General features: G+C 35.4%; 12 protein-coding genes and 3 long non-coding RNA genes across 21 annotated transcripts; 6 read left to right on the top strand and 9 right to left on the bottom strand.

The window, feature by feature from the left end:
• Positions 1–15864: 15864 nt before the first annotated feature.
• LOC133867981 (probable LRR receptor-like serine/threonine-protein kinase RFK1) lies at positions 15865–35544 on the top strand. Of its 3 annotated transcripts, none has more exons than XM_062304766.1 (25): positions 15872–16004; positions 16128–16168; positions 16939–17104; positions 17470–17541; positions 17682–17750; positions 17829–17900; positions 18174–18245; positions 18350–18421; positions 18525–18596; positions 18765–18836; positions 18944–19015; positions 19096–19167; positions 20873–20941; positions 21254–21319; positions 22083–22145; positions 22240–22287; positions 22436–22479; positions 30419–30807; positions 30884–31082; positions 32266–32412; positions 33160–33278; positions 33365–33575; positions 34260–34497; positions 34625–34775; positions 34905–35544. In XM_062304766.1, the coding sequence occupies exons 3-25, from the start codon at positions 16968–16970 to the stop codon at positions 35283–35285; spliced, it is 2907 nt and encodes a 968-aa protein (XP_062160750.1). In that variant the 5' UTR covers positions 15872–16004; positions 16128–16168; positions 16939–16967; the 3' UTR covers positions 35286–35544. The 3 variants fall into 3 exon arrangements, with proteins under 3 accessions (XP_062160749.1, XP_062160750.1, XP_062160751.1); XM_062304767.1 differs by having other exon boundaries at positions 16128–16196; XM_062304765.1 differs by having other exon boundaries at positions 15865–16168.
• Positions 35545–71977: 36433 nt separating this feature from the next.
• LOC133868784 (probable LRR receptor-like serine/threonine-protein kinase RFK1) lies at positions 71978–90282 on the top strand. Of its 5 annotated transcripts, none has more exons than XM_062305796.1 (25): positions 71997–72100; positions 72224–72264; positions 73020–73185; positions 73560–73631; positions 73772–73840; positions 73919–73990; positions 74300–74371; positions 74476–74547; positions 74651–74722; positions 74855–74926; positions 75034–75105; positions 75187–75258; positions 77072–77140; positions 77435–77500; positions 78318–78380; positions 78475–78522; positions 78671–78714; positions 85478–85866; positions 85943–86141; positions 87290–87436; positions 88368–88486; positions 88575–88785; positions 89029–89266; positions 89393–89543; positions 89673–90282. In XM_062305796.1, exons 3-25 carry the CDS (start codon positions 73049–73051, stop codon positions 90054–90056), a joined length of 2910 nt encoding a protein of 969 aa, XP_062161780.1. In that variant the 5' UTR covers positions 71997–72100; positions 72224–72264; positions 73020–73048; the 3' UTR covers positions 90057–90282. The 5 variants fall into 5 exon arrangements, with proteins under 5 accessions (XP_062161776.1, XP_062161777.1, XP_062161778.1 ...); XM_062305795.1 differs by having other exon boundaries at positions 72020–72100; positions 72224–72292; XM_062305792.1 differs by having other exon boundaries at positions 71978–72264.
• An 8549-nt stretch (positions 90283–98831) lies between these two features.
• LOC133869458 (putative F-box/FBD/LRR-repeat protein At5g62970) lies at positions 98832–101318 on the top strand. Its single transcript, XM_062306463.1, has 4 exons — positions 98832–99016; positions 99211–100422; positions 100529–100729; positions 100865–101318. The coding sequence occupies exons 2-4, from the start codon at positions 99247–99249 to the stop codon at positions 101075–101077; spliced, it is 1590 nt and encodes a 529-aa protein (XP_062162447.1). The 5' UTR covers positions 98832–99016; positions 99211–99246; the 3' UTR covers positions 101078–101318.
• An 11205-nt stretch (positions 101319–112523) lies between these two features.
• On the top strand, positions 112524–115509 carry LOC133868025 (F-box/kelch-repeat protein At3g06240-like). Its single transcript, XM_062304817.1, has 3 exons — positions 112524–113764; positions 113906–113943; positions 115333–115509. The coding sequence occupies exon 1, from the start codon at positions 112540–112542 to the stop codon at positions 113620–113622; it is 1083 nt and encodes a 360-aa protein (XP_062160801.1). The 5' UTR covers positions 112524–112539; the 3' UTR covers positions 113623–113764; positions 113906–113943; positions 115333–115509.
• A 1782-nt stretch (positions 115510–117291) lies between these two features.
• On the top strand, positions 117292–118461 carry LOC133868026 (uncharacterized). Its single transcript, XR_009900274.1, has 4 exons — positions 117292–117549; positions 117922–117997; positions 118138–118206; positions 118285–118461. It is a non-coding gene; the product is annotated as an uncharacterized LOC133868026 (long non-coding RNA).
• A 505-nt stretch (positions 118462–118966) lies between these two features.
• Positions 118967–126010, bottom strand: LOC133868024 (probable LRR receptor-like serine/threonine-protein kinase At3g47570). Its single transcript, XM_062304816.1, has 4 exons — positions 125188–126010; positions 124510–124581; positions 119923–121929; positions 118967–119763 (listed from the first exon to the last, which is right to left on the bottom strand). Exons 1-4 carry the CDS (start codon positions 125963–125965, stop codon positions 119408–119410), a joined length of 3213 nt encoding a protein of 1070 aa, XP_062160800.1. The 5' UTR covers positions 125966–126010; the 3' UTR covers positions 118967–119407.
• A 5763-nt stretch (positions 126011–131773) lies between these two features.
• Positions 131774–137459, bottom strand: LOC133869246 (receptor kinase-like protein Xa21). The gene is made up of 5 exons (XM_062306202.1): positions 137169–137459; positions 136748–136847; positions 133721–135727; positions 133190–133562; positions 131774–132163 (listed from the first exon to the last, which is right to left on the bottom strand). The coding sequence occupies exons 1-4, from the start codon at positions 137457–137459 to the stop codon at positions 133207–133209; spliced, it is 2754 nt and encodes a 917-aa protein (XP_062162186.1). The 3' UTR covers positions 131774–132163; positions 133190–133206.
• A 17876-nt stretch (positions 137460–155335) lies between these two features.
• LOC133869245 (putative receptor-like protein kinase At3g47110) lies at positions 155336–156492 on the bottom strand. Its single transcript, XM_062306201.1, has 2 exons — positions 155622–156492; positions 155336–155544 (listed from the first exon to the last, which is right to left on the bottom strand). The coding sequence occupies exons 1-2, from the start codon at positions 156490–156492 to the stop codon at positions 155336–155338; spliced, it is 1080 nt and encodes a 359-aa protein (XP_062162185.1).
• Positions 156493–170331: 13839 nt separating this feature from the next.
• LOC133869244 (receptor kinase-like protein Xa21) lies at positions 170332–177656 on the bottom strand. The gene is made up of 8 exons (XM_062306200.1): positions 177628–177656; positions 176704–176783; positions 174864–175007; positions 173656–173799; positions 173432–173575; positions 173206–173349; positions 171058–173061; positions 170332–170684 (listed from the first exon to the last, which is right to left on the bottom strand). The coding sequence occupies exons 1-8, from the start codon at positions 177654–177656 to the stop codon at positions 170332–170334; spliced, it is 3042 nt and encodes a 1013-aa protein (XP_062162184.1).
• Positions 177657–182377: 4721 nt separating this feature from the next.
• Positions 182378–184765, bottom strand: LOC133869243 (putative receptor-like protein kinase At3g47110). Its single transcript, XM_062306199.1, has 2 exons — positions 183904–184765; positions 182378–182454 (listed from the first exon to the last, which is right to left on the bottom strand). The coding sequence occupies exons 1-2, from the start codon at positions 184763–184765 to the stop codon at positions 182378–182380; spliced, it is 939 nt and encodes a 312-aa protein (XP_062162183.1).
• An 18601-nt stretch (positions 184766–203366) lies between these two features.
• LOC133869242 (receptor kinase-like protein Xa21) lies at positions 203367–205842 on the bottom strand. Its single transcript, XM_062306198.1, has 2 exons — positions 203904–205842; positions 203367–203745 (listed from the first exon to the last, which is right to left on the bottom strand). Exons 1-2 carry the CDS (start codon positions 205840–205842, stop codon positions 203393–203395), a joined length of 2292 nt encoding a protein of 763 aa, XP_062162182.1. The 3' UTR covers positions 203367–203392.
• A 3-nt stretch (positions 205843–205845) lies between these two features.
• LOC133868381 (uncharacterized) lies at positions 205846–231258 on the bottom strand. Its single transcript, XR_009900327.1, has 3 exons — positions 231114–231258; positions 219478–219549; positions 205846–205892 (listed from the first exon to the last, which is right to left on the bottom strand). It is a non-coding gene; the product is annotated as an uncharacterized LOC133868381 (long non-coding RNA).
• On the top strand, positions 226002–229629 carry LOC133869549 (uncharacterized). Its single transcript, XR_009900471.1, has 3 exons — positions 226002–226351; positions 227955–228052; positions 229350–229629. It is a non-coding gene; the product is annotated as an uncharacterized LOC133869549 (long non-coding RNA).
• Positions 231259–235700: 4442 nt separating the features above from the next.
• Positions 235701–236624, bottom strand: LOC133869241 (receptor kinase-like protein Xa21). The gene has a single exon (XM_062306196.1). It carries the CDS (start codon positions 236622–236624, stop codon positions 235701–235703), a length of 924 nt encoding a protein of 307 aa, XP_062162180.1.
• A 15309-nt stretch (positions 236625–251933) lies between these two features.
• Positions 251934–269411, bottom strand: LOC133869240 (probable LRR receptor-like serine/threonine-protein kinase At3g47570). Its single transcript, XM_062306195.1, has 6 exons — positions 269357–269411; positions 269200–269271; positions 267860–267931; positions 261553–261624; positions 252692–254695; positions 251934–252486 (listed from the first exon to the last, which is right to left on the bottom strand). Exons 1-6 carry the CDS (start codon positions 269409–269411, stop codon positions 252137–252139), a joined length of 2625 nt encoding a protein of 874 aa, XP_062162179.1. The 3' UTR covers positions 251934–252136.
• Positions 269412–285647: the final 16236 nt, after the last annotated feature.

The raw sequence follows: 285647 nt of genomic DNA, 5'->3' as shown, positions 1-285647 counted from the left end.
TTGCGCCTGAGCGTAACCAAGCGATTGTAGCTGAGGTGTGTAAATTGCTCGAAGCCGGTTTCATTCGAGAAGTCGATTATCCGGAATGGTTGGCCAACGTGGTTCTGGTGAAAAAAGCAAATGGAAAGTGGAGGATGTGTGTAGACTTTACGGACCTCAATAAGGCTTTGTCCTAAAGATTGCTTTCCCCTTCCCCGGATTGATCAGCTAGTAGACTCAACGGCAGGACATGAAGTGTTGAGCTTTATGGATGCTTTCTCTGGTTACAATCAGATACGGATGGCCGAATCTGACCAAGAAAAAACCTCTTTCACTACAGACCCTCCCCTGGCTTTCGAACAGGGGGGTGGAGAGGAACCCGCCCTTAATAGGGGACAAAAACGGGAGGATGTCCGATTTCGGACCAGGCCCTCCCTTGGCTTTCGAACAGGGGGGTGGAGAGGAACCCGCCCTTAATAGGGGAAAAAACGGGAGGATGTCCGATCTCGGACCAGGCCCTCCCCTGGCTTTCGAACAGGGGGGTGGAGAGGAACCCACCTTTAATAGGGGAAAAAACGGGAGGATGTCCGATCTCGGACCAGGCCCTCCCCTGGCTTTCGGACAGGGGAGTGGAGAGGAACCCACCCTTAACTTGTCCCCCCCTGAACACCGACAGGGGGGAGGAGAGGGTACTCGATCTTACACTAAACCCCCTCTCTGAGTTTCGGACAGTAAGATTGGACTTGGCTTAAACTCCTATTTTCCACGCTGTACGCTCACCTCTCCGTAATACAAAATCCCTCCCTTCCCTTTCACCGGGAACGCAGGGATTTGGGGGGAGCAGGGAGAGGGAGAGTTAGGGGTTGAGCTACGTAACCCCGCAAGCACTACACTTTCGTTTGGTTACAGCAATTAAAGGTAAAAGTAAGTGCTCGAGAATAACAGAAGAATAACCTTGAAAGGGAATATTTTGAGACAGAAAAAGAACATGTTTATTGATAAAATACACAGTTACATGTGAGACTGGCATACATGAGGGTGAATCAGGTACCAACAGGTCTCCGACCTCTTCCGCTTCCTCCCCATGAAGGTGTTGTTAGGAGGCGACGCCCCTAGCAGACGAGAACCCAGCGGTTCAAAGGCGCAGGCGGCCGATGCATAGTTGGAGAATGGTGGGAAGTCGGACGATGGGGTCCACTGAGCGCCGAAGTGGACCCTGATGCCTGGCCAATGCAGATTTGGAGAGAGGCGGGAAATGGACCCGAGCGCCGGAGTGGACCCTGATGCCGGCGGGGTCCACTGAACGGCGACTCCAAACTGGGCATGGCAGGCAATGGGGTATCTCTGGCGTAAAGCCGGAGATCGCGCCTCCCTTGCTAGATAAAGCCGAAGATCACGCATCCAAGTGGGTCTAAGTGTTGGAATTGGGACACTCCTGACTCCATGCCTAAGTGCTGGAACTGCAACGCAACCCCAAATAAGAAAAAGCAAGTGCAAGAGCTTGAGATGAAGGTATGATGGACGGGAGGTCCAGGGGTGCATACATATATAGGTGCAAAGTTGCTTAAATGCATTCACTATTCCCTTAATGGCAAGTATACCTAACGCTGAGAAGTTAGATTGAAAATTAATTTAGGCCGGTAGCCATTAATGGAGTAAGACCAGACGAGAAGTTCATTAATGGCAGTCATAAATGAAGCATACAAATCTCTTTTTCATTGAAATAATAAAGTAAAGTGATACATCGGTATTTTCAAAAAGGAGAAAGGAGTCATCAGGGGTGGCCGGGAGCGCGACTGGTGGAAGGAGCCCCTTGTCCAGATCAAGAGGAAGTGGACCCCGACTCTGAGTTTCTGGCCGGAGAGGGTTTTGAGGTCTTCGGGCTCCAATCGGTTACATGAGGGAACTGATCGACCCCAAGCTTGGCCATAGTCTCCAAGGCCTCGTCCGGGATTTGGATGGTGCTGATGTCGAGATCCTTGAAGGACTCGTCACCGGGAGGGGCACTTCTGGCAACGCCCCTTAAGTGTTCGAAGCCCCAGTTGAAGCCTACGGCCCAAGATGTATCTCGGAGCTCCGGGACCTGGGAAAGTTCCCTGGTAAGCTCAATCACTTGAAGGTGGAGCTCCTCCATCCTTTCCACTGCTTCTCTCCTTTCTTGGTACGCACTGGTCTGTTCGTCGAGAGCTTGCTTCTTGTCAGCGATGGCTTGTTCGAGCACCGACGTAACCCTGTCCCTAGCAGTGAGTGCTATCCCCTTCTCGGATAATGCTTGGTCTCTTTCATCGGCAAGCTTTTCATTGTCGGTCAAAGCTCGGTCTCTCGCCGCTTGAGTGGATTGCAGCTCGGACTTCAACTCCGAATTTTTGGCTTGTAGGGATCGGACAGTTGCCTGCAAGGAGCTCGAAGACTGAAGCTCTATCCCCAATGTGGCTTCGAGCTTGGCCTTCTCGGAGAGAGCGTCTTTCAGCTGAGCTTGGGCTGCGGACAAGTTGTTCTCTAGAGCCCCCATTTCGCTGACCATCCTCTCGCAGCTGTCCAAGGTGGTCTGTAGAGTGCTTCCTCGGAGCTCGGATAGCTTCTGGAATCTCAGCCGATGCTTTTCGGACTCGGCCAAAGCCCTCTTTTGCCCCTTGGATTCGTCTTCCAGCTCCTTCACGCGAGCCTCCAGTGATCGGATGGATTCCCGTCGGTCTTGCTCAGGATCGCGAATGCTCCTCCAGGAGGTTGCAACGTCCACGGCGAACTGAACAGAAATAAAATGTCAGTAAGAGAGTGAAAATGGCGGACAATTTTAACCCAAATGAATATTGTCGGGATCACATACCTGAAGGATCTTTCCGGTAATTTGTTCGGCGTAGCTTTCCACTGGGAGCTGTCCGAATAAGGGACTGTAGTCCGGAGAGACCAGGGAGCTCAGAGCTTCCAGGGGACATCCTGCCAGCTCCTCGGTTCGGAAGTCCTGCCGTCGCCCGGCAGCCGCGTAGATGTCCGGGAGCGCGGAGGTTGAGGCTTGGGGGACCGTGCGGTCCGGAATCGGGACCGGAGACTCAGGCCTGGAGGGCGAAGTAAACATGGTCGAACCCTGTTCGAGCGCCTCCCTTTCGGAGGCCACTTCTTCTTGTAATTTATCGAACTCCTGGGAAAAAGTGTCTGGCTCTTCCCTCAATGATGAATGGATTGGTGACCCCCCGGGCAGAACTTCTCCCTCGACAACGACCTCAACTCCGGAGGTCGGTTCGGGCTCCGGACAGGCAACGGGATTGGTTGGAGGGGTTTCCGGCGAGGCAGGTTCAGGAAGGGATACAGCAATCGGAGGGTTCTGGCTGCTCGGAGGAGCGTAAATCTTGGCCATAGCTAGAATCCGGCCAACCATGAACCCACTGTCTCGCTGGGCTCGAGATTTTTTGAGCTCGGGGCCCTCATCGGCCTCCGTAGCAACCCTTTTCCCTTTCTGCTGAATTGAAGTCACCTCATCTGGTGCGACCGGACTCACTGCAAGCCGTGAAGGAAGTTCTGAGTCGGTCGGAGAAACGGTAGGTTGCTCAGCCGCCTCAATGGGAACAGTCGCTGTGATCACTTCTTCGACGGTATCATCAAAAGAAATGGGGGGCGAGCATGGGGAAGAGAGTCCGGTCCGGGGGTCTGGGGGAAGGAACCTTACGGCTGGGGAAGAGTTCCCCTCCTCTTCCTCGGACGCGGCGTCGGCCACTTCGTCAATATCCCTCATAATGGAGTCATCGGAGCCGATTGATGAGTCAGAAGATGACCTGTCTGGAAGGACCTCAGGTCCCCGGGAAATCGGAGCCTGGGTTTGTTGAGCCTTTGAGGCGCGTGTTCTCCGGGGAGACCTAACGGCCGGCCGCCCAGATGTACTCCCTTTGGGGGCTACCTTCCTCGGAACCTTACCAGGAATGGGCCTACTAGTTGTTACGGACCATCCGGTGATCGGGGTCCCCCGCTTGTCCAAGATCACTTTTTGCTCCGGGATTGAGTACCCGAAGCACTCGTTCAGGCTTTGAACTGAAACGAGATTCTCGTAGCTGATCGACGACTGGCCCGCCCTAGTCGAAAAGGTGAGCATAGTGTTGACCTCGTTAATCTTGGCTATGCTCAGACGGGGTGGAATCCGTAGGTCGTCGACCAGCGGCCTCCATTCTCTGGGCACTCGTTCGGAGTCCGAAATAACTGACTGGGAAGGGCATTCCCATTCCCCGGAGACTCGGAAAAACTGCTCTCTCCAGCCTTTATTATTTCCGTACTTGCGTTTCCAGGTGAATGAAGATCGGATCCTGGCGCACCCGCAGTTCGACGGCCCCGTCCTTAGTAGACGGACGGTATATGCTGAAGAACTGAGCGGCATCCATTTCAGTTCCGAGGACCAGCCGCCACAGTATAGACGACGCCACTACGTATCTCCAGCCGTTCGGCGCTATCTGACCGGGGGCCACCCCAAGGAACGCACACACTTCGCGAACGATCTTCGGAAACGGAAGTCGTACGCCAGCCATGAACATGCGCTCTGTCAGGGTGACCTCGCCACCGGCTATACCCAGCGATCCGGGCTCTTGGAAGAAAATGTTGACGGATGGGCCGATGTCGTAGGCCCTCCGGAGGACCGATTCATGATTCGCCAGCCAAGTTGACTCCAGCCGGTCTTCCGGCGGCACCAAACGAACGGCTCCGGGTCTTGTAACCGGAGGCAGCACAATGGCCAAAGGAACCGGTTCGCCGGAAGTAGCCGCGTGGCCCCTAACCGTTGAATCTCCTCTGCGACTAATAGTCATTTGATGATCGAGAGAGCTAGTGGAACTGAGGAAGAAGAAGACGAAAACGGAAAGGATGGTCGGAGTCGATGTCAACAGGAGATATTTATAATAAGGCTGACAGCCCCTGGAAGGTGAGAGGACGCGACTGTCTGACTGATGGCGGTGAGCGTTCATACTGTCAGCACGGTAACCGAAAAGGTGTGCTTCAGTCATTTGAATAGTTACTTATTTTAGGAACCCCGCACTTAAAGGCTGGGCGCCATTAACCAGCACGAAAACATCCCAACGGCCGTCCGTTTAGGACGATTGAAATTCACCCATAGTAGACGGGTCGCAGATATCAGCTTTAGAGCAGGGTCGTGAATAGACACTTTGCTCCCCATACCAAGGGTGAGTAAAGATAACGCCACGAGTAATTGGGATGTCCGGTACCCACTGTTTGAAATCGCGACGCCGGGATCCTCACTCTCAAAACCCAAGCGTCAAAGACTGACCAATGTAGGGTCCGACCTCTCAGCATTTTTACGGGCATCGCCGGAATTCTCGTCTCCTTATGGAAAAGGAGAGAGAATTCGGGGGGTAATTGTTAGGGAAATTTACATGAATTAAAAAGAGATTTTTAATAACCCTGGACAAGGGCAGAGTCCGGCGACAATGACGTGGAGAGTCCGGAGAAGGAAGGCGAAACAGTGAAATATTAAATGAGGGCATTAATGGGAGAAGTCACTTCACAGGAAAGTAGTGGTCCATCGGGTCAAAGACGCCCGCCGCCATACAGGAAAGCCTGAAATGCGGCATGAGGTGACTACTTGGAACGGCTGAAAGGCATTAATGAGGAATTGATAAGCATCTCAGAGTAATTAATGGTCGTACGGATTAAGGGAAAAAGAGGATAATAAAGAACAAATGAGGATAAAAACAACAACATGATTTTTCAGGTGAGAGGACCAAAAGAAGTTTTTCCATCCTTCACAAAAACTCCTACTAACTTGATCGTCGGAGGGGATTTGGCCGGAAACCCCGCCGGTCCTTTTGTTTTGCAGGACTTGGAGAAAGTTGCCCTCTAGCTTCCAGTTTAATCGTTCGAGGTCCGAAAGCACCAGGAGTGGACACGTGTTATATTCGAAATTTGACATCAACATTCCTCATTGCCAAACTAACTCCTGATTAGCATATATTCACTTGCATGGTTATTTTTGGCAGCTCATTCAGAAGGGGGAAAGGCACTAGTTATAGTCGGAGTTGTATGTTTCTGCATCATACTCTTGGAATTGGGTATCATTTGGTGGAGGCACTATTTCAAAGCAAAGGCTTGGAAAGTAAAAGGTTTGGGCGTTTTTAGTTGCACAAATCATTGCTTCAAATAAAATCAGAAAGAACAAAAAAATTACTTTTGTGCTCTTTTGGATCACTTGAAACCATTATTTTGTGTATAATGCTCCGTTCGAAAACCGTTTGTTTTATAGTTGAAGATCTTTCTTAGTGAGCCTTTTTCGCTCATTCCGTTTTATGTTTTATTTTCAGGTTATGTATGGAAACACTAGAAGGCCAGAATGGAGATAAAAATAATTATTGAGTATACCAGCATAATTTAAATTTTTAAATAAGTGTAGTAGCACAAGACTTAAATTATTATGAATTATTTCTCTTTGAAGTTATTCAAGATTACGTTCCCGCATTTAATAATTTTTTTTAATTTGGAACTGCTTTCTTAGCATGCATTTAAGTCTGCATCTTACTAATTGCTCTGATAACCTTATGATACTTTGCGCCTTTGAGTGGATAAGTCAACGAACCTAGCCCTAACGAGTCGGAGGCGTTACAATCTCTCTCTCTCTCTCCATACAATTTCATGTTGATTTTAAGAATTTCTGTAATGCCCTCAAATGATTTGATTAAGAACAATCAAGAGAGTTACCTCTAACATCCTTTTTATCTGATGAATCAAAGCAGAAAGTAAACCTAGGTTACAGTATCTCTACACCTCTTTTTTTACAAGAATATTACAATTTCACATCCAGAGCGTTAAGCACCTTTAATATACAACATTTGCAAGATAAAAATAAATCTTCGAACGACAACTAGATCCACCACTAAACCTGCAGTACCATCTGTCCTATCCACAATGTCAGCTACTTTGTAAAACAACAAGAATTTTTATAAGTAAAAAAAGTAACACGTAAGTCGATGATTTAGTATATAGAATCACCAACAATATTAGACAACATCTGCAATGAGTCCATTTTAATGACAATTATGGAAAACTGCATGTTTATAAATATACATATTTGCATTTAGGTTTATAAGCTGTGACAAGAATAAGCTTACATACAGTATTAAGCAATACAATATTTAAGGGACATTTGTACTTAGAAAATCATACTTCATTTGAAAGGCAAAAAATCATGTTGATGTGTTATGGATAAACAAGCAATAGATATATCTGTGGGACTACCCGTGTACTTAAACCCTTCATGATCGGGTTTGCACATCTCATGAGACTTTTGGTACAACCCCACGCTCAACGGGCGAAGCACATAGCAAGTCATCCTCTAATTGATCGACTGGGTCCGACCCAAGTGCCACTCAATTAGTGATGCGAGCAGGAATGACCCCACCCATTCGTGTAGAACTCACACGCATTACTTAGCCATTAGGTCGAGTTCATATAGTGTAGTAAATATGCCTATTGCCACAGTCTCTTGATAATTGTTTTTATAATATAAAATGGTGGCCGGTCATGTCATACCATCATAATAACGTTTCTTTGTATCATTAATATAACCATTTTACTAAGATAAATCATAAAATGGATCGTGTAGTTTGGCAAATATTGTTATGATAAAATTTTATGGCTCACAACATGCAAATCAAGAGTTTCACGCTTGCTTGGCATGCACAGTTATAAGCATAATATTTTCATGCTTGAAAAGTTTAGCATTTAAGCACCCTTGTAGGCGATCAATTACCTTGAGCTCTAAGTTTCCAAACACAAGCTCCTCGCGAAGATTCAAACTCCTTACTCTGCATTGTACTCTAATATTAACCAGAGTTCTAAGCTATAAACCATGATCTACACTTAAAAACCCTAATTAACACATTACTCAAAACCGTTCGGACCACCTGAAAACCATTAGGTCGGTTTTACTGTAGGGACAATTTTGACAACATTCGGATGGTTTGTCCCATAACATATTTTTTGAGTAACCAACTCATATGTTTCCATTTTTACTCGGCCCTTAAGTGGTCTAAAGCCCCAAAGGTGTCTCCTTAACACAATCTAACATTATGAGAGAACAAAAGGTTACAAACCCTAATTAACACATTACTCAAAACCGTTCGGACCACCTGAAAACCGTTAGGACGGTTTTACTGTAGGGACAATTTTGACAACATTTGGATGGTTTGTCCCATAACACATTTTTTGAGTAACCAACTCATATGTTTCCATTTTTACTCGGCCCTTAAGTGGTCTAAAGCCCCAAAGGTGTCTCCTTAACACAATCTAACATTATGAGAGAACAAAAGGTTACAACTTTAATATAAGGTCTAAAAAATTCCGACTTTCTTCCGTCTCTCACACTTTCCTCTTATTAAAGAACCTAGGGTGTTCTATTTTGACAAGTGTTGAAGGCTTATGCGCCGAACTAGGGCCAAAACAAAGGCTAGTCTCTAAAGTTTCAAGCTTTTATGCGAAGTTAGGATTTCTATCAAAATGACTTAGCTTTCTATCGTTTTCATGAGATTCTGAGCCAACACTTAAACTAATACGAAATAAAGCTCTAGCATAAATTAAATCATGAAATGAAAGACCAAGTTTAGCTCTTCTTACCTCAAAGATAGAAACTTTAGTCCCTTAACCTCCAAAACCAAGCAAAACTCCTTCTATTTCTCTCTCTCTCTCTAGGGTGGATGGGTGGTGAGCTGGGGGGATCTGCTAGGGTTCCCCAATCCTTAAATAAGGTATTTCCTTGCATTTCTAAGCTTTTAAACGTATTATTCTCGCATGCAATATAGTGGTCGCTCGGACACACGGTTATTCCAAACCATTCGGACAACGTTACTAAAATTCCATTACCTCTTTCATTTTATCATTTGAATGTTCTCTAGTGATTGGCGTGGCATCGTCGGGACGGTATGTCGACCCTTCGGCTGTTTTTGCTGATTTTTATAAATTTCAAGTGTTTTAGAAGCCTAATTAAAATCTTATATGTCCTAATTTGAGTGTTCTTGTACATATTATTAAAACTATTTTGGGTAACTAGCGACCAACAATACATACCACTCCAGGATTACAATTTAACATTATTTTGTTAAAGATTTCCACCGTTCGATCATCCGTGAGAGAAAAAAAAAAAAAAATTTGAAATTCTCTTATTTTCAAATGTTTGTTTTGTGATGGGTTATGGAGAAATAAGTATAGACTGTGAACAAAATGTTTCAAAAAAGTTCTCCTAGATCTATCATTTTCTTTCCCTTCAAAATAGGTGAGATTTGGAGAGGAAAGAATAAAAAATATTCTATAATAGATATTCGTTATATATCTTTATTTGACCGACACCTAAATTCTTCCAATATATTTTTTTTTTTTTTTTAAAAAAATGATGGGTATTTTGAAAAATTTAACGGAGGGTTGAAATTGAAAGATGGATACCCTAAATTAATGGTTTTTAAAATTTGAGTACTTAATTGCAAAAGTGATGAAAACTCAAGGGTTATAATTGAAGTTTTCCCTAAAAGAAAATGTGTATAGTTATCAATTTAAAATTGATCCAATATTATCCCATTGGTTGGTCATCGTACAAGCCATGCATCCATATCAAGTGAAGATTGTCTTACGAATGAGTTTGTAAGATAGTCATTTCGATCCCCAATACTTTCCTGCGCGCATAATAATAGTGACATTTATGATCGTTGCTCATACTTCTTTTGGAACACCAATGTCATGGGTGAGATCAACTTCAACTGTAATACCCCAAGGTGATCAATCGATCCGGCCACCATAGCTTTGTAAATTGCAGCTTAATTCACCAATTAACATTTGTCACAGTCCTCCGAAATGTTTGAACAAATTAAATGATGTTTTATGATCACTATAGAAGGAGAGAAATGATGGGTAGTACTTAAAATCAAGAGATGGGTTTGAGCAATTTCGCTTAGTAATTAATGATGAAGACTTGCTCCTTACTGAACTTCAAACACAATAAATGAATAAATTCAGCAAATATAATAGGTATATTTTCTGAAATATAATAGGTATAACACTAACAATATCATATATTCCTACTTGTTTTCTATTTTAACATGTTTTAATTTATATGGATTAAACTAAAATTAAGGGTCTTATGTTTTAATTCACTTCAATGTTTTACGGATTTTTGTTTGTTAATTTGTGGGATTACTTGGATATTTAGGCTTTTTTTTTGGAAGTGTTTTTCTGATTTTTAAAGCTAGAGAAGACAAAAATTTATTTGATTATTATGCAGAAAATGAATAAAAACGTACACTTACAAAACACCTGATGTGAGTTAATTAAGCATTGAACCTGATGTGAGATTTATTTGATTGCATTAAATTTTGACTAAAATATTTTGTTTTTATTTTGTATTCATAAAACCATTGTATTTTTTTTTTTTGAATGTTCATAATTATAAGTTTTATTTATATTGAAATATAGGTATCACGTTTACAATATAAAAGCTTTCTACTATTTTTTTATTAATACTTTGATAATCATTTCGTTCTTTATATATTTATGCAATGTTATATATATATATATATATGTCATCACATTAAATCCTTGGAAACAAAAAGAAGAAGAAGAAGAAAACTTTATAAGTTTTCCGTACAGTTCACAACCTAGACGCTTTTAAATTGTTACACGGTGAAAAGATATATGATTTTTGAAAACTTTATAAATTATGAACATATCTCATCTCTCAAAGTATTTTTTGAGAGTGAATAAGATCTATTAACTTTTATATGGTATCGAAGCTACAAATTTCTTGCGATGATAGGTCTTCTCTCCCGTTGTTGACATGAGATGGCGTGTTAAAGTGTCTTACACCGCTAAGATTTCCTTCACCTGGTGTCTCTTCTCTCAAAATGTCTTTTGAGAATTAGTAAGACTCATAAACTTTTACATGGTATCAAAACGGATTTCTTGGACGATGATGTGCCTTTCCCTCCCGACGATGAACACGTGTTTGACCAAAGTTGCCACAGATGAGGGGTGTGTTAAAGTGTCCCGCATCGCCAAGATATATATGACCTAGAAACTTTATAAGCATAGACACCCCCTCATCTCTCAAAGCGTCTTTTCAAAGTAAGTATGGTCTATAAACTTTTACAAGATATCAGAGCTGATTCATTTGACATAAGTCATGGTGTCATTTCCTCTCTTAAAACGTCTTTTAAGAGTGAATAAGACTAATAAACTTTTACACAACTATCATAATATCATAAATTAAAATGGCATTTTAATTAAATTCAACCTTTATATCGGCAAGAAATTGTAAAAAAATAATAAATAGTTAATTTTTACTATCATATTTAAAAAAAAAAAAAAAAGGTGCATATATAGCAGACAGCAGGGTAAACTTTGGCTGGCCATGAGCAAATGGTTTGGTCAATATATGGTCATGCTCATGCATGGGTGCAATTTGATAAACCTCCTTTTAAGCCCCGCTAGCGATGGCTTTAGGCGAAAGTTCCCGTTCTACTTTTTAGCATTTCATATCATGACTCAAGTTCTCGAATAGAGATGGGCGACACATGGGCTCCATCCATGCAAATCTTAAGGACACATGTCAAGAATTAAGTTGTACTTAAATAGCGTGTAACACTATAATACCTTCTATAGTCAATGTCCAACACAGCTAATTTTATTGATATTTTTCCTGACAGTAGCATTTTTTCTTTTTTGGCGGTTTCATTTATATATTATTATTTAATAATTTAACACTACGTTTATATATAATACCGTTATATTTTAATTTAGCCTTTGAGACTTATCTACAAAGCTGCAACCAATTTACCTTACACTCAACAAATGCGACGACAGTTTTGATATAAATTGATACAAATTTTTAGTATAACTCATATTTAAAAATTAATTTATAAATTAATATAAGGTAAAATTGTACCCACATTCACGTATGACGTAACCAGGCCTCGATCTCTTGTACGTAAGTAGTTATGTCGCAATCAATACGACAGCTCCAAGGTCTCTTTCCCCTTATTTTGTTTTTTTCCTATAATTTCCCAAAGAATCTCAGTACTATTTGCGTCATAGAGCTTTTTTGACCAATCTGCATCGGCATGGGAGAATTGAAGACTGAAAGAACGTTGATAAAGACAGGCAATCTAACTTAATTTCAAGCGTTAAAAAATTTAAAACAAAAAATAAAAAACAAAGAAAAAAAAAAGAAGAAGCTAAATGATGCGATTATAACGCATCACTTATAAAATTTACTGATCAAATAAAAATTAAATTATCTAATTACTTATTCATTTAGATGGACTCTATATATATAAATGATATCTAATAATCATCGATCGGTCCAAATTTATAATTGCAGACACGAAAAAAAAAGCTTGTTACGTGTGGTGGTGAACTTATACAAATTAAAAGTACTGCTTTATATTCCTGATCAGCTGCCACTTAATTAAGGGGTTAAATATTCAATGCATGTGTTTCATTCAATGAAGAAATCTAGCACGTGAAGGTTGCGAGAGAAGGCGTAAAACTAAAAGCATTCAAAAGCATGCTTTTCAGCATAAAAGTCTCATTCCTCGATCTCCCTAATTATTCAATTCAAAAGAAGATACATGCTAGCTGATCGCGAGGAATGTGAACAGTGATCAGGTTTGAAAAATCCCTAATTACAGCTGTTAGAGTATATCATTGGCTAATGCGTCTCGTCTCATCTCATCGATCGATCTTTTTTTTTTTTTTTTTTTTTTTTATTTATATCGATATTTAAAGTACGTAAATATATATTTATTATAAAGTATTAACTAAATAATTATATAAAGTATTAACTAAATAATTAATTTTTGACCATAACTAGATTACATTTTGAAATTAATTTGAATTCCAAAATCTAAAACCCTAATTATCATTTAATGATTAATAAAATATTTTAAGGAATAAAAAGAAGACAAAAGTCATACTTCTAATTATATTAATTACTCTTTCCAAATCACTTTGTATTTATAACAAAACAATAATGTTGAATACAATAATGTTGAATACAGTTAGGTTTGAAAAAATGCCTATTACCTAAAAAAGAAAAAAGAAATTGCCTAATCATCTCGCTTTTTAGTACAAGTATTATTGACTAATGAGCCTTTCGAGATGCTTATCTTTTCGAATGTCTCATCGATCCATTTTCTTTTTCTTTTCTTTTTTCTTTTTAAATTTTTTTTTTTATTATTCAAATATTTTAAAGAAAATTAAATTACCCTTTTAAAAATTCTTCGTTCTGTTCTTAAAATATCTGCTCCATTAGACTAACCGTTAAAATTTGACAAAATGGCTACATATAATGCACCTCAAGATGGTGACATATATATATATATATATATATATATATATATATATATATATATATATATATATATATATATATATATATTTCAACAAAAGATGTATCAAAACAAAAAACAAAAAAGGTTAAATACAAGTTTGATCCCTATAGTTTATAACTTTATCAAATTTGGTCCACGTTTCACTTTTATGAATCCCTATAGTTTATAACTCTATCAAATTTGCGCGGGTCCATGTTTCACTTTTGTGAAAATTTTCGTTCTTTCTATTTGCCATCAAACAAATTAATAGAATTTTTTGTCATGCGTACAAAAAGCTAGGTAAGACCTATAAAAATATTGTCATGTGTACATTGTTCTCATATTAGCATATCCCTTAAAAAAAGGTAATATATATATAGAGAAAAAAAAAAAAACAAAAAAAGGAAGAGGGTGGCTCCAGGGAGGAGGAATAGAAATCTCCTCCACAAGTGGTGATAAGATTCTTTGGTGATCCACTCTTACCCTTAGGGATGTGCCTCGCGGAAGACCCTGCTGCCGCAGGGGGGAATTCCCACAATTCATCCTCTCCCGTGCAGAGGTGGGTGATCCCATGTGACCTCCCCCATGAAGTTGGGATGGTCCCCTCGATCATGATCCTCTCGTGGATGGGGAACCTTGTTACTCAACCTCTCCCATGTTGGAGTGGGTCACCACACTACATCCATGATGGTTGCGAGAGTAGGAGCGTCTTTCGCGACTCACCCCATGCCAGAATGACAGTTGATGAGTTTGTAGGAACTTTGCCACTCCCATAGCCACATATGTGGATTAAGGGTCCCCAACATAACTCCCTCCATGAAGGTGGAGGAGAGCCACCGGAGAACCCCCACCACCACTTGCTGAAGGGATTTTCTCTTATTGCCACTCCATTTATTTTAATAGATATGTTGATACAATAAGAAAGTACACTTGACAATATTTTATAGGTCTTATATGGTTTTTTGTACATATGGCAAGACGATTGATGGACAGAAGGCTAATTTTGATGAAGGTAAAAAGTGAAAACCATATAGATCAAATTTATCACATTGGAAAACCAAGAAACTATTTTTTTTTTGGTAAAATGTTAAACTACAAGGATCAAGTTTGTATTTAACTAAAAATAAAAACAAAAAAAGAATAAAAGAAAAAAAAATAAAAAGAAAAAAGAAAAAAAAATTGCGAAAATAATCTTTGTGGCTTGATCATATAACAAATCAATTCTCGTGGTTTAAAAATAAATTTTATAAATGCAAGTGGTGTGCCTCTATAACAAAATGATGGCTTCGTACAAATTTTGGCCACATTTCCAATAGTCTCCAATGAAATTGCAAATTTCTCCTCCTTAGGCTTTTGGAGTGGTTGATCAAACTGTTTAGAATGAAATGGGGTGGTTAATCACCTTTTAAGAGCTTTTTGCGGTGGTTTAGACATCTCAAGACTAGTTTTAGAGTGGCTAAACCACACCTAGCTATTGGGAGTGGTTTAGACACTCCCAAAAGATGATTATATGGTGGTGAATTACCGTCAGAACTATGAGGTGATTCAATCACCCCTAAAACCAATCGATGAGGATTGTCAAACCACCCTAAGCTTTGCACTGCTTATGAGAGTAGTTGGCCAATTCTCATTGTTATAGAGGTAATTTGGTCACACCCTAGAATTGGCGGGAAGGGATTACTAAACCACACCCAATAGCTTTTTGAGTGGTTTGACAATCTCTAAAATCGATCTTTAAGAGTGGTCGAACTACCCCCAAAGGTCTTTGAGGGAAGTTTGGCCTCCCTTAAAACCGGCCAAAGGAGGTGGCCGGTTATCCCCAAACCCCCTTTTTTTTTTTTTTTTTTTTTTTTTTTTTTAATTTTTTAATAATTTTCTTTTATTTAAAGTTAAGTTTGTAATTTCATAAGATTCTGTCAATTTTTTTTTTTTTGGGATACTTCCCCAAAAAACCAAGGTTGTGTCGGGAATTTTGTTATAGAGACACATAACACGAGTTGTTTATTTTGAAAATAAAAATCAAAACTACAAGGACCAATTTAACAAAATTTTCATTAAAAAAAAAAAAAAAACAGAATTTTATGACGAGGAAAAATAGTAAAGGTACGTGTTGTAGGAGCGCGTGGCATCCGTGTTTTTTTCTTTTTCCTTCTAGGCCATAAGGGAAAGGAAAAGGGGCGGGGCAGCCGTGCTTACCCTGTTTAAAAACAATATTATCCTGTTTCAACAATCTTGTCCTGTTTTGTGACACAAAAGCGTCTTCTCGTGGAATATATTATATAATAACCCAAATTAAATTTTCACATGGCCACTAGATTTCATTGTTTAAGATTAATTTGGACTCAAAAGTCAAAAACCCTTTTACTAATACATACTGTTTTTTTTTTTTAAAAAAAAATCACTTCATAGCTGTAACAAGTACGTTGAATACACCCTTATTAGATGTATATTCTCTGTGTCAAATGTCAATGGCAACATAATTTAATAATAATCCAATAATATCAATTTATAAATATTGACTGTGGACAGCCGCCATCTCATTCAATTATAGAGAAGGACAGAGGAAAGTTCAAACCCAGAGCATTCCAAAGTCCAAAGAATCCACAACATTAGATACATCCATTTTCACATCTGGGTGGTGGGATTAGAGTGTCAAATGTCAACTACACACACTGGTTGATTCTCGTAAGTACAGCTTTTGCAAAACCAAGATAGTTTGAGCCAACTTTGTAGTAGTTTTGTCAAATTCTTGACCATGCTGGCAAAGAATCGCTTCGTGTTCATGGTTTTTGCATTGAGTTACTTCAGGTTGCTGAGATTCGCAAAGGCAGTGGTACCCCAAGAAGAAGGTACGAGCTTGCTCTTCCGTTGTAGTTGGTAAGGATCGGGAAAAGCAATGAAAAGTTTGAATCTTGGGAAGTTAGTCAAACTGGGTGTCACCCATTAAACTGTTTGGACTAGTTGGGCTTAGCTTATCATTTTTCATAGTAAGATATGAAAGTACTATGCATTGATCTTTTTCTTTTTTTTTTTCATTGAATTATTTGGTGACCAAACAGAAAATTGTGGCTTTCCCCATTGAAATTTATGATTATGGTGCTTCACTAAGTGCATGATTCTCTGCTCCTCTCTTATTAGATGGGCAAAGTTCTAATTAGTGTGATTCTCACATGCTTATTTATTGGTCTAAATTCACATAATTCTAGCAAAACTGATTGTTTTCTTGTTTCCTTTTTTTTTTTTAATGCATTAATCGAATTGTCGAATGTCATATTAAGTTGTTAATTTTCATATTTTCCTTCACAAATATGGAAGTAAATTGGATAATTAAACCGATTTCTTCATTTATACTCTTTTTGCTTCAAGCTTCAAGGTCATGTGATTGAGAATGACAAACATGTTCAAAAATTTCTTGGGTATTTAAATCTGAATTTAGGCAAGAAAAATGATATTGTTCAAGCGCAGATAACTGTTTTCCTTGGTTCTTTGTAATATAAATTTGTGACTTAACGTAGCCAAAACTAGTTGCAATGAAGTTGGATTACCATTTCTTTTTCATAAGCACAGTTGTACAACGCTGATTTGAAATGTGATGTTTATTGACTGGGATGTTGTGTAGTTGATGCACTCCAACAAATAGCTATTACCATGGGCTCAACATATTGGAAATTTGATGGGAATTCTTGCCAACTTGAAATGGTTGGGATGACTCCAGAGCCACCAAAAAATTCTGAGAGCAGCATTGGTTGTGATTGCAACAACACCGTCTGTCATGTCGTAAAGATGTACAGTTCCCTCATCTTGTTACTAATTATTTTTATGTCAAATCTTCCATCTTATGCATGATTTTACATCTTCGTATGATTGTCAAAAAATATAATTATTTTATTAATTAATTTAAGTCAACTCATCTAAGCCTTCATCTACGAATCTATATATGTTTAGTCTTATTTTGTTTGTCAGGTTAGTGAAAAAATTTTGTTGACTATACATTGTAATGAAGGCCACCAGACATTATTTTCAAAAGCTGCCTTTTTAACATCCATGACATATGTAATATACTGTAAAATGCTAACAGCACATCATGATTGATCTACTTCTCATGATAGTCGTTACCTATACTCACTATCTAATAACTCATTTATTATAGAGAGATCAAGTTCTATAGTCTTCCTGGCATGCTTCCGCCTCAACTGGTGAAGCTTCCTTACCTTCGAGAAATGTAAGATCTTTTTGAAATGCTTCAATTTCATGTTTGATGGTAATATTTTACAGCACTAATGTCTAACACAATTCACTAGAATTTAATAAATACTATTTTTTCAGCATTTTCAATTTACACCGGTTGTCCTCTCATTGTAGTGATTTTGCTTACAACTATCTCAATGGGACAATACCACTGGAATGGGCTTCAATGCGATTAACTTCTATGTGAGCTCTTCTATTTTATATTGATTAAGTTTTGATTTAGCTGCTTTTCTCTTAAATTAACCAGCAAGTAATGTGCAGCTCTGTTCTTGGGAATCGTTTATCAGGGGAGATTCCAAAGGAATTGGGAAATATTACCAGTCTGACATACCTGTACGTTTTGAACTTTGGTTTGAAGTCTTCATGAGTTGGCTTGAGTTGTAAAATAAAAATAAAGTAGAAAGACTCTGGTTTTCTTGTTAAGTGTACTGCTATGACCTCAAACCTCTGAAACTTTTCCTTGTTTTTTAATTGTTATATGGTTGTTTTGATACCCCTGCACTCCATAGTGATTTCTTGGATTGGTTTAATCATGAGTTTCTATTATTCTCTTTTAGTAATCTCAATATTCCTTTTCTGTAATTTTTTTTTTTTTTTTCCAAACAGAAGCCTTGAAGCAAACCAATTCTTTGGCATTGTTCCTCCTGAGCTTGGCAATTTGACCAATTTACAGACTTTGTAAGACATCTCATCTCTTCATTTTGGTAGGTTATAAATCTTTTTATTGCTAAAACGTTTTTTAAGGATTTTGTTGGTTCATTGCTGCAATATTGTTATTGCAGGATGCTATCCTCCAATAATTTGACAGGAAACTTGCCGATGACTTTTGCCATGCTGGGAAGTCTAACAGATTTGTGAGAATTTATTATATATGCTTCTGTTGACATAATTCACCCCTCCTTTAAAGCATAAATATAAACATTTTGCTGATGAACATCAATTTATTGCACAATGCAGTAGGATAAATGATAACAACTTCAGAGGAACAATACCTGATTTCATACAGAATTGGAAGCAACTGACAAGATTGTAAGATCCTTGTTTTTTTTTTTTTTCAAGAGATCTCAAGTGTTTTTTTGAGCCTACATAGCAGACAAGCCTTTACTTTTTTTTCTTTTTTTTTTTTTTTTTTTTTTTTTTTTTTTTTTTATGTATATTTTCTAATAGTTATTCTCATTCAAATTTGAATTCTTGAAGAGAAATGCATGCAAGTGGACTGGAGGGACCCATCTCACCAAATATATCTCTTTTGAGTAATTTACAAGAGTTGTGAGTAAAAAACCTTCTTACATTCATCCAGTTGCTTGATAGGATGCAACTTTATTTTTTGGTATATTCAATCAACAGTTTTGGCTCATGTGGCATCTTTGAAACAGGAGGATTAGTGATATAGATGGGCCAAATCAGGATTTTCCTATGTTGATAAACATGTCTGGCCTAGTAAGATTGTATGTTTAGTGCTTACATTGTCAACTATATATTCGATTTGATGATGCTTTATGTGATACAATTCAGTTATGTATTTTAGGGTTTTGAGAAACTGTAAGATTTTTGGGGAGATCCCTTCATACATCTGGACAATGAAGAATCTGCAAATGCTGTAAGTAGAGCATGTGACATATTGGAGTATGCTGTTTACTAGCTTGAATTAGGTAATCATATATTTATATAGATGTGTGTGTGTGTGTGTGTGTGTATCGACATTTGCCTTCAGAATGCCTTTGATTTGGATGGTATTGTTTTCAAAGAACAAAAGAAAGCTGACAACAAGATGTTTTCAACGGTGTTATTTTTCCTAAACTGAAAATAGAAAACAGTTTCAAGAAACTTTTTTGATGCTTTCTGAAAATAGGCTGTTTTCAAGAATAATGTTCTGAAAACAGTTTTTCAATTCAAAACATGTTTTGTAGTGCGTTTTGCACTGTTTTCTGTTTTGTGAGCTTTAAAAAAGGAACCAAACAGGTCTAAAATGTTTATAAATGCTTATGGATTCTAACAATTGGCATTGCTTCAAGCTTGTAATGATTTCATCACCTAAACAATTAGACTGGCAAAAAACATTGTAAAAGTTCATACAAGGAAGAAAAGCAATATATCAACATTAAAATTAGTGTGAAAGACCTCAAATAAAAGTAGAGGTGTAGAAAATTGTTTGAATGATGATGTAGAAAAAAGTTCTAAATCTATTACAAATATCGATATAATAAGAAACAATCTGGCTATACAAACTATGAATATTGCTTTCTGAAAATAGGCTGTTTTCAAGAATAATTTTCTGAAAACAGTTTTTCAATTCAAAACATGTTTTGTAGTGCGTTTTGCACTGTTTTCTGTTTTGTGAGCTTTAAAAAAGGAACCAAACAGGTCCAAAATGTTTATAAACGCTTATGGATTCTAACAATTGGCATTGCTTCAAGCTTGTAATGATTTCATCACCTAAACAACTAGACTGGCAAAAAACATTGTAAAAGTCCTTGCAAGGAAGAAAAGCAATATATCAACATTAAAATTAGTGTGAAAGACCTCAAATAAAAGTAAAGGTGCAGAAAATTGTTTGAATGATGATGTAGAAAAAAGTTCTAAATCTATTACAAAGATCGATATAATAAGAAACAATTTGGCTTCACAAACTATGAATATTGCACTCTCCTTAAGAAATCAAATTATAGAAACTGAAGACATCATTGATAACAAATTAAATTTGTAGACACACTTACGCACATACATATTATGATTTCACAACATATGGATGTGCACTTGTGTGCACACCTGTAAGTTTTTGGTACACAAAATTGGCCAACCAAAAAGATTGAAACAACAGAGAACTATAAGATGCAGGAAGTTGTGACATGTCAATTTACTAGTTAGCATAATTTTTTATTTTTATTTTACTTTTATAAGTAATTAGCCTCAAGGGGAGGCAAAAATGAGAGATTCGAACTAGTAACCTCCACTTCATAAGGCGTGGTCCCTAGCCGATTGAGTTATACCTTGGGACTAGTTGGCATAGATATGTTGCCCAAATTCCTTGCTGCTATCATTTTTCTATTCTTTTCTTATAATTGTTGTCTGCTTTGCTCCTATCTGGATGGTAACAGATTACTAGAAAACATAGCATATTGATAGAAGCAATGTTTGCTTTCATGAGCGAAATAGCTTCTAGTAATGCTAAGTTAATAATGCCTTATTAACTAAGGTTATCTATTCAAACTATAAAATTTTGAGTGCCCTTTCTTCAACATACCAGGTTCTAAATTGTTCCAAGGTTGGATATTGATTATCTTGTCTCTTTGTGATTGTTGTAGTGATGTCAGTTTCAACAATTTGGTTGGGGAGATTCCCACCAATATCAAGGTAGAGCGCCTGAAGTTCCTGTAAGTATATCGAAATAGAGGCTGTAATTGTTTGTATATTTTGACTTTCATTAGTAACATACTTTAATATCATTTCCAAGTCTGGACAACTTGATTTATATAGACACAAACACCTGAACGCACAACTGCACACATGCACCCCATTTTTTTATTTTATTTTTTATTTTTTATGATCAAACTTGCTATCTGGTGCAGAACCATGTCATGTATCTCTTACCAAATGCAACTATAGATTTCTGACAGGATTTGTGCAACTGCTTTTGCATATAGTATTTTTAATGCATACTAAACATTTGATGTTGCTTCTATTAGCTTTTTAACTGGCAACTTGCTAAGCGGAAATGTACCGGATTCAATCTTGATGGAAGGAAGTAATATGTATGTTTCTTATCTGGGATGCTTTTTCTGTTTAGTTTCATCTTTTTGATATATTTGCAATCCACCTTTTCCTTTGTGCCCATATGATGTATCCAAAATTGTTCTCCATCTTAAACATTAACTATGAAATACAGGGAGATAACAATTTGAGGGCCATTGGCACTAACCATATATAAGGGTGGAGTTTGCTATTCTCCTTTTGAATTAATGAAATATGCATATTTTGCTTATCTTATTAAGCTCATAAATGCACTATTTCTATTTGGTAGTACTCCTTTCTAATGTATGTTTTTGAATTAAAGATAGAATTTTCCAATTTTTTTTTTAATATTTAATATAATTTGATTGTTTTTCCTGTTGAATTGAGAGCCACTACATGCACTAGACTACTATTTCCATAATACTTTCAGAAGCAAGAAACAAATTTAATATCCAGTTCAGCTGTCCCGTTATTGCCTATTTGCAGGACTGAACAACTTCCGTATCAAACCTCACAGCTAATAGTGTCAGGGCTTTTGAGCATATACTTGAATTTCCTAAGTTGCTTCTATTTTCTGGATATTAACAGATTACTGTATTAGTGATATATTTTAGTCGTTTTCAAGAAAATGACATGCAATGATAAAACATGCTTTTCAGGTTCAAATGTTTTTGAAATACTAAATGCTGTTACTTTTAAATTCATATGAGCCTTTTTTTCTTTTTTTTTTTCATTTTCTAATTAAAGAAAATTGACATTTTTTTTCCCAATGCATGGATGCAGTGATCTTTCGTACAATAACTTTACATGGCAAGGTCCTGAGCAACCGGCTTGTCGAGAAAACCTGTTAGTCTACTTGTATACTAATTGTTTATGTATGTTTTCCAGTTTGATGTGCCTTTAAAATTTATGTTTCTTGCACCTTCTATTGTTCATTTAGGAATTTAAACTTCAACTTGTTTCGAAGCTCTTTAAACGAGGATAACTTGTAAGACACCCTTTCTTTTCATTCATTTTTTAGCTGGCTTCTTTAGTCCTGTTATTAGTTTTCAAGCTACTACAAAATGAGAACAAAGTTTAATATGAATGGTGTGCATTTTTTACTAACATATTCTTTTGTTACTCATTCTCTGCAGAAGGCAACGTCCTCATTGCTTGAAGAATTTCAATTGTCCACGATGTAAGGATACATTTCTAGAGTTTCAACATTATTGACTGCTATGAAATTATTCTGGAGCTTCACCAAATTTATTTTGGAAATTTTTTCTTACCTCTCATGTGAAAATATGAGAATTTGCCTTCATTTATGGATATATACACATGAAAATTTTTAGTTAGTTATATTAAATTACTTAAGGAAGTCTCGGCTGACCCTGGTAAAGAAAGTTATGATAGCAAAGCGAAAGAGTTTTCCACATACAATAAGGCCTTCAATAAAAGAGAAAGAAAAAGAGGAGTGATGATTGAGTTTAAACTTTTGCTTCTTCAGTTCAGAATGCCAAAAAGAGCATATTATGAGCTTTGAAAGCCTTCATTACCTCAAACTCCACAAGATCTGCTAGAGTGGTAGATTTCCTAATTGGAGGGTTGGGTAATGTTTGCATAAGTTTGTGGTGGAAAAAGTTAGCATATGGAGGAGGCTGGTGAGTTCTGAAATGGGGGGAGGTTGGACCACTCTTACTTTCTGGAGCTCACATTTTGGTGGTTGTGGAAATACAATAGGAATGGATAGGATGTTTTTGCATGGCATATTTGTGTTAAATTGAAAAATGAAAAGATCTTACAGGATGGTTTTGTTAAGAAACCCAATTTTCCTATTTATTCCATGATTACACATTTATGCCTTCATTTCATTTCTGTTATGGTCATTATTTGCTTGATTTCCTTATGTTGTCAAATCTGCATATATTTTTATTTTCAAAATAAGTGTAACTCTTCGCTATTTAAGATTGTTGATGCCGTATGGTCAATTCATAGAAACAAAATTTAACTTTGCCTAAGGCGTTTGGAGATTGATCCCCTCAAAGTGATCATTTGGAGGCTCGATCCCCTCAAAATGGTCGATTTGTCCATTTTATTTTCTGATTTTCAATGACATAAACCCACTGGTTCCTATCATTTGTTATTAGAGATGCTCGATTTTTGTTCTTTCTTTTATTTTTTGTTACCCATAAAGAAAAACCTCTATAGCCAAAACTCAACAGAGGCTGTGTCCGTGAGTGGGCTAGCTGTTGCTCCGCCGTCTTTGAACCGTGTTTGGGGGTCATCAAAGTGCTGTAGGAGTATTGCCGGTGGTAGCTTGGGTTGCCGTCGGAGCTACTGTGGGTGGTGATTGTCGGGTGTTTTGTGATCTAAACCATGCAATAGGTCTATCGGTGAGTGCCGATAGTGGTGCTTTGTCACGAGTAGTCCAGCACCAGCTCATGCAGCGATGACGTGAAGGGAATGGGGTGTAAATAGTATTCTGTTAGTTGATTTTGGCTTCCAAATTCTGTTAGGATGCGAGGCTATTGTGGGAGGGACGGTATTGAGAGAATCTTGTATAAATGGGGAGAAGGGTGAGAGAGAGGGCATTCATCTTGTAATTCAGTCTTAGACTGTAAGGAGGAAGAAAACCTCGAATGTTCATGGAGGCCAGGCGCCTTGAATGCATATTTTCTATGTTTTGTTACTTTTCCTGTAAAGCTTTCCTTATTCAATTCCATTTTCTCCTTCTCCCTTAATCCAAATTTAGTAACAAGGAACTCACCTGTTACATGCTTTGTGACCTGTTTGTGCGGGGTGGCAGTGCAAAGTGGTGCAGGTGGAGCATGTACTGTGCTTAGTGATGTGTGGTGGGTTGTAAATGGTGTTTGTGCAAAGTGTTGGCCTTGTGAGGTAGAAGCGGTGTGTGGTGCAAAAGGTGATTAGGGAAGCACTCGTTGTGCTAAGGTGACCGTGCTCGGTGGAGTTGTGCGAGGCAGAGGTGACTGTGCGTGGTGGCTAGCCATGTAAAGAGGTGGTGTTGCGGGGCAATGGCCGTGCATGGGAGTGCAAAGCGGTGGCCTGTGCGTGAGGTGTAGGAGGAGGAAGAAGGGTGTTTGGCTACAGGTGAACCTTTGTTCTTATTTTGGTTTAGGAAAGGTTCTATTTGGATGCACGTATTGGGGTGTCCTATTGTGATAATAGGATATCCTAATTCCAGTTTCAGAACAGTATAGCTTGATTGAATTTCTATTCTGGTAGTTTGCGTATGATAACAAATCAGTCCCTAACTCAAAACTACAGCAATCCAAGGTTGGGCTCAACCCTTTAAAGAGCAAAAAAAAAAAAAAAAAAAAAAAGAAGAAGAAGAAGAAGAAGAAGGTTTTATGCCTAAGTAGCAATTCAAACTTAAGAGGAATACACCATGGCTTCTACTAGCAATTCTCACCAGCAAGAGGAGGTCCCACTCGAGTTGAGGTTTGATTCAAAAATCTTCGAGTAGCTAAAGGAGTTCATTAGTGACTACATCAATCAAGCTCTCAGCAGACAGAACGAAGAACAAAAATTATGGATCAATTACATGTTGGATTCCACTAGGAGAACGTCTTCTTAACGATCATGATCAAGGATTTTTGCATATAGAGATGGAAGTTCCTTGATTTGGTTCTTATAAGTTTGAAAACATTGATGTTGAGTTGGCAAAATTCGGCAAACATCAATAATTGAGGAATACGAAAATCATTTTGAGAAGTTATCTAATCTTGCTCATAACTGGACAGAAAGGCAGTTGATAGAGACATTTATTGAGGGTCTTCGCTCGTACATTCAACGTGAATTTAAGACCTACAGATCCCGATCCATGACAGCTGTCATTTCATTTGCAAGGAGAAAGGAGGAGAGACTTGGGGAGGGAAACCGCCAAATAATTAAAGTGACAGATAAACCAACGGCTGGCAAAGGTAGCTCATTTTCTAGTCTGGCTTGTAAACCTCCTATCACGAACGAGTCTTTTGTGAGAAAGGTAAATGTTTTGTGGTTGGAATTCATTTCATCCAAATTTTCAGTTCTATCAAATATTGATAATTGTTCGAATACTTAAGAGATCATGAATCCCATGATGGACAAGGATGATTAATTGTTATCCTTGATGAGTGCGAGGTACACAATAGATAAAGAACTAGTTGATGTCAATTGGATTGAATGCCTCTCTTTGTGAGGGTTCTCATCTTATATAGAAAATAAAACGGGAATTACAATGCTGAATATCAGCAATTACATGAATCTAGGAAACCAAATAAGGCAAGTATAATAAGCCCTATAATTACAGAATATCTATGGCTATAATTAAGGCTAAATATGTGCTGAATCAAATCAAATATATGCTAGCTAACATCCCCCTTCAAATTGATGATGGTCGATCAAAAAGCATCAATTTGCCCACAAGAAACTGATGGCGCTGTCGTGTCATGGCCTTTGTGAAGACGTCAGTGATCTGGAGATTAGTAGAAACATGAGAAAGAGATATAACACGAGTGTCCACGACTTCTCGAATAGAATGACAATCTACTTCAATATGCTTGGTACGCTCATGGTAAACAAGATTAGCAGCAATTTGAATGGCACTAGTATTATCAGCATGAAGAGGAGTAGAATTAGATTGAGGAAAACCAAGCTCAGCTAGAAGCTCACAAAGCCAAACGATCTCAGAACAAGCAGTAGACATTGCCCGGTATTTGGATTCAGTAGAGGATTTAGAAACGCGAGCTTGTTTCTTACTCTTCCTAGAGATCAAAGAATCACCAAGAAACATGCACCAACATGTGACGGACTGCCTAGTATTAGGACAGCCAGCCCAATGAGCATCACTATGAGCGACAAGACGAAGCGGAGAGTCAGTAGGAAAGAACAACCCACGACCAAGTGACCCCCGAAGATATCGGATAATATGGCGAACAACAGCTAAATGAAGATGGTGTGGAGTTTGCATAAACTGGCTAACCTGTTGAACAGCGAAGGAAATATCAGGCCGAGTAATATTCAAATAGTTCAAGCTTCCTACCAACTGTCAGAACATAGTGGGATCAGCAAGAAGATCACCCTCCTCACTTCGATATTTCACATTGACCTCACGAATCCTGAAGACCCGCTAGCCCAATCAAATCCTGGGTATATTTGTGCTGATTCAAGAATATACTTGAAGAATCCGTTGTACTTCCAAACCCAAAAAATACTTAAGAGGACCAAGATCTTTCATATGAAAAGAAGCCTGAAGATTCTGCTTGAGGTGGCCAATTAAGGTGGAGTCAGTGCCAATAATGACAAGATCATCCACATATACAAGTAAGAGAACGAAACCAGTCGGAGTCTTGCACAGAAACAAAGAGGAGTCATATTGGCTTTTGAACAAAGGAGAAGCGAAGCAAAGTAGACCTGAATTTTTCAAACGATGCCCGGGGAGCCTGTTTTAAGCCATAGAGAGACCGCTTTAACTTACATATAGCGGAAGATGGAGAAGAAAATAAACCCGGAGGAGGACTCATGTAAATATCCTCTTTGAGATCACCATGAAGAAAATCATTTTTGACGTCCATCTAGTGAAGTGGCCAGCCTTAAGAGGCAGCAATAGAAAGAATCGTACGCACTGTAGTCATCTTTGCCACCGGATCAAATGTCTCCTCATAGTCCACCCCATATTCTTGCATGTTCCCAAGTGCAACTAAGCGTGCCTTATACCTGTCCAGAGTCCCATCAGAGCGAAGCTTAACTGAGAAAACCCATTTACAACTAATGACTTTAACAGTAGAGGGGCAAGGAACCACATCCCATGTATGATTGTCCTGGAGAGTCTGGAGTTTCTCATCCATCGCATTTCGCTAACACTCATGTTTAACAGCCTCTAAAAAGCATGTGGGAATGGAAATAGATGACAAAGTAGTACTAAAAGAAGTGTCGTAATCACCATACCGCTCAGGAGGACATACTATCCGGGTAGATCTTCGAGGACCAGGTATGTGCCTAAGGCATTTGGAGGTTGATCTCCTCGAAGTGATCATTTGGAGGCTTGATCCCTTCGAAGTGATCGATTTATCCCTTTTATTTTCTGATTTTCAATGAAAGAAATCCTCGGGTTCCTGTCAGGTTTGTGTGGGAATTCCTTCAAGTTTTCCTGCTCCCTGATTTATTTCCATTGTTCACAAGAAGAGTGCTACAATGACTAAGTATCTGGGCTAGATGGAAGATTTTGCATTGGAATCTGAGTTGTCCATTCTTGCTAAGATCAGAATCAGAATCAGTTGAGGGTCCAGTTCATATGTTCCACAATGTTTGACTACAGTTTTGGTGAAGATGTTCTGTTGGAAGCTGAGGGTCATCAGTCTAAGGTTATATCTGACTTTAAGGTATTATTTGTTTCAGGAATGCAATTCGTATTCACATTGGTATGGTGGAGAATTTGGTTAAAAGAGGAGACTGTTTAATATACTATTCTTATGTGGAAAGAGATGGGCAACAGCAAATCAATTGCTTTTGCATTGTCTGGTAGCCATGTACTTTTGGTCCATGGTCTTTTATGAGTTTACTGGGTAATGCCTGCATTAGTGATAAAGATATTGGCAGCTTATAGATGAGAATTTAAAAGTGTGATGACTCTAATGGCATGGTGAGCAGTTCCTCTTTGTTTGATATGGTGAATTTGGAATGAGGAGCAATAGGATGTTCAAGACAGTGGACTCTCAATCTATCTTGCTTCGCTGATTATGGCTCTTTTCTTGGATCTCTTTGAAAGATTGCAATGTCGTTTAATTTTTGTAAATTCATCCTTTTCACTCTTTTCTTTTCTGGTGCTTCTATTGTATAGCTCCCTTGCTCTAGGGTTGCACCCTTATAGCCTGCATTTCTCTTAATCAGTTTTGTATGATCTTGCAAAATTTAAATTTGTAAAGGTCGACAATGTCACCAGGATATTGTGGTTTACTTTCTAAAGGGTTAATGTTGGAGAGAGGAGAGAAAACCTTTAAATTAATGTGGATGATAGTTGTTATGGTAGCTTGCATTAAAGAAGTTTCCAATTGCTATGATCACTTAAGAATATAACAGAAGACAATGATTGAGAACAAATATATGTTGATATCTGCTTCTCTTGTATACCTCTCGGCTCTAGGGCTGCACCATTTCTAGCTTGCATTTCTCCTAATCAGATTTGTGTTTACCTAAGAATATTGTGATTTATTTTCGAAAAGTTTGCTCTTGGGAAGGAGAGAAAAGAGAATTAAAAGTGAATGATAGTTGTTATGCTAGCTTGCTTTAATGTAGTTATGAAAAGAGTTTAACATAAGGCTGTAAATGATGTAATCTTTTCTTGGGAGTTAAGTTAGAGACTAATAAGGAGTAAATCTCCATTTGTTTTGTAGTCTAGTCTAATAAGGAATAGATATTCCAAATAAGGTTATAGGCGATTCGTGAGTATTCTTTCTCATTAGGATCTAAGTCAATGACGGCTAAACCTAGCCTTGTAACATGTAACTATTATTCCTCTAGGGTTCCTGCATGATGTAAATGACGGCTAGACCTAATGGTTATGTCTTATGTCTTATGACCTAGCCGTCTCCTATTTAAGCATAATCCTAATGAATAAAATATCATGCTTGAGTATTATCAAAACCTATCACATCTTTTGGTGTCTTGGAGGTCACGGCTCTCTCGAAGTAGCCCAAATTCTTTTTCCTTTGTTCTTGTGTTGTTTTTTTCATATCAAGTGGTATCAGAGCTAGGGTTCCTCTTGTTAACAAGCAATTGTTAATCATAGAGGCCCGGTTGATTGTTTTCTACAGCAATCACTAATCCACACCATCACCATGTCTTTCCAAATCTTTTTGGGTGCAGAGCAACAAGCAAGGCTAGAATGATGCGATTAGATTTTCTTAGTGTGGAAAGATAAATCTAGCAAACAGATGGAGGAGCACATGAGAAGAATTAAAAGTTTTTCTCCACTACGCACCTCTCCAGCAAGCAAATCCCCGCCTATAACACCTGCCCCACCAGCACCACCCTCAGTCGTAGATCTATGCCGTTCAGTCCACCAACAGCCACTGTCATCCCAGATGCACCGGCCACCACATATCCGCCGTTCGTTTCACAGACTCGCCGTAAAACACCGCATCAAGCAGCCGCTATGGTCCCCGAGTAGCCCGCCCCAGCCGCACATCCAGAAATCACCAAACTCGGGCTTCTAGATGCGCCGTTAACCACCACGTCGTTGAAAGCTTCTCACTGTCAAGTCTTTCGCCGTTGCTGGCCACCCCACACGCAATAGTTACTGCATCACAGCCCAGCCATCACACTTTCAGAAATAAAAGAAAGAAGAGACGTGTTCTTTCTTGGTTCAGGAAAAAAAAAAAAAAGAAGTTGGTCAAAGACTTAAAAGAGAAATTGCATACCATGCTGTTGATTGAAGCCAACAAAGCCTTGGTTTAGTTTTTAATATTTGTTATTTTCATAATTGTTAAGTGATAATTTTAGAAGGGTTTTAAGGGATTTCAAGAGTAGTTTTTAGAACTTTTCCTTGGGGACAAGGAAATTGTTTGGGGAAGGGAATGATGTAATCTTTTCTTTGGAGTTAAGTTAGAGACTAATAAGGAGTAAATCTCCATTTATTTTGTAGTCTAGTCTAATAAGGAATAGATACTCCAAATAAGGTTATAAGCTATTCGTGAGTATTCTTTCTCATTAGGGTCTAAGTCAATGACGGCTAAACCTAGCCTTGTAACATGTAGCTATTATTCCTCTAGGGTTCCTGTATGATGTAAATGACGGCTAGACTTAATGGTTATGTGTTATAACCTAACCGTCTCCTATTTAAGCATAATCCTAATGAATAAAATAACATGCTTGAGTATTATCAAAACCTATAACATCTTTTGGTGTCTTGGAGGTCACAACTCTCTCTAAGTAGCCCAAATCATTTTTCCTTTGTTCTTGTGCTGTTTGGTTCACATCAGTAAATGTGTATAGGTATATATTGATATCTCATTACACCAAATTTAAAAATAAAAAAAATAAAAATTGAGCTGTATAAATGATGAGCTCTGTAAGTTGCTTTGTGGTTACCATATATCTTGCTCTCACATAGATTCTCTTTCTGTATTGTTTCCTGGCAGATTCAAATTGTTTCCATGTTAATTCTGGTGGAAATGATGTAGCATTCAAGGAAGATAAAGCAACTGTGATATATGAAGGAGATGCAGAAGCTGTAGGTGGCACTGCAAAATTCTTTATCCGTGACAATAGTTACTGGGGATTTAGCAGCACTGGAGACTTCATGGATGATAACGATTACCAAAATACACGTTACACTGTATCTCTCTCATCATCAAATGTCACTGAATTGTATGGGACGGCACGAGTATCTCCTATTTCGCTTACTTATTTCCATTATTGCTTGGAGAATGGAAACTACACTGTAAATCTCCACTTTGCAGAGATACAGTTTACAAATGACGAAACATATAGCAGTCTTGGGAAGCGTGTATTTGATATCTATGTTCAGGTAATGAGCCACAGTGATGGTAAATATGTATCTTTGAAGTTGCAGATTAAAGTTTAATAAAACCTCTTTGCCACAGGAAAGACTAGTGTGGAAGGATTTCAATATTGAAGATTACACCGGTATTACTCAAAAGCCAGTAGTTAAGGGTGTATCCAATGTCAATGTGTCAAAAAATGTCTTAGAGATCCGATTCTATTGGGCTGGTAAAGGGACAACGAGAATCCCTCGTAGTGGAGTTTATGGTCCCCTTATATCAGCTGTTTCTGTGGTTTCTGGTGAGCTATGTGTGAATATTTTCTTTGTCATATTACTATCCCTTGAGATACTATATGTTCTTGCACATGCTAATTTACAAGTAATAGGGACATATACCCTCTTTATGGGTTTCCTTCTTAGGCCACCACTACTTGATTAGTGTTCAAATCAAGACATGATTTTCAGCAAGAGAATAATTATTGGAATCCTTTTGTGGAAAGACTCTTTGTGACGACCCAAAGATGTGATAGTCACATTTGCATAATACCATAAGGACTAGTCACTTTAAGGTCTCTTATATCATCATTTTTATAGTTGAGTTCTTCTCAGTACATACTCAATGTGAAATTTAGCACCGAGTACAACACCTCTACAGTCCATATAATCCAGCGTATCAGTGTTTTAAAATCCTTGAATGTCCTCTGTTGCATTATAGATGCTGTTGGCTCCACATGGAATCATTAGGTTTGCCCTTTGTGGAGTAAAGAAATTATTCTATTTGTATCATTGGACAAGGAAAATGTCATAGAGATTGAGTTGCATGATATGAAATTCCTTCCAGTTTTCCTTTGGCTTATAAATGCACAATCCAGAACAATATAGAAAAGCATAAATACAAATTTCAACTGCTTTTTTGAAGTCGAATCGTATGAATTCAATTCTATAATCTTTATTGTTTTTTAAATCATACATAAATCTTATAAGAAATGCACTGTCTTGATTTAGTTTTAATCTGTCACATTATCCTTGCTATAAAATTATTTCGGATCGTCAAAAAATTTTAAATAGTTGATACTTTTGGAACTGAATATTTTGGCTTCCTTATTGCTCACAAACGATTGGATTCATTGTCAAAGGATAAAATTAAATTGGAATTTAGTAATTGTTGTGATCAGGACAGTGCAGCATTCTGATCCCTTTTTTCTTTTGCTTTTTTCTTCTTCTAATAATTCATGTAAAGTCCTAGATTTCAATTGTGGAAATTATCTCCCCCCCCCCCCCCCCCCCCCCCCCCCCCCCCCAACTCCATCCCTCTCCCTTTGCGCCTAATTATATTTTCTGAGTAATTAACAGGTAATATTCGTTGTTACATTCCATGTTTATGTCTACTTTATTCAGCCAATATATATCTTGCCAAGCTTTCTTGTCTTGTTCACTATAAGTCCTTGGAAAACATAATTGATTTATTTTGTTTTTGGGCAGATTTTAAGCTTTGTCCAAATGGTGGAACCAAGCAAACCGTTCATATCATTGTTGGAGTTGCAATTGGAGCAGTATGCTTAGTACTCTTTTTAGTGGGAATCCTTTGGTGGAAAGGCTGTTTGCGGAGGAAAAGAGGGAGAAAAACAGGTACAGGCTCTATCAATTGCTTGATTCTCAAATTACTTATTTAAAAAAAAAAAAAAAATTAGCTGATTCTGAAATTGATTTAATTGCCTCTACGTAGTCAATTTTAATGAGTAAATGATGCACAAAGAGTAGGTTTTCTTGACTTTTGAACTTCTTTAATTGTGGTTCACTGATCTTCAGTTGCTAGAGAAATGTATGCAGGTGTGCATAATTAAATTCAGATACCTAATATATTGTCAGGTGTAGGCTTATTAGCAATATCTAGGCTTTAATTAATTTCCTTGTAGACGTGTTTTGATATGTCATGGGATATTTGTTGCAATAATATATGTTAAGTATGGTTTTCAAATATTAATTATGCAGTGTTAGTTTACTCTAATGGGAGGGCATATGAGTTAAGTAGAACTATTTATTTTCCTGAAGGAGATTTTGTTGAGCTAAATCGTGAGGGCATATTTCTCTTTTACTTCTTAAGCATCGCAATCTTATGTTATGAGAAGCGGTTGAATTGTTGCTTCTTAACGATGAGCTTTGGTGTACGAAGATGTACAATTTTAGTATGTGATAGAAATTAATTATGATAATGATATTTAGAAGAATAAGAAAGTTGGTACTCATACTCACTGCGTTCATTGCACATTAAATTTTCATATGAGCACATCATCTTTCTTTAGTGTATATCAAGCTAGTACTTACAAGAAAACTAAATTCCTTGGCTTACTGGTTCGCATGTGCCTCCTTGGACAGATGTTCAAGGGCTAGAGTTGCAGACAGGTAGTTTTACCTTAAAACAAATAAAAGCTGCTACTAATGACTTTGATTCTGCCAACAAGGTTGGAGAAGGTGGGTTTGGTCCTGTGTTCAAGGTAATGCGACAAACTCGACTTGACTTATCCCATTTGAGTATGGATTTTTGTTCAGATCTGAATAAATGTTGGGTGCAACTGTGCAGGGTCAATTACTTGATGGTACTGTCATAGCAGTTAAGCAGCTCTCATCTAAATCGAAACAAGGAAATCGTGAATTTTTAAATGAGATAGGCATGATTTCTTGTTTGCAACACCCAAATCTTGTGAAGCTTCATGGATGTTGTATTGAAGGGGATCAATTATTATTGGTGTATGAGTATATGGAAAATAATAGCCTTGCTCGTGCTCTATTTGGTGAGTATTATGCCATTTTGTTTAGCTGTGGATACTACTAAAAATAATAAGATATGTACTATTCTTTTCTTGATTTTCTGGTTCGGTAGTTCTATGGAGTTTTGTTTTAGTTTTTTAGTTTCTCCTTGTATGTTTCCTGTGTTCTTGTGTTACGTTCTTAGAAGTTGGGTTGTTTAGAGTTGCAATGCAGTAGTAGTTCTTCTAGTTTATCCTTATCTGTTATTTGTGTGGGGTGTTAGTAGTTCAATTCTATTTGGCTTGTTCTTAATAGGTTATCAGGTTATCTCTAGCTTGTTAAAAGTTATCTCTATCTCTTTGTTAGTCTCTTTGTTAGTATTTATCTCAATGTAAGTCACTGGTAGAGTCTTAGTGTCTTGTTCTAAGTAGAACTTTATTGTATGTCTTTAAGTAAGCTGCATTGTTATGGAGTAAAGAAATCAAAAAAGAAATTAAATTTAAACTTTATGTTTGTGAGTTCCGAGCACCCCTAATTGCTCAACCAAAGAGGTCTAGGATTACTCGAAAATCCTACCATATCTTTCATTCTTGTTGAGTTCTCATCCTACGTTACGTAAGCACGTAACATCTTGGGTTATGTCCCATGTTTTGTGCCCTAATAAAAAAAAGAAAAAGAAAAAGAAAGTAAAGATTTGAGTTGGTAACAATGTTTTCTTGTTTCTGTAGGTCCAGAAAACAGTCAGCTTAAATTGGATTGGCCTACAAGGCTTAAGATCTGTATTGGGATAGCAAGAGGTCTAGCTTTTCTCCATGAAGAATCAAAACTCAAGATTGTTCATAGAGACATTAAAGCAACTAATGTGTTGTTGGATGGAGACATGAACCCTAAAATATCCGACTTTGGATTGGCTAAGCTTGATGAAGAGGAGAAAACTCACATTAGTACCCGAGTCGCTGGAACAATGTTTGTTTACTTATATAAAACTCAATAGTTATTTATTTTATAGTTGTCATAGTTACATACATGATATTTGCAAAAAAATTTATACTTTTGGTGTTGAATTACTAGACGTTTAGATTTTGGTTTGCAGAGGATATATGGCACCGGAATATGCATTATGGGGTTATCTGACCTACAAAGCAGATGTTTACAGTTTTGGAGTTGTGGCCTTAGAAATTCTGAGTGGAAAGAACAATAATAACTATATGCCAAGTGACAATTGTGTTTGTCTTTTGGATCGGGTACTTTATAACTCCACTTCCGGTTTGATCCGTTACACATCCGTTGTTAATGCTTATACTTACTTGTTACTTTGATCATAAGCTAAGAGGAACATTTGCATGATAGTAATTAAAGAGTTTTTGTCTCAGGCTTGTCATTTGCAACAAACTGGAAACTTTATGAAGCTGATTGATGAGAGGTTGGGGTCTGAGGTCAACCAAAAGGAAGCAGAAATTATGGTTAAAGTAGCTCTGTTGTGCACAAATGCGTCCTCATCACTTAGGCCTACCATGTCCGAGGTTGTAGGCATGCTCGAAGGGCGAATGACCGTTCCAGAAGTGATCCCAGAACCAAGCACCTACAGTGAAGATTTGAGGTTTAAGGCCATGAGAGACCTCCATCAACAAAGGCAAGAGCACAGTTCGAGTGGAAGTCAGATCCAAAACTCAACTACAGTCCATTCATTTTACTCTTCCTCTACATCTGGACACGACTTTGGTGAAATCAAACCAGAATCAAGATCTTGTTGAGTGGGGGTGAGCATTCCTCTCGGTAGGTATTCTTTTAAGTGATAGATTCTTATCTCCATCAAGGAGACGAAACTGAAGTTTCAATTGTTTATGTGAATATTATTAGCTTGGGTGTCCCAAGCAAGTAGAGATTTTACCAGGGATGCCTTGATATGATGTCAATATTTTTGTAAAAAACATTTCTATAGTTAGAGCAGGAATATATGGAGTACAGAAAGGTGAGAATATGATTGAATTGGATTGCCTGAATTTTCATTCATTGATGGTTTCAATTTATACAAGTATTTGACATATTACAAAAGGGAAGAAAATACATAGAAATACAGAATTGAGTTGTGTCTTGTATAGAATGTTGCTTGTAGAGTTGTGTCTCCGTAGATGGTTCATTACGCCCCCGCAAGCGAGACATAGGGGACACGACGTTGAGCTTGGTGCGCATGAGGGAAAAGTATGGTGTTACGGGCCTATGTAACAAAGGATGAAAAATAAACAAAAACGATAAATTTTGGTAGGATAATTCGAAGAATCCTAGGCCTCCTAATTTTAGGGTAATTCGAGGAATCTTAAACATTCTAAAACAACAGTTAGAACTGAATATTAAACTTCTCATATTTTTATTGATCAATACTCACGTTTAAATAGAAGATTACATAGTAAAACGAAAATAACGTAAATAATAAATATAATTCTTAAGGGAGACAAATTCTTTATTTTCCTATTGGAGATATTGTTTTATGAGCAAGTCTCCTTTATTTGGATAATAAATCCATTATCCTCCTAAAGAGACAAAACGACTCGTACCTTATTATAAATCTATTATTTTCTTAAAGAGACAATACGACTCTTACCTTATCTAACAAGAGACCTAGTTCTAATTGGCTATTCTTTCTCCGGGTGTAGACACGTAACATATGGTGAGGCAATGGGTTTGGTAAAAATGTCGGCCAGGTTATCTTTGTTGGAGATGAATCGGACAATCAAGGTTTTGGAGGCGACTTTGTCACGAACGAAGTGAAAATCAATTTCGATATGTTTGGTACGAGCATGGAAGGCGGGATTGGCGAAGAAGTAGGTTGCCTTAATGTTGTCACACTATAGGGTGGGTGGGGAGGGGAGGTAAAAGCCAAGGTCGCGCAACATAGATTGGAGCCAAATGAGTTCAGCGGTATTCGAATTAAGTGTTGGAGCGGGCGACTGTCCGTTGTTTGTAGGAGGACCAAGAAATGAGATTTGAGCCCAGAAGCACAAAAACCACCAGTAGATTTTGGGGCAGCTTGCTTAGTCAGCGTCAGAGTAGGCTTGGAGGGTGTGGGATGAAGATAGGCGAAGGAGTAGGCCATAAGAGATAGTGGATTTGAGGTACCTTAGGATACGTTTGACTGCTTGCAGGTTTAGGGAAGTGGGTCAATGCATGAATTGAGAGACTTTGTTGACAGCGAAGGAGATATCTGGGCGGGTGAGTGACAAATATTGCAAGGCGCCACAAGGCTGTGGTAGGGGGAGGGATCTATGAGAGGGTCATCGGAGAGTAGTGAGAAAGCATGTGCTGTGGACATAGGAGTCTTGACTGGTTTGGCTTTGGACATGTTGCTCTTTTGAAGAAGATAAAGGATGTAGCGTTGTTGTGATAAAATAAGTCCATCTGGAGTGGTGGTGGGCTTCCATACCAAGGAAGTAGTGAAGGGGGCCTAAGTCCTTGATGTAGCAGAGTGGCAGTGCCTTGAGGAAGAGAAGTTGTGATAAGGATGTCATCAACATAGAAGAGGACAAAAGTAGTCTCTTAAGGTGTGTGACGAATAAACAATGAGGGGTAAGATCAAGAGCTGATGATCCAAGTTCTAGGAGGTGATCACTAAGACGAGAGAACCAGGCACGAGGGGCTTGTTTTAAGCCATAGAGCGCTTTGTGGATCTTGCAGATATGATTAGGAAACTGGGGATGAATGAAGTCGAGGGGCTAAATCATGTGCACATCTTTGGAGAGTCATCCATGTAAGAAGGCATTATGGACATCAATCTAGCGGATGGGCTAGCCGGCGGAGATGGCAAGTGAGAGAACCAGCAAATGGTAGTAGGCTTGACAACTGGGCTGAAGGTTTCATCAAAGTCAACACCTAGTTATTGGTGGAAACCTTTGGCGACAAGACGGGCTTTGTGACGATCAATGAAGCCATCAGCTTTGCGTTTGAGACAGAATACCCATTTGCAACCAACAATGTTCATGTCAGAGGTGGGAGGAACAAGAGTCCAAATACCGTTGCAGAGAAGGGCATCAAATTCAAGATTCATGGCATTACGTCATGTCGGGTGCTTGGAAGTTGTAGAGTAGGAGGTCGGTTCGACGTCTGCTGAGCTAGTGGTGGTAGTGAGTGCTTTAGGAAAAGGATAGCGGATGAGACTAGTGGGAAGGGACTTGGGCTTGAAGATGTTGTTCTTGGAGTGAGTCTGCATGGCATGCTGTGGAGGTGGCATCACAAGTTTGGTGTCGGGGTCTGTGGAAGTTACCTGCATACAAGTAGGAGATGAAACAATGTTAATAGGGGAAGGTGGCGATGAAGTGCGAGGAAGAGACGATTCCTAAGATTCGAATTCGGGAGGCCCGAGAGAGGGGGATGTTTGGGTTGGGGTTGGAGCACCGGGTAGGCAAGGGGGAGTGTTAAGATTCTCTAATCAGGGAGGGTAGAGTGTGGTTTGGGAGTTGGGAGGATGGGGGGTAAAGGATGATGAGGAGAGATGGAAAGGTAAAACAGACTCATAAAAAATGACATTGCGAGAAATGTAGTTGTGTCCAGTAGGTAGATGAAGAAATTTGAAGCTGCGCTGAGAAGGACTATAGCCGATGAAGATGCGGGTTTTGGAGCGAAAATCTAGGTTATGCTTGTTGTAAGACCAAAGGTGTAGCCAACAAGCACAGCCAAAAACTTGCATGAAACTATAAATAGGGCAGGAAGGAAAGAGTTTTTGGAAGGGTGAGTTATTGTTGAGGACAGGGGTGGATAAGCGGTTGATGAGGTAACACGCAATTTGGAATGCTTAATCCCAATATAGAAGAGGGGCAGAGCAATGTGCTAAGTGTAATACCCTGTATTTTAAGATATTGAATAAAACATCTTAAAATATGATTTATAACATAATAACAATGTAAAAGAATAAATATGAATATTTATGAAAATAAATATTCATTTAGAAGCATTTATAGTTTTAATTTGATAAAAACTCAAATGGACCTTAAACTTTGGAATAACAGAAACATGGTCAAACGAACTCCGTTTTGGTCGATTCAAAAGCCAAAACGCTCTTCTTGAAGTGCTCTAGCTACCCTCTAAATTTCATAATTTTTGGACTCCGTTTAATACCCAAAAATACCCATAAAAAAATGATACTCTGATTTGGATGAAAATTGAACAATAATAACTTGTGAGCCCATTTTAATTCTTCATGAACCCAGCCCATAAAACTCAGCCTACACGTTGATGGTGCCCAGCCCATACACAATTGTACCCAACCCAGTCCACGCTAGTCACGGAACTTATGGTCGTTATTCTTCCATTTTTCTGGATGTGAAAAACCCATATCACATGTTTGTATACTCACAATAACTCAGTCACACACTAAACCAAAGCATCTGGTTAGAAGCTAAGATTTAGTTTCTAACTAAATTATGAGGGAACAATTAAATATTATTTACATTGGTGACTCATCTCATCTAATGGTTGAGATTCCTTTAGAGCACTAGTAGTAGATTTTCAACTATTTTTCCTATATTTAGGGAACAAAATTACTTTTTGCTTCCCTATAAAAAAATACCCCACAATAAATTTCCTTACATTTTCCTATATCAATTAAATATTATTTTTTTACTCTTATTTTATTCTTTTTCTCTCTTTCCTACTTTTTCTCTCTTCCCTATATCAATTAATTTTACTTTTTTTATATTAAAATAATATATAGGAAATGAATAGTAAACATGTATACATAGGAAATTACTATTCATTCCCAACCCCCTCATCTAAATATAGGGTATCTGTTGTGGAAGGTTTTTTTGATGTTTTTCATGAAATTTTTCCTAAATATAGGGAAGATAACTAATATAGGGTAACTGCTACTAGTGCTCTTAGATGAGAAGAGTCACCTAGCTATTCCACTAGCTTGATGAATCACGCGCGACTCCTTCCTCTCTTTTCCTTCTCTGGTTTTTATCCTACCCTTAAGATGAGTCACGATTCACGAATGCCCAGTTCACCCCTACAAGCCCAAACTTGCTGCCCAAGTAGCTTTCTTGACCGTCGGATCAGATCAAAATCAAGCGATCTAGTCCGTCCAAAAATGTATAAATTGAGGTGCAACCCCCTTTACATTTCACGCACAAGCTGCCCCATTCTTCTTCTTCTTCTTCTTCTTTCTTTCTATGTTTTGTAGAATTCTCTAGCTTTCTCTCTGTCTTCCTCTATTTTACAGCAGTTTCGAACTCTCTGAAGCTCTCGGCCATTAGTAAAAACAGAGGAGTTCTCTCTCTTTGTCTCTGAATCAGCCTGCAGCAGAAAGGAAAAAGGGAACAAGTCTCTCTGCCTTCTTCTCTTCTATTTTGTTTTCACTGTAGCACCTTATTTGCTAGAAAAAAAAATATATAATAGCAGTAAATCAACAAAGAACAGTCCGAATAACCTGTAAAATCTGCACCTAAAACTGTGAAAACTGAGAAGAAATATTTTACTTACCTCTTCTCTCCTTCACTTGGTCTGCGTCAAAAACTGAGAAGTTCCTTCTCTCTTTCGTTAAGTCACGATTTCTTCTCTGTTGATTATGTTTCTTTTTGGTACTTTGTTGCTAAAGAAACTCAGATAATCCCTCTCTTTATTTGGCCGAAAATGTGCAAAAGTCCTTCCTCTCGGTCAACATCCAGCAAAGAAGAACACAAAATTCTAGCTTATTCTAGAAACACCCAGTAAGTTCTTTATTGAAGAAAACCATGTGTGTGTGGTAATCATATATATATATATATAAAAGCTGTGTTTTTCCTTAGAATTACATAAAATAGTGACACGTGGCATGAACCCATACTTTTTAGTGACTAAACCGGTCATTTAAATACTGAACCGGTCTTTTAAATAAAATTGAACCGGTCTATTTAATCTCTCCCTCTCTCTCTCTCTCTATTAATGATACAAATAGTCCCTCTCTCAATTAATAATATAAGTATGACTTTTTGGTATTTTTATATTTTTGGTTGAAATCTAAATATAACCGGTCTATTTAATCTCTATCTATCTCCTCTCTCTCTCTCTCTCTCTCTATTAATGATACAAGTGGCATCTTTCTCTCAATTAATGATATAAGTATAACTCTTTGGTATTTTTATATTTTTGGTTGAAATCTAAATATGTTTCCATTTTGTTTGTGAATGTTTATGAGATTTTTTTTTTTTGTCCATTTGTTTTTTCGAATGTTCAGAATTATATAGGATTGAAATATAATAGGTATCACACCAACATTAAAAAAAATTCCTACTAATTTTCTATTTTATATTTTGATAATCAAATCGTGGTTTTCTTCTTACTATTTTTATTCTTCATACTTATTTTTATTCTAAACTACACCTATGAGAACAAATATTGTAACATGTTTTAATTTATATGAATTAAACTAAAAATAAGGGTCTTATGTATTAATTCATTTAAATGTTTTATATACCATATATATATAAAAGCCGAGTTCCAACTTAGAGTTGGCTTAGAATTAAGACACGTGACATGAATTCATACTTTTTAAATATTGAACCGGGCATATGAGTAAAAAACTGGTAATTTAAGTAAAACTAAACCGATCTATGTATTTCAAGTAAAATAAATTGTGCATTTAATATCACTAATTAACTATCTTATATTGAATACAAAATGAATAGAAACGTCAATTTTTTTTGTCATTAAATCCTCACTAATTTCTACCTCTTTCTCTTCCTTTAAGTAAAATCTTTTACTCTAACACCGCTTCCCCTCCCATTAAATGTCCGTTACAAACTAAACCTCATAGAGTCAAATGTCAGTTTTTTTCTTTTTCTTTGGGAAATGTCAAAAGTCATTCCAATATCTCTCACTTTCTCAAATAAATATATGGAGAAGTAATGGCTTGTGGCTATGCAAAACTGCAATGTTGTTTACATTACAGGAGAGTGATGCTCAAAACAAAGAGAGCGAAGTTTTGTTATTGTTGGAACCTTTTTGTTTGTAATATTTCTATAGCTTTTTTTTTTTTTTTTTTTTTTTAATTTGCCTTTCAAGTTTGTCGGGGTTGTGTTCAATATAATTGTAAATAATATATTTGTATTTATTTTATGTGCTTATGTTTTTCTGATTTGATTTTCTATCCTTATTTTAGCATTGATAATTTATATTATTTTTTTTATTTTTGTTGTTTTGAGTACGAGGTATGATGATTTTTTAATTTACGTTGTTCACTAATTTTTTTTCCCTGTATAATGCACATTGTTAACGTGCTTAATTGATAAACAATATTGATTTTCAAGGTTTCATATGAACCAGAAAAGCATATGGAAAAGAAAACTCTAATTTATTCTTTATTTTTTTTTTATGTAATTAATATATTATTTTTCATTCAAATTGGTTATTTTATCTTTTGTAAATTTTACACTAAATTCAAGAAAATGATGGTGAGAGGGAGTTTCTTATGGTTGTTTTTTGTACGGAGTATGATGATTTTTTAGCGTATTATGTTTATTGAGTAGTTTTTTATTACTTTGTGTAATACAAAAAAGATAATACTATTATATGGACAGAAATTTCCTACAATCCACGTATAAGATTTACATGTGTCATTTGGCATGTGAGAATCACATGTTATTTAAATAGCATGTACGAACATAGCATTAATAAAAAAAACATGTGAGAAACACATGTTTAAAGGATGCGTGTCTTTTTTAATTGTGAGTCGTAGAAAATTTCCTATAAACCAGTTTATAAAAAATTTTTGTCCCTATTATATTATATTAGTGTTTTTCAATTTTCATTTTTTATCTATATTTTCTATGCTTCTCTTCTTCTATTTTTTTATTATTATTATTATGAAACTAAATTATAAGGAAGAATCCCGCGCATAGCACGGGTTACAAGCTAGTATATAAAAATGTGTGAGGGTGCTGATCTGTGTGTGGGCCTTTAACCTAACCAATATATATATTTATATATATATATACACTACAAAAATCACTACAAATGGACGCGTGTCTACAGTACCAGTTACTGTAGACACGTGTCTTATGAGACACATGTCTAATTGTACCGTATTCATAAATTGACACGTGTATTTAATACACGTGTCAAATTGGACACGCGTATTTAATACACGTGTCCAATTGGACACGCGTATTTAATACACGTGTCCAATTGGAAAAGTTAACAGATTTGTGAGTGAATATATTCTTGACCATTTTGTTAAGTGACATAAATATTTTTATTGATTGATAATCTTTTTACTTGAAGGATTGTGTTAATAACTTTATCTTTACTTATAGGAGGATTAGTGACATAAATGGAACAATTCAGGCTTTTCCAGAGTTGAGAAACATGACAGGCCTTACGAGATTGTATGTCCAATTATTTAGTTTATGTGATGTTCATAAATGAATACATTTATCCATAATCTAACTATCATAATTGACTTAATCTTTTTTGGTCTCTTAGAATTTTGAGGAACTGTAATATTTCTGATGAAATCCCTGACTACATCTGGAGACTGAATCATCTACGAATTTTGTAAGGACAAATCTTGTGGTCTTCTTAAACTAATCTTCTTAAACTAGGAACCAGCCAAATGGGCTACATCTTGTTCTTCTTTATGATTAATTACAATACAAATGGTCTATATTTATAGGAAAACTTTGGTAGGTGGAGATAATATTAAATCAGATTTGAAATCTGATTACCTAAAAGTTTGGAGATAATTACAACCAAATAGTGATATCAAATATGAATACAACTAAATCTAATAATATATTCTAACAGATTGCTCATTGATGTTGCTCCTTTGAAATGCTTGATCTAACATGGCATTGGTTGGACATTGATGTTCCTCCTTTTGATGCTTTAGCCGACATATTTTAGTACAGCCTAGTTTTTGATTATATATGGTTTTAGTTTCTTTCCTCATTGCCAAACTAACTCCTGATTAGCATATATTCACTTGCATGGTTATTTTTGGCAGCTCATTCAGAAGGGGGAAAGGCACTAGTTATAGTCGGAGTTGTATGTTTCTGCATCATATTCTTGGAATTGGGTATCATTTGGTGGAGGCACTATTTCAAAGCAAAGGCTTGGAAAGTAAAAGGTTTGGGCGTTTTTAGTTGCACAAATCATTGCTTCAGATAAAATCAGAAAGAACAAAAAAATTACTTTTGTGCTCTTTTGGATTACTTGAACCATTATTTTGTGCATAATGCTCCGTTCGAAAACCGTTTGTTTTATAGTTGAAGATCTTTCTTAGTGAGCCTTTTTCGCTCGTTCCGTTTTATGTTTTATTTTCAGGTTATGTACGGAAACACTAGAAGGCCAGAATGGAGATAAAAATAATTATTGAGTATACCAACATAATTTAAATTTTTAAGTAAGTGTAGTAGCACAAGACTTAAATTATTATGAATAATTTCTCTTTGAAGTTATTCAAGATTACGTTCCCGCATTTAATAAATTTTTTTAATTTGGAACTACTTTCTTAGCATGCATTTAAGTCTGCATCTTACTAATTGCTCTGATAACCTTATGATACTTTGCGCCTTTGAGTGGATAAGTCAACGAACCTAGCCCTAACGAGTCGGAGGTGTTACAATCTCTCTCTCTCTCTCTCTCTCTCTCTCTCTCTCTCTCTCTCTCTCTCTCTCTCTCTCTCTCTCTCTCTCTCTCTCTCTCTCTCTCCATGCATTTTCATGTTGATTTTAAGAATTTTTGTAATGCCCTCAAATGATTTGATTAAGAACAATCAAGAGAGTTACCTCTAACATCCTTTTTATCTGATGAATCAAAGCAGAAAGTAAACCTAGGTTACAGTATCTCTACACCTCTTTTTTTACAAGAATATTACAGTTTCACATCCAGAGCGTTAAGCACCTTTAATATACAACATTTGCAAGATAAAAATAAATCTTCGAACGACAACTAGATCCACCACTAAACCTGCAGTACCATCTGTCCTATCCACAATGTCAGCTACTTTGTAAAACAACAAGAATTTTTATAAGTAAAAAAAGTAACACGTAAGTCGATGATTTAGTATATAGAATCACCAACAATATTAGACAACATCTGCAATGAGTCCATTTTAATGACAATTATGGAAAACTGCATGTTTATAAATATACATATTTGCATTTAGGTTTATAAGCTGTGACAAGAATAAGCTTACATACAGTATTAAGCAATACAATATTTAAGGGACATTTGTACTTAGAAAATCATACTTCATTTGAAAGGCAAAAAATCATGTTGATGTGTTATGGATAAACAAGCAATAGATATATCTGTGGGACTACCCGTGTACTTAAACCCTTCATGATAGGGTTTGCACATCTCATGAGACTTTTGGTACAACCCCACGCTCAACGGGCGAAGCACATAGCAAGTCATCCTCTAATTGATCGACTGGGTCCGACCCAAGTGCCACTCAATTAGTGATGCGAGCAGGAATGACCCCACCCATTCGTGTAGAACTCACACGCATCACTTAGCCATTAGGTCGAGTTCATATAGTGTAGTAAATATGCCTATTGCCACAGTCTCTTGATAATTGTTTTTATAATATAAAATGGTGGCCGGTCATGTCATACCATCATAATAACGTTTCTTTGTATCATTAATATAACCATTTTACTAAGATAAATCATAAAATGGATCGTGTAGTTTGGCAAATATTGTTATTGATGTGTGTTTTAAATAGTACTCACAAGCGCACGAATCGTTTGCAATATAGTGTGTGCAAGTGCGAGGTCGAATTCACAGGGAAATTGTCAAATATTAGTATCTTGCTTGATCAACCCCATTTTAACCTAGTTCCAAAGGTTTGAGAAGTGATTCAAGAACAAAAGACTAAATAAAAGAGATGGAATGAAATATGCAAATTAAAAGGAACTAAGGTTAAGGAATCCACCAAACCAAATCCTACAACTCACACTCTTGGTTTCCACTTGAACACCCAAAGAACATTATGCTTAGGGTGTTATTCAAGTCTCTTAACCATAAACCCAAGAACCATTAAATGAATCCAACACATTGACAAATCACAAAGAGTACCAATTGAAATCAAAACATCCAATGTATCATTCAATCACAATGGATATCATCATTCAAACCGATAAAACAATGTATTCGTCGGTTGAAACACATAAAATGTCCTCTATCCACCACTAACCACATTCATTGCAAAAGATAAAGCTTTAAATGAATGGAACTTGAACAACTAATATGATATATCATTAAATGTGCAAGTGGTACAGCAAGATTGTGAGTGTCATCAATGGAAAGGTTTCATCCTCAACCCTAGTTGAGGTTACTAGCCTTCCATGACTAAGAACACCACAAGAAAATGATGAACAACCATGGAAATGAAAGAAAAGCTTTACAAAGAGAAAGTATCTGAAAATAAAACTACTGAAATACACTACAAGATGCACAAAATTAAACCTATCTACTGATTTTCTGCTCTATTCTCTCCTCTTCTACTCTCTCCAACAAGGAGGCATGGCTATGGCTTTTATAGAAGAGAGCTAGGGCTAGAAATGACTTCTCTACCCTCCTCTAGGGTTCCTCTGCTGCTAGAGACAACCACAAACACGAAACCAGCGTGTTCTGTAGCGAAAATCAGAGGGAGGACTGCTTTTTGGCTTCTGATTGGACGTTCTGGCGCGTTCTGCAAAAGCAGTTTCTGGAAAATTTCGATCGATCGACTTTTATTTCGATCGATCGACTTCGGGCAAAGTTTCGATCAATCGAATATTAAGTTCGATCGATCGACTTTTCAGTATCTCCGAATTTCCAGTCATTTCCTTATGAAATTTGCCATTCCTCTCTTATTGTCCTATAGAAACAGAAAACACAAAAAAAAACTAACCAAAACATTAGAAAATAACAAGGCTAAAGGTCTAACTAGGGCAAATCAAGGGGTCCAAATACACAATATTTGGCACTCATCAAATACCCCCAAACTTACATTTTGCTAGTCCCTTAGCAAAAACAAAATGGAAAACAAAATTAAAGCATAAAACATAAGTCCTCTTTCGTGGGAGAAACGATTGCATTTAGCATATGCAACAAGCCTTTTAAACCCCTAGGACTCCCTAGTGGACGAGTGAAGTCTTGTGAGGGTTTGCCAGAAATGGTACCCACAAACATTGAAATGCCGTATTATCAATTGAGCGAAAATCATCATTCAAACACATAGTTCACACATCATGAGCATGTTTAACAAAATGAATATCACATTATCATGTTATCAAAAATCGATCAACTCATAGATGGAAAATTGAGACAACACATGTTCAAAAGTCTAAGGTGTGAATAACATAGAGTCATGGGGTTTCGATTTTCCTCAAAGCACATATATCCAAAAATTCGCAGGACTTCCGTCAAATAACCAAGGCTTATCTTACATTCATTATCATTTATTATTATTTTGTGTCAGCTGTGCAACGTTTGACTCCTTTAAGCTTTCTAATTGACCCATGTAACGAGTGTTGGGCCAGTGACTCCCAAACCAGATGGTTTTAGGGCACTAGATGTAAAAACATCCCTAAGGGCTTAATTACTCAAGTTAAAAAGGCTACGAAGTCAAACTAGCCAAACAATCATCAAAACTGAAATCCTCATCTTTTTACGCGAACACCCAATGCTTAATGAGGCAAGGGGCCCGGTTACTCAATGAGAAGTCAAATTGGTGATATTATTCTAAGCATTTTTTTTTTTGAACAATAAGCCAAGGTTTCATCAACAAGTCATCCTACAAATCTCAAGACATATAAATTTTAATTCAAATCTCATACCCCACAGAAACAATGCTAATGTGCTTGTGCTAAATAAATTAAACATGTCAAGTCTCTCTAATCCAAAGATGAGTCAAAAGATCTTAGATTTTAATGATATGCAAAATTCAACATGTTAAACAAACCAATGAGGTGCAAACCATAGTAAGATGTAACCATGCTCAACTAACAATAAGGCATTTTTTTTTTTTTGAATGAGTATTAACAAGGCAACAAAGCAAGAATTAAATGAAAACAGACAGAAATATCTACCCCACCCTCAAACTAGAAGGACACATTGTCCCCAATGTGGCTAGAGATACAATACCGAAGTGGTGATGCAAGTTGGGCACACTGCAAGAGAAGCGCTCCCCCAAACTTGAACGACAAACACTATCTTGAAAATCACAACTAAAGAAAGAAAATCAAATGATAGGAAAAAATGATGAGGGTTGCCTCCCACAAGCGTTAAGTTTTCAGTCTTCAGCCAGACTTTCCATCCTGACGACAATCACTCCGAGTAACTCGGGTCCTCTAAAAGGGTCGTCTCAACCTCCGAGCTCTGTAACTCCAAAAATGGCTTCAGTCGTTGCCCTTTCACCTTGAACGTGCTGCCATTTTTTGGATCCTCAATCTCAATAGCCCCATAAGAAAACACTGATCGAACTATGAAAGGGCCTGTCCATCGAGATCGGAGCTTCCCTGGGAACAGATGCAGACGTGAATTGTAAAGAAGGACTTTCTGACCGGGCTCAAAAGATCGTCTCAATATGTTTTGGTCGTGAGCCTTCTTCATCCGTGCTTTGTACATCCTAGCACAGTCATAGGCATCGTTCCTCAGCTCTTCCAATTCATTGAGTTGGAGCTTCCTTTGTGAGCCAGCCTTTGTGAGATCGAAATTCAGCTGCTTAATGGCCCAGTAAGCTCTGTGCTCCAACTCCACAGGCAGATGGCATGCTTTCCCGTACACGATACGGTAAGGTGACATGCCAATCGGTGTCTTGAACGATGTCCGGTATGCCTATAATGCATCGTTCAACCGGAGAGACCAATCTTTCCTTGACGGGTGCACCGTCTTCTCCAAAATCCTCTTGATCTCTCTGTTTGAAACCTCCACTTGTCCACTCGTCTAAGGGTGATAGGGAGTGGCAACCTTGTGCGTGATGCAATATTTCTTCATCAGCTGCTCAAAGACCCGGTTGCAGAAGTGCTTTCCACCATCACTAATAATTGCTCGAGGAGTACCAAAACGAGCAAATATAGTGTCTTTTAAAAACTGGACCACAACTCTGTGGTCGTTGGTCTTGCAGGCAACTGCCTCTATCCATTTGGACACGTAGTCCACAGCAACCAGAATGTACAGATAGCCGAAGGAGTTTGGGAAAGGTCCCATGAAATCAATGCCCCATACATCGAAAATCTCAACAATAAGGATCGGGTTGAGGGGCATCATATTTCGACGTGAAATGCTCCCTAACTTCTGACAGTGCTCGCATGAAACACAATAAGTGTGAGCGTCTTGAAAGATGGTAGGCCAGTAAAATCCACACTGCAAAATCTTTGCAGCGATCTTCTTCGCACTGAAGTGGCCTCCACAGGCATGATCATGACAGAAGGAGATGACACTGGATTGGTCAGGCTTGGGAATGCATCTCCTAATGATCTGATCGGGACAATACTTGAACAAGTAAGAATCGTCCCAGAAAAAATTCTTCACCATGGACATAAATTTGGACTTATCTTGCCGTCCCCAATGCAAAGGCATTTGACCGGTGACAAGATAGTTCACTATGTCAGCAAACCATGGTGAGTGAGCATGAGCAATATGCATCAACTGCTCATCGGGGAAGGTCTCAGAAATGGGGGCGGCTTCTTCCGTGAAGTCCACGGTAATCCTCGAGAGATGATCAGCCACCACGTTTTCGGAACCCTTATTGTCCCGAATCTCAATGTCGAACTCTTGTAAGAGCAAAATCCACCGGATGAGGCGAGATTTAGCATCCTTTTTGGAAAAAAGATACTTCAATGCCGCGTGATCCGAGTAAATGATGACTTTTGATCCTAGTAGGTAGGATCGAAACTTGTCCAGAGCAAATACGACTGCCATCAGCTCCTTCTCAGTGGTCGAATAATTCAGCTGGGTGTCATTCAGAGTCTGACTTGCATAGTAAATGACGTGGGGAAGTTTGTCAATACGCTGCCCCAACACAGCTCCAACGGCGTAATCGGACGCGTCACACATAATCTCGAAAGGTGTACCCCAGCTCGAGGGCCGAATGATGGGTGTGGACGTCAGAATTGCCTTCAAGGCCCCAAATGTCTTCTTGCAGTCCTCGTCAAAAATGAAAGAGGCCTCCTTCACCAACAGTTTGCACAAGGGCCGAGCGATCTTGCTGAAGTCCTGGATGAATCGCCGATAAAATCCTGCATGACCCAGAAAAGAGCAAACCTCTTTCACCGTCCGTGGGGGCGGAAGGTTGGATATCAGATCTACCTTCGCCTTGTCTACCTCTATCCCCCGACGAGAGATGACATGCCCGAGCATGATTCCTTGTTGTACCATAAAATGGCACTTCTCCCAATTGAGTACCAGGTTCTTCTCTTTACACCTCTCCAAAACCAACGTGAGGTGGTGCAAAAACTCCTCAAAAGATGACCCAAAAACCGAAAAGTCGTCCATAAACACCTCCAGGAAACGCTCCACCATATCAGAAAAGATGCTGATCATGCACCGCTGAAAAGTAGCGGGTGCATTGCATAAGCCAAAGGGCATGCGTCAGTAGGCGAACGTTCCGAACAGACAAGTGAAGGTCGTCTTCTCTTGGTCTTCAGGGTCCACAGGGACCTGGTTATATCCAGAATAACCATCCAAAAAGCAATAATACTCGTGCCCGGCCAACCGCTCCACCATTTGATCAATGAACGGAAGAGGAAAGTGATCTTTCCTGGTGGCGGTGTTCAGCTTGCGGTAGTCAATGCAGACTCTCCATTCAGACTGTACTCGAGTTGGAACCAACTCGCCTTCCTTGTTCTGCACGACTGTATCTCCAGCTCGCTTGGGCACGACATGAATGGGGCTCACCCATTTGCTGTCAGCGATAGGGTAGATTATGCCAGCATCCAACAACTTGATGATTTCTCCTCTGACGACTTCTTGCATGGTTGGATTGAGCCTTCTCTGTGGCTCCCTCGATGGTTTGGTGTCTTCCTCCAAGTGTATCCTATGCATCACCACCGAGGGGCTGATTCCTTTAATATCTTCAATGGTCCAGCCTATAGCCTCCTTATGCTCCCTCAAGACATCTAACAATCTCTCCTCTTGAGCGGTGTAAAGATCTGAAGCTATGATTACAGGCAAAGTCTCTGCTGGACCAAGGAACTTATACTTGAGATTGTCTGGTAGGGGCTTAAGTTCCTTCTTTGGAGGCTCAGGTACTGCTGCTTCCTCTTCCTTCTTGCTCCCCAAAGGAGCAAACACCAAAACAGCATTTGCTTGCTCAAGTAGTACATCCAAGTCCAAATCCTCTCCAAATTGAGCAAGGCATGCTTCTAGGGGGTCTTGTATGCTTGATTCTTCAATGCTTTCCTCCAGGATTTCCTCTATCAAGCAGACATTGTTGATCTCATGACACTCCCTTGGCTGTTTGCTAATGGTGAAAATGTTCAGCTCTACCGTCATGTTGCATCTTCATGACCCCCGTCCTACAGTTGATCAGGGCGTTAGCCGTAGCTAAGAATGGTCGCCCTAGGATTACCGGTATCTGAACTCCAACGTTCTGTACCGGCTCGGTGTCAAGCACTATGAAGTCCACGGGGAAATAAAACTTATCCACCTTAATCAAAACATCCTCCACTATTCCCCGTGGTATCTTAACTGACCGATCAGCCATTGCAATGTCATAGAGGTGGGCTTCAATTCTCCTAATCCTAATTGCAGGTAAACAGAATAGGGTAGGAGATTGACGCTGGCTCCAAGGTCAAGCAGGGCCTTCTCAATGTGGCTGACTCCTATCGTGCAAGAGATAGTAGGACATCCAGGGTCCTTGTACTTGATGGGCAGCCTGTATTGGAGGATTGAGCTGACTTGCTCGGTCAAACAAACTTTCCTCGGGACATTGTTCCTCCGCTTGATGGTGATTAAGTCCTTCAAGAACTTGGCGTAAGACGGCACTTGCTGGATGGCATCCAAGAACGGAATGTTGATCTGCACTTGTTTGAACACCTCCCGAATGTCCTCGAATGTTCCTCCTTTCTTAGGCGCGAGAAGTCTATCAGGGTAAGGCGCCTTAGGTATAAACGACCTAGGAGGAGTCTCTATGGTTGGAGCTAATGTAGATGGCTCGGCATCTTTCTTCTCTACGCTCCTGCTTCCTTGTTCTCCTTGTGCAGCAGGGTTCTCCTCTGGGTGAACCATTTGGTTGTCCACTTGTTTCCCTGATCTAAGGGTGACAACGGCTTGCACATGCTCCTGCCCATGCACTGCATTTGATGAACTTCCCTCATGGAACTGCAACTTTGGATTCGGCACAGGCTGACTAGGGAGCTTTTCTTTCTCTCTTTCCCCCAGGTGACTAGCAATTTGCCCGATCTGGGTCTCCATCTTGGCAATAGCTTGAGTGTTCACCATGGTAGCATTCTTCACGTCATTGATGGATTGGCCTGTAATCTGGATGAAGGCCTTAAAAGTGTCTTCCAAAGAAGATTGTGAAGAAGAGGTAGGGGCTTGAGTAGGGGATTGGTATGATGGTGCTGGCTGGGATGGACGGCTTTGATGGTGAACCGGCTGATGAAATCCAGGGGGGTATTGAGTATGGGATTGGTGAGGAACTCCCCCTTAAGCCATAGGCTGGTTCTGCTTCCTAGAAAAGTTAGGGTGGTTCCGCCACCCTGGATTGTACGATTCGGAGAAAGGTCCACTGGCTTGCTTTCGATAATCGTTGAAAGCGTTCACTTGCTCCATTGGTGACTCGACAAAAGCTGGTAATGACGGGCAAGTCTGTGCTAAGTGCAAGTGACTTGCACAGATGGAACAGCAGTCAACATGGAATGGGTTGGCAGCATTCATGGATTTGCTAACAACTAGGGCTTCGACCTTTTTGGTAAGGGCATCTATCTTCATTTTTAATTCTATATCCTCCTTAACCTCATAGATGCCTCCTTTCTTCTGAATGCGAGCAGCTTTATCTCGACAGCTTGAAAAATCCCACTGTTAGGAATTGTCGGATAACTGATCTAAGGTCCTATACGCCTCCTCTCCCGTCAAACTCAGAAATACGCCTCTGTTCATCGACTCGATCATGCTACGATTGGATTGAGTTAATCCTTGATAGAAAAATTGCACCAGTCTCCATTTCTCGTATCCATGTGGAGGGTACTTAATTAGCATATCTTGAAATCTCTCCCAACTCTCAGATATTTCTCATCTTCCTCTTGAGTAAATGAGCTTATCTCCTTCCTACACTCATTGACTTTGGACATGGGGAAGAATTTGTTGTAAAACTTGTTTAACAAGTTCTCCCAAGAAGTGATGGAACCAGGCATGTTTGAATCCAACCATGCTTTGGCCCTATCATGGAGTGAGAAAGGAAATAGCCTAAGATGCACAGACTCTTCAGAAAAATTTTGAAATTTGAAGGTGGCACAGATGTCCTTGAATTTCTTCACATGGCTATAAGGATTTTTGAGGTCCAAGCCATGGAATGCGGGTAGGAGTTGGATGACATGAGGCTTGAGGTCAAAGTAAGTGGCATTGGTTGGGGGTAACACGATACATGAAGGAGAATTTGTTGCAACGGGTGCAAACAAATCCTTAAGTGTCCTAGTATGATCAACGTTTTCTCCCCGATTCCTCTCATTTTCATTTGCATGCATGTTATCTCCCATCTCAACAAAATTTCTAAGATTTCTCCTAAGAGTTCTTTCAATTTCGGGATCTAAAGATATCAAGTCTAAGTTCAATGATCTTCTACCAAGCATACACCAAGCATACACAAATGTTTAACCAAAAGACAAACAAACAAAAATAAAGAAAACAATTTACTAATAGGGAACAAAGTTCTCCAAAGTACAATCTAGGCTAATTCTCAGGTAGGTAAGGGGGGTCACAACGGACACACTTAAATTCTAAGACCAATCCTTGCCAGAATTCACTTTGTCATTGCCCTTAGATTGCTAAGTAAACCCTTACTAGCAAAATATTTTATTTTTTTTATTTTTTATTTTTTATTTTATTTTTTTTTATCAAAGAAAAATAACACAACTAAGATAAAATGTAAAGACTAACACAAATGCATACAATTTACACAAAGATAGCAGTAAAAGTAAAAATAAGAATACTTACAAGTTGGGACCAAAAAGAATTTTTGGTAAAAATTTCTGCTATTGATCTTATTCAGGAGCTGCCTTCTGAGTTGAGGTCGATCGATCGAATGTAATGGTCGATCGATCGAATATTCGAAATTTTGCAGGGCCAGGAACAGAAATAGAACAGAAAATCTCTCCTTTTTTTATTTTTTTTTTTTTATTTTTTTTTTTATGTTAGAACAAAATAAAGCAAATCGAGGACAATATAAAACACAAACTAAACAGAATTTGAACTAAGTTATAATGAACTAAAAGAAAATTTAAACAAACAGCAAAATACTATTAAACAGAAACAAATTATGAAAAAAAATAAATGAACAAAATGGACTAAAAGAAGTACTGGAACAATGATATTCACCTAGTTCCGAGCTGCTGCTGTGCAGAAAGTCGTTCGATCGAAGTATATTTCGATCGATCGAATATATTGTCGATCGATCGTCTTTATATGATGCAGATGCTAATTCGACCGCTCGAAAGTCGATCGATTGAATTTATGTTCGATCGATCGATTCTTCAGGGCACCCAGTAAGTTGCAGAAGCTGCAGAACAGATCCGGGAAAAACAAAGAAAGGACTTAGAATGCAGAACAGAAGCTAAACAACAGTAAAAATGAAGCAAAAATCTATCTAACTAGTAGAAAAACAAAATCAATCAAACAAAAACCAATTTTTGAACCGATTTCCCTGGCAACGGCGCCAAAAACTTGATGTGTGTTTTAAATAGTACTCGCAAGCGCACGAATCGTTTGCAATATAGTGTGTGCAAGTGCGAGGTCGAATCCACAGGGAAATGGTCAAATATTAGTATCTTGCTTGATCAACCCCATTTTAACCTAGTTCCAAAGGTTTGAGAAGTGATTCAAGAACAAAAGACTAAATAAAAGAGATGGAATGAAATATGCAAATTAAAAGGAACTAAGGTTAAGGAATCCACCAAACCAAATCCTACAACTCACACTCTTGGTTTCCACTTGAACACCCAAAGAACATTATGCTTAGGGTGTTATTCAAGTCTCTTAACCATAAACCCAAGAACCATTAAATGAATCCAACACATTGACAAATCACAAAGAGTACCAATTGAAATCAAAACATCCAATGTATCATTTAATCACAATGGATATCATCATTCAAACCGATAAAACAATGTATTCGTCGGTTGAAACACATAAAATGTCCTCTATCCACCACTAACCACATTCATTGCAAAAGATAAAGCTTTAAATGAATGGAACTTGAACAACTAATATGATATATCATTAAATGTGCAAGTGGTACAACAAGATTGTGAGTGTCATCAATGGAAAGGTTTCATCCTCAACCCTAGTTGAGGTTACTAGCCTTCCATGACTAAGAACACCACAAGAAAATGATGAACAACCATGGAAATGAAAGAAAAGCTTTACAAAGAGAAAGTATCTGAAAATAAAACTACTGAAATACACTACAAGATGCACGAAATTAAACCTATCTACTGATTTTCTGCTCTATTCTCTCCTCTTCTACTCTCTCCAACAAGGAGGCATGGGCTATGGCTTTTATAGAAGAGAGCTAGGGCTAGAAATGACTTCTCTACCCTCCTCTAGGGTTCCTCTGCTGCTAGAGACAACCACAAACACGAAACCAGCGTGTTTTGTAGCGAAAATCAGAGGGAGGACTGCTTTTTGGCTTCTGATTGGGCGTTCTGGCGCGTTCTGCAAAAGCAGTTTCTGAAAAATTTCAATCGATCGACTTTTATTTCGATTGATCGACTTTTCAGGATCTCTGAATTTCCAGTCATTTCCTTATGAAATTTGCCATTCCTCTCTTATTGTCCTACAGAAACAGAAAACACAAAAAAAACTAACCAAAACATTAGAAAATAACAAGGTTAAAGGTCTAACTAGTGCAAATCAAGGGATCCAAATACACAATATTTGGCACTCATCAGTTATGATAAAATTTTAAGGCTCACAACATGCAAATCAAGAGTTTCACGCTTGCTTGGCATGCACATTTATAAGCATAATATTTTCATGCTTGAAAAGTTTAGCATTTAAGCACCCTTGTAGGCGATCAATTACCTTGAGCTCTAAGTTTCCAAACACAAGCTCCTCGCGAAGATTCTAACTCCTTACTCTGCATTGTACTCTAATATTAACCAGAGTTCTAAGCTATAAACCATGATCTACACTTAAAAACCCTAATTAACACATTACTCAAAACCGTTCGGACCACCTGAAAACCATTAGGACGGTTTTACTGTAGGGACAATTTTGACAACATTCGGATGGTTTGTCCCATAACACATTTTTTGAGTAACCAACTCATATGTTTCCATTTTTACTCGGCCCTTAAGTGGTCTAAAGCCCCAAAGGTGTCTCCTTAACACAATCTAACATTATGAGAGAACAAAAGGTTACAAACCCTAATTAACACATTACTCAAAACCGTTCGGACCACTTAAAAACCGTTAGGACGGTTTTACTGTAGGGACAATTTTGACAACATTCGGATGGTTTGTCCCATAACACATTTTTTGAGTAACCAACTCATATGTTTCCATTTTTACTCGGCCCTTAAGTGGTCTAAAGCCCCAAAGGTGTCTCCTTAACACAATCTAACATTATGAGAGAACAAAAGGTTACAACTTTAACATAAGGTCTAAAAAATTCCGACTTTCTTCCGTCTCTCACACTTTCCTCTTATTAAAGAACCTAGGGTGTTCTATTATGACAAGTGTTGAAGGCTTATGCGCCGAACTAGGGCCAAAACAAAGGCTAGTCTCTAAAGTTTCAAGCTTTAATGCAAAGTTAGGATTTCTATCAAAATGACTTAGCTTTCTATCGTTTTCATGAGATTCTGAGCCAACACTTAAACTAATACGAAATAAAGCTCTAGCATAAATTAAATCATGAAATGAAAGACCAAGTTTAACTCTTCTTACCTCAAAGATAGAAACTTTAGTCCCTTAACCTCCAAAACCAAGCAAAACTCCTTCTATTTCTCTCTCTCTCTAGGGTGGATGGGTGGTGATGAGCTGGGGGGATCTGCTAGGGTTCCCCAATCCTTAAATAAGGTCTTTCCTTGCATTTCTAAGCTTTTAAACGTATTATTCTTGCATGCAATACAGTGGTCGCTCGGACACACGGTTATTCCAAACCATTCGGACAACGTTACTAAAATTCCATTACCTCTTTCATTTTATCATTTGAATGTTCTCTAGTGATTGGCGTGGCATCGTCGGGACGGTATGTCGACCCTTCGGCTGTTTTTGCTGATTTTTATAAATTTCAAGTGTTTTATAAGCCTAATTAAAATCTTATATGTCCTAATTTGAGTGTTCTTGTACATATTATTAAAACTATTTTGGGTAACTAGCGACCAACAATACATAACACTCCAGGATTACAATTTAACATTATTTTGTTAAAGATTTCCGCGGTTCATCCGTGAGAGAAAAAAAAATAAAATTGAAATTCTCTTATTTTCAAATGTTTGGTTTGTGATGGGTCATGGAGAAATACGTATAGACTGTGAACAAAATGTTTCAAAAAAGTTCTCCTAGATCTATCATTTTCTTTCCCTTCAAAATAGGCGAGATTTGGAGAGGAAAGAATAAAAAATATTCTATAATAGATATTCGTTATCTTTATTTGACCGACACCTAAATTCTTCCATTTTTTTTTTTTTTTTTTAAAATGATGGGTATTTTGAAAAATTTAACGGAGGGTTCAAATTGAAAGATGGATACCCTAAATTGATGGTTTTTAAAGTTTGAGTACTTAATTGCAAAAGTGATGAAAACTCAAGGGTTATAATTGAAGTTTTCCCTAAAAGAAAATATGTATAGTTATCAATTTAAAATTGATCCAATATTATCCCATTGGTTGGTCATCGTACAAGCCATGCATCCATATCAAGTGAAGATTGTCTTACGAATGAGTTTGTAAGATAGTCATTTCGATCCCAAATACTTTCCTGCGCGCATAATAATAGTGACATTATATGATCGTTGCTCATACTTCTTTTGGAACACCAATGTCATGGGTGAGATCGACTTCAACTGTAATACCCCAAGGTGATCAATCGATCCGGCCACCATAGCTTTGTAAATTGCAGCTTAATTCACCAATTAACATTTGTCACAGTCCTCCGAAATGTTTGAACAAATTAAATGATGTTTTATGATCACTATAGAAGGAGAGAAATGATGGGTAGTACTTAAAATCAAGAGATGGGTTTGATCAATTTTGCTTAGTAATTAATGATGAAGACTTGCTCCTTACTGAACTTCAAGCACAATAAATTCAGCAAATATAATAGGTATATTTTCTGAAATATAATAGGTATAACACTAACAATATCATATATTCCTACTTGTTTTCTATTTTAACATGTTTTAATTTATATGGATTAAACTAAAATTAAGGGTCTTATGTTTTAATTCACTTCAATGTTTTATGGATTTTTGTTTGTTAATTAGATTGTGGGATTACTTGGATATTTAGGCTTTTTTTTTTGGAAGTGTTTTTCTGATTTTTAAAGCCAAAGAAGACAAAAATTTATTTGATTATTATGCAAAAAAGGAATAAAAACGTACACTTACAAAACATCTAATGTGAGTTAATTAAGCATCGAACCTGATGTGAGATTTATTTGATTGCATTAAATTTTGACTAAAATATTTTGTTTTTATTTTGTATTCATAAAACCATTGTATTTTTTTTTTTTGAATGTTCATAATTATAAGTTTTATTTATATTGAAATATAGGTATCACGTTTACAATATAAAAGCTTTCTACTAATTTTTTATTAATACGTTGATAATCATTTCGTTCTTTATATATTTATGCAATGTTCTATATATAAATATATATATGTATGATGCGTCACTATTTTAAATAATTTATTGATGTAAAACCTTTAGTACGTCTTTTTATTCAAAGAAGAGTAATAAATTATTTTACAAGCCTTATTAAATTATAATGAAAAATTTTACAATGTCTTTATATTAAAAAAAAAAAAAAAAGAGTAATGAATTATTTTACACGCCTTTTTTAAATTATAATGAAAAATTCGGCCATAGCGCCGGGTATGGAATTTATTGATTTGAATGTTCCCATCTCTTCTCCATTTGTGGCCGAACACGTGGTCATAATATATATATATATATATATATATATATATATATATATATATATATATGTCATCACATTAAATCCTTGGAAACAGAAAGAAGAAGAAGAGAAGAAAACTTTATAAGTTTTCCGTACAGTTCACAACCTAGACGCTTTTAAATTGTTACACGGTGAAAAGATATATGATTTCAAAACTTTATAAATTATGAACATATCCCATCTCCTAAAGTATTTTTTTTAGAGTGAATAAAATCTATTAACTTTTATATGTTATCGAAGTTACAAATTTCTTGCGATGATAGGTTTTCTCTCCCGTTGTTGACATGAGATGGAGTGTTAAAATGTCTTACACCGTTAAAATTTTCTTCACATAGTGTCTCCTCTCTCAAAACGTCTTTTGAGAATGAGTAAGACCTATAAACTTTTACATGGTATCAAAACGGATTTCTTGGACGATGATGTGCCTTTCCCTCCTGACGATGAACACGTGTTTGGTCAAAGTTGCCACAGATGATGGGTGTGTTAAAGTGTCCCGCATCGCCAAGATATATATGACCTAGAAACTTTATAAGCATGGACACCCCCTCGTCTCTCAAAGCGTCTTTTCATAGTAAGTATGGTCCATGAACTTTTACATGATATCAGAGCTGATTCATTGAACATAAGTCATGGTGTCATTTCCTCTCTTAAAGTGTCTTTTAATAGTGAATAAGACTAATAAACTTTTACACAACTATCATAATATCATAAATTAAAATGGCATTTTAATTAAATTCAACCTTTATATCTGTAAGAATTTGTAAAAAAATAATAAATAGTTAATTTTTACTATCGTATTATTATAACTAAAAGTCTCATCAATTTAATATGGGCTTCGCGTGGTCCGTTTGCCTGCTGGTTTTTTTTTTCGAAAAAAAAAAGGTGCATATATAGCAGACAGCAGGGTAAACTTTGGCTGGCCATGAGCAAATGGTTTGGTCAATATATGGTCATGCTCATGCATGGGTGCAATTTGATAACCTCCTTTTAAGCCCCGCTAGCCATGGCTTTAGGCGAAAGTTCCCGTTCTACTTTTTAGCATTTCATATCATGACTCGAAGTTCTCGAGTAGAGATTGGCGACACATGGGCTCCATCCATGCAAATCTTAAGGACACATGTCAAGAATTTAGATGTACTTAAATAGCGTGTAACACTATAATACCTTCTATATTCAATGTCCAACACAGCTAATTTTATTGATATTATTCTGATAGTTGCATTTTTTTTTTGGTGGTTTCATTTATATATTATTATTTAATAATTTAACACTATGTTTATATATAATACCGTTATATTTTAATTTAGCCTTTGAGACTTATCCACAAAGCTGCAACCCAATTTACCTTACACTCAACAAATGTGATGACCGTTTTGATATAAATTGATACAAATTTTTAGTATAACTCATATTTAAAAATTAATTTATAAATAAGGTAAAATTGTACCCACATTCACGTATGACGTAACCCGGCCTCGATCTCTTGTACGTAAGTAGTTATGTCGCAATCAATACGAGAGCTCCAAGGTCTCTTTCCCCTTAGTTTGTTTTTTTCCTATAATTTCCCAAAGAATCTCAGTACTATTTGCGTCATAGAGCTTTTTTGACCAATCTGCATCTGCATGGGAGAATTAAAGACCGAAAGAACGTTGATAAAGACATGCAATCTAACTTAATTTCAAGCGTTAAAAAATTTAAAACAAAAAATAAAAAATAAAGGAAAAAAAGAAGAAGCTAAATGATGTGATTATAACACATCACTTATAAAATTTACTGATCAAATAAAAATTAAATTATCTAATTACTTATTCATTTAGATGGACTCTATATATATAAATGATATCTAATAATCATCGATCGGTCCAAATTTATAATTGCAGACACGAAAAAAAAGCTTGTTACGTGTGGTGGTGAACTTATACAAATTAAAAGTACTGCTTTATATTCCTGATCAGCTGCCACTTAATTAAGGGGTTAAATATTCAATGCATGTGTTTCATTCAATGAAGAAATCTGAAATCTAGCACGTGAAGGTTGCGAGAGAAGGCGTAAAACTAAAACTAAAAGCATTCAAAAGCATAAAAGTCTCATTCCTCGATCTCCCTAATTATTCAATTCAAAAGAAGATACATGCTAGCTGATCGCGAGGAATGTGAACAGTGATCAGGTTTGAAAAATGCCTAATTACAGCTGTTAGAGTATATCATTGGCTAATGCGTCTCGTCTCATCTCATCCATCGATCTTTTTATTTTTTATTTATATCCGATATTTAAAGTATATAAATATTTATTATAAAGTATTAACTAAATAATTAATTTTTGACCATAACTAGATTACATTTTGAAATTAATTTGAAGAGAAATGCTAGGTGTACTAAAACTTTTACAAAATGACGTGGCATCTCATATAAGGCTCTACATCAGTTTAATGGTAAAATTATTCAAAATAAAAAGACAAAAATATCCTTCCTCGGTTGAACCCAGTCCCACACGCCGGCGAGCTCTCGAGAAGTCGGAAACCTGTGCACCCCAACCCACGAGTTTCCGGCTGGCGTGGGTTTCCGCCTGGAAACCCACGCACACCGGCGTGGTTCCCGGCCGGATCTCTCAAATGATGCACGAAGACGGAGAGCGAGAGAAAACCGAGATCTGGATCCGCCCTTCGGGGGGTCTCACCGTCTCTATCCAGATTCGGCTGTTGGGGGGTCTCTATCTCCTTCTCTATCCAGATCTCGTCGGTCGTCGAGGGGTCAAGCTTCTGGCTAGACGGGAGTTTCCGATTCCGTCAGGGCTCTGGGGCGTGCTGGCGGCTGGTGGTCGGGAGTTTTCCGACGTCGCTGGAGGACCGGCTGTCCGGCGATAGGCATTTTCGTGGCTATAGTTTTTTTTTTTTTAATCTGAATGGCATTTTCGTCTTATGCATGATGCCACCTCAGTTTGTAAAACTCCCTTTGTAAAAGTGTTGATACACCTAGCATTTCTCTAATTTGAATTCCAAAATTTAAAACCTTAATTATTATTTAATAATTAATAAAATTTAATAATAATTTTAAAAGTCATGTTAACTTTAAAGAATAAAAAAAAAACAAAAGACATACTTCTAATATTAATTACTCTTTCCAAATCACTTTGTATTTATAACAAAACAATAATGTTGAATACAATATGTAATGCTAGAGGCTTAAAGAGCCGAGCAATGTGAACAGTTAGGTTTTAAAAAAAGAGAAATGATTCTTACACTCATTTCTCACAACAGCCCCACAACAAGCTGACGTGGCTGGTAGTATTTTATTATTTTTTTACAAAAAGAAAAGAAAACAAAACAAAAAAAGTAATAAAATATTACCGGCTACATCAGCATGTTGTAGGGCTGTTGTGAGAAATGAGTGTATGAATCATTTCTCTTAAAAAAATGCCTATTACCTAAAAAAGAAAAAAGAAAATGCCTAATCATCTCGCTTTTTAGTAAAAGTATTATTGACTAATGACTAATGAGCCTTTCGAGATGCTTATCTTTTCGAATGTCTCATCGATCCTTTTTTTTTTTTTTTTATTATTATTATTATTCAAATATTTTTAAGAAAATTAATTACCCTTTTAAAAATTCCTCTTTGTGTTCTTAAAATATCTGCTCCATTAGATTTACCGTTAAAATTTGACAAAATGGGTGCATATAATGTACCTCAAGATGGTGACATATATCTATTCTAAGCAAGATATTTCAACAAAAGATGCATCAAAACAAAAAACAAAAAAGGTTAAATACAAGTTTGATCCCTATAGTTTATAACTTTATCAAATTTGGTCCACGTTTCACTTTTATGAATCCCTATAATTTATAACTCTATCAAATTTGTGCGGGTCCATGTTTCACTTTTGTGAAAATTTTCGTTCTTTCTATTTGCCATCAAACAAATTAATAGAATTTTTTGTCATGCGTAGAAAAAGCCAAGTAAGACTTATAAAATATTGTCATGTGTACATTGTTCTCATATTAGCATGTCCCTTACAAAAAAAAGATAATATATATATATATATATATATATATATATATAAAACAAGAGGAGGGTGGCTCCAGGGAGGAGGAATGGAAATCTCCTCCACAAGTGGTGATAAGATTCTTTGGTGATCCACTCTTACCCTTAGGGATGTGCCTCACGGAGGACCCTGCTGCCGCAAGGGGGAATTCCCACAATTCATCATCTCCCGTGCAGAGGTGGGTGATCCCATGTGACCTCCCCCATGAAGTTGGGATGGTCCCCTCGATCATGATCCTCTCGTGGACGGGGAACCTTGTTACTCAACCTCTCCCATGTTGGAGTGGGTCACCACACTACATTCACGATGGTTGCAAGAGTAGGAGCGTCTTGCGAGAGTAGGAGCGTCTTCCGCGACTCACCCCAGAATGACAGTTGATGAGTTGTAGGAACTCTGCCACCCCCATAGCCACATATGTGAATTGGGAGTTCCCTGTTAGAAATAATCAACATATTATTTAATCTAACATGCGCAGCGGAAAACAAATAAACAGGATTCAGGCTTACCTCTAGCCATGTTTGCTCAAGCGTCTCCACGATCCATCTGAAGAACAAGAAAGATTATTTGAGGGATCTTCTAACCTATGCCTATTGCTTGATGGCTGTACTGATGGTGTACACAGGCACTCTATTTATAGGCTAGGTTAGGGACCCTCAAAATGGTAAATACCGTATTTGTTTCCTTCCATCAAGGAAACAATATCGTTAATTGATTTTAAAATCAATTAACCGATTCCATATTTACGGTAATCTAAATTAATAGAAATAACCATAATACCGATTCCATATTTACGGTAATCGAAATTAATGGAAATATCCATAATGCCGTATATGTTTATTGAAAAAATAATAAACATAGTAAATACCGTAAATGTGATATAAAGGCCACAACCAAAAAGGAATAATATATTACATTCTCCCACTTGGACTTTATAACACATGACCATATGGTATTAGGTTCTTTAGTTTTGGCCAATCTTTTATGGAATCCTCCAACTCAGTTAAGAAATGTTTCACACGAATCATGGCGGTAAAACCATTATAAAATTAGGTCGTCCCTTCCATGTATCACGATGTAAAACACTCCTTACATGAGTACCTTATGGATAATCAAGCTTTATGAATGAACTTCCTATAAGTCATTCGGGTCCAACTTTATTTATCCTCATGGATAAAATAACAAATGTGCACAAAAAATCTTTATTACAATAACTTTATGTCTATAGACCAAAAAGAGACAAACCAAGTGAAAATGAATTAATGAGTCTCATATATTCCGCATGACTTTATTCTTTCTTTACCGGTAAACTTTAAGTCATGGGATCCGCAATCATTAATCCAGTACTTATATGCTCAATAGACTCTTTATGTCTCTTAATGTTATCTCTCGTACTGAGATACTTAATGTCGATTTATTTCTGCTTCTACTCTTTATTCTTATAAAAGAAGATTATAGTAGAATTACCGCAGAGTATCTTTATGGTCTAACTGTAAAATCGACAAGATTGAGACTTTCAACAAATGTCTCAACCATCATGCCTGTGTACCAAATTCATAGCACGCTAGACTTTTAGCTTTCTTGGTAGACGTAGCAACTATAGTCTGCAAACTGCATCTCTAGGATATATCCTTCAATAAAAAGATATATACCTTAGAGTAGACTTTCTACTATCTACACAATCAGCAAACTCAAATCTGAACAACTAACCACCTTCAAATGGAAAGTGTATCCTTAGGTTAAGTTGTTCTTCTTGGTTCCTTGCATATACTGCAAGGCTTTATTTGCAGCACTTTATTGACTCAATATACTTATTGTCAGTCATATGGTTATGTATAATGCAGACGCTTAAAACTTTTCATCTGCCCTTATTCCAATACCTTTTGGGACATTAATCTGTATTTAATTAGTCCCTCTTAATTGCTACTGAAGGTACATAATCCTTCATTCTAAATCTTCCCAAAACTTTTTCAATGTAGGCCTTCCGAGACAATGTTAATATTCTTTGTCTCTGTGAATCTCTATGCCAAAAGACATAAGAGGTTTCACCCAAATCCTTCATTTCAAAGTTTTGTGAAATGAACCTTATGTAGCAAACCTAAATCACCACTTGCAAAAACAATATCTACATATAGGATTAGAAAGATTACTGTACTCCCACTGACCTTAAGGTATACATACTAATTAACAAGGTTTTCAGTAAACAATAAAACAAATACCTTGTAAAAAGTATATCACCGGTGAGAGATCTATCACAGCCCATAAATAGAATTCTTTAATTTGCAAGTATTCTGACTGTTATTTTATAAAACGTTTAGGTTGTGTCATGTAAACCTCATCTTTAAGATCCTCATTCATAAATGTTGTTTTCGCATCAATTTGATGCAGCTCTAGATCAAAATGAGCTACTAATGCTATGATTATCTTGATGAACCATTCTTAGACACTGGAGAGAATGTTTCACGATAATCAATGCCTTCCTTATGAGTAAAACCATTGGCTACGAGTCTAGCTCGACCCTTCAGCCATGGACTTAACTCTCACTTCATGGCACTGAATCTCAATGTGGAGTTTTCTCCACTCATAGCATGTGAAAACAAATTTGGATCATCTTTATGTCCAATGTTAATATCAGACTCTGGGAGATATACAACATGATCACTAAGAATTGTTGATCTCCTTATTCTATAGGATTTTCTTAATTCTACTTCCTCTGCATTTTTGCAATGGGAGAATAGACTTTTGAACCTGTTCTGTATGAGTTGGTTGTTCTAGAAATGATTGTGGCTCAGGATAATCAATCTGATTTTCCCTGAATACAATCAATCATCCTCTATGAGAAGGAGATTTGACCAACTCTAGTGCTTCCTCAAATTCCAATTTGTGTGAATGAGCACTCCCACTAGGTTCTGCATCCTCTAGAAATTTTACAATCAACAACTCTATGATCATATGAAGGATAATTAAACATTATAACCCCTTAAAGTTTACTAGATAGCTTATAAAGATCCGCTGGTTGTCCTTGAATCTAATTTTCTAAAGTGAGGATTATAAATCCTCTCTTTAGCAAGGCAACCCCATATGTGTAAATAATGTAAACAAGCTTCCATCTATTTCATATTTTAAAAGGTGTCATAAAGACAACCTTAGATGAAATCCTGTTTAACATATACACAACGGTCTTCAAAGCTTTACTCTATAAGGGTAATAGCAGATTAGTATTACTAATCATTTCCCCTTGGTGTGTACCTACCTTAATACTCTATGCCTATATTAGATCTAATGATCTTCACATTGTTTCTCTTCTTCTTCCTTATAGATATTGAAAGCATTCAATACCCCACCTTTAATATTTAGAAGATAGAGATACATAAACTTTATATGGTCATCACTAAAAGAGATCAAAATATCTCTGACCATTTAGGCAATGAGTATGAAAAGGTCAACACATTTCAATGTACATGATCTCAAGAATCTCAAAATGCTCTCTTTGGCACCTCTAGTGGTCTTGTTGGTATGCTTTCCCTTATGCAGCCCACACAAGAACCAAAGTCAGTAAATTACCGACTTTTATTTACTGTATGGAGATATATTTCAATCTCCAAAGCCATAACCAGAGCATTTTAAATTCTCAAAGACTCTACTTTACGTCAACATCACTATGCAGAAATAAACAAATAATTTTGTTTAAAAATTGGGACGTAGGTCAATTTTAAATAGACTTTAAATAAACCCCAACCAATATTCCACCAAAGATAAGAAAAACTTCAAGTTTAAAATAAAATTGAAATTTTTAACAAGCCAAACTAAAAAATAAATTTCTAAAAATTATGGAATATAAATCATTTTTGAGGTCAAAAATTATGACTGAATTTTAAAATTAACCTATAGATCCCAACAACCTCAAGTTATAAACACGTGTTATTTAAAAAGGACTCTGCATTTGTGTTGACAACGTGGATTGTTAAACCATAATCAATCCACAACATATTTGAATGAGTCACTAAAAGAGATTCACGACATACTAGATGTATGAGATTATCTTTATTTTAAATCATTTCTTATACTTCATGCAATCTTTCTATATATGCCCTTAATTTTCCTTATTTCATGAGAAATAGGTATCTTGATTGCCATAATACTTTATTGGCACCTTATTCTCATGCTTTAAGTGTTGGACATGATTGCATTTATTGGTCTTTCCTTTAATATGAGTAATCATGTGAACACTTTATAAATTCTCTCATATCCTTGAACACACATGGTTAGAAGTTTATTTACTAACCATTTATCCTTACGTGTGTTACAAGACAAAAATTCTACACTTAGAAGAGAGAATTCAAAATAAAATGACCAATAATGACTTAAAAAATCTCAATATTTAGGGACTTAAGCTAAACTATAATATCCTTCATTCCCATAATGAGATTATAAACACTTTAGAAACTGTAAAAGGTTTGTCTTTAAAGCATTTTCTATTAGGGTGCTGGCCAAGTTTTGTTTGAACTTACTAAATGTTCATAAACAACCTTTATAAAACTTTGGCTCTAAAACATTCAGGAATAAATCCCTGATGACTTTAGTGACATGAGATTTCATGAACATCTAACTTAAGTGATTAAATCACTCCCACCGTTCATGCTTAATAATCTCACGTGGCGTACTTAATTCCGCGGGAGTAGGTGGTTTGTTCACACGGAGCACCAAATTTTGAACACCCCAAATAAAAAAGCATATTAATATTTTTTCAGTCAGAAAAAATATTACCTTAAAGTATTGGAATATAAAACTACCAAGGTAGAGTAATATGAATAGCTGCAATAACAAAAATAAAAATGCTTTAATGCTATGAAGTAACTTTATTTTAAATTGGCCAATGCCAATTTAAATAATAAATAGTAAATTTCAACCTACCTGTGGGCAAAGGTTGCATCATGCATGAAATTTACTCTTTATTAATAAGACTAAAGCAAATTTAAATATTAATAAATAAAATTCTTCGTACCTTTGGGCAACCGAAAGAAATTTTATTTTTAATACTAAATTTGTTATCTTATTCTAATTAAGTCATAAAAATAAAAACTTCCCTTTGGGGATAAGTAATTAAATTTATGAATTAACTACAAGACGATATCAACTTTATTTTAAATTAGCCAATGCCAATTTAAATAGTAAATTTCAACCTACCTTTGGGCAAAGGTTGCATCACGCATGAAATTTACTCTTTATAAATAAGACTAAAGCAAATTTAAATATTAAAAAATAAAATTCTTCGTACCTTTGGGCAACCGAAAGAAATTTTACTTTTAATACTAAATTTGTTATCTTATTCTAATTAAGTCACAAAAATAAAAAACTTCCCTTTGGGGATAGGTAATTAAATTTATGAATTAATTACAATACGATGTTAATTTTTCTATATGAAGTTCATGTGTACGATCCTTATGCAATTATTACAAAATTAGGATGCTTTGGCTCTCCCAAAATCATAATAATCATGCTGTAATTCATGAACATCTAATATATCTTTATGAGGTTCATGCGTGTAATCCTGATGTAATTATCATACAAAAATTGGATGCTTTGGCTCTCCCATAATTATTATGATAATTACGTGTGTGTAATCTTGATGCAATTGTCATTCAAAATTGGGATGCTGTGGCTCTTCCAAAATTATCATGATAATTGCTACTTCATTAACATCTAACAACTTTATAGATGCCCCCTTAATAGCCCCAGGAATATAACAAACCAATACTTAAAAGGGGTAAACAGCATTTTCCAAGGTGCAAGCAGATGAGCTCCCAGGAAAGTGAGGGGGGTCACACCGGACACACTTAAATCCCAAGACTTTCATTGCCAGAACTTTCCCCGACATTGCATTCTTAGATATTACTGTAAACACACCAGTATATATGGTATTGTTAATTATTCTTAGGTCTAGGCATCAAGCAATTTATATTTAAACAATATAAATTTAAAATATATATTCCTCAATTCATGTATTAAATAAACAATAATTTTAATACACAGTACTGTAAATAATAAAGGGAATAAAACCTTAATGTGAAAGCATAAAACCAGGCTTAGCTCAATGGTTTGAAGCTTGTCACTTTATGGACATGAAGGTCCCAAGTTCGAACCCCATATGAGCCAAATCTTTTATTTTATTTAAATGCTACTGTAATGGGCTAGTATATTGGGTTGGGCTTCTGGGTCACAAGACTCCAAATGGGCTACTGTATTTGGGCAATTGGGTCAACCCACTTAATCGGGTCAGGCCTTTGGGTCTATGTATAATGCTGGCCCAAACTAGGTCAGCCCACTTAAATGGCCCAAAACTGCATGGGTTTTAAAAAAAAAAAAAAAAAACCCTACCCGAAAAATATATCCAACCCAAAAACTTTAATGGGTCGAAACCCTACCCAGTCACCAACCAACCCGACCCGTAATGTTCCAGATGGGTTGAAAACCCTCAAAATGGAACCCTAGCCGCCACCCCTTTATGAAAATACCCATATCAAGATTACAACAACTCAAAATTAGGCAATATATCACAATACACCGAATAGTGATAAAACAAAAAATAGTTATATCAAATTTATGGGTTTTCATAAATAATACGTGAACAACAAATATTCACAAAATAATCGCTAATGCGTTTCTATCATGTCACAAAAGACGAAATATTGCTCAAACAATATTGACAAACAGAAGTGAACAATACCAAATAGAATATACTTGATTCAATATTGATAACCAATAAAAAATACTTGATTCAATATTGATAACGCATAGTAAAATTATACGCTAAGCAAAATAGCACAGAGGATGGCTCTGATACCACATGTTAGAAATAATCAACATATTATTTAATCTAACATGCGCAGCGGAAAACAAATAAACAGGATTCAGGCTTACCTCTAGCCATGTTTGCTCAAGCGTCTCCACGATCCATCTGAAGAACAAGAAAGATTATTTGAGGGATCTTCTAACCTATGCCTATTGCTTGATGGCTGTACTGATGGTGTACACAGGCACTCTATTTATAGGCTAGGTTAGGGACCCTCAAAATGGTAAATACCGTATTTGTTTCCTTCCATCAAGGAAACAATATCGTTAATTGATTTTAAAATCAATTAACCGATTCCATATTTACGGTAATCTAAATTAATAGAAATAACCATAATACCGATTCCATATTTACGGTAATCTAAATTAATGGAAATATCCATAATGCCGTATATGTTTATTGAAAAAATAATAAACATAGTAAATACCGTAAATGTGATATAAAGGCCACAACCAAAAAGGAATAATATATTACATTCCCCACATAAGGACCACCATGAAGGTGGAGGAGATCCACCGGAGAACCTTCACCTAAGTACCTCCACGAGGGTAGGGGAGAGCCACCGGAGAACCTCCACCACCACTTGCTAAAGAAATTTTCTTTTATTGCCACTCCATTTATTTTAATAGATATGTTGATATGATAAGAATGTATACATGACAATATTTTATAGGTCTTATATGGTTTTTTGTACACGTGGCAAGATGATTGATGGACAGAAGGATAATTTTGATCAAGGTGAAAAGTGAAAACCATATGGATCAAATTTACCACATTGGAAAACCGAGAGAGTATTTTTTTTGGTAAAATGTTAAACTACAAGGATCAAGTTTGTCTTTAACCAAAAAAAAAAAGAAAAGAAAAGAAAAATGGAAAAATTGCGAAATTAATCTTTGTGGCTTGATCATATAACATATCAATTCTTGTGGTTTAAAAATGAATTTTATAAATGCAAGTGGTATGCCTCTATAACAAAATGATGGCTTCCTACAAATTTTGGCCACATTTCCAATAGTCTCCAATAAAATTGCAAATTTCTCCTCCTTAGGCTCATGGAGCGGTCGATCAATCTGTTTAGAACGTAATGAGGTGGTTAATCACCTTTTAAGGGCTTTTTGCGGTGGTTTAAACATCTCAAGACTAGTTTTAGAGTGGCTAAACCACACATAACTATTGAGGATAGTTCAGACACTCCCAAAAGATGATTATATAGTGGTGGATTACCGTCAGAACTATGAGGTGGTACAATCACCCCTAGAACCAATTAATGAGGATTGTCAAACCACTCCAAAGCTTTGCGCTGGTTGTGAGAGTAGTTGGCTAATTATCATGGTTAGGTAGTTTGGCCACCCTTAGAATTGGCGGGAAGGGATTGCTAAACTACACCAAATAGCTATTTGAGTGGTTTGACAATTTCTAAAATTGGTCTTTAAAAGTGGCCAAACTGCCCCCAAAGGTCTTTGAGGGTAGTTTGGCCTCCCTTAGAACGGGCTAAAGGAGGTGGCCAGCCATCCTCACCCCAATTTTTTTTTCTTTTTTTTTTTTAATATTTTTCTTTTATTTAAAGTTAAGTTTGTAATTTCATGGGATTCTGTCAAGTTTTTTTTTGGGGGGATACTTCCCAAAAAACCAAGGTTTTGTCGGGAATTTTGTTATAGAGAACATAACACGAGTTGTTTATTTTGAAAATAAAAATTTATTTATTACATAATCAAAACTACAAGGACCAATTTGACAAAATTTTCATTAAAAAAAAAAAAAAAAGAATTTTATGACGAGGAAAAATAGTAAAGGTACGTGTTGTAGGAGCGCGTGGCATCCGTGTTTTTTTCTTTTTCCTTCTAGGCCATAAGGGAAAGGAAAAGGGACGGGGCAGCCGTGCTTACCCTGTTTAAAAACAATATTATCCTGTTTCAACAATCTTGTCCTGTTTTGTGACACAAAAGCGTCTTCTCGTGGAAGTGGATAATTAAATTCCCGACATACTGTTTAAGATTTCATAACCCAAATTAAATTTTCACATGGCCATCGCTAGATTTCAATGTTTAAGATTAATTTGGACTCAAAAGTCGAAAACCCTTTTACTAATACATACTGTTTTGTTTTTTTTTCTAAAAAAATCACTTCATAGCTGTAACAAGTGTGTTGAATACACGCTTATTCTCTGTGTCAATGGCAACATAATTTAATAATAATCCAATAATATCAATTTATAAATATTGACTGTGGACAGCCGCCATCTTATTCAATTATAGAGAAAGACAGAGGAAAGTTCAAACCCAGAGCATTCCAAAGTCCAAAGAATCCACAACATTAGTTACATCCATTTTCACATCTGGGTGGTGGTTAGAGTGTCAAATGTCAACTACACACATTGGTTGATTCTCGTAAGTACAGCTTTTGCAAAACCAAGATAGTTTGAGCCAACTTTGTAGTAGTTTTGTCAAATTCTTGACCATGCTGGCAAAGAATTGCTTCGTGTTCATGGTTTTTGCATTGAGTTACTTCAGGTTGCTGAGATTCGCAAAGGCAGTGGTACCCAAAGAAGAAGGTACGAGCTTGCTCTTCCGTTGTAGTTGGTAAGGATGGGGAAAAGCAATGAAAAGTTTGAATCTTGGGAAGTTAGTCAAACTGGGTGTCACCCATTAACTGTTTGGACTAGTTGGGCTTAGCTTATCATTTTTCATAGTAAGATATGAAAGTACTATGCATTGATCTTTTTCTTTTTTCCTTTGAATTATTTGGTGACCAAACAGAAAATTGGGGGTTTCCCCATTGAAATTTATGATTATGGTGCTTCACTAAGTGCATGATTCTCTGGTACTCTCTAATTAGATGGCCTAAGTTCTAATTAGTGTGATTCTCACATGCTTATTGGTCTAAATTCACATAATTCTATCAAAACTGATTGTTTTCTTGTTTCCTTTTTTTAATGCATTAATCGAATTGTCGAATGTCATATTAAGTTGTTAGTTTTCATATTTTCCTTCACAAATATGGACGTGAATTGGATAATTAAACCGATTTCTTCATGAAACTTTTTTTGCTTCAAGCTTCAAGGTCATGTGATTGAGAATGACAAAAATGTTCAAAAATTTCTTGGGTATTTAAATCTGAATTTAGGCAATAAAAATGATATTGTTCAAGCGCAGATAACTGTTTTCCTTGGTTCTTTGTAATATAAATTTGTGACTTAACGTAGCCAAAACTAGTTGCAATGAAGTTGGATTGCCATTTCTTTTTCATAAGCACAGTTGTACAACGCTGATTTGACATGTGATGTTTATTGATTGGGATGTTGTGTAGTTGATGCACTCCAACAAATAGCTAGTACCATGGGCTCAACATATTGGAAATTTGATGGTAATTCCTGCCAACTTGGAATGGTTGGGATGACACTAGAGCCACCAAGAAATTCTGAGAGCAGCATTAGTTGTGATTGCAACAACACCGTCTGTCATGTCGTAAAGATGTACAGTTCCCTCATCTTGTTACTAATTATTTTTATGTGAAATCTTCCATCTTATGCTTGATTTTACATCTCCGTATGATTGTGAAAAAATATAATTTTTTTATTAATTAATTTAAGTTAACTCATCTAAGCCTTCATCTACGAATCTATATATGTTTAGTGTTATTTTGTTTGTCAGGTTAGTGAAAATTTTTGTTGACTATACATTGTAATGAAGGCCACCAAACATTATTTTCAAAAGCTGCATTTTTAACATCCATGACATATATATATATATGTAATATACTGTAAAATGCTAACAGCATATCATGATTGATCTACTTCTCATGATAGTCGTTACCTATACTCACTATCTAATAACTCATTTATTATAGAGTGCTCAAGTTCTATAGTCTTCCTGGCATGCTTCCACCTCAACTGGTGAAGCTTCCTCACCTTCAAGAAATGTAAGATCTTTTTGAAATGCTTCAATTTCAAGTTTGATGGTAATATTTTACAGCACTAATGTCCAACACAATTCACTAGAATTTAATAAAGACTATTTTTTCAGCATTTCCAATTTACATTGGTTGTCCTCTCATTGTAGTGATTTTGCTTACAACTATCTCAATGGGACAATACCACTGGAATGGGCTTCAATGCGATTAACTTTTATGTGAGCTCTTTTATTTTATATTGATTAAGTTTTGATTTAGTTGTTTTTCTTTTAAATTAACCAGCAAGTAATGTGCAGCTCTGTTCTCGGGAATCGCTTATCAGGGGAGATTCCAAAGGAGTTGGGAAATATTACCAGTCTCACATACTTGTACGTTTTGAACTTTGGTTTGAAGTCTTCATGAGTGGGCTTGAGTTGTAAAATAAAAATAAAGTGGAAAGACTCTGGTTTTCTTGTTTAAGTGTACTGCTATGACCTCAAACATCTGAAACTTTCTGTGTTTTTTAGTTGTTATATGGTCGTTTTGCTACCCCTGCACTCCTTGTGATTTCTTGGATGGTTTAATCATGAGTTTCTATTATGCTCTTTTAGTAATCTCAATATTCCTTTTCTGTTTTTTTTTTTTTTTTTTTTTTTTTTTTTTTTTTTTTTGTGTGTGTGTGTGTTTTTCTCAAACAGAAGCCTTGAAGCAAACCAATTCTCTGGCATTGTTCCTCTTGAGCTTGGCAATTTGACCAATTTACAGACTTTGTAAGACATCTCATCTCTTCATTTTAGTAGGTTATAAATCTTTTTCTTGCTAACACATCTTTTAAGGATTTTGTTGGTTCATTGCTGCAATATTGTTATTGCAGGATTCTATCCTCCAATAATTTGACAGGAAACTTGCCGATGACTTTTGCCATGCTGGGAAGTCTCACAGATTTGTGAGAATTTATTCTATATGCTTCTGTTGACTTAATTCACCCCTCCTTTAAAGCATAAATTTAAACATTTTGCTGATGAACATCAATTTATTGCACAATGCAGTAGGATAAATGATAACAACTTTAGAGGAACAATACCTGATTTCATACAGAATTGGAAGCAACTAACAAGATTGTAAGATCGTTGTTTTTTTTTTTTCAAGAGATCTCAAGTTTTTTTTTTTTGAGTCTCCATAGCAGATAAGCCTTTATTTATTTATTGTATATTTTCTAACAGTTATTCTCATTCAAATTTGAATTCTTGTAGAGAAATGCATGCAAGTGGACTGGAGGGACCCATCCCACCAAATATATCTCTTCTGAGTAATTTACAAGAGTTGTGAGTAAAAAACCTTCTTACATTCATCCAGTTGCTTGATAGGATGAAACTTGGTTTTTTGGTATATTCAGTCAACAGTTTTGGCTCATGTGGCATCTTTGAAACAGGAGGATTAGTGATATAGATGGTCCAAATCAGGATTTGCCTATGTTGATAAACATGTCTGGCCTAATAAGATTGTATGTTTAGTGCTTACATTGTCAAATATATATTCGATTTTGATGATGCTTTATGTGATACAATTCAGTTATGTATTTTAGGGTTTTGAGAAACTGTAAGATTTTTGGGGAGATCCCTTCATACATCTGGACAATGAAGAATCTGGAAATGTTGTAAGTAAAGCATGTGGTATATTGGAGTATGCTGTTTACTAGCTTGAATTAGATAATCATATATATATATATATATATGTATGTGTGTGTGTGTGTGTGTGTGTGTGTGTGATGCCTTCAGAATGCCTTTGATTTGGATGGTATTTGAAGCTACAAAGAACATGTTTTTGTTGCAATGAACAACAAAGATGGGGGACAGTTAACTGAAAAGAAAAATCTAGCTTTTCTTCACTTAAGGGTAGATTACTTTGATGTTATTTTCACTTACAAAATGTTATCCTTGTTCATATGTAAAAGTGCTATTAACTCCACAAATATTTTGCGTCCATTCAATGATAAATCTTGGGCAGATGCATGAAAGTCAAGCAAGGTTTAATTTGCACTACTTGAAAAATTCTTAGGACTGCGAGAATTCTAAGGGCCTATTTGGTTGTGTTTTCAAAGAGTACTTTTAGGAAATTGTTTTCAAAGAACAAAAGAAAGCTGGCAACAAGATGTTTCCAACGGTGTTATTTTTCCTAAACTGAAAATAGAAAACAGTTCCAAGAAACCTTTTTTATGCTTTCTGAAAATAGACTATTTTCAAGAGTAATTTTCTGAAAACAGTTTTTCAATTCAAAACATGTTTTGTAGTGCCTTTTGCACTGTTTTATGTTTTGTGAGCTTTAAAAAAGAACCAAACAGGTCCAAAATGTTTATAAACGCATATGGATTCTAACAATTGGCATTTGCTTCAAGCTTGTAATGATTTCATGACCTAAACAATTAGACTGGCAAAAACATTGTAAAAGTTCATACAAGGAAGAAAAGCAATATATCAACATTAAAATTAGTGTGAAAGACCTCAAATAAAAGTCAAGGTGTAGAAAATAGTTTGAATGTGCTTAATGTGTTATATCTTTGGGTGTTGGCGCATAGCCCGGGTAGTATGTCGTTCGCTGATTTTTTACTTTCTTGTTTGTTTCTTTCTTTTGATTAGGGGCACTTTTGTATATTTCCTGTTTACTAGGGACTAGGGTTGTGCCCCTCTGCACTTTTTATTGAATTCTTACTTATAAAAAAAGAAAAGAAAATAGTTTGAATGATGATTTAGAAAAAGTTCTAAATCTATTACAAAGATCGATATAATAAGAAACAATTTGGCTTCACAAACTATGAATATTGCACTCTCCTTAAGAAACCAAATTACAGAAACTAAAGACATCATTGAGAACAAATTAATTTATAGACACACTTACACACATACTAATTATGATTACACAAAATATGGATGTGCACTTGTGTGCACACCTATAAGTTTTTGGTACACAAAATTGACCAACCAATAAAATTGAAACAACAAAGACCTATAAGATGCAGGAAGTTGAGACATGTCAATTTACAAGTTACCATATTTTTTTTTGATAAGTAATGGCCTTAAGGGGAGGGGGAAATGTGAGATTCGAACTAGTGACCTCCGCTTCATGAGACATGGTCCCCAGCCGATTGATGTATACCTTGGGACCAGTTAGCATAAATATGTTGCCCAAGTTCCTTGCTGCTATCATTTTTCAATTCTTTTCTTATAATTGTTGTCTGCTTTGCTCCTATCTGGATGGTAACAGATTACTTGAAAACATATCATATTGATAGAAGCAATGTTTGATTCATGAGCAAAATAGCTTCTAGTAATTCTTAGTGAATGATGCCTTATTAACTAAGGTTATCGTATCAAACTGTACAATTTTGAATGCCCTTTCTTCTTCAACATAACAGGTTCTAAATTGTTCCAAGGTTGGATATTGATTATCTTGTCTCTTTGTGATTGTTGTAGGGATGTCAGTTTCAACAATTTGGTTGGGGAGATTCCCACCAATACCAACTTAGAGCGCCTGAAGTTCCTGTAAGTATATCGAAATAGAGGCTGTAATTGATTGTATATTTTGACTTTTATCAGTAACATACTTTAATATCATTTCCAAGTCTGGAGGACTTGATTTATATAGACACAAACACCTGAACGCACAACTGCACACGTGCACCCCATTTTTTTAATAATCAAACTTGCTATCTGGTGCAGAACCATGTCATGTATCTCTTACCAATACAACCATAGATTTCTGACAAGATTTGTTCAATTGCTTTTGCATTCTAATATTTTTAATGCATACTAAACATTTGATGTTGCTTCTGTTAGCTTTTTAACTCGCAACTTGCTAAGCGGAAATGTACCAGATTCAATCTTGATGGAAGGAAGTAATATGTATGTTTCTTATCTGGGAAGCTTTCTGTTTAGTTTCATATTTTTGATATATTTGCAATCCACCTTTTCCTTCGCGCCCTTGTGTTGTATCCAAAATCGTTCTCCATCTTAAACATTAACTATGAAATACAGGGAGATAACAATTTGAGGGACATTGGCCCTAACCATATATAAGGCTGGAGTTTGCCATTCTCCTTTTGAATTAATGAAATATGCATCTTTTGCTTATCTTATTAAGCTCATAGATGCACTATTTCTATTTGGTAGTCTTCCTTTTTAACGTATGTTTTTGAATTAAAGATAGAATTTCCCCAAATTTTTTTCATATTTAATATAATTTGATTGTTTTGCCTGTTGAATTGAGAGCCACTACATGCACTAGACTACTATTTCCATAATACTTTCAGAAGCAAGAAACAAATTCAATATCCAGTTCAGCTGTCCTGTTATTGCCTATCTGCAGGACTGAACAACTTCCGTATCGAACCTCACAGCTAATAGTGTCAGGGCTTTTCAGCATATACTTGAATTTCCTAAGTTCTGATCTTTGCGAAATTCCCTTATTATCATTGTCTAAGTTGCTTATATTTTCTGGATATTAACAGATTGCTGTATTAGTGATAGATTTAGTTGTTTTCAAGAAAATGACATGCAATGATAAAACATGCTTTTCAGGTTCAAATGTTTTTGAAATTCTAAATGATGTTACTTTTAAATTCATATCAGCCTTTGTTTTTTTTTTTTTTTTGTTAAGTTTCTTTTTCATTTTCTAATTAAAGAAAATTGACATTTTCTTTTTCCCAATGCATGGATGCAGTGATCTTTCATACAATAACTTTACATGGCAAGGTCCTGAGCAACCGGCTTGTCAAGAAAACCTGTCAGTCTACTTGTATACTAATTGTTTATGTATGCTTTCCAGATTGATATGCCTTTAAAATTTATGTTTCTTGCACCTTCTATTGTTCAATTAGGAATTTAAACCTCAACTTGTTTCGAAGCTCTTTAAACGAGGATAACTTGTAAGATACCCTTTCTTTTCATTTATTTTTTAGCTGGCTTCTTTGGTCCTGTTATAAGTTTTCAAGCTACTACAAAATGAGAACAAAGTTTAATATGAATGGTGTCCATTTTCTACTAACATTTTCTTTTGTTACTCATTCTCTTCAGAAGGCAACGTCCTCATTGCTTGAAGAATTTCAATTGTCCACGATGTAAGGATACATTTCTGGAGTTCCAACATTATTGACTGCTATGAAATTGTTTTGGAGTTTCTCCAAATTTATTTTGGAAATTCTTCTTGCCTTTCATGTGAAAATTTGACAATTTGCCTTCATTTATGGATATATACATATGAAAAATTTTAGTTAGTTGGCAGGGATAGTGTTTTGAGCATTAGGTGTTTGTGGGTTGCAATAGTAGCTCGCGTAGGGGCGTCAGCCGATGGGTCCCGCGACTGTGTGTCTATTTTCCGTCGAAAATGTGAACATCCTCTGGGTCAGCCGCTTGGGTTCTGGGTGTTTTTTGAGAAGGAGATAAGTTTTATCGTAGAGTCGAAGACCTTTGTCTTCTCTGTTCTGGATGGGGCGTCGACGTTGAGGGTGGGGGAGAAGAGAAAAAGCTACTCCGGCAAAATTTTCATTAGTTCTTTGTATTCTGAGTGGTTGGCTTCGACGTTGGAGAATCTTGTGGGTTATCCGAAAGATCAAGTCTTCATCAAATCTTTCAGGGAAGGATCGAGAGTCTTGATTGCTTGAAGAGGGTGTAACCAAGCCGGCCGTTTCTTAGAGGCAGCATCATTCGGGATGGGTGGTCGGAAAGGGTTTATTCTGATCCCTGAGGGACGTGGAGGGTGTAGTTGGATAAAATTCTCCGACGAGCTGAGAAAGTCTGTTGTTTCCTTCTCTGCTTCAGTGGGCTAGGGGTCTGGGTCCATGCATAAGTTGGTGGAGAATAAGGGGAAGGAAGTAGAGGCATGGCCGGGTTTGTTTCCTTTCACAAAGGGGCCCTCCTTTGTGGAGGTGTTGAAGGCAGGCTCGGCTGCTGTCGTGAAGAAGGTGCCTATTGTGGGGGATCATTTTTCCGGGAGAAAGGTTACGCCAGTGGAATAGTGTGATCTTGACCTTCTATCGGCAGTGAGGGTGTTAGACGTAGATCTGAGGTCAGCGTTGGATTGTTCTACCTTAGAGTCTTCTTCGTTTGATCTGTTAGGTAAGGACCAGCCTCTCTGTCTGCTGGGTAAGACTTATCTTTCACATGCGAGTTTGAAATTTGAAATTTCAAAGTTGTGCACGTGGAGTAAACGGGTCATATGGTTCAACAAGGTTTTGGGTCGGGCTGCTAAGAAACTTTTGGGCCGGCTTTCAAGGTGCGGACTGAGACAAAAGGGCTTGCGTTTGGGTCGTCTCATGCCAAAACCCAGTTCCTCCCAGTCGTCGAGTTTCAAGCCGGAGACGGCGCTAGTGGCCTCTTTTGGGCTGTGCGAAGATATTCTGCCAGAGTTGATGATGGAGTTTCCCTATGGGGATCCTTTGTGCGAAGACAGACCTAGGGGTGGGTCGTCTCTGGTTAAGTCGGCTCCTCTGTTCGTCTTCCCACCTCTGCCGACTGCGGAGATGCCGTCTCCGGCGACCTTGGCTGCTCCTCCGGCGTTGACTGGGCTTTTGTGTGGTGCAAAGCTCTCCGTCTCAACTATTCCTTCTCCCTCAAGGGCCTCTGAGTTGGGGAAGAAGATTCGTTCTTCCCCCTCCACCTTGCTGCAAAGTCGCCCTTTTCAGCAGTATTATAGGAGGGCTAGGGAGCTCAAGGTAGGGCATTCTGTGGTTTGGAATGATGGGTTTTTTTTAGACTCTTTGGAAGCCTCGAAGCTATCTGCTGGACCTGCTCTTTTTAAGGATACAGGTGGAGAGTTTCATGCAAAAAAGAAGACAGAGACTCCAGCAAAACAGGGTCTATTTAGGAAGGGATTTCTCAATCTTCCCCCGATTGCTTTTATCCCTCCCGTTTTGCCACGAGAGGTCAAGGGCGTCGGGGTAGCAGGTCCTTCCTATCCTCCGAGTGGCTGCATCATTCCTTGTTCCATTGAGGGAAATGGTTTCTCCCAATCTCTGAATTGGCTTGTCGATTTCGATCATAACGGGGAGATCGTAGTTTGGGAGGAGGAAGATGATTATTGGGAGGGATTGCCCTTGGATTGGGCATTGGAATGGGCTTTTGGGGAGGAGGCCTTGGCAATTAGGGATGCCATGGAAAAAGATTTTTAGCGGGAAAAGATGATTGCGCGCCAAAAGTATAAAGGAAAAAGGGAGCTACTTAATTTGCATAGTTCTATCAATTATGATGTTGTGAAAGATCATTCTAGGAGTAGAAAAGGCAAGGCACACATGATGTAGGTTTGTGTGCTTTGGTGGGTGGTGGGTTGTTTAGTTTCTTACTTGGGTTCTATTGTAGTTTGTTTTGGGGTTTGTCTTCGGTTTCGGGGGTTTGGGTTTTGTTGTTTCTGTTGGGTTTTTGCGGGTTAGCTTTGGTTGTTCTTGTGTATACTTCCTGTGTACATAGGGGCGCCTTACGCTTTCATTAATAAAGTCTTCTTACTTATCAAAAAAAAAAATTAGTTATATTAAATTGCTTAAGGAAGTCTTGGCTGACTCTGGAAAAGATAGTTATGATTGCAAAGCGAAAGTGTTTTCCACATATGATTAATGTAATGACCTAAAGAAAAGCGCTAGTCACATCTGCGCTATCACCCCAAAAGAACTAGTTAATTTGAAGTTTTCTTAGAATTCCTTATAAAAACAAGTTTCACATAACAACTAGGCAATGTGAGACAACTAGGCAATGTGAGACTTAGCATTCATGACTATCTTTATAAACCATACACTATATGTGGGCTACTTCATCTTCCTAATATGAGACCGGGATATTACAAACTCCCCCTCTTAAACTCCTGACGTCATTGTCAGAGCCACGTCATGTAGGGCTCCAGTACCACATGGTTTGGCGTTACTAGGTGGCTTTGACACCATTTGTAACGACTTAAGGAAAAATACTAGCCACATTTGCGCTATCACCTTGAAAAGACTAGTCAATTTAGAGCTTTTCAAGAATCCCTTATACTATATGTGGGCTACTTCATCTTCCTAATATGAGACCGGGATATTACAAACTCCCCCTCTTAAACTCCTGACGTCATTGTCAGAGCCACGTCATGTAGGGCTCCAGTACCACATGGTTTGGCGTTACTAGGTGGCTTTGACACCATTTGTAACGACCTAAGGAAAAATACTAGCCACATTTGCGCTATCACCCTAAAACGACTAGTCAATTTAGAGCTTTTCAAGAATCCCTTATAAAGCTCAGTTGCATCTAGTAACTAGGCAATGTGAGACGTAACACTCATGACTATTTTTATAAACCACTCTCTATGCGGGCTACTCATCTTCTCAATATGGGACCAAGGTGTTACAATAAGGCCTTCATTTAAAGAAAAAGAAAAAGAGGAGTGATGATTGAGTTTGAACTTTTGCTTCTTCAGTTCAGAATTCCAAAAAGAGAATATTATAAGCTTTGAAAGCCTTCGTTACCTTAAACTCCACAAGATCTGCTAGAGTGGTAGATTTCCTAATTGGAGGGTTGGGTAGTGTTTGCATTAGTTGGTGGTGGAAAAATTCAGCATATGGAGGAGGCTGGTAAGTTCTGAAATGGGGAGAAGTTGGACCACTCTTACTTTTTGGAGCTCACATTTTGGTGGTTGCGGAAATACAATAGGAATGGATAGGATGTTTTTGCATGGCATAATTGTGTTAAATTGGAGCATGAAAAGATTTTACAGGATGGTTTTTTTAAGAAACCCAATTTTCCTATTTATTCCATGATTACACATTTATGTCTTGAATCCCACGATGGACAAGGATGATTAATTGTTATCCTTTTTTTTGGATATGTAAAGTATATTTCAGAAAGCGCAGAGGGCGCAACCTATAATACACAGGATGTATATATGATACCTAATTCAAAGAGAAAAGAGAGCACCTATCTAGAAAATCAGAATAAGAACACTCATACATAGACTATAGTTTCACTCTCCACATAAACAAAGTTTATATCACCAACTTTTTCAAGTTAATCAAACCAAACTCACAATCTTCAAAACTGCGTGCATTCCATTCCCTCCATACACACCACATCACACACGATAGAGCATTCGCCAATTCGGAATCAATGTCCGGTTGCCCTTTTGTCCCCTCCAACTCCCCAATATATCTTTCACCGATCGCGGCATTACCCACACCACACCAAACAATTGCAGGATCATACTCCACGACTTTGTAGCAACCATACAATGCAAGAACAAATGATCAATGGACTCTTTAGAAGTCTTACACATATAGTATCACTCCATCACAATAATGTTCTTCTTTCGTAGATTGTCCAAAGTTAGAATTTTTCCTAAAGTCGCCGTCTACACAAAGAAAGCCACTCTTGGGGGACCCTTAACTTTCCAAATACTTTTCCACAGAAACGAAGATTGTATAGGACTAGATAAAACCTTATAGTAAGACTTCACAGCAAAGGATTTTCTTCGTCCTGGAATCCAACATATTTTATCCTCTCCTTCACACCTAACTTTAAGAGAATACAACATCTCAAAAAATCTACTAACCTCTTCCACCTCCCAATCATGTACAGGTTGAATAAACAAAACATTTCATAGAATTGAGCCATTTTGTCTCTGCATATTCTCCTCCACCCATGCATCCTTGCTACATGCAATAAGAAACAGTTCTGGAAAAAGAGTCTTACAAAGTTAACTCCCTACACCACACATCGTGCCAAAACAAGACTTTCGAACCATCCTCGACCTCATATCTCACATGGCCTGCAAAAGCATCCCATCCACTCCTAATACATTTCCATACTCCTACTCCAAACGAACCCCCAACCTCCTTAGAGCACCAATAATTGTTATCCTTTATGAGTGCGAGGTACACAATAGATAAAGAACTAGTTGAGATACTGTCTCTACAATCTGATAAAGAAACAAGTCATGATCAGGTTTGACAAGGCTTTATTGGAAAGGAATCGATTTGACAAAGTCTAACAAAGAAGTTTTTGCTCCAAATTGTGAGGGTCGACTATGTGATGTCTCAGAAGTGTAATAATGATTTGAAATTCTTCTATGGTTCTCTTGATAAAATCGGCAATATTAAAATGTTTTCTTTTGTTTCTCTACTATCATGCACCATTCCTGAGACACTACCTTTAACAAGGACATGGTAGCCACATGGGATTAAGGACGGGATTGGTGACATGTTTTATTAATGACCAACCTTGAGGACGGTTGTTTTGAAGGACTGGAGAATGTTAAGAAATTTAATATTTTCTATTTATTCCGTGATTACACTTCATTAATGTTCTTATTTTATTTCTGTTATAGCCGTTATTTCCTTGATTTCCTTTTGTGTTGTCAAATCTGCATTTATAAATAAGTGTAAGTCTTCTCCATTTAAGATTGTAGATGCCATATGGCCAATTCATAGAAAAGAAATACAACTTTGCCTAAGGCATTTGGAGGTTGATCTCCTTGACGTGATCATTTGGAGGCTTGATCCCTTCGAAGTGATTGATTTATCCCTTTTATTTTCTGATTTTCAATGAAAGAAATCCTCGGGTTCCTGTCAGGTTTGTGTGGGAATTCCTTCAAGTTTTCCTGCTCCCTGATTTATTTCCATTGTTCACAAGAAGAGTGCAACAATGACTAATTATCTGGGCTAGATGGAAGATATTGCATTGGAATCTGAGTTGTCCATTCTTGCTAAGAGCAGATTCAGAATCAGTTGAGGGTCCAGTTCATATGTTTCACAATGTTTGACTACAGTTTTGGTGAAGATGTTCTGTTGGAAGCTGAGGGTCATGAGTCTAAGGTTATGTCTGACTTTAAGGTATTATTTGTTTCAGGAATGCAATTCTTATTCACATGGGTATGGTGGATAATTTGGTAAAAGGAGGAGACTATTTAATATACTATTCTTATGTGGGAAGTGGTCTTTTATGAGTTTACTGGGTAATGCCTGCATTAGTGATAAAGATATTGGCAGCTTATATATAAGAATTTAAAATTGCAATGAGTCTAATGGCATGGTGAGCAGTTCCTCTTTGTTTGATATGGAGAATTTGGAATGAGGAGTAATAGGGTGTTCAAGGCAGTGGACTCTCAATCTATCTTGCTTTGCTGATTATGGCTCTTTTCCTAGATCTCTTTGAAAGATTGCAATGTCGTTTCATTTTTGTAAATTGATCCTTTTCACTCTTTTCATTTCTGGTGCCTCTATTGTATAGCACCCATGCTATAGGGTTGCACCCTTATAGCCTGCATTTCTCTTAATCAGTTTTGTATTATCTTGCAAAATATAAATTTGTAAAGGTCGACAATGTCACCAGAATATTGTGGTTTATTTTCTAAAGGGTTAAAGTTGGAGAGAGGAGAGAAAACCTTTAAATTAATGTGGATGATAGTTGTTATGGTAGCTTGCGTTAAAGAAGTTTCCAATTGCTATGATCACTTAAGAATATAACAGAAGACAATGATTGTGTAAAAATATATGTTGATATCTGCTTCTCTTGTATACCTCTCAGCGCTAGGGCTGCACCCTTTCTAGCTTGCATTTCTCCTAATCAGATTTGTGTTTACCTAAGAATATTGTGATTTATTTTTGAAAAGTTTGTTCTTGGGAAGGAGAGAAAAGATTGAATTAAAAGTGAATGATGGTTGTTATGCTAGCTTGCTTTAACGTACTTTTGAAAAGAGTTTAACAAAAGACTGTAAATGTGTATAGGTATATATTGATATCTCATTACACCAAATTTAAATAAAAAAAAAAATTGAGCTGTATAAAATGATGAGCTCTGTACGTTGCTTTGTGGTTACCATATATCTTGCTCTCACATAGATTCTCTTTCTATATTGTTTCCTGGCAGATTCAAATTGTTTGCATGTTAATTCTGGTGGAAATGACGTAGCCTTCAAGGAAGATAAAGCAACTGTTATATATGAAGGAGATGCGGAAGCTGTAGGTGGCACTGCAAAATTCTTTATCCATGACAATAGTTACTGGGGATTTAGCAGCACTGGAGACTTCATGGATGATAACGATTACCAAAATACACGTTACACTGTATCTCTCTCATCATCAAATGTCACTGAATTGTATGGGACAGCACGAGTATCTCCTATATCGCTTACTTATTTCCATTATTGCTTGGAGAATGGAAACTACACTTTAAATCTCCACTTTGCAGACATACAGTTTACAAATGACGAAACATATAGCAGTCTTGGGAAGCGTGTTTTTGATATCTATGTTCAGGTAATGAGCCACAGTGATGGTAAATATGTATCTTTGAGGTTGCAGATTAAAGTTTAATAAAACCTCTTTGCCACAGGAAAGACTAGTGTGGAAGGACTTCAATATTGAAGATTACACCGGTATTACTCAAAAGCCAGAAGTTAAGCGTGTATCCAATGTCAATGTGTCAAAAAATGTCTTAGAGATCCGATTCTATTGGGCTGGTAAGGGGACAACGAGAATCCCTCATGGTGGAGTTTATGGTCCCCTTATATCAGCTGTTTCTGTGGTTTCTGGTGAGTTATGTGTGAATATTTTCTTTGTCATATTACTATCCCTTGAGATACTATATGTTCTTGCACATGCTAATTTACAAGTAGTAGGGACATATACCCTCTTTATGGGTTTCCTTCTAAGGCCACCACTACTTGATGAGTGTTCAAATCAAGACATGATTTTCAGCAAGAGAATAATTATTGGAATCCTTTTGTGGAAAGACTCTTTGTGAGGACCCAAAGATGTAATAGTCACATTTGCATAATACCATAAGGACTAGTCACTTTAAGGTCTCTTATATCATCATTTATATAGTTGAGTTCTTCTGAGTACACACTCAATTTGAAATTTAGCACTTAGTACAACACCTCTACAATCCATATAATCCAGCGTATCAGTGTTTTATAGATGCTGTTGGCTCCACATGGAATCATTAGTTTGCTCTTTGTGGAGTAAAGAAATTATTCTATTTGTTTCATTGGACAAGGAAGATGTCATAGAGATTGAGATGCATGATATGAAATTTCTTCCAGTTTTCCTTTTTCTTATAAATGCACAATCCAGAACAATATAGAAAAGCATAAAGAGAAATTTCAACTTTTTTTTTGAAGTCGAATCGTATGAATTCAATTCTATGATCTTTATTTTTTATTTTTTAAATCATAAATAAAGCTTATAAGAAATGCACTCTCTTGATTTAGTTTTTGTCTGTCACATTATCCTTGCTATATAATTATTTCGGATCATCAAATATTTTAAAGCTTAAATACTTGATACTTTTGGAACTGAATATTTTGGCTTCCTTATTGCTCATAAAAGATTGGATTCACTGTCAAAGGATAAAATTAAATTGCAATTTAGTAATTGTTGTGATTAGGACAGTGCAGCATTCTGATCCCTTTTTTTCTTTTTCTTTTTTCTTCTTCTAATAATTCATGTAAAGTCCTAGCTTTCAATTGTGGGAATTATCCCCCCCCCCCCTCCCCCCAACTCCCCCCTCTCCCTTCGCGCCTAATTCTATTTTCTGAGTAATTAACAGGCAATATTCGTTGTTACATTCCATGTTTATGTCTACTTTATTCAGTCAATATATATCTTGCCAAGCTCTCTTGTCTTGTTCACTATAAGTCCTTAGAAAACATAATTGATTTATTTTGTTTTTGGGCAGATTTTAAGCTTTGTCCAAATGGTGGAACCAAGCAAACTGTTCATATCATTGTTGGAGTTGCAATTGGAGCAGTATGCTTACTACTCTTTTTAGTGGGAATCCTTTGGTGGAAAGGCTGTTTGTGGAGGAAAAGAGGGAGAAAAACAGGTACAGGCTCTATCAATTGCTTGATTCTCAAATTACTTATTTTAAAAAAAAAATGGCTGATTCTGAAATTGATTTAATTGCCTCTATGTAGTCAATTTTAATGAGTAAATGATGCACATAGAGTAGGTTTTCTTGACTTTTGAACTTCTTTAATTGTGGTTCACTGATCTTCAGTTGCTAGAGAAATGTATGCAGGTGTGCATAATTAAATTCAGATACCTAATATATTGTCAGGTGTAGTCTTATTAGCAATATCTAGGCTTTAATTAATTCCTTGTAGATGTGTTTTGATATGTCATGGGATATTTATTGCAATAATATATGTTAAGTAGGGTTTTCAAATATTAATTATGCAGTGTTAGTTTACTCTAATGGGAGGGCATATAAGTTAAGTAGAACTATTTATTTTCTTGAAGGAGATTTTGTTGAGCTAAATCACGAGGGAATATTTCTCTTTTACTTCTCAAGCATCACAATCTTATGTTTTGAGAAGCGGTTGAATTGTTGCTTCTTAATGATGAGCTCTGGTGTACAAAGATGTACGATTTTAGTATGTGATAGAAATTAATTATGATAATGATATTTAGAAGAACAAGAAAGTTGATAGTCATATTCACTGCGGTCATTGCGCATAAAATTTTCATATGAGCATATCATCCTTTTTATTTTTTTTATTTTTTTTTAGTGTATGTCAAGCTAGTACTTGCAAAGAAAACTAAATTCCTTGGCTTACTGGTTCACATGTGCCTCCTTGGACAGATGATAATGATATTTAGAAGAACAAGAAAGTTGATAGTCATACTCACTACGGTCCTTGCGCATAAAATTTTCATATGAGCATATCATCTTTCTTTAAGTGTATATCAAGCTAGTATTTACAAAGAAAACTAAATTCCTTGGCTTACTGGGTCGCATGTGCCTCCTTGGACAGATGTTCAAGGGCTAGATTTGCAGACAGGTAATTTTACCTTACAACAAATAAAAGCTGCCACCAATGACTTTGATTCTGCCAACAAGGTTGGAGAAGGTGGGTTTGGTCCGGTGTTCAAGGTACTGCAACAAACTCTTGACTTGACTTATCCCATTCGAGTATGGATTTTTGTTCTCATCTGAATAAATGTTGGGTGCAACCGTGCAGGGTCAATTACCTGATGGTACTGTCATAGCAGTTAAGCAGCTCTCATCTAAATCGAAGCAAGGAAATCGTGAATTTTTAAATGAGATAGGCGTGATTTCTTGTTTGAAACACCCAAATCTTGTGAAGCTTCATGGATGTTGTATTGAAGGGGAACAATTATTATTGGTGTATGAGTATATGGAAAATAATAGCCTTGCTCGTGCTCTATTTGGTGAGTATTATGCCATTTTGTTTAGCCGTGGATGCTACTAAAAATAATAAGATATGTACTATTCTTTTCTTGATTTTCTGGTTTGATAGTTCTATGGAGTTTTATTTTAGTTTTTTAGTTTCTCCTTGTATGTTTCCTTGGGTTGTGTCTCATGTTTTGTGCCCTCATAATTATTTCATTACTTTTCTGAAAAAATATAAAGTAAAGATTTGAGTTGGTAGCAGTGTTTTCTTGTTTTTGTAGGTCCAGAAAACAGCCAGCTTAAATTGGATTGGCCTACGAGGCTTAAGATCTGTATTGGGATAGCAAGAGGTCTAGCTTTTCTCCATGAAGAATCAGTACTCAAGATTGTTCACAGAGACATTAAAGCATCTAATGTGTTGTTGGATGGAGACATGAACCCCAAAATATCTGACTTTGGATTGGCTAAGCTTGATGAAGAGGAGAAAACTCACATTAGTACCCGAGTCGCTGGAACAATGTTTGTTTACTTATATAAAATTCATAGTTATTTATTTTATAGTTGTCATAGTTAGATACATGATATTTGCAAAAAAAATTAAACTTTTGGTATTGAATTACAAGACGTTTATATTTTGGTTTGCAGAGGATATATGGCACCGGAATATGCATTATGGGGTTATCTGACCTACAAAGCAGATGTTTACAGTTTTGGAGTTGTGGCCTTAGAAATTCTGGGTGGAAAGAACAATAATAACTATATGCCGAGTGACAAATGTGTTTGTCTTTTGGATCGGGTACTTTATAACTCCTCTTCCGGTTTGATCCGTTACACATCCATTGTTAATGCTTATGCATACTTGTTACTTTGATCATAAGCTAAGAGGAACATTTGCATGATAGTAATTAAATAGTTTTTGTCGCAGGCTTGTCATTTGCAACAAACTGGAAACTTGATGAAGCTGATTGATGAGAGGTTGGGGTCTGAGGTCAACCAAAAGGAAGCAGAAATTATGGTTAAAGTAGCTCTGTTGTGCACAAATGCTTCCTCATCACTTAGGCCTACCATGTCCGAGGTTGTAGGCATGCTCGAAGGGCGAATGACTGTTCCAGAAGTGATCCCAGAACCAAGCACCTACAGGGAAGATTTGAGGTTTAAGGCCATGAGAGACCTCCATCAACAAAGGCAAGAGCACAGTTCGAGTGGAAGTCAGATCCAAAACTCAACTGCAGTCCATACATTTTACTCTCCCTCCTCTACATCTGGACACGACTTTGGTGAAATCAAACCAGAATCAAGATCTTTTTGAGTGGGGGTGAGCATTCCTCCCAGTAGGTATTCTTTTAAGTGATAGATCCTTATCTCCATCAAGGAGACGAAACTGAAGTTTCAGTTGTTTATGTGAATATTATTAGCCTGGGTGTCCACAAGCAAGTAGAGATTTTACTAGGGATGCCTTGATATGATGTCAATATTTTTGTAAAAAACATTTCTATAGTTAGAGCAGGAATATATGGAGTACAGAAAGGTGAGAATATGATTGAATTGGATTGCTTGAATTTTCATTCATCGATGGTTTCAATTTATAAAAGTATTTGCCATATTACAAAAGGGAAGAAAATACATAGAAATACAGAATTGAGTTGTGTCTTGTATAAAATGTTGCTTGTAGAGTTGTGTCTCCGTAGATGGTTCATTACGCCCCCGTGAGTGAGACATAGGGGACACAACGTTGAGTTTGGTGCGCATGAGGGAGCAGTATGGTGTTACGGGCCTTTGTAACAAATGATGAAAAATAAACAAAAACGATAAATTTTGGTAGGATAATTCGAATAATCTTGAGCCTCCTAATTTTTGGGTAATTCGAGGAACCTTAAACCTTCCAAAACAACTGTTAGAGTTGAATATTAAACTTCTCATATTTTTATTGATCAATTCTCACATTTAAATAGAAGATTACATGGTAAGAACGAAAACAACGTAAACAATAAATATAATTCTAAAGGGAGACAAATTCCTTATTTTCCTATTGGAGTTACTGCTTTATGAGCAAGTTTCCTTTATTTGGATAATAAATCCATTATTCTCCTTAAGAGACAATACGATTCTTACCTTATAATAAATCCATTATTTTCTTAAAGAGACAGTACGACTCTTACCTTATCTAACAAGAGACCTAGTTCTAATTGGCTATCTTTTCTCCGGGTGTAGACCCATAACATATGGTAAAGCAATGGGTTTGGTAAAAATGTCAGCTAGGTTATCTTTGTTGGAGATGAATCGGACAATCAAGGTTTTGGAGGCGACTTTGTCACAAATGAAGTGAAAATCAATTTCGATATGTTTGGTACAAGCATAGAAGGCGGGATTGGCAAAGAGGTAGGTTGCCCCAATGTTGTCACACCGTAGGGTAGGTGGGGAGGGGAGGTAAAAGCCAAGGTCGCGATTGGAGCCAAATTAGTTCAGCGGCAGTGGTAGCAAGGGTGCGGTATCCGAATTCAGTGCTGGAGCGGGTGATTGTCTGTTGTTTGTGGGAGGACCAAGAAATGAGGAGCGGTGAAGGAGTAGGCCATAAGAGATGGTGGATTTCAGGTACCTTAGGATACGTTTGATTGCTTGCAGGTGTAAGGAAGTTGGTCAATGCATGAATTGAGAGACTTTGTTGACAGCGAAGGAGATATTAGGACAGGTGAGTGACAAATATTACAGAGTGCCAACAAGGTTGTGGTAGGGGGAGGGATCTATGAGAGGGTCACCGGAGAGTAGTGAGAGAGCATATGTTGTGGACATAGGAGTCTTGACTGGTTTGGCTTTGGTCATGTTGCTCTTTTGAAGAAGATCAAGGATGTAGCATTGTTGTGATAGAATAAGTCCATCTGGAGTGGTGGTGGCTTCCATATCAAGGAAGTAGTGATGGGGACCTAAGTCCTTGATTGCAAAGCCAATGCAGAGGGAATGTAGTAGAGTGGCAGTGCCTTGAGGAAGAGAACTTGTGATAAGGATGTCATCAACATAGATGAGTACAAAAGTAGTCTCTTGAGGTGTGCGACGAATAAACAATGAGGGGTAAGATCAAGAGCTGATGAATCCAAGTTCTAGGAGGTGATCACTAAGACGAGAGAACCAGGCACGAGGGGCTTGTTTTAAGCCATAGAGCGCTTTGTAGAGCTTGCAGATATGATTAGGAAACGGGGGATGAATGAAGCCGAGGGGCTGAATCATGTACACATCTTCGGAGAGTCATCCATATAAGAAGGCATTTTGGACATCAATCTAGCGGATGGGCTAGCCACCAGAGGTAGCAAGTGAGAGAACCAGGCGAATGGTAGTAGGCTTGACAACTGGGCTGAAGGTTTCATCAAAGTTGACACCTGGTTGTTGGTGGAAACCTTTGGCGACAAGACGGGCTTTGTGACGATCAATGGAGCCATCAGCTTTGTGTTTGAGGCAGAATACCCATTTGCAGCCAACAATGTTCATATCAGAGGTGGGAGGAACAAGAGTCCAAATGTCATTGCAGAGAAGGGCATCAAATTCAAGATTCATAGCATTACGTCATGCCGGGTGCTTAGAAGCTGTAGATTAGGAGGCCGGTTCGACGTTTGCTGAGCCAGTGGTGGTAGTGAGTGCTTTAGGAAGAGGATAGCGGATGAGACCATTGGGGAGGGACATGGGCTTAAAGATGTTGTTCTTGGAGCGAGTATGCACGAAATGCTGCGGAGGTGGCATCACAATGTTGGTGTCAGGGTCTTTGGAATTTACCTGCATACAAGTAGGAGATGAAACAATGTTAATAGAGGAAGGTGGCGGTGAAGTGTGAGGAAGAGACGATTCCTGAGATTCGGCTTTGGGAGGCCTGGGAGAGGGGGATGTCTAGGTTGAGGTTGGAGCACCGGGTAGGCGAGGGGGAGTGTTAAGATTCTCTAATCGGGGAGGGTAGAGTGTGGTTTGGGAGTTGGGAGGAAGGGGGTGTAGGGGATGATGAGGAGAGATGGAAAGGTAAAACGGATTCATGAAAGATGACATTGAGAGAAATGTAGATGCGTTCAATAGGTAGATGAAGACATTTGTAGCCACGGTAAGAAGGACTATAGTCGATGAAGATGCGAGTTTTGGAGCAAAAATTTAGTTTATGCTTGTTGTAAGACCGAAGGTGTGGCAAACAAGCACAACCAAAAATTTGCATGAAACTATAATTAGGGCGGGAAGGAAAGAGTTTTTGGAAGGGTGAGTTATTGTTGAGGATAGGGGTGGGTAAGCGGTTGATGAGGTAACACGCAGTTTGGAATGCTTAAGCCCAATATAGAAGAGGGGCAGAGCAATGTGCTAAGAGAGTGAGACCCATTTCGACAATATGACGGTGTTTGCGTTCGACGGATCCATTTTGTTGATGGGTGTGAGGGCACGTGATCCGATGATAGATTCCTTGAGAGGCAAAAAAGTGGTGCAATTTGGTAATTTCACCACCACCATCCATTTGGATGGATTTGATTTTGTGATTAAATTGGCGTTCTACATAAGCCTGAAACTTATGGAATATAAAGAAAACACCACATCTGCAAGCAATAAGATAAAGCCAAGTAAATTTACTAAAATGATCAACAAAAATAACATAAAAGCGTGCACCATTATTAGATAAAATAGGGGATGGTCCCCAAACATCAGAAAAAATATATTCAAGTAGAACACTTCATTTAGTTTTAGAACTAGAAAAAGGAAGCTGATGACTTTTGCCTTGCTGACATCCAGGGCAAATAGTTAGCTTCTTATTGGAAGCAAAAGGAAGCTGAAATTTAGACAAGACATAGCAAACAATGCGATCTGCGGGATGACTGAGGCGAGCGCGCCAATCCACAAAGGTGATGCGAGAGCTGGAGAAAATTCTAGGTGGTGCAGCCTTAGGAGAGAATCAATCATATAATCCATGCCTACTCAGGCCATGGTGTAGAATTTTGCTGGAGATACGATCCTTACGAAAAAAACAAGATGGGTGAAATTCCACATAAACATTATTATCAAAAGTGAACTTTTGAATAGAAAGTAAATTCTTGGTAATTTGAGGAACATGTAGAATAGAATGTAAAATAAAATTAGGAGAGAGTTTAGAGAAGCCCATATTTTTAATGGCAAGACGGATATCATTGCGCACTTGGATTTCATCAAGTCCATCATAAGCTTCAGAGTGAATATTTAAATTGTTGAGCTCTGAGGTGATGTGATGAGTGGCACCGGTGTCGGGATACCAGTTGAGGTCCTGGGGTTGGGGCAAGGCAGCAGTGTAGGCTATGAAATTGGGCCATGTAGATTGAAAATCATGGTCAAACCTGTGGTAGCAAGTCAAGGCAGTGTGGCCCATTTTGCCACAGACTTGGCATGTGGGCCTTGATTCTTGCTTTGGGCCATTTGAGGGATGGAAGGATCAAGAATGCCCATAGGTGTGCCCTGAGTTGTATTGCCGTCCTCGGCCATGAGGATGATTACGGCCACGGGAGGCAACGTTGGCGATGAGCAGGCGGTCGGCCGTGAAGCTATGCTTCTTGATCCGCATCTCGTGAGAGAGGAGATGGCCGAAGAGGTTGTCCATGGTGAGGGGCACGAGCTGGGTGGTCAGAGAGGTGACGAAGGGGTTGTATTTGGGACCCAGACTAGCGAGAAGATACGAGGTGAACTCGTAGTCATTTAGCGGTTGTTTGGCAGCGACAAGGGTGGCAGAGATTTGCTTGATGTACTGGAAATAGTCGGTGATGGAGGAATTTCCCTTTTTGGTAGTGGCAAGTTCATAGTGGAGACTCATCGTCTGGGCTCTTGCAGTGGAGGCGAAGGTCTGGCCAATAGCATTCTAGCGCTCTTGAACGGTACGGCACCCAAGAACTTGGGGAAGGAGATCGTTGGAGATTGTGGTCCTTGTGGCCATGAGCATGCTAAGGATGAATTGGCCCTGTCGGAACCACTGAAGTGTCTCTGGGTAAGTGGAGTGTGACATCCCACATCGCCTGAGAATGAAGATGTGCTTATATGTATAAATGCACCCATTATGACACAATGCGTTTTAAAGCTGAGATGGTCATGAACCTATCAGAACTCTGCAGTTAAGAGTGCTTTTGCGAGAGCAATAACAGGATGGGTGATCTCCTGGGAAGTCTGCTTAGTCTGGTATGGGGAGCCAAAAGCGGACAATATTATGTCATTGGGGGTGAGTAGTTACAAATGGTATCAAAGCCATTTCTCAGCCTGAGATGGTGGGAGCGTGCACAAGCCCATGAGGGTTGCCAGCTGGTACTCGCTGGGATGCCAAGAATAGGGTGATCCCATGAGGGTCACCAACGGGGACGCTGGGTCCCAAGGAGGGGTGATTGTGACATCCCACATTGCTTGGGAATGAAGATGTGCTTATATGTATAAATGCACCATTTATGACACAACGCGTTTTAAAGCCGTGATGGTCATGAACTTATCAGAACTCCACAGTTAAGCGTGCTTCTGCGAAAGCAATCCCATGATGGGTGACCTCCTGGGAAGTCTGGTATGGGGAGCCAAAAGTGGACAATATTGTGTCATTGGGGGTGGGTAGTTACATGGAGATCGTGAGAGACCCATCTACGAAGGTGGAAGTATGGGGGTGGGGTGGTGTTTTGGTACCATCCACAAACCCGTAGAGGTTGTGACCGTGGAGATAGGTCTTGAGTTGATGATGCCAAACCAAGAAATTGGTATTGGTTAGTTTTGAAATTGGCTGAGCAAAACTAGAGAGAGATGCAGGTGAAGGATTATGAGTTGAGTGGATTTCAGTGGGGGTCGGGGGGTTGTTCCTGGTGGAGGTGTTAGTGGTGGTGGTGGGGAGAAGACCATAGGAGCAGCTGGGATAGTTGAGTTGGCCATTGGTGCGGCTAGGTTGTGTGAGGGAATGCTTCGCAGAGGAGAAGAATAGAGGCTTTAAAGGGGGAAGATGACAAAATTGCCAAAAGAAAGAAAGGAGAACGGAGTGGGTCGCTTGTTATTGCTCTGATACCATATAGAATGGTGAGAAAAGGAATGAATTGGATTGCCTGGATTTCTATTTCATGTCGAGTAGACCTTGTGGGTGTGAGAATCATTAATTCTGGAGTTTGTAGGGAGGGACTCATTCATCGATGGTTTCAATTTATTCAAGTATTTGACATATTACAAAAGGGAAGAAAATACAAAGAAAATACATAATTGATTTGTGATTGCAGATTTGGTGGTGCTAGCTGTTGGTTTTATTGATTTGCTGATTTTGTGCTAGCCGTTGTGTCTTGTATAGAATGTTGCCTTGTAGTGTTGTCTCTCCGTAGATGGTTTATTATGGAGATTTATTTTTTTAAAAAAAAAATATTTTTGATTTGTGTTTTGGTTTTCTCAAATTCGTGGAATGTAATTTGATGAAATTGTACTATGACTGCAAAGGCAAGAAAAATTGACTAAGGCGTTTCTTGTTGTAGTTGTCACTGTTTTATGGAATGATTCATTTCTTTGTCGCCGTATGAAACAACTTTCTTTCTAGATCATATTGACGCAATCTTGAATATTGTATAGGAAATTCTCTTCGGAGTAATGTTCATAACTAAATCAATGAATTTTATAGAATGATGCAACTTGTGACATGCTTGCATGAGTTTAAGGGGTAGATCTCATTGCATGTTTCAAATATACTTGGGAATGCCACATTTATTTCTGCAACTAAGCCAGGCTTAGCTTGAAGGTTGGCTTTCTGGTAGGGGCAGTAGCTTTGGAAAGTTTCTGACACTCGAGAATTTTGATACAAAGGATTTTGCTTAATAAATTAGTGTTGTGTCTAAGAAAAGTGTTCAAACAGTGGACCAGTATTACTTCATTGCTAGTTGCAATTGACATTTGGTAACTAGTATTCACGTTGTCTGGAACATTATCTTGGTGATGCCAAGGATGGAGAAATCAAGTCATTCAACAACAATACTTTAGTATACACCTTCTTTACATGGGAAACTTGCAGTCAGAAGCACCACAAATCTATCATTTGTCATAAGGATAATGCTAAAAAAACACTAGTTATACACCGGTTACACCCCCTTTTACATGGGTTGGAGCCCACATGTGGTGGGCTCCACTCCATGTGAGAAGAGATGTGTAATTAGTGTGTAACTGATGTTTTTCTAACACCCCCTTATCATAAATGATGCAGCGGAGAAGCGGACAAATGGTCATTCTATAGGAATTTTTCCTCGTAATCTATTGAAAGACACATTTAGATATTTGAGGTATGAATGTACTTCTAAGGACTTGAGAATCTCTCCGGATAAATTGTTACTAGAAAGATCTAAGAATTCCAAGCTTACCAGTTCACCAAATGATTCAGTTATTAAGCCTTCTAATCGATTGTCTGCCAAGGGGAATTGTTACGGGTCTACATCTTATGGCATAAGAAGTCTTATAGTAGCAAGATTCTCTTAATTTAGAATAAGAATGTATAATTTTATTAGGAGTTTCAGACTAGAATATATAACTTAGAGATCATAAGTTATCTTTATTGATAACATTAGAATTAGAATTAGGATTAAATTAAGATTTAAATGTTATAGATAATATGTTATCATTATTGATAACATTAGAAGTGGTTTATTCTAGTTAGTCTTTTGACTCTTTTACTTAGGGTGCGTTTGGAATTGCGATTTCATAGACAATAAGTGCGTTTTTAAACCAAATAGCGGAACATAGATCGTTTGGGAACTGTGTTTTTAAAAATTGCGATTTGAAAACGCTGAAAATCTTCTTTTTCAAATCGCAGATAAGATGATGTTTTTTTGAAAACGCAGAATTTTAAAAGTAAATTCGTGATTTTAAAGGCTAAACTGCGATTTTGCCAAACGCTTAACTGCGTTTTTAAAAATCACATTTTTCAAATCGCACATTTTAAAATCATTATTTTAAATCGCACTTTTTGAAATCGCAAACCCAAACGGACCCTTATACCTTGCATTGTAAGTGTCTATTTAAAGACACCATAAGTTCTTTAATATAATTAAGCAAAGATTAATATTATTTTACTCTAGAGCTGATTTGGGAGGTGTTATGATTATTCAAACTACCCTTATTATATCCGTTATAATAATAATAATAATAATAATAATAATCAACTATTTGGTCATATCCTAATTGCTGTTGGGATATGACCAAATAGTTGATTTCTTGATAAATGTAAAAATAATTCTACATGTACATTAAGTGTCTATAAAAAAAATAAGGTAGCTTTTAAATAACTATTTAATCAAAATTATCATTTGATCAATCACACGGTTAATAGTGATTTTAAAAGCCATCTTATTTTTTTTATTTTATTTTTTATTTTTATGAATACTTGATAGACAATTTACATTTAAGAATTAATCTAAATCTAATACAACCAAAACCTTCAAATTTCCAATCTCAAATGATAGAGGGCATTTAGTGAATTTAATGAGAGGTCGACTTCCATGATATATTTAAGGTTCCAAAAGCTCATGGGAATCATGGAAGTTAATTTGTAGGAGTCTAAGGGTGCGTTTGGAATAGTGATTTCGTAAATAAAAAATGTGATTTTAAACCAAATCCTAAGAAATAAACAGTTTGGAAATTACGTTTTTAAAAAATTGTGATTTGAAAACGCAAAAAACTAATTTTTTCAAATTGCAAGTAATTGATACTTTTTTGAAAACACAGAATTTTAAATGCTAACTTGCGATTTTAAAGACCAAACTGCGATTTTCAAATCTCACATTTTAAAATAATTATCTTTAAATTATACTTTTTGAAATCACAAATCTAAACAAACTCTAACAAAACAGCTCTGGTGAAAGAGGTCTAGAAATCCCATCATCACCTAGTTAACAACTCAACCTTCAGTTATTTCGACGAGTTAAAAGGTAAAACTGAACGCCCCCCTCTCCCCACAAAGCGCTTTAGAAGGGTAAAATTGTAAAATGATTAGCACGTAATTAGGTAAAGGCGTTAAATTAATAGGGATGCTTTTTTTTTTTTTTTTATTTTGCTTATATATATAAAATTAAGCGGTTTCCTATAAAACCTGTGGTACTCCTATAGTCCTATTTCGCATCTGTTAAGGAATCCTTCACCGCCAGCCTTGATAGAATAAATAGGGATTCCTAAGGAAACAATTCCCACTTGTACGTTCTCACAAGCTCACAAATTTGTGTTGCCGTCGTGTCTCCTGAGGTCCAGCCCCTACAAGCTCCGGTTGAACCCCCCGACGAGCCCAACGTGGTACGCTAGCTGAAGGTTGGTCTTCCCATGGCTATGAATTTATCTAGTTCCGAATAATAGCTTCTCTTTTCTGCTCCCAATTTTTTGCTCTTAGCCTGTTTGTTGTTTTTTTTTCTTTTCCGGACATTAAAAAAAAAAAAAAAAACTAGTATTATTGATAGTTTTTGTTAAAAAAGGATTGCTTTGAGCTAATTAAATTATGGTTCTAGGACGTTTATGCTAGTTTGGAGGAATTTTTCAATCTAATGGAGCACAAAATCGACCGGATATCCGAATTGCCAGACCCTATTCTAGAGCACATTGTATCCTTCATTCCCACGAAACAATTACTTCAACTTAGTGTATTGTCCAAGAGATGGGAAAACGTGTGGACTTTATTCCCCATTCCAGAATTTGTGCAACACCTCTTTATTAATAATCTGCGGAAGGTTCCACCCAACGAGAAAGAAGAAGAAATCCAGAGAAAGAAAGATGAGTTCAAAAGTTTCGTGGAGAGATCTTTACGAGGCCGCCATAGGCAAAGGCTAAGTATAAACAAGTTTAGGCTTCACATGATGTTGGATGAATCAGATTGTGCTATTGTGAACCGTTGGATTGACTATGCAATTGAATGCGATGTAAAAGAGTTGAATCTTGACTTATGGATCCATCAAAAGAGATATGAGTTGCCTAAGAAGAAGTATGAGTTGCCTGACAGGGTTCTCGTAGCAAAATCAATAACTGAGCTGAGGTTGTGCAAGTGTAAGTTGAAGCCATTTTACAGGGATATTAACTTACCCTCTTTGAAAAAGTTTGTTTTGAATATTAATGTGGAGAACCAAGTTGTCCAAACTCTAATCGATGGTTGTCCTAATATGGAAGAGATGACATTTGAATATTGTTATGGGTTGAAAAGTATACAGGTGTCAGGTCTTCCTAAACTCATGTCCATTGAGCTGCTACGAAATCCTCAACTTGAGAGTGTTGAGATCGAAGCATCAAATCTTGAATCTTTAGTTTTCAAGCTTAGGATTCCATGCCAAATCAACCTAGGCCAGTGCGAAAATCTAAAGAAGTTAGTATTATATTCATGCAACATTACTGACAAATGGTTGCATGAATTTCTTTCTAAATATCCACTAATTGATTGCTTGGACCTAGCAAATTGTAGTATGTTGGAAAGGATTAAGATTTCAAGTAATTGTATGAAGAATTTGACCTTCATTAGTTGTCACAGGCTAGTTGAAGTTGACATTGTTACTCCTAACTTACATAGACTCGAGTATTATGGTGAGGTTATATCTTTTTCTTTAAATTCTTCAAGTCCATCGGAAGTTAGTCTCATCTTTACGGGCGATACTGATTTGGATGCTGAAATGATTGAATTCCTTGCAAAGTTAAGTCAACCGAAATTATTGACTTGGAGTTATTTCGATGCCAAGGTATTCTAGTTTATTTTATTTTATTCTTTTTTATTTGTTACTTTGTACACCAATTATTAGCACATATTATAAAAATCTAACACATGTTTTTGTTTACTTTGTAAAGAGTGTGATTACTGCGAAAAACATTAGAGAAATCCTACCATCCCCATTATATAATGTTAAGCAGTTAAAGCTGAAAGCATGTTCTATACCTACAAGACAAATCCACGAACTTGTGGATGTCTTGTTGTGGATTTGTCCTCTTCTAGAGGTTCTCTTTATAGAATGGCGGTACCAGGAGACAGTTGACAGTATATCTTTCAAGGTATTGCAAATATATATATATATATATATATATATATTAAGTTTCTAACATCTTTTTTCTTTCGGGCCTAAAGTAGATTGATGCCTTCTTTCTGGCATTTCTGACAAAGTTCCTAACTATGTGCTTATATTACAGTTCTCATACGAAAATCCTATTTACAAATTGAAAAATCCTAGTTGTTGCAAACTTCTTCCGGTTCTCTGTTGGCGGCATTGTGTAAAGACTATCAAGATTGAAAATTTTAAAGGATTAGCAGAAGAAAAGACTCTAACAAAGTATTTTTCGAAGAATGCAGAAATATTAGAGAGCTTCCATTATGTAAAAGGATCTGCATTGCCCAAAGTATGATGATATCAAGAACTCCAGAGAATTTATGTGCATATGAAAAGATTCTTAAAAAAAAGTATCTTTTAGAAAATGCATATTTTTTTGTATTTGTCTCACGGTATTATGACTTTTGAATCGTCTAATAGAATCGTTTGACTCGATTCTACTGATGTTTGTTTTTAATTTTAAATAAATATTGTAAATGTCTGGTAAGATTTATCGAGTCATTCATTGACTTGTCTTACATAAAAAATTTTGTCATGTCTATTTTTCAATTTTAGTAACTAGCAATACTACTATGTTCTTAATTTATAGTTATTTCAGAATATTCGAAGTTAATTCGAAGGGATATATAACGTAGTATGTATGTGGCCGTGGAGTTATTGATGTTGTGTCTCCTTGAGTTGAATTAATAGATGTTCTCAACCTATTTTTCATATGATTAGCTGTTGAATTAATGGATGTTCAATCTCAACCGGCCTATTTTTTCATGTGATTAGCTTTTGAATTAATGGATGTTCTCAACCTTTTTTTTCTTGTGATTAGCTTAAAGAATAGGATATCTTGGGTACACATTGAATGTTTTTGTAAGTCTAACATGGACAAAATGTCAGTCGGCATCTCTTCCTAAAGGGATTGATGAAAAATTTGAAGGCTCAATTAAGTCAATTTATTTGTCGCAAGATGAAAACTGAGATGACCCTTTTTTTAATTAAGAAAGTATTTTGTATACAATGATTTTAAATTCAATTTACATATGAGAAAGTCGAATATATAGTTTCATGCTACCATTTCTAATTCTATTTTGCAAATAAAACTTACATACAATTTTTCTTGATATTATGCTCCCACATTTTTTACCGTATTGTACTTGTTTGTAGCACGGGCTACAACATATTTGGCGAGGTCTAATTAATCCGCTGACAGAGTAATGATAAATATATATCTAAATTCTGTTTGAGGTGCGATTTAATTAAAAATTATAACAAAACAAACTTAAAATATAATAAAAATATAAAACATAATTCCAATTGATGCCCAACTACCATTACAAATAAAATAAAACGAGTAATGTTATAAGGAGGATTAGAGTCCACACATAAAATGGCTATTTTAAGAATTTCATGACATTTTGAAGGACATAAGAAAGACTATGTTTTAGAATTACTCAAATAAAATATCATCTGAGCAAAGAGCTCACCTACCCTTAAAAAACAAAAATCAACAACTAGTTATAGTAGACTAATTCTCAATAAAGCTTGCAGATAGGTTTTGAACAACTGCAGCGTGACCGTTAAAGTTGTGAAGCCATGCAGTAGACAGATCAGGATCCACAAAGACAGCGTCATTAACCTGAGAAATAAATGCATAAAAAAATAAATAATATGAATAAATTCTTTAAATTTTTGAAACTTAGCTATGAAAAAGAGAAATAAAATTGCTACCGCTGTTATTTTCCAGCCTCTGCCAAACACAAATCCAGTTGGTTTGACTCCAAAACAACTAAGTTCCATGAGGTTTGCAAACTTCTCTCCAATAACCTCTTCACCAATAAATGCTTCATCCGCAGTCTTAGATGGCTTTATTATCCATTTTTGTTTGTTATGGCAATTGGGGCACTAAAATTCAAAAATTATAAACCAAATAAATGAATAAAGTAATAAATAAATAAATAAATCATAGAAAAATAAGATTAATTAAAGCGAACCTTCATTTTGATACCCTTGAGTGAACAAGTCAGAGTAAACGCATTTGCAAATCTATCACATTGAACCTAAAAAACAGTATCCTTATACATATTACAAAACAGGAAGTACAAAAAGAAAAAAAAAAATAATAAAAAAAAAATAAAAATAGGAAAACTTCATTTATAATTTCTAATTTTTTATCACTTAAAAAAAAGGTACCAAATTTTTTAAAAAGTGTCTATCTAGAGTATCAATTTTTCATTTTTTTTTTTTCAATTTTAACCCTCCGTTAGAATTTTCCATTAAATCATATCAAAAATTCCAAAATACCCATGCGTTTATTTTTTATAAAAAAATTATAAATTTTTTTCGAAGATTCATACATGGATATTTTTGCAAATTCTGTTAAATTCTAACCAATCCCTAAATCTTAGCAATTTTTTTTTCTTAAAAAAATGGTGGATATTTTGAGAATTTTGACAGAATTTAACAGAAAATTTTAACTAATAGTTAAAATTAAAAAAAAAAAAATTGAAAGATAAATACCCTAAATTGATACTTTTTAAAATTTGGATACATTTTTTTCAAAAGTGATGAAACATCAAGAGTTATAAATGAAGTTCGTTAATATATATAATGGAAAAAATTGTGACGAGAAGCAGACCACAAAGTCGTAAAGTTGATCCGGGTCATCGTTGAGTTCAAGTTTCTTAACGAATTCCACGTAGACTTCAACTCTTAAAACAAAAGTCTTCATTTAAGTGAGGGGGGAAAGGAGGCGAGTAATTGGTTGTATAAGCAAACAGACAATGACAACAAGCGTTTGATGTTCAAGGGCTAGATTTGCAGACAGGTACTAATGGCTTTGATTATGGCAACAAAATTGGAGAAGATGGGTATGGTCGAGTGTTGAAGGTACGGCAACAAACTCTTATTTGAGTATATGGGTTTTTGTTCTCATCTCAATAAATGTTGGGTGCAGGGTCAATTACCTGATGATGCTACTGTCTTAGCAATTTATGTAGCTTTCATCTAAATCGAAACAAGGAAATCGTGATTTCTTTTTAAATGAGATAGGCATGATTTCTTGTTTGCAACATCCAAATCTTGTGAATTAAGCTTCATGGATGTTGTATTGAAGGGGATATATTATTATTGGTGTATGGGAGTATATGGAAAATAATAGCCTTGCTCGTGCTCTATTTGGTGATTATTATGTCATTCTATTCAGATGATTTTTGTCCTGATCATTCGTATGTCAATCAATTTATTCTATTCCTTGGCCTTCAAAAGCAGAATAACGTAACATCCCACAAGAAATAATACTTGCATTGCATTCATGGTAGGAGACTTCCTCATTTGGATCCTGTCTACACCAACCATGAAAAAGGTCACCAGTCATGAAAATGAAAAAAAAATAAAAAATCACCCCAAGAAGACACTAATTAAGCTCTGATACCAACTGATGCAGGGTAGTGTAGTGGGTTCGCAATATCAAACAACAATAGAATCAAAACTCTTCTCAAACCATGACTCTATCAAGAAATCGAGACAAAATGGATAGAAAATCACTCATTGAATGTTTGATATTGATAAACTGATAAAATACATAAGTTGGAATACATAAATTGGAGGCTAAAGCCATCTTAATAGGCTTATATAGAGTATAAATTTGAAACCCTAAAAAACAATAAGAAAAAAAAAAAAAAAAAAAAAGAAGAAATAAAAACACTTTGCAGTACAAATAATACAAAACTACAACTTTTGCCGTTGGAATTACGAAATGTTTATGAAATACAAAATTGTATCCCTCTGAATAAGCTTTCCAATGCCACTAAATTTGTCTCAATCCGATGTGAGAAATAGAAGATATGATTTTTTTTTAAGTAAAACGAGTCTAACAAAACACCGATAAAACTGGCTGGTATCATTGGGGAATTCTAATATAAAGGATTTTGATTAATAAATTAGTGTTGTGTCTAAGAGAAGTGTTCAACAGTGGACCAGTATTTGCTTCATTGCTAGTTTGCAACTGACATTTGGTAACTAGTTCTGGAACATTAGCTTGGTGATGCCAAAGATGGAGACATCAAATCATTCCACAACAATACTTTAGTATACACTTCTTTACATGGGGGAACTTATAGTCAGGGAGCACCACAACGTCTATCATTTGCCATAAAAGACGCAGCGACGAAGTGTACAAATGGTCCTCCAGTAAGAATTTTTCCTTGTAGTCTATTGAAAGACACATTTAGATATTTGAGCTAGAGAAATGCTAAAAAACATCCCTTCATCCCCCCTTCATGCCCCCCTTTTCATTAAACAAATTGATTTTAATGAAAAAGTAGTCTCTGATGTCACATCAGAGACTACTTTTTCATTAAAACCAATTTGTTTAATGAAAAGGGAGGATGAAAGGGGGATGAGGGGTGCATGTGTAGCACCCCTCATTTGAGCTATGAACATACTTTTAAGGATGCGAGAACCTCTCTGGATAAATTGTTACTGAAAAGATTTAAGAATTTCAAGCTTACAAGTTTACCAAATGATTCAGTTACTGAGCCTTCTAATCGATTGTCACTACAAAAAGAAAAGGCTTTTTGAGCCGTTTTTGTTGGAGCTGTTTTAACAAAACGACTATAATTTGAGTCGTTTTTAACTAAAATGGTTTGAGTCGTTTTTAACTAAAATGGCACTAATTAGATCCGTTTTAACAAAGCGTCTCTAATTAGAGCCGTTTTAGTTAAAACGGCTCTAATTTGAGCCATTTATAAAATAATAATAATAAACAAAGGGCTCTAATTTGAGCCGCTTTTTTTAAACGACTCTGATTAATTTTGTGCCGTTTTAATAAAAACGGCTCAAATTAGTTTGAGCCATTTTAACAAAAGTGGCTCTAATTAGAGCCGGTTTTTTAAAACGGCTTTAATTTGAGCGGCTTTTCGAAAACAACTCAAATTAGAGCTGTTTTTAAAGCAACTCTAATTTGATTTGTTTTAACAAAAATGGTTCAAAATGGAATCGTTTTGATCAAAACATCTAATTGTAGCCGTTTAAACAAAAAAAGGTCTCAATTTGGAGCTGTTTAAACAAAAAAAAAGTCTCACATAGATTGTACCACAACTGGTCACATTGATCGTACCATGATCGATTATACTTAGATATTATCACGATCGATCACATAGATCGTACCACGATCGATTACACATGATCGTACCACGATCTATCACATAGATCGTACCACGATCGATTACACATGATTGTACTACGATCGATCACATAGATCGTATCACGATCGATTACACTTAGATCATACCACGATTGATCACATTGATCGTACCACAATCGATCACATTGATCGTACCACAATCGATCACACTTAAATCCTACCACGATTGATTACATAGATCGTATCATGATCGATCACACATGATCGTACAACGATCGATCACACATGATCGTACCACGATTGATCACATTGATCGTACCACGATCGGTCACACTAAGGTCGTACCACAATCGATCACATGGATCGTACCATGATCAATCACACTTAGATTACCACAATCGATCACATAGATCATACCACGATCGATCACATGATCGTACCACGATCGATCATATAGATCGTACCACGTTCCATTACATAGATCGTACCACGTTCCATTACATAGATCGTACCACGATCGATCACACTTAGATCGTACCACGATTGATCACACTTAGATCATACCACAATTGATCACATTGATCGTACCACGATCGATCACACATAGATCGTAGCACGATCAATCACACATGATTGTACCACGATCAATCAAATAAATCGTACCACGATCGATTACACTTAGATCCTACTATGATCGATCATATAGATCGTACCACGTTCCGTTACATAGATCGTACCACGACCGATCACATTGATCGTACCACGATGGATCACATGATCGTACCACGTTCCATGACATAGATCGTACCATGATCGATCACATAGATCGTACCACGACCGATCATATTGATCGTACCACGATCGATCACAATTTTCAAGAGAATGTAAAACCCATTTATTTAATAATCATCTACTATTGAAGAAAATGCATTCACATCTCACGTGGCTGCAAAGTAAACTAAGAGATGTGTTCTAAAAGAAAAATAAAAATATGTAACAATTATTAGCTTAAATGTGATTTGTTGTTGTTGTTGCTGCTATTACATGAATTTTGAACCTCAAAAATCATGATGTGCCGCTCTAATTGTAAAAGTCCATAGGCCTTACTCACTCTCAAAAGACGAATTGAGAGAGAAGGGGTATCCATGGCTTATAAAGTCTACAAGACAATGATCTCTGAGCAATGTGGGACACTTTAACACGCCTCCTCACGTGTGGCATCTTTGGCCAAACACGTATTTAACAACGGGAGGGAAAGACCTATCATTGTCAAAGGAATCTGCTCTGATACCATGTAAAAGTCTATAGGCCTTACTCACTCTCAAAAGACGTCTTGAGAGAGAAGGGGTATTCATGGCTTATAAAGTCTACAAGACAAGGATCTCTGAGCAATGTGGGACACTTTAATACTAACATGGTGGGTAGTTCAATGCCCATTGTTGACTTTCGTAGGTTTTACAAGGCATGTGAATGTTTTGATTGCTTCACAGCGTTTTCAGAACGTCGTCAATGCATTTTGATTGTTATATAAAGATCGCTTTCGATTTGAATGGATTTAAGTTTATATTTTTCTTTTGGTATCAGTAGTTTCGAGCTCGTTGGATGTTTAAATCTCTTGGTTGATTTATTAAAGTCGAGTTTATTGTATGGATATAGAATAACAGAGAAAGCTAGGACCAAACTAATAGATTTATGGTTGCTTTGCTTGGTCTAAGAATACCAATCAATGGGTGCACGTTTTCTGTGACATGGAGGCATTTTCTGATTTCAGTGAAGGCTTTTAGTGTATTGTTCTTTCAAGATAGATTTGGAGTTGAATTTTGTCCAAACGATTAGGGCTATACTTGGGATGCTTGTCATTTTCGCCTTTCGGATTCATCTAGCATGCATATACATACATTACTTCTAATCAAGGTTTTCTTCTCTCTCTCTCTCTCTCTCTTTTTATTTATTTATTTATAAGTAATCTAATCAAGGTTTTCACTTGTTGGTTTTAGAGGATATGTTGTATTGCTATGGGAAAACGAAGGGGTGTATTGCTGGTTGCCATTTTTTAGGAGTGGTAGTTGGAAAGTGGGAAAGCATGATACAAAATGGCTCAAATCGGTTTGAACCGTTTTTTAAAAATGACTCCGACCGGTTTCAAACGTTTTTACTAAAGCGGCTCAAAACAGTTTGAGCCGTTTTTGTAAAAACATTTCAAATTGGTTGGAGTCGTTTTTAAAAAACGATTAATGCAAAAAAAATGTTTTTTTTGAATGGCAAGCAATGTAGTGTTTTTTTGAAAACATAGAATTTTAAAGGTTAATATGCGATTTTAAGGGTCAAACTGTGATTTTGCCAAACATTTAATTGTGTTTTTAAAAATTATTTTTTTAAATCCCACATATTAGGGTGCGTTTAGCATTGGGATTTTGTAGACAAAAAATGGGATTTTAAACCAAATTACAGAAAATGAATCGTTTGCAAATTACGTTTTTTAAAAATTGCGATTTGAAAAAACAATTTTCTATGTTTTCAAATCGTAACTAAAGCCAAGAGGATGTTTTTTCAAAAATGCAGAATTTTAAAGGCTAACATACGATTTTAAAAGCCAAACTGCAATTGTGCTAAACGCTTAACTACATTTTTCAAAATTATTTTTCATATCGCATATTTGAAAGTTGCACATTTTAAAATTGCAAACTCAAACGGATTCTTAAAATCATTATTTTAAAAACGCACTTGTTGAAATCGTAAACCCAAACAGACCTTTAAAAATCGAGCTACCCACAAAGCTCTTTAGAAGGGTAAAATTGTAAAATGATTAGTAAATAATTAGGTAAAAGCGTTAAATTTAATAACGATGATTATTATTTTTTAATTATTATTATTAATTAAGCGGTTTCCTTTAAAACCGTAGTACTCCTATAGTCCAATGTTATTATTATTATTATTATGATTAGTACATAATTAGGTAAAAGCGTTAAATTTAATAACGATGATTATTATTTTTTAATTATTATTATTATTAATTAAGCGGTTTCCTTTAAAACCGTAGTACTCCTATAGTCCAATGTTATTATTATTATTATTATTATGATTAGTACATAATTAGGTAAAAGCGTTAAATTTAATAAGGATGATTTTTTTTAATTATTATTATTAATTAAGCGGTTTCCTGTAAAAACGTAGCTCTCCTATTTCGCATCTGTTTAATTAGGATTAGGAATCCTCCTCATCTCCTTATTAAGAGCTGCATCCCAATTCACTTTCACTAAGCCCACCTGAGGACGAGTCCAACCTGAAATAGCCGAAACAGCAGGAATTGGGGGACCATTCTGCTCCTCTGTGACACTCTCTATCTCTTCCATTATCCCTCTTGCTTTCAGGATCAATTGATTCGGGGGCTCAGAGCAATGTCTGAAAATTAAGGAATTTCTTCGGAGTCATATCAGCCGCATCACATGCATTTAGAACTTCTGCAAAAACAGTAGCCTCTAAACTGTCTTGGAGATGACGAATATAGCTTAATACCTCATCCTCTTGAATGGATAGTTTCTGTACTGTTCTGCTACTTTCTTGCCATACCGCCACCGAGGATAGGCAGCTCCACAGAATGTGAGAAAGTTTCAGGTTGAGTCAAGCATAGAGGGCAGTAAGGGTCATCAAGAATCCCTTTCCTGAATAAGGTCTCTTTTGTTGGGAGAATGTTATTACATACCTTCCACACAAAATTTCTTTCCGCCGGTTGGACTGGAAGCTGCCAAAGAGATTTCTAGAATAACTGAACTTCCTGATGCTTTGAGCTCTCCCCTAATCCCTGCTGTCTTTGGTTCATCTCAAGAAAATAGGCACTCCGCAACGTACAAAAACCATGTTTTGTGCCACTCCAGATTGTTTTATCTTCATGCTGCAAAGGACTAGGAACCAAACACTTAATCCTCTCCACCTCCACAAGATCAAAATTCTACCTAAGGGTGTTTAAGCTCCACCAACTGGACTTTCTTTCACCTTTTAATAAAAAATTAATGAAAAAGTAATAAAAAATAATAAAGAAAGAATATAGAGTAAATAATAGATAATTAGATGTATGGTGCCTTTTAAAACCCATTAACTAAACTAGATAAAATGAGTTTTAGTTAGCTATTATTGATTGAGATATACATAAGCCATAGAGAGTACTCTATCAAAATTCATTTTATCTAGTTTAGCTAATGAGTTTTAAAATGCACCATACATCTGATTATCGATTCTTAACTTTATATTATGTTTTATTAATTTTTTTTTTTACGTGGGTCCCGCTTGATAACTCCACTACTTTATACACTTTCCCTTAGATCTCCACTATAAATGAAGATCGTGGAGTCATGGAGGAAAAAGGAAAAAGAAAAAGAGGAAAAGGTTGAGATAAAAATAAAAAAAAATAAAAAAAAATAGATAAGTGAATAACATAACTCTACTTGTAGAGTTGCACTATTTATGGAATTAAGAAAAATATATTATAGAGTTGGAATATATAAGCCGATAGAGTTTCGTTTTAGCACTTTTGTTATCTATTCTAACTTAAAGTTGCAAATAGATAATCTATTGGGAGTGCTCTTACAAACTAATGTGAAGCCCATGTGACATTTTATCATTTAAAAAATTTAGACACATAGATTCCACATAAAATTGGTTTTTGATCAAATTAAAAAAAACTTATCAAATTAAAAAACCGGTAACGTCCCAACCATCCCGATTAGATAAAGTGAGTTTTAATTAACTATTATAGATTGAGAAATACATAAGTCATTGTGAGTGTTGTTACAAATTAATGTGAAGCCCATGTGGCATTTTATCATTTAAAAAATTTAGGCACATAGATTCCGCGTAAGATTAGTTTTTAATCAAATTAAAAAAACTTATCAAGTTAAAAAACTGGCGACGTCCCAGTAATCCTAACCAGACCCCGACCACTGTTGACCTTTGGGTCGGGAAACCGTTGGGGTATGGGTCCCAGCAATCCCGATCGGCTGGCAACGAAGATTAACTGACCCAGATCCCGACGGTTTCCAGCGACCTCGCAGCATGCGAACTTGAAGATCGTGATTCACCGACGACGTTGTATGAACTAGAAGATTCGGCAGAAAACCACGCACGCCGGTGTGGGTTTGGTGGGTTGGGGTCTGGATCTCTTCCTCAGCCACATTGTGCCTCCTCTGTCTTCCCACCGAGCTTCTAGATCCTCTTTCCCTGTCTCTGTTGTCGTCTCGCCGCTGTGGGTTTCTGGATGTCTGTGTCGTTTCTATCGTCGTCTCTGTCGGAGCTCGCCGGTGGTGGGGGGTTGGGGTTTGGATGAAAAGGATGCACATAGATCTGGCCAGGGCCTGTGTTTGTGTTGGTTGCCTCAGTCCTGGCCGAATCCTTTTTTATTTTTTTTTATTTTTTTTAAATCAACCGGCAAATCCCTTTGAGTTTTAATAAATTAGTTTTTTAATTATTAAAATGCCATATAAATGTCATGTCAGTTTATAAACTTTTGTTTGTAAGAGTTTGTGATACCTCTAACAATTTTCTTTTGCATAACACAATTTGTATAATAATTGCACAATATATATATATATATATATATATGAGATTTATGCACGTGAAATCTATACGTATTAACATATATGCCTTGATTGTACAATTGTCATGCAACTTATGCAAATTGTGTTGTACAATTCAACATTTCCAAAACTCATTTGTATGGAAAGTTGAAATGATCACAACAAGCGTCTAAAACTGGAACTGGAAAAGAGAAAGAAACGACGGGTCTAAAATAAAATAATGGTGCACTTACTTTAAATGATGTTCAGGTTGTAAGAGTGGGACAAGAGGAATTGTCATTCTCTTTTTCTTTTTTTTTCTTTGAACAAAGGAATTGTCATTCTTGAGGTCTGAATGTTGTGTGGGAAATGGGAAAAAAGATATGGAATAATGGAAACGACGTAATTTTTTCTACATTTATCAAAAAAAGACGCTACTATATATAATTATTTCAATCGTCCTTTTTACGTTGGAAATGAAAAGATCTAAAAAAAAAATACTCAATTATATAGAAAGTCGAAATGACGCGTAAAACCATGTTGGAGACTGTGAAGAGTAGGTTGTATACGTGGATACCGGCCGTTGTTTGAGATATCCCATATTTATAAAATTCGAATATCATTTTTAAAAATTACAGAAAATTAGTATTTGTATCTGTAATTTTTTAAAATGAGTTTATTTTAAAAATAATTTTGATCAATTTGGAGTTTTTTTGAAGTTGTTTTGAAAATACAATATAACACTAAAATATGTAGAGTCGAGAAAAAAAAAAAAAAAAGCGATGATGAATTCGAACCTTAAAATATTCATAGTAATTAATGCTCATAAAAAACACTCGTATTTTTTTTTTTATTAATGATTCAATGAGCATAATAACATAAAAAAATATATATTACAAATTTAACATAAAAAAATAATATTATAAATTCATAACATAAAAAAATAAAAATAAAAAAATTGTCTAAATATTTACATATTTATAAATAAAATATATCTAAAAATATAAAAAAATATAAATTGTTATGCTGCTTGCTCATACTGGCTCTTCAATTGGCACCAGAAAAAGAAAGACTATGTCAGACAGTCTCCCAAATGAAGTTATCGCTGAAATCCTCTCACGACTGTCCGTGAAGTCTGTTATCAGATTCAGGTGCGTTTCCAAGACATGGTGCTCTCTTATCTCCAGCCCCCATTTCATCGCCACCCACCTCAGCCGCGCTCTTTCCAACCCCCAATACCCATCCCACCTTGTGTTACTCCATTTCGACTACCGACTCAAGAAAGACCTATCCCCTGCCATACGCATCCGCCTGCTTTCCCTTGATCCAGAAATACAAGAGAGGAGTTTGGTCACTGAACAATATTATGGCACAGGAGATCCATCAGATTTCATAGGATCGCGTTGCTTGCGCGATTGCATGCAAGTAATTGGTTCATCTAACGGCCTATTTTGTCTCACCAGAGGTTTTGATTCATACGTTCTCTGCAACCCTTGTATTCAAAAAGCCATATCCATTCCGCACCCTAATATTGGATTGGAAACCCGGACTCATGGCTTTGGCTATTGCCCCAAGACTGACGATTACAAACTAGTGAGGGTTGTATATGTCGAAGGCACCACTCATTCTATGGTTGAAATTTATACGCTTCGAACCGGCGCATGGCACTCCTTTACGGCCCCTGGTCCTCCCTACTACTTTAGAGAACCATTCGGTAGAAACTCGTTACGTAATATTTTCTTTAATGGGGCAGTCCACTGGCCAGCTCACACTCCAGAGCACCACCAGGGCCCGTTTCGCCATTTGATCGTGTCGTTCGATATGGAGGATGAGGTGTTTCGTGAAATGGGTATGCCAAAGAGTTTACAAGGCGATCAGGAAATCTTCGGGTTTTTTATGGCGGTAGTTGATGGGTTGCTTGCTGTCATTCCCTACGGGGTCCGCTCGGCGGACGAAGAGGATATGATCGTGTGGGTGATGAAAGAGTATGGAAGAGCGGAATCTTGGACTAAGCAGTTCGATGTTAAGTTTGATTGTGCATCATATGGTCCGATAGGTTTTACAAAGAACGGTGAAGTTCTAGTGAACCATGAGGGAAATTGTGTTCTTACGAACGTAATAGCGAACAATCCTGGTATCTTCACATTTATGATATAAGTGACTGGCTTTATTTCGATTCTTATGTGGAGAGCCTTGCTCTACTGAATGTAGCAGATAGAGTTTTGGGAGTGCAAGCGACTTTGTCTTGTGTTGGTAAGCTCAGGGCGAAAGAAAAGAAGAGAAAAAGGAAGATACGGATGTAAGCTTATGCGAGAATATTCAATTTCTATGATAACCTACCTTGTATCTTGTATTATAACAACTACAAATTGGCCCATTTTCATTCTGGTGTTAATGTTTCCAATCTGCATTCTCTCACGTGGCCTAACTGCCTTTTCAGGTTGGGACATTGATTTAGTTGCGCGCAAGCAGGGAAAGGTAAGACATCAATAATCTTTTTTTTTTCAATGACAGGGTCATGTAATGCATAAATGTAGAAAAAATAAAAGAAAATGTTTTTATGTTTGTGGTTGGTCAAATGACAAGATTCAGAACATCTAATTGTTACGGAACTTGGAAGAAAATTAACAGAGCAGGTATGCTCAAGTTTAGAGTGTGTCATGTGTGTGTATCCCTATATAAGAAAGAAAAAGAGAAGAAAAGAGAGAAAAAAAAATCCAGTTGCAGAGCATTTGAAGTTTAGCTGCAATTAGTTCACGCTGCAGCTACCTGTCTGTTTGATTATTTGAGTATAAGTTGGGTATGAAGCAATGAAATAGCTTGGAGATAAAAAGAAAGCAGAGGTTTTGTCGTATGGCAGCTACCATGAGCTTTTAGTCTAATTTTTCTTGATCATGTTTGTAGGGTTAATTTGAGACTAAAGAGAAAACTTAGATTGCCTAACAACAAGTCTTAAGAAACTAAATGCAAAAATACTGTTAACCCCCTCGAACATACATTTAATTTGAAACACAAGTTACACCATCCATTAGCATCTGGCATGTAAAATGGGCGAGGATTGGCATCACCATAAGCACTTGTGGCTCTATATAGCAATCTAGACGGATCCCCTGTGTCACACGATTAGTTCTAGACAATCATCTACTTGCCCACCTTGCATCTTTCATTGTGAAAACAAGAGTCCACTGTGCTGTTGATGCACAGTAACCTATCATTTTGTTTTGCCAACATATAATGAAGCTGAAAGATTAGAGCAATCTTATTACATTTTGTCGTTTAAGAAAAGAACTAAAGCAGTCTAGTTGCAACACTTGGGATCATTCCTCATAAGCGAATTGTAGATGGGTAATCACCAACTAGATAAGTAAGTACTGTGATTCGACATGGTAGCTAGTGTAGTAGGTAACTCATAAGACAGTTTCTGAAAGTGTAGTTCTCTATTGGAGAAGTTCATGTACTTAGGAAAACTGCGGATGACCCTTTCTGCAACTTTGGTATTCATAAGTTTTGCATCCGACATTATAAAATTCTGACTGTTGGAATTTAAACTTAAGTGGTTTGCTATTTACCTCCATGTTTATAATGATTGATGTTTATTGATATGCAAAGCATTGAATATCTGTTTGTGTGTGCAGCTTGTATTTTTGTTTGGGTACAATATCTCCAACCTTATTCTTTATTGGTGCTATGTATCTTGTTTCTGTCATAAAAGCTGCTACAATTTCAAATTTTCATTTTAAAAGTGGGAAATGACCCAATGTGAACTATTCTTTCCAAGTTAAACCCCTTTATATTGATGAAGCCTTGATGTCCTTGTTAACTGGAATTTCTGTAAAGTGTAAACTATTTCCTTTGTCTTTTTCGCAGGATGCTTTACTGGTCCAGTCCCAAGTCAAGTCATGCCTGGTGGTAGTAGTTCAATTGACTTGAAAAAGAGTATTATCATGTACTGCTCGTACTACACTTACGAATTATTGGATAGTTTGATAGTTGGAAGGGCTTTTAATGGGTAGTAATTAAACTTCTATGCTTAATTTTTGATCCTGCAACGTCTGTAATCGTTTTTTGTTTAAGCACTATATTATAGTTCTAACCCTACATTTGCTGATATATTATTGAAAGATCATAGCTGATTTGGCTTAGGCTGCGGTTGCTCTAATCAAATTTATGCTATTTTTCTACTTGAGAGGACTCTTTTTTTTATTCATACATGGGAAAGGGGAAGGGGATACTTGAGAGGACTTAAAACACTTGAGCAAGAACAAGCTTTTCGATAATAGTAACCACACAATTGGCCCCCTTTTTTCTGGATGTTATAGTGGTAAATTTGTGTTAAAGTCAAATATATTTTTTTTTTGGATGAAACAAAACTTTATAGAACCAACAAACAAAAACAACTCTCCAGTGAAAACTGGAACACTATCCAAAAACATGGAAAAACCAATTACAAACACTGCCGATATAAAAATAACAACCAAAACACCTACAGTTTTAATACCCAAAACATTACACAGCAGACTCATAAAACCACAATCTGCAGAAGCAGAGGAGAATTTACATCAATAAGTGTAAATTCCATCTATACACAAGACGCAAACTCTTTCCTAGGCACTTGAAGTGACCTTTAGCCAACACTCTAGCCCGAACCTCCCACTTAATTTGAGTCAAGATATCCTCTTCCGTGCGTGGATTGTTACAATGGAGCAAATCATTTCGTTGGCTCCAGAGGTGATAAACAGTGGGACCAAGGCAAAGTCTTCCCAAGCAAGCCTTAAGACTCTTTCCATGCAACACAGAAGACCCCCAACTTTCAATGCTCTCCTAGTCCAAGGGAACCTCCACAAAGGAGCAATCAGCCATAATGCAAGTCTATATCCGGCGACTAAATCCAAACCTAAAGAAAAGGTGTTCTCTACTTTCCTGACATCCAAATCATGCACTGAAGTTCCCTCAGAAGTACTTGTGGTAGTTTTGTCAAATTCTTGACCATGCTGGCAAAGAATCTCTTCGTGTTCATGGTTTTTGCATTGAGTTGGTTCAGGTTGCTGAGATTCACAAAGGCAGAGGTACCCCAAGGAGAAGGTACGAGCTTGCTCTTCAGTTGTAGTTGGTATATAGGGGAAAGAAATGGAAAGTTTGAATCTTGCGAAGTTAGTCAAACTGGGTGTCAACCATTAACTGTTTGGACCTGTTGGGCTTAGCTTATCATTTTTCTTAGTAAGATATGAAAGTACTATGCATTGATCTTTTTCTTTCTTCTTCTTCTTCTTCTTCTTCTTCTTTTCTTTTCTTTCTTTCTTTTTTTTTTTTAAAGAAAAAAAAAATTATTTGGTAACCAAACAGAAAATTGGCGGTTTCCCCATTGAAATTTATGACCATGGTGTTTCACTAGTGCATGATTATCTGGTACTCTCTAATTAGTGTCATTCTCACATGCTTATTGGTCTAAATTCACATAATTCTAGCAAAACTGATTGTTTTCTTGTTTCCTTTTTTTAATGCATTAATCGAATTGTCGAAATGTCATATTAAGTTCAGTTTTCATATTTTCCTTCTCAAATATGGAAGTGAATTGGATAATTAAACCGATTTCTTCTTGAAACTTTTTTTGCTTCAAGCTTCAAGGTCATGTGATTCAGAATGACAAAAATGTTCGAAAATTTCTTGGGTATTTAAAACTGCTGGACACAGTTGAGCTTGTAGTGTTTTGAATCTGAATTTAGGCAATAAAAATGATATTGTTCATGTTATTGTTCAAGCACAGATAACTGTTTTCCTTGGTTCTTTGTAATATAAATTTGTGACTTAATGTAGCCAAAACTAGTTGAAATGAAGTTGGATTGCCATTTCTTTTTCATAAGCACAGTTGTACAACGTTGATTTGACATGTGATGTTTATTGATTGGGATGGTATGTAGTTGATGCACTCCAACAAATAGCTGGTACCATGGGCTCAACATATTAGAAGTTTAATGGTAGTTCTTGCCAACTTGAAATGGTTGGGATGACACCAGAGCCACCAAGAAATTCTGAGAGCAGCATTGGTTGTGATTGCAACAACACCGTTTGTCATGTCGTAAAGATGTACAGTTCCCTCATCTTGTTACTAATTATTTTTATGTCAAATCTTCCATCTTATACATGATTTTACATCTCCGTATGATTGTCAAAAGATATAATTTTTTACTTAATTAATTTAAGTTAACTCATATAAGCCTTCATCTACGAATCTATATATGTTTAGTGTTATTTTGTTTGTCAGGTTAGTGAAAATTTTTGTTGACTATACATTGTAATGAAGGCCACCAAACATTATTTTCAAAAGCTGCCTTTTTTACATCCATGACATATGTAATATATTGTAAAATGCTAATAGCATGTCATGATTGATCTACTTCTCATGATAGTTGTTACCTATACGGCTATACTCATTATCTAATAACTCATTTATTATAGAGTGCTCAAGTTCTATAGTACGTCTTCCTGGCATGCTTCCGCCTCAACTGGTGAAGCTTCCTCACCTTCGAGAAATGTAAGATCTTTTTGAAATGCTTCAATTTCAAGTTTGATGGTAATATTTTACAGCACTAATGTCCAACACAATTCACTAGAATTTAATAAAGACTATTTTTTCAGCATTTTCAATTTACACTGGTTGTCCTCTCATTGTAGTGATTTTGCTTACAACTATCTCAATGGGACAATACCACTGGAATGGGCTTCAATGCGATTAACTTCTATGTGAGCTCTTATATTTTATATTGATTAAGTTTTGATTTAGCTGCTTTTCTCTTAAATTAACAAGCAAGAAATGTGCAGCTCTGTTATTGGGAATCGCTTATCAGGGGAGATTCCAAAGGAATTGGAAAATATTACTGGTCTCACATACCTGTACGTTTTGAACTTTGGTTTGAAGTCTTCGTGAGTGGGCTTGAGTTTGTAAAATAAAAATAAAGTAGAAAGACTCTGGTTTTATTGTTAAGTTTACTACTATGATCTCAAACCTCTGAAAACTTTTCCGTGTTTTTTAATTGTTATATGGTCGTTTTGTTACCCCTGCACTCCATTGTGATTTCTTGGATGGTTTAATCATGAGTTTCTATTATGCTCTTTTAGTAATCTCAATATTCCTTTTCTGTTTTTGTTTTTTTTTTCTTTTGTGTGTGTGTGTGTTTTTCTCAAACAGAAGCCTTGAAGCAAACCAATTCTCTGGCATTGTTCCTCTTGAGCTTGGCAATTTGACCAATTTAGAGACTTTGTAAGACATCTCATCTCTTCATTTTGGTAGGTTGTAAATCTTTTTCTCGCTAACACATTTTTTAAGGATTTCGTTGGTTCATTGCTGCAATATTGTTATTGCAGGATGCTATCCTCCAATAATTTGTCAGGAAACTTGCTGATGACTTTTGCCATGCTGGGAAGTCTAACAGATTTGTGAGAATTTATTATATATGCTTCTGTTGAAAGAATTCACCCCTCGTTTAAAGCATAAATATAAACATTTTGCTGATGAACGTCATTTATTGCACAATACAGTAGGATAAATGATAACAACTTCAGAGGATAAATGATAACCAACCCCCTTCCTCCCCCACATGATGCATGTTGGGGGCAATATCTACAGACAAGGACACATCTGTTAGCACAATCCCACAATTGCTATATATCATTTGTGTCCTGAGAGAGAAGCTAATGATTTTGTTGCCATTAACACTTTGAGACTAACTTAGAATACCCATTGGCGAGTAATTATAGGTCACTACAACCATTAGCTATACCACTTATAAATGTTACTATTATATACCACAACAAAGCAATGGCTATAAATAAATATCTTATCTTGTTCTCATATAAGAGACTAGTTATAGGTCTCAAGAGAGTTATATTATTTCAAAAGCACAAACATGAAAGAGATATAAACAAACCTGATGTTCTCATTTAACTAGCTTCTTCCTTTAGTATCTTGTAGAAACTCCAGTTTGATCTTGTTTAGTGTGATTAAAATACTTTTTGCATTAATCCTTTGCTCATGTAACTCAGCACAACACTGCAAAGCCAATCCCATTATGGATGACATACAATTCTCCATAGAAGCATAATCTCTTTCGGTTCTCAACAAATAGGCATCAACAACTTTAATTACTGAAAGGCGTAAAGATTCCTCTACCCAACGCTTCAAGCTCATTTCTCCAACAAACATATCATCGGTAGGTTTCTTTCTTGTGAAAGTTTCCATCAGCAAAACACCATAACTATAGACATCGCCTCTTGTAGAAACAATTCCTTCCAATCCATACTCTGTTTGTGTACATTAAAAAATAAGCATGATAACATAATTATATGTTCAAAAGATATAAATTGCTAAAGTCAATATTCTACTAGAAGGCTATAGTTATCCATGCATTCAAGAGTAGAATGACAAACATGCAAGTTTTAGTTGTAGAGTAAAAACATCACCTGGTGCCATATACCCAATAGTAGCAAGAGTTATGGTTCGCATCATAGAATCTCCATCACCTAACAGTTTGGCAATTCCAAAATCAGCCACATGTGCGACCATATCTTCATCTAATAAGACATTGCTCGGCTTCAAATCACAATGAACAATAGGTGTTGAATAACCATGATGAAGATATTCGAGTGCTGATGCGACATCGATCATTATATTTAGTCTTTGTAAGACACTCAAACAATGGTCTTGAGAATACAACCATTTCTCTAGGTTTCCATTAGGCATGTATTCCAATACAAAAGATTTGAAGTCCATGTTACTACACGTGCTGATGATTTTGACAAGATTTCGATGACGAATATTGCGCAATACCTCACACTCTGTATCAAAACTCTTGAACGCCCCTTCTACTGCCAAGTTGAAAACTTTTATTGCAACAATTATTCCATCTGAGAGTGTCCCTTGGTATACTGATCCAAAACTCCCTTTACCAAGTAAGTTGCTTGCATTGAACCCTTCTGTTGCTTGTAAAAGTTCTTCTTTAGAAATTCTCCTCCATGTAGCTAGCGGTATAGAGTTTGCTTCTACTGGAATTTGCTTATTCTGTTTTTGGCATCTTATCCACACTAATACAAGAGCAACTACTACAAGTATTGTTAACCCAATTGTTGGTAATGCATACTTTAGTATATGTGCAATTGTAGTCTTTTTTGATCGAGAAACACCTACTTTACATGGAGAAACTTGCAGTCGGGGAGCACCACAAAGTCCATCATTTGACATAAATGATGCAGCAGAGGAGTTTACAAATGGTCCTCCTACAGGAATTTTTCCTTGTAGTCTATTGAAAGAGACATTTAGATATTTGAGGTATGAAAGTGATTCTAAAGACTTGGGAATCTCGCCAGATAAATTGTTATTGGAAAGATCCAAAAATTCCAAGCTTACAAGTCCACCAATTGATTCAGGAATTGAGCCTTCTAATCGATTGTTTGCCAAGGAAAGGTTAGCTAAATCTTTGAGGCCACCAATTGTTGGTGGGATATCGCCAGACAGTTGATTTCTTGATAACATTAGTACTCTCAAGACCTTCAAGTTTCCAATCTCGAATGGGAGAGGGCCACTTAGAGAATTTGATGAGAGTCTGACCTCCAAAATATACCTAAGGCTCCACAAGCTCAAGGGAATCATGGAAGTTAAATTGTTGGATTCTAAGTAAAGGACTCTTAGAGAAGTCATGTTATTTACACATGTAGGAATAGGACCAGAAAGCTCATTAGCATCTAAATACAACTCAAACAAGCTCTCTAAATGACAAAGATTAGATGGGATGGAACCTTCTAGTCCATTATTATCAAGATAGAGACCTTGAAGCTTATGCAATCTTTCTACTGTAGTTGGAATAGGTCCAGCCAATTCATTGAGCTGTAGGGACAAAGTAACCAAGTTGCTTAAATTGCTTATCTCTCTTGGAATGCTTCCCTTGATATTGCAATTATCAATGTGAAGTGTTTCAAGAGAAGTGGAGAGATTTCCAATGGAACTAGGAAGGACACTGTTAAGTGGATTATATGACAAGTCTAAAAATGTTAGATATGCAACATTTGACAAAGAAGAGAAAAAGTTGAAATCTGGAGTGGAATATTCAATGGTCAAATTATTTCCTGCTAGGTTGAGCCACTGAAGGAGCCTTAAATTTACAAGTGATTTAGGAATTAAGCCCGAGAATGCATTGAAGCGCAGATCTAGTTCTGTGAGTTGTGAAGCATTGGAGATAGAGCTAGGTATTGTTCCACTCAGTGTGTTATGAGAAACATAAAGATGTTGAAGATTTGGAAGGAAAATGCCTATATTTGATGGAAGATGTCCGGAGAGCATATTAAAAGACATACCAATTATTTGAATTGTTGAGATATTAAATATCTCAAACGGAATTTGCCCCATAAATTTGTTCTCACTGATAGCAAAGATCTCAAGGTTTTGTAGATTACCAATTTCACTTGGTATTGCACCTGTCACAATATGAGCAAGCATGCATTATTATTCAAAGAAAAAAATAATGTGGTTCAAGTGAACAGATGTCTAAGAAACCAATCAAAACCTCAAATTAAGAGCTAATTATTAAATAAGCCACTCTGCCCTCTATCCTCGTTTCACATGCATGGTCAGTTGGCCAACTTTTCCATTTAGCCTCTATCAACTTTTTATACAGTCCTACGATATGAATCCACATACACAAATATGGCAACATGTTTTCGGAGTTTTTTTTATTTATTATTATTATTATTATTATTTTTTAAAAGGTTTTCGCATCAAACAAAATACCCTTTCTTTTTTTTAGGAAACAAAAAAAAAAAAAAATTGCTAGGATTTAGGTGTTGGTCGAAATTTAAAGGAATTTGTAAAAGTACCCATGCCTAAATCTTTGACAAAACTTTATAATTTTCTTTTTAAAAAATAAAATAAACATAGGGGTGTTTTGAAAATTTTGACAAGATTTAACGAAAAATTATAACGGAGGACTTAGATTGAAACTTTTTAAAAAATAGATACTATAAATTAAGACATTTTAAAGTTTAGATACCTTATTTTAAAAGGGTGAAAGTTTAGGGGTTATTACTAACATGATTGTGAACCAAAAAAATGGGCCTACTCAGTCAACCACAGCGGGATTAATTTTTAAGCTTTTCAAATTGTTTTATATGGGTTTTTGCTGTTGAAATACAATTCTAATTGCTGTTGTTGTAAAGAGGAAATTGTTTGAATTGAAAATAAATTCATCACTCTGGTAGGAGACACCACATATAAGTTGTTTATAGAAATTTCTCAATGATCTCTTTCATTGAGTTTGCTCCAAGAATTCTCACCTACATTAATTCTCACAGAAGCATGAAGCATTAGAGACCTTTAGATATAAGAAAAAGGAGCATGTTGACGTACACAATTACATACACTGTAAGGGAGAACAGAGCAAACACCGAAAGACGTGATGCTAGAAGAGGAGTGCTGATGCCTCACTTACTGCATAACCCTCAAACTTGCAAAACAAGATTTTATTAAAATATATATATAATTTTTGTAAGGTGATTTGAAAAAAAGCTTACGTGGCACTAACGGTGTTAAGTAAACTTGGATGGCAAACTCAAAGAAGGATCTATTACGAATAATTAAAAATTTGGGAATCTAATTTCCAAAATTAAGTAAATTTAAATCACGTGTTTACTCATGGTTTTATCACGCGTTTACTTTGGGGTGCCATGGCCTCTACCAGCCCTCCCTCCCTCCGTCCCTAAGTATATATGAGCAATTACGGATTCAATGGAATTAAGCGTCAAAGAGGATTACACTGTGATGGTTAAAATTTAGAAAAAAAGGTACATAAATCATTTCTAATTTTCTGATTTAATAATAATAATAATAATAATAGTAATAATAATAATAATAAATAATAATAATAATAATAATAATAATAATAATAATAATAATAATAATAATTTTGCCCTCTTTAGAAAATAAAATGAGATTTAAAAATTCTTCGGCAACATTTAGGAAAATAAGAGAATTTTGGAAAAAAAACGAGGGTAGAGTGGTCTGAGCATTGATATCATTGCCTTTAATTTTTCACGTTAAAAGAAAAGAAAAGAATAAGTATATTTTATTTGATGCTTAGAAAATAAAAAGTTAATTTTATTTGATATATTATCATTAATTTTTTTTTCCTATAATTTCTTTTCTTTTCTTTTTTCTTTTTTTTTTTATTCTTTTTTTGGTTTACCACTGATGATATATTTTTATTTTTATTTTTATTTTTTATAGACCATTGATGATATTAAACCCACAACATTAATGTTGTTGTAATTTTTTTTTTTTTGTAGATTTTATTGATTTAACGTTTGAAATTTACTCTCAAACCAAGCTATGTAGTAGAAATATTCGTTTTTTCATCAAATGACAGTAAAACTCGATCGTCTCTTGATTAATGTTTAGTAAGTCTTGTGAAAATTCAATAGAGTAAAAGATATTTGAGGTAATCACTCATGATATTTTGAACAACTTTTCATCTAAAGTAAACAATTTCGTCCGTCATTGATCTGAAATTACATATTTTTTCTTTATTTATTTATTTTTTCTCATTTGAATCAAGCACACTCACCAAAAATACAAAAAGGAAAAAACCATTGCTAGATATTATAGAAGTTACCATACGATTATAACTAACAAATAAGTTTGAGATATGCCCCAAGATCATTCCTTTATTATTTTTGGTTAGTTTTTTATTGTCCATCAAAACCTCTAACAATTCTAGCAGCAATAAACAATTAGATTACGGGATAAGATAAGATTAAAAAAAAAAAAAGCCTTGTTACACACTCACCCTCTCAAATGGGGTGGGGCCCATGTGATGTGGGTCCCATCCCATGTGAGAGGGTGGGTGGGTAGGGAGTGTTATTTGTAACACTCCCTGCTTTGGACAAATTATTTTGTACATCCAATTGAAATATACCGATTGGAGACAATAAAAAAGCAAATAAGTTCAGTTATTGATGTTATCCATATATATAATCAGTCAATTAAAACAAGGCTAAACGTACCTTCAAAATTGTTGTCGTGAAGGTATAACTTTGTCAGCAAACTTAAGGCTCCAATTTCTGAAGGTATACTTCCTATAAAACGTTAAAATTTACAATTAAATAAAGTGGAAGAGACATGACCTATAAAACAATTACCATTACAAACAAATATTGAAGTTTGAAAAAAAAATAAAATCTAACAAAAAAAAAGGGCTCATGAGTCACAATTGATCCATTATTTTCTTGAGTCTAGTCACAACATTTGCCAATTTGAATATAATTCCATTTGATAAACATTACCTCTTGTAGATACTGTTCATTCCTTCCCACTATACCCATTTATTAGTCATCATTAAATTAGTCAATTAATCATTGTTATAAATATCTATTAACCTCAAAGAATACATAACAATGCGAATTTGACAAAAGGCTTCCAACATAATAAATCACTTTTTCTTCGGCCTATACTTGATTTTCTTTTTTTATCTTAAATAATTGATTAGCACCCTTCCTAATCCACCATTTGGAAAAAGAAAGATTGCTGCACCAAAGTCTAGACTTATGAGATACTACAGGTTGCATGAAGAAAAGTAGTTTCCAACTTTTTGAAATGAATTGAAACAAAATAATTAAAGGCAATTATGTTGAGTCAATGATGTCATCCATATAATCAATCAACTAAAACATGTCTAAACATACCTCTAAAGTTGTTACCATGAAGGTATAATTCTCTGAGCATGATTAAGTTTCCAATTTCTGAAGGTACGCTTCCAGTGAAATAGTTATACCCTAAATATAAATGTTGCAGTCGTTTGCACTTGAACAAAGAAATAGAGCCCGAAAGCTTGTTAGATCCAAAACTTATTGCCTCCAATGAAGATATGTTACATAGAGATGGTGGAATACTGCCTGTGAAACTGTTATTATCTAGAGACAAAAGTCGAAGTTTGGATAACAGCCCCATCCATGAAGGAATTTCTCCACTGAAGTCATTGGACTTCAAAGATAAGTAACGCAACCGGTAAAGACGAGCCAACTCATTGGGCACAGATCCATGAAAACTGTTGTTTATGAGACTTAGACTAACAAGAAATGAAAGGTTTCCTATGTGCGGAGGAATGGTACCTGTGAGATCCATGTAAGAAAGGTTCAAGGCTGTGACTCGATGATGATGAAAACCACAAGTAATACCAATCCAATTACAAACAGAGGTGCCGGTAGACCAGTTGCTTGTCAAAACATTATGAGGATCATAAGAAATACTAGCTTTTAAGGCAAGAAGAGCTGATTGATCGGTGGCAATGTTAAGAACATTTGCAACATCTGGGCTTGCCATATAACATTGTACCATGTGAAGTGCCACAAAAAAGGGAAATGAAAAACAAATTCTCTCCATGAGTAGTGTATATATGTTGGTTGAGGTACTGGGGATGTGTGTGAGCTCAAGTGAGGCTGATATATAAGGAGATTGTAGCATTACAAATTGAAAGGAACAAACAAAATATGGGAATTTGGGAAAAAGTTGGTGGGGGTGGTTTTGGCGCTGACATCCTTGACTGTTAGAGGGAAAAAAAAAAAAAAAAAACCAACGAAAAGTAGTGATTTGTGATCATCCTTATCCTTAGTTTTGTGGTTCTATTTCCTTACCTATCTACCCATTTTATGATCTAAAAAATTCATTCTTAAGAAAAAATGTTCCTTGATCCTAAGCTAATGGAGCCGACGGTAATATGAAAACTTTTTTATTTTTTATTTTTTCTTAATAAAAGATAATGAAATAAATAATTTTCATTAACTATTTACGTTTTATAATTCCTTTTTTCTTAATTGTAATTTATTTTTCACGTTAACATTTTGAAAAGCATTGCATTTGAAGCATTTAGTCTGAACTGATGTGTTTCCAAATGACTTTTTTGAGATCCAAATGAAAATGGCATCTTCTAAATTGTTATGATGCGCATCATGTGCTCATTACATCCATTCATGTTTATAACGCTCCACCAAGTCAGAGTCAAACAATTCACACTGTTTCCCATAATAATCCAATTATCTCCCACCTCCAAGATTTAAGAGAGATTTTATTGTGATAATATCTTATATAGTAATATTATTTAGTAAATTATTATGACTCCTATACAATTAAATAGTGTAATTTATATCTCGTAAATATTTAATTTTTCATTGATATGGCATTCAAATTATATATATCAGTCATATGGCGGTCTCCACAAAAAATGAAGCTCAAGATTGTTCACAAAGACAATGAAAACTACAAATTGTTTAAAATTATTTCATGAAAATTAAAATTTTCCTCTGAAATATAAGGATCCAAATGATATAAATTCCTTAATTTTTGCTAATCAAATCATCAAGGATTTCCACTTAATTTTGTCTGTTCCGATCACATGAGTCACCGACATGTCAATGGCTATGATCTTTCATGGAAAATTGGTGCGAGAATCCGACCACTTGTCCAATTGCACAGAGGGTCTGCAATAACCTTTGTCAATTACATGCATCCAGTTGTCTGCGTTGTCATTTACTTATCCTTACAAGGAGTCAAGGAGACAAGTTCTCACGGATTTGATATGAAATTTCACGGATTAAATGCCACATTCATCCCCTTATTCTTACAAGGAGACAAATTCTCCTGTTGATCAAGATTCAACAGGATTGCGAGCCGGACGAATTCTACTGTGATGCTTGTGAGGAAGAAAGAGACCCATTATTACCCATCTATTATTGTGCTGAATGTGATTTTTACTGATATATGCCCCGGAGTGCCTCTGAGAGTGTGAGATTAAAAGTGTGTTTATCATTTTTCATATTAGAAAGATGTTATAAATTGTTAAAAATTATTTTATGAAAATTAAAATTACCTCTTGATATATAAGGATTGAAATCATCTAAATTCTTAATTTTAGGCTAATCAAATCATCAAGGATTTCCACTTTAATTAAGGTGACTAAATCCCTTAACTAAGGGTAATCTAATGATCATCAAATTCTTTAATTTTGAGATTGACTATTTAAAGGCAATTTCATTCCGCATTCTCCTATTTTCAATTAAAAAAAAAAAAAAAAAAGCAAAAAGAGGAAGAAAGTTGAAAGATTTGCAGCCTAACTTCAATTTCATAGATAGTTTTCAATTTGTTTTTTCTTTAATGAATGATATGAATAAATAGTTCTCATGAACTATCTTTTAATTTCCTTTTCACCTTCACACAATGATAAATTCACTCCATTGGTGAATCTAGTTGCCAAACAGGCCAAAGTCTTCATCTAGCAAGACATTACTTGGCTTAAGAATCCCATGTGCAACCATGCATGTCTTTATCAACTAGACATTTACAGTGTAGAAATAGAGATGATGGAGATACTCCAATGCAAATGTCAATCGTGATGTTCAATCTTTGAAGGAAATATAGAAAGCTATTGTGAGAACACTAAACCACTTCCGACACAACGGCCTAAATTTAGGACATGATGATTTTTACAAGATTCTCACGAAGATGTTGACCCTGCCAAAACTCCTGGCATCAATCAAGTTTATATTGTTGACATTGTCTTTTAATTTACTTGCTCAAGTTGTTGCTATGAATAAGTCTTCTAAGTTCTATCACTCACAGACTAACACTTTTCATTTTTTATTTTTTATTTTTGGATGAATAAGCCTTTTCATTTCAAAACACAAAAAAATACATGCATTTTTTCCACATAATTGAAAGCACAAAAATTAGAATCACAATTCATATTCATGGCCTACTTTCCATAGTACAAGGACAATATATAATACTAGAGATTGTGTTATGTTGCACCAAAATATCGTAATTACAATGATAAAAATTGTGTAATGTTGCACCAAAAGAGCTACAATATACTTTAGCAAAATTCAAAATACATTAATAATGGAGTACATTTATAATCTCATAAAAAAACCAAATTCACTTGCTCAACAATTCACCGTAAATAGTATACGACTTTCATGTTTTGCCCAAGATGAACTGGCATCATTTTAATATCTCCCTTTATTCAAAAAGCTACATTAAAAAATTAGAAAATTAAAAAAGTTATTGTGAGAATCCGACCACTTTTTCAAACATAGGAAAATTGGGGTGAGAATCGGCCACTTTTCCAAACTTTTATTAAATCCCCAAATAGTGATGAAGTTTGACAAGCTTGTCATGACATGTGAAACCAAGTCTTCATTTGGCTTTAGAAATGCGGTGCACCATGGCCTAGAAATAACCTATAAAATTTTAAGTAAGAATTTAAAATTCTGTATTTTAAAAAAAAAAAACAAAACCTTTAGATTTTTTTTCCCAAATTTCATTTAGATTAAGGTTTGATATGTCAAATCAGTGTTAGCCATAATAATGCATGACAGGAAAGATGCTGGAAAATTCCTTTGTTTTTTTGTTTTTTTTTGTTTTTTTTGTTTTTCCCTCTGTGTGGGAATTTATTATTATTATTTAATGAAATCCTATGGGCCTCCTTCTTGACCTAGCAAAGGAGAAGGTGACAAAACCCTAAAAGAAAATTCTCTAAATTGGCAACCCGAAGCGCCACAAATCACAATCCCTAGATAAAGACGGTTTTTTTAAATAATTCTTTTATTATTTTTTTTAGTGATTGTTAAAAAAAAAAATTATTTAAAATATAAATTCTACTTTATATTTTATATGGAGAATAACTCTCCTTTTTGCGTTTTAACGCAGAATTCTTTAAATTTATTTTATTATATTTAAAGTAAATATTTGAGATAATAAATATTGAAGTACTGGTGAAAGTGACAAACAATATTGTTATAAAATCTCAATTATTTGATTTACATACAAAGATTTAATTTAACAAATTTTATGTTATAGAATTCTATCAAATTATAGACTATTTTAACCTAAAAAAGAAAAAAAGCAATTATTGCAGTTCAAAGGAAAAAAAAAAAAAGTAAACGACAATCCTTTAATGTTCCGTTTGTTTCGGCGTAAAATGATTTCTAGAAAATGATTTCGATATTTTACGGTGTTTGGTAGGGGCGAAAATAACGGTCAACGAAAATTATTTTCGGTTTGACCGTAAAACATTCTTTAATTTTTGGAAAACGATTTACGGTTTTTAAAATCGTAAATCGTTTTCCAAAATTATATTCTTCGTCCTTACACACAAGTTTGATATCTGACTGTCCGAATCCGACAATTGTCGGTCGTTCGAAAATCGGCAGCACCGGAATCCGACATCATCAAGTCACTGGAATAATGCCGGCGTCGGAATCCGACCACCGGAATACTGCCGGCTGCCAGAATTCGACTGCCGGAATACCTCCGGAATCCGGCGACAACTGCGCTGAATGCCGGCGGAATTTGGCCGGAATCCTGCCATGGACAGAAACCGGCCGGAATCCGGCCTGATCTGACTGGATCCGGCCACTGATCCAAACACTGACCCGGCCGGATCTGACCGGATCCTGCCGAGATCCGGCCAAAATGACCGGATCCGGCCGGATCTGACCGGGCCCGGAGGTGTCCTGCCGAAATCCGGCAATTTTGGCCGGATCCTGCCAAACATGTTCGCCGGATTCCGGTGACGGCGACCGGTCGTTGCCGGATTCCGGCGACAGTTGTATTTTCACTTTTAGTAATTTTTTCGTGCGAACCAAACGCCGAAAAATATTTTCGAGAAAATAATTTCTTTTGAAATTGATTTCGTCAAAAATATTTTACGACGGAAACCATTTTACGTCGAAACAAACGGAGTATAAGTAGTACTACATTTTTCCTAATCTATGGACTATGTTGCTTGTGATTGAGTTTTGTGGGCCCTCTTTGGACAATCTCTTCATTTCACTCGTGACGAAATTCAACGTGTCCACTCAAAACAAAATAATAATAATAATAATAATAATTTAACTTGTCTCATACACAATTTTTTTTTTTCATCTCCACAATCATTATTATATCAATTTTCCTCTTCATAAGAGTTTAGGGAGGGAGAGAGATTTCAGTGTGATATTTCATTGAATGAAATACTCAGTACTGTTTGTTACAACTTGAGGCCTCAATTCAAAATTCCAACAATGCCATATATGTTAATCCTATGCTTAGTACTCATTGTTGTGAGAATAGGATTGAAGACTTGTCAAAACTCCCATCAGGCGCCTACCGACGACTACTGTAGCTCCAAAGGGTCTAAAATCAGCTAGACATTTTACAGTGTAGAAATAGGGATGATGGAGATATTCCAATGCAAATGTCAATCAAGTTGCTCAAGTTGTTGCTACGAAATAAAGTCTTCTATCACTCACGGGTTAACACTTTTTTTTTTTTTTTGGATGAATAAGCCTTTTCATTTCAAAACACAAAAGAATACAACTCAAACTTCAGCAAGTTCATAACACCAAACTTGAAGTCTGGAACTCAGAAAACAAAATACACCATCACACATCCAAGCTACTTCTTTTTGTTACCTTAAAGGGCCCAAAAGGCTAGAAAAGAAAAATCAAACGAGAATTTCCATCAGATTTTGTGTTAAATAGAGAACATAAATGATTGTAAAAATTAGTTATGCCCCTAAAATAAAAATAAAATAAAATAAAAAAATAAAAAGGTTAAGGGTCACCCAATTTAGACATAATGATGGTTACGTTGTCTTCCAACTATATTCTAACTGAGACGGATTATTTAGCTCCTCTAAATAGAGAGGGTGAATTGCAATCCCACCTAAAATAGCAGGGTGGTCATGGCGGGAGTGACCATTGTTTATGTGGGCATTTATTTGTGAGAATGCCCCAACCACAAGTAAAGAACTAAAGATCATAGTAGGGATGGGATACCTTGATATGATGTAATTACAACAATTTTCTCTAGTGGTTAGCAGCAGGAATGTATGGAAGAATCATTCCTTTTTTGATTACTTTTTCTTTTCTCCAAAAAATCGTAGAATGTAATCTAATGAAATTACAAAGACAGCAGGAATGAAATTCCCACATGCTTCACATGTTTCCAGCGTAGAACTCATTATATGTTTCAAAGGAACGATTCTCTAATTTAATTAAAAAAAAAAAAACTATTCAAGGTTATTCCCCTTATTGATCTCTAAAATGCTATAAACTCCCAAAGCTATTCAAGATTAGTATTAGACATTAATGAATAGCTTTTAAAATATATGCTTCAAGCAAGATAAAACTTGTATAGTAGGATGTAAAATTTTCTTTCTTATCATCTCCTTTCATGAGATAGTGGCTATAAACTTCTTCCCATCAATTCGTAATAATCATAATGTACCATAGACATGTTGAACAATAATACTCAAAGGGTTGAACTTAGTTTCTAAATGAACAGACTCTCTGTCAAAGCAGAGTCCTCTATAAATCTCCAAATGAAAATTCAAACAGAAAAATCAAAGAGTCCACTTCAATCAAAATAGTCGGCAAAAATTTCATACCCATGAGAGTTCATAATAATTGCTCTCGCTTTCCCTCTTAGACAGACCCATAAGCATAGACCTAGTAGTAACCCCCACCTTAGCCTTGGGATTTTCTTAGATACATGTCGTTTTGAGGAATTCTATGCACCTTCTCTTCTTCCGTCTTTGGAGCTTCATAGATATCCAAAAATAGGACCAATAGGATTTGTTTCTCAAAACACAGATTTGACCCTCCTCTCTGCTCTTCTTCAAATCTGGCCTCTTGGAAAGTTAATTCAACTCGAATATGAAAGCAAATAATTTAATTATAAAACTAACATGTAACAAACATTCCAAGAAATCAATTCTACTTTGCCATACAAAAAGCAATAATTTTAACTAATCAAGAATGATGGAAGCTTAATCCTTTTGCTAGATAATCAGGGAAGAGGGAAAACTCAGTCCTTTGAATTTTCATTTGCTTAAATGACTAAATGTTGACTACCACATTGTCCATCATTTAGATTTAGAGAAACTTCATCTTTCTTATAAAAGATCAAATGATGACTTTAGAATATTGTATAGACTCTAAAAAATAATGTACATCTTTGACTGTTGGTTATGTTCAAGCATGCCAGAAGTTTTTGGCATGAGGAACGGAGTATGTTAGCATAATATGCAGATATAGTAATTACAGATACAAAATTACTACCGGCCTCAAAGAGTAGTCTTACTATTTGTTCTTCATGGATAAGCTCTAGTATATACATATTGTTCCCATCCAAAGGATAAAAATTTGATGTTACAAAATTCATTGGAAAAACAGAAGTTATTCTTATTTCTTTCCTTCACAGTTACATGAATATATAGGTGAAGTTATCATAGGACAAATCACTCTGAAAAAATGATGAAGCAATGAAGTTATATATAAAGTCCTAGATAGTAAATAAACTAATATAAACAACCGACAAAACTTATCTTACTCCACCCCCTTAGAATCAAACCCTATAGCCAAAGTGCAAATCTAGCCCATCCTTTCATTTTATGCGATTGAAGTATCATTTTTGTCCCGAGAGAGAAGCTAATGATTTTGTTGCCTTTAACACTTTGAGACTAACTTAGAATACCCATTGGTGACTAATCATTAGTTATACCACTTATAAATGTTACAATTCTCTACCATAAGAAATCAATGGCTATAAAAAAATCCCTCATCTTGTTCTCGTATAAGAGACTAGTTATAGGTCTCAAGAGAGTTATATTATTTCAAAAGCACAAACATGAAAGAGCCATAAACAAACCTGATGTTCTCATTTAACTAGCTTCTTCCTTGAGTATCTTGTAGAAACTTCAGTTTGATCTTGTTGAGTGTGATTAAAATACTTTTTGCATTAATCCTCTGCTCATGTAACTCAGCACAACACTGTAAAGCCAATCCCATTATGGACGACATGCAATTCTCCATAGAAGCATAGTCTCTTTCAGTTCTCAACAAATAGGCATCAACAACTTTAGTTACTGAAAAGGGTGACGATTCCTCTACCCAACGCTTCAAGCTTATTTCTCCAACAAACATATCATCGGTAGGTTTCTTTCTTGTGAAGGTTTCCATAAGCAAAATACCATAACTATAGACATCGCCTTTTGTAGAAACAATTCCTTCCAATCCATACTCTGTTTGTGTACATAAAAAATAATCATGATAACATAATTATATATTCAAAAGATATAAAGTGCTAAAATCAATATTCAACCAAAAGGCTATTGCTATTCGTGCATTCAAGAGTAGAATGACAAACATGCAAGTTCTAGTTGTAGGCTAAAAACATCACCTGGTGCCATATACCCAATAGTAGCGAGAGTTATGGTTCGCATCACAGAATCTCCATCACCTAACAGTTTGGCAATTCCAAAATCAGCCACATGTGCGACCATATCTTCATCTAATAAGACATTGCTCGGCTTCAAATCACAATGAACAATAGGTGTTGAATAACCATGATGAAGGTATTCTAGTGCTGACGCGACATCGATCATTATATTTAGTCTTTGTAAGACACTCAAATAGTGGTCTTGAGAATACAACCATTTCTCTAGGTTTCCATTAGGCATGTATTCCAATACAAAAGATTTGAAGTCCATGTTACTACACGTGCTGATGATTTTGACAAGATTTCGATGACGAATATTGCGCAATACCTCACACTCTGTATCAAAACTCTTGAACGCCCCTTCTACTACCAAGTTGAAAACTTTTATTGCAACAATTATTCCATCTGAAAGTGTCCCTTGGTATACCGATCCAAAACTCCCTTTACCAAGTATGTTGCTTGCATTGAACCCTTCTGTTGCTTGTAAAAGTTCTTGTTGGGAAATTCTCCTCCATGTAGCTAGTGGTAAAGAGTTTGCCTCTATTGGAATTTGCATATACCTTTTTTGGCATCTTATCCACACTAATACAAGAGCGACTACTACAAGTATTGTTAACCCAATTGTTGGCAATACATACTTTAGTATATGTGCAATTGCGGTCTTTTTTGGTCGAGAAACACCTTCTTTACATGGAGAAACTTGTAGTCGGGGAGCACCACAAAGTCCATCATTTGACAAAAAAGATGCAGCAGAGAAGTTTACAAATGGTCCTCCTACAGGTATTTTTCCTTGTAGTCTATTGAAAGAGACATTTAGATATTTGAGGTATGAAAGTGCTTCCAAAGACTTAGGAATCTCTCCGGATAAATTGTTACAAGAAAGATCTAAGAATTCCAAGCTTACCAATGCACCAAAAGATTTAGGAATTGAGCCTTCTAACTGATTGTTCGTCAATGAGAGATTAGTTATATCTTTGAGGCCAGCCATTGTTGTTGGGATATGACCAGATAGTTGATTTCTTGATAACTCTAATACTCTCAATACTTTTAAATTTCCAATCTCGAATGACAGGGGGCCACTTAGAGAATTTGATGAGAGGTCGACCTCCAAAATATATTTAAGGCTCCACAAGCTGAAGGGAATCATAGAAGTTAACTGGTTGGAGTCTAGGTAAAGATATCTTAGAGAAGTCAAATTATTTACACATGTAGGAATAGGTCCAGAAAGCTCATTACCACCTAAATACAACTTAAACAAGCTTTCTAAATGACAAAGATTGGATGGGATTGATCCTTCTAGTCTATTATCATCAAGATAGAGAGCTTGAAGCTTATGCAATCTTTCCACTGTAGTTGGAATACGTCTAGCCAATTCATTGAGCTCTAGGGACAAAGACACCAAGTTGCTTAAATTACTTATCTCTCTAGGAATGATGCCCTCAATCTTACAATTATCCATGTGAAGATATTGAAGAGAAGTAGAGAGATTTCCAATGGAACTAGGAAGGACGCTGTTAAGTGGATTATATGACAAGTCTAAATGTATTAGATATGCAAAATTTGACAAAGAAGAGAAAAAGTTGAAATCTGGAGTGGAATATTCAATGGTCAAATTATTGTTTTGTAGGCCAAGCCACTGGAGGAGTCTTAAATTACCAAGTGCTTTAGGAATTAAGCCCGAGAATGAGTTGTAGCCCACATCTAGTTCAGTGAGTTGTGAAGCATTGGAGATAAAGCTAGGTATTGTTCCACTCAAAGCGTTGTCGCTCACATAAAGATACTGAAGAATTGGAAGGAAAATGTCTATATTTGATGGAAGATGTCCGGAGAGGATATTAATAGACATGTCAATTACTTGAATTGTTGAGATATTAAAGACCTCAAACGGAATTTGCCCCATTAATTTGTTCCCACTGATAGCCAAGATCTCAAGGTTTTGTAGATTACCAATTTCACTAGGTATTGCACCTGTCACAATATGAACAACCATTCATTATTATTCAAAGAAAAAATATGTGGTTTAAATGAATCGTACACACAAGTAAACAGACGTCTAATAAACCAATCAAAACTTCAAATTAAGAGCTAATTATCTTTTGTCCAGTTTGATTAGTGCGTCCAATTTTTAAATATCTTTTTTTAGTGCTTCCAATTGAGACACGCAAAATGCATGACAAAATCATGGTGGGCGCATTTGTTGCCTTTCTAAAGCAGCTTTAAGAAAGCAATGCCCAATGGAATACACTTGGTTATACAGCCTTGAGATATGCTTAATGCAATTTTTCTAATAACTAAAATTACCGGCAATGCTTTGTGAATATTACAATTTTTTACAACAAACCGTGGAGAGAGTTAATTATATTTGTGTTTTTAGTTTCTTCTTAGTCTCTAGCGAAAGATACAAAAGTTGTTGATTAACTGTTTATCTTAAACTAATAAAATACAATATGATGAGTGTGACGAATATACAATTTGTTTTTTACAATGTATATCATTTTTGCAACTCTTGTTGAATCATCTGAAATGCATAACAAAGGATCGATTGTGCTATTTGTTATTGTAAGCAGGTTCAAGATGGAAATACCCAATGGAACTAACTCGGTTAAGTGGCAACTGCTAATATATTATCTAAGCCCAACAACTATTAGTCAAGCCCTAATATATCTTTTCCTTTTTCTTTTTCTTTTTTATTTCTTGACAAAGTGATTCTTACTTCTTCTTCTTTTTTTTTTCTCTTTTGAATTTAGTCAAGCAATCCTTGATGTAGAAATTAAATATTACTGTATTCAGCAGTTACAAGATTAACCGTACAATGAGAGCTATCCTTCATATGAACTTGTTCGTCTATAAGAGAAAGAGCTTCCTTAGCCAGCCTGTGAACTAATAGATTTGCCTCCCTTTTGATATGGTTCATACTCCATAAGTGCAAATTCTTCAGCATAAATTTTGCATTTTCAATCAGAAGGCCATACCTACATCAACTCTTACCTTCATCTTTTAGTGTCTGTACAATCTTGATGGTATCACCCTCTAACTCCACCTGTTGATGTCCCAATTCCCTAGCAAAAACTACAGCCCTCAAAGCCGCCTAGTAGGGTCAATGATGTATAGTCTAGGAGCTTGCAATGTTTCCAAGACTTCTCCCTCATGGTCTTTCATAATCACACCAATACCCATCTTTCCTTCAGCCTTATCCACCGCTGCATCTCAGTTAATCTTCATGTGACCCACTGTGGGTACCGTCCAATTTTTATGAGAAGATATATCCTCATTTTCAACCCATGGTCTAGCATTGGCATTCTTTAAATCCTTAATGGATTCCATAGCTTTCCTAACAATCTCAGTAGGATGGCTAAAGCTTCCCCCAAAAAATTCCATATATCCTCATTCATAAATTCCTAGCCACTACCGCCAATAGAGCAAATTCTTCATCATCCAATTTATCTTGCAGCTCTTCCACAATATGAATAAACTCTCCATTCTCCACATTGCTCTTTTGTAGTCTTCTTCCACACATACTCCATGTTTCTCTAGCCACCGTACATTTCCACAAGATATGCCATGTGGTTTCCCCATCTGATCCATAAATAGGGCAGAATGGATCCTCTTGAACCTTCATTTTGACAAAATTTGCTTTAGTAGGCAAAGCATTCTTACAGGCCCTCAAGATAAAAACTTTCACTACATTTGGAACTGTCATCTTCCAAATTCTTTTCCGTACTGTGTATTGCCTTCTAACATAAGAGCATTCTCATATGTTATTCGCTACAAGAGTTTGATCTAAGTACTATAAACTCCTCACCGTAACTCTCTGTTACTAGTGCACCTCCAGATTTGTTGATCTCTCCCATTAGTGGAGTTAATATGAATATGACATATTTCTACTGACGCACTCTCCCCAAAAACCTCTTTGATCAAATGGACATTCCATCATTTGGTATCCTCGTCATTAATGTCTGCTATGAAATTATCATCAACTAGCCCCCACCTTGGCGAATGTGCAAGAAGTGCCAAAGGGTTCGGTGTTCATTTTTCTTTCCATACTTTTATATTCTCCCCATTCACAATCCTCCATAATAATCCCTCCTTTAATAAATTTCTGGCCTTCCAAAAGCTATGCCATACATAAGATGGTCTATGACCCAACTTTGCATTAAAGATAGACCCAAAGGAGAAGTATTTTACCTTGATAGTTTAGGCCGCCCAAGAGTCTAGGTTCTAGACTACACTAGCACTACTTTTCCAACGCCTTCTTAAAAATTTCATCTTCTAGTTGCTCATTCTACACCAGATTCTATCTTTAATACTCTTGAATGCATTCATTCGAGATCTCCTCACCATTTCCAGCAAGCCAAGATATTTTTGAAAAGCCTATGTAGCTCGTAGCCTTGACAATGCAATAATTAGTCGTTTAATCAGGGCCACGGTATTTCCATTGAAAAATAGAGAAGCTTTATCTTTAGCTTTTGACCTAATGGCTTCTCAAATATGTCCAGTACTTGTTGTAAGTTGCGCCGCTCCATAGGGTAAGCCTTGCAAAAGAGGAGACTATCATATGCAAAGAACAAAGGATTAATTCTCACACTCAATGCCTTTTGCGAAAGCAAACTCAATGCCTCCGTACAAATGATTAATAAATACGGGATAGCGAATCCCCCTTTTGAATGCCTCTGGTTGGTATGACTCTCCCGTATGGTTCACCGTTGAGCAAAATGGAGTAGGTCACTGACTGAATACACATCATCATTAACTGCATCCACCGAGTATCAAACCCTATCTTTCGCATAACCGCATTCAGGAAACACCATTTCACTCTGTCATGTGCTTTGCTCATGTCCAATTTCAATGCCATGTAGCCCACTTTCCCTTTCAAAAGAGTGCTCATCGCGTGTAAGGTTTAAAAAGCTGGTATAATATTATTAGTAATGAGCTTGCCAAAGATGAATGCACTTTGGATTGGCGAAATCGTATGAGGGAGGACTTTCTTGAGTCTATTGGCGAGGACTTTGGACACTAATTTATAGATCAAATTGCAAAGGCTAATAGGTCTAAAGTCTATGACCTTAGTCGAATTTTTTATTTTTGGGATAAGAATGATTTGTGTTTCATTAATTCGACCATAATTTAAGCAACTTAGGACAGCCTAACATACCTCAATTCCCATTGTGGCCTAGTATTTTTGGTAGAAACATGAAAGAAGCCATCATTAGGTTCTGCTAATTTCGATGGAGACATTTTTGACAAAGCTAGACTAACATCATTCATGTTCAATAGTGAACTCCTTAGTTGTGAATTTATCCAGAGCAACCTGTCCATGTACTACCTCTAGACAATCTTCAATATCTGTAGGCCAAGAGGGACAAAATAAATCTTGATAATAATCAATAAAGGCCTTGTTGATTTCTTTTGGTTTGTTGCAATTAACTCCCTCCACACTCTTACCTCTTGACTGATATGGTTGACCCTTCGCCTTTGATTCGCACACATGTGGAAGAATTTAGTATTTCTGTCACCATGTTGTAGCCAGTGCACCTTTGCCCTTTGTTTCCAGGGCACCTCCTCTTTTTCCAATATACCATCAATTTCCATTTGAATTTGCTTGACACGACACACCGAATCTAGTTCTACACTTCCTTTGAAAGTCTTTAGTATCTAAATATATTTTTTAACAATACCCCTGTATCGTCCCGTATGCTCGTGCTCCATGAGATCAAACGCTGCTTACATTCCTCCAGTCCCAACTAAACATTTTTTAGCTTGTTTCCCCAAGGCTCCTTAGTTCACCAAGCCTACTTGATCACTTCTTATCATTCATCTTTAACGATCCGACTGTCTTTGAATTTAAAAGACTGATATTTTTGCTCCAGTAGTCTCTTTGCCGACGTCCATAATTTATAAGTAGTGGGCAATGGTCAAAATTGCTAGCAGCCAAGACACAAACATCCACATCCTTAAAATTCCCACACCAGTTAAGATTTGCCACTGCTCTATCAAGCCTTTCCCTACTAAAAGGATGGTTCGTAAGATTGTTGCACCACGTAAACTTAGACCATGTGAAGCCCAAATCACTTAGTTGACAATCCTCCAATACATTCTAGAACGCCTCCATTTGTCGTTCAGGCCTTAACATGATGTTAGAGTATATCAGGAGAACAAGAATCCAAGCTACAGTTGAAGACTATCACCTACCCACTGTTGAACACTGTGACCTAATTATTACCTAGTCACAATTGAAGACTGCAACATAACTACAATTGAAGTCTATCACTTAGTCACATTTACCTAGTTGTAGTTGAAATCTATTTGTATTATCTAATTCTCCTATAAATATGAGCTTGTTATATTATAAACATCACTCAAAGAAATAAGATATTGGGTCTCCTTTCCTTAACTAATTGAAAAAGATTACAAACTGTCCGAGGGTTCCAAGCCCTCGACAACTCCAGCTAATCATACTCATAATGACTGGCGGGGCTGAATATAAGCCACCTCCAAAACATATGGACTGTACTTCCCATCACGACTCTTTTTTATTATGCCTCCTGACTCCCCATAATTCTTGTCATTTGCTGGCTCATTTTTATTTTTGGCTCTACATCGCCCCTGGTGATAATTTCCACTTCATGGTAATCAACTTATTGGCCACCTCCTCCTTCTGACAAGACTATTTTTCTTGAGCTCTCCTCTACCATTGTGGCTTAGTTGCTGTGTTCAAACTGTTAGAGCACTACCAGCAGATACTCTAAAGCTTATTTCCTTCCCTTAATTATATATGTATATTTAGGTGGGGTCACTTGAACATTTAGATGTGCTACCATGGCCATGGATCCAGCTCTTGTATGCTTACACTTGGATCCTAATTCATCAATAGTTGTAGAACACAAAAATCATTCTAAAAGCTAAGATTATGTTTAATTTTGATTTTATTGTAGGTGTTTTGGATCAATTAAAGATTGGGTATGATTTCTTAGGTTTTTATCTCTTGATTTTCTTATGGGTTTTTTGGTGATGGTAGATTAGAGTTTCAGTTGTTCTGGGTTCTTTGGTGAATGTTATATTGAGATTTTGGGTGTTTTGATTTGTTTTTCTTGGTTGATTTAGAGTGGGCTTTGGAGTTTGATTTATTTCCCTTGTTTCTGTGATTGAAGGTTGATTTAGATTGTTTTATGATTTAATTATTCATCTGTTTTGGGTTTCAATTAGTTAGTGTTTTGCTGGGTTGTATTGATGACTTGAGAAGATGGGTTGTTTTAGGAGTTGAAGTTATGGCTTTAAAGGATTCATGGCCGAATGGAGGAATGATTTCCTTAGGGTGATCTATTTCTTAGAGCTTTGAATTTATGATGGTCTTATGGTTTTAGTTAGAGGTCCCGTGAGTGTTGGTGATATAATCTTGATTATGGTTGATTGCAATGAAGTGTTTTGGGTTTTCAAGCCAACTGGGTTTCAAGAGAAATTTCCCTTGGTTCCGTGATTGAAGGTTGATTTGGGTTGTTTTATGATTTAATTATTCATCTGTTTTGGGTTTCAATTAGTTAGTGTTTTGCTGGGTTGTATTGATGACTTGAGAAGATGGGTTGTTTTAGGAGTTGAAGTTATGGCTTTAAAGGATTCATGGCCGAATGGAGAAATGATTTCCTTAGGGTGCTCTATTACTTAGAGCTTTGAATTTATGATGGTCTTATGGTTTTAGTTAGAGGACCCGTGAGTGTTGGTGATATAATCTTGATTATGGTTGATTGCAATGAAGTGTTTTGGGTTCTCAAGCCAACTGGGTTTCAAGAGAAATTTTGATTTAGTGATTTTAGGTTTGATCTGGCCGAATTAGGGGTAGTTTACCTTAAGAGTGAATTGGCTGTGAAGTTTCGGTTATGGAGGGCTAGTTGGGCGTGAGGAAAGAGAGATGTGAAGCTTCATTTTGGGTCTTGATTGTTGGGTTTTGCTAAGTAGCTTGAGGTAGGATATTGGTTAGGAATGTTTGGTATGTTGGTAGGCAGTGCCGGCTCAATGCCTAGACAAATTAGGCAATCGCCTAAGGCCCCAGATAAAGATATAATTAAGCTACCAATGGTAGCTTGTTGGCTTGGATCTAAGACCGAATGATGTTGTGAAATTGTCGGAGTTGTTGCTTGTTCTGGGTATCCCATTTAATGAGGGGAAGAGTTGGTGACGAAATGGTTTGCTTGGGCGTTTTGGTGTGTGGAGATTGTTAAGGTTTTAAGTTAATTGTGTTAAGGTTTGTCTATTAGTTGTCTTCTAGTGGTCTTCGAAGAACTATAGGGCTTGTGAACATTCAGCCAACTCGATGTTTCCCTTGAGGTATAGGTACATAAGTTTTGGCATTAAATGAGAGAAATAATGAGTGGGTATAAAAATATCATAAATAGATTAGTAGAATAAATGGTAATAACAATTGGGATGTTGATACATAGACTCAACCAATGTTAATATAATTTCATAAGGATTGTGGATTAAGTGCAAATTAATCCTAAGTATAATGTCTAGTTTAGAACCTAGTTATGTATTCCAAGCTTTAGTAATTAAGTATATTATAGTATGGTATTATATTTCAATACCAACAGGATTATTAACTTAACGTTTAAAGTATTAAATTAAATTATGATTTAGGGTATTTGTCTTGACGTTACAATTTACCCTAAATAACTCCCAAGGCAATAGAAGATAATATTTATAAGTACTGTTATTATAGAAGTGCTTAATTAGGCTCGTGACCCACTTAGATATGTAATTAGGTAATTAATGCATTAGTATAATGCCAACTAAAAATGGTTAAATATTATTAGGATTTTTAGTGGGTTACCTAGAAGGATAAGGTTAGATAAAGATTTTGGGATAGTTGTTCAATGTGTGATGAAGATGTGAGGGTTAGGTCGTGGTGCATCGTTAGCACAAAGAAGGATAATGGTGCTTGGCTATTTTTTAGGAAAATGGGAAATGATATTGTTTTTATTAAATTATTTGATAAAGCTTTTGAGGTATGATTGTTAAAATTACATGAGCCTGAATATTTTATGAATAACGTGATTATATGTTTTCAATTATTTTTACATACGTTGAAATGATTTGCAAAATGAAATGTGATGATTATGAGAATAAAATAATGATTTTAAGAAAGACATGTTATTGCAAAAGGTATAAGAGAATCTTTATTTTATGTTTATGCTAGTCTCTCACGTATAGGAGATTTTGTGTTGGATTACTTTCTCTTGGTTCTTTGAGCTGACCTTAATAGATAAAGGATAACAGAAAATGAGAAGATATGAAAACGAAAGATTTAAGAAGACAAAAGTGTGAAAAATGAATTCTAGGAATTTCTTGATTTAAAGAAGGTAAACTTTGACTGTAGGTATTGATATTTAATTATTTTGGTCATGTTTAGTAAGTACTTGTGTTGTGGAATATTTGTGAGTTATGTAGTAAGAAATGATTGATGTGATATAAAATTTGAGAATGTTTTATAGAAAAGTGAAAAAATTTTGTTTTGTAGTGAATTTTTTTTTTATTTGAATAATAATAAAATATGGTTGATGTGATATAAAAAGTGTAAAAAAGTTAGAATGTTTTTTTTTTTAGAAAAGTGAAAAAATAAATAAATAAAGGGAGAGTTAGAGTGGTTTGCCAAACAACCCCTTTGCTTTTAGGATCAAGTGATAGACTAACGCATGGTAAATTCCAGTGTAAGTGGTGCAGGAGCTTAAGGTAAGTATTAAAAGTTAATCAAGGATTTTATGAAAATAATACGCCACACAGTAAAGATTTTCAAAATAAAATGTATTTGGATGTATAGATATGTGCATATGTCTTATTGTCATTGATTCTCAAAGTAAATGTAAAATTTTAAATAAATCATGCAAATAGTGAGTCGAGCAATATTTTAATACTGATGATACATAATATTATATTTAATATAGTGGTGCCATTGTGGAATTCTATGTGGAATTTTATAAGTGTGAATTGCATTGATTGATCTGGAAAGATATTGGGTTAGCAATGTGACAAATGAGAATTTTATATGAGATATGACATTTTGTTTTCAAAAAATGGAAATTGGTACTTTATGTATAATTTTCTTAATGATTCAGTTACCTATGAGCACTTTGATTATGATTTGAAAACTCCCTATGGCATAGTGAGATTTATAATCTCGGTACAGAAGCTAATCATTATATGAGGATGTCGAGTGTTTGAATCCTAAATTTTAGGATCGTGCAACTATGTGGGCTTTGGAGGGAGAGCCAATATAGTAATTGGTTATGGGTGAATTCTTCAGAAATTATATGGACAGTCCATGGCTAAAGACTCAAAGGAGGGTCGCTTCTTCTTGCCCGAGAAGAGGTTTCAGTTCTAATATGGGACCACACAACCCAATCAGACGGGGCGTTCTCCTATGTTACACCCGACTTGTGTTGCCTTTTCAGTATTGTATTTCTGGTCACATTTGGGACAATGTGTCATTTTAGTTTGGGGGTGAGGTAGATGATTCTGTCTGTTGTCTTTATTGTTTTTATTGCTTTTGTGTAAAAAATAAAAAACATAAAAAAGCTATATTTTTTATTGGGCATGATTACATCGCAATTGTGGTTTAATTTGTATGTTTTTGGTTTGTTTAACATCCTGAACACTTTATGTCATTAGAAATCTGAATCTTTTGACTCATCTGTTAGATCAAAGAGACTTCACTTGTTTGAGTTGTTTATCACAAACACATTAGCATAAAGTCTATGAAGTATGAGATTTGAATTAAGAAGTGTGTCTTGAGATTTGTCGGATGATTTGTTGATGAAACCTTGGCTTAAAAAAAAAAAAAAACATCATAGTTTGAGTTATCCTTGAGTAACCGAACCTTTTGCCTTATTAAGCATTGAGTGTTCGCGTAAAAATATGAGAAATTCAATTTGGTTGATTGTATAGCTAGTTTGGCGTCGTAGCCTTTTTTACTTGAGTAATTAAGCCCTTAAAGATGTTTCTATATCTAGTGCCTAAAAACCATCTGGTTTGGGAGTCACTGGCCCAACACTCGTTTAATAGGTCAATTAGAAAGCTTAAGGGAGTCCGACATTGCACAGCCTACACCTTTAAAAAAAAAAAATGCGCATTTTGATTTAATCATTGGTTGTTTTCATTTGATAGAATTCCTATGAATTTTGGAGTACACAAACTTTGAGAAAATTTGAAACTTCATGAGTCTATGTTAATCTCACTTTTCACTTATTGGAGCATATGTTGTCTCAATTTTCCAGCTATGAGTTGAATAATTTTTTATGACCTGATGATGTGATTGTGGTGTTCACCTTGTTAAACCTTCTCATGATGTATGAATTATGTGTTTATGTGGAAGTCCTTGTTTGTCAATAACAAATATAGTGCGTTAAAGTGTTTGTGGGTATCATTGATGTTAAACCCTTATGAGACTTCACTCATTTTTTAGAGATGCCTAGGGGTTCAAAAGGCTTGTTACATATGCTAAATGCAATTGTCTCTCCCATGACAGCGGACTTATATTTCATACTTTGATTTTTGTTTTTTATTTTGTTTTGCTAAGGGACTAACAAAATGTAAGTTTAGGGGTATTTGATGAATGCCAAATATTGTATATTTGGACTCCTTAATTTACATTTATTAAATCTTTAACTTTGTTATTTAATGATTTAATATCTATTTTTATGGAACTTTGAATAATGTAAAAGGCTTATTTGTTTATCGGTTGTATGAGTAAAATACAAGAATGTGTTTGATTTGGCGATGTGGATTCTGACAACCTTAGTGCTTTCCATCAATTGTTTCTAATTCAGTTTTATTTAGTTTATTACTTTGCATAATAAAACCCCAAAAATTCAAAACTAGGTAAAAATAAGATTAGTTTAAATAGAAATTAATTTTCACGACACAATTTCCTATGAATTCGACCTCGCACTTGCACACACACTATATTGCATACGATTCATACGCTTGCGAGTACTTTAAAACTCACAACACAAATCTGATAAATTAGTTTCTAGGGCAATACTATCGGCTAATTACTAGTTTATTGGTATTAAGGCATTTTCAATAACACTCCAAATTAAACAAATAAATTGAATAATTTTTTGGGCACGTTACCGTTTTGCATCAAACAAAATAAATAGTTGTAGAAGCGATTATTATAAAAGCTCATACCACATATCTGAGCGAACACCAATCAACACTACACGTTACGAGTAAGGTTCTTCCAACCCAAGGGATAACATTCTAGCAAAAATAAATATTTGTTAATACGTTTTGCAGTTGTCGGCACTTGAACAAACTAGATGGGAGTTGTCCATAAAACTGATTGTAAGACACACCAAGCCTTTGTAGGTTGGGAAGAAGATTAAACATATCTTCTAGAAGTCCACTAGATAGCTTATTATAGTAAAGAACTATGACTTTTGCAATGATGACATGCTTGAAATAATAGAGGGCATGGGACCAGAAAGCATGTTACTTCCGAGATAAATTTCACATAAGGTGGATATGTTAAAGATGGAGGAAGGTATGGAGCTCGAAAGCTTGTTATATCCAAGATTTAATATTTGCAATGAAGATATGTTAGATAGAGATAGTGGAATACCTCCCGGGAAACTGTTACTGTTTAGAGACAAATTTTGAAGTTTGGATAACAGCACCATCCATGATAGAATTGTTGGAAATAATTTTGGATGGTGCACAAAATTCTTGTTGAAATAAAATAATATTAATCCGAAATAATAATAATAAAATAAATAGAATGCAATGGACTAAAATTAGAAAAAGGAAAGACTTTGCAATGCTATAGAATCACGCAAGAGCGTTATCCTTAAAGGTTGATTCGTGTCTCCCGGAATATATAACTCAATGTGATCGGATCCCTTGACACTCAACCTCTCAGGTTGGAATATAGCGTCTATCTTTATTAAGGACACACTTCTAAGAACGAAGATCAAATAGAACAACCTTTTGATTTTCCTTTGTGAAAATAATCTCATAATCTTTTAGGGTCAGTATCATGTAAAAAAATAGAAGTATATAAAAATGTATATATATCACTCAAGTACTCATAGTGTATCTTATATATATACATGATAGATGGCTTAGTAAATCTATTATAGTATCCAAAGGCATTGAAAACACTTTATGACCAAATGGTTATATTTTGGAATTTTATGACTAACGGTCAAAAAATCAAAATGCCATAAAATACCATAAAGCTTAATAATGTCCAATGGTCAAAACCGTTAAACTAGTTAAAGCTGATTTCTCTTTTTAAAGCCAATGACCGTTTCTATTTGTTAAAGACAATTAAAAAATGTATGAGAACAAAATTTCATAGAAAATCTTTTGTTCATAAAAATATTAATGACCAAACGATCATAACGTCAAAAGCATTTGTTATTGGTCAAATGGTCAAATGCCATAAAATCTTTGTTATAACCAATAGGTAAAACCATAAAAAACTTATTTAAAGTTGATTTCTTTTTTCTTCTTTTTCTCATAAAAACTCATCAATGTTTTAATGTTAAACATCAAAATATTTTTGAAAACGGTTAAAAATAAAACCATGTTTGTAACATTACAACAATTTTCACTACTAAAGTTATTGAGTTCAAAGGATAAGTGTTGCGACCGGTAAAGATGAGACAACTCATTGGGCAGAGAGCCACGAAAATTATTGTTTTCAATGCTTAGACTAGCTAGAAATGAAAGGTTTCCTACGTGTGGAGGCATAATGCCTACAATGTTCATCTAAGAAAGGTGCAAATATTGTCGTGAGGAGGAATGGTGCCTACAACCCTTTAATGCCATGTCAAAAATTGTTTGTCCTAGTTTAGGATAGTATTTCCCAGTTAGCTCCTTGTTAGTTGACATGAAAAATTCTACTTTAACTCTCCATGTAAATTATTTTTATTAATTAATTCTGGTTAGTTATAGATAAATCTTTTGAAAGTTATTCTCGTGGTAAATAGGTGTTGGGATACCCATAGAATTAATTATTAAATTAATTAAATTTAAGGGACATTACATGTGGAATTAGAAAGATCTGAGGTTGTGATCATAGATAGGTATAGGTGAGTAATATATAGGACAAGTTTAGTAGGTGATGATGCAAGCTAAGTGTGATGCCTAGGGTCAAGCATCGTGCTACAAGTTAGGCTTGGTGAGTTCCTAGGATGAGCTAACGAACTGTTTTGTTGCGCAAGGAAGAATTCGAAGTATAAGCAATTAAGGATTCAGTGGAAGCGTCAAAGAGGATTACGCTGTGATGGTTAAGGAAGAACAAAACCCTTTTGAGGACGAGGTTTAGTCACTTAGCTAGAAGGACGGATGAGTGTCGTAGTACCGACATTAGATTGTTAGAATAATAGTGCAAATATATCGAAAGAAATAGTTTTGGGAAACTACCTTCTATAATTTATTTCCTTTTATTTATTTATTTATTTTACGTTTACCACTATGATATTAAACCCACAACATCAACCTTTTTTATTATTTTATTTTATTGATTTAACGTTTTAAATTACTTTCAAATCAAGCTACCTTGTAGAAATATTCATTTTTCATCAAGTGATATCGAAATTCGTCTCTATTGATTAATGTTTGGTAAGTCTTGCAAAAATTCAATAGAGTAAAAGATTTTCCAGGTAATCAGTCATGATATTTTGAACAACTTTTCATCTAAAGTAAACAATTTGGTCGGTCATTGATCTGAAATAACATATTTATTCTTTTTTTCTCATTTGAGTCTAGCCCACTCATCAAAATACAAAAGGGAAAAAACCATTGCTAAATATTATAGAAGTTACAATACATTTATAGCTAACAAATGAGTTTGAGATATGCCCCAAGATCATTCATTGATTATTTTTTTGGTTAGGTTTTTTGTTGTCCATCAAGGCCTCTAACAATTCTGGCAAAGGTCATAATTAGTTTGTACTCCCTAGCAGCAATAAACATTACTATCCATTAGAATTTTCTTTTTGGCAAATGATATTTGTACACACTTTGTACATACATTTATATTTGGTGTGCGACCCATGCATGTAAGACCCATCTCACATGTATAGGTCTCACACCGAATGTGAGTGTGTATACAAAAAAGTGTGTACAAATAACACATCTCTTTCTTTTTTTCCTAAATTGTCCTTTTGTTTCCTTATATGCTTTGGATAAATTATTTTGTACTTCCAATTGAAATGTACCCATCAGAGGCAATAAAAATGAAAATAAGTTCATTTACTGATGTCATCCATATATATATAATCAGTCAATTAAAGCAAGGCTAAACATATATACCTCCAAAATTGTTCACGGCCAGGTCTAACTCAGTCAGCAAACTTAAGCTTCCAATTTCTGAAGGTACACTTCCTATAAAACGTTAAAATTTGCAATTAAACAAAGTAGAAGAGACATGACCTATAAAACAATTACCATTACAAACAAATATTGAAGTTTGAAAAAAAAAAAAAAGGGGCTCATGAGTGAAAACTGATCCATTATTTTCTCGAGTCTAATCACAACATTTGCCAATTTGAACATAATTCCATTTGATAACATTACCTCTTGTAGATATTGATCCTTCCTTCCCACCATAACCCATTTATTAGTCATTGTTAAATTAGTCAACACAATCATTTTTATATCTAATAACCTCAGAGAATACAGAACAATGCCAATTTGACAAAAGGCTTCCAACATAATAAATCACTTTTTCTTCAGCCTATACTAATTAATTTTCTTTTTTGTCTTAAATAATTGATTAGAACCCTTCCTAATCCATCATTTGGAAAAAGAAAATTGCTACACCAAAGTCTAGACTGATGAGATACTACAGGTTCCATGAAGAAAAGTAGTTTCCAACTTTTTGAAATGAATTGAACCAAAATAATTAATCCGGATTACGAATAAGAAACATGAAGAGATGTGAATTTTTTTACAAATAAGTAACGTATCCCTATTTTGGTATATCCAATTGTAGCTAAGGTCATCGTTAGTATTGCAGACTCATTTTCACAAATATGTGCAACCCACGTCTTCCTATCCAACAAGAACGAGTCATTCACACCCTACCAGCAATAAACAATTAGATTACCATCCATTAGATTTTTATTTTTTTGTCCAAGAATTGCTTAAATCCTTTTGTTTTCTTATGTCCTCTCCACAAATTATTTTGTACTTTCATTTGAAAGATACTGCATTGGAGGCAATTAATTAAAGGCAAATATGTTGAGTCAATGATGTAATCCATATAATCAATCAACTAAAACATGTCTAAACATACTTCTAAAGTTGTGGTTGTGAAGGTATAACTTTGTGAGCATATTAAGTTTCCAATTTCTGAAGGTACGCTTCCAGTGAAATAGTTATACCATAAATATAAATATTGCAGTTGTTTGCACTAGAACAAAGAAATAGAGCCCAAAAGCTTGTTATACCCAAAACTTATTATCTCCAATGAAGATATGTTAAATAAAGATGATTGATTACCGTCTGTGAAACTGTTACGAGCTAGAGACAAAAATTGAAGTTTGGATAACAGCCACATCCATGATGGCTCCACTGAAGTCATTGAACTTAAAAGATAAGTGACGCAACCGGTAAAGACGAGCCAATATCAATCTTCCCCCCTAGGAATATATTCGTCTTATTGAAACTTTTCTAGGGTTATTTTTGTCTTTTGTTGGCTTTAAGGAGGACATTAACATTTTTTTGTTGTTTAGGGGGGAGGGGGACATTGATACAATTGGTAGTTTGGGAGAGGGGGTATGTGTACTTTTCTCTATTATATAACTAATATATATATATATAGCACAAATGGAAACCAGAACAAACGATTTTTACCTTGACCTCATTGACTTTTAGTAAAATGAAAAAAAACAAACAAAGAAAAAAATCATTGCAAAGTAACAACCTCAAGAAATTATATTAAAAAGTACTCTGTATTTTTGCTTAGAAGAATATATATATACCTCCTATTTTTAAAAGACAGAGACGATTTTATGTAGTCTAATTTCTTGAAAATACAAATAATCTCTTTAAATGAACTTGCTACCACTTCTGGCTTTAATAAGAGGATGAAAGTATACACATCAAAATTTTCTAGTTACAAATTCCTAGCATTTGTTTTCATTTTTTTTTTTTTTTTTTTTTTTTTTTTTTTTTTTTTTTTTTTTTTTAAACTTGTTCACACAAGTAGGGAGAAAGGGGGATTCAAACTAGTGACCTCCAGTTCATGAGGTGTGGTCCCCAGCCGAATGAGCTGCCCCTTGGAGACGCATTTGTTTTCATTTAAGCCTCTTGATACACAGAAAATGCTTAGATTCTTAAGTATTAGAATCATATAATTAATGAAGCATTCAAATCATTATTTTACTCATCACATGCCATGTTGAAAGTTTTCCACTTGTCACGATATGCTAGTTAGTATAGCTATTTCATGTCCTCTCTCTTTATATTTTGATTGGATTCCTCGTTCAAATACAAGTCAAAGGGATTCCTAAATATGAAATTAAGATTATTTGAGAAACATTGATATGAATATGCCACCTCACAAATTAGTGGCGTGTTGATTATGATACGCATTATTTAGTAGCATGTCTGAGAGACACGCTTCTAATTTAGTAGCATGTCACCCTAACACGCTACTAAACTAGTGGCGTGTCAGTATCAACACGCCACTAAATGGTGGGTGAGCGGAAGTAGGACTGACACGCCACTAAATTAGTGGCGTAGTAAATTTAGTACGCCACTAATTTTTTCGTTTTCTCCCATTTTTTTCCCTACTCCCACTCACCCCTAATTTATTTTCGTTTTCCCCCCTTTTCTCCTTCTATCTACTCACTTCTCCCCTACATAGGTACTCCTTTCATCCGTTCTTTTTTCTTGTCTTCCTTTCTTCTTTTTTTGTCTTCGTATTATATATGTTTACAAAGAAACTGATGTAATCATTATCGATTACATCTCTAGCCATGAGTAGTATTATCTAAATAAGAGTTTATCTCTTATCTTAAGAGATAGATGGTTGATTAGTAGTAAAAGTAGTCTTTTAATTTTAAATAAGAATATCTAGATTAGTTTGTTATTTGATTTAGTAGCAGTCATATTTAATAGTTATCTAAGTAGTAGAGTGTTAATAAGAAGTCTTATCTCTTAGGAGAAGAGTAGACGATCATGTTTGGTTGAAACCAACCGAGTCTCTTCCTTGTATTCCAATAGGTCTCTAGCCATGTAGAATGACACTTCTACTTTAGTTGGGTTACCTAATTGTATATAAGGAACAAGTCAGTAATTATATGGAGAAGTTGAATTATTTGTTTGATAAATACAGTTTACTGTGTTTTGGGAGTTCTTAACTCACTCGAAACAGCCAACCTATCTAATCCTGTGTTTTGTATTAATTGGTTCACATCAATTGGTATCAGAGCCAGGTGTTTTCCTTTTGAATAGCAAGAATTGTTTACCCAAGAGGACTAGTTTCCCTCAACAGAAACCAGATATTAGACAACATAGGAAAATCAAAGAACAAGAGTTGGGCAATTCGGGATTTTTCTTTACAAACTTGTCCAACAACACGTTATGTAACAAAAGAGAGACAACACAAAGAGATGGATCAATGACTGGGAAGCATGGAACAATCAATGAAGAGCTTATCGGATAAGTATGAGGAATTCCGTAAGAGTCAACAGACCATGCAAGATCATATGACAAAAATATACGAGATGTTTGCCAAACAATCACATGATGAGAATTCACGTGGAAGAGATCACGAATACAAGGGAGAAAATTCCTTTCAGGGAGGATGTCACCCAACAATCACCACACGACATGTGAAATTAGATTTTCCAAGATTTAACGGAGACGAAGACCCCACGATGTGGATATGCCGAGCTGAACAATTCTTTCGGTTTCAGGGAACATTAGAGGGCAAGAAGACAGCCCTGACTTCCTTCCACCTAGAAGGAGAGGCCCAGATGTGGTTCCAAATCTTAATCAAGGAAAAACGAGAAATTGGGTGGCCAGAATTCACTGCAGGTTTACTTACTCGCATTGGACCCAATCAATTTTACAATCCTTTTGGAGAATTGACAAAGCTACAACATAAAGGAATGGTTTGAGGATACCAGGCGAAATTCGAATCTTTACTCTCCGAAATTGGGGTGCTATCCCAAACTCGTCAGGTTAGTTGCTTTATAAGTGGCTTGCGAGAAGTTCTCAGGGCTGATGTCACTACAGGAAAACCTGAGACATTGACATTTGTAATCGGGCTGGCTAGACTTTACGAAGCACGACACAGTGTTATCACAAGAAGCAACCAAGCGGAAGAAAGAAAAGTAGATATTGGAAACTAGCAAACCTCAAACCCGCCATTCCTACCCATCAAGAGGTTGATGCCAGAGGAGTTAAAGGAAAGACAAGCAAAGGGATTGTGTTTTAAATGCAACGATAAATACGTACCAGGACACCAATGCAAAAAATTGTTCATGATTGAAGCTTACCTAGGGGAAGATGAAGATGGAGACATGGAAGAAGTAGTGAAAACGCAATTTTTCTTGTTTTTCCCTTAAGGACAAGGGAAATGATTAGAGGGGGTCAATGATGTAATCATTATCGATTACATCTCTAGCCATGAGTAGCATTATCTAAATAAGAGTTTATCTCTTATCTTAAGAGATAGGCGGTTGATTAGTAGTAGAATTAGTCTTTTAATTTTAAATAAGAATATCTAGATTAGTTTGTTATTTGATTTAGTAGCAGTCCTATTTAATAATTATCTAAGTAGAGGAGTGTTAATAAGAAATCTTATCTCTTAGGATAAGAGTAGACGATCAGATCATGGTTGGTTGAAACCAACCGAGTCTCTTCCTTGTATTCCAATAGGTTTCTAGCAATGTAGAATGACACTTCTACTTCAATTGGGTTACCTAATTGTATAAAAGGAACAAGTCAATAATTATATAGAGAAGTTGAATTATTTGTTTGATAAATATAGTTTACTGTGTTGGCTCACTTGAAACAGCCAACCTATCCATTCTTATGTTCTGTATTAATTGGTTCGCATCATATACAAATTTTTTGTCTTCGTTTTTTGTCTTCCTATTGTATGTATATACAAATTTTATAAGATTTTGTTCTCTCATGTGGCACATATACACAAAACTACATCTCCACTTTTAGTCAGCAACCAAAGAAGCAAAAGAGGACATTTCATATGAACTTTATGAATTGGGTTCTCGGCTTCTGGGTGCATAGAAAACTGAATAGTCTCAAACATACAACCAGTGATTGCTAATAAAATACTGGTGCAAATAAGGAGAGATAGTGGAAACTTACGTGTGTAGAGAGAGAGAGAGAGAGAGAGAGAGAGAGCAGTTGGAAACTTAAGGGTGGAGGAAGAGAAGAACAAGAGCAACAGAAACCTGCCAAAGGCGACTCAAAAGCAATATTGTGTTTAAAGTCAATCACACTCTTTCCTAGTTCTTTACGTCCAAATAGAAGAAGCCAGATCAATCGTATAACAAATTTTTTTTTTTGGGCCATGCCACAATTAGTGGCGTGGCTTGGCTATATAACACACGCCACTAACGTGGGCATTATAGCCACGCCACTAAAGTTAGTGACGTGGACAAATTTGTCACTCCGCTAATTAGTGACATCTCCACTAAATGAGAATTAGTGTTGAACTAATTAGTAGTGTGTCAAAAACGCCACTAATTATACGCCACAAACAATGAATAACGTGTCAGACCACAAAAAACGTCACTAATTACACTCCACTAACAGTTACTGACGTGTCAAACCACAAAAAACGCCACTAAATGTAGGTCACTAAAAACCAATTTTTTTTATTTTTTATTTTTTATAGTGAGAACGAGTTTGTCAATTTATACATCACAATTACCTAGTTCAGTTTTGTCTTTTCCTTCTCTCTCCTTTTTTTTTTTTTTTATTAAATACATATAAATCCTTAAGTACACACACATATATATATATAGCCTTGATATATGAATCCACATACACGAATAGAGAGCAACATGTTTTTGGAGTAGTTTCTCGATTGTCTAATATACTGAAAGCAATTTTCTGCTAACTAAAATCACCAGAAATGCTTTGTGATTAAATAATCACAAAGCATATGTACTTTGAGATTTTATAATAGCACATGCTATTTTTTCGGAAAAAAAAAATACTTTCAGTTTTTTACAAAAAACCATGGAGATAATTAATTATATTTTCTATCTTCCCATGCAATGTTCTGTACATCCTTCTATTTCCTAAAATGATGTGCATAATTATTTTGTACTTTCAATTAAAAGGTACCCAATATTAATCCAAGGCAGCAAAAAGGCACATATCCTGAATGAATCTTGTCATTCATTTCATCAATCAACTAAAACAAGACTAAACATACCTCCAAAGTTGTTCTTGCCAAGGGATAACTTCGTGAGCATGGTTAAGTTTTCAATTTCCGGAGGTATACTTCCAGTGAAACCATTACCCCACAAAAGTAACATTTGCAGTTGTTTGCACTTGCACAAAGTGTATAGGATAGTACCTTTAAAACAGTTAGCATTCAAAACAAATAATGAAATTTCTTAAATGACTAAAGACTTCAAGACTACTAAACATACCTCCAAAGTTGTTGCTGTTAAGGTCTAAGGCTGTGAGCATAGTTAAGTTCTCAATTTCTGAAGGTACACTTCCTGTGAATCTATTAGCCGAAAATGATAAAATTTGCAGATGTTTGCAGTTGAACAAAGTGGGTGGGATAGTACCTATAAAACAATTACCATTTAGAAACAAATATTAAAGTTTTTTGACCCACAACAAGTTGAAAGAAGACTAAACAAACCTTCAAAATCGTTAGAGCCAAGGAATAACTTGGTAAGCATGGTTAAGTTCCCAATTTCCTGAGGTACTCTTCCTGTGAAATTATTAGACCACAACGATAAATATTGCAACTTTTTGCACTTGAACAAAGTGGATGGAAGTTCGCCATAAAACTGATTAAAAGACAAATCAAGCCTTTGTAAGCTAGGAAGATGACTAAACATATCTTCTGGGAGTTCACCAGACAACTTATTAGAGTAGAGATCAATGACTCGCAGTGAAGAAGTGTTAATGAAGGGCATCGTACCAGAAAGCTTATTTTTTCGAAGATAAATTCCTTGCAAGGTGGATATGTTGAAGATGGAAGAAGGAATGGAGCCCGAAAGCTTGTTATATGTGAGATCTATTATTTCCAACGTAGATATGTTAGATAGAGATGGTGGAATACCTCTTGTGAAATTGTTACTGTTTAGGGACAAATTTTGAAGTTTGGATAACAGCCCCATCCTTGATGGGATTTCTCCGCTAAAGTTATTGAATCCAACAGATAAGTGTTGCAACCGGTAAAGACGAGACAACTCATTGGGCAGAGAGCCATGAAAACTATTGTTTTCAATGCTTAGACTGACAAGAAATGAAAGGTTTCCTACGTGTGGAGGAATGGTGCCTACAATGTTCATGTAAGAAAGGTTCAATGCAGTAACTCGAAGATGGCGGGAATCACAAGTGATACCAAACCAGTTGCAAACAGAGGTGCCACTGGACCAACTGTTTGTCAAAACATTTTTAGGGTCGTAAGAAATTTGAGCCTCTAAGGCAAGAAGAGCAGATTGATCGATGGTAATGTTAGAAACAGTTGCAAAAGCTAGATATGCTATGTAAGATTGGACCATAAAAAGTGCCACACAAAGGGGGGATTTGAAACAATTTCTCTCCATGAGTAGTGTATGTTTGTTGAGGTACTGGGAATGTCTGTGAGCTCAAGTGAGGCTGATATATAAGGAGATTGCAGCATAACAAATTGAAAGGAACAAACAAAATATGGGATTTGGGGAAAAAGCGGGTGGGGGTGGTTTTGGCGTTAATGACCTTGAGTGTTAGATATTTCTGACAGAGGCTGAACCAAATAGTTTTATTAGGTAAAGCAATGAAATTTGATCTGAAATTACATCAAAGAAAATAAAAGTTTCGTATTTATTTCTCTTCCTTTTCTCTCTTAAGTATGATCAAAACACAGACATAGGGAAATTAAGAAAATTGGTGTGAGAATCCCACCACTTTTCCAAACATAGGAAAATTGGTGTGACAATCCGGCCATTTTCCAAACTCCTATTAATGCATCAAATAGTGATGAGTTTGACAAGATTGTCATGAGATGTGAGACCAAGTCTTCATCTGGCTTTAGAATGCCGTGCACCATGGTGTAGAAATAGGCATGACTGGAATCCACTAGTGATGACTTTGACAACATTGTCAATTTGTCATGGAATGTCATGTGCATGAAGTTTAGTCATGTCTTGGGTTTATGCTTTTGAAACTTCCCGGTGGAGCCACGTTGCATACCATGCCAAAACTCCGATCCTAACATCAACCAATTAAGTTGTTTCTATCGAAATTGTCAGTCACTTGGCACTTTGCTGAAGTTGTTGCTACGAAAGTGTGAAATAATGGAGAGAAATATTGCAACGAGTATTATTGGCACAACTACAGTCTAGCTCTATCACTGCGGCATGGAGGTGAAAGAAAAGATGAACATAATAAACATAAAAGAAGTTTAGAGAATAAGAAGAGAGAGACAAGAGTTTTACGTGTTTCGGTATATGATCTACGTCGTTTATGTTGTAGACCAACTTAATTATTTCACCCAAGACTTTTTTCATACCAGAGTCAGCAACATGTCCAACCATGTCTTCATAGAATTTTGTGCACCACGGTCTTGGCTCTAGAATGCCATGCACGGAGGGTGATGATCTAGTGATATTCGGGCTAATTCTTATAAAGTTTGGTGGGTGGAGGGTTTCAAGGTCAAATTTTAAAATGGAGAAAGCATTTGAAACTATTTTCACGTCACTAGCATGGGTGTCGCTAATGTCCTCTGTGGGTTTGGGTTTCTGCGGTCTCCCCATCCATTTAGGCCCCCTTTGTCATTGGTTTCCAGCGAGTAAATACTACTATGGCCACATCCAAATATGTTCATACTTTTACTTATTTAATTGCTAGAAGATAGTAATTTAAAATTTTGTATTCCATTTACTTAAATTCATATCATTTACAAGTTTTCTTGAGATCCAGATGAAAATGGGATAACTAGACCATGTTCCTCAAATTATTTCAATATTTAAAAGTTCATATTTATTCTATCTTTTGATAATAACTATGAACACATTTCATTTTGCTTACTTGAATAATTAGCACTCCATTAAGCTTCATCACATTTGACGGGAAAGTACATGATCATCATCTTCATCATGTTTTCAGAATTGTTAATTCGGATGTGTTTACATATGTGATCACCACATCCATAGTGCGCCACCAAGTCTAGCATTTTCAGACTTCTTGTGATGTGCTTACATCCATTATCCATAGTGCTCCACCAAGTCTTGTGAAAAAGATAATTTTTTGTATTAAAATAACAATAATAATAATAATAATAATAATAATAATAATAATAATAAGCAATTAGTATTTCCAAAAAAAGTAGAAGAGGGTGGATTTGATCTGGCACCATTTGATAAACAACTCTACTCCCTTCCCCTTTTTTTCACTTTTCCTATAAAAAAGTCAACTTCAAAACATTCTACCTTTTTTTTTTCACTTTTATATCACATTAATTATTTTTTACTACTATTTAAATAAAAATTCACTACAAAACAAAACTTTTTTCATTTTTCCATACAAAAAATTACAAACTTCTTTTTACTTTAAATCATATCAATTACATTTTATTACTATTAAAAAAATTACTCCTAAAAAATGTTTACAAAACAGAGCCCAAAATTTGTGAGGCCATTAGTGTGACTAACACTCATATGAGTTATCTCTTCATTTCACTCATACCAAATCCAACGTGTCTACTCAAACAAATAATAATAATAATAATCCAACTTGTCTAGTACGACAATTTTCTTTCTTCATCTCCACATACCACAATCATTATTATATCAATTTTTCTCCCTAAAGAGCTTAGGGAGGGAGAGAGATTTCAATGTGATATTTCATACCTTAATATTCTAGTCTTTGCTTCTTCTTTTTTTACTTACTTTACGTTGTTAAAGTGTCTCACATCGCGGCATGTTAAAGTGTCTCACATCGCTAAAATTTCCTTCACCTGACCACTTTATAAGTCATGGTGTCCTCTCCTCTCTTAAGGCGTCTTGGAGAGGATTGGGTCTTCCCTCCCGCAGCCGCTTTGATACAATACATGTGTTTGGACAATAGTGCTACACGTGATGGGGCGTGTTAAGTGTCCCCTTTCCTAAGGCATTTTTCAAGAGTGAGTATGGCCCATGTACTTTAACATGGTATCAGAACCACAAGTTTCTTACGATGATGGGTCTTTCCCTCCTGTTGTTGTCCACGTGTTTAGCCATTAGTTGCCACACGTAAGGGAGCGTGTTAAAGTGTCTTAGATCGCTAAAATTTTCTTCACTTAGACACTTTATAAGCCATGATGTCCCCTCCTCTCTTAAGGCGTCTTAGAGAGAGGATTGAGCCTTCCCTCTTGCTGCCACTCTGACACAATACACTTATTTGGACAATAGTGCCACACGTGAGGGTGCGTGTTAAGTGTCCCCTCTTTTCTGAAGCGTCTTTCGAGAATGAGTAAGGCCCATGGACTTTAACATATGGTTGACACGTGGCGGATCGTTAGTTTTTAGAGGGAAAACTTGATTGAGGTATTAATTTGATTTTATTTTTTTTTCAAAATTGAGGTATCATCTATGATGCAAATTGAAACTTAGAATTCAAGGACACGTGGCAGACTGTTAGTTTTTGGATGGAAAACTTAACTGAAGTATTAATTTGGTATTTTCCCAAAATTGAAATATCATCTATGATACGAATTAAAACTTAAAGACTAAAAAATAAAATTTTCGAAACTCAGTGACAAGAATTCCCTTAATTTTAATGTAGTTTCATTTTTTTTTTCCTATATTTTGTTCTCCAAGCCCTTATGGGTTGTGGAGTTTGTGTGTGTTTTTTTTTTTTTTTTTTTTTTTTTTTAACTGAAAGGCCTTCTTGCAGCGTTGGTTTGGAGGATCGGCCGCTCTCCTTTGTGTCTTCGGTGGAAATCTAGCCGTGCTTCAACAGATCGTTTTCTCTGTGCGCTAGATCTGTAATTTTCCACTATGTTTCTCATGACACGTGCTTCCTAGCCGTGTTCACTGTCGTCAACTAGTCTGGCTGTCTCAAGCTAGTGGTCTTGTCGCTTGTTCCTGCCGGCGCGTGGTCTGCACGTGAGGGGTATCTACCTCCCTGGATAGGCACGTGTGGGTCATGCTATTTCTTTTCAGGCCATAGCTGGTGGTGGTTGGTAGTTGGCGATGGATGTTTGATGTAGGGGGAGCCTCAGAGGATGGTGCATGTTATGGACGCGCCATCTAAGTATGCAGTGATCTTCTTCTTTGATGCTGGCAGTGTTAGTTTTTTGGTTGTTTGTATATTCCATTGTATCTTTGTTTTCACAGTATGTCTATGTAATACACAAAATTTACTGGACTATTTATTGGCTGTGATAGCTAGATCAGCTCTCTTTCTTTTTGAGAGTGTGCTTAATTGTAAAGAGTGTCTATGTAATTTTTTTGTATTGTTTAGGCAACTACTTTAAGTCAGACTTGGTTCTGGCTTAGGATATAGAGGTCTCTTTGAACCTCTTGTCTGTCTCTATAATGCCTTATGGCTTTATTTAGCAATAGATGTAGCACATGCTACAATGCTGCATGTTAAAAAAAAAAAAAAAATCACGTTTCGCTTGGTTCTATCCCCTTGTGGTCTATCCAAAATTGATCTCCTTATTATTATTATTTTTTGGGGTAATTACCTTTTCTCCCCATGAATTACCAAAAAATGTGCGATGTCCCTATAAACTATCAACTCGACCAAAAAAGAGCATCCACTACCATAGTTACATGTTTTGCCCATTTCTGTTAGCCTAACTCGTGAAAATACTTAAATGCCCTCACTCAATTTCAAAAATGACCTAAATGCCCTCAACTTAAAAAAAAAAAAAATAACAAACGTAAAGGGTGCTATCAAAGGGGGTGGCTGCCACCCCCTTAGGTGGAGGGGATGGCCTGCGAGCCACCCCCAGAGGTGGGTCCGGCCACCCCCAACCTGGGGGGCCGCCCGGCCACCTCAATTTTTCTCTATGCGGCCACCCCTAAGGCAGGGGTGGCTGCGCAGCCACCCTTGGAAAAACCTAGGGTGGCTGCACGGCCACCCTAGAGATAGCTGGGGTGGCCACGAGCCACCCCAGAGGTGGCTAGACCCACCTCTGGGAGTGGCTCGCACTCCCACCCCCTCCGGCAGCCACCCCCTTTTCTTTTTTATTTTTATTTTTAAATATATTAGTTTTAATATTTTTTATTAATAAATTTAAACCAAATTAATAAACCAATTTTTTTTTATCAATTGATTTTAATTTTTGTCTTTTAATCTAAATAACGTTCAAAATCGGCATATTCCGTCCATGTTAACGGGTCTAACTGACGAAATGGGACAAAATGTGTAAAGTCGATAGTTAAATACTCTTTTTTATCGAGTTAGTAGTTCATGAAGCATCGCATTTTTTTTTGATAGTTCACATAGAAAGGTAATTACCCATTATTTTTTACTTTGGAATATGAACGCTGTGCACAACGGTGTAGAATGGCCATGATGAAGACATTCCAAGTCAATGTCAACGGTGATGTCCAATCCGTCAACGACATTAAGAAAATTGGCGTGAGAATACAACCAATTTTCCAAAATACCAGATGACTTTGACAAGACTGTCATCAAGGACGTTCTTATATATGGGGATTTATGAGATGGCATATTTTCCATGAAGAACAAAATATTTTCTAATGTTTAAAAATGAATTCAACCAAAATGTGGTGTAGACTTAATTACTTTCAGCCAAGAGTTTTTCAATCCCAGAGTCACCAACATGTGCAAACATATACGTCTTCATCTGGCTTTAGAATGCCGTGCGCCACACTGTAGAAATAGGCAGATGGAGATATTCAAATGCGAAGTTAATTTCAAGGACATTTGGAAAATTGTAGTGAGAATACGTACACACTTCCACATTTTGAATATTTCTTGGCCTTCTTCTTTCAAACTTCCGATTGGTCCTTAACGACGTTCTATCTAGTACTGGGTATACAATTAATGCCAAAACTCCCAATATGAGTTGCTTGCTATCAAAGCTTCTTCTATGTTGTGCCCATGTAAAGGAGATTGAACTTGAGCTGACCAAGATATTTAATTTAATTTTCTCCTTTACCCTCATATATATGAATAATAGAGAGAATATATTGCAATGAGTATACATTGATGCTGCTGAAATTTGGCCGGCCAATTCTACGTCAACGAGGACATAAAATCACTGGAAGGAATTATGGCTTAACTTGTAAAAGTCCTCCCGTGACAGAGATTTCATGAATTGGTATGTGTTTCAATGAATAAATAAATGAAGTTCTTACTTCCTTCTATTCGGTTTATAAAATTGTTATATCTCTTTTAAATATGTAAAAAATACTCAATTTTTTAATAGTATTCAAAAAAAAAAAAAAAAAAAAAGGACAAGAGGAGATATAGAAAATAAATTTTTTTAGGACCGACAGTGAAGATCAATTAATTTTATTCTCACAAAAGATAAACATTGATATTTTTAAATGTTAAAATATTAATTAAATTATTAAATTATCCATTTTTATCGGTTTAAGATTTTAGAATAAATGGTGCCTTGACGTTAAATTCCATCAGTAACATTCTAGACTCTATTGCACAAAATTTTCGAGTATCAACAATTGAGTCCCTGTTTGATAAAATCGTTTCCCTTCTATTAAACATTCGATTTAATTACTCCACCAAACTAGAAGTTTAACATTCTAGACTCTGTTGTTTTTACTTTTTTATTCATTCTAGAAAAACAATGAATAAAAAAAGAAAATCAGTTGAAAGATGTACAAGTAATTACTTTAAGTCAAAAAGGTTGATAGTTCAATATTCTTAAGTGAAGTTGTCTTTAAAATATATATATAAAAATAAAATAAAAAATTATAATTTTTTGAAGAAAAATATTTTATATGGAAACAAATAAATGTAAAAAATATTGGAAAATTAGTGTGAGAATCGGACCACTTTTCCAAGCTCCTATTAAAGGACCAACTAGTAATGAATTTGACAAGATTGTCATGACATGTGCAACCAAGTCTTCATCGAGATGTTCAGATGCAATGTCAATTTGAAACTTGTGGAGATAGGCATGTCTTGGTTTCTGCTTTGAAACGTGTGGGTGGTGCCAAATGCCAATTTGAAGACCTTTTTGTATACCATGCCAAAACTCCCGACATCAACCAAGTTGTTTTTATCGAAATTGTCAGTTACTTGGCACTTTGGTCAAGTTGTTGCTACGAAAGTCCTCCATATATGTTGCGCCAAATGATCGAGTAGATATTTTGATGTGATTGTTTGCCATCTTAATTGTGAAATAATGGAGAGAAATATTATTTGCACAACGCAAGTCTTCTATCTCTGCGGCGTGGAAGGACTAGAAGCCGAGCTCTGCACCACACATTCCATCGTTCCAAAGAAATATTGAGCGGTCAACTATTTCAAGGTGTTGAAATATAATGAAGCTTCTGATACATGTAGAAAACGGTATTAATTGAAAGGTTTGATATTATGTAGAAACCTATGATGAGAATAACAAAAGAGAGTACACAGAGAGCTGAAGAGCCAAAGTGGAGATATGCGTATGGCCTATGGGTGCGTTAGGCATTGTGATTTTGTAAGAAAAAAAAATGTGTGCTTTTAAATCAAATCGTAGAAAATGATTCGTTTTGGATAGCCTTTTAAAAAAAAAATGCGATTTGAAAATTTGCATTTTCAAATCGAATGCAAGATATATGGCGTTTTTTTTAAAGGTCAAAATGCAATTTTACTAGACGATTAACTACGTTTTTAAAAATCACGTTTCAAATCGAATATTCTAAAATCGTACTTACTAAAATCGCAAACATAGACGTACATCTTGTCTATTGAAGTATAATTAATTGTATTATATATGTCTCTATAGCAAGATCCAAATCTAGCTCATCCTTGACACTTTTTGCGATTGAAGGAAACTGGAGATGAGCTGCGGTGGAGACTGGAGAGGTCCGGAGAAGAGACGAGACTCGAGAGGGCGAGAGGCACTGGCGGCAAAGGCTGGGCGAGTGGGCAACTAAAAATGAAATTGAAAGTGAAACCCTAAACCTAAAACATTTAAGATGCATATGTATATATATATATATATATATATATAAACGGTTAGCGGTTATAATTGCTTTGTTTGTACACCCTACTTCCACATTAATTGTATTCTTGCACCAGCTTTCTGATTGTCTAAATATTAACGAATCATTTATTTGAAGCAGTATCAGGCTTAAGGGCAAGTTCAAGAAGGAAGGGGGACGAAGACGTTGGGTTGTTAGGTTGAATTTAATCGTTTTCTCGGTTCCTTTTTGCCCTCTTTGAGGTCATTGCGGAAGTGAGAGCCATTGGTACGGTTTATTCTTCCTCTTTTTCTTTTTTTTTTTTCTTTTTTTTTTTTTAAAAAAAAAAGTGAAACAAAGTAATGGACAAGTTTTAATTTTGTAATATCTAACGGTTTCACATGATGTAACATCATTTAAAACTCTTAAATTAACCATGTGGCAGCATATAATGCACCAATCCTCTCCACCTAATGATACTCATAATCTTTTTCTTTTTTGGACATGAAAATAGCTCCTTTTGTCTACACTTTGCTTTGTAGAAATATATACATTTTAAAAACAGAACAGAATGATTTTAGATATCAATCGGTAACACATACGTCTTCTAGTGGATCTCAGAATGATTTTACTTCTTTAAGAACTCTTCATTCAAAAAGGTTTTAAAATTGTGACCAAAATATCTGTCCTAATATCCTTTACTGCTTTCTTTATTTTGAAATTAATTTTTGTGGTGGTTGAATTGACAAGTTAATAACTTTGTTAATCTAAATTGTTGTCAAGATTGAAATGTTCACTATTTGTTAGAACTTGAGGTCTCAATTTGAAATTCCAACAATGCCATGTCAATCCTACGTTTAGTCATTTAATTAGCAAATTGTTGTGAGAATACTTCCCACCTCCTACTCTGCCATTGTACTCTTGCGCCAAAGGTCTAAATTCAAGAGTAGTGAGGATCAACTTGTGGTGATTTTTACAAGATTCTCACCACGATATTATGTCTTAGGTTTCTTAGGTTTCTGATACGAAACTTCTGGTTGGTCTATCATTGACGTTGCCAATTTCAAGACCTCTGTATACTATGCCAAAACTCTCAGCATCAATCAATTTGAAGACCTTTGCTACGAATTAAAGTCTTCTATCACTGTGGCATGGATGGAAGGACTTGAAGAAGAGTTGCACGGCACATTGCGTCGTCCCCCTATGAAGATTGAGCTGTCAAGTATTTCAAAGGACCTTCATTGAGAATATTATGAGACACCTTAACCCAAGGGATTGGTTTAGTTGGTGGAAGCCAAAGACTTTGAATGCTCATCCTGGTTTTAAGTTTATAACCAACGGAGTGTAAATTGCCTCTTGGGGCTAGTCTTCTTAGTGAAGCTCGCAACTCAACTAGTTCATGCTTAGAGGGGTGCGAGGCATGGGTCATGTGTTTGCCTAACATGAGTGAGTATACAAGGTGACCCTATCTAACGACCCACCCCAACGACACAAGTTACACAATATTGCCCATTTTTTACTTTCCCGAACCAGACTTCCTAGAAGGTCATCATCCTCGTACTACTCTCAGATAAACATGCTTAACTACAGAGTTCTGATATGTCTATAGTCATCACGGCTTTAAAACGCGTTGTATCAAGAATGATGTGAATATACATATAAGCACAACTTTATTCCTATACCCAAGCGATGTGAGACGTCACATCCTACCTTGGAAAAGTTTCTAGTCATAAGAAGAAAATAATAATAAATAAATAAATAAATTATGGGACACGTCCAGAAATCGTTTGCAATGTCAATCGTGATGTCCAATCTTTGAAGGAAATGTAGAAAGTTGTTGTTGGAATACTACCCACCTTTAACACAGCCATCGTGGTCTTGTGCCAAAGGTCTAAATTCATGACTTGTGAGTATAGGTGTACATGCGGATCTGATTATTTACAATATCTGCAGCTGTAAAATGTGTATATCACTTTTAGATATCCACAACTACATCCACACCATGTTTTTACTAATCGCAATCGCACGGTTATTGCGATTACTCTATGCTATTTGCATATTAGGTAATGGGCATTTTGGACCTATTTTAGTCGTTTGGTCCTTATTTTAGTCTCTATTATGGTCTATTTTAAACCATTTTGAAAATAATTTATGTGACGACCCTTTTTCTTTTTCTTTTCTCTCTCTTTTTTTTTTTTTTTTTTTTTAACAAATCATTTGCATAAACATTAGTCTCTTAAAAATACAATGAATCCTCACAGTGGCACGACGATGTGTCGCAAAGCCAACATATGGTACGTACCCCATAATTTGTACATGGTAAATCAGAGTATAACATATATATAACTATGCAGCGGAAAACATAAACCTGAATAACGGAAATCATGACATATACCTCTATCACATATAATTACAACAAAAACCATTTAACATTTATCTGTTTAAGTCTTATCAATATATTAATTACATAACAAGAATGACTTTACAAAGAATAAGTGACATAAGCGTCACAAACCATATACAAAACCTCTAAAACAATGGACAACCCGTGTTTTGACATTTACGACCGTCGCGGCAAGCTTCAGTCATAACATCCTGAGTACACTGCTACAAGACCATCAACTATGATTGGAGTATCTGCAGCCAAGAAATCTCATATGTACTGTTGTGGGGGTAGCCACATCTGTATAGGTGAAAGAATGAGTTCACCATCTCAGTACATAATACCGAGACCTCAGTGATATAAAACTGACTTAAATTCTATGAGGTATTGGATTTGAATTAAGGAATGTGTATCTTGAGATTTGTAGGTTGATTTGTTGATGAAACCTTGGTTTAAATTCAAAAATATATATATATATATATCAGTTTGAATTTTCATCGAGTAACCAGGCCTCTTGCCTCACTAAGCATTGAGTGTTCGCGTAAAAAGATGAGAAATCCAAATTGGTTGATTGTATGGCTAGTTTGGCTTCGTAGCCTTTTTGACTTAAGTAATTAAGCTCTTAGGGATGTTTCTACATCTAGTGCCCTAAAACCATCTGGTTTGGGAGTCACTGGCCCAACACTCATTACATCGGTCAATTAGAAAGCTTAAGGGAGTTATGCATTACATAGCCAACAAAAAAAAAAAAGCATTGGTTATTTTCATCTGATAGGATTCCTATGAATTTTGGGGTACACGAGCTTTGAGAAAAATTGAAACCTCTTGAGTCTATGTTAATCTCACTTTACACTTATTTGAACTTGTATTGTCTCAATTTTTCAGCTATGAGTTGAATGATTTTTGATGTCCAGATGATGTGATTGTGATGTTCACTTTGTTAAACTGGCTTATGATGTATGAACCATGTATTTGTATGGAAGCCTTTGTTTGTCAACAACATAGTGTTTTAAAATGTTTGTGGGTATCATTCCTTGCAAATTCTCACGAGACTTTATTGGTCCACTAAGGAGTCCTAGGGGTTTAAAAAGCTTGTTGCATATGCTAAATGCAATCATCTCTCCCACAAAAGAGGATTTATGTTTCACGCTTTCATTTTATTTTTTTGTTTTGTTTTGCTAAGGGACTAGCAAAATATAAGTTTATGGGTATTTGATGAGTGAAAACATTGCATATTTAAAACCCTTAATTTACATTAGTTAATTCTTTAGTTGTATCTTAATCTAATGTTTTGTGTTAAATTTGTGTTTTTAGTATTTTGTAAGTTGCTAAAGGAAAACGACAGCTTGAAGGTGAAAAATGCAAAACTTGGAAGAAAACACACTTTGAAAAGACCTAGATGATGTGGTTATGTTTAACCAAATCAATGAAAAGTTTAAATTGAAATTTCTCTAATTTGAGTTAAAATCGGATTGAATTAAATTTCAGATTCTGCACATGTCATAGTATTTTGGTCATAACTTTCCGCTCAAGTATCGGATTAAGGTGAAACAGTGGCGTTGGAAACCTAACTCAAAATACTACAAATCATTGTGAAATAGGATTTTCCTAATTCGGACGTCTGTTATACCAAAAGTGTCCCGAAATATAAGAATGTAAATCTGGATGAAAATCCTATTCCGATTTGTACTAGGATTGCTTCCTAATTTGACTAGGATTGCTTCCTAAATGCAATCATCTCTCCCATGAAAGAGGATTTATGTTTCACGCTTTCATTTTATTTTTTTTGTTTTGTTTTGCTAAGGGACTAGCAAAATGTAAGTTTAAGGGTATTTGATGAGTGCAAAACATTGCATATTTAAAACCCTTAATTTACATTAGTTAATTCTTTAGCTGTATCTTAATCTAATGTTTTGTGTTAAATTTGTGATTTTAGTATTTTGTAAGTTGTTAAAGGAAAACAACAGCTTGAATGTGAAAAATGCAAAACTTGAAAGAAAACACACTTTGAGAAGACCTAGATGATGTGGTTATGTTTAACCAAATTAATGAAAAGATTAAATTGAAATTTCTCTAATTTGAGTTAAAATCGGAATGAATTAAATTTCAGATTCTGTACATGTCATAGTATTTTGGTCATAACTTTCTGCTCAAGTATTGGATTAAGGTGAAACAGAGGCGTTGGAAACCTAACTCAAAATACTACAAATCATTGTGAAATAGGATTTTCATAATTCGGACGTCTGTTATACCAAAAGTGTCCTGAAATATGAGAATGTAAATCTAGACGAAAATCCTATTCCGATTTGTACTAGGATTGCTTCCTAATTTGACTAGGAGATTGAAGTGTGTTTTTTCTGGGATCTCTAAGGCTTCTAGGGTTTGTTTGCTCCCTATAATAGATTGCTAAGCCTCAAGAAAAAGAGGAGGAGCTAGAGACCAAAAATATTTTCTCTTTTTAGTATATTTTTTCTTTAGGTTAGGTTTTATTTTTATAATCATGTGTAGCTAATTTCTCAACTAAGGTTGAAGATGAAGCCTCATCGATGAAGAATAACAATACTTCTATGTAAGTCTTTATTATTTGATTTTATTTGGTTTAATTTTTCCAATGTTTTACTTCTTTTCAATGTGTGGAGTGATTCTTGGATATCTTTTGTGATTTAAAGATACATTTAATGATTTGAGATAATTTCACTTAATTGATTGCTTGATTTTTATTTATAAAACAATTGGATGTCCCTTGTGATTTATTCTACGGATACAATTGATGTTTTGATTTAAATTGGATATCTTGTTGTGATTTACGGATACACTTGATGATTTGATTTAAATTTGATTTCTTTTGTGATTTGTGTAAAAAATGGATATATGAGATGATTTTGATTAAATATTTGAAGCATAGTAAAACATACATAAGATTTTAATTGTGAGAACTTCGGATTAATATTGATGAACATGGAGTATGTTGTTATGATTTGGTGGGTGTAGATTCCAAAACCTTAGTACATTTTCTTTTGTTTTATTGTATTTTATTTTATTTATATGTTTTATTTTATTTACCAAAATCAAACATGTTTTGGAACTAGGTTAGGATTTAATTAGTTTAGACATAAATTTTGTTTTCAAAAACACAATTCCTTATGGGATCCACCTTGCACTTACAATCCATTAACTACAAACGATTCGTGCACTTGCGAGTACAATTAAAATTCACATCAAGTTTTTTACATTTTGCTACCTACTAACTAACTCGTCAGATACAGAATTAGTCTGTTCGGATGCATAACTCAAAAACTCAATTCTAAATGTTTTCTAAATATTCTTTTTGCACACTTTACCTAATTATTCACTTAATTATTCTAATTCATGTTTTTAGCACTTAATTAATATCTTGGACGTTACAGAAATGGGTTTCCTTGACTGTTGACTTCTTAACTTGATATAGGATTGATTTTGAAGTGATTAAGAAGGAAAACATGAGATCTCTGGCTGCTCCATAAAAATTTACAAATGAGCTTAGTGCACAAAGTTGAGAATTTAGAATTGAACCCCCTTCCTCCCCCGCACGATTTTAGGGGCAATATCAACATACAAGGATACATCTGTAAGTACAATCCCACAATTGCTATCATTTGTCTCCTGAGAGCAAAGTTATTGATTTTGTTGCCTTCAATACTTTGAGACTAACTTAGAATACCCAATGACCACTACTTATAGGTTACTACAATCATTAACTATACCACTTGTAAATGTTAATTACTACTATTATCTACCATAACAAAGAAATGGCTATAAACAAATATCTTTATGGGAGTCTCAAGACTATTATATTATTTCAAAAGCACAAACATGAAAGAGCTATAAACAAACTTGATGCTCTCATACTAGCTTCCTTCATAATCTTGTAGAAACTTCAATTTGATCTTATTGAGTGTACTTGAAATATTTTTTGCATTAACCCTCTGTTCAGGTAACTCTGCACAACAGTGCAATGCAAACCCCATTATGGATGATATGCAATCCTCTATAGAAGCATAATCTTTTTTGGTTCTCAACAAATTGACATCAACCACTTTAGTTACTGAAAGGGGTGATGATTCCTCTACCCAACGTTTTAAGCTCATTTCTCCAGCAAACATGTCATCTGTAGGTTTCCTTCTTGTGAAAGTTTCCATAAGCAAAATACCATAACTATATACATCGCCTCTTATAGAAACAAGTCCATCTGATCCATACTCTATATGTAACATAACAAATAATCATGAGTACATAATTATGTATTGCACAATGGTGAATGAAATAAATTCGAAAGATATAAAGTGCAAAGAGAAATGCTAAACACATTCTCACTCCCACGCTCCCAAGTGCACACTTCTTGCATGGCTGTGAAAATTAAGATTGGATCCAAAATCCAACAGAGGTCAATCCAAAATCCAATGGTGATTTCACTGCCAAGTCAGGGATCATGGACTTGGGATTTTGAGAGTACGAGTGTGTCTACCATTTTTTACATGCAAAAGTCAATATTCTACTAAAATGCTATAGTTATCCATGCGTACATGAATAGAATGACAAACATTGAAGTTCTAGTTGTAGGCTAAAAACATTACCTGGTGCCATATACCCAATAGTAGCGAGAGTCATGGTTTGCATCATAGAATCTCCATCATCTAACAATTTGGCAATGCCAAAATCAGCAACATGTGCGACCATATCTTCATCTAATAAGATATTGCTAGGCTTCAAATCACAATGAACAATAGGTGTTGAATAACCATAATGAAGGTATTCCAGTGCTGATGCGACATCGATCATTATATTTAGTCTTTGTAAGATACTCAAACAATGATCTTGAGAATACAACCACTTCTCGAGGTTCCCATTCGGCATGTATTCCAATACAAAAGCTTTGAAGTTCACGTTACTACATGTGCTAATGATTTTGACAAGATTCCGATGACGAATATTGGATAGTACCTCACACTCTGTGTCAAAACTCTTGTATGCCCCTTCTACTACCAAGTTAAAAACTTTTATTGCAACAATTATTCCATCTGAGAGTGTTCCTTGGTATACTGATCCAAAACTTCCTTTACCAAGTAAGTTGCTTCCATTGAACCCTTTTGTCGCTTGTAAAAGTTCATGTTGAGAAATTCTTCTCCATGTGGCTAGTTGTAATGAGTTTCCCTCCACTGGAATTTTCACATTCCTTTTTCTGCATCTTGTCCAGACTAACACAAGAGCAACTACAAGCATTGTTAACCCAATCGATGGTAATACATACTTTAGTATATGTACTGTTGCGGCCTTTTTTGGTCGAGGAACACCTGCTTTACATGGAGGAACATGCAGTTGAGGAGAACCACAAAGTTCATCATTTGACATAAAAGATGCAGCAGAGAAGTTCACAAAAGGTCCTCCTACAGGAATTTTTCCACGTAGTCTATTGAAAGAGACATTTAGATATTTGAGGTGTGAAAGTGCTTCTAAGGACTTGGGAATCTCTCCGAATAAATTGTTACTAGAAAGATTCATGAATTCCAAGCTTAACAGTTCGCCAAATGATTTTGGAATTGAGCTTTCTAATCGATTGTCCGCCAGGGAGAGATTAACTAGATCTTTGAGGCCACCAATTGCTGGTGGGATATCACCTGATAATAGATTACTTGATAAATCCAATTTTATTAGAACCTTGGTCTTTCCAATTTCTAATGGGAGAGAACCACTTAGAGAATTTGATGACAAGTCAACCTCTAACAGATTTGTAACACTCCACAAGCTTAAGGGAATTGTCGAAGATAACTTGTTAGCGTCTAAGTAAAGATATCCTAGAGAAGTCAGATTATCCATGCATATAGGAATGTCTCCAGAAAGCTTATTAGCACTTAAATTTAATTTGTACAAGTTCTTCAAATGACAAAGATCGGATGGGATGAGGCCTTCTAGTCTATTGCCTTGAAGGAACAAACCTTGGAGCATGTGCAATCTTCCAACTGTAATTGGAATAGGTCCAACCAATTCATTGTTCTGTAACTCCAAAGTGATCAAGTTTCTTAAATTGCCTATATCTCTAGGAATGACGCCCTTAATATTGCAATTATAAATGTAAAGGTTTTGAAGAGAAGTAGAGAGATTTCCAATCGAACTAGGAAGAATGATATTCAGTGGATTACCTTCCAATGCTAAAACTCTTAGATATGTCAAATTTGACAAAGAAGTGATAATGTTGAATTGTGGAGTAGAAGATTCAATGGTCAAATTATTGTTTGCTAGGCCAAGCCATTGGAGGAGCCTTAAATTAGCAAGTGCTTTAGGAATTAAGCCCGAGAATGAGTTGTCGCCCAAATCTAGTTGAGTGAGTTGTGAAGCATTGGAGATAGAGCTAGGTATTGTTCCATTCAGTTTGTTGTCACCAAGATAAAGAAGTTGAAGTTTTGGAAGGAAGATGCCTACATTTGATGGAAGGTGGCCTGAGAACTTATTGTAAGACATATCAATTCCTCGTATTGTTGAGATATTAAAGATCTCAAATGGAATTGGACCAGTAAAGTCGTTCCAGCAGATAAATAAGATTTCAAAGTTTTGTAGATTACCAAATTCACTTGGTATCTCACCTGCCACAATATGAACAACCATGCATTAATATTAAAATTTTATTTTTTACTTTCAATGAAAGGTACCCAACTCTAAGGCAATAAAAAGGATCAATCAGTGATGTCATCCATATAATCATTAAAGTAAGGTAGGATTAGCCATACCTTTAAAGTTGTTGTAGCTAAGGTGTAACTCTGTGAGCATGGTTAAGTTTCCAATTTCAGGAGATACTCTTCCCGTGAATTTATTATTCGACAACCATAAAATTTGTAGCTGTTTGCACTTGAACAAATTGGATGGGATAGTTCCTGTAAGACAGTTACCAATTTAGAAACATATATTAATTAAAATTTGCTGAGTGACTAAAGACCAAAAAAATGCTAAACATACCTCCAAAGTTGTTGTGATCAAGGGATAACTCTGTGAGCATGGTTAAGTTTTCAATTTGTGGAGGTACTATTCCTATGAATCTATTTGTTGACCACCATAAAATTTGTAGTTGTTTGCACTTGAACAAAGTGGAGGGGATAGTCCCTGTAAAATAGCTACTAGTTTAAAAATGAATATTAAAATTTGTTAAGTGACTAAAGACTAAAAGAAAATGCTAAACGTACCTTCAAAATTGTTGTTGTCAAGGTACAACTCTGTGAGCTCGGTTAAGTTTTCAATTTTTGGTGGTACTATTCCTGTGAATCTATTAGTCCTCAACGATAAAATTTGCAATTCTTTGCACTTGAACAAATTTGATGGGATAGTCCCTGTAAGATAGTTATAAGTTTAGAAACAAATATTAAAATTTGATAAGCGAATAAAGACCTAAATAAATGCTAAACATGCCTCCAAAGTCGTTTTTGCCAAGGTCTAACTTTATGGGAATGATTGAGTTCTCAATTTCTAAAGTTACTTTTCCTTTGAAATTTTTACCATACAAAATAAATATTGAAGTTGTTTGCACTTGAACAAATTAGTCTATGTGAGTTGACAGAAAACCGATTATAAGATACTTGAAGCCATTGTAAGTTAGGAATATAATCAAACATATCAATAGGGAGTCCACCAGACAACATATTAGATTTGAGGTCAATGGCTTGCATTGAGGACATTTTGAAGATAATTGAAGGCATTGGCCCGAAAAGCCTAGTTTCTATGAGATTAGTTTATTGCAAGGTGGATATGTTGAATATTATGGAAGTATGGAGCCCAAAAGCTTGTTATATCCAAGATTTATTATTTTCAATAAAGATATGTTAGACAGAGACGGCGGGATACCCCTTGTTAAATTGTTTCCATTTATAGACAAATTTGAAACGTGCATGATGGGATTTCTCTGCTAAATTAACTTATTGAATTCATACGATAAGTGTTGCAATCGGTAAAGGTGAGACAACTATTTGGCTAGAGAGTTATGAAAACTATTATTTTTTAAGCTTAGACTAACTAGCAATAAATGAAAGGTTTTCATTTGTGAAGAATTGGTGCCTACAATGCTCATATAAAAAGAATTAAGTTTAAAGCGATGACTCGATGATGGCTAGAATCACAAGTGATACCGACCCAATTGCAAACATAGGTGATGATGAACCAATTATTTGTCAAAACATTGTGAATGTTTCGAGAAATACGAGCCTTTAAGGAAGGAAGAACATATTGTTCTACGGTAAAGTTGAAAAGTATTGCATTAGCTAAGTTATTGTTGGAAACAAAAAATTACATTTTCATCAATGTCAAAAGTTTTGTCAACAAAAAATTTCTTCAATTAATGATCTATTTTCTTTTCTTTTTTTGATGCTAACATAAAGATTATTTCGAGAAAAACATATACCTTCAAAGCTGTTGTTGTCAAGGTAAAACTTTTTCAGCATGGTTAAGTTTCCAATTTCCAAAGGTACACTTCCACTGAAATCATTATTCGCTAATGATACATATTGCAGTTGTTTGCACTTGAATAAAGTAGATGGAATAGTTCCTGTAAAACAGTTACCACTTTAGAAACAAATATTAAAATTTGCTAAGTGGCTAAGGACTAAAAGGATGCTGAACATACCTCCAAAAGGTACAACTTTGTGAGCAAGTTAAGTTTTCAATTTTTGGAGGTACTATTCATGTGAATTTATCTATTAGCCGACAATTGTAAAATTCACAGTTGTCTGCACTATTATTTCTATACTTTTTCCAACAGACTATATTCTACTCTTTATTTTCTTTCAATATTATTTTGTATGGAAGAGAGTGTGAAAGAAAGAGGGAGAGGGAGAGTGTGAAAGAAGGAAAGGAAGAGAGAGAAAACAATAAAAAACCGTTTGTAGTGTAAATAGTCAATAGACTCTTCTACCTGTTTATTATTCACAATGGAATGAAAAAATTTATCCTGCATATTCTGTTGGAGATGAAAAATGGCTCATAATAGTCAAAGTTAGCTATTATGAACCATTTGTCTATTCTGTTGGAGATACTCCTTAGAGCATCCCTAATGATCTCTCTAAATTTTAGCTAAAAAATCAACTTTTATTATTTTAACTACTACTATTAAAAAACTTCCTACATCGATCAAACCCTTCAGATATTTTTCTATTTCAACTAGATATTAATTTTTTTATTGGCTTTAAGCAACCACTCCTAACAAATGAGGAGAGGGGAAAAATGAAAAGTGAAGTGAAAAGAGAGAGAAATGATTAAATATTCAATAATTCATGAAATTTGTAAGCCAAATTTGGAATGAAATTCTGACAAAAGCCAAAATAGAGAAATTATAGAGAGTTTCTTAAAGTGAAATTTTTTGAGTTTTTCACCAAATTTTGGTGAAAATTTTGAAATGGAAAGCTCACTAAGAATGCTCTAAATGTAGGATAACACACAATGAGAGGAAAAAAGAACAAGTGGTTTGGGCACCGGCACCATTGACCTCCTCTTTATAGGCATTTGAATTTCAATAAAATTCGGACAACCTAAGTGCAGAAAATCTTTATTCAAAATAATGTCATCAACGATGTACTATAGCTGGTAGAGGGAGGGGAGTAAAAAATCTCTTTAAATTCAACCCCCCCTCGGGAGGGCTTTCAAAAAATAAAATAAAATAAAAATATTACTTACTTTCATTACAAATGCCAAGAAAAAAAAAAAAAACTTCTACTTTCACAAAAATTAAAAAATTTCCCATCAAAAGTTTTAAAAAATCCTCTTAATATCTTAAAAATTTTAAACGTCTCTTATAACTCAATAAAAAAAATATATCTACACTTGTTTGTCAAAAATATATCTATACTAGTGAAAAAAATATAGAAAGAAAGGAACGAAGGAAGAAGGGACTAGGGAGCAAATTTATTTTCATTCTTTTCGCCTCTATTGTTCAAACCCTCCCTCATGGTACAAAATTTTAGACAGCCAAACTTCACCTTAAAAAACAGATATAGAAAACAAACCTCATCGCCTATTAAAAAAGAAAACACTCTTCATAATCACATGCCTCTCGGTCACGATGTTGCATGCCCTGCCCCTTGCTCATTCAAAATGATCTCCATTCGTCACTTAGTTTTTTTCTCTCACTCTCACCATCCTCTCTTCTCAGACTTCATTCGTTATAAGATAGAAAACCAAAAACTTTGATATTTATAGTGTTATGTGTCATCAGTCGGGTAATTGCACACAAAAAATACTAAACATACCTCCAAAGCTGTTGTTGTCAAGGTGTAACTCTTTAAGCGTAGTTAAGTTTTCAATTTTTGTAGGTACACTTCCTGCGAATCTATTAACCCACAAAGATAAAATTTGCAGTTGTTTGCACTTGAACAAAGTATATGGGATGGTCCCTGTAAAACAGTTACCAATTTAGAAACAATTCTTAAAATTTGCTAAATATTATGAACATACCACCAAATTTGTGGTTTTTCTTAAGCTAAAACTTTGTGATCGAGCATGGTTAATTTTTCAATTTTTGGAGCTAATATTCCTGTTAGCCGATAATAATAAAATTTGCAGTTGGTTTGCGCTTGACAGATAAGAGAGACTGGTATATATATAAGGGAATGGCAGCATCCAAATTTTTATTAAAAAAAATAAAGATGGATTTTTATTTTTATTTTTTTGGGAGAGGGAGAGAAGAGTCCGTTAGTTTGAGCATTGACCTCATTAATCGACCAGAATAGGAAGGACGATAAAGAAAAGTTTACTTGTAATAGCTACCTAATGTTAAGACAGTAGATAAATCTGCCCTGCATGATTCAGCAAATCATGACTTGCATGATTCTGCAGAACATGCCTTACTTGGCCTTTCCTTGCACGACACTACAAATCATACCATACAAGAACCTACCGTGCAGAACACTATCCCAAGGATTGCGCAATGAAGACTAATTGGTCCTAATCACATTCATGCGCCCCTGTGGATCCCCCACATCACGGGATGTCAACAGAATCTCCCCAACGGCTATCACAGGATATCAACAGCATCTTCCCAAACGGCTACATAAGGAAACAAACGGCTACATAATTCCTTATGTAGCCTACTAAAATATTGTCTATCCTATTCTATTTTTCTTCCCTTGTTAACTATTGGTTTTCTTTCCTTTATTGTTCTTGTCTAGCTGTACAGGACGTTCATCACATTGTAACTTACCATCATTAGCACATCTTGTAATTCTCTATATATAGTAAATGATATTCAGCTTGGAATTAAGCTTCCAAGTCTGTTTAAACTCTTTGTTTTTGCATGGTATCAGAGCACACATTGGTTCACACCCAAATACTCGGTCAAATGGCCGATTCATCCAATACTGCTGTAGGTGCTGTTGCTGCCACACCTTCTCCTACACCTCCTTTGGCCGAAAACACCATATCTCTCCCCATTCCAAACATTCACTCCCATATAGCTCCTAAAGTCCAGTTGGACGAACAAAATTATATGGCTTGGGTCTTTCAATTTCGACCTATTCTTCGCACCAATGACTTGATGGGCATTGTTGATGGCTCCGAGCCATGCCCACCAAAGTTCATTCCTGGTCCGACCAATGACTCCCCTGCCCAACTGAATCCCGCTTTCACCCTTTGGGAAAAGAAGGATCAATACCTTCTCAGTTGGTTCATTGCAACCCTTTCAGAGAAAGTACTTTCAACTGTCTATGGACTAGACACTTCACGGCAAGTGTGGACTGCCTTAGCCAATCGTTATGCTGCTCCCTCCAAGACACGCATTCAAGAGCTAAGGCGCCAACTACAAGGTTTACGCCAAGGGGACAAGACCTATTCTGAGTATGTGCATGCTGCCAAAACTTTGGCAGATCATCTGGCTATGGTTGGCAAGCCAGTACCCAATGAAGACCTCATCTCTTACTTGATTGGAGGCCTAAGCCCAGGGTACAATGCTTTCATTACATCCTTTGCCTTAATGACAAAAGATGAATCCATTCCACTGGAGGATTTCCAAACTCTCCTATTCAGCCATGAACAGTTGCTCAACAACCAGATTGCTGAGTCTGAAGTCAACAACTTTGCCTTACATGCACAAAAGGCAAATCATAACACTCGTAGGCCACGATTCAACAATGCTCATAGGCAGAACCAGCCCCGGTTCTCCAACTCTAAGCAGAACCAGAACCGGTTCCCACCTCATTTCTCACCACAGAAGAAATTTTCTTCTGACTCTGCTTCACCTCAAGATAAGTCTACCCCCAATCAATTCATTCATCAGAATTCTAATTGTCCACCCTGCCAGATTTGTGGAAAAAGTAACCATCAGGCTCTGGATTGCTTCCACCGGATGGACTATGCATTCCAAGGTCGTCACCCTCCAAGCGAATTGGCTGCCATGGTTGCTCACTCCAATGCTGTTTCTGAGGAGGAAGATTGGCTCGCCGACAGCGGAGCTAACAACCATATCACTGCTAACCTGGAAAACCTCTCCATCAATCAACCATACAATGGAAATGAAGTCGTAACAGTCGGTAATGGTGGTGGACTTTCAATCACTCACACTGGTTCCACTTCTTTTCACACACCTAATGCTACTTTACATCTTAAAAATGTGCTTTGCTGTCCTCAAGCTTCTGCAAACTTACTCTCTATACAAAAATTCTGCAAAGACAACAGTTGCTTTTTTAAACTAACAGATTCTTATTTTCTTGTGAAGGACAACCTAACCAGGGAGATTCTCCTGCAAGGGCCCAGTGAAGGTGGTCTTTACCCAGTGAACCTGAAAATTTTTTCCAAGAATAAGCTCCATAGGCTCACTGCTTTCTTGGGAGCAAAGACCTCTTCCTCTACTTGGCATAGACGTCTAGGACATCCACATTTCCGCACATTTCAGCAAATAATAAAATCCAACCAACTCCCTGTAACACCCTCTAAGGCAGAAACTATTTGTATTGAATGCCAACTTGCTAAGAGTAGGCAATTACCCTTTCCTCACTCACAAACTACTACTCAGTGTCCCTTAGAACTTGTTCACAGTGACATATGGACCTCTCCTGTGTTTTCAATAAGTGGATGCAAGTATTATGCAATTTTTGTTGACGATTTTTCGTGTTACTCTTGGCTATTTCCTCTCAAACAAAAATCTGATATGCTTGACTGTTTCATTAAATTTAAATGTCTCATGGAAAATCTTTTATCTTGCAAAATCAAACAACTACAAACTGATGGGGGTGGAGAATACACCTCCCATCCTTTTAAAAGGTTTCTCTCTTCACATGGAATTTTACATAGGGTCACATGCCCCCATTCATCCCAACAAAATGGGGTTGCTGAAAGGAAGCATAGACATGTCATTGAGACAGGTCTAGCCCTCCTTGCACAATCCCATTTACCTCCCAAATATTGGGTAGAGGCTTGCCTCACAGCAGTTCACCTTATCAACCGGATGCCTTCATACACTTTGCAAAATTGTACCCTCTTTACTAATCTTTTCAAATCTGAACCTATTTACTCTGACTTAAGAGTCTTCGATTGTGCATGTTACCCGCTCCTACGACCTTATAATAAGCACAAGTTAGAATTTCGGAGCAAACAGTGCATTTTCCTCAGTTATAGCTCTAATCACAAAGGTTATAGGTGCATGGATCCCATCACCTCAAGAGTCTATCTCTCAAGACACGTTGTCTTTGATGAGAATCTCTTTCCTGCCCAAGCTAAGGCCCCTACCACACTGCCCCCTTCGCAGGCTCTCTCTCCTTCTTCAGGTAGTATGCTACTGCCATCTCACTTTTTCTCTATTAATTCTATGATCACACCTCACACACCAACCACACCATTTTCTTCACTAACAATGCAGGGACACCTTCTCTCCATACTGAGACTATCACACCTCCATTGAAACTTGTAGACATCAGTTCCTCCTCCCAATTAAAGACCGAACCTTCCTCTCCACCAGAAGTCAGTTTCCCACAGCAGGAGCCCAAGCCTCCTTCACCATCTGTAGAGAGCCCCGCACAGCAGGACCTTCCATTGACCTCTCCAGCTGCAGTTCCGACTTCAGCACTCATTATTCCTGAGATCACCCAAGACATGCAGCCAGTAGCCTCTGATCGCAAGGTGACTCGCTCCCAGACTGGCAATCTGAAACCCAAAACATTCCCTGGCTTCCAACTTTATTCTTCCACAAAACATCCTCTCAGGTCCTTCCTTGCCACTTCCCTTCCTCGTGAGCCAAAAACCTACCATCAAGCAGCATCCAACCCCCATTGGCTTGCAGCCATGAATGATGAATACCAAACCCTCTTAGATAATCAAACTTGGACTCTTTTTCCAAGACCCCCTCACCACAACATCATCAGAAGCAAATAGGTCTATAAACTTAAGCAAAAACCTGATGGGACCATCGACAGGTACAAAGCCCGCCTCGTTGCTAAGGGCTTTCAACAGCGTGATGGCATCGATTATCATGAGACCTTTAGCCCCGTAATCAAACCTGCCACTGTCCGATTAATCCTAGCCCTTGCTCTTAACTTCAACTGGCCACTTAAGCAGCTTGACGTCTCCAATGCATTTCTGCATGGAGTTCTTACCGAAGAGGTCTTCATGGAACAACCACAAGGGTTCGTTCATCTCAAATTTCAAAATCATGTATGTAAGCTCGGTAAGTCGCTTTATGGCCTCAAACAAGCCCCTCGAGCCTGGTTTCACCGACTGTCCGAGGCACTTCTTGACAGGGGGTTTGTAGGATCAAAGGTTGACACATCTCTATTTTTACTTCACAAAAATTCCATTCATCTATTTCTTTTAGTTTACGTTGACGACATCATTGTCACAGGCAATAACTTGCATGTTATTAACGATTTAATTTCTAGTTTGCAAGCAAAGTTCAAGCTCAAGGATCTCGGCACCCTTTCCTATTTCCTAGGAGTTCATGTGCACAGGGACAGTCACCAACTACACCTCAGTCAATCCAAGTACATAGTAGACTTGCTACATCGTCTCAACATGGTGGGAGCAAAGCCATACTCAGCCCCATGTACATCCGGCAAAAGACTCACTGCCTCCGATGGAGATCCTCTCCCTGATCCTTCATTATATCGACACATTATTGGTGCCCTCCAGTATTGCACCCTCACTAGGCCAGACATTGCCTTCACTATCAATCATCTTTGTCAATTCCTCCATTGTCCCACGACTGCCCACATGAGCGCCGCCAAGCGGGTGCTTCGCTACTTGAAGGGTACCCCTGATTTTGGACTCCTCTTCACCAAAGGTCCCATACGCCTACATGCCTTCTGTGACTCAGATTGGGCAGGGGACCCTGCTGACCGCATGTCTACTGGTGGCTATGGCATTTTCCTCGGCTCTAGCCTCATTTCCTGGCATGCAAAGAAACAGCCAGTAGTTTCCCGCTCCAGTACCGAAGCTAAATACCGTTCCTTGGCCGTCACCACTGCTGAACTTTACTGGCTACGGATGCTTTTCAGAGAGCTCCAGGTTCCTCTTCAAGCTCCTCCACACATTTGGTGTGATAACATGGGTGCTATTGCACTAGCCTCTAATCCCATCTATCATGCCCGCACCAAGCATGTCAAAGTGGACTATCACTTTATTCGGGAGAAGGTTCTTCATAAGGATATCTCCATTAGCTACCTCTCCACTCATGACCAGCTTGCCGACATCTTCACCAAAGGGCTGACATCCGCCCGGTTCCTCTTGTTACGTGACAAGCTGATGATCGTCGCCCCGCCCATCAGCTTGTGGGGGGCTGTTAAGACAGTAGATAAATCTGCCCTGCATGATTCAGCAAATCATGACTTGCATGATTCTGCAAAACATGCCTTGCTTGGCCTTTCCTTGCATGACACTACAAATCATACCATACAAGAACCTACCGTGCAGAACACTATCCCAAGGATTGCGCAATGAAGACTAATTGGTCCTAATCACATTCATGTGCCCCTGTGGATCCCCCACATCACGGGATGTCAACAGAATCTCCCCAACAGCTATCACAGAATATCAACAGCATCTTCCCAAACGGCTACATAATTCCTTATGTAGCCTACTAAATTATTGTCTATCCTATTCTATTTTTCTTCCCTTGTTAACTATTGGTTTTCTTTCCTTTAGTGTTCTTGTCTAGCTGTACAGGACGTTCATCACATTGTAACTTACCATCATTAGCACATCTTGTAATTCTCTATATATAGCAAATGATATTCAGGTTGGAATTAAGCTTCCAAGTCTGTTCAAACTCTCTGTTTTTGCACCTAATACCTATCTAGGAAAGGGCCGGGTTACTGAAGTTTCACCGATTTTTTTTTTTTTTTTGTTTTTTTGGAAGAATTTAACCTATAATTCCTAATCTTTCATCATTTTTGAAAAAAGATATCCAAACTTTAAAATGTATCAATTTAGGGTATCCATCTTTCAAATTTTTTTTCTTTCAATTTCAACCCTCAGTTACAATTTTTCGTTAAATCCTGTCAAATTTTATAAAATATCTATCATTTTTTTTGAAAAAAAAAAAAAGAAAAAGAAAAAAATTGTTAGAATTTAGATATTGGTTAAAATTTAACAGAATTTGCAAAAATACACATTCCTAAATCTTTGAAAATTTTTATTTTTTTTTAAAAAATAAAAAATAAAAAAATAAACACATAGGTATTCTAAAATTTTTGATAGGATTTAACGAAAAATTTCAACGGAAGGTTGAAATTGAAAGATTGATACTCTACATTGACACTTTTATAAATTGGCCGGAATACATTTTTTTTAAAAAATGATAAAAGATCAAGAGTTATAAATGAAAATTTTTCCTTTTTTTTTTCCCCTTTCATATTTTACCATTCTATACTCCAAGTATAAAACTCATTCACGTGAAAATCAATTTCACGTTACTGTCACTATTCAACTCATTAATGAGAGAAGTCCAAGTTACCCAATAATTTCGAATCCAGATTCAAGAAAAATAAAATTTCTTATTATCAAACAAAGTTCAAATGAGAATGGAAGAGATGAATTTAAGAAATATGCAAAAAAAAAAAAAAAAAAAAAAAAAAGAAAGAAGAAGAAGAAGGTATACAACTTGCACTCGATCGATAATCCACTACTCGATCAAAATCAATCAATAATTCCATCGGTTCAATTTAAGATGTTCAGTAACTGAATCTCGCATCTAGTATTAATTGACTATCGCCTATACTTTCTGTTTCTTTTTTATTTTAAATAATTGATTTTCACCTTTCCCATCATTTGGAAAAAGAAAAATTGCTACATGCACCAAAGTCTAGACTAATGAGATATTACAATTTCCATGAAGAACGGTAGTTACCAACTCTGTGAGCATAATTATTTCGTATTTTCAATTGAAAGGCACCCCATCGGGGGCAATAAAACAAAAAGGAAAATATGTCATTCATATAATAAATAAATTAAATCATGACAAAACATACCTCCAAAGTTGTTGTTATCAAGGTATAACTCTACGAGCATATTTAAGTTCCCAATTTCAAAAGGTACACTTCCGTTGAAATCATTCTTCGCCAATGATAAATATTGCAGTTGTTTGCATTTGAACAAAGTGAATGGAAGTTGGCCATAAAATTGATTATAAGATGCTCGAAGCTGTTGCAAGTTGGGAAGATGATCAAACATATCCATAGGGAGTGGACCGGAAAGCTTATTACCTCCTAGGTTAATGACTTGCAGTGACGACATGTTGGAAATAATGGAGGGCATCGGACCAGAAAGTATGTTATCCCTGAGATCAATTCCTTGCAAATTGTACATGTTGAAGATGGAGGATGGAATGGAGCCTGAAAGCTTGTTATATCCGAGATTTAATATTTCCAATGAAGATATGTTAGATAGAGATAGCGGAATATGACCTGTGAAAGAGTTACCATTTAAAGACAAAAATTGAAGTTTGGACAAGAGCCCCATCCATGATGGGATTTCTCCGCTGAAATCATTGAATTCAAAAGATAAGTACTGCAATCGGTAAAGGCGAGCCAACTCATTGGGCACATAGACATGAAAACTATTGTTTTTGAGGCTTAAGCTAACAAGAAATGAAAGGTTCCCCATGTGTGGAGGAATGGTGCCTACGAGACCCATGTATGAAAGGTTCAAGGCTGTAACCCGATGATGACGGAAATCACAAGTAATACCGATCCAACTACAAACAAAGGTGTCAGTGGACCAATTGTTTTTCTGAATATTGTGAGGGTCATAAGAAATTTGAGCCTTTAAGGCAAGAAGAGCAGATTGATCTGTGAAAATACTGGAAACAGATGCAATAACTAGGCTTATCATGTAAAATTGTACCATGAGAAGTGCCAAACAAGGGTGGAATGGAATACAAGTTCTCTCCATGAGCAGTGTATGTTGGTTAAGGTATTGGGGATTAGTGCGGGCTCCAGTGAGCTAGACTGATATATAAGGAGATTGCAGCATCAAAAAATTCAAAGAAAAACAAGTATGTGCTTTGGTAAAAAGATGGTGGGGCGGTTTGGGCGTTGATGTCATTGACTCGTATTAGAGAAAGAAAAGTAAAAGCAAAAAAAAAAAAAAAAAAAAAAAAAAAAAAAAAATATCATGGAAAAGTAGTGTTTTGTGATCATACTTATCCTCGGCTACCCAATTTTTGTTCATCTCAAAAATTCAGTCATAAGAAAAATGTTCCTTAAACCTTTTTTTTTTTTTTTTCTTTTTTTTTTTCTTTTCTGACTGCATGGGAAAACTATTTTAAAGGGGAAGTAAAAAAATTCGTGCACCGAAAAAGAAAAGAAAAAGTCTAAAAAAGGAAACGAAAACGTTGAAAGATGTACAAGTACACTACGTTTTTTTCGATATATTATCATAAATAGTTTTAAACATGTTTTTTTTTTTTTAATAAAATCTAATGAAATAAATAATTTTCATCAACTACCTTTTATAATTCCTTTTTCCTTGTAATTTATTTTTCACGTTTATAAATGAATGATAATATTAAACCAACAACATGCATCATATCCACCCAACACACGTTTTAATTATCATCAAAAATGAAGCTGCGTTTTAGAAATATTCTTTTTTTCTTGAAGTGATATTGAAACTTGACTCTATCTCTTTATTAATTTTTGGTGAGCCTAGCTCGATCGGAATATTCAATAGGGTAAAATATTTTTCCAGTTAATTAGTCCAGATATTTTGAGCAACCTTTTGTCAAAAGCGAAATACTTATAAGGTTAGGTTGGTATGCGGAATGATTATTTTATTAAAAAAATGAATAATTTTTATTAAAAATTGAAGAAGATATAATATAATAGTCTTGTTATTAGAGTAAATGATAAGTATCAAACACTAGCTATTCCTATTGCCTATGAGAGAATAATCATTCCCAAATTAAGGGAAGAATAGTCATTAATTCCCTCGTGAGCAATGAGAATGAATATTCCAACGTTATTTCATTATACATTCTTTTATTTTCAATAAAACCTATTCATTTTTTTAATGGAATAGACATTTTGCGTACCAAACGTAACCTTACATGCTTCTAATAGAGAGTAAAGTAAACAATTATGTTAGTTAATCAAGAAAATACGATCTGAAATTACATATCATAACAAAAATTACATATTTATTTTCTTTTTCTCTTTGAATCAAGTAAATTACTTATTAATCTATGAAACTCACAAATATTTTTTATATTTTCATTCAATCATATTAATCTATGAAAATCAATTTGTATTCACAACATAAAAATATTAATATAAAAAATAAAAAATAAAAAATCATGCTTCCGGCATGATCTGACAGAGGCTTGTCAATGGCTGATAGTGGTTTGATGGTGATCTGAGGATGGCTTAGTGGTAGTCTAACGCCCGGTGCTAGGTTAGATGTGGCCTTGGGGTGGTTTGGCGTTGGCCTTGTGGTGATCTGGTGTTGGCTCAGGGGTGGCCATGAGCCAAGTCGGCGGTGGCCCGGGAGTGGTATGGCTATTTGGGAAGGAGAAATTGAAACTCGATTACGAAATTTAAAATCATTTTGCAAAACTAAAAAAGGTTTTTTGTCAAACAGAAAATATTTTCGGTAGCACAAAACACCAAAAAATACGAAACACTGAAAGAAACAGAACGCGCATTGGCTTGGCTTAAGAATGATGTGCGCTCCGGGGTTGTAGAAATAGGCATGATCGATGGAGAAATTCCATGTGCAACCATGTCTTCATCTAGCTATACACATTTCTATGCTTAAGAATGCCGTGCACGATAGTGTAGAAATAGTGGTGATGGAGATATTCTAATGCAATTTCAATGGTGATGTTCAATTAATCTTTGAAGGAAATACTACTACATTAATTGTATTCTTGCACTAGTTTTCTGAAGGTCTAAATATTAACGAATCATTTATTTGAAGCAGTATCAAGACGAAGGGCGAGTTTAGGAAGGAAAGGGGACGAAGACGTTGGGCTGTCAGGTTGAATTTAATCGTTTTTTTGGTTCCTTTTTGCCCTCTCCGAGGTCATTGTGGAAGTGAGAGCCATTGGTTTGTTTTTCCTCTTTTTTTTTTTGTATTTTTTTTTTAAAAGAAAAAAAAAAGTGAAACGAAGTAAAGTCATTTTATGGAGAAGCTTTAATTTTGTAATATCTAACTGTTTCACAATGATTTAACGTCTTTTAAAACTCTTAAATTAACCTCGTGGCAACATATGCACAAAACCTCTCCACCTATTGATACTCATAATCTTTTTTTTTTTTTTGGACATGAAAGGAGCTCCTTTTGTCTAGACTCTGCTTTTAGATATCAATCTTCCATCATTTTTGTATAAATATATACATTTTAAAAACAGAAGAGAATGATTTTAGATATCAATCTATAACACATATGTCTTCTTGTGGATCTCGGAATGATTTTACTTCTTTAAGAACTCTTCATTCAAAAAGGTTTTAAATTTTGTTACCAAAATATCTGTCCTAATATCCTTTACAGCTTTCTTTATTTTGAAATTGATTTTTGTGGTGGTTGAATTGACAAGTTAATAACTTTGTTAATCTTCATTGTTGTTAAGATTGAAATTTCACTATTTGTTACAACTTGAGGTCTCAATTCGAAATTCCAACAATGCCATGTCAATCCTATGTTCGGTCATTTACTTCACAAATTGTTGTGAGAATACGATCGAAGACCTGTCAAAACCTCCAAAGGGTCTAAAATCAGGACAAGATTGTCATGACAAAGTTCACGCATTAATTTCTACTTTGAAACTTCTTAGTGGTCCTTGATATTGATATTGATAATCTTAAAACCTTGACAGCAATATTGGTCGATCGTCCATTCGTCCCATGATTCCCATGTATATCCTTGTCAATTGTCATTATCACCAACATGTGCAACCAAGTCTTCATCTAACAAGACATTACTTGGCTTAAGGATGCCGTGCCCCAGAGTGTGTAGTAAAAGACACGATGAAGATATTCCATGTCCAACCATGTCTTTATCAAGCTAGACATTTACGGTGTAGAAATTAATTGCCAAGATGGAGATGTTCCAATGCAATGTCAATGGAGATGTTCAATCCTTCAAGAAAATCTAGAAAGCTGTTGTGAGAATACATCCCATCTCTGACTGTGTCTCTGCCATTGTACTCTGGCGCCAAAGGTCTAAATTCAGGACTAGTGAGGATCAACTTGTGGTGATTTTTACAAGATTCTCACCACGATATTAACGCATGTCTTAGGTTTCGTAGGTTTCTGGTACGAAACTACTGGTTGGTCCCTCATTGATGTTGCCAATTTCAAGGCCTCTGTATACTATGCCAAAACTCCCAGCATCAATCAATTTGAAGACCTTTGCTACGAATTATAGTCTTCTATCACTGTGGGATGGATGGAAGGATTTGAAGAAGAGCTGCACCACACATTCCGTCGTTCCCCCATGAAGATTGAACTGTCAAGTATTTCAAAGGACCTTCATTAAGAATATTATGAGACACCTTAACCCAAGGGATTGGTTCAGTTGGTGGAAGCCAAAGACTTTGAGTGCTCATCCTGGTCTTAAGTTTAAAACCGACAAGAGTGTAAATTGCCTCTTGGGGCTAGTCTTCTAGGCGAGACTCGCTACTCAACCGGTTCATGCTGAAAGGGGTGTGAGGTATGGGTCCTGTGTTTGCTTAACAAGAGTGAGTATACGAGGTGATCCTATTTAACGACCCACCCCAACGACACAATATTGTCCATTTTTGATAGGTCCATGGTTATCACGATTTTAAAACGCGTTGTATTAAGAAAGATGTGAATATACATATAGGGATGGAGCCAAAAGTTCTTATGGGCAGAGGCCAGTGGCAAAAAAAAAAAATTTATTAATAAGGGCCAATAGGCTAAATTTTTAGTTTTTTAGCCTTTTTTTTTTTTAGATTTTTTTTTTTAACCTTAGAATTTTATTATTATTTTCTTTTTAAGGAAATTGGGGCGGGGGGGCATGGCCCCTGCCAGCCCCCGCCCCCGTCTCTATATACATATAAGCACAATTTCATTCCTATACTCAAGTGATGTAGGACGTCACACCTTACCTAAGAGGTTTCCAGTCATAAAAAGAAAATAATAATAAATAATAAATAAATTATGGGACACGTCGAGAAATCGTTTGCAATGTCAATCGTGATGTTCAATCTTTGAAGGAAATCTAGAAAGTTGTTGATGGAATACTACATTACTACCTACCTCCAACATAGCCATTGTAGTCTTGCACCAAAGGTCTAAATTCATGACTTGTGAGTAAGGGTGTACATATGGATCTAATTATTTACCATGTCTACATCCATAAAATGCGAAAATCACTTTTAAATATCTGCAACTACATGCACACCATATGTTTAGTAATAGTAATCACACGGTTATTGCGGTTACTCTCTCCTGTCTGCATATTAGGTAATAGGTCTTTTGGACCTATTTTAGTCTTTTGGTCCTTATTTAGGTCTGTATTATGGTCTATTTTAAACGATTTTGAAAATAATTTAGGCAATTTTTTAGTGTTTTAGACTTGTTTAAATTTTTTTAATCCCTAATCTTTTGAAAATATACTAATTTCACATTATTTTTGTTTTTTTTTTCCTAAGTGTTATACAAGAAAGCAACACAATCTATCAAACTAATGTAAACATAACTAATACCTAATCCAAAACGACGTCGTTTTGATGAATTTATTAAATATAATATGTATAAATTTACAAAATTATATTATATATAAAAGGTATGCGGATGCGGTTAATAGCTGTATCTGCATATCCTAAAACTGCTATCCTCATCTGCATGTGCAGATAGCGAATAGTAGATAATGGATAACTAATGCGGACGATTAATATCTCCACGCATGCACACCTTATTGGTAAGGATCAACTATTGGTGATTTTTACCAGATTCTCACGATGATGTTGACACATGTCTTAGATTTCTACTATGAAACTTCTTGGTGGTCGGTCATTGATGTTGCCAATTTGATGAGGATGTTGACGCATGTCTTACCATGCCAAAACTCTCAACATCAATCGTGTTGGTTTTATTGAAATTGCTTGTTACTTGCTTAAGTTGTTGCTACAAACTAAAGTCTTTTATCACTCACGGATTAACACTTTTTTCGTGATGTTGCTAAAAATAAATAAAAATTAAACATTAAAGACTTTGGTTGGCCTAAGAATTGGCTAAATCCTAATTTAGCTGCGGAATTTCATCGATCCATTGAAACTGGATTTTCAGTAGTTTTGGTATAAGCCGTACGTAGTTGTGATACGGTTTGATCAGAACTTGACTTCAAATTCGTATTGGCATTTGAAGGAAACAATTTTAGAGTAATGACTCCACATGGTATTTAGATGAGCTTCAGATATAACTTTTATGAGTCCGGCTCTGGCTTAGATAATCAGGGGTATTGAAGAGGTTAGAACTTAGTCCTTTCAATTCTCATTTGCTAAAATGACTGAATGCTGACTTCCACATTGTCCATCCTTTAGATTTAGTAGAAAATTCATCTTTCCTCTAATGGAAAATAATGATTTTAATATATTGTAAAGATTCTAGAAAATATACGATTATATGCTGAAATTAACTTGTAACTCAATCTATGAACTTCAAAGGGGACTATTATTTGTAAGTCTACAAGAACATAATTAGTTACATCTTTGAGTGTTGGTTGTGTTCAAGGAACAGAGTATGTCATCGTAAGAAGCAGAGTTAGTAATTACAAGTCCCAAATTCAAAGAGCAAAAGAGTACTCTTGTTTTTTTTTTCTTTCTTCATGGATGTGCTAATTGGTCAAGTTGGGTCAGAAGAGAAAACATACTAGCTTGATGAAACAGCTATAGACAAGATGCCAAACCAATGATCCTCCAAGGGGAGTCCCAAGACTGTTATATTATTTCAAAAACACAAACATGAAAGAGCTATAGACAAGTTTGATAAAAAAGAAAAAAGAAAAAAGAAAAAAAAAAAAAAGGTTCTAGGCACAGGCCACACCTTTGATAAAGAACTGGATGGTGAGGCATACACCTAGAAACCACCTATGCACTGCTGCAATACCACTACTACTATTACACATTCAATTGGAAAAATGCCATACAACTGCTGCAATACCATCTGGTACTGGTTCCTTGATTCAAACAAAGAACCAGTACCAGATGGAACACTTTAAATTGGAGAGAATTCGACTTACTGGTAACCAAGTTACAGACTTACAACTAGAAAAATTACCACAATACTTGGTTCAATTGAGAAAATGATGAAAAAAGGAAATTCCTCTAAAAAATGATTCCAATTAGCAAACTATAGATGCACACTAGATGCATCAGTGAGACAGAATTTGAGCTCCTATGAGGCTGACAGCCAAGATTCTATTAGGTGTGTTAAGAATGATCCAATTCAGTGTGAAATCTATTGCAAGATAATAAGTGAAAGAGTTGGGTTTCAGATACAATGATTCTGACATCTAGGACATATTTCATGATTTACTGTGTGATTCCCTCAAGCACCGAAGAAATCTGCACTGTTACATTTTCTGTCTGCTGTTCTAGTCAAATAGCCTTTCTGTTCAACTCTTTGTGCAGTATCAAAGTGAATGACTTACTCAGAGCAATCCAAAAGAATAGGGAAAAGACCAAAATCGACTTAAACAGAAAAAGAAAAGCCATACACACACACACACACAAATGTTAATAAATTACACAATTTCAATGGGAAAGCTCTTAGCCTTTCGTGTGTTAAACAGAATGCCCAAGAAAGAACACAAAACAAACAAACTCCAAATAACAAAAACCCAAATTTTCCGACAAATATTGAACCTTTAACTAATTTCCCAACAAATATTGAACCTTTAATGAACCCAATCCAAACGAAAATTTAGGGTTTTTCACATATGAGCCTCCAACAATTATTTTAAATAATCCAATCCACTACATTCACTCAACAAATTCAAACCATAAATTGAAATCGACCACATTCACTAAAAGAAAAAAAACATGAATCAATGGACCAGGAAGAGTGAAAATATAAAAACACACCAAATGATTAGAGGGAGGCGAGCTGGTGGGCTGAGCGGGCAGTCGGTGTCGATCAACGGCGGTGGAGTGGCGTTTTCCCGGAGATGTTTTGTGAGAGAGAGCGATAGAGCAACAAAACTTGGACACCAGAAGAATCTGATCGTGAGAGGCAGAGAGAGTTTGAGAAGAAAACTGATCGAACTAATCGTGAGAGGCAGAGAGGGTTTGAGAAGAAAACTATCGAGAGTACTGTGTGTTTAACCAATAACCATAAACTGATAAACCTAAGTTTGAAAAAGAAGCAATTTTTTTCACAGATTTTTTCCCACCTTCCGAAAATATATAATTTCCTGGCATAAAAGTTTTCACAGCATATCCTGGCATATGAGTACTTAGTTTCATCCATTTTCACACCTGGGTGGTGGGATTATAGACTTTATGGTGTCAAATGTCAACTACACACATTGGTTGATTCCCGTAGGTACAGCTTTTGCAAAACCAAGATAGTTTGAGCCAACTTTGTTTCCAAATCATGTACTGAAGTTCCCTCAGAAGTAACTTTGCATTGAGTTGCTTCAGGTTGCGGAGATTCGCAAAGGCAGTGGTACCCCAAGGTTGCTCTTCCGTTGTAGTTGGCATATAGGGGAAAGAAAGGAAAAGTTTGAATCTTGGAAAGTTAGTCAAACTGGGTGTCACCCATTTGTTTGGACTAGTTGGGCTTAGCTTATCATTTTTCATAGTAAGATATGAAAGTACTATGCATTGATCTTTTTCTTTTTCCCTTTTTTTTTTTCATTGAATTATATGGTGACCAAACAGAAAATTGGGGGTTTCCCCATTGAAATTTATGATTATGGTGCTTCACTAGTGCATGATTTTCTGGCGCTCTCTAATTAGATGGGCTAAGTTCTAATTAGTTTGATTCTCACATGTTTATAGTCTAAATTCACATAATTCTAGTAAAACTAATTGTTTTCCTGTTTCCTTTTCTTTAATGCATTAATTGAATTGTCGAATGTCATATTAAGTTGTTAATTTTCATATTTTCCTTCACAAATATGGAAGTAAATTGGATAATTAAACCGATTTCTTCATTTATACTTTTTTTGCTTCAAGCTTCAAGGTCATGTGATTGAGAATTATAAAAATGATCAAAAATTTCTTGGGTATTTAAATCTGAATTTAGGCAATAAAAATGATATTGTTCAAGTGCAGATAACTATTGCAATGAAGTTGGATTGCCATTTCTTTTTGTACAAAGCTGATTTGACATGTGATGTTTATTGATTGGGATGTTTTATAGTTGATGCACTCCAACAAATACCTAGTACCATGGGCTCAACATATTAGAAATTTGATGGTAATTCTTGCCAACTTGAAATGGTTGGGATGACACTAGAGCCACCAAGAAATTCTGAGAGCAGCATTGGTTGTGATTGCAACAATATTGTTTGTCATGTCGTAAAGATGCACAGTTCCCTCATCTTGTTACTAACTATTTTTATGTCAAATCTTCCATCTTATGCATGATTTTACATCTTCGTATGATTGTCAAAAAATATAATTTTTTTATTAATTAATTTAAGTTAACTCATCTAAGCCTTCATCTACGAATCTATATATGTTTAGTGTTATTTTGTTTGTCAGGTTAGTGAAAATTTTTGTTGACTATACATCGTAATGAAGGCCACCAAACATTATTTTCAAAAGCTGCCTTTTTAACATCCATGACATATGTAATATATTGTAAAATGCTAACAGCATGTCATGATTGATCTACTAATTCTCATGATAGGCGTTACCTATACTCATTATCTAATAACTCATTTATTATATAGAGTGCTCAAGTTCTATAGTCTTCCTGGCATGCTTCCGCCTCAACTGGTGAAGCTTCCTTACCTTCGAGAAATGTAAGATCTTTTTGAAATGCTTCAATTTCAAGTTTGATGGTAATATTTTACAGCACTAATGTCCAACACAATTCACTAGAATTTAATAAAGACTATTTTTTCAGCATTTCCAATTTACACCGGTTGTCCTCTCATTGTAGTGATTTCGCTTACAACTATCTCAATGGGACAATACCACTGGAATGGGCTTCAATGCGATTAACTTCTATGTGAGCTTTTCTATTTTATATTGATTAAGTTTTGATTTAGCTGTTTTTCTCTTAAATTAACCAGCAAGTAATGTGCGGCTCTGTTCTTGAGAATCGCTTATCAGGGGAGATTCCAAAGAAATTGGAAAATATTACTAGTCTCACATACCTGTACGTTTTGAACTTTGGTTTGAAGTCTTCATGAGTGGGCTTGAGTTGTAAAATAAAAATAAAGTAGAAAGATTCTAGTTTTCTTGTTAAGTGTATTGCTATGATCTCAAACTTCTGAAACTTTCCGTGTTTTTTAATTGTTATATGGTCGTTTTGATACCCCTGCACTCCATAGTGATTTCTTGGATTGGTTTAATGAGTTTCTATTATGCTCTTTTAGTAATCTCAATATTCCTTTTCTTTTTCTTTTTCTTTTTTCAAACAGAAGCCTTGAAGCAAACCAATTCTTTGGCATTCTTCCTCTTGAGCTTGGCAATTTGACCAATTTACAGACTTTGTAAGACATCTCATCTCTTCATTTTGGTAGGTTATAAATCTTTTTCTTGCTAACACATTTTTTATAGATTTCGTTGGTTCAATGCTGCAACATTGTTATTGCAGGATGCTAACCTCCAATAATTTGACAGGAAACTTGCCGAAGACTTTTGCCATGCTGGGAGATCTAACAGATTTGTGAGAATTTATTATATATGCTTCTGTTGACATAATTCACCCCTCCTTTAAAGCATAAATATAAACATATTGCTGATGAACATCAATTTATTGCACAATGCAGTAGGATAAATGATAACAACTTCAGAGGAACAATACCTGATTTCATACAGAATTGGAAGCAACTGACAAGATTGTAAGATCCTTGTTTTTTTTTTCAAGAGATCTCAAGTTTTTTTTGAGTCTCCATAGCAGACAAGCCTTTATTTTTTTTATGTATATTTTCTAATAGTTATTCTCATTCAAATTTGAATTCTTGAAGAGAAATGCATGCAAGTGAACTGGAGGGACCCATCCCACCAAATATATCTCTTCTGAGTAATTTACAAGAGTTGTGAATAAAAGACCTTCTTGCATTCATCCAGTTGCTTGATAGGATGCAACTTGATTTTTTGGTATATTCAATCAACAGTTTTGGCTCATGTGGCATCTTTGAAACAGGAGGCCAGGATTAGTGATATAGATGGGCCAAATCAGGATTTTCCTAAGTTGATAAACATGTCTGGCGTAGTAAGATTGTATGTTTGGTGCTTACATTGTCAAATATATATTCGATTTTGATGATGCTTTATGTGATACAATTCAGTTATGTATTTAAGGGTTTTGAGAAACTATAAGATTTTTGGGGAGATCCCATCATATATCTGGACAATGAAGAATCTGGATATGTTGTAAGTAAAGCATGTGACATATTGGAGTATGCTGTTTACTAGCTTGAATTAGGTAATCATATATTTATATATGTGTGTGTATCGATATTTGCCTTCAGAATGCCTTTGATTTGGGCCTAAGTCTTCATCTAGCAAGATATTACTTGCCTTAAGAATCCCATGTTCAACCATGCATGTCTTTATCAGCTAGACATTTATAGTGTAGAAATAGAGATGATGGAGATATTCCAAAGCAAATGCCAATTGTGATGTTCAATCTTTGAAGGAAATATAGAAAGTTATTGTGAGAACACTAAATCGATTTTTACAAGATTCTCACGAACATGTTGACCCATGTCTTAGGTTCCTGGCTTGTCATTGATGTTGCCAATTTGAAAACCTTTGTATACCATGCCAAAACTCCTGACATCAGTCAAGTTTGTTGAAATTGTCTGTTACTTGTCCAAGTTGTTGCTATGAATAAGTCTTCTAAGTTCTAACACTCACAGACAAACACTTTTTTTTTTTTTTTGGGATGAATAAGCTTTTTCATTTCAAAACACAAAAGAATACAACTCACACTCCAGCAAGTTCATAACACCAAATTGGAACTCAGAAAACAAAATACACCATCGCACATCCAAACTATATATATATATATACATATATATGCATTTTTTCCACATAATTGAAAGCACAAAAATTAGAATCACAATTCATATTGATGGCCTACTTTCCATAGTACGAAGACAATATATAATACTAGAGATTGTGTTACGTTGCACTAAAATATCGTAATTACAATGATAAAAATTGTGTAATGTTGCACCAAAAGAGCTACAATATACTTTAGTGAAATTCAAAATTCATTAATAATGGAGTACATTTATAGTCTCATAAAAAAGCCAAATTCACTTGTTCAACGATTCACCGTAAATGGTATACAACTTTTATGTTCTGCCTAAAGATGAACCAGCACCATTTTAACTTGTCCGTTTACTCAAAAAGCTACATTAGAAAATTAGAAAATTAAAAAAATTATTGTGAAAATCCAATCACTTTTTCAAACATGGGAAAATTGGTGTGAGAATCGGCCACTTTTCCAAACTTTTATTAAAGCCCCAAATAGTGATGAAGTTTGACAAGCTTGGCATGACATGTGAAACCAAGTCTTCATTTGGCTTTAGAATGCGGTGCACCATGGCCTAGAAATAGGCATGATTAATTGGAACCCACTCGTGATGACTTCGTCAACATGATTGTCTGAATATTGTGAGGGCCACCACAAATCCAAACACGTGTTGCATGCTGTGGGTTCTACAAATGAAGAGGTGTAATGTTACTTTTAATCGCTTATTTATATTAATTGATTTGATGTATGTGTTTTAAATAAATTTTTATTATTTTTTAAAGTGATTGTTATGTATATATATAAATTCTACTTTATATTTTATATGGAGAATAACTCTCCTTTTTACGTTTTAACGTAGAATTCTTTAAATTTATTTTATTACATTTAAAGTAAATATTTGAGATGATAAATATTCAAGTACTGGTGAAAGGGACAAATAATATTGTTATAAAATCCCAATTATTTGATTTACATACAAAGATTAAATTTAACAAATTTTATATTATAGAATTCTATCAAATTATAGAGCATTTTAACCTAAAAATGAAAAAAAGTAATTATTGCATTTCAAAGGAAAAAAGAAAAGAAAAGTAAACGACAATCCTTTAAGTAGTACTACATTTTTTCCTAATCTATGGATTATGTTGCTTGTGATTGAGTTTTGTGGACCCTCTTCGGACAATCTCTTTCTCATCTCTTCATTTCACTCATGGCCAAATTCAACGTGTCCACTCAAACAAAAAAATAATAATAATAATTCAACGTGTCTCATACACAATTTTCTTTTTTATCTCCACAATCATTATTATATCAATTTTTCTCTTCATAAGAGCTAGTTTAGGGAGGGAGAGAGATTTCAGTGTGATATTTCATTGAAATACTCACTGTTTGTTAAAACTTTAGGTCTCACTTCAAAATTCCAACAAGGCCATATATGTCAATCCTATGTTTAGTACTCATTGTTGTGAGAATAGGATCGAAGACTTGTCAAAACTCCCATCAGGCGCCTACTGACGACTACTGTAGCTCCAAAGGGCCTAATGATATTAAGTTGACGCATTCATTTCTTTAGCTTTCTACCTTAATTTCTCATGTAAATAATGGTTCTTGATAAATGCCATTCTTAAAAGCTTGACAACATTGGTCGTCCCATGCATGTATACCCTTGTCATTAATTATCACAATACTTATCCTTGGTTTTGTGGTTGAGTGTTAATATTATGTTTTAAAAAAGTATTTTATCAAATGATTTACAATTAGAGAAAGAAAATATATTTGATGTATTTCCATTGGTTGATGTTTTCAAAAGAAGGGTTATGATTTTAGATGTGATCGAATTAATACTGATGATTTTACGTACTAAAACAACTTCTTTTTTTTTTTTCTTTTTTTTTTGAAGGAACTAAAACAACGTTTTTTCCCATTCAAAAAAAAAAAAAAAAAAAAAAAAACAATGTTTTAAAATACACACCCACGATTTTAAGTAATGATTTCAAAGTTTGATTGTAATCCAAAGGGCTGGTCGGTACTCTAACGTTAACATTTTGAAAAGAATAACTCATTGCATTTGAAGCATTGAAATATATTATTTAGTCGATCTGAACTGATGTGTTTCCAAATGACTTTTTTGAGATCCAAATGAAAATGCCATAGTGAGACCACGCACATTTTACGAGGTCATGATGTGCTTAGTTACATCAGTGATTGATACATCCATATATAGTGCTCCACCAAGCCTAGCATCTTCAAAATTGTTATGATGTGCATCATGTGCTTATTACATCCATTCATGTTTATAGTGCTCCCCCAAGTGACGGCAGTCAAACAATTCACATGCACCGTTTCCTATAATAATCCAATTATCTCCCACCTCCAAGATTTAAGAAAGATTTTAGTGTGGTAATATCTAATATAGTAATGTTATCTAATTAGTTGATTATTATATGACTGTTATACAATTAAATAGTGCGATATATATCTCGTAAATATTTTATTGTGTAACAGTAAAATTAGCATTTGTTTTTTTTTAAAAAAAAAAAACAAAAAATTAGGGCTAATTTTTCACTGATATGCCATTCAAATTATATATACCAATCGTATGGCAGTCTCCACCAAGAATGAAGCTCAAGATTGTTCATAAAGACAATCAAAGCTACGAATTGTTGAAAATTATTTTATGAAAATTAAAATTTCCCTTTGATATGTAAGATCGAAATGATATAAATTCCTTAATTTTCGCTAATCAAATCATCAAGGATTTCCACTTAAATTAAGGTGATTAAATCCCTTAACTAAGGATAAGCTTGTTATATCTAAGATTCATTGTTTCCAATGTAGATATATATGTTAGAAAGAGATGGTGGAATATAATTAATACCATCTATGAAATTGTTACCAGCTAGAGAAAAAAATTGAAGTTTAGATGGTAGTCCCATCCATGATGGGATTTCTCCGCTGAAGTCATTGAATGTAAAAGATAAGTATCGCAACCGGTAAAAACGAGTAAACTCGTTGGGCACAAAACCATGAAAACTGTTGTTTCTGACGTTTAAGCTAACAAGAAATGAAAGGCTTCCTATGTGTGGAAGAATGGTGCCTATGAGACTCGTGGAAGAAAGGTTTAAGGCTGTGACTCGATTATGACAAAAACCACAAGTGATACCGATCCAACTATAAACAGAGGTGCTAGTGAACCCCAGTTGTCTACTAAAACATTGTGAGAGTCGTGAGAAATTTGAATCTTTAATGCAAGAAGAGCAGATTGATTAGTAGTAATGTTGGAAACAGTTGCAAAAGCTAGACTTGCGATGTAAGATTGTACCATAAAAAGTGCCACACAAACAGAGTATAGGAAACAAGTTCTCTCTATGAGTAGTGAATGTTGGTTGAGGTACTGAAGATGTGTATGGGCAGTGAGACCGGTACATATAAGGAGCTAGATTGCAGCTTAAAAGATTTTAAGGAAAAAAAATATGGGATTTTGTATAAAAGAGGGTGGGGTCGAACGGGTGTTGACGTCATTGACTACTAGATATTTCTAGTAGAGGATAAAGCAAACAGTTTTATCAGGTAACAAATGAAATTTGATCTGAAATTACATCAAATAAAATAAAAGTCACGTATTTACTTCTCTTCATTTTGTCTGTTCCGATCACTATATATATATATAAAGAGGAATGATAACCCGATCGAGTCACCGACGTGTCAATGTATCTTTCATGGAAAATTGGTGCGAGAATCCGACCACTTCTCCAATTGCACAGAGGGTCTGCAATAACCTTTGTCAATCATATGCATTCAGTTGTCTTCATTGTCGATCATTTCAGTCTCCATCTTATGTGTTGTCCATTACCCAATACCATTGAAAGTAAATTCCACATTCATCCCCTTATCCTTACAAGGAGACAAATTCTCACGGATTTGATCTGAAATTTCATGGATTAAATGCCACATTCATCCCCTTATTCTTACAAGGAGACAAGTTCTCCTGTTGAAGATGATCAAGATTCAAGAGGATTGCGAGCTGGACGAATTCTACTGTGATGCTTGTGAGGAAGAAAGAGACCCATTATTACCCATCTATTATTGCGCTGAATGTGATTTTTACTGTTATATGTCATGGAGTGCCTCTGAGAGTGTGAGATTAAAAGTGTGTTTATTATTTTTCATATTAGAAAGACGTTACATATTGTTAAAAATTATTTCATGAAAATTAAAATTTCCTCTTGATATATAAGGTTCGAAATCATCTAAATTCTTTAATTTTGGCTAATCAAATCATCAAGGATTTCCACTTTAATTAAGGTGACTAAATCCCTTAACTAAGGGTAATCTAATCATCATAAATTCTTTGATTTTGAGATGGACTATTCTAAGGCAATTTCATTCCACATTCTCCTACTTTTAATAATAATAATAAAAAAAAAGTTAATTATTTTCCTAATGTAATAGCCATTACGCCTTATTTTCCTGAATGCTTCTAAGAGTGGGAAAAGGAAACAATTATGTCAGTTAATCGATGAAATTCGATCTGAATCTACATATTTATTTTGTATTTGTCTCTTTGAATCAAGCCCATATATATATTCGTAGTATATTACGTATTTTTTTTTTTGTAGGTAATAGTATATTACGTATTGTGACATATTGTTCCTTGATCCTCTCTTTTTAATTAATAACTTGGCTAAAGAAATAGCCATGATCGATGGAGATATTCCATGTGCAATCATGTCTTCATCTAGCTAGCTCTACACATTTCTGTGCTTAAGAATGCCGTGCACCAGTGTAGAAATAGCGGTGATGGAGATAATTTTCCAAGTGATGTTCAATCTTTTTCATGAAAAATGACCACGTGGCAATATATGCACCAATCCGCTCCACATATTGCTACTCGATCATAATCAATTTTTTTTTTTTTTTTGGCAATATATGTTCCCCAACTGTTTTTGTTTAAAAATAATAATAATAATAATTACAAGAGAGAAAGCATGTACACCTTGGTGATACAATTCCAATGCTTTCTCTTCATCCTACTGATCATCGCAGACATTAATTTCCTTGTTTCAAGATGTTGGATTGGATGCCTTAAAACTATTTTCATATTGATTTTTGTGAAGGTTGAATTGAAAGTTGATAATTTATTAATCTTGATTGTTGTTAAGATTGAAATACTCACTGTTTGTTACAATTAACTTGAGGTCTCAATTCAAAATTCCAACAATGCCATGTCAATCCTATGTTCAGTACTCATTGTTGTGAGAATACGATCGAAGACTTGTCAAAAAAACTCCCATTAGGCGCCAACTGACTACTGTATGTAGCCAATAATCTTAAAACCTTGACAGCATTGGTCGTCCCATGTATACCCTTGGCCATTAATTATCACAATACTTATCCTTGGTTTTGTGGTTCTACTCATTTTCTAGCTCCTGATCTCAAATTAACATTGATCAGTCCAAAGAAAACTGTTATATTATTGGCGAAGGGAATATGGAAACAAAACTTTTTTATTTTCTGAGCATGACAACAATTATTTAAAAAGCAAAGTTTCTTTTAAAAAAAAGAAAAAAGAAGAGGAGGAAGAAAGTTTAAAGATTTGCAACCTAGCTAGCTACACTTCCATAGATAGTTTTCTATTTGATTTTTCTTTAATGAATGATATGAATAAATAGTTTTCATGAACTATCTTTTAATTTCCTTTTCACGTTCACGCAGTGTCACAATGACAAACTTACTCCATTGTTGAATTTGGTTGTCAAACGGGGCCTAAGTCTTCATCTAGCAAGACATTACTTGGCTTAAGAATCCCCTGTGCAACCATGTCTTTATCAGCTAGACATTTACAGTGTAGAAATAGGGATGATGGAGATATTCCAATGCAAATGTCAATCCTGATGTTCAATATTTAAAGAAAATATAGAAAGCTGTTGTCAGAATAATAAACCAGTTCCGACAAAATGGTCTAAATTCAAGACAGCTGGGTGACTTTTACAAGATTCTCACGAACATGTTGACCCATTTCTTAGGTTCCTGGCTATTCATTGATGTTGCCAATTTGAAAACCTTTGCATACCATGCCAAAACTCCTGGCATCAATCAAGTTTATATTGTTGAAATTGTCTTTTAATTTACTTGCTCAAGTTGTTGCTATGAATAAGTCTTCTAAGGTCTATCACTCACAGACCAACACTTTGTATTTTTATTTTTGGATGAATAAGCTTTTTCATTTCAAAACACAAAAAAATACAACTCACACTCCAGCAAGTTCATAACAACAAACTGGAACTCAGAAAACAAAATAGACCATCACACATCCAAACTAACTGCTACCCGCGAACGTAGCCCAACCCCATCACATAGAGAATTCCCAAACAAACACTCAAAAACAATCAACCGAAACACAAAATACAGAAAACAGATAACACAACATTACTAACACTTTTGAGTGGGTAATGTTGGCCAAATTAAATAAAAATTAAACATTAAACACTTTGGTTAGCCTAAGAATTGAGTAATCCTAATTTAGCCTCGGTGTTCCATCAATCCACTTAAATTCGCTTTTCAGTAATTTTGGTATAAGCCGTGGCTGTGATACTATTTGATCAGAACTTGACTTCAAATTCGTAATGGCATTTGAAGGAAACAATTTTAGAGTAATGGCTCCACGTGGTATTTAGATGAGTCCGGCTCTGGTTGTGGAGGGGATTGAAGAGGTTAAACTTAGTCCTTTCAATGCTGACTTCCACATTGTCCATTCTTTAGATTTAGTCTTTCTTCTAATGGAAAACAATGATTTTAATATATTGTACAGATTCTAGAAAATATATGATTATATGCCGAAATTAACTTGTAAGTCTACAAGAACATAATTAGTTACACCTTTGAGTGTTGGTTATGTTCAAGGAACAGAGTATGTTAGCATAAGAAGCAGAGTTTGTTTACAAGTCCCAAATTCAAAGAGCAAAAGAGTAGTCTTATTATTATTTTTCTTCATGTATGTGCTCCTTGGTCAAGTTGGGTCAGAAGCATATGCTTAGATTTCTCAAATAAATAACAGAAAACTCAGGGTGAAGATCCTCCAAGGTTTCAAATTCTATACAACAAGATGCCAAACCAATGATCCTCCAAGGTTTGAAGTGAATAAGAAGGAAAATATGAGAGATCAGGCTTTTCCATACTTATTTACAAATGATCTTATTGTAAAAAGTTATAAATGTTACTATTATTATGTCTCTTCTTCTTCTTTTTTCCAAACAAATGTAACTATTATTATCTATCATAACAAAGTAATGGCTATAGAGCTATAGACAAACTTCATGCTCTCATACTAGCTTCCTTCGGTATCCTTTAGAAACTTCAATTTGATCTTGTTGAGCGTGATTGAGATATTTTTTGCATCAATCCTCTTGTCAGGTAACTCTGCACAACAATGCAATGCCAACCCCATTATGGATGATATGCAATCCTCTGTAGAAGCATGATCTATTTCAATTGTCAACAAGTTGGCATCGACCACTTTAGTTATTGAAAGGGATGATGATTCCTCTACCCAACGCTTTAAGTTCATTTCTCCAGCAAACATGTCATCTGTAGGTTTCCTTCTTGTGAAAGTTTCCATTAGCAAAATACCATAACTATACACATCACCTCTTGTAGAAACAAGTCCTTCCGATCCATACTCTAATTGTGTACGTACAAAATAATCAAGGAAAAATGATTATATATTCAAAATATATAAAGTGCTAAAATCAATATTCTACCAAAAAACTATAGTTATTAGTGTATGCACGAGTAGCATGATAGACATGCAAGTTCTAGTTGTAGGCTAAAAACATCACCTGGTGCCATATATCCAATAGTAGCGAGAGTCATGGTGCGCATCATAGAATCCCCATCACCTAATAGTTTGGCAATGCCAAAATCAGCAACATGTGCAACCATATCTTCATCTAATAAGATATTGTTGGGCTTCAAATCACAATGAACAATAGGTGTTGAATAACCATAATGAAGGTATTCTAGTGCTGACGCGACATCAATCATTATATTTAGTCTTTGTAAGATACTCAAACAGTAGTTGTGAGAATACAACCATTTCTCTAGGTTCCCATTAAGCATGTATTCCAATACAAAAGCTTTGAAGTCCATGTTACTACAAGTGTTGATGATTTTGACAAGATTCCGATGACGAATATTGCGAAGTACCCCACACTCTGTATCAAAACTCTTGAAAGCCCCTTCTACTACCAAGTCAAAAACTTTTATTGCAACAATCATTCCATCTGAGAGTCTCCCTTGGTATACTGATCCAAAGCTCCCTTTACCAAGTAGGTTGCTTGTACTGAACCCTTCTGTTGCCTGTAGAAGTTCTTGTTGGGAAATTCTTCTCCACGTGGCTAGTGTTAATGAGTTTTCCTCCTCTGGAATTTTCATATTCCTTTTTCTGCACCTTGTCCAAACTAACACAAGAGCAACTACAAACATTGTTAATCCAATAGTTGGTAATACATACTTTAGTATATGTGCTACTGCGGTCTTTTTTGCTTTACAAGGGGGAACATCCAGTCGAGGAGCACCACAAAGTCCATCATTTGACATAAATGATGCAGTAGAGAAGTTCACAAATGGTCCTCCTACAGGAATTTCTCCTTGTAGTCTATTGAAAGAGACATTTAGATATTTGAGTTGTGAAACTGCTTCTAAGGACTTTGGAATCTCACCGGATAAATTGTTTCTGGAAAGGTCCAAGAATTCCAAACTTACCAATTCACCAAAAGATTCAGGAATTGAGCCTTCTAATCGATTGTCTGCCAAGGAGAGATTAGCAATATCTTTGAGGCCACCAATTGTTGTTGGGATATGACCATATAGTTGATTTCTTGATAGCTCTAATGCTCTCAATACCTTCAAATTTCCAATCTCGAATGACAAAAGGCCACTTAGAAAATTTGATGAGAGGTCAACCTCCAAAATATATGTAAGGCTCCACAGGCTTAAGGGAATCATGGAAGTTAATTGGTTGGAGTCTAAGTGAAGAGCTCTTAGAGAAGTCATGTTATTTACACATACAGGAATAGGTCCAGAAAGCTCATTACCACCTAAAGACAACTTAAACAAGCTCTCTAAATGACAAAGATCAGATGGGATTGAACCTTTTAGTCTATTATTATCAAGAGAGAGAGCTTGAAGCTTATGCAGTCTTTCCACTGTAGTTGGAATAGGTCCAGCCAATTCATTGAGCTCTAGGGACATAGACACCAAGTTGCTTAAATTGCTTATATCACTAGGAATGATGCCCTCAATATTACAATTATCCATGTGAAGATATTGAAGAGAAGTAGAGAGATTTCCAATGGAACTAGGAAGGACACTGTTAAGTGGATTATGTGACAAATATAATTGTGTTAGATAGGCAAAATTTGACAAAGCTGAGAAAAAGTTGAAATTTGGATTGGAATATTCAAAGGTCAAATTATTATTTTCTAGGTCGAGCCATTGGAGGAGCCTTAAATTACCAAGTGCTTTAGGAATTAAGCCCGAGAATAAGTTGAAGCCCAGATCTAGTAGTGTGAGTCTGGAAGCATTGGAGATTGAGCTTGGTATTGTTCCACTCAGTTTGTTTACTCCAAGATAAAAGGTATCGAGATTTGGAAGAAAGAGGCCTACATTTGATGGAAGATGGCCTGAGAGGTTATTGACAGGCATACCAATTTCTCGTATTGTTGAGATATTGAAGATCTCAAATGGAATTGGACCAATAAAGTTGTTTATACCCATAGACAAGACCTCAAGGTTTTGTAGATTACCAATTTCACTTGGTATTGCACCTGTCACAATATGAGCAACCATGCGTTATTATTCAAAGAAAAAAAAATAATGCAGTTTAAATGAATCGTACACACAAGTGAACAAATGTCTAATAAACCAATCAAAACTTCAAATTAAGAGCTAATTATTAAATAAGCCACTCTACCCTCTATCCTCGTTTCAAATGGTCAGGTTGCCACCTTTTCCTTCGAGAATTGATCGTACGAACTTCAACATATTCCTAAATGGAATTAATTTTCTTAGAAAGGGATTGGAGCATCACCTCCATTGGGGATCTAGATGATCGATCACCTAGTCTATGTAGGCAAATTAATGTATACAGTAAGATGCCATGCACTAAGATTAACCGACCAGAGTTGGGTCCTACTTGCACCAACCCTGATTTTTTTTTTTTCTTTTCAGTTGATTGATTCCCGAAGATAAAATTTCAAAAGTTAGGGTTTCTCTAATAAAAAAAAAAAAGAAAAAAGAAAAAAAAAAGAAGCATGAAGTCCGACATTGAAAAGATATATATCCATCGTAATGTGTATGAGTTTTTAATATAACATAATGGACTGTTACTAACTCATGAACTTAAACGTTTAGGCCGGTTGAATGTCCCCAAATATTAAATTATGGTCTCACTGAATGGATCCTCAAAGAGTTAATATCTTCAATAGTGGTATTAGAGTTGATAGTTTGACAAGATATATGAGTAATGAATTTGTTTGTCTGGTACACTCCCATGAGGTTCTTGATTTGTTGTTATCCATGGTAGAGTGGACTAAAGAGAAGCACATAACTTGCATACATAGTTTGTGAGTGTTGGACACGCTCTTGGTGATGACGCGTGAACACTTGGTAAAAGACTTCCATTCGAGGAAAAGCGTAATTGATGTGGCAATATTGGACTCACATTAGAGAGGATAATTTTTGTGTATACGTGTGAGTAAAAAAAAAGAAGGAAAAGAATTAAGCCCCACATTGATATATATCATAAGTGTGAATGATTAATACGACACAATGGCTCAAAACCTATTATCTTAAGTTTCAATTTTTCTGCTAACTATAATTACTGGCAATGCTTTGTGATTAATACTTTTCATTTTTTACAACAAACCGTGGAGAGAGTTAATTATATTTGTGTTTTTCGTTTTCTTTTTATTCTCTATTTGTTATTGTAAGCAGGTTCAAAAAGGAAATACCAAATGGGACTAACTCGGTTATTTATGAAAATATGTGAATATTCACATATACTTTTAGAGATATGTGAATATTTATGAAAATATATTTTAATTGGTGGAATTTAATTTACAAGTCTTGATTTTATAAGGAGTTTGTTTTAGACTGATTTACATCACGGATGATTTAAAAGCATCATGCGATTTTATTTAGAGGTAATGGAATTATTTTTGGGTAGTAACCGAATAAGCTAAAGTTTCAGCTTACTCGGTTAGGCTAAGTAGATAGTGAGTGTTAAGTTTGCAAATCATGTGCTCGATTTTAGTGAAATGCCAGCCGTTATTGTACAGAGCACTGGCGTGATTCAGAAAAGAAGATAAACATGAGAGAAAGGTCGAGTGACTCATGACTTGTCCAAAACGTGTTGGAGAAGCTTTTAGAAGAAGAAATACTTTCTGGACAATTTTACTTCCCCTGCGTTCTAAAACGTTTCCCCCTCTTCCCCATTCTCTCATATTTTCTCCTTTCCTTCTCTTGATTTGTTGCCCACAACTCTCCCCTGTTTTCTTCATCTCAACCGAAACCCATCTCCCTCTTCCTTTTCTTTTACAAACCGAGAGATTGAGAGAGATGATGAGTCAGAGAAGAGAGACCGAAGCAGAGAGAGACAGATTCACGATGGAGAAGAGCTACCAGAGGTAACAAGGTTTTCATCCTCCAAGGAGCTGACCGAATTAGGGGCTTGAAATTGGGTGGCTACGGTGGTTTGGCCACCGACGTTGTGAGTGGCTAGCAGCTGGAACTGCGTTTTACGGCCCTGTTCCGGCAAAATTAGCATGTAATTTTGTTACTCTCTAGCTCGTCAGTATCAAACGGAAATCAGCAAGGTAAGGATTTGAGATTACCAAGTAAATTTGATTTACCCAATAGTTCTAGAACACGAAAATCGTGCTAAAAGCTAAGATTATGTTTAATTTTGATTTTATTGGAGGTGTTTTGGATCAATTAAAGACTGGGTATGATTTCTTAGGTTTGTTTCTCTTGATTTTCTTATGGGTTTTTCGGTGATGGCAGATTAGAGTATTATTTGATTTGAGTTTCAGCTTTTTTGGGTTCTTTGGTGAATGTTATATTGAGATTTTGGGTGTTTTGATTTGCTGTTCTTGGCCGAATTAGAGTGGGTTTCGGAGTTTGATTTATTTCCCCTGTTTCGGTTATTGAAGGTTGATTTGGGTTGTTTTATGATTTAATTATTCATCTATTTTGAGTTTCAATTAGTTAGTGTTTTGCTGGGTTGTGTTGATGACTTGAGAAAATTGACTATTTTAGGAGTTGAAGCTATGGCTTTGAAGGATTCATGGCCGATTGGAGGAATGATTTCCTTAGGGTGCTCTGTTTCTTAGAGATTTGAATTTATGATGGTCTTATGGTTTTAGTTAGAGGACCCGTGAGTGTTGGTGATATAATCTTGATTATGCTTGATTGTAATGAAGTGTTTTGGGTTCTCAAGCCAACTGGGGTTCAAGAGAAATTTTGATTTAGTGATTTTTGGATTGATCTGGCCGAATTAGGGGCAGTTGGGCGTGAGGAAAGAGAGATGTGAAGCTTCATTTTGGGTCTTGATTGTTGGGTTTTGCTAAGTAGCTTGAGTAGGAGCGGGTATAAAAATATATTAAATAGATTAGTCGAATAAATGGTAATAACAATTGGGATGTTGATATATAGACTCAGCCAATGTTAAGATAGAATTTATAAGGATTGTGGATTAAGTGCAAATTAATCCCAAGTATAATGTCTAGTTTAATTAGAACCTAGTTACGTATTCCAAGCTCTAGTAATTAAATATATTATGGTATGGTATTATATTTCAATACCAATGGGATTATTAAATTAACGTTTTATGATGTATTGTTATTGAATTCATATTTTGTTAACTTGGGGTCTGGTAATAGTGATCATTAAGAAGTAATTGATATTATTATGTTGAATTGTATTTTGATTTGTTGAAAGACTTTGAAGTACTAGGCTTAAATGTCTTATAATTTTATCATGTGAATATAGAATTCTTGTACAACTATATTGATGATTTATAGAACATATTAAAGATTATAAATGCTCTGGTTAACTTGTGGGAATTCTTAAAGACAGACATTTGATGAAAATTTTATATAGAGAAATATATGCTTTATGTGCCGTTGTAGAATCGGGGTGTTACATGTTAAAGGATAGAGAAAGCACTTACCAAAAAATCTTTGTTTTCACTTACATTTTTTATTTTCAATCTTTTTCAGGTAATTTTTTTTTTAATTTTTTTATTTTATAATATGCAACGTAACTGGTAGGGATAATTTTTTTGAACCAAACCCTGATCTGGGATAATTTTTTTTGAGAAAAAAACAAAATAGCGTTTAATCTTTTGTTTATTCTTATTCCTGGTTATTGAAATCAAAAGCCCAACCAACATACCCAACCCAAGGGGATCATTTACACCTTAGTGGCAATAGACAATTAGATAACTATCCCACTTGAATTTTTTATTTTTCCAGAGTTCTTTAAATTCTTTTGTTTCCTGCTATGTTATGGACAAATTATTTTGTACTTTCAATTGAAAGGTACGCAATCTAAGGCAATATAAAGGCACATATCCTAAGTCAATGATGCCGTCCATGTAATCAATAAAGTAAAAGAGTATTAAACATACCTCCAAAGTTGTTATAGCGAATGTCTAACTCTTTGAGCATGGTTAAATTCCCAATTTCTGAAGGTAATCTTCCTGTAAATATAAAATAGAAGTTACCATTATAAACAAATATAAAGGTTTGTTTATCCTCAAAAGTCTAAAAGAACACTAAACAAACCCTCCAAATTTGTTATAGCCAAGGTATAAATATAGTTAAGTTGCCAATTTTTGGAGATGCTCTTCCTGTGAAACTATTAGCCCAGAGCGATAAATATATATAGCAATCGTTTGCAGTTAAACAAATTTAATAGAAGTTTGCCAATAAACTAATTTTAAGACACATGAAGACATCGTAATATGGGAAGATGGATAAACATATCTTCTTTCAGTTCACCAGACAACTTATTGGTGTAGAGATTTATGACTTGCATTGAAGACATGCTGAAGATAAAGGAGGGCGTCAGCCCTGAAAGCATGTTTTCTATAAAATAAATTTCTCGCAAGGTATATGTTGAAGATAGAGGAAGGTATAGAGTCTAAAAGCTTGTTACATCCGGATTTATTATTTGCAACGATGATATGTTAAGATAGAGATGATGGAATACCTCCTTTGAAATTGTTACCATTTAGGGACAAAGTTTGCAGTGTGTATAACATGCCAATCCATGACCGAATTTTTCCACGGTAGTCACGGATTGAAATGATAGGTGTTGCAATTGGTAAAAACAACCGAACTCGTTGGGCATGTAGCCATGATAACAATATATGTTAGACATAGATGATGGAATACCTCCTGTGAAATTGTTACCCTTTTGAGACAAATTTTGAAGTTTCGATTACAACCTAGTGCATGACGAAATTTCTCCAAGGAAGTCATGAATTGAAATTGTAAGTGTTGCAACTGATAAAGACAAGCCAGCTTGTTGGGCTTAGAGCCATTAAAACTATTGTTTTCAATACTTCAACTAACTAGAAATGAAAGGTTTCACAGTTACGACTTGATGATAGAGGAAACTACATATGCTATTGATGCACAAGAAAATTAGGCAAAAGATTTTAATATTATTTTTTAATAAGATAAGAATCATACAAAATATTTTAAGATTATTTTTAGAATAATATCATTTTTTTTTTTTTTTATCTAAAAGAATGTTGCTTTGTCTCAAAGTTTATGTTATAGTATGACTTAAATTCAAGTCAAGGTGATGGGGCCCAGTGATTGCTTAATCCCATTAGGTGTTGGATTTGTTCTTTTGCCGAACTGGTGTTCTTCTATTCTAAATTGTTTTGGAATTGTCATGTGTTTTGGACTCTTCTTGGTTTCCTTCTCCAAGTCAATGTTGGAGTCCTTGTTATTAGCCGACCTTCTCCATCTATATATAAAAGGAGCTGCAGCTATTCGGTCTTTTTTCTTCTTCTTTTTTTCTTCTTCTTTTTTTTAGATGCAGCTATTCGGTCTTAATTGCACAACAACGAATAGAGATAGAGAAATCTCACCTTGGTTTTTCACACCCTGTAGCGCCATACACGGCTTAGAAAATTAGAGAATATTTTATCTTAAGAGTATTAATTCTCATTTGTGTGATAGTAAGATTTAGTTATATATTACTTATCAAAAAAGATTTAGTTATATTGGGATTTTGGGCTTTGAGTGATTTTTTTCCCTATAACTATCTTTGATAGTAACTTTTCTTCTGGTTGTCTCTGATAATGAATGTACCTCATATTGAGGGAATAACTTAAATCTTGGTGTCGTGTGTGACTAATTTAATTTTGTGGTCTACTTATTTTTCGCAAGTCTTGAGAAATATGATTAATTTCGTAAAAGTTGAGGGTTATTTTTGTATTTTTATTTTTATTTTTTAGGCAAACTCTCTTAGGTGGGGATGAGATCCTTGAGTCTTACTTTTTTGTGGAATGAGGCCCAGAGGTAAACCATGAAGATAATCACCAGTTATTATTTCGACGTGATGCTAGAAAATTCTAGCGTATTTTTCTCTAATGTTAGGGTGTGATTTGCAGTGATTGGACAATTAAGATGTCTAAGGTTATGGTTGAGCTACAAGTAAATGCTGACGAGACTATTTTTACTACAAAATGCGATATGTAAGTGAACTAAGCAAGATTTACTTTTAAAAAGAATAAGTTATGAGCCTACTAACTTTGTTATAACGTCTTTAACAAATGATTGCACATAGACGATTTATAATGAAAGAACAATATTTGCATCGTATGACATGACCATGGGTCATGCACTACTATTATATGAGTTAAATTACATGATCAAAGAGATTTATTTTTATGTTTAGCATTTGATATAACGTTTGTTTGTGATCGGCGCACCATATATGCATGGGGTTACTAAGACAGCTTCGCTAGCAACATGGGTCACCCGAGGTCATACCCAGTCGAGCTGATAGTGGAAGATGGTATGCGTCAATATTTAGGGTACCCGTATTGTATTACAGGTCCCTCGGGACAGCACCAACTCTATCAAGAAGGAGTTAACGACTCAAACAGACCATAAGTAAGAAAGCTATGACTAGTGAATATATATAGTCATGATTTCTGTCCATTAAAAATACGAGTGACTTGTTGTTGGAATTATACTATCTCACTTATAAAATAAACCTCATTTTTTCTAATCGGCATAATAATGAAGACAACACATATCTCTTACAAAACAGAAAATTGCAAAGTTGGTCTATGTGGTTAACCTAATTTATAAATCACTTAATGTGGTATAAAAGTTAACTGAGAAGTCTATGTGGTAGGGTAAATTGACAAATTACTTTCCGAAATCAATTTTCGTCCACTAATTTAATAGAAACCGTTAGGTTGCTACGCTATGTCCAATAAAAGTGCAACACATATCACTCTTAATAAAATAAAATAAAATAAAATAAAAATAAAAATAAAAATAATATATTACAAAATAAAAAACTAAAAATATTATTATTAAAAAAAAAAGGGGGTATGGGTGGTGGCTGTCGGTGGTAACCACCCCATTTAGGGAGGAGGGTGGTGGCATGGGCTAGGGGTGGCCGCACGCCACCCCCAGCCCCATCTGAGTGACTCGCGCGCCATCCTAAAGTTGAGGATGGGCTTCGAGCCACCCTCGACCCATGGGGTGGTTGTGCAACCACCCCTAGAGTAGGGGGTAGGGTGGCAGCCACACCTAGAAGTGGCTCTGACCAATTCTGGAGTGGCTCGCGTTCCACCCATTGCCTATGGGGTGGCCGGCAAGCCACCTCAGATGGGGTTAGGGTGGCATGTGGCCACCCCCGACCCATGGGGGTGGTGGCGAGCCACTCCCTAACCTCCCCCCCCCCCCCCCCCCCCCCCCCCCCCCCCTCTTGGTTTTTTAAAAAAATAATATTTGAAGTTTTTAATTTTTAGGTTTTTAATCTTTAATATATTTGTTTATTATGAGTAATACATGTCTCATTTTTATTGGGTTTGACATGGCACCTTAATGGTTTCTGTTAAGTGGTGGACGTAAATTGACTTCGATTAGTAATTTGTCAATTTCACCTACCACAAGGACCTCTCAATTAATTTTTATACCACATAGAATGATTTGTGAAATAAGCCAACTACAAGAACTAATTTTGCCTTTTTTTATTTTTATTTTTTTCCCCTTACAAAATGCACGGTTGCTTAATAAATTTAAAACTGTTACATAAGGGTCAATGCAGAACCAGCTATGTGATTATTTACTTACTAAGTCATTGACCTACACAGTTATTTTCCAGTGTGAAACACTTTGTTTTTTGCAAGTTAGCAGGCCAGTTATTAGATCACAGTATTTCACTGAGCTTGAGTGCTAAGTGAAGGACTCTTAGCTAGTAAGGTTTGTTTAGTGTAGTTAGCAATTAGTTATTGTTCAGTAGAAAAAGGATATTTGTAGGGTCTGGGTTTATAATGTGATTATAAATGATGAATTGATCAAGATATTATAGTATTTACTCATATCATTTTTATTCTCCTTGTCGTTATATTTAACTCTGATAAATTAGTATTTTGGGCAATATTATCGGCTAATTACCAGTTTATTCACTTTATTGGTATTAAGGCATTTTCAATAGCACTCCAAATTAATCAAATGATTGAATAATGTTTTGGGCGCATTACAGTTTTGCATCAAACAAAATATATAATTGTAGAAGGGATTATTATAAAAGCCAAATCTACATATCTGACCAAACACCAATCAACACTATGTGTTGCGAGTAAGGTTCTTCCAACCCAAGGGATAACACTCTAGCAAGAATAAATGTTTGTTAATACCGTTTTGCAGTTGTTGGCACTTGAACAAACTAGATGGGAGTTGGCCTTAAAACTGATTGTAAGACACACCAAGCCTTTGTAAGTTGGGAAGAAGATTAAACTTATCTTCTGGAAGTCCACCAGATAGATTATTATAGTAAAGAACTATGACTTGTAATGATGACATGCTTGAAACAATGAAGGGCATGGGACGTGAAAGCATGTTATTTCCAAGATAAATTTCTCATAAGGTGGATATGTTAAAAGATGGAGGAAGCTGGCGGTATGGAGCCCGAAAATTAGTTATATCCAAGATTTAATATTTGCATTGAAAATATGTTAGATAGAAATGGTGGAATACCTCTTGTGAAATTGTTATCGTTTAGAGACAAATTTTGAAGTTTGGATAATAACACCATCCAAGATAGGATTTCACTACTAAAGTTAATGAATCCAAATGATAAGTGTTGCAACTGGTAAAGATGAGATAACTAATTCGACAGAGAGCCGTGAAAACTATTGTTTTCAATGCTTAGACTAGCTAGAAATGAAAGGTTTCCTATATGTGGAGGAATGGTGCCTACAATGTTCATGTAAGAAAGGTTAAAAAATTGTCATGTGGAAGAATGATGCCTACAACCCTTTAATGTCGTGTCAAGTTTGTGACGGGTTTACGGGTCGTGTCAAAAATTGCATATCCTAGTTTATGGTAGTATTTCCAAATAAGCTCACTGTTAGTTGACATGGAAAATTCTGCTTTAGCTCTCCATGTTAATTACTTTTATTAATAGATCTTTTGAGAGATATTTTCTTGATAAATAGGTATTTGGAAACCCATTGAATTAATTAAATTTGAGGGACGTTACATGTGGGATTAGAAAATTGGGCTCTTGAACCATATAAAACAGATCTGAGGTTGTGATTATTGCTGCTTTAACTCTCCATGTTAATTATTTTTATTAATTAATTCTGGTGAGTTATAGATAGATCTTTTGAGAGATATTTTCTTGGTAAATAGGTATTGGGAAACCCATTGAATTAATTAAATTTGAGGAACGTTACATGTGGGATTAGAAAATTGGACTCTTGAACCATATAAAACAGATATGAGGTTGTGATCATAGTCCATACATAGGTATAGGTGAGTAATATATAGGACAAGTTTAGTAGGTGATGATGCATGCTAAGTGTGAATCCTGGGTCAAGCATCGTGCTACAAGTTAGAGTTGGTGAGTTCTTACGATGAGCTAACGAACCGTTTTGTTGCACAAGGAAGAATTTGAAGTGCGTATGAGCAATTATGGATTCAGTGGAACTAAGCGTCAAAGTGGCTTACGCTGTGAATAAGGTTATGGAAGAACAAGACCCTTCTTAGTGCAATTTTTCTGCTAACTATAATTACTGGCAATGCTTTGTGATTAATACTTTTCATTTTTTACAACAAACCGTGGAGAGAGTTAATTATATTTGTGTTTTTTGCTTTCTTTTTATTCTCTATTTGTTATTGTAAGCAGGTTCAAAAAGAAAATACCCAATGGGACTAACTTGGTTAAGTGGCAATTGCTAATATATTATCTAAGCCCAACAATTATTAGTCAAGCTCTTATATATCTCTTCCTTCTCTGTTTTTTTGTTTGTTTGACAAAGTGAACCTTTCTTTTTTTTTTTTTCTTTTGAATTCAGTCACGCAATCCTTGATGTTGAAATTAAAGATTATTGCATTCAGCAATTACAAGATCAACAGTATAATGCGAGCCATCCTTCATATGAACATGTTTGTCCATAAGAAAAAGAGCTTTCTTGGCTAGCCTATGAGCTAATACATTCGCCTCCCGTTTGAGATGGTTCACACTCCATAAGTGCAAACTATTCAGCATAAATCTGGCATTATCAATTAGAAGGCCATACCTACACCAGTTCTTACCTTCATTTTTCAATGTTTGTAGAATCTGGATGGTATCACCATCTAACTCTACTTGTTTACTACAAAAAATTCACTATTTTTGGACGGTTTCAAACCATTCATAAATGGTAAAAAATCGTATAGAATAAAGTCCAGACGGTTTATTCTGGACAGTTTATAACAGTCCATAATTTATGATCGAGAATTCGGATTATGGACGGTTTGAGCCAAACAGTCCGAAATTCTAGACGGTTTGGCTCAAACTGTCCAGAATTAATGTATATATATATATATTTAGGTGGGGTCACTTGAACATTTTAGATGTGCTACTATGGCCATGGATGCAGCTCTTGTACACGTACACTTGGATCCTAATTCACCAGAAGCTCAAGTTTTCTATAAACTGGGAGGGAGTTCTAATCAAAGTGTCGATAGTACTGCTCCTAGGCCTAGTGGTAATATAACTTATACTAGTTATCTATGTCCTTTTAATTTACCGACAAGCTCTCTTTCCACCATTCTCTGCCGTGACAAGGCCATCGTTTTCCTTAGTCTCATGGTCCTAATCTCCCAGGTTTCCAAGACAGTCAAACTTTACTTACAATGAAGAGAATTAAAAAGAAAAAAGAAAAAAGAAAAAAGAAAACCCTCACAGTCACCCAACCTCTTGGTTATGACGTCGCTCTTCTTCCCCTCCCCTATCCATTCACCACTTGAATTTGTCATTGTCCTCTCTTTCTCTCACTTCCCCATTCTCTCTTCTTAGACTTTGTTCTCTTATTGTTCACCTTCTCACTCTGCCATCCTCTCCTCCCATACCTTATTCATTTTGTAGTGACCCAGAATTTAATCTTAGAATAAAAGGATTTTGATTTCGAGATTTAAAATCATGTTAGATTATTTTAAGGCCAGAATAATAATCTCGGGGGGTACTTTTAGAGATATGTGAATATTTATGAAAATATATTTTAATTGGTGGAATTTAATTTACAAGTCTTGATTTTATAAGGAGTTTGTTTTAGACTGATTTACGTCACGGATGATTTAAAAGCATCATGCGATTTTATTTAGAGGTAATGGAATTATTTTTGGGTAGTAACCGAATAAGCTAAAGTTTCAGCTTACTCGGTTAGGCTAAGTAGATAGTGAGTGTTAAGTTTGCAAATCATGTGCTCGATTTTAGTGAAATGCCAGCCGTTATTGTACGGAGCACTGGCGTGATTCAGAAAAGAAGATAAACATGAGAGAAAGGTCGAGTGACTCATGACTTGTCCAAAACGTGTTGGAGAAGCTTTTAGAAGAAGAAATACTTTCTGGACAATTTTACTTCCCCTGCGTTCTAAAACGTTTCCCCCTCTTCCCCATTCTCTCATATTTTCTCCTTTCCTTCTCTTGATTTGTTGCCCACAACTCTCCCCTGTTTTCTTCATCTCAACCGAAACCCATCTCCCTCTTCCTTTTCTTTTACAAACCGAGAGATTGAGAGAGATGATGAGTCAGAGAAGAGAGACCGAAGCAGAGAGAGACAGATTCACGATGGAGAAGAGCTACCAGAGGTAACAAGGTTTTCATCCTCCAAGGAGCTGACCGAATTAGGGGCTTGAAATTGGGTGGCTACGGTGGTTTGGCCACCGACGTTGTGAGTGGCTAGCAGCTGGAACTGCGTTTTACGGCCCTGTTCCGGCAAAATTAGCATGTAATTTTGTTACTCTCTAGCTCGTCAGTATCAAACGGAAATCAGCAAGGTAAGGATTTGAGATTACCAAGTAAATTTGATTTACCCAGTAGTTCTAGAACACGAAAATCGTGCTAAAAGCTAAGATTATGTTTAATTTTGATTTTATTGGAGGTGTTTTGGATCAATTAAAGACTGGGTATGATTTCTTAGGTTTGTTTCTCTTGATTTTCTTATGGGTTTTTCGGTGATGGCAGATTAGAGTATTATTTGATTTGAGTTTCAGCTGTTTTGGGTTCTTTGGTGAATGTTATATTGAGATTTTGGGTGTTTTGATTTGCTGTTCTTGGCCGAATTAGAGTGGGTTTCGGAGTTTGATTTATTTCCCCTGTTTCGGTTATTGAAGGTTGATTTGGGTTGTTTTATGATTTAATTATTCATCTATTTTGAGTTTCAATTAGTTAGTGTTTTGCTGGGTTGTGTTGATGACTTGAGAAAATTGACTGTTTTAGGAGTTGAAGCTATGGCTTTGAAGGATTCATGGCCGATTGGAGGAAATAATTTCCTTAGGGTGCTCTGTTTCTTAGAGATTTGAATTTATGATGGTCTTATGGTTTTAGTTAGAGGACCCGTGAGTGTTGGTGATATAATCTTGATTACGCTTGATTGTAATGAAGTGTTTTGGGTTCTCAAGCCAACTGGGGTTCAAGAGAAATTTTGATTTAGAGCTTTTTGGATTGATCTGGCCGAATTAGGGGCAGTTGGGCGTGAGGAAAGAGAGATGTGAAGCTTCATTTTGAGTCTTGATTGTTGGGTTTTGCTAAGTAGCTTGAGGTAGGAGCGGGTATAAAAATATATTAAATAGATTAGTCGAATAAATGGTAATAACAATTGGGATGTTGATATATAGACTCAGCCAATGTTAAGATAGAATTTATAAGGATTGCGGATTAAGTGGAAATTAATCCCAAGTATAATGTCTAGTTTAATTAGAACCTAGTTATGTATTCCAAGCTCTAGTAATTAAATATATTATGGTATGGTATTATATTTCAATACCAATGGGATTATTAAATTAACGTTTTATGATGTATTGTTATTGAATTCATATTTTGTTAACTTGGGGTATGTTAATAGTGATCATTAAGAAGTAATTGATATTATTATGTTGAATTGTATTTTGATTTGTTGAAAGACTTTGAAGTACTAGGCTTAAATGTCTTATAATTTTATCATGTGAATATAGAATTCTTGGATGACTATATTGATGATTTATAGAACATATTAAAGAATATAAATGCTTTGGTTAACTTGTGGGAATTCTTAAAGGCAGACATTTGATGAAAATTTTATATAGAAAAATATATGCTTTATGTGCCGTTGTAGAATCAGGGTGTTACACGTTAAAGGATAGAGAAAGCACTTACCAAAAAATCTTTGCTTTCACATACATTTTTAATTTTTAATCTCTTTTCAGGTTTTTTTTTTTTTTTTTTTTTTTTTTTTTTTTTTTGATATTATGCAACGTAATTGGTAGGGATAATTTTTTTGAACCAAACCCTGATCTGGGATAATTTCTTTTGAGAAAAAAACAAAATAGCGTTTAATCTTTTGTTTATTCTTATTCCTGGTTATTGAAATCAAAAGCCAAACCGACATACCCAACCCAAGGGGATCATTTACACCTTAGTGGCAATAGACAATTAGATAACTATCCCACTTGAATTTTTTATTTTTCCAGAGTTCTTTAAATTCTTTTGTTTCCTGCTATGTTATGGACAAATTATTTTGTACTTTCAATTTAAAGGTACGCAATCTGAGGCAATATAAAGGCACGTATCCTAAGTCAATGATGCCGTCCATGTAATCAATAAAGTAAAAGAGGATTAGACATACCTCCAAAGTTGTTATAGCCAATGTATAACACTTTGAGCATGGTTAAGTTCCCAATTTCTGGAGGTAATCTTCCTGTAAATATAAAATAGAAGTTACAATTATAAACAAATATGAAGGTTTGTTTATCCTCAAAAGGCTAAAAGAACACTAAACAAACCCTCCAAATTTGTTATAGCCAAGGTATAAATATAGTTAAGTTCTCAATTTTTGGAGATGCTCTTCCTGTGAAACTATTAGCCCAGAGCGATAAATATATATAGCAATCGTTTGCAGTTAAACAAACTTAACAGAAGTTTGCCAATAAACTAATTTTAAGACACATGAAGACATCGTAATATGGGAAGATGGATAAACATATCTTCTTTCAGTTCACCAGACAACTTATTGGTGTAGAGATTTATGACTTGCATTGAAGACACGCTGAAGATAAAGGAGGGCGTCAGCGCCCTGAAAGCATGTTTTCTATAAAATAAATTTCTTGCAAGGTATATGTTGAAGATAGAGGAAGGTATAGAGTCTAAAAGCTTGTTACATCTGGATTTATTATTTGCAACGATGATGAGTTAAGATAGAGATGATGGAATACCTCATTTGAAATTGTTGCCGTTTAGAGACAAAGTTTGTAGTGTGTATAACATGCCAATCCATGACCGAATGTTTCCACGGAAGTCACGGATTGAAATGATAGGTGTTGCAACTGGTAAAAACAACCCAACTCGTTGGGCGTGTAGCCATGATAACAATATATGTTAGACATAGATGGTGGAATACCTCCCGCGAAATTGTTACCCTTTTGAGACAAATTTTGAAGTTTTGATTACAATCTAGTGCATGACGGAATTTCTTCAAGGAAGTCATGAATTGAAATTTTAAGTGTTGCAACTGATAAAGACAAGCCAACTTGTTGAGCTTAGAGCCATTAAAACTATTGTTTTCAATACTTCAATTAACTAGAAATGAAAAGTTTCACAGTTACGACTTGATGATAGAGGAAACTACATGTGATATTGATGCACAAGAAAATCAGGCAAAAGATTTTAATATTATTTTTTAATAAGATAAGAATCATACAAAATATTTTAAGATTATTTTTAGAATAATATCATTTTTTTTTTTTTTATCTAAAAGAAGTTTATGTTATAGTATGACTTAAATTCAAGTCAAGGTGATGGGGCCCAGTGATTGCTTAATCCCATTAGGTGTTGGATTTGTTCTTTTACCGATCGAACTGGTGTTCTTCTATTCTAAATTGTTTTGGAATTGTCATGTGTTTTGGACTCTTCTTGGTTTCCTTCTCCAAGTCAATGTTGGAGTCCTTGTTATTAGCCGACCTTCTCCATCTATATATAAAAGGAGCTGCAGCTATTCGGTCTTTTTTCTTCTTCTTTTTTTTAGATGCAGCTATTCGGTCTTAATTGCACAACAACGAATAGAGATAGAGAAATCTCACCTTGGTTTTTCACACCCTGTAGCGCCATACACGGCTTAGAAAATTAGAGAATATTTTATCTTATGAGTATTAATTCTCATTTGTGTGAGAGTAAGATTTAGTTATATATTACTTATCAAAAAAGATTTAGTTATATTGGGGTTTTGGACTTTGAGTGATTTTTTCCCTATAACTATCTTTCATAGTAACTTTTCTTCTGGTTGTCTCTGATAATGAATGTATCTCATATTGAGGGAATAACTTAAATTTTGGTGTCGTATGTGACTAATTTAATTTTGTGGTCTACTTATTTTTCGCAGGTCTTGAGAAATATGATTAATTTCGTAAAAGTTGAGGGATATTTTTGTATTTTTATTTTTATTTTTTAGGCAAACTCTCTTAGGTGGGAATGAGATCCTTGAGTCTTACATTTTTGTGGAATGAGGCTCAGAGGCAAACCATGAAGATAATCACCGGTTATTATTCCGACGTGATGCTACAAAATTCTAGCGTATTTTTCTCTAATGTTAGGGTGTGATTTGCAGTGATTGGACAGTTAAGATGTCTGAGGTTGTGGTTGAGCTACAAGTAAATGCTCACGAGACTATTTTACTACAAAATGCGATATGTAAGTAAACTGAGCAAGATTTACTTTTAAAAAGAATAAGTTATGAGCCTACTAACTTTGTTATAACGTCTTTAACAAATGATTGCACATAGACGATTTATAATGAAAGAACAATATTTGCATCGTATGACATGATCTTGGGTCATGTACTACTATTATATGAGTTAAATTATATGATCAAAGAGATTTACTTTTATGTTTAGTATTTGATATAACGTTTGTTTGTGATCGGCGCACCACATATGCATGGGGTTACTAGGACAGCGTCGCTAGTAACATGGGTCACCCGAGGTCATACCCAGTCGAGCTGATAGTGGAAGATGGTATACGTCAATATTTAGGGTACCAGTATTGTATTACGGGTCCCTCGGGACAGTACCAACTCTATCAAGAAGGAGTTAACGACTCAGACAGACCATAAGTAAGAAAGCTATGACCAGTGAATATATATAGTCATGATTTCTGTCCATTAAAAATATGAGTGACTTGTTGCATGAATTATGCTATCTCACTTATAAAATAAACCTCATTTTTTCTAATCGGCATAATAATGAAGACCACACATCTTTTTCAAAACAGAAAATTGCAAAGTTGGTCTATGTGGTTAACCTAATTTATAAATCACTTAATGTGGTCTAAAAGTTAACTGAGAAGTCCCCGTGGTAGGGGAAATTGACAAATTACTTTCCGAAGTCAATTTTCGTCCACTAACTTAATAGAAATCGTTAGGTTGCTACGCTATATCCAATAAAAGTGCATCACATATCACTCTTGATAAAATAAAATAATAATAATAATAATAATAATAATAATATATTACAAAATTAAAAACTTAAAATATTATTATTAAAAAAAAGGGGGGGAATGGGTGGTGGCTGTCGGTGGTAACCACCCCTTTTAGGGAGGAGGGTGGCGGCGTGGGCCAGGGGTGGCCGCACGCCACCCCCGACCCCATCTGAGTGACTCGCGCGCCATCCTAAAGTTGAGGATGGGCTTCGAGCCACCCCCGACCCATGGGGTGGTTGTGTAACCACCTCTAGAGTAGGGGGTAGGGTGGCAGCCACACCTAGAGGTGGCTCTGACCAATTCTGGAGTGGCTCGCGCGCCACCCGTTGCCTATGTGGTGGCCGGCAAGCCACCTCAGATGGGGTTAGGGTGGCATGTGGCCACCCCTGACCCATGGGGGTGGCGGAGAGCCACTCCCTAACCTCCCCCCCTTCATTTTTAAAAAAAATAATATTTGAAGCTTTTAATTTTTAGGTTTTTAATCTTTAATATATTTGTTTATTATGAATGCTACGTGTCGCATTTTTATTGGGTTTGACAGGGCACCTTAATGGTTTCTGTCAAGTGGTGGACGTAAATTGACTTCGATGAGTAATTTGTCAATTTCGCCGATCACAAGGACCTCTCAATTAAGCCAACCACAAGAAATAATTTTGCCTTTTTTTTTTTCCTTACAAAATGCACGGTTGCTTAATAAATTTAAAACTGTTACTTTAGGGTTAATGCAGAACCAGTTATGTGATTATTTACTTACTAAGTCATGGACCTACATAGTTATTTTCTAGTGTGAAACACTTTGTGTTTTGCAGGTTAGCAGGCCAGTTATTAGATCAAAGTATTTCATTGAGCTTGAGTGCTAAGTGAAGGACTCTTAGCTAGTAAGGTTTGTTTAGTGTAGTTAGCAATTAGTTATTGTTCAGTAGAAAAAAGATATTTGTAGGGTCTGTGTTTATAATTTGATTATAAATGATGAATTGATTAAGATATTATAGCATTTACTCATATCATTTTTATTCTCCTTGGCGTTATATTTAACTCTGATAAATTAGTATTTTGGGCAATATTATCGACTAATTACCAGTTTATTGGTATTAAGGCATTTTCAATAGCACTCCAAATTAATCAAATGATTGAATAATGTTTTGGGCGCATTACAGTTTTGCATCAAACAAAATATATAATTGTAGAAGGGATTATTATAAAAGCCAAATCTACATATCTGACCAAACACCAATCAACACTATGCGTTGCGAGTAAGGTTCTTCCAACCCAAGGGATAACACTCTAGCAAGAATAAATGTTTGTTAATACCGTTTTGCAGTTGTTGGCACTTGAACAAACTAGATGGGAGTTGGCCTTAAAACTGATTGTAAGACACACCAAGCCTTTGTAAGTTGGGAAGAAGATTAAACTTATCTTCTGGAAGTCCACAGATAGATTATTATAGTAAAGAACTATGACTTGTAATGATGACATGCTTGAAACAATGAAGGGCATGGGACGTGAAAGCATGTTATTTCCAAGATAAATTTCTCATAAGGTGGATATGTTAAAAGATGGAGGAAGCTGGCGGTATGGAGCCCGAAAATTAGTTATATCCAAGATTTAATATTTGCTGTGAAGACCAAGAAAATAAATAGGTGACTTAGCAAATTTATAAATTATATTTATTAATTAGATGAGACTAATAATTAGATCTTAAGTAATAATATGCATGTTATTAAGATAAAATGAATTTAGGATAAAATAATGAAATTAGAATGATAAAATACTAATGAGTAATCGGGTAATAAATGACTAATTGTATGGGTAAAATGTAGTTAGATTAAAAATGGGGTTGAATATTAATTAACAAAAGATAGAACAAACATTAGGTGTGGCACTGCAGTAATTTTATAGAAGATAAAGCCTTAAGATAAAAGAGAATCCCATCCAATGCCATGTGTCACTTTGTTGTGGCTTGGGAGATGCCTTACCTTTTGATATTAATAAAAGAAAAGAAAAAGGAAATAAGAATGAGAAATGCTAGGGGTACTTAAAGTTTTACCAAAAGAACCTTACAAACTGACATGGAATCTGATGTGGCATCTCTCTTAATTGACAAACTCATTTAAAGCTCCCCACATCATCATTCTCCTTTTTTTTTAAAAAAAAAAAAAAAAAAATAGCTGCATTTGTTCTTTCTAGGTTTCTCCAACGCACGCAGGCTTTTCCTTCATCTTCCTGAAAAATCTGTCCATCTCCAACGCACTGTGCCTCCTCAGTCGTACTGTGCCTCCTTCCCTGACTTCCCACCAAGCCGGTTCGAGAGCATGTGCCCCTCGCCAACGCCTCCAGATCCTCTTCCCCGTCGTTCGACTTGGGTGGATGCATGTGGTGCTTCTCAGAGAGTGACGAGGCCGAGCACCGAAGTAGGGAGCTGTGTTTTCTTCGCAAAGAACTGCGTCTCTAAGAGATCAATACAGAGCTTGGGTTTAAAGGGGACTGAAGAGGAAGACGAGGGAAAGAGGTGAAGAAGCGCCATCTCCTCAGCCGCACAAATTTGCTCTCCACAAATTTGCAAACTCCAAACACAAATTTGCTCTCCACAAAGTTGCTCTCTTTCCTCTCCACTTTGAAGGTGCTTAGAAAGTGTAGGGATATGGATAGAGCAGAGAAGCTGCTTGATGAAATGCTTGAGAGAGGGGTTAAACTTGATAATGTTACGTTTTCGACTCTGAGTACCTGTGCTAGCTAGGATTTGTTTTGTCCAAAATAGGGTTGTGGAGTGGTTTGAGAAGATGCCCAGTTTCGGGTGTGTTCCTGATGATGTTACATATTCAGGATTTGCATTATTTTTGCAGTTTTAATGCATGAACGCACACAAATTTTTCTGCAGATTTTGCTGCTGCTACATGCTCTGTTTCTAGCTGTTGGTTTCTTTTGGTGTATCTAGATTCTGATTTGATGTGTATTTCTGAGTTGTTTTGCCATTTGACTTCTTTTCGGCTGGTGTTTTTGTTGTTTGATTTGGCATGTGGTGTAGCCAAAGGCTGAGTTGTAATCTGATTGTTGGATTGAGTTCAAGCTTCTACTGAATTGAGTTCCAATTTAATTTAAAAATAAATAAATAAATTTTGTTCTTCTTTTCTGTTCAATTGACCTTCACCTTACAAAACCTTGATCAGTGTGTATGGTGGTCCAAGTGTACAGCTTGTTTGTGATTCTTGGATAAATACTGGGGGCATTAGCTATGTGTTTCAAATTCTACTCACGTGGTGCGTCGGTTTGAAAGAACAAAGGCAGAAATTTTTATTTTATTTTTTTTTAAAGGAAGATGAACATGAAGATGAAGCAGAAAGATGGACAGATTTTTCAGGAAGATGAAGGAAAAGCCTGTGTGCGTTGGAGAAACCGAGAAAGAACAAAGGCAGCTAAATTTTTTATTTTTTTTACAAAAAAGAAGAGAATGATGACATAGGGAGCTTTAAATGAATTTGTTAATTAAGAGAGATGCCACATCAGATTCCATGTCAGTTTGTAAGATTCTCTTAGTAAAACTTTAAGTACCCCTAGCATTTCTCAATAAGAATATGGGACAAGCCCAACCGGTCTTCCCTTCTCTTTTTCTTTCACTTTTCTTTCTTTCTCTCCCTCTCTCCTCACATGCACGCACTTCTCTCCCTCCCACTTTTTCTCTCTCTTCCTTTTCTCTTCTTTTTCTCTTTTCCCCTTTTCTCTCCCCCTGTTTCACGGCAGCAGCCGCCCACTCCCTCTTTTCTTTTCCTCTTCATTTCTTTTCTTCTCCTCTCCTCTTTGTAGCAGCACGATCTCCATCTCCCTTCTCTTCCATTTTTCCTCTTCTCTTCAGCTCACACACACACACACCCGTGTGGTCACGAGGGACCCAGTCCGGATGATGCAGCTCGTGAGAGAGGGAGCTACCGAGAGGGTGAGACACTGAGATCGTGAGAGATGTAGGGACTTGCGGACCGGAGGAGAAGAAAACTGAGTTCTTGGTCCATGGGGGTTCGGTGTTTTGGAACAAAATGGTAAATCCCTAACCTTTTTGGTACTTTGTTGTTACCTATTGTTTATAGAGCATAGAAATCAAGTGAATGGTAGTGGGTTCCGGTTTTTGAGAGATTATTGTTGATATTCCATCATACCCATTAGATTTATTGCTTGAAATCACATTAATTTGTGGAGTTTCTAGTTGAGTCCGAATTTAGGGTTTTGTTTGGAAATTTTGGGGTTTTGTTATAATGTTGGGTTGGAGTTTGATTGGTATTGAATATTTTCTTAGTATAGCCGAATGGAATGGTGTGGTGGTGATGGAATTTCCATTTGGTTTTATGAGGTTGAACCATGTTGGTTGTTAGTGTTCTTGAAGTTGAGTTTTGATGTGGTTTGACATTTTAATTTGATGGATGTTTTGGTAGAACCAACTCTTGTTGGATTGGTAGTTTTAGTTCTTTAATTTCATTAAATGAATGAGTTGTTTAGATTGAGAAATTCTGGAATTTCTTCTTGGGTTGGTTATTAATTGGGTTAATTGACTTGGTTTTGAGGGCTGGATTTATGTATGTGGTTCTTGATGATTTTGGGTTGATTTTTGGAAGGATTTTGGTTGGAATTCTAGATAGGTTTCCATGGGTTGGTGATTTTTAGTGGATGATGGGCTAATATGTGCTCCATGATATGCTTATGATGTTAAATATTTTAGGTGTTGATGAAGTTGAATTAATTAAAGATGTGTGGTTTTTATTTTTATAGGAGTTGGTTTTAGGCCTTTGATGCTTGTGGGTGTCTAGACCCTTGATTTGCAGTTAATTTTGAGGATCCTTGCTATGTGGTAGATCTTGGTAAAAATTGGATTATGAGCATATATGATTTTGGAAGTGAAGGGCGGTACTTGTTAGGAGATTTTAGTAGAAGTTATGGTTGATGGGATTATTTAAATTAGAGGTTAGTTATGGGAGCTTATGGCTAATGCTTTGAGGTTAATGTATATGCCTCAAGCTTTAAGAATGTATATTATACTATGTGATCGTAAGTAGCTTAAAAAGTGCTATTAAATTAATATGTTGTATAAGGTTAAGGTTCTATAATCTAAACTATTTATATGGTTAGTAATTAAATAACTAATGCACTTATTCATCTATATTAAAAGTACTTAAGTTTATTACTGAATTAGGCTTATGTGGATAAACAAACCATAAGCTTAATGTCTAATAATGATAGTAAGGTAACTTGGTATCCAATTTACTTATCTATGTACACTAAGTAATTTAGTGTATTAATGGACTAGGTTTAAGTATTGTATATGTATATGTATATATGTACATATATACATATGCATGCATACATGTTAAATATATATTGTTAACTTAGTAAATAAGCAACAAACCATTAATGGATTCACAATGGTAATGTGATGTAATAATAATATGTAGGCAACTAAAATAGTAAATACATCTCCTAATTAATAAGCAAGATATAATAAGAACCTATAACCAATGATTAGCCTAATAATAGTTTAGGATACCTATCTAGCTTTAGAAGCGAGTGATGTGACGTGTGAGCATGCGGGTAGTTAGGATGTCATAGAGTATGTGATTCAATAGCATTGTCTAATGCTACCAATGTTTGCAGGATCATGTTCGGATTGGAGACTTTAATTGATTGTCCAATGTAGAGTCCAAGTGACTAGAGTCCAAGGAGTGTTCGAGTTGGAGTCTAATGCAGCCAAGGTGGGTATTCCACTCACTGAGAAAATATATATTTTTATATGTATTGGATTGATAAGAATATATATGTTGTTTATGAAACCGAACCAACCATATGATGAAATGTATATGCTTTGAGATGATTTGTTTAGTTTCGATTATGTTCAAATATTATCAATGATGTTTAAGAATTGATGCATGAGGGAAAGGTGTTAATTGATTTAAAGTGTTTTGAGTATGTTTTGCGGTTGAGATCTAAATTATGCAAATTGTTTGAGAACATGTCATGTTGAAACTGCGTAGATTTGATAAAGAAACTAAGTTTTGAATGATTTCAAAGTGTTGGGTAAAATGCTGGATTTGTTTTGTTTTGAGAGGACGTGATTTAACAACTGCATAATTTCAGCGTGACACAGTAGGAAATATATACTGGTCAAGCACGGAACATTGAGCATGTAGTATAGAGCATACATACCAGCAGTATCAGTATATCAGCAGCACAACAGTATCAGTATCAGCAGTATCAGTATTAGCAGCATAACAGTATCAGCCCCAGTTCATGCATAGCATATATAGCATTGTTTTGTGAGAGAGGTTTTTATGTTATGAGTAGATTTTACTAGACGTGTTGGTATGCATAAGTGTCTTAAATGAAAAGCGCTTATGTATATTTCTATCGGATAGTCATGTGTTAATAGCATACATTGAACTTGAAAGTACATGGATACATGACTACCCAGGTGCGAGTAATGGCATGTCTATGAGTAGGAAGGTTGACTGTTCTTGTTCTTCAGGAAAGACGTGTTAGCATGATTGAGTTTAACTCTAGTGCTCTCATGATCTACTGACGTCAAGGCACGAAGCTGGAATACGATTAGAGATGGTGTTGCGAGTGTTTTGTTGAAGGATGTTATCCTAGTACGGAAAAGTAAGATGCCATGTTCTTTGCTGAAGACTTATGTGTATACGTGATATCTGTGATGGAGTGATCGTGTGCACATATGTCCAAGCGACCGGTGAAAAGTATTATTATAGATGGGTCTATATGTAGAAACTTCCAAGGAGGGATGTCTGGAACTTCTACATGTTTTCACAGCTATATAGTATGTTTTAAATGATTTCTGAATAGTCGGTGTTTGCTGCATTAGCTGTTGGTAAATTGTGGCTAATATAGTACTCGCACGACTAAAATAATATAAATGTTGGTTCTTTGTGAAAACTCAGTTAGTCTTATACCACTGAGGTCTTAGTATGAGGTATACTAAGGCGGTGAACTCACTATTTCACCTATGCGGATGTGGATACCACCACAACCGTGTAGATGATGTTTCTTTGGCTGCAGGTACTACGGTATAGTCGATGGGTCGGTAGCAGTGTGCTTGGGATATTATGACTGAAGCTCACCGCGACAGTTGTAATTGTCGGACCACGGGTTGTCCACTATTTTATAGGTTTGGTATGGCTTGTGACGTTTGTGTCACTTATTCTTTGTTAAGCCATTATTGTTATAGTGTTAATAAGACTTAAGCATATAGATGTTAAATGGCTCTTTGTTGTAATTAACTTATGATAGATGTATAAGTTGTAATTTCCGCTATTCAGATTTATGTTTTCCGCTGCATAGATAGATGTATGTTATACTCTGATTATCAGGTACATGTTATGGGGCATGTGCCATATGTTGGCTGAGCGACACGTAGTCGTGCCACTGCGATGACTCGTTTTATGTTTGTATAAAAAAAAAAAAAAAAAAAGGGTCGTCACATTTGCATTGAAAATATGTTAGATAGAAATGGTGGAATACCTCTTGTGAAATTGTTACCGTTTAGAGACAAATTTTGAAGTTTGGATAACAACACCATCCAAGATAGGATTTCACTACTAAAGTTAATGAATCCAAATGATAAGTGTTGCAACTGGTAAAGATGAGATAACTAATTGGACAGAGAGCCATGAAAACTATTGTTTTCAATGCTTAGACTAGCTAGAAATAAAAGGTTTCCTACATGTGGAGGAATGGTGCCTACAATGTTCACGTAAGAAAGGTTAAAAAATTGTCGTGTGGAGGAATGATGCCTACAACCCTTTAATGTCGTGTCAAGTTTGTGACGGATTTACGGGTCGTGTCAAAAATTGCATATCCTAGTTTATGGTAGTATTTCCAAATAAGCTCACTGTTAGTTGACGTGGAAAATTCTGCTTTAGCTCTCCATGTTAATTACTTTTATTAATAGATCTTTTGAGAGATATTTTCTTGGTAAATAGGTGTTTGGAAACCCATTGAATTAATTAAATTTGAGGGACGTTACATGTGGGATTAGAAAATTGGGCTCTTGAACCATATAAAACATATCTGAGGTTGTGATTATTGCTGCTTTAACTCTCCATGTTAATTATTTTTATTAATTAATTCTGGTGAGTTATAGATAGATCTTTTGAGAGATTTTCTTGGTAAATAGGTATTGGGAAACCCATTGAATTAATTAAATTTGAGGAACGTTACATGTCGGATTAGAAAATTGGGCTCTTGAACCATATAAAACAGATATGAGGTTGTGATCATAGTCCATACATAGGTGTAGGTGAGTAATATATAGGACAAGTTTAGTAGGTGATGATGCAAGCTAAGTGTGAATCTTGGGTCAGGCATCATGCTACAAGTTAGAGTTGGTGAGTTCTTACGATGAGTTAACGAACCATTTTGTTGCACAAAGAAGAATTTGAAGTACGTATGAGCAATTACGGATTCGTCAAAGAGGCTTACGCTTTGAATAAGGTTAAGGAAGAATAAGACCCTTCTCAGGACGAGGCTAAGGAAGAAGCGAACCAGGTTTAGTCACTTAGGGAAGCGTTAATTTGAATTTTAGCAGCAATAAACAATTAGATTACTATCCATTAGAATTTTCTTTTGTCCTTGAATTGCTTAGGTCCTTTTGTTTCCTTATGTGCTTTGGACAAATTATTTTGTACTTCCAATTGAAATGTACCATCGGACGCAATAGAAAAAATAAAAATAAATAAATAAGTTCAGTTACTGATGTCATCCATATGTATAATCTATCAATTAAAGCAAGGCTAAACATACCTTCAAAACTGTTGTCGTGAAGATATAACTCTGTGAGCATACTTAAGCCTTCAATTTCTGAAGGTACGCTTCCTGTGAATCTATTGGACGACATCCATAACATTTGCAGTTGTTTGCAGTTAAACAAAGCGGAAGGGAATGGACCTAGAAAACAATTACCATTTACAATCAAATATTGAAGTTTGTAAAAAAAAAAAAAAAAGACAAAAAACAAAAAACAATCTAACAAAAAAAAATGAGGCATAGTCAATTTGTCCATTATATTCTCCAACCTAGTCACAACATTTGCAAATTTGAGGATACCCGTAAAGACAATTACCTCTTGTAGATATTGTTCATTCTCTCCCACCATACCCATTTATTAGTCATCGTTAAATTAGTCAAAATAACCTTAGAGAATACATAATAATGCCAACAACAACAATTATAACCTCATGCAATAAAGAAACAAATAAGTTCAGTTAATGATGTCATCTATATATATAACCAGTTAATTAAAGCAAGGCTAAACATATTTTCAAAATTGTTGTTATTAAGGTATAACACTGTGAGCATACTTATGCCTCCAATTTTTGAAGGTACACTTCCTATAAGACGTTGAAATTTGCAGTTATTTGCATTTAAACAAATTGGAAGAGACTTGACCGATAAAACAATTACCATTACAAACATATATTGAAGTCAAAAAAAAAATCTAACAAAATAAAAGGGCTTATGAGTCACAATTGATCCATTATTTTCCCGAGTCCAGTCACAACAGTTGCCAATTTGATAAACATTACCTCTTGTAGATATTGTTCCTTCTCTCCCACCATACCCATTTATTAGTCATCGTTAAATTAGTCAACATAATCATTGTTATATCTTATAAAAACCTCAGAGAATACAGAACAATGCAAATTTGACAAAAGGATTCCAACATAATAAATCACTTGTTCTTCAGCCTATACTAATTGATGTTCTTTTTTGTCTTAAATAATTGATTAGCACCCTTCCTAATCCATCATTTAGAAAAAGAAAAATTGCTACACCAAAGTCTAGACTTATGAGATACTACAGGTTCCATGAAGAAAACTAGTTTCCAACTTTTTGAAATGAATTGAACCAAAATAAAGAAAAAAACCCATGTCAAGTCCTTCCTATATATGTTGTCTTTACCATAGATTTTGGGACAAAAGTAAGATGGCCTTCATGTGTGTAAACAGACGGGTCATTTTCTACCCCTTCAAATGTGCATTGATTCTATATAGCTTGCTTTATTTGGATGAGAACAGAGAGGGTCCACTTTCCTATTCCTCTGTTTAGACTGTTCTGTTTTTATCCTTCAATTCACCAACCAATATCATTCACAGAACATGGTGCTAGCTTTTTATGAAGACCGTGAACCAGTTCGCTACTTTTAGACTTTCATTTCAGCTTCAAGTATTTATTTGAAGAAAAAAAATATATATAGAAATCTTAAATTTAGATTTAAAATCTTCGTAAATTCGAAACTTAAATTAGTTAAATTATACTGTTTTAGAGTTTGATCGATGATGCAAGCTTAAGTGTGAGAGCATCCCCAACAAGCTACAAGTTAGGCTTGGTGATTTCTTAGGATGAGCTAACGAACCGTTTTGTTGCAGAAAGAAGAATTTGAAGTATGAGCAATTACGGATTCAGTGGGAGCGTCAAAGAGGATTACGCTGTGTTGGTTAAGGAAGAATAACACCCTTCTGAGGACTCGGCTAAGGAAGAAGCAAACGAGGTTTAGTCACTTAGCTACACTTGATTCAGTAGCTGAGAGTTGTGTTGGAGAATTCTGTGTTAGTAATATTATTTTGAAATTTCATTTGAGAATTTATGCAACATATTTGCCACATTGGAGGCAATTAATTAAGGCAAATATGTTGAAAGGTTCCAATTTAGAAACAAATATTAAAATTTGCAGTATAGGTGACTAAAAAAATACTACACATATTTTCACTCTCACACTCTCTAGTGCATGTTGCTTGACGTAACAGTAAAAGTTACTATTGAATCTAAAATTTAATTGTGATTCATTCAAAATCTAATGATAATTTTTATTCTTGCATTAGGAGAGTTTGCACTTCAAAATATGAGAGTGAGAATGCATGTACAATTTCTGGTAAGGAAATGTTAGCATTAGAATTGAAAGTTACTTTTTCATCGATGTCAAAAGTTTTGTCAACCAAATTTTTCTTTAATTAATGATCTCTTTTCTTTTCGTGCTTGACGCGAACTTAAAGTTTATGTCTTATTTTAAGAAAAACCAAAATGTAAGGTGCACCTAAGATAGAAATAGAATGCTCAATTATATAGTGTGTGAAAATTGGAGATGATAATCATCGTAATAAAGATAAGGTGTACAAGGAACATCAAAATATTTGATCTTGAGAATTGGTCACAATTCTCAAAATACAATCTTGGATGTAAAATTGATGGTTAACATGTCATGTAATCTAAACAAAATAATGAGAATCACTATAATTAGACTGTCTGAGTTTCAGTGAAACTCGTGTAGTCTACAAGAAAAAAGTTGTGGGCCACCTACCTTAGGTGGTTAAGTTTTGGACCCTAAATTGCTCGAACAAGTAAGCTTAATTCATAGCCTCTTTCCTTTTCTAGAGGCTGCTTTGTACAACGTCATCCAAGTTGTACTATAATCAATGGTGGAGAGTGGAGTACTAAAAAATCTCTCCTAATTCTTCTCCCCTACTAAAAAAAAAAAAAAAAAAAAAAAACACTTCTCGTTGAACAGAAATTTAAAACTATCCCGTCAACAGCTTTAAAAAAACCTCTTAATGTCTTAAAAAGTGAAAACGTCCCTTCTAACTCAATAAAAAAAGTTTATGAATAAAAAGTGTAAACCCTTCAAGCTTTTTGAAAAAAATCATATAACCCAACTATATTATATTATATTTAAAAAAATCATATAACTTCTAGTTGGGTGTCTACATTTTTCAAATTATATTATATTATATTTAAAAAACATGTTTGATGGTTTTTGATTTCAGAATTTAGAATTAAAACTATGTTCGGGTTTTACCTGATCTGCTTTTCGACCAGTTTTTAACCCAACTCAAAAATAATAATAAAGTTAAAAAAAATAAAATGTACACAAAAAACCTAGGGGTGGTTGAGCCACCCCTGGTCGTTTGAGGGTGGCGGCCAGACCACCCCCAGGTGTCCGGGGGTGGATTGGTTTCCCCCGAAATTAATGGGTGGTGACCGAGCCACCCTCGACAAATTTTCGGAGGTGGCTGTCTGATTCAGGGGTGGCTCAACCACTCCCGAAAGAGCGGTTGGGGATGGCTCGACCACCCGGCCAAGCGGTTTCAAGAGTGGTCAGCCACCCCTATCAAATTCGGTGGTGGTCGTGCCACCCCCAAACAGTTGCTGGGGGTGGTAGAGCCACCCCTAGGGAGGGTTCAAAAACCACCCCAATATTAAACTCTGTATTTTATTAAAAAAAAAAAAAAGCAGTTTTTTAGTTTTATAATAATAATGATAATAATAAATCATTTATATATATATTTTTCTCAATTATATTCAATTCAATTCACACTCCTAAACATCTTTTTCAAATTTTGTTTCAGATTCTCTAAACCATCAAAACATAATTTCAAAACTCGAATTTTTTTGGTATTCACAATTTTAAATATAGTACAATATAGCTTTATTTAAAAAAATCGAACACCCAAACAAACCTTAAACTTGTTTATGAAAAAAATAAATATCTACAACCTCGCCGCCTCTTTAACAGTCACAACCTCTCCCTCTCTCATTCAAAATTTTCTCGAACTCTTGTGATCTCCCTTCACCACTCAGTATTTTTCAGTGTCCTCTATTTCTCTCACTTTACCATCCTCTCCTCTCAAACTTTCTGTCTAACTGTTTGTCTTCCCTCACTCCACCATCTGCTATCTGCCACCAATTCCATTGGTGAAGTGATCAAGTGTTGATATATTCTGACGTAGGGGAAAAACAAAATAACATAAAATAAATAAAAACCTTAGATTAATTCAGAATCTTACCAAATTAACGAAGATGAAAAAATAAACCAGCATCTCACTGGCGTTGGTAACGTCTCACCACCAAGAAAGAAAAGAGGAGTCACACCTCAAGGGAACAAAACCGTTTTCTTTATTCATCATAAACTGTTTATTACAATAGAATATTATGCTTAAATAGGCTCATAGATTAAACCCTAACCCTAACCCTAATGTATTCACTTTGAGCCAAGGGTCAAGCCTATTATTAAATAACAAATAACCTAAGCTAATGTGACTCACTTTTGAGCTAAGTCCATTATTGAATTACAAATAACTTAAAACTTTGGGTCAAACCTATAATTAAATTCAAATAAAACTAATAATCTAAATAAACAAAAACAACAAATTTATTCTTGTTTCACTCTGCATTATATTCAATGACCTCCCAACTTAAAATGAATTAAAGAAACAAAACAATGGAAGCAAGAAATTTAATTTAGACTAATCAAAAGAGGAAAAGAGTGGGGAATGTAACAATAGAAAGAGATGGGTACGTAGGTATAAAACCATAAACTTTGACAGTTCTGGAGTTCTATGTGTCATCAATCGGGTACTTACACACAGATATACTAAACATACCTTCAAAGTTGTTGTCGGCAAAGGATAACACTGTGAGCATGATTAAGTTTCCAATTTCTGAAGGTATACTTCCAATGAAATCATTTTTCGATAATGATAAATATTGCAGTCGTTTGCAATTGAACAAAGTAGATGGGAGTTGGCCAGAAAATTGATTATAAGATACTCGAAGCAGTTGCAAGTAGGGAAGATTATCAAATGTATCCTTTGGGAGTGGACCAGAAAGATTATTACTCCTTAAGTTAATGATTTGTAATGATGACATGTTGGAAATAATGGAGGGCATCGGACCAGAAAGCATATTATCTCCAAGATCAATTCTTTGCAAGCTGTATATGTTGAAGATGGAGGATGGAATGGAGCCCAAAAGTTGGTTATAACTAAGATTAATTACTTGCAATGAAGAAATGTTTGATAGAGATGGTGGTATAGTTCCTGTGAAACTATTACCAAACAGAGACAAATTTTGAAGTTTGGATAACATCCCCATCCATGATGGGATTTCTCCATTGAAGCTATTGAATCCAAATGATAAGTGTTGCAAGTTGTAAAGATGAGATAGCTCGTTGGGCAGAGAGCCGTGAAAACTATTGTTTTCGATGTTTAGACTAACAAGAAATGAAAGGTTTCCCATGTGTGGAGGAATGGTACCTACAAGATCCATGTAAGAAAGGTTCAAAGCGGTTACTTGTTGATGGCGAGAATCACAAGTAACACCAACCCAACTACAAACGAAGGTGCCGGTAGACCAGTTGTTTGACAAAACATTACGAGGGTCATAAGAAATTTGAGCCTTTAAGGCAAGAAGAGCAGATTGATCGGTGATAATGTTAGGAACATTTGCAACATCTAGGCTTGCCACGTAACATTGCCCCATGAGAAGTGCCACAAAAAAGGAAAATGGGAAACAAGTTCTCTCCATGAGTAGTGTTTGTTGGTTGAGGTGTTGGGGATTAGTGAGAGCTCAAGTGCGACTAATATATAAGTTGATTTGAGCATCAAAAAATTCAAAGGAAAAAATTTTGACTCTTGGAAAAAGAGGGTGGGGGTGGTTTGGGCTTTGATCGACTTCGTTGACCGTTAGAAAAAGAAAAGTAAAAGGAAAAAAAAAAAAATCATCGAAAAGTAGTGTTTTGTGATCATACTGATCCTTAGTTTTTGAATCAAAAAAAAAGAAAAAAGAAAAAGAAAAAAAAAAATTACTTATCCTTAGTTTTGTGGTTCTATTTACTTACCTGACTACCCATTTTATGATCTAAAAAATTCATTCTTAAGAAAAATGTTCCTTGATCCTAAGCTAATGATGGAGTCGATGGTCATATGAAAACCCTTTTTTTTTTTTTTTTTTTTTTTAATAAAAAATAATGAAATCAATAATTTTCATGAACTACGTTTTATAATTCCTTTTTCCTAGCTTTCTTCGTAATTTATTTTTCACGTTTATAAATGAATGATGACATTGAACCCACAACATCCACCCAACAAATGATTTAATTACCTTCAAATCAAGCTGCATTTTGGAAATATTTGTTTCTTCTCGATCGAAGTGATATTGAAACTTGTCACTCTTTATTAATGTTTGGTGAGGCTCGCAATACTCAACAGGGCAAAAGATTTTTACCAGATACTTAGTCATGATATTTTGAGCAACATTTTGTCTAGATCGAAATATTAAGGGCTAGTTTAGTTCCTGGAATAGGTGATTAGAATGAAATAATGGTTATTTCTTCGAAATAATCATTCTTTTTCTTTCATTAAACCAAGTAAATTACTTATTCTGACATATTGTTCCTTGATCCTCTCTTTTTAGTAAATAACTTGGCTTAAGAATGTCGTACGCTATAGGGTGTATAAATAGGCATGCTTAGGTAACCAATGAATTGTCTCCAATGGGTAACTCAATCGGCTGGGGATCACGCCTCATAAAACGAAGGTCACTAGTTCGAATCCCCTTTCCCCCTCTTGTGTGGACATATCCAAAAAAAAGAAAAAAAAAAGAAAAGGTAACCAATGAATTTCCTGGTAAACTATTAAGTATGGTACAGGTACAAGAATTGAAAGCTCATTAATTTGGCAAAACACAGTGAAATATCTTATGCATGGGCTTTGCAAACTGTAAATCATCTACCGTGCTTAATTGCTATTTGTCCCCAAAATTTATTCCTAAACAGATCTATTACTAATTCACTATCTTCATCAATATCATAACTTATTGACTTTCCACAAATATCAAGTCGATCTTATTGACAGCCAAGCTTATATTAAAAAACGAAGTAAAAATACTCCGGCACAAAATAATAATAATAATAATAATAATAAAAGTATAAAAAAAAAAAAAAAAAAAAAAATTGAAATACATACAATTAATAAAAAGTTGTAGCTTTTTTTATATATTTTTTTTTCTTTAATGTAAGATATAATAAAATATTTAGTTTTCATGAACAACCTTTTATAATTTCTCTTAAATTACCACCAAATCAAGCTGGCCAGGTTTTAGAAGTTGATGTTGAAAAAGTCTCTTGAAATGATCATATACGCTAGGGGAATTTATCTTTCTTTGAAATGTCTCCACCGTCTGGGACCCATGAAAATGTCTTGGATTTGAACTTTTCGTCAAATTCTCCCACTCGCAATAAATTGGGAGTAGGAAACTTGTGGGAGGTGCCAAATGCCAATTTGAAGACCTTTTGACCATGCCAAAACTCCCAACATCAACCAAGTTGTTTTTTTGTCGAAATTGTCAGTCACTTGCCACTTTGCTCAAGTTGTTGCTACGAAAGTCCTCTATATATGTTGCGCCAAATGATCAAGTAGATATTTTGATGTGATTCTTTACAAACTTAATTGTGAAATAATGGAGATAAATATTATTTGCACAACTCAAGCCCTCTATCACTGTGGCATGGAAGGACTAGAAGCAGACTTCTGCACCACACATTCCATCCTACGTTCCAAAGAAATATTGAGCTGTCAAAGTGTTGAAATATAGAAAACGGTATAGAAAGGTTTGATATTATGTAGAAATATATGATGAGAATAATAAAAGATAAGAAAATAAAATTAAAGAGAATACAGAGAGAGCTGAAGAGCTGAATCGAAGATATACGTATGGCCTACGGGCAGGGGCGGAACCAGCATCTGCAACTTGGGGGGCCAAACTGAAGAAAAAAAAATTTGGGGGGCAAATTTTTTTTTAAAAAAATAAAATTAGGGGTAATTTTTTTTTTTGGGGGGGGGGGGGGGGGCAAATTAAAAAAAATAAAAAAATTAGGAGTAAATTTTATTTATTTTTTTTTTAGAATTTGTTTTAGATTTTTATTTTTTTTATTTTTGTTGGGAAAGCCTTGGGGCTTTGGGAGGCCAGGCCCCCCAAGCTCCTAAATGGCTCCGCCCCTACCTACAATATATTAGGCATTGCAATTTCATAGAAAAAAAAAATGTGTTTTTAAACCAAATCGTAGAAAATAAATCGTTTGGAATAGCGATTTTTAAAAAATTTGCGATTTAAAAATCGCAGAAAATTTGTGTTTTCAAATCGCATGCAAGATATATGAGTGCTTTTGTTAAATGTCAAATTGCGATTTTGCCAGACAATTAATTACGTTTTTAAAAATCACATTTCAATTCACATATTTTAAAATTGCAAACACAAACGGACATCTTGTCTATTAAAGTATAATTAATTGTATTATATAAGTCTCTATAACAAGATCCAAAAGCTCATCCTTGCATTTTTTGCGATTGAAGGACAAGATGAGAGCTTAGGTTACCCCATACTGATTGTCAAATGAGCTTAGTGCAAAAAAACTTGAGAGCAGTTTAGAATTGAGCACCCTTCCTCCCCCACAGGTGATGTTCAATCTTTGAAGGAAATACTACCACATTAATTGTATTCTTGCACCAATTTTCTGAAGGTCTAAATATTATCGAATCATTTATTTGAAGCATTATCAGGATTAAGGGTGAGTTTTGGAAGGAAGGGGGACGAAGACGTTGAGTTGTTAGGTTGAATTTAATCGTTTTCTCAGTTCCTTTTTGCCCTCTCTGAAGGTCATTGTGGAAGTGAGAGTCATTGGTTTGTTCTTCCCCTTTCTCTCTCTCTCTCTCTCTCTCTCTCTCTCTCTCTCTTATTTTTTTTTTTTTAAAAAGAATAATAAAAAAAAAGAAACGAAGTAAAGTCATTGTATGGACAAGTATTAATTTTGTAATATCTAACGGTTTCACATGATGTAACGTCATTTAAAACTCTTAAATTAACCACGTGGCAAGGACATATGCACCTATCCTCTCCACCTATTGATACTCATAATCTTTTTATTTTTTGGACATGAAAAGAGCTCCTTTTGTCTAGACTCTGATTTTAGATATAAATCTTCCATCATATTTGTAGAAATATATACATTTTAAAAACAGAACAGTATATGTTCCCCAACTATTCTTTATCTCCAATCTATAACAAATAACGTCTTCTAGTGGATCTCGGAATGATTTTACTTCTTTAAGAACTATTCATTCAAAAAGGTTTTAAATTTGTTACAAAAATATTTGTCCTAATATCCTTTACAGCTTTCTTTATTTTGAAATTGATTTTTATGAAGGTTGAATTGACAAGTTAATAACTTTGTTAATCTTCATTTTTATCAAGATTGAAATATTCACTATTTGTTGCAACTTGAGGTCTCAATTCGAAATTCCAACAATGCCATGTCAATCCCATTTTCGATCATTTAATTAGCAAATTGTTGTGAGAATACGATCGAAGACTTGTCAAAACCTACAAAGGGTCTAAAATGAGGACAAGATTGTCATGACAAAGTTCAAGCATTAATTTCTACTTTGGAACTTATCAGTGATCCTTGATATTGATAATCTTAAAACCTTGACAGATATTTGTCTATCGTCCCATAACTCCCATGTATACCCTTGTCATCATCATCAACACTTGCGACGAAGTCTTCATCCATAGTGCTCCACCAAGTCTTATGAAAAAGATAATTTTTTGTATTAAAAATAATAATAATAGCCATGACAAAGATATTGAACTGTATGTGAATGGCGATGTCCAATCTTTCATGGACATAAAGAAAATTAGGAAAATTGGTGTGAGAATCCGACCAGTTTTCCAAACATAGGAAAATTGGTGCGAGAATCGGACCTCTTTTTCAAACTCCAATTAAAGCACCAACTAGAGATGAATTTGACAAGATTCTCGTGACATGTGTGACCAAGTCTTCATCTGACTTTAGAATGCCGTGCACCATGGTGTAGAAATAGCCAACTAGGCATGACTAGAACTCACTAGTGATGACATTGACTACATTGTCAATTTGTCATGGAATGTCATAAGCATGAAGTTTAGTCATGTCTTGATTTTGTGCATTGAAACTTCCCGGTGGTGCCAATTTGTATGCTCCTAACATGAATCAAGTTATTTCTATCGAAATTGTGAGTCACTTGGCACTTTGTTGAAGTTGTTGCTACGAAAGTGTGAAGTAATGGAGAGAAATATTGCAATGAGTATTATTTGCACAAGCCGCACAACTCGAGTCTAGCTCTATCACTGCGGCATGGAGGTGAAAGAAAAGATAAACGTAATAAACATAAAAGAAGTTTAGAGAATAAGAAGAGAGACAAAAGAATTTTAAGTGTTTTAGTATATGATACACGTCGTTTGTATTGTAAAATGACTTAATTATTTTCACCCAAGAGTTTTTGCCTACCAAAGTCAGCAACATGTCCAACCATGTCTTCATAGAATTTTGTGCAGCATGGTCTTGGCTCTAGAATGCCGTGCACGATGGTCTAGTGATATTCGAGCTAATTCTTAAAAAATTTGGTAGGTAGAGGGTTTTAGGGTCAAATTTTGAAATAAAAAGCTTTTGAAATTATTTTCATGCCATTGGTATGGCCTTTATGGGACTGAATTCCTGCGGTCTCCTCATCCGTTTAAGCCCTTTTTGTCATTGGTTTCTAGCGAGTAAATACTGTTATGACCACATCTAAATATATCATACTTTTACTTATTTAATTGCAAGAAGATAGTAATTTAAAGTTTTGTATTTCATTTACTTAAATTCATATCATTTACAAGTTTTTTTGAGATCCAAATGAAAATGGCATAACTAGACCATGCTCCTTGAATTATTTCAATATTTAAAACTTCATATTTATTCCATCTCTTGATAATAACAATGAGCACATTTCGTGTTGCTTACTTCAATAATTACCACTCCATTAAGCTTCATCACATTTGACGCGAAAGTACATGATCACTACAAAAAAAAAAATGTTCATTCCTTGCATTTTTTAAATGCCTTGAATGTATGAATAAATGCAAGGAAACTTTACGAATTTGGATCTTCTCCATTTGTAATGGAGAGGATCCTATTCCTATACACCTGGCATTTGATTAGTGGCAATTTTAATTGCCACTAATGTAGTGTTTGCCACGTGTGTTTTGCACTCCCTGGGAGTTTGAACTTGGTGTATGGCTATGCACCAAGAAGCCATTAATTTTATTTAATTAAAATTAATTTGTATTAATCCTATAGAACCAGAATCTTTAAAACCTATAAAATCGGTTTCAAAAGTACCAAAATTCTGATAAATAAAAAATTATACATCATACAAAAATCCTGATTTATGGTTCTGATTATGGTTGTTGTTGACTATAAACAACAATACACCAAAAACTCTTCACAAGGTTAATTTATTTCTAAAGAAATAGAAATACAATTTAACTTTTTCCCGGAAGATGAATTCTCAAGAAGCACTTTTTATGTGAAAAATTGCTATCAATTAAAGATTTCCCTGTACATGAATTCTCAATAAGCAACTTTGTATGTGAAAACTCTTCCCATCATGTGAACTTTACCGGGCAAATAATTGGGAGTAATGCTACACATCATCCCCTTGTCCTCCTTTTGTCACCCCAAAATTGATGTGGCTCTTAAAATCACCATTAGATCAAAATCCAATGGTAATCTATCATAAATCCAATGGTAATTTTAAGAGCCACATCAATTTTGGGGTGACAAAAGGAGGACAAAGGGATGATGTATAGCATTACTCAATAATTGGGCTTGTCACTTGCCTTTAGATCCTAATACCAAAAACAAGAAGTACAAAAATTTGGAGTACCAAGTGATCATGACACAACTAACTGTTGTACTCATCACATTGAAGCTTTAAAATCTGCAGCTTTATCCTGATTATTGAATGCGATTCACATGAGCAAAAGGCTCAGGAAAGTAGCAACTTTCGGGACTACAAAAACATTTCAGATTCTCAGTGTTCCATCCCCAGCTGCGGATGCTACGATGCAACCATCCAGGCTCTGAAATAAGTATAGGATGAAAACTATTAGGCTATGAACAATGACAAAAATTATGGCCAGGAGAAATAGTAAGATTAAAACTCTTTCAATCAGACAAGTGCAAAAAGGCAGCAAGCAGCTTGTCCTTGTACATCCTGTTGGACTTACATAACCAATTATCTGTTTTTGCCTTCTCTCTAGTACTGCTTAGACAACTTTTGTCTGAACACTTCTAGTTTCTAGTATTATTTTTATGTATAAGAAACTTAACTAAAGGAACCAGCAAGAGGAGACCACCAAAGGCACACAATTGAGCATTTTCATATCTATGTTGTGTGTATGTAGGGCTCCTATGAGCTCCTGCGTGAGCTTTCTAGCTCCTAAACATAAATTTTATCATTGAACCACTAATCAATAATATGAAGTTTGAGTTATACAAAACCTGTGTGTTCAAATATAAATACATGAATACCACATAATTGCAGAAAGGGTCATCCATAGTTTCCTAATTACATGAACTTCTCCAATAGAGAACTACCCTTTCAGAAACTGACTTATGCCTTACTACACTAGATGGAGAGCTAGTTTAGAGTACAGAAGAAATTCAAAAAATGCCATCGGGCTTGCATGATTTTTTATGGCTCATCACATTCTGTTAGTACATAAAAAATGAAGTACAACGATGTCCTTCATAGAAAATTCCTAGAACTGCTTTTATCTTCAAACAATCTCTAGAAAATTCAAAATCTAGAATTCCTGGTACTGCTTTGCATAACACGTGGCTGTACTGGCTTTGCATAGTATAGTTGCATCACAAAATTTCGCATTGGGCAGACAAAGAGCCAAGATTTCTCAGATCTGCCTCTTCATCTGTGAGTATAGCCTTTTAAAAATTCTGATATGGTCCACAGTTCAATGTTAGAATTTTGTGGGATTTAAAATTTATTTCTTCAAACAACAATCACTTGTTTATTTGAGGATGAGGTCATCATTTAAAGATGCATATTTACAGTGCTCTAGGTCTAATATACATTTCTGGAAAAGTAAAAAGTCAGCCAACATGACGAACTAAAAGGAGACTATTATACCCGGTTCACTATATAACCCATGTTTCATGATACCCAAAGATATAAGGGCCAGGCTTTTAAGATCATTCACTTAAATCTGGAAATTTTCACTATGAAATCACCAGGTTAAAACCAATAATCTTGTTACTCCTCATGGGTCAGAATCATTAAGAGTATGATGCATTGTACGGGAATCAAACTCCTATACACATACCCACCTCCAATCTCATGTAAAATAGACCACAACGACCCTAAGCTCAGTTGAAAAAGTTGGATTTCAATAGTAATCTGCAATTAGTTACATAAAAAAAGCATACCTATAGTTCAAATGTTTGACAAAATTATACCTCATACATGCAAAATCTGTTAGCTTTTGTACATCTTTAAGAAGATCAGGTCAGTTACAATGACTAGATTATATTAAAATCACTCAAATCCCTATCCATTTGAGCAAGTAGCAAGAGGATGTCTGGTGTACATGACAGAATAAAAGGAGAGAGTAAAAAATCAGTTTGGTTACCCTTTTCCAGGGAAATTATAAATATGGACAAAAATTATTTAAGACATCAGACAGAGAAGTCCCATATTCTGCATCCCTATGTTCTACTGATATGTATGTTTTCCGACGCGCATGCGCAGAGAGAGAGAGATTAACAGCTAGTATAAGAAAACATTTTACATCTAAACAAATTTTGGACATTTCATGAGCAAACCAGGATGGCACAAAAGGAAAAAATGAAACATGGTAGATAGTTTATTAGAGTATCAATTCAATATAGTTCTTATAGATGCCAAAATATACAAAACATGGCGCAAGAGATATGTAGTTTTACGTGCAATATAAAATAAGAGTAGAAATTGTCTCAAAAATTGTCAAACAAAACCAAATAATCGAGGAAGACATGACTAGTTTTTGAGTTGAGAAAAAAAAAAAAAAAAAATTTCTAGGCACAGGCCACACCTTTGATAAAGAACTGGATGGTGAGGCATACATCTAGAAACCGCCACTTAACTTTGCACTGCCTCAAGGTGTACAAGCACCTCACTCTGAGGTTATCTCAAAGTAAACTTCAGAAAAAGCATCTATTATAACCTATATGACCTCAGGAAAATTTCAGAGCAACAACAAACCTTATCATTCCTTTTTAGATAGTTACTGGTTTGAGGTGAATTTTGAAAGTATTAATGCAAAAGGATTGTTCAAACATCTATTATAACAAATGGCAAGAATTATGATTACCAGAATAACAGAAATGCTAGAATCAAGTGATTAGATTGAGTAAAACGTAAAGGATAAAATGAGGAGCATTATCTCTTAAACTGATATCAAACTACTAAACTGCAGTACAGCTAATAATAATACCTATGCACTGCTGCAATACCACTACTACTATTGCACATTCCATTGGGAAAATGCCATACAACTGCTGCAATACCATCTGGTACTGGTTCCTTGATTCAAACAGAGAACCAGTACCAAATGGAACACTTTAAATTGGAGAAAATTCGACTCACTAGTAACTAAGTTACAGACTTACAACTAGAAAAATTACCACAATGTTTGGTTCAATTGAGAAAATGATGAAAGAAGGAAATTCCTCTAAAAAATGATTCCAATTAGCAAACTATAGATGCACACTAGATGCATCAGTAAGACAGAATTTGAGCTCCTATGAGGCTGACAGCCAAGATTCTATTAGGTGTGTTAAGAATGATCCAATTCGGTGTGAAATCTATTGCAAGATAAGAAGTGAAAGAGTTGGGTTTCAGATACAATGATTCTGACATCTAGGACATATTTCATGATTTACTGTGTGATTCCCTCAAGCACCGAAGAAATCTGCACTGTTACATTTTCTGTCTGCTGTTCTAGTCAAATGGCCTTTCTGTTCAACTCTTTGTGCAGTATCGAAGTGAATGACTTACACAGAGCAATCCAAAAGAAAAGGGAAAAGACCAAAATCGACTTAAACAGAAAAAGAAAAGCCATACACACACAAACACACAAATGTTAATAAATTACACAATTTCAATGGGAAAGCTCTTAGCCTTTCGTGTGTTAAACAGAATGCCCAAGATAGAACACAAACAAACAAACCCCAAATAACAAAAGCCCAAATTTTCCAACAAATATTGAACCTTTAATGAACCCAACCCAAACGAAAATTGAGGGTTTTTCACATATGAGCCTCCAACAATTATTTTAAATAATCGAAATCCACCACATTCACTCAACAAATTCAAACCATAAATTGAAATCGACCACATTCACTAAAAGAAAAAAAACATGAATCAATGGACCAGGAATAGTGAAAATATGAAAACACACCGAATGATTAGAGGGAGGCGAGCTGGTGGGCTGAGCGGGCAGTCGGCGTCGATCAACGGCGGTGGAGTGGCGTTTTCCCGGAGATGTTTTGTGAGAGAGAGCGATAGAGCAACAAAACTTGGACACCAGAAGAATCTGATCGTGAGAGGCAGAGAGAGTTTGAGAAGAAAACTGATCGAACTGATCGTGAGAGGCAGAGAGGGTTTGAGAAGAAAACTATCGAGGATTCGAGAGTACTGGTCTATCTGTGAGAGAGAGAGAGAGAGGCGTACGTGTGTTTAACCAATATTAAATCTAGGCCGTTCATTTTTTTACAGCACGGTGCTGTAGTTTAAAACTGATGCACCTAAGTTTGAAAAAAGAAGCAATTTTTTTCACAATCCTGCGCGAGTATCTAGGGATCTTTTTTTCCCACCTTCCGAAAATATATAATTTCCTGGCATAAAAGTTTTCACAGCATATCCTGGCATATGAGTACTTCAATCCTGGTGTAAATTTTTAAGAATCTACTTGATATGTAATAATTATAAATTAATTCTTATAGTTAAATTTTGTTAAAAATTTTAATAGATTGTCAAATGCCACGTCAGCGCTACGCGTTGCCTTCTTATTGGCAACGTGGCGTTGACATGTCCATCTGAATAAAATAATATAAATTTATTAAAAAAATAAATAAAAATACTTATTTTTTTAAACAAATTAAAATTAAAATTCAAAAAAAAAACAAAAAGGAAAAAAGTTGGCAAGGGGTGGGCCGCGCGGCCACCCCTTGCCTGCCAATTTTTTTTCTCTTTTTTTTCTTCTTTGTTTTTTTTTTTAAAAAAAAAAATAAATTTATATTTTTTATGAAGATGGACACGTGTCGTCATCTTATTGGCGACACGTTGCGCTGACGTGTAGGGCTAACAGATTCCGTCAAAATGGTGGACGGAAAATCGATCCAGGGAGTAAAACGTAATTATTGCATATCACAGGGATCTCCCATGCACTTTTTAAACCATAGGAAATGAAAAATAATTATGACATACCACAAGGATCAACAGTGCAATTATCCTTCCAAATATATTGATGAAATCATGTTCTCTTCTTCCATTCATCTTTTTCTAAGAAAAATAAAACCCAAAAAAGCTCTTTTCTCTCTCAAAAGTTTTCTTCTTCGTTTTCTCTTCAATCCCCGGAAAAAGGAGCACGATGTCAAACAGTCTCCCAAATGAAGTTATCGCTGAAATCCTATCACGACTGCCTGTGAAGTCGGTGATCAGATTCAGGTGCGTTTCCAAGACATGGTGCTCTCTCATCTCCAGGCCCCATTTCATTGCCACCCACCTCAGTCGCGCTCTTTACAACCCCCAAAACTCATCCAACCTTGTGTTCCATCATTTCGACTACCGACTCAAGAAAGACTGATCACCTGCCATCCGCATCCACCTGCTTTCCCTTGATTCAAGAAAACAAGAGAGGAGTTTGATTACTGAACGACTTGATCGTGATTTCACAAGAGACCCATCTAATTTCATAGGATCGCGTTGCATTCGTGATTGCATGAAAGTAATTGGTTCATCTAACGGTCTCTTTTGTCTCACCAGAGGTTTTGGTTCATACTTTCTCTGCAACCCTTGTATTCAAAAAGCCATATCCATTCCGCACCCTAATGTGGGCCTTTGGGGATTGGCTACCTAGCCTCATGGCTTTGGGTATTGCCCCAAGACTGACGATTACAAAGTGGTGAGGGTTGTAGATGTCAAAGGCACCACTCGTTCTCTAGTTGATATTTATACGCTTCGAACCGGCGCATGGCGCTCTTTTTCGCCCCCAGTCTTCCTTACAACTTTAGTGAATCCAACTCCGGCAGTACTATTTTCTTTAATGGGGCAGTCCACTGGCCAGCTTGCACTCGAGAGCACCAGCGCCCGTTTCGCCATTTGATCGTTCGATATGGAAGATGAGGTGTTTCGTGAAATGGCTGTGCCAAAGTGTTTACAACGCGAGGGAATTTTCGATTTTTTTTTATGGCGGTAGTTGATGGGTTGCTTGCTGTTATACCCTACGGGGACGATGAGGATATGCCCGTGTGGGTGATGAAAGAGTATGGAAGAGCGGAATCATGGACTAAGCAGTTCGATATTAAGTTTGTGTGTGGGTCATATGGTCTGATAGGCTTTACAAAGAACGGTGAAGTTCTAGTGAACCATGAAGGAAATTTGTCTTCTTACGATCGTAATAGCGAACAATCCTGGTATCTTCACATTTATGAAATACATAACTGGCTTCATTGCGATACTTATGTGGAGAGCCTTGCTCTACTGAATGTAGCAGATGGAATATCGGGAGTGCAAGCGTCTTTGTCTTGTGTTAGTAACCTCAAGGCGAAAGAAAAGAAGAGAAAAAGGGAGATACGAATGTAAACTTATGCGAAAATCAATTTCTATGATAACCTAGCTTGTATCTCATATTATAACAACTACAAATTGGCCCATTTTCATTCTGGTGTTAGCGTTTCCATTCGCATTCTCTAACGTGGGCCAACTGTCTTTCCAGGTTGGGACAGTCATTCAGTTGCGAGCAAGCAGGAAAAGGTAAGCTATCAACAATCGTTTGTTACTCGTTCTCTTTTTTTTCAATGACACGGTCATGTATCATGTAATTCATAAATGTATAAAAAATAAAACAAAATGTTTTTATGGTTGTGGTTGGTCAAATGACAAGATTCAGAACATCTAATTGTTCTGGAACTTGGAAGAAAATTAACAGAACAGAAATGCTTAAGCTTAGAGTGTCATGTGTGTGTATATCCCCATATAATAAAGAAAAAGAGAGAAAAAAAAAATCCATTAGCAGAGCATTTGAAGTTTAGCTGCAATTAGTGGGGAGTGTGAACTATTATTTCAAAGTTAAACCTCTTATATAGATAGATGAAGCCTTGATGTCCTCGTTAACTGAATTTCTTTAAAGTGTAAACTATTTCCTTTGTCTTGTTCGCAGGAGGTTTTACTGATCCATTCCCAAGTCAAATCATGGCTGGTGGTAGTAGTTCAAATGACTTGAAAAAGAGTATTATCATGTACTGCTCTTACTACAATTATTGAATAGTTTGATATATAGTTAGAAGGCTTTTAATGGGTAGTAATTAGAACTTCTATGCTTAATTTTTGATCCTACGACGTATGTAATCGTTTTTTGTTTAAGCATCATATTGCTCACTCACAATTGTTTCCATATTTCCTGTTGAGAAGACATAAAATACTTGAGCAAGAGCAAGCTTTTTGATAATAGTAAACACACAATTGGCCCCATATTAGTGGATATTAAGTCTAAATAGTTATTAAGCAAAAATAAAGCAGAAATTGATGCTACAATGAAAAGAGGGGTTTTCTGGTGGTGGCAGAGATGTTAGAGAAGAAAATAAGAATTTGGGTAGATCACTCTTACTTTACAACGCTTCAAAATTAATTAATTAATAATTAACTTTGAGTGTTGAGGTAACTTTTTCATATTAAGGAAATAAGTTGCAGTTACTAGCACCCCCGATAAGAGGGCAATGCAGTGGAAGAACAACATAATGCAAAGAGACATAATTCCGGTAAACCAGTTCCAGTATTGAAGAGACATGGATAGATCTCACTAAATGAATCCCACGTGAGATTCACTCCATGTATCTTGTCTCTTGCACAACTGTTGTGCAATAGACAATTTTATAATGTAAAAGCATAGTAACTATATATCTTGATTTTAGTCTGATCACCCAATCAAATCTTAAAATATTAGGAAACAAGTCTAATGGTATGACACATCTGCAAATATAAAATATAATTGAGTTTTCAAGTGTCGACAAATTCCCTGCTGGAACCACACGCAAATTACTTTACCACGGAATAGCTTTTTCTATGGAATTATTAAGTGAAAAGGTTTTAAATTCTTGTTCTATTTTCCTTTTCAAAATATTAAAATAAGATATTAACTTTTAACTTTTATAATAATAATAATAATAATAATAATAACCCTAAGCGCATCATGTGGCAAGGTCCAAATTCTCTTGTGAGACTCGTTCAAATATTCAAACTATATAACAGTTGTAAAACTCAATGGTGAATAACCATTCACACTTGTTGTGATGTTAGATTGTTAAAAATCATTTTTTATTTATTTATTTTTTTTAAGAAACTAGTTATATGATGAGAAGCATATATATGATTCGGCACAATCACTCGCCTATTTTTTTCTCTAATCAGTCTTCTTAATATCTAATTATTTTTGCATGATTTTTAATAATTTAAATAATACATGAGTGTATGGAAGTAATGGTCCATAGGAGTGGGCAAAATATTCCACTATCGTCTACTTACTTATTTCAGTTTGGTAGTCAATATAGATTTTTATTCGATTTTTGGTTCGGTTTGATAGTTGGTATAGATGATTTTTTTTAACCAACCTAATCGAACCGACTTTTAACCGACCGAACCGACACTATAGAGCAAGAAATAGCAGACTTTTAACCGATTCTAAGGAATAGACGGAAGAAGCTCTACACAAAAACTCATTTTCACAAGTTTCCTAGCCACAAGCAAACCATGTGGAGTCATATCGTGTTTGAGCATCCAGCAACCTTTGAATCAAGTTGATTTTACTGGTTAGAGGAAGAAGAAAATAGAGAAATCCTCAATGGTTAACTGATTTTTGACCGACATTTAATCGACCACATTTTAATCGCTTTTTTCGATTTAACTGTTTTAATTGATAATATTGAAATTAAAAGTTGTCGAAATAAGGTCGGTGAATTAACCGAGTCAGTTAACCAAACTGATATCCACCCCTAGTAATAGAATAGAAGACGTCAACTAAATCCAAAAAGCTGCAGCAAATTACTAGTGATCATATAAGTGTAATTTACCAGTAAAATAACTCATAATTTGAAATTTGAATATAAATTATTTTTATTTACAAGTATTGTACATCAGGTGGTGTGCATAGTCAAATAGTCGGATCAATATATATAATCAACGTTCTTGGCGCAATATACATGATTCTGGAATACGTACAGATTTAACCCTCCTCCTCTCTTCTCTTCTTCAAATCTGGCTTCTAGGAAATTTTAATTCAACTCAAACAATGAAATTTATGATCATATCTAATGCAAATTTTTCAATCAAGCAAATAATTCAATTATAAAATTAACATGTAAACAATATTCCGAGAAATCAATTCTACTTTGTCATACATAAAACAGTAATTTTAAGCATTCAAAAATTATGGAAGATTAATCCATAGTTTCTGCTAGATAATCCAGGATAGTCCTTTCAATTCTCATTTACTCAAATGACAGAATGTTGACTACCACAATATTGTTCATCATTTAGATTCAGTGAAACTTCATCTTTCTTCTAACAGAAAATGATGCATAGCTTCCATAAATCTTTGGCATGAGGAAAAAAAAAACAATAAATAAAAAAATAACATGCAGATATAGTAATTATAGGTACAACACTACTACCGGCCCCAAAGAAATACAAGTTTTTTCTTCACAGTTATTTTTCTGTTGTCTTTTTCTACAGATATATCATGGAATATTTGTTGCAATAATATGTGAAGTATGGTTTTCAAATATACATCAAGGGAGTCTTGTTATATTATTTCAAGAGAACAAACATGAAAGAGTTATAAACAAACTTGACGCTCTCATACTAGCTTCCTTCACTATCTTGTAGAAACTTCAATTTGATCTTGTTGAGTTTGATTGAAATACTTTTTGCATTAACTCTTTGCTCAGGTAACTCTGCACAACATTGCAATGCCAACTCCATTATGGATGATATGCAATCCTCTATAGAAGCATAATCACTTTCGATTGTCAACAAATTGGCATCAATGACTTTAGTTACTGAAATGGCCGATGATTCCTTTACCCAATGCTTCAAGCTCATTTCTTCAGCAAACATGTCAGTAGGTTTCTTTCTTGTGAAAGTTTCCATCAGCAAAATACCGTAACTATACACATCGCCACTTGTAGAAACAATTCCTTCCGACCCATACTCTATTTGTAACATAACAACTAATCATGAGAAAATAAATATATATTGCACAATAGCAAATGAAAAAAAAAATAAAAAATAAAAAATAAAAAATTCCAAATATATAAAGTGCTATAGTCAGTATTCTACAAAAATGCTATAGTTATTCAAGTATGCATAAATAAAATGTCAGAGATTCAAGTTCTAATTGTAGGATAAAAACATCACCTGGTGCCATATACCCAATAGTAGCAAGAGTCATGGTTTGCATCACAGAATCCCCATCGCCCAAAAGCTTGGCAATGCCAAAATCAACGACATGTGCGACAAGATCTTTATCTAATAAGATATTGTTGGGCTTCAAATCACAATGAACAATAGGTATTGAATAACCATAATGAAGGTATTCTAGTGCTGATGCAACATTGATCATTATATTTAGTCTTTGTAAGATGGTCAAACAATGGTCTTGAGAATACAACCACTTCTCTAGGTTCCCATTAGGCATGTATTCCATTACAAAAGCTTTGAAGTCCATGTTACTACAAGTGCTGATGATTTTAAGAAGATTCCGATGACGAATATTGCGTAGTACCCCACACTCTGTATCAAAACTCTTGAAAGCCCCTTCTACTGCCAAGTCGAAAACCTTTATTGCAACAATCATTCCATCTGAGAGTCTCCCTTGGTATACTGATCCAAAGCTCCCTTTACCAAGTAAGTTACTTGCACTGAACCCTTCTGTTGCTTGTAAAAGTTCTTGTTGGGAAAATCTTCTCCACGTGGCGAGTGGTAATGGGTTTTCCTCCACTGAAATTTTCATATTCCTTTTTCGGCGTCTTGTCCACACTAACACAAGAGTAACTATAAGCATTGTTAATCCAATCGTTGGTAATACATACTTTAGTATATGTGCTATTGTGGTCCTTTTTGGTCGAGGATCACTTGCTTTACATGGGGGAACATGCAGTCGAGGAGCACCACAAAGTCCATCATTTGACATAAATGATGCAGCAGAGAAGTTCTCAAATGGTCCTGCTACAGGAATTTCTCCTTGTAGTCTATTGAAAGACAGATTTAGATATTTGAGTTGTAAAACTGCTTCAAAGGACTTTGGAATCTCACCGGATAAATTGTTACTGGAAAGGTCCAAGAATTCCAAACTTACCAATTCACCAAAAGATTTTGGAATTGAACCTTCTAATCGATTGTTCGCCAATGAGAGATTAGCTAGATCTTTGAGGCTACCAATTGTTGTTGGGATATGACCAGATAGTTGATTTCTTGATAACTCTAATACTCTCAAGACCTTCATGTTTCCAATCTCTAATGAGAGAGGGCCACTTAAAGAGTTTGCTGATAGCTTGACCTCCAAGATATTTGTAAGGCTCCACAAGCTTGATGGAATCGTAGAATATAATTGATTAAAGTCTAAGTAAAGATATCTTAGAAAAGTGAGATTATTCAACCATGCGGGAATGGGTCCAGAAAGCTCATTACCACTAAAATGCATTTTATACAAGTTCTCCATATGACAAAGTTCAGATGGGATGGGACCATCTAGTCTATTATCATCAAGAATGAGAGCTTGAAGCTTGTGCAATCTTCCCACAGTAGTTGGAATAGGTCCAACCAATTCATTGATCCCTAGGGACAAAATCATCAAGTTGCTTAAATTGCCTATTTCTATAGGAATGATGCCCTTAATATTGCAATTACTTACTTCAAGTCCTTGAAGAGAGGTAGAGAGATTTCCAATAGAACTGGGAAGGATGCCATTCAATAGATTATTTGACAAATCTAATACCCTTAGATATGCCAAATTTGATAAAGAAGTGAAAATGTTGAGCTCTGGAGTGGAAGAGTCAATGGTCAAGTTATTTTCTTTTAGGTTGAGCCATTCAAGGAGCCATAAATTACCAAGTGATTTTGGAATTAAGCCTGAGAATGAGTTGTCGCCCAGATCTAGTTCAGTGAGTTGTGAAGCATTGGAGATAGAACTAGGTATTGTTCCACTTAGTTTGTTTTCTTCGAGATAAAGATGGTGAAGATTAGGAAGAAAGAGGTCTACATATGATGGAAGATGGCCTGTGAGTTTATTGAAAGGCATTGAAATTTCTCGTATTGTTGAGATATTGAAGATCTCAAATGGAATTGGTCCAGTAAGGTTATTGACAGCAACATTTAAGACCTCAAGGTTTTGTAGATTACCAATTTCTCTTGGTATTGCACCTGTCACAATATGAACAATCATGCATGTTATTCAAAACAAAAAATAATGTGCTTTAAATGAGTTGTACATACAAGTGGACAACAACAAAGCATCACAATACAATGAGAGGTACATCTATTGTTGTCTAAAGTGGGCTTCAAGAAGGCAATACCCTATGGGCTAAACTTGGTTAAGCGGCCATGCATGGCAACTGCTTATATAATGTGTAAGCTCAACAATTATTAGTCATTCAAACATGTAAATCATGTGTGGTCTTTTCTTGATTCTTTTTTTCTTCAGTATTACTAAAATCATGTTTTCGCTGCATTGCTCCATTTGTGCTTGCAAACAACCACATTTAAGAAGCCCAACCGACATACTCAACCCAGGGGATCATTTACACCCACTCAAATTTTCTATTTCCACACACTTCTTTAAATCCTTTATTTTCTATTTCCACCTTCCCCTGCTCTCCCATTATTTTCATTTCTCCCAAAAAAAAAATAAAATAAAATGTCAACTTCAAAACATTTCAATTTTTTTTTTTTTTACTTTTTATATCACCTCATCATTTTCTATTACTATTCAAAAAGCAAAAAAGAAAAAAAGAAAAAACCATTACAATACAAAAGGCACATCAAAAACCTTTCCATACAAAATTTTTACTTTTCCATACAAATTCTTTCAATTTTATATCAAATCAATCATTTCTTATTACTATTTAAAAATAAAAATTACCTCAAAAACCTTTACCAACACACCCGGTTTTTTCAATACTCAGACTAACAAAAAATGAAATATTTCACGGATGTGACTTGTTGATGGCAGAAAGACTAGTTGTTTGGGAAAACATTTTAAGGGTCATAAGAAATACGAGCCTTGAAGGCCAAAAAAGAGAAAAAAAAGAAAAAAGAAAAAAGAAAATGAGAGAGTCTAATTGTTGGTTATGACGTATCTTAAATAATTGGATTAAATATACCTTGCCCGCCCCCCTCCCCCCCTAACAAACAACCATTTTTTTATAAAGTTCTATGAACCCATGTGGCACTTTGACGGTCTAAGACCCATGAAACTACCATTTTGTTGTAGTTTTTGGCACTTTGTTGAATTTTTAGCACTATGGCACTTTTTGTATTCTTGGCACTTTTTTGTCATTTTCTGAAAATACCCCTATTTTCTTAAAAAAAAAAAAAAAACTAAAATCAAAATTTCATGTAAATTCTTCTTATACTAATCAAACCTTAAAGAATACAGAAAGGAAAAACCATTTCTAGATATTATAGAAGTTACCATACTATACGTTTATAGCTAACAAATAAGTTTGAGATATGCCCCAACATCATTCCTTTATTATTTTTGGGTTAGGTTTTTTTGTTGTCCATCAAGACCTCTAACAATTCTAGCAGCAATAAAAGATTATAATCCATTAGAATTTTATTTTTTTCCTGAATTGCTTAAGTCCTTTTGTTTCCTTATATGCTTTGGACGAATTATTTTGTACATCCCATTGAAATGTACCCATCAGAGGCAATAAAAAAACAAATAAGTTCAATTACTGATGTCATCCATATATATAATCAGTTAATTAAAGCAAGCCTAAACATACCTCCAAAACTATTGTGGTCAAGGTATAACTCTATGAGCATACTGAAGCCTCTAATTTCTAAAGGTACACTTTCCGTGAATCTATTGAACACTATCGATAAAATTTGTAGTTGTTTTCAATTAAACAAAGTGGAAGGGAAAGTATCTATAAAACAATTACCATTTACAATCAAATGTTGAAGTTTGTTATAAAAAAAAAAAAAAAAATCTAAAAAAAAGGGGAGGGGCTTAGTCACAATTTATGCATTATTTTTCTAACCTAGTCACAACATTTACAAATTTGAGGATACCCATGAACGTAATTACCTCTTGTAGATATTGTTCCTTCTCTCCCACCATATCCATTTAGTAGTCATCGTTAAATTAGTCAACATAATCATTTTTATATCTTGTAATAATCTCAGAGAATACAGAATAATGACAATTTGATAGAAGGCTTCCAACATAATAAATTGCTTTTTCTTGAGCCTATACCGATTGATTTTCTTTTTTATCTTAAATAATTGATTAGCACCCTTCCTTATCCATCATTTGGGAAAAGAAAAATCGCTACACCAAAATCTAGACTTATGAGATACTATAGGTTCCATGAAGAAAAGTAGTTTTCAACTTTTTGAAATGAATTGAACCAAAATAATTAATTTGGACTATGAATAAGAAACTTGAAATGATGTGAATTTTTAACTTATTAATAAGAAACTTGAAATGATGTGAATTTTTTACAAATAAGTTACGTATCCCAATTTTGGTATATCCAATTGTAGCGAACCTGTTTATGCCAAACCTTAATCTTTTAATGTTGTGTCAGGTTTGTGACGGATTCTTAGGTCGTGTAAAAAATTGTCTGTTTTAGTTTAGGGTAGTATTTCACAGTTACTGTTAGCTCTTTGCTAGTTGATGTGGAAAATTTTGTTTTAACCCTCCATGTTAATTATTTTGATTAATTAATTCTAGTGAGTTATAGATAAATCTTTTGTGAGATATTTTCTTGGTAAATAGGTGTTGGGAAACCCATTGAATTAATTATTAAATTAATTAATTTTGAGGGACGTTACATGTGGAATTAGAAAATTCAGCTCTTGAACTATATAAAATATGTGAGGATTTTCTGAATAGTCGGTGTTTACTGTATTAGCTATTGGTAAATTGTGATTGATATAGTGCTCGCGTGACTAAAAAATAAAACAAAGGTTGTCACTTTGTGAAAACTCAATTAGTTTTATATCATTGAGGTCTTAGTATGTTTTATACTGAGACGGTGGACTCATTCTTTTACCTATGTGGATGTGGATACCACCACAACCATGTAGATGATGTTCCTCTGGCTGCAGGTACTTCAGTATAGTTGATGGTTGGGTAGCAGTGTACTTGGGATAATATGACTGAAGCTTGCCGTGGCAGTTGTAATTGTCGGACCACGAGTTGTCAACTATTTTATAGGTTTGGTATAGCTTGTGACATTTGTGTCACTTATTATTTGTAAAGTCATTATTGCTATGTAAATATTGTGTTAATAAGACTCAAACAGGTAGATGTTAAATGGCTCTTTGTTGTAATTAATTTGTGATAGATGTATAAGTTGTAATTTCTGTTATTCAGATTTATATTTTTTCGCTGCATAGATAAATATATGTTATACTTTGATTATCAGGTACATGTTATGGAGCATTTGTCATATGTTGGCTTTGCGACATATTGTCGTATCACTGTGAAGACTCGTTTTACGTTTTGTATAAAAAAAAAGGGTCGTCACAGTTGCTATATTCAAACTGTTAGAGCACTAACATCAAATATCTTAAAACTTATTTCATTCCCTTAATTATATATGTATATTTAGTTGGGGTCACTTGAACATTTAGATGTGCTACTCTGGCCATGGATGCAGCTCTTGTACACGTACACTTGGATCTTAATTCACCAAAAGCTCAAGTTTTCTATAAAATGGGAGGGAGGTCTAATCAAAATGTCGATAGTACTACTCCTAGACCTAGTGGTAATATAACTTATACTAGCCATCTATGTCCTTTCAATTTACCTACAAGCTCTCTTTCCACCATTCTCAGCCGTGACAAGGCCATCGTTTTCCTTAGTCTAATGGTCCTAGTCTTTCATTTTCTCAAAAGAGCCAAACTTCACCTACAAAGAAGAAGAAGAAAAAAAAATAAAAAACCTCATAGTCACACAGCCTGTTGGTTACGACGTTGCTTTTCTTCTCCTCCCCTATCCATTCACCACTTGGATTTATCATTGTTCTCTCTTTCTCTCATGTCCCCATCCTCTCCTCTTAGATTTTGTTCTCTTTCGTTTGCCTTCTCACTCTGCCATCCTCTCCTCTCATACTTCATTCGTTTTGTAGTGACCCAGAATATTTGAAGGCCAAAATAATAATCTTGGGGGGTATTTGTAAAGATATGTGAATATTTATGAAAATATATTTTAATCGTTGGAATTTAATTTACAGGTCTTGATTTTATAAGGAGTTTTAGATTGATTTACATCCCCAAGGATTTAAAAGCATCATGCGATTTTATTTAGAAGCAATGGGGTTATTTTAAGGTAATAAGCTAGAATATATATTATAACAAAAATAATTTGTAGTAACCGAATAAGCTTAAAATTTCAGCTTATTCGGTTAGGCTAAGTAGATAGTGAGGATGCGTTTGGGATTGTAATTTCATTGACAATAAGTGCGATTTTAAATCAAATCGCAAAACATAAATCGTTTGGCAACTACGTTTTTAAAAATTGCGATTTAAAAACACAGAAAATTTGTTTTTTAAAATCGCAGATAAGATGATGCTTTTTTGAAAACCCAGAATTTTAAAGGTTAATTTGCAATTTTAAATGCTAAACTACGATTTTGCCAAACGGTTAATTACGTTTTTAAAAATCACTTTATTCAAATCGCACATTTTAAAATCGTGATTTTAAATCGCACTTTTTAAAATCGCAAACCCAAATATATATCTGAGTGTTAAGTTGCAAATCATGTGCGGGCTTCTACTGAAATGCTAGCCGTTATTTTAAGGAGCATTGGTGTGATTTACAAAAGAAGATAATGTGTTGTAGAAGCTTTTAGAAGAAGAAATACTTTCTGGACAATTTTACTTCCCCTGCGTTATAAAACGCTTCCCCTCTTCCCTATTCTATCATATTCTCTCCTTTTGTTCTCTTGATTTGGGCCACAGACGTTGTGAGTGCGTAGCAGCTGGGGCTGTGTTTTACGGCCCTATTCCGGCAAAACCAGCATGTAATTTTGTTCTCCCTAGCTCGTCAGTATCAAACGGAAATCAGCAAGGTAAGGATTTGAGCTTTCCATGTAAATTTGATTTACCCAGTAGTTGTAGAACACAAAAATTGTGCTAAAAGCAAAGATTATGTTTAATTTTGATTTTATTGGGGGTGTTTTGGATCAATTAAAGGCTGGGTATGATTTCTTAGGTTTGTTTCTTTTGATTTTCTTATGGATTTTTCGGTGATGGCAGATTAGAGTATTATTTGATTTGAGTTTCAGCTGTTTTGGGTTCTTTGGTGAATGCTATATTGAGATTTTGGGTGTTTCAATTTGCTGTTCTTGGCCGAATTAGAGTGGGTTTTGGAGTTTGATTTCTTTCCCCTGTTTCGGTGATTGAAGGTTGATTTGGGTTGTTTTATGATTTAATTATTCATCTGTTTTGAGTTTCAATTAGTTAGTGTTTTGCTGGGTTGTGTTGATAACTTGAGAAGATTGACTGTTTAAGGAGTTGAAGCTATGGCTTTGAAGGATACTTGGCCGATTGGAGGAATATTTTCCTTAGGGTGCTCTGTTTCTTAGAGATTTGAATTTATGATGGTCTTATGGTTTTAGTTAGAGGACCCGTGAGTGTTGGTGATATAATCTTGATTATGCTTGATTGTAATGAAGTGGTTTGGGTTCTCAACCCAATTGGGTTTCAAGAGAAATTTTGATTTAGTGATTTTTGGTTTGATCTGGCCGAATTAGGAGTAGTTTGGCGTGAGGAAAGAGAGATGTGAAGCTTCATTTTAGGTCTTGATTGTTGGGTTTTGCTAAGTAGCTTGAGGTAGGAGCGGGTATAAAAATGTAATAAATAAATTAGTCGAATAAATGGTAATAACAAATGGGATGTTGATATATTGACTCAGCCAATGTTAATATTGAATTTATAAGGATTGTGGATTAAGTGCAAATTAATCCTAATTATAATGTCTAGTTTAATTAGAACCTAGTTATGCATTCCAAGCTTTAGTAATTAAATATATTATAGTATGGTATTATATTTCAATACCAATTGGATTATTAAATTATCGTTTATGTTTTTTAATTATGATTTATTGTTATTGAATTCATATTTTGTTAACTTGGGGTATGTCAATAGTGATCATTAAGAAGTAATTGATATTATTATGTTGAATTGTATTTTGATTTGTGGAAAGACTTTAAAGTACTAGGCTTAAATGTCTTATAATTTTATCATGTGAATATAGAATTCTTGGATGACTATATTGATAATTTATAGAATATATTAAAGAATATAAACGCTCTAGTTAACTTGTGGGAATTCTTAACGGCAGACATTTGATGAAAATTTTATATAGAGAAATATATGCTTTATGTGCCGTTGTAGAATTGGGGTCTTTCACGTTAAATGATAGAGAAAGCACTTACCAAAAAATGTTTGTTTTCACTTACATTTTTTATTTTTAATCTTTTTTCAGGTAATTTTTTTTTTTGATATTATGCAATGTAAGCGGTAGGGAGAACTTTTTTGAACCAAACCTTGCTCTGGGGTAATTCTTTTTTGAGAAAAAAAAAAAACAAAAAAACAAAATAGCGTGTTTAATCTTCCAGGTTATTGAATTCAGAAGCCCAACCGACATACCCAACCCAAGGGTATCATTTATACCTTAGTGGCAATAGACAATTAGATAACTATCCAACTTGAATTTTCTAAACAGAATATAATTTTTATTCTACTTTTTTTAAAAAATAAATTATACTTTATTCAACTTTTTCTAAACAAATAATATTTTATTCAACTTTTTCTAAAAAGGTAAACATCGAAATTCGCGTACATAATAAGAATTCAATTCTGATTTAAAAAATTCAACACACAAACACACCATAAGTTCTTTTGTTTCCTGCTATCTTAATGGACAAATTATTTTGTACTTTCAATTGAAAGGTATGCAATCTGAGGCAATATAAAGGCACAAATCCTAAGTCAATGATGTCGTCCATGTAATCAATAAAGTAAAAGAGAATTAAACATACCTCCAAAGTTGTTATAGTAAATGTTTAACTTTCTGAGCATGGATAAGTTTCCAATTTCTGGAGGTAATCTTCCTGTAAATATAAAATAGAAGGTACCATTATAAACAAATATGAAGGTTTGTTTATCACCAAAAGACTAAAAGAACACTAAACAAACCCTCCAAATGTGTTATAGCCAAGGTATAAATATAGCTAAGTTCCCAATTCTGAAAGGTGCTCTTCCTATTAAACTATTAGCCCACAGCGATAAATATATATAGCAATTGTTTGTAGTTAAACAAAATTAATAGAAGTTTGCCAATAAACTAATTTTAAGACACATGAAGACATCGTAATATGGAAGATGAATAAACATATCTTCTTTGAGTTCACCAGACAACTTATTAGTGTAGAGATATATGACTTGCATTGAAGACATGCTGAAGATAAAGGAGGGCATCAGCCTAGAAACCATGTTTTCTATAAAATAAATTTCTCGCAAGTTGGATATGTTGAAGATAGAGGAAGGTATAGAGTCTAAAAGCTTGTTACATCCAAGATTTATTATTTGCAAAGACAATATGTTAAGATAGAGATGATGGAATACCTCCTATGAAATTGTTACCGTTTAGGGACAAAGTTTGAAGTGTATAATATGCCAATCCATGATTGAATTTTTCCGTTGAAGTCACGAATTGAAAATTATTAGTGTTGCAACTGGTAAAGACGACCCAACTCGTTGGGCATGCAGCCATGATAACAATATATGTTAAACATAGATGGTGGAATACCTCCATGACGGATGATCCGTACGATTGTTGTTCCTCGTAAACTTAGACCTTGTGAAGCCCAAATCACTTAGTTGACATTCCTCTAATACATTCTGGAACACCTCCATTTGTTGTTCAGACCTTAACACGGTGTTAAAGTATATCAGGAGATCAATAATCCAAGCTACATTTGAAAACTATTATCTACCTACAGTTGAAGACTATGACCTATCTAGTTGTAGTTGAAATCTATTTGTATTATCTAATTCACCTATAAATATGAGCTTGTTATATTGTAAATATTTCAATTGAAGAAATGAGTTATTTTGTCTCTTTTCCTTAACTAATTTAAAAAGATTATGAACTGTCCGAGGGTTCAAAGCCCTCGAAAATTCCAGCGGATCATACTCATAATGACTAGCGGGCCTAAATGCGCGCTATCTCCAAAACATAAGGATTGTACTCCATTTGCATGTTGTCCCCATCACAACTCTTTTTTCTTATCCCCCTGACTCCCCCTAATTCTTGTCATCTACTAGTTCATTGCTAGTTTTGGCTTTACATCGCCCCTAGTGATAATTTCCACTTCCTGGTACTTCACTTATTGGCCACCGCCTCCTTCTGACAAGATTATTTTTCTTGATCTCTCCTTTTCCACCGTGGCCTAGTTGCTGTGTTCAAACCGTTAGAGCACTAGCAGCAGATACCCTAAAGCTTATTTCATTCCCTTAATTATAGATGTATATCTAGGTGGGGTCACTTGAACATTTAGATGTGCTACTATGGCCATGGATGCAGCTCTTGTACACGTACACTTGGATCCTAACTCACCAGAAGCTCAAGTTTTCTATAAAATGGGAGGGAGTTCTAATCAAAGTGTCGATAGTACTGCTCCTAGACCTAGTGGTAATATAACTTATACTAGTCATCTATGTCCTTTCAGTTTACCTACAAGCTCTCTTTCCACCATTCTCGGCCGTGACAAGGCCATCGTTTTCCTTAGTCTAATGGTCCTAGTTTCCCATATTCTCAAGCGAGCCAAACTTCACCTACAAGAAGAAGAAGAAGAAGAAAAAAAACCTCACAGTCACACAGCCTATTGGTTACGACGTCGCTGTTCTTCCCCTCCCCTGTCCATTCACCACTTGGATTTATCATTGTCCTCTCTTTCTCTCATGTCCCCATCCTCTCTTCTTAGATTTTGTTCTCTTATCCTTCGCCTTCTCACTCTGCCATCCTCTCCTCTCATACTTCATTCGTTATGTAGTAACCCAGAATTTAATCTTGGAATAAATGAAATTTGATTTCGAGATTTAAAATCATGTTAGAATATTTGATCGAAGGCCAAAATAATAATCTCGGAGGTATTTGTAACGATATGTGAATATTTATGAAAATATATTTTAATTGTTGGAATTTAATTTACAGGTCTTGATTTTATAAGGAGTTTGTGTTAGACTGATTTACATCCCCAAGGAGCACTTGCGTTAAGTTATAGCAAGTGCTATAACTAATTTTATGAGACTAGTTCATAGAAATTAGTTAAAAACCAATTTGTAACTAATTTAGAGCTTTTGTTATCACTTATTAGGATTAAGATGATATAATATTTGGTCTATCTTCAAAATTAAATAAATATTGCTTACCTTGTACTACCAATTAGATCAAAAGTTCAATTTTAAAATTTTACCATATGATCTTGGTTAGAAGTTAATAAGACAAAAACAAAAAACAAAAAACAAACAAAAAGTAGCTTATAATATTTGGAAAATGAAGGGGTAATGAGTAAAATTCAGGATTTTGGTTTGTCAAAATTAAAAAATAAAGTTAAAAAAAAAAGAAATTAACTAGATAAATAAATAATTCAATAAAATTTAATTATTGCATAAAATACTATTGTATACCCATCACTAACCCATGCATGTGATATATACAACGTCGATCTAGATCATTTATAGCAACAAGAGCAGAAAAACTCAATTAAAATTTGGAACAAAAAAGACATTTAAGATCATGGGATAATAAAATGAAGAGAAAAAAAAAATGTATTATTTGCCAAGTTAATTACATGAAGTCCACATTTGTTAAAAATGACGCTCAGTTCCTTTTTTTTTTTTGAAGTTCTTTTTCAGCTTATTCGGTTAGGCAGAGTAAGTTGCGAACCATGTGCTGGCTTTTACTGAAACGCCAGCCGTTATTTTAAGGAGCACTTGCGTGATTCAAAAAAGAAGATAAACATGAGTGAAAGGTCGAGTGACTCATGACTTGTCCAAAACGTGTTGTAGAAGCATTTAATTAGAGCACTCACATTGGTTTATGGAAATTTTGAGCCAAAATAGATAACCAAAATCTCTTTTTGCTATCTTAGCTAACCGGTTTCCAAAACACCTTCCATCAGCTTATCTAAAATTTTCTCAACCGTATTAAAATAATCACTTTAGAAATTTTTTATTCAACCAAAATCCAGAACAAATGTTCTTTTTCTTCATCTAAAAATAAACTTCTTCTCTGGGGAGTGAACTCACCCAGCTCTCTGGGGAGTGAACCGGTGAGATTGACATAGGGAAGCTGAAGAGAGAGAGGTTGGTCTATTGTAGGGAAGAGACGTCACTGCAAATCAAAGGGGAGCCATTGGAGAAGACCCATTTGAGGCCCCTCCATTGGCACAAAGGCACATAAGTATTCCATGAAGATAGCAAAAGGTTCTGAGTGTTACCTTGCAGTGAACCTCTGATTTTTTCCCAGAGAAGCTCAACATCTGAAGAAGCAGAAGACAAAGAAGCAGGCTCACCGAGAGTAGTGCCTTCGGTGAAGAAGAAGAGGAGCAAGAAGAAGACAATGTAGAGAGAGAAAAGGTTCAGAAGCGCCATGAAAGAAGTAGAGGAGAGAGAGAGAGAGAGAGAGAGAGAGAGAGGAAGGTGGTGCTTTCAGGGAGAGAGAGAGACGCAGACAAGAGAAAGCAGCGGGAGAGGAGAGGAAAAGGAAAAGGTAGAGGGAAAAGGGGAGAGGAGAGGAAAATGAAAAAGAAAAACAAGCAACAGACCTTGAGAGACAGAGACGCAGACGAGAGGAAGCAGCGGGAGAGGAGAGGAAAAGGAAAAGGTAGAGGGAAATGGAAAATGAAAAAGAAAAACAAGCCACCCATCTGCCAGCTTCGCGCCAAAAGAAACAATAATAAAAAAAAAGGATGGATGTGTGAACAGTGCAATGCTACAGGTAGCGTTGCACTGTACACAAATGCAGCTAATATGTAGAATAGCGTTAGTGTGCATAATCGGATGGAGAGTGTTTTTTGTGAGTATGTTATGTATTATAGATTTAGAGGGAGTTTTAGATCATCCGATGTGAGTGCGACAATTTTACTTCCCCTGTGTTATAAAACGCTTCCACCTCTTCCCTATTCTCTCATATTTTCTCCTTTCCTTCTCTTGATTTGTTGCCCACACCTCTCCCCTGTTTTCTTCATCTCAACTGAAACCCATCTCCCTCTTCCTTTTCTTTTACCGATCGAGAGATTGAGAGAGATGATGAGACAGAGAAGAGAGACCGAAGTAGAGAGAGAGAGATTCACGGTGGAGAAGAGCTACCAGAGGTAGCAAGGTTTTCATCTTCCAAGGAGCTGACCGAATTAGGGGCTTGAAATTGGGTGGCTACGGTGGTTGGGCCACCGACGTTGTAAGTGGGTAGCAGCTGGAGCTGTGTTTTATGGCCCTGTTCCGGCAAAATCAGCATGTAATTTTGTTCCCCCTAGATCGTCAGTATCAAACGGAAATCAGCAAGGTAAGGATTTGAGCTTTCCATGTAAATTTAATTTACCCAGTAGTTGTAGAACACGAACATCGTGCTAAAAGCTAAGATTATACTTAATTTTGATTTTATTGGGGGTGTTTTTCTTGATTTTCTTATGGGTTTTTTGGTGATGGCAAATTAGAGTATTATTTGATTTGAGTTTCAGTTGTTTTGGGTTCTTTGCTGAATGTTATTTGAGATTTTAGTTGTTTTGATTTGCTGTTCTTGGCCGAATTAAAGTGGGTTTTGGAGTTTGATTTCTTTCCATTGTTTCGGTGATTGAAGGTTGATTTGGGTTGTTTTATGATTTAATTATTCATCTGTTTTGAGTTTCAATTAGTTAGTGTTTTGCTGGGTTGTGTTGATGACTTGAGAAGATTGATTGTTTTAGGAGTTGAAGCTATGCCTTTGAAGGATTCATGGATGATTAGAGGAATGATTTCCTTAGGGTACTTTGTTTCTTAGAGATTTGAATTTATGATGGTCTTATGGTTTCAGTTAGAAGACCCGTGAGTGTTGGTGATATAATCTTGATTATGCATGATTGTAATGAAGTGTTTTGGGTTCTCAAGCCTACTGGGTTTCAAGAGAAATTTTGATTTAGTGATTTTTGGTTTGGTCTGGCCGAATTAGGGGTAGTTGGGTGTGAGGAAAGAGAGATGTGAAGCTTCATTTTGGGTCTTGATTGTTGGGTTTTGCTAAGTAGCTTGAGGTAGGAGCAGGTATAAAAATATAATAAATAGATTAGTCGAATAAATGGTAATAACAATTGGGATGTTGATATATAGACTCAGCCAATGTTAAGATAGAATTTATAAGGATTGTGGATTAAGTGCAAATTAATCCTAAGTATAATGTCTAGTTTTATTAGAAACTAGTTATGTATTCCAAGCTTTAGTAATTAAATATATTATAGTATGGTATTATATTTCAATACCAATGGGATTATTAAATTAACGTTTTATGTGGTTTAATTATGATGTATTGTTATTGAATTCATATTTTGTTAACTTGGGGTATGTTAATAGTGATCATTAAGAAGTAATTGATATTATTATGTTGAATTGTATTTTGATTTGTTGAAAGACTTTAAAGTACTAGGCTTAAATGTCTTATAATTTTATCATGTGAATATAGAATTCTTGGATGACTATATTGATGATTTATAGAACATATTAAAGAATATAAATACTCTGGTTAACTTGTGGGAATTCTTAAAGGCAGACATTTGATGAAAGTTTTATATAGAGAAATGTATGCTTTATGTGTTGTTGTAGAATCAGGGTGTTACATGTTAAAGGATAGAGAAAGCACTTACCAAAAAATGTTTGTTTTCACTTAAATATTTTATTTTTAATCTCTTTTCAGGTAATGTTTTTTGATAATATGCAACCTAACCCGTAGGGATAATTTTTTTGAACCAAACCCTGCTTTGGGGTAATTTTTTTTTTTTGGGAAAAAAACAAAATAGCGTGTTTAATCTTTTCTTTATTCTTATTCCTGGTTATTGAAATCAAAAGCCCAACCGACATACCCAACCCAAGGTGATCATTTACACCTTAGTGGCAATAGACAATTAGATAACTATCCCACTTGAATTTTCTATTTTTTCAGGATTCTTTAAATTCTTTTGTTTCCTACTTTGTTATGGACAAATTATTTTATACTTTCAATTGAAAGGTACGCAATATGAGGCAATATAAAGGCACATATCCTAAGTCAATGATGTCGTCCATGTAATCAATAAAGTAAAAGAGGATTAAACATACCTCCAAAGTTGTTATGGGAAATGTATAACTCTTTGAGCATGGTTAAGTTCCCAATTTCTGGAGGTAATCTTCCTGTAAAATAAAATAGAAGGTACCATTATAAACATATATGAAGGTTTGTTTATCCCCAAAAGGCTAAAATAACACTAAACAAACCCTCCAAATTTGTTATAGCCAAGGTATAAATATAGTTAAGTTTTCAATTTTCGGAAGTGCTCTTCTTGTGAAACTATTAGCCCACAGCAATAAATATATATAGCAATTGTTTGCAGTTAAACAAATTTCATAGAAGTTTGCCAATAAACTAATTTTAAGACACATGAAGACATCGTAATATGGGAAGATGAATAAAACAATTCTTTGAGTTCACCAAACAACTTATTAGTGTAGACATCTATGACTTGCATTGAAGACATGCTGAAGATAAAGGAGGGCAACAGCCCAAAAAGCATGTTTTCTATAAAATAAATTTCTTGAAGGTGGATATGTTGAATATAGAGGAAGGTATAGTCTAAAAGCATGTTACATCCAAGATTTATTATTTGCAATGACGATATGTTAAGATAGAGATGATGGAATACCTTCTATGAAATTGTTACCGTTTCGGGACAAAGTTTGTAGTGTGTATAACATGCCAATCCATGACCGAATTTTTCCACAGAAGTCACGAATTGAAATGATGCATTGTTGTTGAATTCATATTTTGTTAACTTGGGGTATGTTAATAGTGATCATTAAGAAGTAATTGATATTATTATGTTGAATTGTATTTTGATTTGTTAAAAGACTTTGAAGTACTAGGCTTAAATGTCTTATAATTTATCATTTGAATATAGAATTCTTGGATGAGTATATTGATGATTTATAGAACATATTAAAGAATATAAATGCTTTGGTTAACTTGTGAAAATTCTTAAAGGCAGACATTTGATGAAAATTTTATATAGAGAAATATATGCTTTATGTGCCGTTGTAGAATCGGGGTGTTACACGTTAAAGGATAGAGAAAGAACTTACCAAAAAATCTTTGTTTTCACATGCATTTTTTTTTTTTTGAGAAAAAAACAAAATTGTGTGTTTAATCTTTTGTTTATTCTTATTCCTGATTATTGAAATCAAAAGCCCAACCGACATACACAACCCAAGGGGATCATTTACACCTTAGTGGCAATAGACAATTAGATAACTATCCCACTTGAATTTTCTATTTTTCCAAAGTTCTTTAAATTCTTTTGTTTCCTGCTATGTTATGGACAAATTATTTTGTACTTTCAATTTTGTACTTCCAAATCAATGATGTCGTCCATATAATCAATAAAGTAAAAGAGGATTAAACATACCTTCAAAGTTATTATTAAAAATTAGTAACTCTTCGAGCATGGTTAAGTTCCCAATTTCTGGAGGTACTCTTCCTGTAAATATAAAATAGAAGTTACCATTAGAAACAAATATGAAGGTTTGTTTATTCCCAAAAGGCTAAAAGAACACTAAACAAACCCTCCAAATTTGTTATATCCAAGGTATAAATTTGTAAGTATAGTTTAGTTCCCATTTTTGGAGGTCTTCTTCTTGTGAAATTATTAGCCCACAACAATAAATATAGATAGCAATTGTTTGCACTTAAACGAAGTTCATAGAAGTTTGCCAAGAAACTAATTTTAAGACACATGAAGACATTTTAATATGGGAAGATGAATAAACGTATCTTGTTTGAGTTCATTAGACAAAGTAGTGTAGAGATCTATGACTTGCATTGAAGACGTGCTGAAGATAAAGGAGGGCATCGGCCCAAAAAGCATGTTTCTATGAAATAAAGTTCTCGCGAGTTTAAAAGCTTGTTATATCCAAGATTTATTTTTGCAACGACGATATGTGATGACAGAGATGATGGAATACCTCCTGTGAAATTGTTACCGTTTAGGGACAAAGTTTGAAGTGTGGATAACATGCCAATCCATGACTAGATTTCCCCACGGAAGTCATGAATTGAAACTGTAAGTGTTGCAACCAATAAAGACAAGCCAACTCGTTGGACTTAAGAGCCATGAAAACTATTTTTTTCAATACTTAAACTAACAAGAAATGAAATGTTTCATGGTTACGATTGGATGATGGAAGAAACCACATGTGATACTGATGCACAAGAGAATCAGGTAAAAGATTTGAATATTATTTTAATAAGATCAGCAGCACAAAAAAAAACCAAAAAAAAAAACCAAAAAAAAAAAAACAAAAAAAAAAAACAAAAAAAAACAAAAAAACAAAAATGTTGCTCTTTTTGTTTTTTTGGTCTACAATAATGTTGCTTTGTCTCAAAGTTTATGTTATAGTATGACTTAAATTCAAGTCAAGGTGATGGGGTCCTGTGATTGTCTAATCCCATTAGGTGTTGGATTTGTGCTTTGCCGACTTGGAGTTCTATTCTAATTTGTTTTGGAATTTTCGTGTGTTTTGGACTCTTCTTGGTTTCCTTCTCCAAGTCAATGTTGGAGTCCTTGTTATTAGCCGACCGTCTCCATCTATAAAAGGAGCCGCAGCTATTCTGTCTTAATTGCACAACAAAGCGCGAATGGAGAAATTTGACAGTGTCGTACACGGCTTAGAGTTAGAGAGTTAGAGAAGATTTTATTTTTGATAGTAACTTTTCTTCGGGTCGTCTCCGATAATGGATGTATTTCATATTAAGGGAATCACTTAATTAATTCTGATATCATGTGTGACTGATTTAATTTTGATGTTTACTTTTTTTTTTTTTTTTTTTTCGCATCTCACTTGTCTTGGGAAATAGGAATAATTTCTTAAAAGTTTAGGGATATTTTTGAATTTTTATTTTTAATTTTTAGTAAACTCTCTTAGGATAGGATGCGATCCTTGAGTCTTACTTTTTTGTGGAATGAGGCTGGGAGGCGAACTGTGAAGATAATCACCAGTTGATTATTTCGACGGGATGTTACAAAATTCTTGTGTATTTTTCTAGCTCCAATGTTAGAGTGTGATTTACAGTAATTGGACAGTTAAGATGTCTGAGGTTGTGGTTGAGCGAACGCAATAAGTAAATGCTCACAAGACTTTTTACAACATGTGATATGTCAATGACCTGAGCATGATTTACTTTTCAAAAAGAATTAAGTTATGAGCCTACTAACTTTGTTATAACATGTCTTAAACAAATGATTCTACATATACGATTTATAATGAATGAACAATATTATATTTGCATCATATGACATGACTATGGGTCATGCACTACTATTATATGGGCTAAATCATATAATCAAAGGGATTTTCTTTTATGTTTAGCATTTGATCTAATGTTTGTTTGTGACTGGCGCACCATATATGCATAGGGTCACCAGGACAGCTTCGCTAGCAGCATGGGCCACCCAAAGTCATATTCGGTCGAGTTGCTAGTGAAAGATGGTATGCGGCAATATCTAGGGCACCAATATTGTATTATGGGTCCCTCGGGACAGCACCAACTCTATCAAGAAGGAGTTAACGACTCGAACATACCATACATAAGAAAGCGTGCGAGCCACCCCTAGAGCAGGGAGTAGGGTGGCAGCCACCCTTAAAGGTGGCGTCGACCAGTTTTAGAGTGGCTCACGCGCCACCCCCTGCCTATAGCGTGGCCTGTGAGCCACCCCCTAACCCCCCACCCTAGAGTTGGCGTCGACCAGTTTTGGAGTACGTCGCTCGCACGCCACCCCCTAACCCCTCCTCCCCCTCCCCTTTTTTGAAAAAAAAAAAATTAATGTTTTAAGTTTTTGATATTTAGGTTTTTAATTTTTATATATTTGTTTATTATGAATAACACGTGTCGCGTTTTTATTAGGTCTAATGTGACAACTTCATGGTTTTTGTAAAGTAGTAGATGGAAATTGACTTCGGTAAGTAATTTGTCAATTTCGCTTACCACAAGGACCTCTTTGTTAACTTTTATACCACATGGAGTGATTTGTAAATTAAGTCAACCACAAAAATTAATTTTTTATTTTTTCCTTTACAAAATGCACGTTTGATTAATGAATTTATAACTGTTACTTAAGGCTCGATGCATAACCAGTTCTGTGATTATTTATTTACTAAGTTGTGGACCTACACAGTTATTTTTCACTGTGAAACACTTTATGTTTTGTAGATTAGCAGGTTTGCCAGTTATTAGATCAGAGTATTTCGCTGAGCTTGAGTGCTAAGTGAAGGACTCTTAGCTAGTAAGGTTTGTTTAATGTAGTTAGCAATTAGTTATTGTTCAGTAGAAAATGGATATTTGGAAGCTTTGTGTTTATAATTCGATTATAGATGATCAATTGATTAACATATTATAGAATTTACTCATATTATTTTTATTCTCCTTTTCACTAATTTAACTCTGATAAATTAGTATTTAGAGTAATACTATCGTCTAATTACCAATTTATTGGTATTAAGGCATTTTCAATTACACTCCAAATTAATCAAATAAATTGAATAATTTTTTGGGTGTGTTACAGCTTTGCATCAAACAAAATATATAGTTGTAGAAGGGATTATTACAAAAGCCCAATCCACATATATGACCGAACACCAATCAACACTACACGTTACGAGTCAGGTTCTTCCAACCCAAGGATAACACTCTAGCAAGAATAAATCACAATGTTTGTTAATATGTTTTAGGGTGTTTCTTGGTTTTTATTTGAAAAAATGTTTTGATTTGATATAAATGTAAAATTCGTTTATATATTTTTAGGAGCATTTTATGTTTTAAGTGTTTATTAATATTTTTGTTTTGAAAAGAGAAAACAAAAATTTTAACAAACGCCTTACATCCTTTTGTTTTCTTAAATGTTGTGCATAATTATTTGTATTTTCAATTGAAAAGTACTCAATCCAAGGCAATAAAAAGGAACATATCCTAAGTAAATGATGTCATTCATATAATCAATCAACTAAAACAGGACTGAGCATACCTTCAAAGTTGTTTTGGTCAAGGTATAACGCTATGAGCATGGTTAAGTTTCCAATTGCTGAAGGTACACTTCCATTGAAACCATTATCCCACAAACTTAAAACTCGCAGCTCTTTGCACTTGAACAAAGTGGATGGGATAGTACCTATAAAACAATTACCATTTAGAAACATATATTAAAATTTCCCAAGTGATAAAATATGCCGTTCTTTGCAATTGAACAAAGTGGAAGGCATAATACCTAGAAAAACAATCACCATTTAGAAATGAATATCAAAGTTTGTTTATCCACGAAAGGCTAAAAGAACACTAAACAAACCTTCGAATTCGTTATAGCCAAGCTATAACTTCGTAAGCATGGTTAAGTTTTCAATTTTCGAAGATACTCTTCCTGTGAATTATTACCATACAATGATAAATATTGTAGTTGTTTGCACTTGAACAAACTGGATGGGAGTTGGCCATAAAACTGGTTGTAAGACACACCAAGCCCTTGTAAGTTGGGAAGAAGATTAAACATATCTTCTAGAAGTCTACCAAATAGCTTATTATGGTAAAGAACTATGACTTGCAATGATGAGATGCTTGAAATAATGGAGGGAATGGGACCAGAAAGCATGTTATTTTCGAGATAAATTTCTCGCAAGGTGAATATGGGAATCTGGGATTTTCGAAAAACGAGTGTGGGATGGTTTGAGCGTTGACTTCATTGACTTTTTGTGAAAGAAAAAAAAAATCACTGAAAACTAATGAGTTGTCATCATACCCATGCTTGGAATTGTGGTTCACGTGAATAACCGTTTTCCTGACCTCAAAATTTCAGTCCAAAGAATAATGTGCCTCGGGCCTAAAGTAATCAAATACTGGTTGGTTAGTATGTTCTGTTAGGAAATTTATCTTTGTTTCTCAAGACCCTGCGATATACGAAAAATAAGAAGAAAACAAAATTTAAATCAATCATACAAGACATCAAGATTTAAATGGTTTCCTAAATGTAAGGTACATTCATTGGCGAAGACAACCTAGAGAAAAATCACTATCAAAGATTGTTATAGAGAGAAAATTATTAAAGCTCGAAGTTTCAATACACTTAAATCTTACTTTCACACAAAGGAAAATAACAAAAGAAAATTATTATTTTTTTCTCTAAGTGATTTAGCATACTTAGCTATGAGAAAACAAAAAAGTACCCTTTGCCTTTGGTGTGTAATAAAAACGTTGGACAACACTCATTTTATAAGGAGCAAAGTCGGTGAACCAACTCCTAAATCAACTTGGAGAATGAGTCAAAGTTCAACTTGAGAAATGAGAATATCTGGTACCACTCTTAAGAAGGAAAATAATTCCAAAGGGCTAAACGAACACTAAACTAGCTAGGCTTGCCAAGTAAAATTTTACCATGAGAAGTGCCACACAAAAGGGGAATAGGAAACAAGTTCTCTCCAGGAGTGGTGTATGCTTGTCGATGTATTGGGGATTAGTAGGAGTTCAAGTGAGACTATATGCAAGGAGATCGCTGCATCAAAAAATAGGCTTTGGCAAAAAGAGGGTGGGGGTGGTTTGGGCATTGACGTCATTGACTTAGAGAAAGGAAGGAAAAAAGAGAGAGAGAGAGAGAGAGAGAGAAACCATTGAAAATAATCATTTATCATCGTACAATTCCTTATTTTTAATGACCCAAAAAAATTTCATTCCGAAGAAAAATGTTCCTTGGCCCTAAACTAACCGAGCTGAAGGTATTATGAAAACATTTATTTTTTATTTTCTAATTGCATGGTAACAAATATGTAAAAAGTAAAAAATGTTCGACTTCCACCTTTTGCTCATTTCTCGAACCTAGTCACGACATTTGCAAATTTGGGGATACCCGTGAACATATTACCTCTTGTAGATATTGTTCCTTCTCTCCCACCATACCCATTTATTAGTCACTGTTAAATTAGTCAACATAATCATTGTTATATCTTATAATAACCTCAGAAAATATAGAATAATGCCAATTTGGCAAAAGGCTTCCAACATAATAAATCACTTTTTCTTTGACCTATACTAATTGATTTTCAATTTTATCTTAAATAATTGATTAGCACCCTTACTAATCCATAATTTGGAAAAAAGAAAAATTGCTAAACCAAAGTCTAGACTTATGAGATACTACAGGTTCCATGAAGAAAAGTAATTTCCAACTTTTTGAAATGATTTGAACCAAAATAATTAATTTGAATTATGAATAAGAAACTTGAAGAGATGTGAATTTTTTACAAATAAGTAACGTATCCCAATTTTGGTATATCCAATTGTAGCGAAGGTCATCGTTAGTATTGTAGACTCATTTTCACAAAGATGCGCAACCCACGTCTTCCTATCCAACAGGAACGAGTCATTTACACCCTAGCAACAATAGACAATTAGATTACCGTCCATTAGATTTTTTTAATTTTTTTTTTTTCCAGAATTGCTGAAATCCTTTTGCTTTCTTGTGTTCTCTCTACAAATTATTTGTACTTTGGTTTGAAAGATACCACATTGGAGCCAATTAATTAAAGCCAAATATCCTGAGTCAATGATGTCATCCATATATTCAATCAACTAAAACATGATTAAACATACCTCTAAAGTTGTCGTGAAGGTATAACTTTGTGAGCATGATTAAGTTTCCAATTTCTGAATGTACACTTTCAATGAAATAGTTATACCCTAATATAAATATTGCTATCGTTTGTACTTGAACAAAAAAATGAAGCCCGAAAGCTTGTTATATCCAAAACTTATTTGCTCCAATGAAGATATGTTACATAGAAATGGTGGAATACTACTTGTGAAACTGTTATCAGCAAGAGACAAAAATTGAAGTTTGGATTACAGTTCAATACATGATGAGATTTCTCCACTAAAGTCGTTGAACTTAAAAGATAAGAGTGACGCAACCGGTAAAGACGTGCCAATGTCGATGTCCCCCTTAAGAATATATTTGTCTTATTGAAACTTTTTTAGGCTTATTTTTGTCTTTTTATTGACTTTAAGAATTGACATTTTTTGATAGTTTAGGGAGGAGGACATTGACACAATTCGTAGTTTGAGGGCACATTGAAAATAGAGTGGTAGCTAGTTTGAGGGGGAGTATATGTACTTCTTCCTATTATATGACTAATATATAAAAAATGAACAAGTGTTTAGCACAAATTGAAACCAGAACAAACGATTTTTACCTTGACCTCATTCACTTTTAATAAAATGAAGAAAAAAAAAAAAAATCATTGAAAAGTAGTAACCTCAAGAAATTATATCAAAAAGTACTCCCTATTTTTGCTTAGAAGAAAAAAAGAAAAAAAAAAAGAATATACCTCATTTTTAAAAGACAACGACGATTTTATGTAGTCTAATTTCTTGAAAAAACAAATAATCTCTTTAAATGAACTTGCTACTACTTCTGGCTCTAACTCCAGAACAGTTTCTTTTTATCTTTTTCTATACCATTAAAATAAAATATTTTTCTTTTAATCTTTTACTTTTTCTTTCCTGGTACGGCCAGACTTGAAAGAGGGGAAAGCTTTTAAGGACAATTTGCTGCCTGTCTCTGAATCTGTTCGACAAAGAAGACCCATTGGGAAGACCCATTTGTATGATACAAACTCAAAGAAGACCCATTGGGAATTTTACAGAGTCTTTTGTATAGATACTCAAGATGAGATGGATGCCTCACCTGGCCCTGTTGTCGCCGGCATAGATCTCAACCAGGAAGAAAATAAGACGGAGACAACGAGAAAGAGAGGAGAAAGAAAATGAATAAAAAAACAAAAGGTTTTGATTGGGTTGACGAAGATTCAGCCGGAGATGGACCAGAGAAGGCCAGCGTGGCCAGTGCCGATGTTCCCGGTGGCCGGTGGCGAGAAACTCATGATTGCCAGTGGACCAAAGGAGTCATTGGGGGCTTATTCAGAATAGAAAGGAAGTGCGAGAAGAAAGAGATGTGTTTTTTTATTATTAAATTAAGCCCTATGTATAGGGAATTACTATAGCTTCCCAATGAACTTATCTAAATTAGATTAAATACAGGGCATTTGCTATGGGAGCTATTTTGATGCTTTTTATGAAATTTTTTCTATTTTAGGGAAGGGAACCACTTATAGAGCATCTGCTACTAATACTCTTAGAGAATAAGAGAAGATTTTATCTTTTGTGTATTAATCTCATTTGTGTGAAAGTAAGATTTGGATATATTGGGGCTTTACGCTTTAAGTGATTTTCTCCCTGTAATCATCTTTGATAGTAACTTTTCTTCGGGTCGTCTCTGACAATGAAAGTACCTCATATATTTGAGGAAACCACTTAAATCCTGATGTCGTATGTAACTGATTTAATTTTGTTGTCTACTTATTTTCGCATCTTAGGTGTAACACTCACGTCCCATATTGGGAAGACGAGTAGCCCACATAGAATGGATGGTTTATAAAGATAGTTATAAGTGCTAAATCTCACATTGCCTAGTTATTAGGTGAAACTGGTCTTTATAAAGAATTTTAGGAAAACTCCAAATTGACTAGTCCTTTTGGGTTGATAGCGCAAATATGGCTAGAGCTTTTCCTTAGGTCGTTACAAATGGTATCAGAGCCACCTAGTAACGCCATGCCATGTGGTACTAGAGCGCTGCATAATGTGGCCCTGACGAGGACATTAGGAGTTTAAGAGGGGAAGTTTGTAACACCCCGGTCCTGTATTGGAAAGATGAGTAGCCCACATAAAGTGAGTAGTTTATAAAGATAGTCATGAGTGCTAAGTCCCACATTGCCTAGTTATTAGGTGAAACTGGGCTTTATAAGGAATTTTAGGAAAATTTCAAATTGACTAGTCATTTTGGGGTAATAACGCAGATGTAACTAGCGATTTTCCCTGGGTTGTTATATCACAGGTCTTGAGAAATATGGTTACTTTCCTAACAATTGAGGGATATTTTTGTATTTTTATTTTTTAGGAAAACTCTCTTAGGAGAGGATGAGATCCTTAATTCTTACGTTTTTGTGGAATGAGGCTCGAAGGCAAACCGTGAAGATAATCACCAGTTATTATTTCGATGGGATGCTACAAAATTCTAGCGTATTTTTCTCTAATGTTAGAGTGTGATTTGTAGTGATTGGACAGTTAAAATGTCTAAGGTTATGGTTGAGCCGCAACAAGTAAATGCTCACGAGACTGTTTTTACTACAACATGCGATATGTAAGTGAACTGAGCAAGATTTACTTTTAAAAAGAATAAGTTATGAGCCTACTAACTTCGTTATAACAGGTCTTTAACAAATGATTGCACATAGACGATTTATAATTAAAGAATAATATTTGCATCGTATGACTTGACCATGGGTCATGCACTACTATTATATGAGCTAAATCATATGATCAAAGAGATTTACTTTTATGCTTAGCATTTGATATAACGTTTGTTTGTGACCGGTGCACCATATATGTATGGGGTCACTAGGACAGCTTCGCTAGCAGCATGGGTCACCCGAGGTCATACTCGGTCGAGCTGATAGTGGAAGACGGTATGCTTCAATATCTAGAGCACCAGTATTGTATTATGGGTCCCTCAGGACAACACCAATTCTATCGAGAATAAGTTAACGACTCAAACAGACCATAAGTAAGAAAGCCATGACCAATGAATATATATATAGTCATGATTTTTGTCCTTTAAAAATACAAGTGACTTGTTGCTAGAATTATGCTATCTCACTTATAAAATAAACCACATTTTTTCTAATCGGCATAATAACGAAGACACACATATCTTTTACAAAACGGAAAATTGCAAAATTGGTCCATATAGTTGACCTAATTTATAAATCACTCCCTGTGATATAAAACTTAATTGAGAAGTCCCTGTAATAGGGGAAATTGACAAATTACTTCCTGAAGTTAATTTTTGTCAACTAACTTAATAGAAACCATTAGGTTGTCATGCCATGCCCAATAAAAATGCAACACATATCACTCTTAATAAAATAAATAAATAAATAAAAATTAATATATTACAAAATTAAAAAATTAAAATATTATTATTATTATTATTATTATTATTACTATTATTATTATTTAAAAAAAGGGATATGGGCGGTGGCTGCAGTGGCAACCACCCCCTTTAGGGAGAAGGGTGGCTTGCCGCCACCCTCATGAGCCAGGGGTGGCCACGCGCTACCCCTAGCCCCATTTGAGGTGACTCGTGCGCCATCCCAAAGCTGAGGATGGGCTTCGAGCCACCCCCGACCTATGGGGTGGCTGCACGGCCACCCTTAGACCAGGGGGTAGGATGGCAGCCACACAGAGGTGGCTCTGACCAATTTTGGAGTAACTCATGCACCACCCCCCCACCTATAGGGTGGTTAGGTGGCACGTAGAAACCCTTGCGGTGGTGGCGAGCCACTCCCTAACCTTCCCCCCCCCCCCCCCCTTTCTTTTTTTTTTTAAATAATATTTGAAGTTTTTAATTTTTAGGTTTTTAATCTTTAATTATTTGTTTATTATGAGTGATACGTGTCGCATTTTTATTGGGTCTGACATGGCAATTTAATGGTTTATGTCAACTAGTGGACAAAATTTGACTTCGATGGGTAATGTATCAATTTCGCCTACCATAAGGAGCTCTCAATTAATTTTTATACCACAGTGAATGATTTGTAAAATAAGCCAACCACAAGGACTAATTTTGCATTTTTTTTTCTTTACAAAATGCACGTTTGCTTAATAAATTTAAAACTGTTACTTAAGGGTCAATGCAGAACTAGTTATATGATTATTTACTTACTAAGTCATTGGCCTATATAATTATTTTCTACTGTAAAACACTTTGTGTTTTGCAGGTTAGCAGGCTTGCCAGTTATTAGATCAAAGTGTTTCTCTGAGCATGAGTGCTAAATGAGGGACTCTTTGCTAGTAAGGTTTTTATAGTGTAGTTAGCAATTAGTTATTGTTAAGTAGAAAAAGGATATTTGGAAGCTCAGTGTTTATAATTCAATTATAATGATGAACTGATTAAGATATTATAGTATTTATTCATATCATTTTTATTCTCCTTTTCGCTATATTTAACTCTGATAAATTAGTATTTAGGGCAATACTATTGGCTAATTACCAATTTACTGGTATTAAGACATTTTCAATAACACTCCAAGTTAATCAAATAAATTGAATAATTTTTTGGGCAACTTAAAGTTTTGCATCAAACAAAATATATAGTTGTAGAAGGGATTAGTATAAAAGCCCAATCCACATATCTAACCGAACACCAATCAACACTACGTGTAAGGTTATTCCAACCCAAGGATCAACACTCCAGCAAGAATAAATCACACTCAGTTTGTTAATTAATACATTTTGTAGTTGTTGGCACTTGAACAAACTGGATGGGAGTTGGCCCTAAAACTGATTGTAAGACACACCAAGCCTTTGTAAGTTGGGAAGAAGATTAAACATACCTTCTAGAAGTCCACCAGATAGCTTATTATAGTAAAGAACTATGACTTGCAATGATGACATGCTTGAAATAATGGAGGGCATGGGACGAGAAAGCATGTTATTTCCAAGATAAATTTCCCGTAAGGTGGATATGTTAAGGATGGAGGAAGTTGGTAAGGAGCCCAAAAGCTTGTTATATCCAAGATTTAATATTTGCAATGAAAATATGTTAGATAGAGATGGTGGAATACCTCCTGTGAAACTGTTACTGTTTAGAGACAAATTTTGAAGTTTGAATAACAGCACCATCCATGATGGGATTTCACCATTGAAGTTATTGAATCCAAAGGATAAGTATTGCAACTGGTAAAGATGAGACAACTCATTGAACAAAGAGCCATGAAAACTATTGTTTTCAATGCTTAGACTAGCTAGAAATGAAAGGTTTCCTACATGTGAAGGAATGGTGCCTACAATGTTCATGTAAGAAACGTTCAAAAATTGTCGTGGAGGAATGGTGCCTACAACCCTTTAATGTTGTATCAGGTTTGTGACGGATTTACGAGTCGTGTCAAAAATTACATATCCTAATTTATGGCAGTATTTCCCAATTAGCTCACAATTAGTTGACGAGGAAAATTCTGCTTTAACTCTCCATGTTAATTATTTTTATTAATTAATTCTGGCGAGTTATAGACAGGTGTTTTGAGAGTTATTTTCATACTAAATAGGTGTTGGGAAACCCATGGAATTAATTATCAAACTAACTAAATTTGAGGGACGTTACATGTGGAATTATAAAATTCAGGTCTTGAGCCATATAAAAGATGTGAGGTTGTGATCATAGATAGGTACAGGTAAGTAATAGGACAAGTTTAGTAGGCGATGATGCAATCTAAGTGTGAAGCCTATTTACGTATGAGCAATTACGGATTACGCTGTGATGGTTAAGGAAGAACAAAACCCTTCTTAGGACTCGGCTAAGGGAGAAGTGAACGAAGTTTAGTCATTTAAAAGGACAGATGAGTATCGTAATAAGTAGTGAAACCCTTCGTTAGAATAATAGTGAAACCCTTCGCTAGTAATAAGTAGGTACACTTGATTCGGTAGCTGAGAGTTTTGTTGGAGAATTCTGTGTTAGTAATATTATTTTAAAATTCAAAAACTTATTTATTAAAATTAATGAGATGGGGTACCTATAGTTTAAGAGACCGTGAAAAAAAAAAAAAAAAAACATTTGAGACAAAGAGGTACATAAATCATTTTTTATTTAAAAATAATATTATTAATGATAATTTTGCCCTCTTCAGAAAATGAAATGAGATTTAGAAAATTCTTTAGCAGCATTTAGGAAAAGACGGGAATTTTGGAAAAAAACGAGGGAGGAGTGGTCTGGGCGAATAACTCGGCCCGACTCGAATGACATTCTCAACGAGTTCAAGCTTGAGCTCAAACTCGCCCAAGCTTTAAACAAGCTGAGCTTGAACACACGTTTCATAGCTCGGCTCAAGTTTGAGCTCGACTGTTTAAGCTCGACTTATAAACGAATCAGTCTTGAAATCTTAAAGCTCAGTTCGGCTTGGCTCGATTACAACTCTACTTGGATTTGTGATTCACGTGAATACCAGTTTTCTTGACCTCAAAATTTTAGTCCAAAGAAAACTGTGCCTTGAGCCTAAACTACTCAAATACCGGTTGGTTAGTGTGTTTTGTTAGGAAATTTATCTTTATTTCTCAAGATCCTGCGATATACGGAAAATAAAAAGAAAACAAAAATTAAATCAATCATATAAGACATTAAGATTTAAGTGGTTCCCTAAATGTAAGGTACATTTACTGGCGAAGACAACCTAGAGAAAATTCACTATCAAAGATTGTTACGGAGAGAAAATCACTTAAAGCTCAAAGCTCCAATACACTCAAATCTCACTTTCATACAAAGGAGAATAACAAAAGAAAATTATCTTTTTTTGTTATAGTGCTTTAGCACACTAAGTTGTGAGACAACGAAAAAGTACAATTTGCCTTTGGTGCATGTGTAATAAAAAACGTTCGACAACACTCATTTAATAAGGAGCAAAGTCGATCAACCAATTCCTAAATCAACCTGGAGAAGGAGTAAAGTTCAACTTGGAAAAGGAGAATAGCTAGGACCACTCTTAGAAGGAAAACAATTCCAAAAGGCTAAAAGAACACTAAACTAGGCTTGCCAAGTAGAATTGTAGCATGAGATGTGCCACACAAAAGGGGAATAGGAAACAAGTTCTCTCTATGAGTAATGTATGTTTGTTGAGGTTTTCGGGATGAGAATAATTTCTATAAGGACCTAGCATAAACCAGGTCTTTTGTACCCACCAATAAAAAAGGGACACTTCAGTATATCACACTAAATCATAGCAAATGAGAATAAAGCCGAAACACAAGATTTTGATCTCCTGAGAAAAGCCACACCCAACCACTGCCCACCCCCACCGAGGTGCAACCCACACCACCGACACCGCCCTCTACTTCGTCGAGCGCCATTGAGTGCTGTAAATCTCCAACTCACACTCACAATTCCGAAGAACACATATCGTTTGGTCATCCCAAAAACATCATCAAAGTCCAACAACACCCAAAAAAAAAAAAAAAAAACCATCCATCAACGATCCAAACAAGAATAAGTGTCAAACAGAGCAGATCTAAAGCAATATCCACCAAAACCAAATTTTACTGAAGCAAAACAAAATACAAAAATCAACTCTCTGTTGCTTCTTCTTGTTTAATACCGTCGACTATGCATCTATGCACTAGTAATGGGGTGTTTAAAGATTGTGAAGATTTGCTGCAGAAAGAAGCAGGGACGAGTGGAATGTGGTGAGTAGGTCTTTGAAAATGACAACCTTGTACCCTTGTTTCTTTCGCTTCTTCCAGCGAATATCAAATTAGCATTTGTGAAGATGGGTTTTATTTCTTTATTACTGGAGATTATTTTTTGCTCGGAGAAAAGCATATGTGAAAGGGCTTTGAGTGTCTTTGACGGACTACCAGTGGAGGAACCATTAGTGGGGTTCAGTGGCGCACGGCGGCAGAGAGGTCAGTGGTGGTGAGGCCTTTCTCTTGAATGGGGAAGGGGTCGATTGATATGTTGAGGAGATCAATATCCTGTGTTTTGGTCTTATTTTCATTTAGTGTGATATATCGTGTCCCTTTCTTATTGGAGGGCACAAAGGACCTGATTTTGGGGTTGACGACATTGACTTAGAGAAAGGAAGGGAAAAAAAAAAAAAAAAAAAAAAACCCATTGAAAAGTAATGAATTATCATGTACAAATCCTTGGAACACTTTTTTTTTTCTTCTCCTCCTCTGATCGCATGCCAAAAACTATTTAAAAAAAAAAAAAAGAAGCAAAGTAAAAAACATTCATGCACCGAAAAAGAAAAAAAAAAGAAAAAAAAATTCGAGATATGCCCCAAGACCACAAATTTTGGACGTGTGGGGTTGTGGGCCAAAAAATTTCCCAAAGGCATCCTCTATGGCGACCACTTTTATGGCGGTTTTTGGAGAGTTTCTCGGCAGGTTCGGGACCGAGGAGCTGGACCATATGGCTATTTTGGCACGCAGGATTTGCTTAGGACGGAACTGGGTGGCATTTGAGGGACTTTTCACTTCTCCTTCCTCTGTTTTCTCATCAGCTGCTGAAGCTCACCATGATTTTCAGAGGAGCCACAAGCAGGAGACCGTGCCTACAGCTCAACCGGACAGTGCCTTACCTCCTCCACAGAAAGTGTGGCTGCCTCCTCCGAGGGCTACTGTTAAAGTGAATTAGGATGCGACAATTCAGAAAAAAGATATTCGCATCGCGCTTGGAATAGTTCTCGTGACTTTGAAGGATATCTACAGGGAGCTAAATGTATCCACCTCAACATGCTCTCTACAAGTGGTTAGGGAGAAAAATTCGGCTCCCCCTCATAGTAGCCGAATTGGTCATTTCGTGGAGAGTATCAACCAGGAATTGAGTTCATTCAGGTCCTCATATGTTGTCTTTGATCCTAGGGAAGCTAATGTTGTTGCTCATAATCTTGCTAAAGAAAATATATCCCGTAGGTTAAATGCTGTCCGTTAGAGGACATTCCTAGTTTTATTCAAAGTCTTGTACTTAGGGACCAAGGTGTTCCTAGATCCCAAGTCTTGGATCAGTTTTTTCAACGAAGAAGATGCAAGTGATTTATTCAAAAAAAAAGAAAAGAAAAAAAAAAAAAAAAAAAAAAAAAAAAAAAAAAAAAGACCTCTAACTATTTTAACAACAATAAATAATTAGATTACTATCCATTATAATTTTCTTTTTAAGATATGATATATTGACACCTCAAAACACAACTCCAAATCACATTTGTCTACGTGTCAACTTTTACTTTTACTTTTTTTCTTTTTCATTTTTTTTTAAAAGAAAAAAAACCTAAAACAAGCTAGGGGATCACCTTTGCACATGAGCAAGGTGGTCAAGAGTTATGTTTTAGGGTGATAAAAAATCATATCTCTTTCTTTTTGCTTAGTTCCTTTTGTTTCCTTATATGCTTTGGACAAATTATGTTGTACTTCCAATTAAAATGTACCCATCAGAGGCAATAAAAAAGCAAATAAGTTCAGTTACTGATGTCATCCATATTTATAATCTGTCAATTAAAGCAAGGCTAAATATACCTCCAAAATTGTTGTTGTCAAGGTATAACTCTGTGAGTTTACTTAAGCCTTCAATTTCTGAAGGCATGCTTCCTGTGAATCTATTGGACGACATGCATAAAATTTGCAGTTGTTTGCAGTTAAACAAAGCGGAAGGGAGTGGACCTATAAAACAATTACCATTTGCAATCAAATATTGAAGTTTGTAAAAAAAAAAAAAAAAAAAAATGGGGCTTAGTCACAATTTGTCCATTATATTCTCCAACCTAGTCCCAACATTTGCAAATTTGAGGATGCCCGTAAAGATAATTACCTCTTGTAGATATTGTTCCTTCTCTCCCACCATACCCATTTATTAGTCATCGTTAAATTAGTCAACATAATCATTGTTATGTCTTATAAAAACCTCAGAGAATACAGAACAATGCCAATTTGACAAAAGGCTTCCAACAAAATATTATACTAATTGATTTTCTTTTTTATCTTAAATAATTGATTATCACCCTTCCTAATCTATCATTTAGAAAAAGAAAAATTGCTACATCAAAGTCTAGACTTATGAGATACCACAGGTTCTATGAAGAAAAGTAGTTTCCAACTTTTTGAAATGAATTGAACCAAAACAAAAGAAAAAAAAAAAAAACTCATGTCAAGTCCTTACAATATATGTTGTCTTCACCATAGATTTTGGGACAAAAGTAAGATGGCCTTGATGTGTGTAAACAG

Source organism: Alnus glutinosa, chromosome 5, assembly GCF_958979055.1.
Source record: "Alnus glutinosa chromosome 5, dhAlnGlut1.1, whole genome shotgun sequence".
Lineage (NCBI taxonomy): Eukaryota > Viridiplantae > Streptophyta > Magnoliopsida > Fagales > Betulaceae > Alnus > Alnus glutinosa.
The sequence above is the reverse complement of the archived record's forward strand: the minus strand, read 5'-3'. Positions and strand labels throughout refer to the sequence as shown.

Coding starts and splice junctions, on each gene's coding strand:
- LOC133869240 (XM_062306195.1), bottom strand. CDS start 269,411: ATGGGAACTAAACTATACTTACAAATTTATACCTTGGATATAACAAAT. Junction 267,932..269,199: donor TTTTAATAATAACTTTGAAG/GTATGTTTAATC, acceptor TTTATTTTACAG/GAAGATTACCTCCAGAAATT. Junction 252,487..252,691: donor TATTGGGTATATGGCACCAG/GTGATGTTTTTA, acceptor TGTTACAAATAG/AGTATGGGTCGGAAGGAATT.
- LOC133869245 (XM_062306201.1), bottom strand. CDS start 156,492: ATGGTCCAATCTTACATAGCATATCTAGCTTTTGCAACTGTTTCTAAC. Junction 155,545..155,621: donor TGGCTCTAACGATTTTGAAG/GTTTGTTTAGTC, acceptor ATTGTTTTATAG/GTACTATCCCACCCACTTTG.
- LOC133869241 (XM_062306196.1), bottom strand. CDS start 236,624: ATGGGGCAATGTTACGTGGCAAGCCTAGATGTTGCAAATGTTCCTAAC.
- LOC133867981 (XM_062304765.1), top strand. CDS start 16,075: ATGCTGGCAAAGAATCGCTTCGTGTTCATGGTTTTTGCATTGAGTTAC. Junction 18,422..18,524: donor CTGGGAAGTCTAACAGATTT/GTGAGAATTTAT, acceptor TGCACAATGCAG/TAGGATAAATGATAACAACT. Junction 19,016..19,095: donor ATGTCTGGCCTAGTAAGATT/GTATGTTTAGTG, acceptor TATGTATTTTAG/GGTTTTGAGAAACTGTAAGA.
- LOC133869458 (XM_062306463.1), top strand. CDS start 99,247: ATGGAGCACAAAATCGACCGGATATCCGAATTGCCAGACCCTATTCTA. Junction 100,423..100,528: donor GGAGTTATTTCGATGCCAAG/GTATTCTAGTTT, acceptor TACTTTGTAAAG/AGTGTGATTACTGCGAAAAA. Junction 100,730..100,864: donor TTGACAGTATATCTTTCAAG/GTATTGCAAATA, acceptor CTTATATTACAG/TTCTCATACGAAAATCCTAT.
- LOC133868024 (XM_062304816.1), bottom strand. CDS start 125,965: ATGCTACAATCTCCTTATATATCAGCCTCACTTGAGCTCACACACATC. Junction 124,582..125,187: donor TCATGGTAACAACTTTAGAG/GTATGTTTAGAC, acceptor AACGTTTTATAG/GAAGTATACCTTCAGAAATT. Junction 119,764..119,922: donor TATTGGGTATATGGCACCAG/GTGATGTTTTTA, acceptor GTACACAAACAG/AGTATGGATTGGAAGGAATT.
- LOC133869246 (XM_062306202.1), bottom strand. CDS start 137,459: ATGACAGTTCCAAATGTAGTGAAAGTTTTTATCTTGAGGGCCTGTAAG. Junction 135,728..136,747: donor ACAGACACTAAAAGATGAAG/GTAAGAGTTGAT, acceptor ATATTGTGACAG/GTGCAATACCTAGTGAAATT. Junction 133,563..133,720: donor TATTGGGTATATGGCACCAG/GTGATGTTTTTA, acceptor GTACACAAACAG/AGTATGGATTGGAAGGAATT.
- LOC133868784 (XM_062305792.1), top strand. CDS start 72,171: ATGCTGGCAAAGAATTGCTTCGTGTTCATGGTTTTTGCATTGAGTTAC. Junction 75,259..77,071: donor ATGAAGAATCTGGAAATGTT/GTAAGTAAAGCA, acceptor TGATTGTTGTAG/GGATGTCAGTTTCAACAATT. Junction 87,437..88,367: donor GAAAAGAGGGAGAAAAACAG/GTACAGGCTCTA, acceptor CTCCTTGGACAG/ATGTTCAAGGGCTAGATTTG.
- LOC133869242 (XM_062306198.1), bottom strand. CDS start 205,842: ATGGGTATAAACAACTTTATTGGTCCAATTCCATTTGAGATCTTCAAT. Junction 203,746..203,903: donor TATTGGATATATGGCACCAG/GTGATGTTTTTA, acceptor GTACACAATTAG/AGTATGGATCGGAAGGACTT.
- LOC133869244 (XM_062306200.1), bottom strand. CDS start 177,656: ATGGTAAGTTACAATGTGATGAACGTCCT. Junction 173,576..173,655: donor TGACAACAACAATTTTGAAG/GTACGTTTAGCA, acceptor GCTATTTTACAG/GGACTATCCCCTCCACTTTG. Junction 170,685..171,057: donor TATTGGGTATATGGCACCAG/GTAATGTTTTTA, acceptor TGTTACATATAG/AGTATGGATCAGATGGACTT.
- LOC133868025 (XM_062304817.1), top strand. CDS start 112,540: ATGTCAGACAGTCTCCCAAATGAAGTTATCGCTGAAATCCTCTCACGA.
- LOC133869243 (XM_062306199.1), bottom strand. CDS start 184,765: ATGATAAGCCTAGTTATTGCATCTGTTTCCAGTATTTTCACAGATCAA. Junction 182,455..183,903: donor TGATAACAACAACTTTGGAG/GTATGTTTTGTC, acceptor ATTCTGTGATAG/CTGTTGGGGAGATTCTGTTG.